Genomic DNA, 217,166 nt, shown 5'->3' on the forward strand with positions numbered 1-217,166 from the left:
TGCTGCTCAGATGAGAAATCTCCTTTTTTATTCCTATTTTGGAAGCCTCTCCTTTGGTATTAATTGAACCAATGGCAGGAAGCTGGTAGTTGCTCAGTCATTCAGCTTTGAATACCTTCTGAAGGGTAGGGAAGAGGAGAGATACATAAAACCTGCTGCTACACTGAGAAAAAAGCTAATACTGCTGAGCAGCGCAATGAGATCAGAAAACCTTCCAGAGAGCAAGAGCTCATCTCTGTTACAGTCATGTTACTGCACTGCAGTGCTTGGGGATTTTTGTGAGGATCCCCGTGGCTTCAGAAGCTGTACAGCAGCCGAGCAGGGGGACAGCTGAGCTGACACCGAATCGGAGGCGCAGAGCCGGGTGCTGCCCACCGTGGAGCCATGTGCACAGCACAGCTCCTGAGAGCAGTGCCAGCCTCTTCTTAGCAAGTGGTTTCAATGCAAATGGTCTGATTGAATTACTGCCTCCTTTAGCACCCATTCCGAGAATATAGTTTTAAAAACAATCTTATTTTTCCCTCTCCTTTTCCCTTCCACAGTTTTTTCATAGTGTTACTTGGAAGAGGATGTTCTTCTTGATCTCCTTGAATCAAACCCATGTTCTATTGACTTTTTTCAGGGAAAACTGCTGTGTAGATAGAAAAGAGAAATGCAGCTTGCTTGCACAAAAACTGGTTTGGCTGTTCTGGATGACCGGGGGGCGGTGGGGGTGTGTGCGAATGGTGCGGATGAAAGGGGGCTTTTCTTGAATGGCGCCGAGGAAAGGGAGCCTTTCTCTAAAATCCTGGCAGGCCGGGCTGGTTATTAAGTGTTCGGGATTGGAGCCCCACCTCGTGGTAACGCTGGAACACTCCCGAATACTCTTCCAGCTATTCAGACAACGAAGATGAAAAGTCAATTCCCCTATTCCCCTTCACCAAATTATCCTCCTCTTAATTTTAACTTAATTGTGTAAATCTTAGAGACATAAATTATTCCTTGTGATGCCCTTACATTGTCCCCTTTATTAAATGAACGACATAATTATTTTCTTATAAAGTGTGAAGGAAATTATAAAGTGTGAATTTTGTGTTATTTCAGATGGGTTTGTTTTTAGAAACATCAGTGCAACTTTTATAATCATATGGGAAGAAATAACACCAAAAAAAGATAGTTGAATATGTTTCAGTTGTTACCAATACATTTACTTTACAAGCTCCAAACTGTAAATGCGACCTTTTGTCTTCAACATATCTAGCATATATAAAACCAATATAAATAAATGCTATTGGTATGCAAAATCTAAAGACTTTTTAAAAATGCTTGTATGAAAGCTGGGTTTGTAGATGAAGCCTGAATGAGGTCTAGAATAATGAACTGAGGGCAGGGGATGTCATGCATATTGGAATATTCTGGGAAAATCTGGCATAGGTTGGAGGACATAATGTGATACTCTAAGAACCCTCTTGAGAATATATTTAAATTGCTCTTCCAGATTGAGCTCTTCAAGAAAGCTGGCTGGACTGTGATTCAACCCCCAGTGCCACTCATCCCAGATGGTACAGTCACCCTTCCTTTTCCACGGATTCCAAGAGTGCTCTTAAGGGTATTAAAACCGAGTAACATTGGTATAGTACAAGGTTTGTTCTCCTGTTTTAGATCACCCCCTGTGGATGTCTTCTAAGTGGCTCTCCATGAATGTCCTAATGCTGGATGAGAAACGTGTGATGGTGGATGCCAATGAGACATCGATTCAGAAGATGTTTGAAAAGCTGGGTATGTCCTAACACACTTCTACATACACTTACAAGAAAATTATTGTGCTACCAGCCGGGGTAAATGGAGGTTTTACTTAAAGTAGTCAAAGCAGACAGCACTGGAAAAAGCACTCAAACAGCTGGATTAGCAAGTAAGAATAATTCAGTGATTTTTCTCCTGAATACTTCAGTCATAGAAATATGGTTTTCTTTTGCCCCCTACAGCTTGTAGCACATAAAGGTATGAGTAGCAACTAAAGTTATTGCTAGGATGCCTTTGAATGAGCTTTTTAAATGCAAACTATCCAGTTAGAGGTCAACATCTGTCTTGCAGAGGTTGAGTGCACCTATTGCTGAATGATATAGAGCTGGGAATCCATGATTGACAAAATTCTTCCAGATTTTTCTAGTTGCAAACTCATTGTACTTTAAAATGTCAAATTGAGACCACTTAACCCAGGTATTTCTGCTCATTTACAGAGAATCTCAGTCCTGTGAGATGTAACTTTATGATAGTGTAGAATTCCTTCAGATATGCAGTGACAGAACTGTATTTGAACATAAAATATGGAAGTCTTATTATGCACAGCTGCTCAGTCTTAGGTTGTTTTATTGCATGAGCAAAGAGTTGAGGATTTAAATATACTTGAAAGTACTTAAAGAATGAGGCTACTAATGCTAATCATGGCTTACCTTTCACCCTTGAACTTCACAGTCTATGTAAGTTCTGAATAAACTCTGGTAGTCAGAAAACTTGTAGGACTGAGATGGGAACAAAAGTACTGCTGACCTAGGAGATAGATTCTACTGACCTGCTCCTCAGCTCCTGAAAGTGCTGAGAAGCAAAAAAGGAAAACTCTGTAACAGAGAAGTTGTCTGATCCTTCTATTGGGCCTTTGTATGAGCTGAGCCACAGCTGAAACATCCATCAGAGCCGAAAAGAAGGGGTAGGAAGCTTAACCTAGGTAGTAAAGAGAAAAAGGGAGTCAGAGCTATCTACCTTGAATACTTCTTTTCTTGAGAGGCATTTGAAAGAGAAATTCAGTGTCTGAATCATAAGTGCTCACACATATTTATGAAAATGTGTCCTGATCATATATTGTAGCAGAACTTCAGCTAATTCTTCACATACTGCAAAACCTGAATTTATCTTTTTAGTACTGGCACATCATAACACATCAGACACTGGCTGTGCTCCAGGCACTGTGTATTCCTGAGGGTATCACCAGAATAAACAAGCCAGCTATGTTCCTAGTTTGTTCTCTGCCTAGAACTTGGGAAAACAAATTCTTAACAAACTAGTAGGGAATACCTCCCACATTTACATCTAGCCATGTGATCTGATAAAGTATCATCTAATGTTCTGATCAGAGATGAAGCTGAGAATCTAATTTTAAAGTGTGCCTTGTATAATTCTTCCAGGCATTTCTACAATTAAAGTGAACATTCGCCATGCCAATTCTCTGGGAGGTGGCTTCCACTGCTGGACGTGTGACATCCGCCGCCGCGGCACCCTGCAGTCCTACTTTGACTAGGAATAGCCCAATAGGTAGCAATGGTTCAGCTTCTAAAATAGGCATAGCAAATGAGCAAATCACTGTCACTCTTGTTAAAATGCCTGCATGAGCTCTAGTGCTTGGTAAGTGGTGTCCTCATAATGGTCTGGGTAATGCTTTATTCTTAACTACCCTTCACTTTTAGTAAGATAATTGAAATTACTTCCATCAGCAATACAGGTTTTCTGGCTGCCTTTTTGAAAGACATCCTTCATCTATGAAGCCTTTTCACATTGGCTTTGAATGCAAAAGCTTGACAGGATAGCTAAAAGGTCTTGTTAGAATAGCTTGGCCACTAATACTCGATATCTACCTCTGTCTAGTTACCTTATCAAATAGGCAGCTTGAAATGTGAAACTTGAGTAAACTTTTCTTATTCCTTTAACTACTTTGTCGTGCTAATATATTCATGTCTATTAAGTTGAAATAGATGCAAGTGTATAGATCCCTTAGGGAACCAAGTAATTTTATCATGTTTTTCATGTCTAGTCATACAGATATTTACAGAGAATTTTCAATATGATCTAACTTTTAAGACATGTTCACTTACTTGCCATGTTCTTCTACATTTTCTTCTGATGCATGTCATGCATCTGAATACTTTTTTATATTGCTTTTTGTATTGCTGAAATTTGGTTTTATTTAACTTTTAAGTGTTTAAAATGATAGCTAATATTCTGCTTGTACAGGTTTCACTCTGAGTTGTTTACATAACTTAAAAAGAGGCACAAAAGAAAAACCCAACAATAACTCCCCTCCCAACCTTAAGCTTCTGACATCTTACAACCCGGACTTCCTTCAGCTGTAGCAGATACAGAAATATGTATCAAACACGCCTGATGCCATGGAGGAATTTGAGTTTTGATTCCTGAATATGTACTTTTTATGCTAATAAAGTTTTTTGCATTCTCAATTTGTTGCCTTTCTTTTCATGTGTAAGTATGAAATGTCAGGATGGATACAAAATACACATGGAATTTTTTCCCCCTGTAAAACAGGTAACCTCTTAAACTCCTGTATAATGCAGAAAACCTTTGTAGTGTATTATTCATATAACATGTTTGTACTTCTGTTTTTCACAGAAGTATGACTAGTGGGGGAAAGTACCACTGATATTTCTTGCTACACTGTAGAGGAATCTACTCTTACAACACAGTGTACCCTGACAGAAAAGATGTCAGGCAAAGCATGCTCATATACAAACTGTACGGCCATATTTTTGAGTTGGGTAGGGCTAAACAGGTCAAATATCAACAATCTAGAATGCTTTGAAATATGGAAAGAGGTAATTAGACAGCTCCCAGCACTTAACAAGGTAGAGATGTCTAAAATCAATGCTTTATAGACAATGGAAATTTGTCTGAGTCTTCCTCTAACCAAGCTTTGTTTTCCACTATTGGCACTGGAGCTGGGCAGCTGCATTAGAGCAGCATACACAGCAGGTCATCTCTCCCATTGCTCTGCATGCTGCAGTGCCAAAACGTCTGTGTGTCTGTGCTTGGCATAAGATACCATCAGCTATGGCTGAAACCACTAGAAACTGGCCAAATGTGGATTAATAAGACGTGTGATTTAGGAGACTATATTTTTGTATCACGTTGTATGTGACACTAGCTTTATAAACATTTCAGCCTTTTCCCAGTTTTCTTGTTTATCCCTTATTATTAATTTAAAAAAAAAATCTTAAACTGTGCACACAGTAGCAAGTCTTTCAGCTTGAAAGGCCACCATTATGTTTCTGAAATTGTTTGGGTTTTTTTCTGCCAGTAATACAAGTTCTTTTACCTAATCCATGGATCTCCTGACTGGTTTGGGAACAGACTTGTCTCTTAAGTCATCTTTCCTTCATCATGAAAGGCAGAGAAGTTGTTGGATTTGAGCAGAAGCTTCCTGTTCAGTATCAGCAGTAGTGTCAGAATACAGATTGTAGACACACGGTAGCAGGAATCCACTGACCTGAGGGTGTGTTACTACCATCGTTTTGGGACAGAGCAGGAGCTAGTGCTGTGAATATTTTTGGGATTTTCTCATACTTGACTCTTTCACTGACCATGAAGCAGTCAATTAGCCTGTCCATTTCCATGTTAAGTTGTAAGGGAACTACACTTGGGTACTCCATGAGATACAGTGAGGGTTAAACAGTAAATACCTGCTCCAGCCTACAAAAGCAAGGACTATTTAGGAACAACGTGGAATTCTCTCTAATCCTTCTGCAGCACCAGACCAGGGAGGACCAAGTTTGTATTTCTTCTGGAACAGTAATATTTTCCCAGCAGTGCAGGGAGCAGTTTATTCACAGGTATGTTCACAACTGTCCCTTGAGTGGATGTGCATGTCTGAATTGCCAAATGTGAAACTGCCCTGTCTTACAATCCCCACTGTTAGTTGGAGATGTGATTGTGCAGCTGCAGGAGAGAATTTATGAAATGGAATACAATGACAAAAAAAGTTCAAAGGTAAATTTTAAAGCTCTAAAGGGCTTTCTTTATAGTGGAATAACTTGAAAAATGCTGATAAGAGGCAACATTTTCTTCAGTAACCTGTTCAAGAGGGAGTAATACAGAGACAGCAAAACCTTTAGAGGAATGATGAAGGGAACATGATATGGAAGAATGTTATGGTGGATGCCACCACATAATAGTAATACATATAATCTTCCAAGTTATTTTTATTCTTGCAAAGAGGGAGGTCAGCCTGTGTCACAGTTGGTTTTGATTAGGCAAGAGCTTGGAAATGAGAGTCTGCAGTGAGAAACAGACTTGGTTTCTGCTCTGATATTGAATTACAAGCAATTTTATGAAGCCAAATTGCATGTGGGCTACAGGCTCCTATTGGCCACAGGAAGCAGTCATGGTGGTGTTTGACCACCTCTGCTCCAAACTGCAGTTTATATGTAAATACAGCAAATTGAATGGGGGCTGGACTTGAATTCTCAATAATTATTTTTCACTAGCTCTGCAGGCCTTAAATACTTGCTTCAGAGAAGGTCAGCTTCAGCTTTCAAACCAGACAGTCTAAAGCTGCAGTTAGAGCTGTAAGGACAAATGATAAATCACTTGGCCAATTCAAATTGAGGTTTTTCAGGGTGGGCTCAACCAGCTGCAGGGAATTAGCTGACCACTCCCTGGGCAGGGGCCCTGGGGAGCTGAGATTTTCCTCCCATTTTCCTGCTGAAACTAGGCTCTAGGAAACTTGCTGGTTATGACAAGGCATGTGTACTCATAGAGATGCCTGTAATAAAGGCTCTTCATGTCTGCTTTTTAGATAAGATACAACTCTTAAAGTACCAGCACCAAGCAAGACAGGATGTGGGAAAAGGTAAAGTCTCTGAGGCAGGAATAACCTCCTGTTTGTATGTGGAGCTCATGGTTGGGAATGCTGAGGGCCAGTGTGAGATAAACTGCAGAAAGGGAGGAGAGTGTTTGCCCTTTTTAGTGGGCAAAAGAGAAAGAATGGGTTTTTTTCCAGTCAGTTGCTTTGAGCTGTCCTAGCAGAAATTGGTTATTTCTTGCTTCAGTGTTTTCTGAGTGTTTCTGCTGTCCAGTTTAAAATGTTCTCTTTTGGCTCCATTACTTGCCACCCATATGATTAAATGAAACTGAACCTAAACTGAAACCCAAACTGAAAAGCCTGGTGGACAGTTCTGTAACTGCTGTTAATGCCTAACAAGGGTAGGCTGAGGTCTACTTGCCTCCATTTAAAATTAGTCTTGGTTTTCAGGTCAAATATTAGAACTGTTGCAGATTTTTTTTTTTCCCTGGTGTTATGCAGTGCAGGTGGAAATTTGAGTCTTGGATCCGTGCATATTTCTTGTAGTTAAAGATGTTTCTAGAGTTGATTTCCCCATTCCAGCATTCCAGACTATCTGAGCCACTTTATTCTTGCTAAGGAGCAACCCAGTGTGTTTAGCTGTGCTGAAACTGTCAGGATACCCCTCATCCTCCAGCATTTATCACTTCCCAAGAGGGTCTGCTTCTGCTAGAGCATTCTCTGAGCTTAATTAAGCAGGCAGCAAATAGCTTTATGATAATGATGTCCCAAGTTAGTGGTTCATTCATCAGTTTATAGGAAATTGTCACAAGTTATGGCTTAATGTAAGTCAAACACACGACTAAGAAACACAACCTTCCAAAGAGTTTTTCTACTGCTATGCTATTTTCATAAGATTGGGAGTGTGATGAATTGTGCAACCCCACAAAAAATGAACTACCAAAATCCAGGGCATGTTCTGTAACAGTTTACACCCTCTCTCTGCTTTGTCTACGTCTTAAATGACAAGAACCAGGGAGAAAATCTCTGAGACCCAGAGAGGGTAACATGAGGGTGAGTCCAGCTTGCAGAGATTCAGATACTCCCTCAGGTATGTTTATCTATCCGTTATCTACAGGGATGATCATTAAAGGACCTGATAGACTCAACTATGCTTCTGTAGGTAGAAAAAAAGTGTAGAAATACTGCTTTGTGTTTTTGTGGTTTTGGTGTTGTTTCCCAATGTGTAATATACTTGTCCTACTGTATCAGAGGATTTTTTGGTTTTAACATTCCAGTACTTACCTTTAGGGAGTTTTGGATATTCACCTCATCTTTTTGGGGCATTGGACACTGCAGTGACAAACCCAGTGTGATTGAAATGGTGGCCTTGTCCCACGTGAGGCACTTGGAGAAAAGCATATTCTGGAAATTGCATGTAATGGGATGAAGGCTGAGTTGTTAACAGGTTTGACTGGGGATGTCTCTGTGTAGCACTTAAGGCAACCCAATTCCTCCTGGGCTTTCCCTACAGCTGCAGGGGATGAGGTGGAGAAAGGGTGGTGGTCACTGTGGCTTGGTTGCCTTGCAGCTGCTCTGTGACTTTAGGAGAGCATTAACTGTTTTGGTAAAATCATGCTTAACCTTCTTCTTCTCAAGTACAGTATCTCACCCACCCTGTTTCACATGCTCAATCTTGCCTTCATCTTTTTATGTTCACCACTGTGGCAGAGGAGTATTTAGCTCCTCTATATGGACTTAGACTTATGTACCTATTTTGTTGTGACTGTGTGCTGGTTTTGGCTGGGACACAGTTAATTTCTTCACAGTAGCTGGTCTTGGGATTTGTTTTGGATTTGTGCTGGAAACAGCGTTGCTAACACAGGGCTGTTGTAGTTATTGCTGAGCAGAGCTTCCACAGGGCCAAGGCCTTTTCTGCTTCTCACAAGGAGCTGGGAGGGGACAGAGCTGTGACAGCTGATCCCAACTGGCCCAAGGAATATTCCAGACTATCTGGGATATCTATCTCAGCATAGAAAGCCTGGAGGGAGAAGGAGGAAGAGGGTGATGTTCGGAGTGATGGTGCTTGTCTTCTCAAGTCACTGTTAGGTTTGATGGAGCCTTGCTCTCCTGAACAGCCTGCCCATGGAAAGTGGTGGATAAATCCCTTGTTTTCCTTTCCTTGTGTGCACAGCTTTTGCTTTACCAACTGAACTGTTTATTTCAACACATGAGCTTTGTCACTTTTACCTTTCCAGTTCCCCATCCCACCAGGGAAAGTGAGCAAGAGGCTCTGTGGGGCTTCATTGCTGCCTGGGTAAACCACAGCTGTCTGACAGTTGTTAATTTTGGGCTATGTCTCTACATTACTTGGAGTCTGTGCAAGCAGGCTCATTTCTTTTCCACTGAACAACCAAAAAATAACCTCTGCCTTTGCACTGGTCTTTATTTCCATAATTTGGGAGTTACTGGGCTGTAGGTGCTGTTAGCACAGCTAATTGCAAGCTCTCTCTTAAAGTATTTATTAGTAATGGTGGATTGGTCTCCACAGCCGTCTATATCTCATTTTGTCCATAAGATGATGTTGATATTCTGACCTTATTGTGAGCTGTGTCTAGGACGAGAGAAGTTTAATCCTGACACCAAATGACAAATTTTATCCAGGAAGTGCTGGCAAAGCCCAGTGACAGCAGCACTAGAGGGTGCTGCTGTGACACCAGTAGCTTTCCTCCAGCCTATCCTAAGGGATGTTTTAGAACCATTTTTTGTTTACTCATCTTGTTTCTGATGATGTTTTGATCGAAGTCCTTGAAAACACATCAAGATTTTTCCCAGCTGTAGATATAATTTGTGTGATGATACATAAAGTATTATTTCTCAGCATCAAAAAGGTACATATCCATACACATGAAAACAATGGCTCTGAATGTAGGGACTCAGATGTTTCCTTAAGGGCTGGCTGGATTGTTCAGGCTTATATAGGATGTCAGAAATCAAATCAGGGCCAAATGAGGATAATTGTTGCCTTTTTAGACCTCCCTCGCATGGGCTGAGCTTCACATGGTTTGACATAGCCGTTGACTTTAAAATGATGGCCCAAAAGCCACATATTTATAGGGTCATTCCCTGTTCTTTTAGATACCTTCTTGGTGTTCAGTTATGCCTTCTTTGCAGGAGATTAAGACCAAATACTGGTATTTTGTTGAGACCCAATGCAGGTGAGATTTCTGTGGATGATGTGGTCTATCTTTGCAGTTCATGTTCTGTCAGATTAATTCTAGAGCAGTTCCTTCAGTTAATGAAAAAAATACCACTTGCTCTTAGAAATATAAAGTGTATTTGGAAGAACTAGAATTTAAGATGAACTAGAATCTATTCTCATTACCCTTAAGAAATTCCAGCTCATTAGGACAAAATGCAATATAAATTTCTACAGAAGCAGGAATTGCTTGCAAATTGCACATTATTTCTTTTGCAGGTTGAAATATCATCTTGGTAGAACATCATTTATGCTGCACTTTTGAACAGCAAATTTAAATCCAAAGGCTAGTTCTCCTGTTTCCTCTTTTGTTTATATTACTTCTGAGTCAGCAAGGCACTGAAATAATTGCTGGGCGTTTATAGGGGTGATGTTTATAGGGGTGTTGGGTAGAGTTTGGCCCTATCTAGTTGTAATACTGAACTGTGTTCAAGGGAGCTACAGTTCAGTGACCTGGGTTCTGTTACTCAGCTCATGCAGAACTGGTGAGGTTTTGTCCTTCAGCTGTCTAGTGAGCAATACAACTGCCACTGAGCATCTGTGTGGAATAGGAAGTGATAACACATTTGGGGGTTTTAAAATATCATTGAAAGTACCATTACTTGACACTTCATCAGTATTTATCTAATACTTCATACATACAAGTATTTGGTTTACCACAGGCTTTTCTCTCATGGGAGAAAATAGTCATTGCATCCTTCAGTGTGGTAGTGGCAATAGAGGGTGTGTGGGCTTGCTGTTCTCAAGAGTCAGAAATTTTGGAGACTGAGAAATTGCATACAGCCCTCTTCATTTCAGGGTGAGAATGTGTGAAACCAAATCTCTTTGGTCTTGTGGTGGACTGGAGTTTTCTTGGAATTGCTGACATCAAGAGCTGGCAACTCATGCTGCAAGGTGTTATGGTGCCCCAGGGAGTCCTTGAAAAGAAGGGTGAAATGGGAATGATGGACTTGGTTTGAAACAAGGCATGAAGAAACCTCATTCCTCTGCAAAGCAAAGGCCTCCTACAGGAGTCTCCTGCAGCACCTTGTACAAGGTACCTGACATGGCTTTCTTTGAAGGGACAGGTTTCTTCCCCAACCCTATTTACAAAGCCCCATTTCTTGGGAGAACACAAGGGCTGTCAGAAAGATGGTAAATATTGTCATCAAAGGAGGAAAATGAATTCTTGCAAAGACTGAATTACTTGGCCAAAGGTGGAAGAGGAAACCAGACTAGACACAGAGATAAATTCTCTGTCTTTTATGTGTGTGGCTTGTACTTTAACCACACTGCCATTCTCTTTTCTATATATCCAGTAATGTGGTAATCGGGGTGCTGGCCAAGGGGAGGCAGGGAGAGGATTGCAGCAATTGTCCTTATCAATTGTTAGGCAATGATTTCACAATTGTAGCTCATTTTCTTCACTGTGAAGCTAAGAGATGGGCTGTACTGCACCACTGCTGTCTGCAAACACCAGCAGAATCATATCCTGCTCTGGCTTCTGCTAAAAAAATAAGCACAATATAATGAAAATGAGATTTCTTTCCTAAACAAGAAAAGATTTAAAATGGTCAAACACTCAAGGTATGCCTAGCAAATACCAAAACCTAAATCCTTTGCAATGGTCTTCAAGATGCTGTCATTTCCCTGATAACTTGGGCCCCAGAGCTCAGCTCACAGCCTTTTGTAACTGGAACAAACAGGATACCAAGAGTCCATGTTTTCTCACAGCAGCCCTGATCCCTGCCTTGTGGCTTATCTTGGGAAGGAAAAAAAAATTAAACCTTTGTTTAATGTTGGCTAATAGCATTAAAGTTATAGCAGGATGTCTATGAACCTGTTCTGACACATCTGCTGGAGGCAGCAGCTTGGAAGTGCCAGGCCAGGGCAGCTTCCATGAGGGGGAGCTTTACCAGGGCTTGTGTCAAGGGACTGCCAGATCTGAGGTCCCACATTTATGCTTGCACCCACCATGTGAGCAGCTGAACATGCAGTTTGGTGAGGTCTGAACAGTGCTGGGGTGTCACTAATGCCAGGCTCAAGGCAGCTTGGAATAAACCTGCCCCAGAGTGATGTCAAATACCCCCTGTCTGTGACACTGGTGCCTTCCCTCTGGTCTGCCTTCCCTTGACGGCCTGAGCTCAGCTGGGAGCCTTCCACTCTGGGGATATTTGCAGGACCTCTCAGGTCTGCTGGAGCACCTACTTTTGTGAGCCTGATGCCTCCTCTCTACTGAGTTTTCTTGAATCTGGCCCCGTTTCAAGGAACTCGGGCAGAGCCCGCAAGCAATACAGTGCAACTTCCTTAGGAAGCAGAATAAGAAACAGTTTTTAGCTTTCCTGGCTGGTCCAGAAGTAGTAAAAGTAATTTCAGACATGTTCAAGGTACTTTCTGTTTGCCTCTGCATTAGAAACGCAAAGAGCTGTTTTGTCTCTGTGGCTTTTCCATTTAAGAGCAGCTCCTGTTCTCCTGCAGAGGTGAGTGTTGCTCCTGCCTGCTTTCTGAGGGACAAACTCCAGCATGCTGTGGGCGATCCTGAAATAAAAAAGGAAACTGATACCCAGCTGCAATTACAGCTCTCACTTCCTGATCTCCGCTCCTGGGCTGTACTTCAAAGCCATCTTTAGACCCATTCTGCACTTTCCCTTTTCTTTTTCATCCTTTATTTCCTTTCCTGGTGGACTTTGACATCAGGACTGCAGATGCACAGACGGGCTTGGTATTGGGGCTACATCCTCCAGCTGCAGGTCACCTCCAGATGGGGGAAAGAGCCATCACCCGTTTTACAGGGAAAACCACCAAGCTGCAGAGACAAATGCCTCTGGCCTGTCATTGCCCAAGAAGCTCGTGACTCATCCATGGGGAGAGTTCTGATTTCCTAAATTAGTTTGGAGTAAACCAAGCTGTGGGCTATCCTTCCTGTGATCTGACACAACTCAAAACAGATGTCTGGTTTACACTAAAGGTTGAAGCTGAAAACCTTGTGAGTTTGCTTCTCCACAGCAACCATAGGAAAGTTTATCTTATGTTATGCTGCGTATGTGGAAAGTGTTTCCTTTGATTGCTGTTTTAAATTAGGAAATGGCCAATTCAAAGCCAAAAAAACCTGTGAAAATTACTGTCACAGAATGTCATCAAAGCAGAAGACATAATATTGACACTGATGTGGATAATGAGTTACAGCACTTTTGCCTGGTATTTAATGCAAGCAAACTTCAGAAGGCTGGGTTTGCCTACTCTGGAACATAGCTAATATGTCACCAAATGGGTGACCTGTAAAGAGAAACCAGAGAAAAAACAAAATGCAAAGCAATTTGATATTTCAGGCAGGCCCCTTGCCTGCTCTCTTAAAATTCAAATGGTAATTAGTGATCAGAGCTTTCTTCGCCCAAGAGAATTGAAGGAATGGGGGGGAAAAGAGTCCTTGAAGCTGCTGTAATAAACAGCCCTTGTGAATAACTGGGGCAAGGATTGCTGCAGTCCCCTCCCTGTTCCTGCCCCACAGCCTGCCTGAGGCTGAGCTGACTCCCAGCTGGGCAGGGAGGGCTGGCCAGAGGTGCCCTGGGAGCCAGGACTGATAGGCTCTGGGGTTCTGTGCTGGGAAAGCTCTTTGGCTCTCAGAAAATGACCTGGGCATACAAAATCACAGAAAGGAACATCTGTACTTGGTGAATATTTGTAGCAGAATCTTCTAGCTGGGAAGGGAGTACCTCACCTGGTAATCTGCTGGTTTGGATAGTGAGTTCATGTGAATGATTTCAAAAGGGACAAAGCTTGCTCAGCTGTGTTGCTGCAGTGCAATGAGGCAGTGCCCAGGAGCCCAGGGACTGCAGGCTTGTGCTGAGCCCTGGGAGAAGCTGGGCTGGGGTTACACTGGGGCATGTGGGGCTAAGTCAGCTTTGCTTTTCCTTGAGTTTCTGTGGGCAAATCATGGTGGTTAAGATACTAATGCTGAGTATTGCTGGTCTCACAGCACAGGAGGAGAAACTGAGGCACAAGGCTTTGGATTTACCTCTTGAAATCACAAAATCAGTGGTAGATACAAGCTGAGTTGCTGGTTTCCAAATCTGCACTCACATTTTGCCTTGCTCTCTCCCTAAAGACACACCCATGCCCTCAAAATTCTTGCCTTTTTTGTCACATTTGTCTTCACTTCCTTGAAATAAATCTATAATCAAGCAATGTGTACACTGGGCTCAGTCAGATACTACTCAGTGTTTGAGGGCCTGTAACTATTATGTCCCAACAAGACAGACACTTCCAGTTACTGACAGTTTTGATAAAATGTAATCTCAAACTACTTAAAAACTGATGAGAAATATCTCATGAAATCCTATGTGACTAATAATGAGGATTATTGAGCATATGATCTCAACCAAATCACTTATGCACTTTGTGCATCAGTGGCAGAAAGAGGTCTAAAAATCAGATTCCTGTATGGCTAATTTTTAATGATGCTGCCAGTATGAGCATTGGATTAAAATATTTTATATTTGAACAGAATTAACTTTAATCTTCCTGCAGAGTTGCCATTCTTCCCTTCAAAAAAAAAAAAAAAAAAAAAAGTTGTTTCCTGCCGTATAGAAAGAAAAGTTGTATATCAGAGAGGGAGGAAAGTGGCCTTAATTTCCCAGAGTAGCCAGCGACCCTGGATTACTCTCTTTTTCTTTAAAGAGAGGCCTTTCCTGAGACAGGCCAAGTGGCTGCCCTGAAAATGAAGCCATGTTTGTCTTTGAATAGATGTCAGAGATCACAGTTGGTTTCGAAATTCTAGGGCACCAGCTATCTGCAGTGGCACTGCCTGATACACAGTGCAAACAGAACAAAGAGGGTCGATCATTTGTTATCTGCTTTTATTTATATTTATTGTAGCCCTTCTCTCTAACGTGTACGTCTCTTGGGAGAGAAATGTCACTGCCTAAATTGAGTGTGCTCCTTCTAGTATGTGGTTGCTCCTGAGAAAAATACTCCATTTGCTTGAGAAAGCTCCTGTATGCAGTCTTATGGTATGACCTGATTTTTACTGACTCTGGCAGGGAATGGAGGCTGTTTTGTAAATTCATCCCTATCTTATGTAGACTTCAGAGCGTGAGTGGAACTTTTTTAAGCTGAGCATGTGGTAGATGAAAGTCTTGTGGGCACCTGGATGGGAACTTGTGTTCTTTGCTGAAAAAGATCCTGTGGACATTACCCACTCAGCCTGCTGGGGTACAGGGTCTATGCATCCTTAGGGAAAAAGGCTTAGGGGTTTGACCCTGCTGGCATTCACAAACAGAGCCTTGTGAGTTTGCATGTGGCCCATGAATGTCTGCTGAAAGCTTTGCATCCATCAGAATTTATCTACCTCAGCTCAGAACAGTCAGCCCCCTGCCATCTTCTCTGGGCTTCTTTCTTCTAATAAAAATATTTATCTACCCAAGCAAGAAGTTGAATGTAAGTTGGCTTTATTACTGTAGTGACGTTGAATGGTTGGTTGCTGGGTGACCTTGCTTCTGATTTTATGGTCTAGGCCAGCTCTGGCAGCAGAGAGGTGTGGCCACGTACTTCACTCTGCTGTCAGGCTGCTCCTGAGATGATCGGAGGCTCAGTGTCAGCTCCCCTTCAGCGCCTGGGAAGCTGTAAACGTTTGCCATTTGTTATGTGAAAACCTGGATCCATGACGAAGGGCTGAAGGAGATAAATGCCTGACAAGAGGAACTATTAAGAAAGGCCAAGCTCTGTGAAATCCAGCACAGAACCAGGATCTGCAACCTTGGATTAGACCAGTGACCATAAAACCGACATGTGACTAATTGCAGGGCTTTCACAAACTGGGATACTGGAGCCTGCATGGTTTGCTTTGCTTTTGCCTGGAGGGTAATTTAATGTTTTTCATTGGAGAACAAAGTTTTGCAACTAATCAGACATGGAAGAAAATGAAGGAGCAGATATTTTGGAAACCAGCTCTGTCTCTAATGGTCCTTGGTGCAAGGTGAGACCTTTTATTCCTCCTCCTCCCTCAGTCACAGAAAATATTATCTTTCTGCTGTTTACAAGTGATTTCAGTAAACCATTGCCCTTGGACCAGACTGAATGCAACCTCTGCATCAGCTTTGTAAACAACTTCAGAAATTCCTTAGAGCAAGGCTGTGCTAAACATTAGGAACAGAAATGAAATGGTGATGTGTGTGGTTAAGTGACTGTCATCCACCTCACTGGAAGTTTCAAATATCTGAGTAACTGTAGGTCTCTGTGCTGTGGAAACGACCAAAATAGTTTTTTTAAGGAGCTTGGAGAATCCAGAAACTTCATATAATTTTAGCAAAGCCACTGCTTTAAGATTTGCAGGTCAAATATGTTGAGTAAAACCATAGCAAGCATAGGGTAAGATAAGCATTAACTTGGGCAAACAAATTGACAATTTAGCTGCATGGAACTCAGTGTCCAGCAGCAATTCCTCCTACTCCCCCAGAGCTCACTTGAGAGCATTCAACCTCCCGAATGGGTCAGCTGTGCTTCTTGTCAAATCCCAACAGTGACGTTCAGAGATTGTTTTCTGTTTGCTTGTGTTTGTAATTTGATCTCATGTAATAACATTGTCCTCAGCTCACACATAACCACGGGGGTAACTCTGACATCCTGCCTGAAAAAAACCACCTTGTTGATTCCTGTGCTTGATGTTTGAAAGATTTCCAGTTTGGACAGGTTAGCGTGTTTACATTAATCTCATCCTGTTACTTGAAATTACACCGTTAGCATTTTGGAACTTGGACATTCTACTTCCATTTTGGTTTCCCCAGAAATACTGGGGTTTGTTGTCTTCACAAGTTTTGGAGGGGACTGGTGGAAGATTTTCTGTTGCCTGTGCTGAGGCCAGGATTTCAGTTCAGACATTTGTGCTATGGAGAAAAAGTCTCTGGGAGGTCATGTCAGAAATGTGCCAGTTTAGATTCAAGCTCAGTATTGCCTTTTCTTCATAGGAGTTACTGGAAACTAAGACAGAGAACAAAGGAAACTGGAAATCTGAAAATATCTGAGTGCTTGCTACTTGTTGAAAAATGTTCTTAGTGAATACAGACATGTGTATCTAATGAAAAGAAGTTTGAAGAGCTGGTCAAGCAGAAGAAACACAAACACCTTGTCCTGTTGGAGCATCTCAGCATTGATTGCTTGGTGCATCTCCCGTGGTACTGCCCAGACAGTCATTCTCATCAGTGCTTAGGGTCTTTTACTTCAGCCTGTCTAACAAAAACTAAAAAAACTGCTGCTGCATTTGCTGTTTGCCGTGCTTATTTTTTGTTTACAAAGTTGGATATCCAGTTAAAAAGGCAGAAGCAACACTCAAAAAATAAAAAAGGAAAAAAAAAAAGGAAGAGAAAAGGGACAAAACAATGAGAGTAGTTTGTAAACATGAAGGCTGAAAATTATTCACCTCAAATATTTGGCAACAGTAACAAAATATGTTCACAGAACTCTAGAGTGGTTTGCAATCAAAAAGTCCGTGCTTTTGCCATATATATTATTAATCTCAGATCCTGATTTCTGTGGAGGTGGAGGGTTGGAAACTGATTTCTGGGAGTAGTGTGCTCAGTTTTTACTACATCTGCAAGTGTGCCTATTGGTGCTTTTTAGACACAGATTGTAATTCATGGGAGCCTGGGCAGGATGCATGGTTGTGGCAGAAGAGAATATCTTGAATAACAACATACACTCTATCATGGTCTAAAAGTTCACAGAGTAGGTGGGGATTTACATACTATTGTTTTGTGGCTCATAGAATATGATTTTCTTTCTGTGAACCTGATATTTTCTAGTTTTTCCTTTAAAAAATGGGAAAAACTTCCCCCTGCCCTGGGAAAAAAATCTAGAGGATTTTTTCAACCATATTTTAGTTTTATTGGTTGCAGTCTTCAAATTTTTACTTCACTGTGATAGCACATTTTTTTTTTTCTCAATAAATATTGAGAAATAATATTGAGAATAGCTCATAATTCAGCTGTTCAGCAACTGCCTTTGCATCTTTCAAGTGCAAATTTGTGCTTGCAAATAACTTTGTCTGCCTCTCATTGTGGGTACAAGTGTTACTCATTAGAGCTTTTTGTCAGCATCCCAAAATGTGGTAATTGAAGATCCAGCTACAAATATTTCTGTTTGTGTTTCCTATCTTAGTGTTTAGTTTGAGAGGGTTGAATCTTAAGCAAAAGTGTGTTGATGTTCTTTTGTTTATGTTTATTATAAAATCATAAAATACTGTCATTTTCTGTGGTTAGCCCGGGCTGTGCCTGTGCTGTGGCTGAGGACGGAGACCTGCACGTGGGCTGGCTTGCACCAGGGCCAGCAGGGCCTTGCTGTCATACCATTCTAAATGCACTTACAGGTTTTTAAATGAAAAAGAATGGGTTAGTTATTAACTTGAAGAAATATCTGATTTTAGAGAACAGAAGATTACAAAACAAACTGGATTTTCACCAGCTCCTGAAGGGCAAACAGTACACTATTCTCCACATTTCCCTGCAGTGTGTGTTTGTGTTGAAGCTTTTTTGCTCTCATAGTACTTGATGTAAATGTTAATTAGCACTCCAGGGGAAATGTGTTAACAAATGTACCTTTGACACAGGTCCACAGCTATGCTTTGCTCTGTAGCTGCAGGCTGGAAAGATTAGCTGGCAAAGTAGCTGGTGCAGCTTTTGAGGAAACTTCAAACAGAAGTTCAGGGCAGCTTGCTGAGCACTCGGACTTTGCTGCTCTGCTGCAGCTCAGGCTGCTCTTGCTGAACTACAGAAGTGGTGCTGGCTAAAATGTGAGCACTTCTAAGAAAGAAGAGCAAACTCCTAGAAAAGTGGTATTTCTAACCATTAATGGGTTTCAAATAAGACTGTCCGGGCCATGGCTTTCATGTGATGAAGACAAAATTACCTAGCACAAACTTCATGGCAGAATTTATTCCTTCTCCTTGCCCAGTGCTGAGCTTGATTAGCAATAAACAAGGGTGGTAAAGTAATTCCTGTAAGTTGTTAGAGTAGAAAGGTAACAGTAGTGCATTCATAGACACATTTACCTCATCACTGTACTTCTTTGCCTGTCCATAAACAGCAGGGCAGAGATTCAGAAGTGGAAATCATTCACAGGCTGGGATTTTTCAGCAGTATTCAAACCTGCCTCAACTTAGGTTAGCATGTAGATATAGTGGTGGTTTCTGGCCAGATTAATTCTGGCCAGAACCTGACATGACTTCTGTGAAAACATATGCAGAGCCACTTCTCAAGACTTGTGTTGTTCAGCTATTAATTCCTGTGCAGCATCAAATCCTGATTTCTCCTGCTGAGGAGCAGCTCATATTTAAGACACACTGGGAAGGGTCCAAGGCTATTAACCACTCTCTGGAAGTGAGGTCGGTGATTTCAGCCCAGCCCTCCTGAAATTGGTCTGGGGTTTGCAATAGTGATGAAAACCCTGCTGCAGGAGCATGCCTGTGCCTCCAAGAGCAAAGGGAGAAACTGCTGTTAGGAGTTCTCTCCTTCCCTGGAGCAGGATGTTGCATGAAGGATGCTGGTGTTATCACATGGCTCTTGATCAGCTGGGCTAACTCTGGCACCCTTCTGGTGCTGCCCTCAGTGGGTATTTACAAGAAGGCCTCATACTTTTTTCCTTCCTGTCAATGGTTTCTTTTTGGCTTTTATGGCCCTATGGAGAGTTTCACACCAGTGAGCTGTTGCTGGTGAGGGGCCATCAGCCTTTGTTTCAGAGCTGACTCTGAGGTTTTCAGGGACTTCAGCAAGAAATAGGAGGGTGAGCAGAATGTGAACTAGTGCATATCTGAGTGGTGAGCAGCCCACAGGACACAGTTCAGAGCCCCTGGGCAAGCCTGACCTCTAAGTAGGTCAGCCATGGAGAGGCATTGCTGCTTTCTGCTCACCACGTGCCCAGACTACAAGTGTGAACCAGGCTGTGCAGAGTGTACTTGGGCTCTTTGTCCCAGCCATGCCTTCAGCTGGGCTTGGTCTGTGGGCTGGGACAGCCCTGAGATGGTTTCCTGGCAGAGGGAGTTCATGGGAGCACTCTTATTTTGAAGTGCAGGTGAAAGAAACACCAACCTTTTTCACAGTGGGAGATCTCCTCACTTTGAATTGCTGCTAAATAAATGTGGCCTTGACTCGGTTAAATATGTCCAAAACTACTGGATGGAAGCCCTCTGGCAGGGTGCTGCCTGAAGATGCTGCTGCCTGGGAAGAGTTTCCCTGTGTGAAACTGCTCCCTCCTTGCCCCGGCAGGGAGTCCCACCGGGCAGAGCAGGAGCACCCCAAGCCCAGCGAGTGCGAGGCACCGAGCAGGGATGGGGAGCCTGGGGAGGCACCCACCACCCCAGAGCACCTGAGCCTGCCCCAGAGAGTGCAGTGCTGCTGCACTGACTCCAGCAGCCCCTCTGTGAGCATGGCTGGATTTTGGCATCATCCAACTGCCTGTGAAGTGGTGACAGAGGTCAGACCTGAGCTGGTTGGTGCCGTGGATGTGTTAAATCACTTCATTAAGAGTGATGGGCTGGATTAGCATCTGGCCCTGCTCCTGCAGCAAAATTCCATGTGGGAGATGCTGGGCCGTGGGTTTAGCTGCCCGAAGAGGAAACAGCACATGGCACCTCCAGAGTTAGCTAGTGATAGGTCATAGCCAAGCAGACTGTCTGCTTCTGTGTCCTCTGGCAGCGACAAAAGATAGAATTAACTTTTATTGTTAAAAAACCCTTGTTTCAATAGCCCCCCTTCCCACCTGATTGCAATTAGTTTTCTCAGCTGCTATACTTTTGCTATTTGTTTCTATATTCATAAATCTTGTCTTCCAAATATTAGCAACAATAGATATACCAGTCAGCGATTGTCTAAGATTATGTGAAAAATGAGACTTTAGGGACAGCAGTTCCACCCAGAGAGTTGCTGTCTATCTGGCTGCTTTGGTTTTGGCTCTTTCTGTAAGTAATCTGACTCCACAGTATCCAGCCAGGGGTTAAAATTCAGTTCACAACAAGTGCAAAGCTCTCTCAGGTTTTGATAACTTGTTTGCTGTCTAACTCAGCAATAATCTGGTTCTCGCATTCGAGTAAACTGATCACCCAGCAGGAACTGGACTTCTGCCTTGTTGAAGGATGAATGTTGCTTTAGTTGCTCAAAAGGAAAACATACAAGAAATGCAGAATCCTTGTTGACCCAACAACTGAAACAAACATCATAACATTTCCTAAATCAACACATGGCAATTCTCAAAACAAAGTCTGAACAGCAGCCAGAAGCTTACAAGGCAGGAGATGATGCTGTGACCAAACGGAGACCTTGAATCTTCCCTGCCTAAGCTATGGGGGTGAGCTGGGAGCTCTGTCTGGTGATGTTCACTCGTGTCTCAGAAGAGCTGCTTGTGCATGAACTTGCTTTGCAGTCAGGAAATTTAATTATTGCTTCCACAGTAGCCCTCAAAGAGTACCCTGTGCATGAAATATGCATTCATACCTGATATGTCCCATAATTTCTTCTGTTTCCGCATATGGAGTTAAGGTTAATGTTCCATACACTGTGGACAAATAGTAGTTGGCATGGGTACCATAGTCTTGAATTTCCTCTCTCCTGGGTGATTAAATTCCCCACAGTAATTTTACTTTATTGGTTTGTTTCTGTAACTCCTTATTTCCTTGGTTTGCTCTCCTTGAGGACATTTCACAGGCTCCTTGGATCTCCTCAGACTTTTGCATTTTGTACACCAGTTTCAGGAGGAATTGAGTGTTTTTCACGAGGTGTGTGCAGCAGCAGGAAGCAGCACGGAGTGAAGCCCCCCAGGGGCTCTGCAGAGCATACCCAGCTTGTTGAAGTGTGTGCTGCTGGAAATCCCCAGCCTCACTGAGCAGCCCACTCCAACACCTGTACAGCTTCAGCATTGCATTCCTGCTGCCATGCTGGCTCTGTGCTGTGCAGTGCACCTCCTCATGTCCTGTCTGCAGGAGATGTGGAGAACAGCTTTCTCTGTTCTCCCCAGGAGCCTGGTGCTGGTAACAGCCAGAGTGAGCGGTCAGCCTGCCTGCTGGAATTCACACGGAGAGTGTCAGCAGGAATCTGATGGGCTTTGAGAGCTTCTGTCTCTGGTCCTACAATAACAAAAGGGCTGCATTTGGCTGATGGGATTTGGGGGCCTTTGCAACACTGCTAGCTGCTCTGCCAGTGCTTTACAAACTGTTCAGATGTTTAGGTTTATTCCATAATCCTAGCCCTCCAGAAAATGGCATAAAATAATATTGACATGGAAACAACAACCTGTGAAAATGTAGACTTAGCTGGTAAGTAAAATGAGTAAGTAGCTGTTAAATGCTAAATTTTATGCAACAGGCTTAAAAAGACAGTGGGAGCTTTTGCTGTTTAATATGAAATGTTCTGTAAATAAAGGTAGGTGGCTACATATTGACAGAACTGGTCACCCCTAATTTAAGGCATGTCATAGGGAGTAGAAAAAGTGTTCCCACAGACCTGACTAATGTGGATAGAAATAGAGAGCAATTTGGAAAACTAAAGCTGGACTGGCATCACTGTAAGTGCAGACCCTGCAGGCTGGATGTCAGTGCCACCAACTGAACAGCACTTTCCTTCAACAGCCTCCGTGGTACTGAGCTTGATTAACTGGCACTGGTTCCTCTGAAGTCCTGATAATTAAAGCTGGAGTGTCATCTGCATTGTAATTAATATGCTCCTCTGCACCTAATTCATTCTGACAGTATAGATTAATGATGGTAAATGACCAACAAGGATTTATCATGAGACGATTCTTAGTTCTACAGGCTGCCTCAGACAATTACAGGAAGCGATTGTTAACTTCAGGCTATTGTCCTGGTGTAATCGTGCATGTGCATTCTCAGCGTTGTTTTGCAGTAAAACCCATGCAAGGGCTTCATAAAGATTCAGTTATGGCCCCTAAGAGGCTGAGCCACCCTTGTAAAAGTGGGAAAGGGGAAGCATAAGCTGGTGATACCGCGCTGATTTTTCAATATCCCAGCGTGTGTAGTCTCTGCAGATACCGGCAGGAGCTGAGACTGAGCACTGTTTCTGCAAATCAGATGCTTTTGTAAATACAATTGTGTTGGGAGGTTGGGCAACAGGGTCAGCTGAGCAGTGGGGTGCAGCAGTGGGGCTGGGTAGCCTTGTTTGTTATCAGTGCTCTTCCTCTGTGGCAGTGCTGGTGTCTCCTCCCTTGGTGCCATGGGGAGGAAGGACCTTTTTGTACAGGACCACAGTAACTCAGCAGTCCTGTCTGCCAAGAACTGCTGTGCATCTGAGCAATAGCCTCAGGAGTGGTCATTATTATGAACTACCAAAACACACTATATAGAAGAGATGCCCCCTCAAAAGAAGGTACTGAGCTCCCTGAAGGCTTAGAGCCTCAGGAGATTTCACTAGTCAGGCTTGCAAAATCTTGACTTTCAAGCCAAACTGGTCAAGCTGAGGGACAACACCATGTCATGCTAAGCAAAAGGTCATGAAAAATTATATAAATGAAGTGAAATTTTCCAAAGCATATAAGGTGCTCAAGCTCTGCTTGCTTCTTGCAAAAAGTGGTTTCATCATTACATTTTCTTATAATAGCTTCCTTGTGTACACAAGGAACTTAACCTGGCTTATTTAAACTGCATCACGCATTGCTGCAAGAATACCTGATTAACAAGATGATCGATGTGTGCTGTTCCACTTGTCAGTCAATAGGAATTAATATGCAGGAGACTAGTTCAGAAATGAGAGATTATAATGGACATTTGCTTTTCTTTGTGCTGAAGGGTTGCTGCATGAGCAAACAAGTGCTGATATGATGAGCTGAGCTCCACTGCCTCCCCTCCCTAAGGCTGGTATTTTCCTCACTCTTTGACTGTTCCCCCATTTGTACCAATCCCAACTCCCTCCTAGCAGTGGTGAAACTCCTTTGTGCTCGTAGTAGAGGCCTGGGATTTTTTTTCCCTCTGCCCTTGGGATGTTCCTGGGAGTGCCCCTCCTGTCAGTCCCATCCAGCCTCTGCAGCACTTCTTGCAGTGCTGGCCGCGAGCATGTGGTGGCTGAAGCTGTCATTGACCCCAAATGGACCTGAGTCACTCTCTGGTGTGGTTGATCTACCAGTGTCATGTACTCCCGTGCCAGACTAAGCACAAGGCTTAACTGCAAGTGGTTTTAGTGTTTATTGGAAAATATTGCTCCGTTTTGCCCGTGCTGCCCTGGGGACAGCAGCGTGATCCTGGTGGCTGCTGGTTGTGCAACAGTGCTCCCTGTGCTGCTTCTCTGCACTTGAATGACATCGTATCTTCCACCAGCAACCACATGGGGCAGGTAACAAGACCCGAGCAAATAAGAAAGGAAGGAAAAGAATGAAAAAACAGAAACACCTTTTTTTTTTTTTTTCTTCCTGTCTTCTTCTTCCCCCTTGTAACAAAATCTATTGGTAAGTTGGTGTAGCTGACCTGTCCCTCCTTCCCCAGCCTCAGAGAGATGGTGATGAGGTAGCTTTGGAGGGGAGGAGTGTGTGGATGAAAGAGGAGGTCTCTGGGGCACCATGGCCATGGAAACATGCAAAGTTGGTGTTAGTGTTTGTTATTGTTGGCTGCAGAGATGCCTGTTCTGCACCTTCAGCCCTGAAGGAACTGGGGTACATCTGAAAGGGTTTATCTGTGAATAAGAAAAGAGGGGTTGAGAGCAGAGCTGGATCAATGGTGAGTTTTTTTTGTTTGCTCTCTGACCCTTCTCCCTCAGCTATGAAATATAAACATAGGTCTAATGAAACTAAAAGCAGAGATTTCTTTGGAGAAAATTGAAGAGGCTTAGGAGGAAAATTCTTAAATTTTGCAAAATGCTTTTATTCAGTCCCAAACAAAATGCCTGCAGTTGCTTTATAAGCAGTTTCTCTTTGTCCCCTTTCATTTTGGAAAAGAAAAATCAAACCCAACCCATTTCATTTAGGAAATACCAAAGCAAAACATTGCACAGAACCATAGAATAGTTGAGGTTGGAAGGGAACACTGGAGATGATCTACTTCAACCCCTCTGCTCAAAGCATATTTGAATATGCTATACATTTCTGTTTTGAATTTTTATCTGTGTCCACAGTAATTTCCCAAATTTGGCTTGACTTTCTAAACAGATCTGTGTTCCCATACTGTATTTTGCGATCAATTTTGTATTTACTGATTTTTATTTTTTTTAGGCTTCTATTTGGGAAATCTGTGTCCTCTGTGCTAGGCTGGCAATGTATGCTGTCTTCAGACTCCCTGTAGAAATCCAGGTGTCATGGATTCCACAGAGCTTCTCCTTTCTTCTTCCACATAGCTTTATATAACCACAAGTGTTTGACTTTATATTTGCTTATTACAGCACACTTGTGACTTAAAAAGATGTGGACATTCATGGGAGAAAAGCACTAGCATTTATTATAAAAGGTAGTAATATCCTGTCTGGTTGGTTTCCTACCTGTGTCCATACATAGAATCAGAGAGTCATTTAGGTTGGAAAAGACCTTTAAGATCATCAAGTCCAGCCATAAAACCAACAAGTTCACCACTAAACTGTGTTCCTCTCATCTCCAAATGTTGACCCATGTCTGCCAATGATTTACTAAAGGCACAAGGTAGTGTCTGTCATTTATCCAGTAACTTTTTTTGCCAAGTTAAAATAAAAAGTAGCCCAAAACAGAAAGAAATGCAAAATGTTCATAGCACATAAAGAGCAGCTGAGGATGCAGAAACATGAATGACTAGGATGCCTCAGACTTGGATGTTCCTAAAAACTTACACAAAGCCTAAAAAAAGGTTGCTTTGTGAAGTCCATTTGTTGGTGCCTATGACAGTGTCCCCCATGGCGCCCTGTGGGGTTTGACACCTGAATTCCTGCCTGTTGGGCTGAGTGCACTGTCTGAGCTGCCATTTTGGCAGAGATGTTTAATGGTAATTGGTGTGATTTGGACACTGGCTGGAGCAACACAATGGGATTTGTCCCATTTGTAGTCACAAAGTGCTGTGGGTCAGGACTGTGGAACTGTCACCTCTGAATGAGAACTGCCCTAATGTCAGCCTCATGGAAAGGAAACCCCTCACTTCCAGTTCAGCATGAAATTTGTCCAATCTTTGTGAAATGGAAAGACAGTAGTGAATCTCAGAAAATGTAACTCAGCCTTTCTATAATTTTTTTTCTTTTATCAAGGATTTAAATTTCCTTTCCTGCCTTTTCTTATTGTAAATTAAAAAAAAAAAAAAAAAAGGCTTAAACTTCAGGGTTCCTTAGCAAATCGATTCCCTCATGCTTTCAGCTGGAGAAGATTTCCAACAGCGACATGAGCTCACAATATGTTACTCTAAATAAGAATTTCCAGAGTTGGCTGAAGGTTTTGGCTTAGTTCTAGAATAAACTGCTTCAGAAACTTTTCTGGAGTGGATTCTGGATAACCTGGCACCATTTAAAGGATTAAAAACTCATGCATAATTTGCCCTTTCAAAATACTCAAGGCTTTTACATTTCTCACCCCAGAAAATATCTTTCTTTTCATCAAACATCAGCTGTTTCCAATTGCTTCGTTCTATTTTGGTCACTTATTCTCTCTTTTCCTTCCCATGCATGACTAAATATCTCCCTTAAATCAACTTGAAGCCATTCGTTTTTCCATTCATCCATTCGGCCGTGCTGGTTTCTTTCACCGTAGGAATGCCCCATGAATGTCACACATTGAAGGAGCAATATCATCTGTGCAGTCCTGGGTGCAGGAGTCCTTGGCACCAGTTCTGCAGCTCAGTACATGAAAACCAGGACAGCTGCTGGTTTCTGCATGTTTTAACTGGTTCATTCTCTGCAGCCCTGAGCAGAAATGCTCAGGCCATGGCAGCCCCACACAATGGTGTGATGCCCAGGCTTGTGGTCTCATGGTGAGCATTCCTGCTCCAGAGCAGTGGGACTCATTCTGCCTCAGCTCAGCACTAAGCTCAAGCAGAGTTGTCCTTCTGAGGGCCAGGCAGGCTGAGCCTGAGCCAGGACAGGCTGCTCTGGCCGTGCTCCTTGGGAGGGCTTCCTGAGCCACGGCTGCAACGCCCGGCTGCTGGCTTGGCTGTGCCGGCCGGTCAGAGGCACAGGCTCTGTGCTGTGCACAATTCCTGGCCTGGGAACAGCTTACCTTACACAGAGGGACTGGATCCCTGCAGTGAGGTGCAGGTGTCAGCCCTCCTGACAAGAGGGTGCATGCAAGACCTGCATCAAATTCCAGTGACCAAAAAAGCATCTGCAGCTCAGTCCTGCCAGCACTGAGGCACCTAAATGCAATCTTGTATTTGCCTGGATGCGTACAGCTGACGAGCAGGCACACTGCTCTTCAGTAACCTTGTTTTGTTGTCCTCAGGTTAGAATGAAACTTCTCCAATCTTTGATCTCTTGTATAATAGACAAACACCCACCAGATTTCTGACCCATGCGTATGCAACACATGAGTTTTCCTTTCAGTTGACAAACACAGAAGCTGAAATTATCAAGAAAAAATAAATACCAAGGCCAAGCATAGGGATAGGGTTTGTTTTGGTTTGGGTTTCTTTCTTTTGGTGAAGTAAATAATATGCTGGAGACAGATTTGACAAAGTGAGAGATCCAGATTTTTGTGGCAGTTGCATCCCAGCTCTAGCTGTCATAGCCACAGCTGATCCAAGCTGTGCTGTGTTCTGTGAGGAGAGGAGTCAGGTTCAGACCTGCCAGAAGGGCCTGAGCACTAAACCCTCTGTCCAGAGTGGGATATGTAAAGCTACATTTCCTCAAGACTGCTGCCAAATGACTAATCTTGGACACTTCCAGGCATTCCAGCATGTCTGGTTAGTGGTTACTCCAGCCATCCTATCGTGTTTTTGGGAACCAAATGTCTTGCACACTGAAGCAAGGTGCATATTATACAAGGGGTTTCTATAATGGATGTAAGTAGAGTTAGTGGCCAGTGCACAGTGGCTTTACAACAAAGATAACCTTGTGAACAGGCAGCATTTTGTGTATGCTCAAAGTCAGACATGCAGGGGAATCAGATCCCTTTCTTTATAGTTTACTTAGGATTTTTAAACACAGGTTGAATGAATTAGTCCATTAACTTCTGTTTTCCTTTCCATGCAAGTGACGATTGCCTGTTATGGCCAGAGGTGAGCTAACAAGACACAGTGCTCTGCAATCAGCCACTGGTCAGACCAGATCACACTATTTACAGTAAAAAAGAGCTCATGCTTTCTGCAGAGATCCCAAGCTCAAACACTATTCTGTTACCTAACCTTGCTTGTTTGCATTTACTGAGGGACTCCCTAAAACTGGACTGTGATGACTCTTTCATTGTATGTTGAGAGCTGTCTCAAGGTATGCCCCAGGGAGTATTCAAGTTTCATCTCGTGGGAGTTTCCTTTTTGTTTAAGGTGCAACATTATTTGTTTTCAAAACATCATTATATACCCAGACCCTGCCTACGTCCTGTACATATTTGAATGCTTTTCTTCAAGCAGGACATCTCCCGGAGGCTACTTCTGGTTCATGTCAATGATCTTTGGGTTTCACTGTACATTTTACTTCAATGATAAATTATTGTGGTTTCCAAAGGTTAATCATTAGTGCTCTGCAGAAGAGATGTCCTGTCTAGATAGTGTGGTTTCCTTTTAATTGTCTTTTTGGATCCAGCTTTGTTCTTATACTGTGGGATAATGTGCCAAAGATGGCACTGTGCAGGCTGTGTCGACGAGTTCAACTGTGCTACAAAATACTCCTTTTGATCCTGCTTTTTTTTTCTGAACTCCACCAGCTCCTTTTTTTTTCCTTATATAGAAGCCCTTTGCCTTGTATCTCCTGTTTGGATCAGGGCTTGATGGGTTGGATCAGGTCACAGTACTTTCTTGTCTGACTGAGACAGGATGGATATCCAAGAGGATGAGCTGACCTCCATCATAGCCAGTTATGTGAGGAGGGAGCCATGCACCAGTGAAATTGGCTTCCCAACCCCAGCTAATGCATTGCATTGTCTTGTCTTCATAGGTAACACTAAATTTTCTTATAAATCTATTCAATTTTATGGCTACATGAATCTATTGTATGAATCTTTGTTGAGAATTACAGTCAGTAACCAGTTGTACCAGTGCAAGGAGCTATTGTCATGTCCTAACCTGTTCCTTAAAATACCAGCTGTCTTCACTGAGGAGACTTAAAAGCTCTTTGTCAGGGTCCATCCACCGTGGCTAGCTAAGCCCAGTTCTAAACTCATACAATTCAACACTCCTGAAGCACACTTCAAAAGAGGACTAAATAGCTGCTTTAAGTGGCAAGAAGTAGGGTCTGTGGGTGCCACCCAGCAGTTTCCTGCCTGGCTGGCTGGGCTGTGGAAGGGTTGGGGATTTTCCCCCTGATTGCCATCTCCCAGGCTGTGCAGTGCCCCATGCCAGGGCTCTGGACAGCCGTGCTTGGCCTCCCTGACTCCCCTCTGCACCAGGAAAGGGAGGGAGTGCTCCAGCTGCATCCGGCCCGCCCGCCTGCCCACGGGAGGCCCTTGAAGTACAGAACAAAATAAATTCCTTCAATCCTAGCAATTTTCCCCAGTGCAGATCAGCAGGCAGCAGGCCTATGTTCTGTGGCTTGCAGTGGGCATCTGTGAGTGTCCCAGGATGCCTGTGTTTGATGACTGCATCCCAGAGCCATGTCTCTGGTGTTTTTCTGTGTCCACAAACAGCATTTGAAAGACATCACATGGAGAACCAAAATCATCTTCAGTGGCTTCAGTGGAGTTGCTCCTGATCCAAGAGCTCCTTGCCTGGGTACCAGCACTCAAGCATTCCAGGTGATTTGGCTGCAGAGAGCACACCAGCACACCTCTGGGCCTGCTCTCCATCCCACCAAGAATGCTGCTCTCCAAGGCCTCTTTGAACAGGAACTGAACTGATATACAGAAAATGCCAACGGTTCCATACTCAAACAAGAATTAGGAAATCTTTTAAACAAGCAGAGTTAAGAAAATAGATGGAGATGAGAGTTGTTTCCTTGTACAGCTGTGTAAAGGTTCTTTCTGGGTTTCTGAGCTTCCTCAAAAGTGTCAGGTTATTCCCCAAATACCAGTCAGATATGAATAAACTCACTGCATGTGTCTCCACAGCCACCAACTCCTTTTTCTGCAGTGGTTCCCCATTAGTAAAAAAGCTGGGAGACATTCCTTTCTAGGAGTAACGTGCTACACTAAATGTTGTCCCACTTGACTGTTACTAGCATTTTCCTGATAAACTGACCCTCAAAGAAATGCGCTCTTATCAGAAAGCTGTTTTGTTTAAGACCTTTTAGATGATCATTAGTCAGCTGAAGCTTTTTCACTGGTGCAGATCAAGATGTGCTGTCTCTAGGAGAGGCAAAGTGTTGCTGCACAATCATATGTTATGTTGCACTTGAAAAATACAGAATTTTACTTGGCTATACTAACTGTCTTAAATATAGGATTTCCCAGAAACCACTGAAGCTTCAAAAGGTGGAGACTTTGATGAAAGAGGTCAGATTACAGCCTTGCTTCTGGGCAATGACAAATACTTCCCAGGTCATTAAGAGCAAATCACTCAATATTTTCCCATCTCTAAGGAATTAGAGTCATAAATCAACTAGTATTTATGATGTGTTGCAGTATGTCTGTGATAGGGCCGTGTAACTTTAGATAAAAGAAAGTTTACTTTTATTTGTTATTAAGAGATAAAAGGAAGCAGTACAGCATCTGTTCTAGAAGAAATCCATAGTTTCTATAATCTTTTCTGAAGTTCTTTTCTCACTGAAGTGGTTAACAAAGTTTGGATGTAATGTATTCTAACCTAATGTGCCTAATTTAGCTGAACACTTTAAATTCTTTCAGTTATATGGCTCCGGTCTGTCTGTTTTTGTTTTACCTTTTTTTCCACTGCTAAGCTCCATAATTGTTCCTTTTAGCCACAGTCACCTAAGGTCAGGTTGTACCTTGCTTAGGAGCTGAACTGCAAACAAGGCTAACTCAATCACGTGTCTCCAGCCCATTCCTGTTATTAATCCTCCCCACTTCTGGGCCTAGCACTTGGCAGAGCAACTAAAGCAAACGTTTTATCAGAAGTTCACATTCTCCTCAAGTGGAGGAAGAGCTGGGTAATTCCTGCCTTTATTTTTTTTTTTTTTTGAAGAATATTGTGATGTGGGAGCTACCTCAGGTTTATTTCAATAATGCAGGGGGCACAAATGTATCGAAAAAACATTGTTTGTGCAATGTGAATTTAGTCTGATAAAATCCATTCCTCTTCCCAAAATGTCTTTTCAGAGGGCTTTCATCAGTAAATATGCTGTAATTGTAACAAATATGATGCTGGCTTTAAACTGATGAGAAAATGGCCAAAGTACATGCAGTTTATACTCTGACAGGAAGCTGGTGTGGGGATTTAGGTTTTGTCTGAAATCTACAGCACTGCAAAGAATTTTTATTTTTGCTTCAGTCTCTGTGTAGAAAAGCCCTGCTTAATTTACTTTCTCTTACTCATATAATTTTTGCAGTCTTCATCTCTGCATCCATTCTTTGTCTGTTAAGTTCACTGCATGGGAGAAGACATTGCAGATTCAGAAAATCCAATTGGAAAGGAGAGCAAGGTTGATATATTTTGCCCCCAGTGCCTGTGGGAAGCCCAGTGCTCCCAGTGCCTTTTAAATACAAAGGTCTAACTCAAAATGCTCTGCTGGGATAAAGGTGGGATCAATCTGCCCTAATTAGGGCAGCTCAAATAACAGCATCAGATAAATGCCTCAGATGGGAAAATATAACTGTAATTCTTAGTGTGTTGATAATATCAAAAGGGTCCTATAGTAAAATAATAAAAATGTGTCATGTGACAAAAGAGTGAGAAAATTTAAAAGAAAAAGATAGAAGTAGAAATGAGGGCTGCCAGGAGAAAACATTGAATATTTGTATATTCCTCATGTAATATAGAGGGCTGCAGTGAGGTGATGCCATTATGCTGCTGTCAGGACGAGCTCCTCACATTGCAGCTGCCCACCCTGCCCAGGATGCTGTGACAACCCAGGCACTTTCACAGGGTCCTTGGTATCCCAGAGCCATCTTTGGGTGATAATTTCATTTCTCTCTTCCACATGTTAAGAAGCAGCCAACACAGCCAGCAAACAAGTATGTAAGATGAATGTGTTTTACAAAGCACTTGCAGTCTAATTTAAACCTGTGTGTCAGTGATTTCCCTGTGAGTGTGTAATTTTGCAGGTAATTCACACAGTGATGAAAATCCCTTAACTGTCATTGTAGGCTAATGCCCTTTTCCATTCTTAAATGTTCAACAACCTGAGCTGACAGTCAGAATAGTTGGCATTTTTCTGGTTTCTTTTCTAAAAACAGCGTCTACATGAAAGAAGCTGAAGAAGACAAACCTACAGTTTGTCTCTGAGCAGAGTGCTTCCAAAATAGCCCTTGTATACTAACTGTTTTCTGTTATTTAGCTTATAATATTAATAAAAACTTGAACAGAAATGCTATGAGGAATGGAATATTGCTATTTACTTCATTTTGATCATCATTACACAATTAGTGAAATACCTCACAGCTGGACCCAGAGTTTCAGCTGTGAGACTGAGCTTCTGCCTAGATACTAAATTAATTGCAGGTGTACAGGGCCTGTTACATCTCTCCTCTTTCAGTCTCTGTGGGGGGTTTGGTAGGGAACTGAAGGGTGCTTTATTTAGTCAGTGGCAGGTGTAAGTCCAGGATAGCTGTTGCTATTTTTGAGGAAAACCTGTAAGAGTAGGCAAGAGTTTCCTGATATCCCTCTTCCAGAACTTCCTAAAAATTCCCCCTGGGTGGCAGTGAGCAGCAAGGTTTGCTCACCTGTGTGTGAGTCAGGGCACTGAGTGAAAACTGATCAAAAAAAGTGGCAACTCTGGGTGCAGGATGTGGGGAATAATCCTCGTGCTGCTCAGAACTGATCCTCTGGAGAACCAGGCACAGCTGAGTCACAGTGTTCCACACACTTGCCATCACTGCCTGCCCCTCTGCAGCACCAGTCTGTGCAGTCTGCACTAGGTAAGCTGAGTTTAAACTGTTCTCTCTTGAAATATTTGTTCTTGAACACATGTATTTCTCCCCAGAGAAAGACTGATTTTTCTGAGATTTGCTGTTCCTCCTGAAAAAGAAATGTGGCTGTGTTTAGAAAAAAAGTTTTATCGCGAGATTATCTTACAACAACCATCTTATGTACATACTTTTTTTTTTCTTCTCAATTTACTTCCCCTCCTAAAAGGCCACATAGCTTTTTCCCTGTGAATCTGTGAAATGCAGAGTTACTTAGTTTCCTTCTAAAAGGATAATCAATTTAGATCAGATTTTTGAAGTCCTAAAGACTCGGCTTTCTTTTAAAAAGTGTTTTTTTCTTTTGGTGCCCAAGACTGTCAAAAGGAAAATGTGACTTTTAAGTGTTTATACCAGCTGAGCAAGAGGGAAGCAGTCTGCATGGGGTCTGAAGAGATGTCATGTGCATGGTATGATCCTGACCTTCTCAAACCACTCTGACACTTGCCTAATGAACTTGTAAGAGTGCAAGGAGGTGAATATATCTTCAATTGCTTTGTCCAAATGGGTATACTTGTTGTGGTAGTGAATTTTAAGAGTGATTGTTTCGGCTTGGTTACGTTAATTCACTGTGTGGAATGATTTGCTCCGAAACTCCCCAAAAGCAGAAGTGTAAAGCAGATTTGGCTTGTGGGGAAAGGTGTGTTTGGCACTTGGGCCACGTCAGAGATGAGGACTGTTCCTGGTTACCTGCAGCCACCAGAGTGAGAGGCCTTTATGTGCAGAGATAGAAAGTGGGGAGCTGTGCCTGGAGCTGTATCAGGGAGACAGAGATGGCACTGCAGCTTCTTTCAAGTGAGCATGGATTAAAAAGCCTCTTGATGGAGCACTAGGAACCCACCCACTTGGGCACAGTAAGTGCAGACCCAGGAGATCTTCCTAAGGCAGACCTAAACCATGAGATCAGCCCCCTCAGTGATCTGCTGATCATTCCTCGCCCCATCTGTTTGGAAGTCTCTCACTAATTTAAAGGACATGTTTTAGAAGTATTTTTCAACTCTGTTCCCAAAATATTTTGGAGATTTTTTTCCCCCTTTTTTTTAGTGCTTGCTATTGTGCTTGTGTTACAGAGCCTGTCAACCCCTGCAGCACCCAGCTGTGCTGGCCATAACCATAATTCACACAAACTGCCAAGTGCTGTTCTGCTTAATATGACAGATCCTTCCGTGATAGCTGTGCTACAGCCAGCCCTGGTGAATGTGTTGGGAAGGATGGTGCCCATGTCATAAGATTTATGTTTGTTAGGGCTGTGGTGAGTGAGCCTGCAAGCGCTGCCTTCCCCTTTTCAAAAACTCAGAAGATTTATCTCCCCAACACATCCTGAGTATGTTTCTCTCTTTTTTTAAATAGCTATCCCCAGAAAACCTCCATGGCTTGGTTTTTTCCACCTGCCCTCTCCCTTGAGTGTGGTTTCTCCTTATCTCTCCCCTGAGTTGTCATCTCCTCTTGCGATTCTTGTGGTGTTGCTCTTCCTGCTGCTCAGCTGGATGTGCAGACAGCTATAAAATGGAGTTTACAAGAACCATGATCTATGGGTGCTGTGCTATGGCACCACAGAGATTCTTGTACATTCCTCCTTACAACTGTCTGCATGCAGAACTGCACGTTGGCAAGAGACAAGGACTGCAACTTACCTGGTGGGAGCTTACAGAAATAAGAATACAGTTGGAAAAATAGTTGGAAAGAATAGTATTGGATAAATGTTCTGCCATTGCTGGAAAAGCAGAGCCTGATTGCAATGAAAGAATGGATGTGAAACATTCCTGGAAAAAGGAATATATTCAATTGCACAATCATCTCTGGGTTACCTGTTGATGGTAGGGTATGATCCTCTTTGTTAATTAAGGGTTCAGCTTCTTGCATATGCTTGCATATATGCTCCACAGAAAGACTTAACACTGCGGAAGGACTGTAGACAGTCAGGTATAACTGAGTGTATTTAAAGGTATTGTTTTGACCCAAAGAAAGGAAATGTACTTGAGAACACAGCTAGGAGTTGTTAAGTATTCAGATGAGTTCCCTGTGTTATACTCAGACAACTTTGTAGGTTAAATTCTTCAGTTGTTTCAGTGATCTAAGAGCATAAATCTCACAGCTAGGACACGGGATTTTTTGCTATTGTTAATATATAATAAATCACTGCTCAGTATGACCATGGATGATGTATCTGTTCCTTAAATAATAAATTCAGCAACCATGAAAGCCATCTGTTTTGCAGGTGTACAGTCTAGTCTTAAAGATTAATTTTGAGAGTTTTTCAGCTTCTGCTGCTGCCATGCAGCAGGGATGAGTTTCTAGCTCCGTCTTTTGTTGTTCTCTTTGCCATTCTTACTCTGTCTGCCTTTGGGAAGGGTTAAGGATGGTGGCACAGGAAGGAAGGCAGGCAGGTTGCTGGCCACTAGCACTGCTGGTTAGCCAGGAGCAAACAAGAAGGTAGCTACTGGGCAGGAGACAGTGGGATCCTGGGAGAGACTCAGGGGCAAGGAGTCTGTGGATTTGAGAGCCTGTCTTGAGTGAGTATTCCCTCATTAGCCTGAACTGATCTTTTAGCTGCTGGGTCAGACAATAAAGACGAAGAGCTTGTCCTTCCAACTCTGATGACCAAAGAAAACTGACTTACTGATGGAGGACACAAGTTGCTTGTTTCTTTTACTGATTTTTTTTTTTTGTTTTGTTTTCTCTTATTGGATCCAGACAGGCCACAGCGTAATATAGGGGGGTGTGGCATTGAGAACCAATTCAGGAGTCTGAAGGGTCCTGAGGCTGTGGTCGCTTTTGGGCTGAGCCTGGCTGAGGCTGACTAGCTAAGAAAAGGATCCAGTACTCCTAAGAAGCTCAGGGACAACAGGCACTTGTAGGGTGTAAGAATTGGGTATACCACTCCACCTAAAGGGACCAGTTGTCATCCTTGGTTTAGTAAATCACAAACTCAAAAGGCTGCATGCTAAATAAATGCAAGTTGGCTTAAAAATACTTAGGAAGAGAGAAGGGAAAATTCTCCAAGAGGGGAACAGCTAATTCTCTATGGTCACAGCTGGCTGCAGGGCCCTGTGTATCCAGACAGATAATACTGCTTGTGAAGCACAGGGTAATTATAGGGGAGTGGCTGGGGACGACAGTGCTTTGTTCCTCCCTTCCCCACAAATTTTTGGTCAACTGAAGGCGAGGCCAGGCAGTAGGAGCTGTTGGAGGCTGCTTTGGCAGCAGGTCAGGAGCAGCTGGGTGATACAGTGCAGCCTCCTGCATCCTGTAGGTGCTGCAGTCCCTGGGCTGCAGGTTCAAGCACTGGAAAGACATGGGTTAGGAGTGACCATTAGACACTGGGGGAGGGAGAGCAGCAGCATCTGAAGGCCTGTGCCCAGTGATAAAAGTTGAGTGGCAGAGATCTGCTCACCTTCACTCTGCATCTGCTCTGGAAGCAGGTGCTGCTCCTGGGCAATCTGGGGAGAGCCCACCAAAAACAAAGTAGAGAAAGTATAATGCTGAGGGAAACTTGGGAAGCGCTGGACAGATGGACAGCAAAGAAGGTAGTCAAAGGGGAAAGAAGATACAGTGGAAAAGGGGGTACATTTTTCTCCTAGAAACAGTGTGTCTATCCTGCTGAGCAGTGCAGAGTGTGATGTGTAAACTACAGCTGCAAAAGCTGTTCTGACACCAGTTATGATGATGAAGCTTGTATATACATGAAGTATCTGAGCTTTGGACTTGAATGTCTTTAGTGCCAGAGTTGAAAAAGTTGCTGACTTAGGCTGCCTTGAAGGCTCTGATTTCCAAGTGGTACAGACAACTGTCTGTGTTCTGCAATTGTAATTACACAACAGCAGCAGCTGGACAGCCTGCCAGGACATCAGGACAGCCTGCTCTCAGCTGCTTTGGGGCTTTTCAGGACATCAGGAAAGTGATGCAGAAAACAAACTGTACTTCTGTACATTCCAGGAGCTGGGGATGAACTGTCTCAGGAAAAATTTTACTCTTGTGTCACCTGAAAACACCCTGTTCCAGGATACCTGATGCTCATACATGAACAAGCAGATGTACCCTTGTGGGGTGTAATGCTGATACTTACTTGGGGCTAAGGTAGCATATGGTCCTTGTTTCTTCTTCTGAAATATCTTGGGATGGGGAGAAAAACTCTGTCACAGCTTGCACGTGTCAGTAGTTAGCGTTGTAGAGTCCATTCAGCTGTTTGCATGCTGGCACATTTCCCACAGTTCTCCTCCTTCTCCCCACTGCCTCCTTCACTGGCCTAGAGACCAACAGGATTGCCTAACTTCTCAGAAGGCCAAAAGACACAGTTGGACCATACAGCTGACTTGGGGGGAGAAGCAATTAAAACCACATAGAGTAATCTCTTACCAAGATTGCTGCCTGTGCTAACAGCACTGCAGTCATGCTCGCTCTGCCTTTGCTGGACAGACACTTTTCCAAAGTGATATTTGTTGTTCATGCAGGTGTTAGTCCATCATTCCTTCTGCATAATTCTGCCTGTCCATGTCTCAGGTACTGAAGTATTATCAAAACTGGATTTTGGCAACAAATTTTTGCTCTGGGCCTTTGCATGCATTTTTGTGTGACTGGACAGGAGTGAACTGTCCCAGTGCTCATGCATGAACTCTTACATTGTGCAGTGGGAATTGGTCAAGGTCTGTGTGAAATGGATGGACGCTGCTGATACATCAAGGGATTTGCTTATGGAAATGTGGGGGGAGATAGCAGATATGGGGAGTAGTGGGGGATATCTGGGGGGGGCAGTATGTTCAGTCTTCTGCCAAAAACATGCAGGATCCAATGTAATTTCTCTGTGAGAAGGATGAGGATGTGGCTGAATAGGGTCTTTTCAATCATTTTAAATTTTGACACTTATGTTTTGTTTTCTAAATATTTCAATCTTCCCCAGCACCCACTTGTCTGCAGATGAAGCTGATAACAATTATTCCAAGCTCTTTCCTAGCATTCTTTCTTATTCTGCAGTCCTGAATGAAATTCAACATTATTATCCGTAAATAACCTTTCTCTTTCCCCCAGATTTCTCCTAGAGCTAGTTCACTTCTGACCTCTCCCTTACTGACTCTGTACTGACCTTGCACTTCCCCCACAGTCCTAATCTGCCAGTGTCTACACTCCTAGGCTTCCTCTGCTATTTTGCATGATTTTTGTTTTTTTTTTTTTTTTTATAACAGGGCCCACCATTTCCTGAGCTGCACTTCAGCAGTAAGTGTGAACAAGACACTTTATCCACAGACTTCATACAGTGCACTACCATTGGCAACAATTCTGATGCTTTCACCCCTTCTCTTTAATTTTAGGCTTTGGTTAAATCTATACTTTCAACTGTATTTTTCTATTGGCAATAAAACCTAGCACCAGTGTTTCTAAATTGTAGAGAAACAAGACAATTCCAGTGCCAGTGTCTTGTTCAAAGAGAAGTTTTTTTGTCTTTAGTTGAATTTTCATCAGTGTGACAATAACCCCAGTGATTTTTCAATGGCTTTTATTAAACTACTAAGGGATCATTCAGTCTCATCCTCCTATTCAAGGCAGTGTGAGTTCTCATCTGAAAATCTTGCAAATTGATTTTTTTTTTTCTTATGAAGTCAGGCTGTAGAAATAATCAGTAATAATCTGCCAATGGACAGTTGTGGAAAAACTTTAAAAGATCAAAGTGATCATGCACATCATATCTGCATGCACATTTTCTTGTTTTGTCATGCTGTTATCAAACAAAGCATTTTCCCCTCCCCCCAGTATTTGCCTGTCATTTACATAAATTTTTGTATTAGTTGAGTGGGAATTTGTTTGCATTCCAGGGGGAAAGCAGAGATTTTTCCAATATTGATTTTTTTAAATGACACCATGAATTGTACATTTTATCTCTATGTACCTGCAAACCAGACCCATTCGTTTCACAAAGTAAAAAGCTTAACTCTAGGTGTCAGCAGTGCAAACTGAATGTGCAGCTCTGAAAAGGAAGTTTTGCTCTGACTCCTCCAGTGCCACCAGAAACAAAGTGCAATAGCAGTTTTGCTGACAGATCCATTAGGGCTGAGGAAGGGAGCCTGCACTTATGTTTAACAGCACAAGTAGGAATTGTAGCATTCTCTTCTTCCACAGTCTTTTTCTAGCTGCACATAAGTGTGTTCTCATTAATGGCATCTAGTAAATAATGGTTAATGTAAAGGAAAGAATGAGGATGAGATCCATCTCCAAACAGTGCCCACTGTTTCAAATGGGTATGGTTAGCCTTTCATTTCATTTATTGTTAAATGTTTATATTGAGTGGGTGTCCAAAGTGATGAGAGGGCACAGGAAGCTGACTTATTTTTCTGGTTCTAACAGGCTCTATAGACCAGCTAAATTAATGGGATGGATGAAGTTTATGTGACTATTGCTTATACTTGAAGCTGCACAGTAGCAGAAACATTGGGGAAGGAAAGACTTGATTTTCCAGCCTTTAATGCTAGCAATTATGAGAAGTAAATAAAAGCATTTCTGCATTGCAAGTACTGTGGTTATCCTGAAAAACCACATTTCTCAAAAGCACTGACTTATGGCTTTGCATCTCTCAACTTTACAAGGTACTCTCATCTGGATCAAGTGATGCTGTTACGTATACGAGTGAACAGCTGCTTCTTGCTATTCTTGTTGTTCCATAGTCATCACTTATCTGCATGTTTTGCTTTTAATTATGACCTGATGGCATTTGTCATGTAGTTAAGGTATTAAGGTTAAAAGTGTGGCTGTCCTGAATGCACACAAGTGCGCTCCTGCTGAATTGAATTCTTCTGAAACACAATGAGTCTGCCAGGAGACCACAGAAGTGTTCATGCTACAAAACAGAGGAGTAGTTCAAACAGTTTCCTTGTGTAACACATAATTTTTCCCCTCTTCAGATGCTGGAGCTTATTGATAAAATCATGTCTCTGATATTTGGTTTTCACCATGTTCCTAAATCTGAAATTTGGTTGGGCCTTCCCTAAACTGCTGTTGCCTCTGAGCTGTTCTTCAGCTAGCAAAACCAGGCAGGACCTTGGAGAAGCACCTCTGTGAGTCATTGAGAATAAAGGTAGCAGAAGCTACGAATGGCATAGTGAAAAACACGAAAGGCACGTGAAGATGCCATGGAGTTGTGTGTGGTCTCTGGTAGAGTACACTGTTGTATATCTGTCATTGAACCTGGGCTGCACTTGAGCTGGTACTTCACTTCTGGAACAAAATCGTCTATGGCAGTAACTTGTTTTGCCCTGGGCACGGTGTCTGAAGGGCTTTAAATACAGCATGTTCTCTCTTAAAGTACATGCAGACATCTAGTCTCCCAGTACATCTATAGGATAAGGAAGCATAGTTACTTTCATATGATATAGAAACTGAAAAGGTTTATTTTACATACATATTCCAGGAAAAGTCTGCCTGCAGTTGATTTCCCAAGCCCCGGGGCCTGGCTCCACCCATAGCACCATCTTCCCTTTTCACAGGCTTTGCTTTCAAAAATATTTTCAAAGAAATTGGCACGGCAGAGTCGAAAAGGAAAACGATGGGAAGGAACAACCGAGTCCGTTGTCCGGTTTCTGAAGCAGGGCACCAGGTGTCTCACGGGGCAGCCGCTTGCTGGCTCCCCGAGGCGGCGTCCCGGGGCTACCCCGAGCCCTGAGCGGGTGCGGGCCCCGCTGCGGTGCGGGTGCGGGGCCGCGGGCTCGGGCGGGGCCGGCGCGGCATTGGCCGCGGCCGCTGATCTGCATTGACGCCAGCGCGGGCCGGAGGTCAGCGCCGCCGGGCGCTGCATTGGCTCGGCCGGGAGCCGGGGCCGGGAGCCGGGGCAGCGCGGGGGGAGCCGCGGGGCGGGGCGGGGCGGCGCGGGGCGGGCGGGGCGGCGGAGGGGCCGCGGCCGCGCTGAGGAACATCAATAATAACAAGGTGAGCGCGGCGCGAGGGACGGCGGCTGCGGGGAGCCAGGCATTTCCCTGCTGAGGGATGCAGACACCACGGCCCCGGGAACCAGAGCTCTCGCCGCTGCAGCCCTTGCCGCCGGGATGGGACGCTAGGATCGTTCTCCTTCTACTTCTCGCTCTTTTTAATTTTTCTTGCCCTTTTTTTTTAAATTTTTCCCTTCTCGCCGTTTCGCATCACTTCTCTGCCCAAAAAATCAACCGCATCATGGAGGCCCTTTGATGCGTCCGCCCGCCGCGCCGGCTGCCCCCGCGGCTGAGGGAAGCCCTCCGGGCCGTGCCCGATTCCCCGAGGGGGCTCCCCGCGGCCCGGCCCTCCCCTGCCCCGCGGCGCTGAGCCGGGATGCCGCTGCGGCGGCCGGAGAGCCCCGCTGCCGCCTGACGGGGGGCTCTTCCTTCCTTCCTTCCGACGGGAACCTGAATGTCACCCCCGCGGCGGCCGCCCGCCCGCCCGCGACCGAGGCGGCGCGGGACGTGCCCAGCGCGGCGTGAGGAGCGCAGCCGGCTCCCCGGGGCGGCCGGGCGGGTTTCGCTTTTCGCTGTTATTTTTTAATAAATCGTTGGGTTTTTTTGGCCCCAAAGCACACCCCAAAGCGCACCCCCGGCACGGCGCAGCGCCGAGTGGCACCGCGAGGAGTGAGCGCGGCTCGGCGGGAGCGCGGACGCGGAGGTGGGGAGCGGCTCCCGGCCCGGTCCCGGGTTAATCGGTAACGCGGAGCAAGCCCGGGTGGAAAATGCGCCGTGCTCCGGGCTCAGGGGAGGAGATGGTGCCGTGCCCCCGGCCGCTCTGAGCGCCGAGCCGACGCCGAGGTGTGTGTGGTTTGGGTGTTTTTTTTTTTTTTTTTTTTTTTTAATATATATATATATATTATTTTTTTTTGCCTTTTTTGGCTTTTTTGCCTTTTTTTTCCTCCCCCTTTTTTTCCCCCTGCTTTTACAAGAAGGAAAGAAAACGTTATCAAGATTCTCAGATGGCTTAGACAAATAATAATAATCTGTGAAAATACGAAGTCGACCGGTTCTTGATTTCCCCCCTTCCCTCCCCTCCAGCTCCCCAGCCCACTGCTGAGATTGAGCTAAAAGGACCTGTTTCCTGGAGGACGAGAACAGACACGTTTCTGGTGGTGTAGAAGGGACCGATGGCCATGCTTCAGAGTGTAGCGGAGACGCAGGAGAGAGATTCAACCTGTTAACAAAAAAATTAAGCAGGGGCAAAATATCAACGGGAAGGAAAGATATATATACATATATACACACGTGTATATATATACAATTTAGAAGTATTCCCCAGGTGGCCACAAAGCATGGGCTGTGTTCCAAGCACCAACCTCTCTGACAGCAGAGTGATCTGTCACAGTAGCAATGAGTCTGAGGAGTACAATTTCCCTCACCAGACCAACACAACCATGTCTCAGCAGCAGCAAGGCAACCCCGTCCCAGGATTATTCATTAAATGCTACAACACATCCACTTATGAGGCGAGGACTAATTCCTCTAAGAAAGACAAGAGGGAGAACAGCCAGAGCATGGAGGCAGAGGCCCAGACCGGCAGATCCAATGTTAAGGTAAAAAGGGTGCTAAACACGAGCACTGTTTCTCTCAGCACAGGAGTTGGCTGTAGCGGTTCAGCCCAAGGAGTCTCCCGGCCGTTGTGCGGGATCTTTTCCTGGCTTGGGCTTTACTTTCGTTTACAAACTAATCAGTGTCTTGGCGACTTTGTAGAGGTACCCAAGCCTCTTTCTTCACTCCACAAAATGTGTTTTCCTAATTCTGGGAAGGAGAGCGATGTTCATTGTCCTCATGGATCGTTCAGCCGGGTCTGCTGGAGCGCGGGGGTCCGTGCGGCCGCGGTGGGGCCGCGCTGTGCAGGGGGGGATGCGCGGGGCCCCGTGTCGGTGCTGGGCCGTCCCGCGTGGCTCTTCGTGCTTGTCCCCTTTGGAAGCAGGGGCAGATCGCGGTCTGCGAGCTGGGCTGATCACTTTACATACCTCTTCCATTTGGAAAGTTGAAGGGAGAGCGGCAGCGCGTTTTGCTCTGGGTACTGATTTACATTAACAACTTGTTGACCTTGTCTGTTGCTGCAAATAGTGTATTTTTTTGCCTTTCTTTTTCCCATGTGTTTACACCCATACTTTTGAGTAGAGGTATGACACAAGCCTGTATGGAGTTGACAGACACATACTGAAAAAAATTGTGATTTGTGATTATTTTCTTGGAAGTGAGACAGTTAGTGGTTTGGAGTGCTTGTTTGTCTGTTTGCTTTTTATCTGTTTATTTATGGGTTGTACTTTAGCTCCTAATGTTATAGGTTTGGGTTATAACTTTGCTTTTTTTTGGAAACTGTTTTTATTTTGTAAAAATGAGTAGTTGCAAATGTAAGAAAAATCACATTGTAGCAGCCCTGGGGATATTATATAACATGGCTGATCTGTTCTACTTGCTGTGGTAAGAACTGAGATACATATGCTGCAAATATAAAATACAGGTTTGAGATGCAAGTGAGGTGTAGCTGAATGTCAAGTGTTTTGCAGACTAACAGAAATTCTAATGCTTTGTTGCTTTTTTAGGGTTTTTTCTTGCTTATTAAGACAACTTCTAGAGTATTGACCTGGAATAATTTACTTCAGTTATGTGGGTGATTTTCGTTGATTGTTTTCCTTCAGATTTAATAATCTTTGGTCATAGTTTAATAAATTTCATAGTTTAAAAAAGTCTTGAAAATCAGCAGACACTTTGAGAGTAGTGAGCTAGTGAGGAATTAACAATACTTAACACAGAACATGAAGCTGAATGGTGGTGTACTAAACTAAATTTTTGTGTTAACAACACTGCACAGGAAATGAACTTTACGGCCCTGTTCACCAGGATAGATGAGCTCACGGCATGTTTAACACAGCAGCCACGCTGAGGAAGCTTAAGTTGTCATCTAAGTCCTGACAATTGTTTTGCTAGCTGAATTTGTAATAGTGATTATAATTGCATGTTACCAAACCTGAATCAAAAGTAGTCTTTTAAAATTTTTGTTCTGTGAATTTGTCTTTTGTGTGATTGTTTAACGGGAAAAATCCCTCAAACCTCTTTTTAGAAACACGTGTGGGAAGCAGTCTTAATTTAGTTAAAATCTGTTGTTCACCTTCAAGAACTTTGTACAAATTCTTGTTACTAGGTTTGGATAATTCAGCCAGACACTATAGGTTGCTGTTGGTTTGTATGCATGCTGTCATCTCATTGACAGTCACTCAGATTTTTATCACTCAGTCACATTTTCTGCCCTTGTCATCACTCTTTAGCACAGTTCTGTGAAAGTTGGGTTCTGAGAAATGAAAATGGAGTTCTGTTTGTGATCAGTTGAATACAAAATCTGTTGCACACATCATGTCTACATTATTTTCATTTGCAAAATCCTGTAATAGCCTTTAGAGCTGTCAGGCAGCGTGGTATTTCTTTCTCTGCTTTTATCATTAGCATGTGTATTACGATCAGATTTGCAGTGTGAGATAAGTGTGCAGTCTCAGAGATTGTGCTGGAGTGAGGGATCACTGCAGAGCAGTTTTCACAGTGCAGTGAAGTTGTTTGGAAAGAAAGAAAGTGTGAGAAAATTGAAAAGAATGTGCAGGAGCCTGAAATTCCTGAATGCAAAAGGAGCATTGGGCAGGATGTTGTGCTGTTTTGTAATTAAAAGGATTTTTGACTAGAGGAAGAACTGAAAGAGTTAGGGTGCTACTAAGAACCATTGCTACTTCTCAGAGTGTGTAGTACACTCTTTGTGGCCCCAGGGATTCCTTCACACAAACACAAAATGCTACAAACCTGGTGTGCTTTGGGCACTGGTGGTGTCACCCAGAATTTGTGTGAATCGCCAGTAATCTGCCTGAATGACATTTTCACTTGGTTTCAAGGTGCTTTAAGTTGTTGTATATTCTCAAATTAAAGCCAACAGAATGCTGTGTTAGAGCTATGAACAAAACTTGGCCTGTGTGTAAATTTCACTTTGGCTGGCATTAATGTTAAGTTTATTAAAACAAGTATAATACATAGTGCAATAATATTTACTATTAATATTACTATTACTGAATCAGTTTGCTAGCTATAGTGCACATTTTTCAAGTCAGAAAAAAAAGATTTTAAAGTCCCATGTTAGTTGTAAAATGGCATTATATCTATTGCTAGTTAGCCCCTGACTTACTCTGGTTTTGTGTTCATGTCTTGTTATATCTTTCTCCTGGTCAAATAGCAGAGGATCATTTTCTGGATGGATGGTGTGAGCATACTGTATTTTGTGAGTTGTATCAATTTATAAACTGTAGCTAAAAAAGTGACGTGTTCTTTTCTAGTATGAGGAACTCTAAATTAATCCACCCAAATTTGCAGAATAATCCTGAAAGTGTGTGTGTGTGCGCGCAGAGGTAAATGCCCTAATACCTATTTCTGTTGTGTATGAATATGGTGACAGTACGTGAGAAATGGAAGACCTCTTTTAGGTCATGGCACCTGTATCTCCCTCCTTAATTAGTATTTTCATATGTGGCTTTTATTTATAATTATGAGCATCTTGGATTAAGTGACATATTTAAACAGTGAACGAGCCATGGACATTCTTCCCTTAATTTTCAATGTATTGCCTCTGCAGATTAAACCCTGTACTAGTGAAAGATGAGCAGGACTTGGATGCAAGGACTGGGGTTTGATTATCCAGTGCTACATAAAAATCTCAAGGAAGTTCACTCAAAATTGTGACAGTCTGTCCTTTTCATATATATTAGTTACGATTTCCAGATATTTTTGTAGTTGAATTTGTGATAAAGGTACTTGGATTTATAGAAACCTGCTTAAACACCGTTAGAATAATAACTGTTTAATCCATAACATAAGTGGAGTAAATGCTGAAAGGCATAAGGACTTAATGGGCATTTACTTAGAATTGGCTGGGATATTCATAATCATATGCTATCCCAACATCCTGTGTGTGCGTGGCTCTTCTCCAGCGCATTAATACACACTGTAGCACCTTGATTTTGCTCTGTCATTCTTTTACGTATGTAAGATTTCCTTCCTCTTTCCTTGAGGAACTCTCCCTGTTGGTACATTTAATACAGAAATATGTGCATTTGGGTGCAAGGGGATCAGAGAGTAAATCCATACTTCATTTGTTTGAAATTAAAATTATTCCCAAGGACCGAATGTGAATTAGTCTTTTGATTTATCAGCTGATGTGGGGCAGCCAGTTTAAATCATGTCCCTTCAGCCAGTAAGTTTTCTGCATTCAAACCCTGAAATTGCCTGTGAATTTTGCAGTCACTGCAAACCCACGTTGCATAATTCTGTATAGGCTGTATGCTATATGGCACCTGCAGTGCTGAAGTGGATCTCATTTCAGCAGTTAACAGCACGTTATTTAGTCCATTAAGCTGTCTGCTCTTTTCCTCCCTGTCTGGTAATTCCTTTCCCTTGGAACACATGAGCACTCCTTCCCTTTCATACTCCCACACTTTCTGTCCATGCTTCCACTGAGGCCATCCACCCTGTCTTGAATCCTCCCTGTTCCCACTGAAACTGTCCTCAATCATTTCCCCGACAAACTTCCCATCACCATTTACCTCCCACTTCCACTGACGTCAGCTCTCCTGTACAGAGATCCTTGCTTGCACTGAGAGGATCCTTCCCACGCTGAGATACATGAACTTTTCTCAGTCTTTAGGGCTCCAGACTTTGATACTTTTAATGCTGTTGTTGTAAGGCATGAACCCATTCTCCAGGGGATGGGAGTCTAATTTTTAAATTGTATGAAGTGAAGTGGTATAGTAACATGAGAACTGGGCTCATATTTAGGTCTAAATTTTATCTTTTTAAATTTCCTGTTGTTTGTTATGTAAATTTAAAAAAAACCAAACTATAAATCACTCACAGTATATAGATGGCTACACTACAAAGACAGCATAAGCTGTGGTACCTCTTCTCAGCATGCAAACCAACTCATGCAAAATGTGTCGCTGCATCTGAGGGCAATTCTTGGTGTGACTGAGATGAGCAAGATTAGACCCTGAATTTTTGGAGTATTTACTGTTGGTAAAAACTTCACTGAAACTCAGCTGAAAATTCTTGTGCCTTTTCTGTTGTTCTTTAGTGCTGCTGTCTGAGTTTGCTCTGTGTCTTTTCCCTGGCCATTTCATGTAGTTAAGTACTAAACTTTTCCTTTTTTGCCACCTGAATCTATCGATAGAGGAAGTATTAAAACCAAGCCTTTATTTCTGCTGTTCTAGACATTTTTCTTATTGTGTTTTACCTTTTGTATTATTAATTGCATGGCTCAGATTGAAGTGTAAGTACATTTACAGTGAGCAATTTTCTACTTGTAGAGTGTACTTATAAGCCAGGCAGAATAACAGGAGGTGATGTATTAATGAGTTTTTACCATTCCCAATATTACGTGTGGTGTGAAATTCCAATGCAAGTTAACAAATTGCCTTGCTATTGAAGATACCAGCAATTCAGATTTTACATCCAAAATGCTAAGTTTAAGTATAAGATATGAAATGGTTACACCTGCTTGCAAATGCTTCTCATTCAATGAAGTGTAGGTTGGAGGATGCTTACAATCTATGTGACAGTTAAGAATGTCTTATTAAGAAAGTTGTTCATGATTCTTTTGAATCGAAGAAAAAATACTGTTTGGAAACTGTTTTGCTTTCCATTTTGCATGCTTTAATATTTGTTCCTCGTGTTCAAGTAAATGTCCATGTCAAGAAAGGAAGAGGTATTTGAATGAGAATTATTTTTAACATCCATTGAAATTGTTATATCCAGCAGTCGCCACTACCAACAGTGATAAATAGCTGTTTTGTTTTAGTATTATATGAACATTTGTTCACCTCTCTTGGCTGTCACATTGAGAAAGGACTCCAGAATTGGCTTACTTAAGCAATGGTAACAATACACTGAAAATATTACACTTTTTGAGCAGTTGGAATCTCAGCTGACTTTCAAATGAGTCCTCAAAGAAGAAATAAGTATTTTGAGATATGGATAGCTAAAGCTTTTGTAGCTCTCAGCAAAAAGTGAAAGAAGCTTAAAGCAAATATGATAATGAGCAGAATGGCCTCAAGGTGAAATGGTTTGAATACAAGATTTACATTGTCATTTTATCAGGGGGGCACAGAAGCACCTGCACACGTAGGAGAACAATTTAGCATTGTGTTCTATTTTGGTGGTGTATATGGATATAATATGCCCGCATGTAAACTGCTTTACCAGCCATGGATGGAATTAAAACATTGTTAGCTATGTTTCCAAGGTTGCACACAGAGCGTGATTTCATGTCCCAAGCTCAGTTTTCCATGTGAATTTCAGTGTTTTTATATATAAGACCCATTCATCCAGTGAAGTTTCAGAAGGAATTGGCTTGGTCCTGTGGCATTCTACACATTGCTATCTGCTCTTTGGGCAAAATAATTAGGTATCATCATTTAACTGTAATTTAGATTGGCACAGGATGACAAGATACAAATTGAATATCTTTAATGTGCATGACATACTAAATAGTTTTATTGCCCAGAGTCAGATTTTTAAGTTTCAAAGGCACTGAGGAAGTGATGTTTAAGTCCTCTGCTTTGCAAAAAGATTTCGGCATTCAGCCCTTTTTAGGTTCTTTCTTGATACCCTCTTTAGGGCCAAAATGTAATAAATGATAGTGTTACACTCACTGTGAAGTTAAATAGTGGAGTCTCTAATTTGTGCATTCTTCCAGACCGTTCTCTTTTGCTCTGGGTTGTACTGTTGGCCTCACATCAAACTCCCAGGCCCTTTTCTTCTCTTTCTTGTAAAATCTGTAACTCTGTCACTCTGCATAAAGTAAAAGGCTTACCATTGTGTAAGCCAGCTCCCACATGTATGGCTTTGTTCCAGGAGAAAGGAAGAGAGCTAGAACCTGCTTTTTGACATGGAAATGTGTTGACATAAATTAGGTTACGTCTGTTTTGAATGTGGTAGACAAGATAATTTGAGATGGGTTTTGATAGTGTTTTCAATGTTCAAAGGTAGTCTGCAGATATATGTAGAGAGTTAATGTTCCTTGCATGTCAGAAGAGCTTGGAATGAAAAAGGAATATTCAAGATTTAAAAGCAGTTTTGGGAAGAAAATGTTGCTCATGAAAAAGACTGATTCCAGCATGAGGGACTTAAATAAGGATTCCCACCCTTGCCTGGAGTGGCAGGAAATGTGGCTTTTGGTTCTGCCACTTTATTACCTGATAGACAATTTTTGAGCACCAGATCCTGAGAAATTGGGATAACATATTTTTGTTGGTGTAAAGAAAATCTCTTTGTTGGCCAGATGGGTCTTTCATTTCTGAGTGAGCTAAATTGATACTATTTCAAGAATTTTTAAAAATCAGGATATATATTAATCTGTTTGTTAAATAATATTTTAACATATTGAGGCATGTCTGTTTCTTTGTTGGAAATGAGAACTTTTTTTTTTTTGCAAAAACAGAATTATTTTGCATGTTAATTTGAAAGTTGCATAGGAAACCAAACATTTTATATGCCTTTGTCAAGGAAGATGTATTTTGCTTTGTAAATCAAACATTTTATATAGGGAAATGATCAGTTTATTGGTCTTGTTGTGGGGAAAATGGTGACGTTAAAATCTTTTCTTTGTGTTTTAGACTTCCCAGTTTCCTAAGTAAATCCATACAAAGAAAACATAGAATCACTGGACAAATATGAAAGAATGGCATCCTCTACTTCCCATTGTTTTCATTTTGAGTTAGCAGTGACCTTTAGCTCCCTGCTGGGATGTGGTGGAAACTTCACGAGGCCCCATCTTATTTGCCACTAAAAGACAACTTATTTTTAAAGTTACACATTTACTACCCTCTTCTGCCTTTGAGTCTGAGATTATGTTATCTCTAATAAAATTTAAGCAGAAAAAAAAACCTTAGTAAGTGATTGGCAAAGTAAACCTTCTTTATAAGAATTTTATTTAAAAAAAATACCTTTAGCTAATTTGTTAATTGAAGAACAACAAAAGAATCTTGATCTGCATTGAAAGCAATTTTCCTGTATTTAGGAGTAGCTACACTTTTGCATCATCAGAAAGATGTTCCTCATTCACACTGAGTTATCAGGGTTGTGGCTCTTCTGACACTGAGGTGTAGAGCTCTGTTTTACAGCAGTGGTTTTAATTCCAGGTTTAAATGCACAAACATATCTGTGGGATGTGTAGGTAGGTCAAAATCAATGTTGAACTGAGATGATTAATTTTTTTTTTTTTGTTTGGTTTGGTTTTGGGTTTTTTTTTTCATTCCTTCATAACTTTTCATAAGTTTGGTGAGAAATTCCACAAATGGTTGAGGACAGCCACACCTATTACTCTGGTAACTTGAAGCAGAAATGATGTGTCCTGCACACATTTTAACTGCCTGGTAAAAACTGCACTTTTCCATGAGCTTTAACTCAAAGATAAATATTTCAGCACAGGATGAGTATCAGAGTGTAGGTCCATAAATACTGGAATCCAGAGCTTGTACTAAAGTGTTGATGGCACTGGGATTGCTAGCAAGATATCTGCTTTTTATTTTTCAAACCAAAGCAAAGTATTACTTTCAAATACCGAAGAGATTTATTAGTGGGCCAAATTGTTACTAAAACGACACTCGTTCAACCCTGTTAAGATCTTTGAGAGTGATGACTCATGAGGTTAAAACCTTAAATTTCTAAGCATTCAAAAGGATTTTTTCCCCACGTATTTGTACCTGTGTTGTTGTTCACTCACATCTGAGGATCATTCTGTAAGCAGTGATGCAGCAGGATCCAGACTTGCCCTGGTTAGTGTGTCCTGCCTGGCCAACTTGCTGTCTGTTTCCACTTGGATGCCTGCTGTGAATTCTGTGTCCTGCAGGATCAGGGCCACCATGTACCCAGAACACAAGAGCTGCACTCAGACCAAGCTGTGTCCAACTGTGCAGGGCTTTGTCTCCAGCCCTCAGCAGAGTGTGCTTTGGAGAAAGATGCTTGGGATCTATTTAAAGGTACAAAACTGTGAAGAGTTCTTCATGTTCCTCTTCTGGCTTTAGTCTGAGCATACTGATTTACATTTCATTTTTTGCCATTTTGGCATGTAATTTGATACCAATATTTTAGTTTTATGTCTCCAAAACTTGGTTGGTGAGTGCAATGAAAAATTGTACTCTTGAGTAGAATTTGTGAATGGAGAATTAATTTCCAAACCAGTGTTAGTACATACTTAACGCTGCAACACCACCAATGTGAATGGTTGATATATTTGTTTCTGCAGATACTGTTACAGGGACCACAAACAAACAATGAAAGAGTTTAGGGGAAAGCGGGGGACGTGAATGGAAACTAAATATGGGTTTGCATTCTGAAGAGGACTTCACGACCAGGGTAGCTAGGTTTTTTTCCATGCATAGGTCAGTGTGTCCTCCAGATGAAAAAACCTGAGGGTAAAATTGATATTTTAGAGGAATTAAACATTTCAAAGCCAGACAGAGGGGGTTTTGCAAACCCAAACAGCTTTTGTTTCATTAACAAAAGGAAGAATAAGTCCTGTGAACTCAGACACTGCTTCATGCTTCCATTGATGCTACTGGAACTTTATTTAATACTTGGGGTTTTCTTTTTTGTCTTTGGCAGGAATGATCTGCTTTCTGCAGAATTTCAGATGAAAGGGCTGTTCTGCTCCTACTGTCAATCAGTGATGGTATTGCATGTCTTCAGTTCTGGAGATGGTGGTCTTGTTCCTTGCTGTGCAGTGCTGTGGAGCTGAGATCTGTCAGGAGAACAGTCAGCTCCAATTCTGTGGCACTGCTGTCCCTCACAGCCCCTAAGCCTACCAATGACACTTCTTCCCTCAGCAGATAATGTCACATTCTGCCTCTTCCAAAGTAGGGAATAATTTACTATGGGGCAGCTACTTACTTTTTAAGAGTTTTCTGAAAATTTATTGCATGTTACAGCTCTTTAAAATGAATGTATTAGAGCAGTAGCAGTGGGAACCAAGTTTTATCCAAAAAGCAGTTGCCTTTGGCAGTGGTACCTAGTAGGAAAAACCAGATTGTTGGAGATAAGAGAGATTTAGCTTTTATGGTCCTTGTTCATCCTACCTAAAACTCATTGAACTAATGAAGTTGCTCAGTGAGGAAGCTGACCCATCCCTCTCCCCCTTGGCTTTGGTGAGAAGGGCAGAGGTAATGTCTGTCTGTCCCTGAAGGACAGGCAGTAGTGGCAGCCTGCTGCTTTGGTAGCAAATAATAAAAAAAGAAAATTTGTTGGGCATTCTATACTTTTGGTTCCGAGAGCTAAATATTGATGTATCAGCTTATGATAGTTTTCTGAGAAACATAATTCTGCTGTCACTGTTTGTAAGTTGGATTTTTTTTTTTCCCAAGACAGTTGAAAGGGTTTTTTTTCCTTGTTTGTTTGTAGGAGTGCAGAGCCTCAGAGTTCGTGTGGGAGTGGGGCAGAGGGAGCAAGCCCTGCCAGTGGTTGGTGAGAGGTGTGGGAAGTCCAGAGGCTTGTCACATCCTCAGCCTCTGGTCACAGTGTGGCCATGGGAACATTGCCAACCACCAAATTTTCAGAGAAGCGTGACTGAAGTTCACATTTTCTAAAAAGCTAAGCTCTCTTATTAATTACTTAAAGTGAGATTTGTAGCTGGACTGTCAAAAAAAACAAGCTGAAATTGCAATCTCTTATTTTGCCAATTAAACTAAAAGCAACTTATTTTTGGAGGTTACATAGCTCTGAAGTTTTTCTGCTAACTTTATCTTGGCTGTTGTGATTGCTGAGAGCTCTTACAAGGCTCTCTTGTGCTCCTTGGGCAATATAAACTCTCTCCTGCTGTGCCCTGCTAAGTTTGTGGGACACTGTCCTTGGGGTAGTTTTTGCTTTGTGGGGTAACCTTGTTTGGTTGTTTTACAAAGTCTAAGACTGTGGAAATGAAACAGACCTGGTGCAGGGTCAGGGAATGGCAATCTTTTCCTCCATTTCTTCTGAGAGCCTTGAGCTGTGCTAGGAAGCGCAGGCTGTGGGTGTTAAGAGGTAGCTGTGATTTTCACCCTTTTCCTGGGTGCACAGGATTTATTGTGGGTTAGGATGCAGTGATACAATGCACTGCTCTGTCAGTCCCTCTGAAATTAAACCGAGGCCAGTGGAGAGTGTGAGTGGTGGGGTCCAGCACTTGCAAGGCTCAGAGGTCTCTGTGAGATATGGTTTAGTTGCAGAAGTCCCAGTTGTCTCCACAGGGATATTTACCTAGTTATGGAAAAGTGATTTGTCCTAAGAAGTTGAGAAACCTCATAAATTCTCCCATCATCAGTTTGAACAAGGACACAGTCTTCCTCAGTCTGTTGTTTTCTCAAGTGTGTGTTTAGCAGTGAGGCCGTGTAGTCTCTTGCCCTTTCTCCATGGATGACCTGCAAAGAAGAACTATCAACCCCCTTCAGGAAACCTGATGCTTTTGGTCAATGGTCCCTTACATTTTTTCCCCAGCTGACTGATATTCCAGCTGACTGATCAGAGAAGTACCCAGCTGCATCCACTTGTTAGGATTTGCTGTGCCAGGGCTGTTCCATTCCAGGATAGAGGCACCAAGGAAAGGAGTTGTGTTGGACTCACCTGAAAGCTGAGCAGTGCTTCCCTGGCTGTGGCCAATCACTTTGGCTACTTTGGCATCTGGTTTCCACTTACTCCTGTAACAGTATGCTCAGTAAATACTCATGTGAAATATTACCTGGGAATCTCTAAATGCTTGACTACTATTGCTTCCTGCCACTTTGTAAGAGGTGCAAAGATTTGTACCATCAGGGTGTCCCAAGACAGCAGGTAGAATTTCTAAGAGATTATTTTAAAGGAGGGTCCTTTAGCCCATCCTGAAATAGTTTAATGATTTTTTTTTTTAAGGCAAACCAATAAGACAATCATGTAGAGAAAAAAGCATGACAAAGGATTGCCAGGGTAAAGGGATTATGGCTTACAGCATAATTATGCTTTTGCTGGGTGTTGCAAGAGGTCTTCGTATCCTTAAGAGTCTGAGTTAGGTTTGGGAAACTTTGACCTCTGTACTGAGGAATGATCTGAGGCCAGCAGTATTAATTTGTTTAAACACAAGTTCTTAAACACAGAATAATTGATTGCTATAACTACAGATACTTTTGTCCTAGAACAGACATGAGCAGACTGTCCAAGGGCTATATCGATATGTACACGATGTTTGCCAATTAGCTTGTGGTTAATTTAAGTAGAATACAACCCCCTGACTTAGTAAACCCTCAACTGTGGCAGCTCAGCCACAGCTACTTGTCCTCACCCCAGCACCACTCTCAGCCTGGCAGCATTGTAAAACAGCATTGCCTTTAACATGCAGAGTTTCTCTGCAGTGATGTGTAGCACTGTACTGCAGAGAAAAGTCTTTTCAGTGACTCTTATAGGAGGCCTGATCTGGTTTTAGAAGAAGCAGGACTTCAGTAATAAATCTGATCTCCTGAAACATGAGTTGGAAACTGTAGCTCCTGTCAGCAGGTTCACTCTATGATGTATTGTGGAGCCTTGGCTGCAAAGAAGCTGTAGCCTGCAGTTAATGAGCTGTTCAAAGTAGCTGTGAAATTGTCAACTTAATTAAGCCAAGTTTAGTTACCAGCCTTCTTTCAAAGATTTTGTGTGAAGAAGCAGGCTCTGGAACTGCCCAGCTATGCACTGTAGGAAAGTGCTCTATGCTTTTCTGAACTGAGAAATTAAGAGCTCATGTGGTAAGAGAGAGTGTTATTTTGCAAAGTGTTTAAAGAGAGCCCCCGGCTGTCCCAGCATTTTGGGGAGCTTCATAGTTATTTCCATTTTTAGATGGTTAAAAAGCATAAGCACTCTAAAACAGTGTATTGCAGCTCCTGTGTGATTTTGATTGAAGATCTGTATTTTTTAAACTTTTTCTTAAATGATCATACATGTGCAATTCTTTTAATTCTTATCTGTTTCTTTATAAAATAATGGATATTTATTTTTGTGCTTTGTCTGGAGTACCTTTCTCTCCTGACAATATAGAAAATTTAATCTGAGCACTACTAAAACTCCACCTGAAGTGGAGACTGCAGTTCAGTTAGCTGGGTTTCTTCAGTTTGTCCTTGGAGAAAGAGTAAATACTCTTGCAGACATTTGCAAACTTCTTCTTCCCATGACCTTGAAAGGACCCATCAGATGTTACAGAAACAAGTGTTTAGAGTCTTAGCTGCTGAGGCATCTCCTCTCACCTCACTGTCAGTTATTGCAATGGTCTGTTCTTCAGGAGATTTCTTACTGACATAAGTAGGGTAAAGTTCTCTTCTAACTACAGCAGTACGGATACTACTGTGCTTGTTGCAGCATTGTTTGTGCCATTTGAGAGTAAAAATACAATGGCACAGCTTTTTCCACAACAGAAAGCTTTCCTGTATTTCTTGACATGTGGAACTATACTTAGGACACCTTTAGGTGAAGTCTTGATACAGTCAAGGACAGGACTATATGAGGAATGTTACCTAGTTAGAAATATCAGTGAGAGATATGGGTTTTCATTATATTTTATTTTGGAAAAGATCTCTGTTATGGATATAGTGATAGTGGGTAGGGGGAAGAAGCATGCTTTTGTTAGGATAACTTGTTTCAGCTGAAGAGCTGCTATAAAGTATACCAGCAAAACCAGTTTTGCTAATGTTAGCTCCATTTGCAATAAGAAGGTTTCCCAGGACATTTGTGTTATTCTTGTGCCAGGAATTTAGGACTGTGCAAGTGAAATGGAAGTGAAGTGAGCACATGGAGCCTTTTGCTCCTTGTTGAGCCTTTGGACTGTAATAGTTTCTGGCAGCTGATGCCTTTGGGCCACTTGCCTGCTTTTATGAGGCCTTTACAGCCAGCACTGCTAGCAGTGAGAGCTCCAAGGAACCCTGCAAGCATGCTGAATGCTGCCACCAAACTGATGCTTTTTTGGAATTTTACCTCTTTTGGACAGACAGATTTAACAGGAAATGGTTTGGCTGAGGTGTGAAATCATGATGTGAATATTTGCAAAGCTTTGGGAAGAAAAGGTAATTTTTGTCAGCAAGATTTTGTAGGCAAGACCAGGCAGTAGAACAAACAGAGGAGGGAACAGTCCTTGAATTAGGACAAATAAATGATTGTTAATGGCCTTTGTCCTCTGTTGCTGTTTGTTTGCCTTTTGCTATAGGACACTGCTCTTCAGAACAGGCTGTAAGTGGCTCTGCATTCTGTGACTTCAGGTTATTAAGGAAAAGCTGAAGTATCAGTTAATTATTGCATTGCTTAGGACCAACTTAATGTTAATAACTATGTGATAGAATGATTCTAGATTTATGTTTGAGTATGGGACAAGTACGTATAATAATACATACCATAAGTATGGAAGAGACTGAATCATCAGGTGTGATTTGGTGACAATTTGATTGTCATGCCAAATGGTGGCAATTTGTGATAGAAATGTTGTCACACAACAGCTGCCTCTGTACCAAAGCCCCCATTTTACTGTTTCTGCTTAACCTTCTGGCTTTGTCATCCATGGTGGTCGGTAGTTTTTCTTTAACTTGTTCAATCACACATAGCGCAAGTTTCTTCCTTCAGCCCCTTTTCTTCTTTTTGCCACTTTTTACCTTCAACTGCCATTTTCATGTTTCCAATGCTCATAAATGCATCTTTCTATAATTTTGGGGGATTACAAACAGTGTGTGTCCTCTCACTGACAAAGCTGATGTCAACTCCTCTGAGCACTTTTTTTCATGAAGTACTTTTGTGGGTGAAGGTCTTTGAGGAAGGTCCAGCTTCTTCCCAGCCTCTGGCATATGACAGTATCCTGGAAATGGCAGAATCCTGCTTACAAAGAGGCACAGCTAGTAAACAGATATCTCCCTGAAAATCTTTATTTAGTACACACAGTGTACTCTTAATCATTTGCAGCAAGGTCAATAGTCCTTAAAGGGCCATTATTATAAATCAATCTGATACTGGAGGAGTATTTTCATAGATGTGTACACAAACACAAATAAACCAGTAATTTTCTTCCCTAACTTCAGCTAAAATGCAGTAAACTTACTTCTGATCTGCTGTACTAGAAAAATGATTTTTTTTTTCATCTTTCACAAAGCTTTCAAAACTGCAGTGCTGTTCTATGCTTAAAATGTTTTCTGTAATGACATTTTAAATTGTAGGTGTGTTCTTGTGTTGCTTAACAGAAGGAAGTAATATTGTGGGGAAAAAGAATTTTGTTTTTCATAGCACAAAACATAAATAATCAGTTGATGGGTAAATGGCTTGATTGTAGATTGTGGACATGAATTTTAGTTGTTTAACAATGAATAGAAACTGTCATAAATGACACTAATCTTGGACTCCTAGTTTTATTTGGCTGGTGCTGACACAATTTCTTAATAAAAATTAGACATTTTTCATCTATTTTTGTAACCATGTCAGTTCAGATACTTGCTGTATAAAGGGAATATCTGCATGAATAGTTGTGATCAAACTGAACTTTGATCTGAGATGGAAATTGATTTTTCTTCTTACTAGGAATACTTACCAAAGTATTGAAGCTCAAGCTGGTTTTGTGACAGCTTTTTTTTTTGGCAAGGACTGAGTGAAAGAAATTGTTACTTTTCCTCCAGATATACTCCCAATAACTGCCATAATTCCCATTTTCTTCATGGGATCAAGTTCACTGTGTTTCTAATGCAATGAAATGTTCTTTTATATGTTTAATATCCATTCTTTCTTGCACTTGCAGAGTTGGTGACCATTACTGAAAGGTGGCCCACAAGTGCTGTTTTGTTTATGAAGCTTCACCCAGGAGCCTCCTTCTCTGATCTGGGGCTACAAACTGGTCCTCTTTGTTTTCTTTTGAGTAGTGTGAAAAGACTGAGACCTGACTCTCATCTAGCTTGCATTGAAGGTGGGGTGATATTTCATTTAAGTGACGCTCTGCAAGTAAACCAGAGCCATGTGCAGGACTTGGAGTTGAAGCCTCTTGCCCCTGTCTCTGTACCCACATTCTGGAGCCCAGGTTTGTGTGTTGTGGGGAAGCTCTGGGGAACCTCAGGAGCTGTTTCTTTTATACTTCATCATCTTCCAGTTCAGTCCATGGAAAACAAACCTAAACTCTAATTACTGTGTCTGTTTTATTTTTTGCTCTTTAAATTTTCTTTGCCTTTTTTTATAGCATCCTTCCAAAATGTGTTGCCCTCTATAAATGTTAGGCTATTTAATTTTTGAAGCTCATGACAATGTTGTTCCACAGATCATACATTTGCATTTTCAGGGTAAACACCCTCCAACCAGAAACTAAGCAAGCTCAGTCTTTTGTGGTCCACTCTGTCCTCATATGCCCTGGGATCAGGAGTCCCTTGCCTGTTTTCGTGTCACTCACTCGATGCTGTTTCACACTTGGTTTACATCTTTGGGTCAGCACTTCCTTGCTGTTTGGAAATACTCCTCTCTTTAGAGAAAGCAGTTGCTTGATTCTAACTGCTCTTAGTCAAACAACAGATTTTTAGGACTACTGAGTAGGTCTTTTTAAATTTTACAATCCTTCCCCAGAGAAGGTTAGCATCATAGAATTAAAATTACCTCGAAGCAACTTAGCAGCAGCAAATCTAGCACAGATAAACAAAGAGAGTTGTTGGGGAAAGGCCTTCAGTATTTCCAGCCATCGCTTTAAACCCACCAGATTACTCTTTGAGAAATCCTTGAGACTGATCACACTGTGCCTTGGCAAAGGCTTTTGGGATCTAAAATGATATTTTACATAGTGACTTGTGGGTCTCCTCACTCAGGCAGGGAGATAAAGGAAGATAAGATGGTCAAATAGAAAAATGTTAACTTTGAATGATGTATAATGGTCAGTCAAGGCTGTAGTGTAGCTTGTCTGCTTTGTGACAGATAAGCAACTGTGGTACAAGGACTATACATGGTTTTTAGATTAAAAATTCTTATTTAGCTATTTAGCTTTGTCTAAATTGTAGGAGCTTTTTTTTTTTTTTAACTTGAGTTGTGGTTATTTTTCTGTGGGTTTTTTTTTTTTTCCTTCTGGATACAAATAATACCAAATCTTGCTTAAGCAACATGCTATTCAAAAGCTTAATCAATGTGATACTTGAAAAAAAAAAGTGGAAATATAGATAAAATATCTAAAAACTGTTTCTCAGTCCAATAGTTTGAGCATTTCAGATGCCATTGCTGATGTTCAGGAGTGCTTGGAATGACTGACAGTGTATTAAGCTCAGTTGGGTAACATCTGTTCCAAGTGTGTTGCTGGGGAGGGCAGAGAGGAGAGGGTCATAATGCATCGTGGAAAATTGATCTAGGAAAAAGCCCAAGTAATGATACATCTTATTTGTGTTAGCAGGCGACAGCACACATAGTTTGCACAGGTCTTTGTAATTGTTTTTGCTAATTAGTTTAGGAAAGTGGAAAGAATTAGTGCTAACAAGAAATCCCATCTTGGAATGCAAACTCACTGGGACAGGGCTCATATTTTCCTGTCTGTTTATATGGCTGTTGTACACTTCAATGCTTACACAGTACAAATGTAAAAATAAAATAAAAACGGGGATGATATGCCAGGAAGTGAACTCTCTGTCAGTTCACTCCCTGTAATGACATGTACTTTATAAAAAAACCATAAACTTCTTTATGCATAAGGAGAGCACAAGAGTTGAATTGCAATTAGAAGTACTTTAGTTCAGAAATAGATGACTTGTCTGCTGGCATAATTAATGATAGCACTGGTGTCCAGTGTCCCAGATATTTACAGTAAAAAAATGAAATTAACAATAAAGCCATCAAACTGAAGCTATCAATTGATGAGAAAAAAAATCTAGGCAAAAAAATCACTGGCTAATATTCGTTCAGAAACAAAACCAGGTGACCAGTTAACCACAGCCTTCCCAGGGCTCCTGTCTGGTGCTGGTTGGAGCAGTCCTGTGTGCTTCCTTCCTGCCTCTGCCCTCCTCCCTGGGGCTCTGCTGGCCAGTGGATGTGGGCTGGGAGCCCTGGCACAGCTGAAGCCCAGGGTAGCCTCAGTACTTGATATGCTAGGTCTGGTAGTTAGAAAAGAAACAATAGTTAAAAATGAAAAAAAAACTTAGGTTTATTTGATAAGATCTTGGATCCTAAGGCAAGTGCTGGAATAACCTGAAGTACATCTTAATAGGAAGATATCCAAAAGCATGGTCTCAAGCAGTATGGTCTAAATTGGGACTTCATCTTCTCATAACAATTTTTTATTCCCTGCTGGAATGGGCAATGTCCACATATAATCTGAGGAAGGAGTCCCTAAAGGATGGATAAGGGGGCTGGCAGCTCCTCTTGAAACAGAATGCTGACCTTAGAGTGGCTCAATGCCCTGGGAAAAAAAAGGTTATTTATTTAGGGTTTAAGTTATTAAATTGGGATTAAGTCAGATACATAAAAGATTGTTGTTGAACTCACGTTCTTGGCTCAATCTGAGGCTGTGTAGAGATTAAAAAACTGTTTCCTGGGCATAGAAGGAGGTTTTAATATGGGCCAAGTGGCAACATTCTTTTGTTTTCAGAGAGGCAGGAGAGACTTATCCAGGTATAGAGGACTGTATTAATGGGATTTGCTTTTTCCAATTCTTCCTCATTTGAACCAGTAAAAAAAAAAAATTAAATCTCTTGTTTTATCTAAAGGGCAGGGGTGGAGCAATAATACCCAGAAAAACATGAATTAGTTTTGACTGAGCTGGGCAGCAGCAGTAGGAGAGCTGTGTGAGCATCAGCACTGATGTGTGCAGGGTACTGTGGGGATGCAGCTCCACTGCTTCCAGTCCTCGAGCAGACTCAGAGCTACCTTTGACACCACCCTGCATCCTGCTGGGTAGGTCCAGCAGGACCTACACAAAAAGCTGAGGAGCTCAAGATGAGAAAGGAACACAGGGCTGCCCTTTTTGTTCAGCTCAGCCTGACCGAGGACTGTCTTTGGCAGAGTGTGGGACAGCAGGTCCCAGCCCTGCAGTAAGGGCTCCAGTTCCTGGCAGGAGCAGACTAAATCCCAAGGGTTGGCGAGTTCAGTGTGCAGGAGTCTTACAGGGCGTCAGCAAATCTTGAAGGGGATTTTCTAGGCTTGCACTTTTTGGTCTTGTGAAGATGGAAAAATCTCTCAGGGGGCAGTGCCCACAGTTTAGCAGGGCAGAGCCCTGACTGCCCAGGAAGCTGCACCTTTTCTTCTCCATCTCTTACCTCTTTGAGTAATCCAGCATGGTCTTGGCACACCTGAGGAATACTCAGAGCTCTGCAGCACTCTGCAGCTTGCTCCTGCAGGTGTGAGTGGTGGATGAGGGCTGGCAGAAAGGGCAGAGGGTTGTAAGGACAGCAGAAGTGTTTCCAGAAGTAACTGTGAAAATCGCAGCAGGAGATCCTGCACTCTGTCCATCTCTTTCTGATAGAACTTTGCTTAAGTTTACAAGTCAAAAGGTGATTTTTCTAGCAGCCAGTCTTTCTAACTCACACATTTGGGTTTGACAATCAAGCTGTTTACTGTCTGAATTTTACTTCATTGCCAGTAATAAAAATTCCTGCTTGTTCAGCCATGGTTATATTGGTTTTGCAGAGCTAACAGTAGTAAAAGCTTGTTTTTGTCCACAAGTTAGTAGATTAGGTCTCAGAGAAACATCACCCAGACAGCAGATGTATAGGAAAATCTGGTTTGCTTTTTTTTTTTTTTTCATATTGATGATTTAGCTTGAACCAAACACTACTGAAACAGCTGAGTGTTTCTTTTACCACCCTCAGCCCCTGTGCATTGCCTTGCATTGCCTAAGGAAAGAAGAGATTCTGGCTGTGGAAGGACTAATGAAGCTTATGCCACTTGCCATGTATTACTGACTATTCCAACAAAAATACTCTTGTTATAGGACATACTTCCTCTACTTTCTTGTTTTCAGTGCCAATATTTGAATCTCTGAAGTGAAACCATATGTTATCAACCAGTACTTTTTTTCTTCATAGAATTTTCAAAGCTCTATTAAAATGCTGATGGCTTCTGTTTCTTTTGTATGTCCTCTCACTTCCATTATTTCCTTACTTCAATGACAGCAGAAAATTTCTGTTATGATTAATCCTTTGTAGAGGTGACAACAAAAAGAGATGGAACTTTGGTTTAAAGAAATATGACAAATATATCTGCTTAATTATTATTTGTTTACTCTGCAGTCTGTCTCCAGAATTATCTGTCTTCCCAGCCTCCTGCTGTTTGCAGTTTTCTTGCTGTTTCGGAAGCTACCAACATACAAATGCCCTTTTGAAGTCAGAATGTATTTCCAAAGCCATTGGTCTGGTTTATTCTTTCCTTTCACTTCTAACTTCTAGGAATGAACAAGGCAAGTATTTTGTAGTACAGTAAAATTCATGATTTGAGAGTGTTCTTTGAAGGTATGGATGAAACATCAATTACGGAGAGGGCTGTTGCTGCAATTAAGTGATGCAGTCCTTCTTTGCTTGCTACCTTGATCTTTTATTGGAGAGTAGTAGTGTGTGGTAGGTTTTTCCAGCTGCTGACAGAGATCTTTTCTGGCTGTTTAGCCATGGCCCTTGTTCCTGGCAGTGCTGAAAGCATGGGAATCAGTCACACCAACCCATGCACTGTGCAAGCTACCCTACATTGCCACTACCTTAAAAATAAATTCCTGTTAGCATTGACAAAAAACTTTAATGGAAAAAGAACAAATAGAAAATCTTACAATACTATAAATCAGTGCCTCTGAATCCTGAATACACAATGTGGAACTGGGGGAGGAGAATTACTTTCAGAAGCTCTGTGTACAGCTCAGGAGCAAGGCCGCAGCATCACGTGCCCATGTTTTCATGGATCTTAGATACTCACAGGCAGCAAACCATGGACTTGTTAAATTGTTCCAGTATTTCAGTGCTCTCTTTTCTGAAGGTGCTAAAGTCCATTTGTTATTCCATAATGTGAAGAACCCTGGTTCACGTACAAATACTGGGCATTCATCTGTTAAATGATGGTCATACCTTGGTGCATAGGCACCTGCTGGCTGGAAGTGCACATACCATGTGCTTGAAAAGCACGTTATCTGGTGCTTGGGCTTTGCTCAGTGATGAATGAATTTCTTCCTAAGTGACAAGAGAAGGAATATGGCCTTCCAGGGGCTCCATAAAGGCTGTGTGATCTGTACCACTGGAAAGATTTCTTAAGTCTGATTTCCCTGTAAGATGAAACACAGCAGGGTGCCCTACATATGAAGGGCTCCTGTTTTAAAGAATAACTAATACCTGTATCCTGTAAATTAGGCTGACAGCATCGAAATATGCAGTATCCTTATTTAGGAAGGAAAGACCTTCCAAAATGTCATGCGTTTTTTGGTGGACACGCTGCCTGATCACAGACCTGGGGTAGTCCCACAATGTCCCATTTTTTCTAATGGAAAATCAGCAAGCAGGATATTTTGGTTTGCCTTTCTTAACTGACTTGTTTTCATTTTAAGCAAATACAAAGGGGCTTTTCTAACCACTGGATGTGCTTTGCCTTCTATATTGGAATTTATAGAAGGCAGTTAAGAGTCTTAAGATATGTGGAAAAAATGAGATGATGTGGTGAGAGCAGGATGATATCTTACTGTGCAGACGTTGTGCTTTGGTCTTCTAAGGAGCTTGTGAATGCTTCTCTAATGGGGCATGTCTCAGTGACTGTCAGATATTTCTCATGTGGCATGTCCAAGCTATTGAGTCCCTGTCCTTGTTAAAGGATAGACATCCATGTCTTGTTTTGAAGCCAGTGTATGTGTTAATTGGAGATTCTGATAGTAGTCACTTGGGGTTAAACTGTTCCCAAAGGATTATTTTCAACATTGCTGTTCTTCTGCTCTCTCTCCTCCCCATTACATTTGTTCTACTGAGAACCTGTTTCACCTCATTATGGGGTTGATGCACTACCTTCATGGATGCTGCCTGTTCTGCTTTACTCAAAAGACTGGGAGACCCTGTGCTGTGATTGACAGAGATTCCAGATGCAGCACCAAACTGAAACACACACTGATCGCTGTGCAGAGCCTTGTGACAAGTGGACTTTGGGGCCACTTCAGCAGTGCCAGCTGCTGGATCTGACTGTCCCTTCTGATTTGGAGCAGGATGAATTATTCTGAGATTATTTTTCCTCTGCAGTTTGTACTGGGGAGGTTGCTGGTCTTAGCTGTTGATTCTAAGCCCTGTGCAGATCAATAGGGAACATAGGAACAAAAACAAAACCAAATTAGACACTGCCAGTTTGAGGTTTCCCCCTTTGCAGGGCCCTTGTGGTTCCTGGGCTCAAGCTGTGAAAGGAGGCAGCTGTGCTGCCACAGCAATCTCCTATCCCATGGCAAAGCCTGAGTTCCTGAGGCCGTGGCTGAGAGTCTGGCAGGGAGAATGGTGTTTGCTCTGATCTTTCTACCATTGTTCAGTTTCCCAGCAAAGCCTAAAGGCCCCAGTTTCCAAGCTCTGGGGGAGATTTAGGGGTTTATTTATTCCTCTTCATGGGACCAAACCTGTTCACAGGCCAGGTGTAAAGTTTTTGCATGGCTAGTTGGATATTTTTTTTTCTTCAAAAGCCTACACAAAACAGTTTTAATACCAAACAGTCTTCCTTTTATAGTCTCTGTTACACACAGAGACCCTTTCAGTTTACATTTGCCCCATTCCTCAAGTGAAGATTACGTTAACAACTCTTATTACTTTCTTCTGCCTTCTTTGCCTAATCTGTTTATTTATTCCCATTTATTTCTGGCATAGTTTAACTAAAGCTGAGAGTTCAGTCAAACTTTCTGGCTCAGACTGCTTCAGTGCTTCTGTGCAAACTATTCCTTCATGACACTCAATTTACTGATACTCTTCCTTTGGAAAATGAACAGTATTTGAAAAAAAATTTGTAGCTGCAAGAGTGGATACATTTAACCATGTCCTAAATCATTATAAAATACTGGAGAAGCTCTGCAGACTCCCACAACTTACTTGAGAAAATCTCAAACTTTTCAATGTGCATGGTGATCCATATCTCTCTCTCTTCCTATTCAAGATTAGCTAATTTTTTTCACTTACTGAATTAAAACGTGTACACAGTCCTGATTTAGGAGATAACATTTTCTGGATAAAACAGCAGCAAAGTGCTGCTTTTGATGATCCACCTCAGTGTGACAAATGCTCTTCTTTTTGATGAGGCATTAACTTTTCAGCTGGCACATTGATGCTTTCACTGCTATTCAAATAGAGAGAAGTTCAGGAAATGAATAACAGCTCGATTTTCAAAAATTAGCTGTACAGTCTCAGCTAACTTCAGGCATCTACACATTGCTAATGAGATGGCACAGATCTGCTTTTCTGTCAGAATTAGGGTCATCTGCAGCTGAGTGGAAGAAGGCTGCTGGTGTCTTAGCTGCTTTGGAGAACAAACTCTCCTTGATCAAATAGAGCTACAGACTAGTATTAAAAGAAGATGAGTTTGTCAAATGAAAACTTCCTTGGTGTTCCGTGGCAGGGAAATAAACATGGCTCTTGAGCCACTGTGAGAAAAAAAAAAAAGTAGAGAAGAAATAGTTAATAGTTCTAAAAATCAACATTCTGGATATGAGCAGCTATTTTCTGGGCCATGCAGATTGGATAAACTTGTGTGGGTTGAGTACTCTTGTTTGTGTATGTGGCTGATTAGCATGAGCCCTGTACCCAAGATTGTTGGTCTGTGTCAATCACATGTGGAGCTAACAAAAAATGGCATTCTGCAGCCAAGTCCAGTTCTGATGAGTCAGTGGGTTGGGTGTACAGCCAAGCTCTGTGCCCCTCAGTGACATGGAAACCACAGCCGCTGGTGGAAAACAGGGCTCTCTTCCTTTCAATGAAGCAAGTGGAGCAAAAGAGTTTGCAAATATGGCATATTTTCTAGATTATATGATTCCTTTTCAAGAACATGCCATGAAAAATTATCATTTTAAGGAAATTTCCCTAAGAAAAGGCAGCATTTTCTAACTGTATCCAGTTTGGTGAAGTTCTTGTGTGCACAAAGAAGAGATGCAAAATATCAGTGTCTTGTTTAGTAAGAAACTGATTAAGAAAGTTAACTCGTAGGAAAAAAGATTACATAAGGCTGTGAAATACATCCCTTTTCTTTTCTTTTAAAGTAATTTGAGCCTTTACATTAAGTAAACCTAATTTTGTCTTGAAATTACTGTACCCAGAAGAAGAATTGGTAAGCTGATACCTTTTTTAACCAAGCAGAGTAGAAATTTACTCTATGCCAGGCCTGAGATTTAAAACAAAATAGTTTTATAAGCATTTAAATCTCTAAGACTTAAAAAACCCCATTTTTTTCTACAATCATTCAGCATTAGTAAGATTAAAATGAAACTATATTTGATAAAATACTAGGTTTATGTCCAAAATAAGAATGATCATTTCCTTACATGAATAGACATTCATTTTCTAATGCATTTTATTAAAAATGGGATTTTAAACAACAGCATGTCAGTTTTCATGCACATAAGCTGCAGCACAGATAATCCGCAGTTTAAAAACACTGATTGTTTAGGGGAAAAAAGAAAGTTTCTAGATGATGATCCCTGCATTCAGGTAACCTTCAGAAAGCAGAGAGGAGGAGTGGGTTAGGGAGGAGGAGGAGGAAGGAAAGGAGCTGTGGGGTGAGGCAGAACCCAGGGAGTGGGAGCTGGGTGTGAGCTCCCCTGTGTCAGCCACCACCAACAGTGTGTAGGCACAAAGTTTGTGGGGATTGATTGGAGTGAGGCTGTGTTGTGGCACAGTTTGTGGGGATTGGAGTGAGGCTGTGTTGTGGCACAGTTTGTGGGGATTGGCAGTGGGGCTGTGTTGTGGCACAGTTTGTGGGGATTGGCAGTGGGGCTGTGTTGTGGCACAGTTTGTGGGGATTGGCAGTGGGGCTGTGTTGTGGCACAGTTTGTGGGGATTGGCAGTGGGGCTGTGTTGTGGCACAGTTTGTGGGGATTGGAGTGGGGCTGTGTTGTGGCACAGTTTGTGGGGATTGGAGTGGGGCTGTGGCTGAGCCTCATCCCCAGTGGGCACAGCTGTGAGAAGCAGGTGAGCAGCACTGACAGCAATGAGCCATGGAGTGCCCAGGGGCACTGACCAACCACAAAGGGAACAGAGGGCACACAGGTGCAATGCAAGAACCATGGGGGTATGAAAGGTTGGGCTAAAGAACAAGAAGGGCTGATGCTTGCAGCCTTCTGATGTGATACGGTGTTACTGTGTACGGGCAGATACTTGAAGCCGTCTGAAGTGGTATGGTTTACCCATTACTCTGCATGGATTGAAGCTTATGTTTCTGAAATTGCATGGTGACACTCTGTGTATCGTGGCCATCTCAACTGCGACATCGCTGCGGCAGCAGTGCCCTGGTGCTGTGGCTGCCACGGGTGACCCTGAGTGCGGGGGTCACACCCGCAGGTACCTCCCTCCCTCCCGGGGCATCCCCACCCCGCACGTACCTCCCTCGCTCCGTCCCGGAGCACACACCTGCACAGGTGTCGGAGCGAGCTGCTCCGGGCAGTGTCTGCCGCGGGTGGAAGTGCTCTGGGGCACAAAGGAGGTGGTGGGCACTGGGCAGTGCCAGGCTGGAGTTAGAACAAGGCTGCTCCCTACGTGTATAGGTAAAACAGGAGCTACTCCTGGGAAAGAGGTGCTGTCTGTGCAGCGAAGCATGAGAAGCCGATAGGTGATTGTACTCTCTGCAGACAAATGTACAGTTAAAGATAAAAACAGGTGAAATCCTCGAGAGAGTACAAATTTTTGTACTTTTTGCAGTTTAGCAGAATCCTGGGCAAGTAATTTTTTTCACTTCTCAGTGTTTCTGGTATATCCTTAAGCCCAGTGTTACTTTTTCTTTAGGAGATGGAATGTTTCTTTAGGGAGTATGAACTCAAAAAAAGAAGCTAATGCTACCTGGCTGAGAAGACCATTTCTGACTTAATTTTCTTTTTCTATAATCACCCACACCTTTTGTTGCACACTTTCTGTTGATAATCGTAAATATTTCTACACAAACTCAGGCGGTGTTTTAGCAAAAATGGAATGTCTTGCTTTCTTAAAACAGCAGATTCTGGCAAAAGCCTTTTTCTGCTTGTCTTCTGAACTGTCAGCAACAAAAATTTAAGTACTTTCAGTGGAGGTTTAAATGACTGTCTTTCTATAAACATTGCAGCTACCCAGTTGTGTGTGTAATGTAAGACTTGCTGGTTCTTTATAACAAAATCACAGACTATTTATTTTCTTCTTTTAAACAGACTGTTTTTGAGACTGGCAATATAATTTCTTAATATACAAAACTCTGAGATTTATAGTAGTTTGTGATGTTCTTTTAGAAATCTTGTATAGACAACTGAGCTGTAATTTTTAATAGACGTGCTACTTATGGCATCTATTTTTAAATGATTAAATTTTTCTTTCTGATGTTTTGAACTATTCTGTTTGTTGTAGAGACCATAGAGCTATTTCACAATTCAACATTAAAATAAAACGGTTTGGATATCTGGATGAGTTTTCTGAGTTAAAAAATAAAATTTAAAAATCTATATTTTAAAATTAAGGGATATAGCATAATCATTCATATGAATATTTAAAAAAATAATTTGTAAAATTTTACTTCTTCAAATAGAGACAAGTAAGAAAGCAAATTTGGAAAATGGCTGAAATTTCAATTACAATTCTTGGAAGAGTTTGCCATTAGCTAATGGTGACTGCATTGCTGTCTGGAGCTCCAGTTTCTACGTCTTAAATAAGACCAGTAATAAAGTAGTTATATAATGTCATGTTAGTAATAGGGGAGAAAGGCAGATACTCAGAAAATACTGCCTTTAGCAAGTGAGTTAATGAACGAGCTTTATTTCTGAAACTGTAATTTCTGAGATATTTTTGCAGTACCAGAAGCTTCTGCTCCGTTAGAGAATTCTGATATAGATAATGATTTTTGCCCTTTTATGTTTCTTTATTCCTTTTCTACAATTTTTAATTGAAACAGTGGAAGGGTACAATCCTTGATTTTTTCCCTGCAGTCTTTCTGTATCACACATACTGCTTGGCTGAGGGTTTTCTCTGGACTAAGGGAGTTTTTCTCCTGCAGTGTGCGTGTGGGAAACGCGCTGGGACAATGCAGTGACCCTGGGTGGGCAGCCAGGGTCTGCCCTGCCCTGCTCCTGTGCAGCTCATCCAAATCAACCTGGTTTCCTGCCCTGCTGTGAAAGCCTGATAGAGCTGATAAAGCTGAATCCACCAAATCCTACTGAAATTGCATTAAATTAACAGAGGCCAAAGCAAATGCAATTGGGTAGGAATTTATTTTGTGGTGGGGTGTGTAGAGTCACTGCTGTAAATGTTTCCTGACACAGTACACTAGTAAGGTCTGGGGTTCTTTATTTTGTTTTATTGTTATTTCATCAGACTTCAAGCACTGACTTTAATTTGTCTGGGGTCTGCCTCAGGGGTGGTGTGTGTTTCTGTTTGGTTGTGTGCAAAATCTTCAGCCAAAATAGTGCCATTGTTTCTAATAGTGGTGTCGTAAAAATATGAATCTGGGCCATGCAAAACTCCTGGAAATGTTCTCTGTTAAAATCTATGATAGCTTGGGACCAGAAACTTGATAATTATCTGAAGTTTGGTGGATCTATGCTGTCCTTAAGGAGTCAAACTAATTTGTGGCATTATGAAAAAAAAAAAAAACCAAAAACACTTTAAGGAGGAACAACTTGATGGCTAGCTTTCTATATTAATTTTGGGGTTTTGTTTGAATGATCTGACTGTAAATATTTTTCTGTCATATAAATGATGTTGATGTTATGTGGGAACAAGCAGTGTTTATAATAGGAGGAAAAAATTAAAATCAGATTATTTAATCAAAGCAGCAATTGCTGCATATTGTACATTTTAGAAAACAAGAAACTGCTGACAGAGAAAGGAGGAAATGCATGAGAATTGGAAAAAATTACATTTGTGTCAAGTTCCACTAAAGCTTGAAATGGCATGCACAGTATAAATATAAAACTGTGATGTTAATAGGAACCACAACACTTCATCGTTATTACTTTTTATGACAGTAAGTAAACAAATCACCACTGCATACATAGTGATTCTATGACTACAAGAAGCATATTTCTAAAGTAAACTGAAATGTTGGTATACAAAAAGTTATTTTTAAAATTCAGTAAGTTCTGTTTTCCCATTGTTTAGAAATACCCAAGGGAAAAGGCTGTATATAATGGATTAACAGTTTATAGATGTTTCCTGTCCACAACTGAAAAATAAGATTAATAATGTATTAGCATGCAGAGTCCAAGTACATGGTGTAAAGTTACACACTTCACAGGCTTTCTTTTGTAGTGATTGTCAGAATTTTTCAAGTATTTCTATCCTCTCTCACTTGTATTTCTTTATGGAATTGTGGATGTTTTTAGCCAAAATGTATTACTTACTGGTATAATTTGTGACTGGACTTAATAAGCTGACAATTTATTAAGACAAATAATGAAAATATTATAGCCATAAAGCCAGATGTCAAACAGATAAAATTGTCATAATACATTTGTTAAAGCTGTGGGCCATTCTTCAGCCTGGTAACTATAATTTTTATACAGTCACTGTTTTGACAACTTTCTGCCTTTCAGCCTTTTATTCCCTCCCTTTCCTCCAGCCCAGAGTCTCACCAACCAAAAAACCCCAAAAGAGAGCCTTTGCTTTGGCTGTCCTGCTCTTTGTCAGGAACGCAGGGAATTAGAATACTATTCAGTTCTTTAAACAAATTCGGAAGTTTTTCCAAGGTCAAGCTCGGAGAGAGAAGAGCTTTAATAACACTGTTGGACTTCACTTGGCTTAAACAATTTGTGCCTGTTCCCACTGACCTCATTAGAAGCCGCCCTGGGCTGTGGGTGTGAAGGGGCTGCTCTCACCTCTTTTCTAGCCCACATTTTGTTTGCTTTTCACTTGGGTGCTGCAGTGCTGTCCACAGGCACCCATGTGGGAGCCAGTGCTGAGCTGCAGAGGGAAATCCCAGCTCACCCTGACATGCTGAACCTGGAGTTTGTGGCACTGGGTAGTGCTCTAGGGCTGAGGCTGTGTTAACTTTTTATAATGCAATAATTGTGGAGCAAATATGATTAGTTCCCTCTTCATTCCTTGTTTTGAATGCCTCTCTTCAAAGTATTTGAGCATTTTGTGGAAGACCTTTTGGTTGGCTGGAAAAGGCAGGACAACATCTCTTTCTGTAAATGGAATAATAATTGCACTGTGCACTGGCCAGCAGAGACCAACATCTGGATCCTGGTTATCAGTTATCTTTTAATCATGAATATGTAAAATATCTTTCTTCTCAGCTGCTCTTTGCCAGAGCCCAAGGCAGTCAGGAGAACAGAGTTACTGGCCTTGTGTTCCTTGCCTGGAAAGTCAGGAGAGATCCAGTGGAACAAGGAGGGATAGAAGATTAGGACAGTATTTAACTGCGCAGATATTCCCTTAAGAAACTAAAAATTCACCTCTTGCCTAATGGTAGCAGTTTTGCTCTTTGAGATTTTGGAATAAGTAAAGAGTAAGGAAATCTTTGAGCATATTTTACATGCTGAGAAGAAGCACACCTTGTGTTAGTAGAAGGGGCAGCAGAGATGGTGAAAGTAAGCCAAATCGTCCTGCTAGGTACAGAGTGGGGAACATAAAAGTTCTGCTCCATCCCCCAAGGGTGAGGATGGCTTTGCCTCTGCTCTGTGACACTCCGAAATTCTGCCTCTCCTGAAATGAAAAAGGTGCTGGTTAGGACTTTTGGGTATCTTTAAAATGGAGTATGAGTGTGTTTTTGAAAGGTGTAGAGTTAGCTGGAGCACCACAGATTGTACTGATTTGAGCAGAAAATGAATCTTTGTCTAAAGAGTAAGAGAAAACTGGTAGTTCTGTAACCTAGCTAGCCCTGAGCCACAGAGGATTTGAAGCCTTGTAAAAATCAATCTCTAATTAGTACAGGAATTTTGGTTGGAATATGATCTGAATGCATACCCATATTGGAATTTCTTGTTCAGTATTTTGGGGCTTCCTTTTTCAGTAGCAGAGGTTTTCTTTTACCCTCTGTGTATCACTGTAACTAAACAGTTCTTAAGCTCTTGTCAGTAACGTACTGGTTCTTTAAAAATATGTTAATTTAATGCAGCCTAATTTAATAGAAAAGGATGGGATATTTTCACACAAAGATTTCAACTGCTAGCACTTAAAAATAGCTTTAAAGGCCTGTCTTTTTAAAATGTGACCTTTATCTTCCCAATCTTAAGGGAAAAGGAGGTTGGAAAAGCAGAGCTGAGTTCTGCAGCTATGATAAATACACATTTATCAAGTGCAGTCTGCCTACATGCTGGGTTGTGGAAGTCCATGGCATCATATTTCTGGTGAATAGAGCCCTTAGTTAGGGCTCTATCCCACAGAAAATATTTGAGGTTTTTCAGTCTATACAACCCTAAAAGATGCAGTTTTCAGCTTTGCAGGAGGCCTACCAGTGCAAAGGGAAAGTGGCCTGCTGTGAAAATGGGAAGCCAATTCAAGCACTGTCAGCTCATGTCTGGAGTGACAAACTCGAGCTCTCTCAGCAGAACTGTCACCAAGACACTGTCACCTCTTCCCCTTGGAAGATGCTTGGATCTCCCAGGGCTCCTGTGCCAGGTTGACCAGGTAAAGTTCCTCATGTGGGCAGGGACAGTGAAGGAAGGACTCTGTGGTTATAAAAATGGAAAGAAACCCAAATAGACAAGAGTATTCTGAAAGATGAGAAGGAATCTGTGGGAAAGGAAAATGAAAACTGGAAAGTGAGGCTGGAGAAAATGAACAGAAATGCTATGGAAAGTAGATAGAGAGGAGGGAGGAGACTGGAGTGTATGGAATGAGCAGTACACCCCACATGAGAAATAACAAACCAAGGACTTGGAAGTTGCTGAAGGAAAAAATCTGAAAGTTTCTGTTTCAGCTTTGACTGGGGGGAGACCTCAAGCTCTATCTCCTTTGAATACTGCAGAGCACACGCACTTTTTCTGATTATGTGCCATGGGTAACCTTTTTTCCTCTTTGTGGACTGGCAGCTATGGAGATACATTTAAAAACAGATCAAAACTTTAGGAAATGTGGCTGCTTTTTAATTTCTTTTTAGGTCTAAATCTGCTTCCATAGCACATTGGTAGAATAAACTCTCCAACGTAGACATAAAAATGTCATTGAGGGATGAAAATAATTTTTCAAGCTGAAAAATGAGTTATCTGGTAATAAAAGTATTTTCAAAAAAGTTCAAATAAATGTAATTAGTAGTGTGCTGTGGTATGATGAGGGGAAGATTGAAGTGGATTTAGTACACTCACGAGTGTGTTACCAGAAATGCAGCAGCACTGCAAAAATTATTTAATCTGAACAGAGCCTTAAAAAGAATTATAACCATCTGATGTATCATTATGAGTGTCACCAAGAATTAGAGGCCTGAGTAATGCCGGTCTTCTGCCCTTTATCATGTTGCTTGCTGCTAATTTAGCTATGTTTCAAAAAAGAGGACAGAGAGAGAATAGGATTTTGCAGGAGCTGGTCTATGGAAGTGCTCTTTGAGATGCTCTACCTCTTCTGTGCTTACAGGTGTACAGACATTTAGGTTTGGGTGACTTGGCAGGACTTTAATTTTCTCTTTCCCCAAACTGCAATCCAGAAGTCACTTATTTTAATTTGTTACATGGGCAGCACTGTTAGAGTGAGTTAAAAGGTGAGTTTATGGTTGAGGAAGATTGTACAGTAGTGTGTATGGCTGAGTGACTTTACTAACTGAACTGCTCAGGCTAAAGACGTTTGCCTGTGTGTCTGCACAGCCCTGAGCAGAATGAGCTCTGCATTGGGCTGGGTTCCTTGGGTTCTATCACAGAATAAATAATGCAGCAGTAATGAATAATAGTGACTAAGGCAGTAGTATTGGTTGGCTTCCCTGGGAGATCCTAACTCCTCTTCTGTGGACATATATTCTGGAATTTCTTCAGCATCAGCCAAGAAATTTACCTGAAGGAGGTTTTTCAGTTCTTTACAGCAATAAGGCTTAGATCCTCCTGAGGCTACAGACACACAAGTGTTCCTAAGAGCTGGCTTTGGAAGTTAACAATGGTGTCTAAATTACCACTAAACAGGTTAGAAATCTGAGCCTACATTTTTAAATCAGTGCAAAACATTTTCTGTACTTTTTGTGTTTGCGTTCTCTAAGACCTTTGGGGTCATCTGCTGTCCCAGATGGAGGGAGGCACTTCACTTGCGAGAGGAGCAGTATCTTTTATTGATACAGGGAATCAACAAAGTTCAATGGTAAATGTGACAGTGGTTTAACAAGATTTGATGGCAAGGTACACTTGATGACTTAGTGCATAGAGAACAGCATAAATCAGGCGTGTCAGGGAGAGCCTCCCATTGAGTCATGAGGTGCAGCCTCCTCCTATGCAGAGGTGTCCAGGTGCAGCTGGATGCAGTCCCAGGCACAGGCTTGGTCAATGGTTCATGTCTCAAGGATTATGTGTGCACAGCCCATCTAAGATACAATGTTAGTGAAGCTTAGCAGGCTCATAGCCACTCTGAGGATCTGTTGCAGGAAGCAATCTCAGCCTGGAGGAGGAACCTTGGGTGAGTCCCTGCTCAAGGGGAGAGCCTGGCATGCAGCTGCCACCATGCAGGAGAGCCCGATGGGCCCTGGGCTGGCCACTCTTTATAGAGTAAGATAACTGACTTAAAGTCATATTTACATCCTAGCAAAACATATGGGTTGCTGCTTCAGAGAGCCTATTGCTACTGAGTTGCCATTCATTTCCCAAAAGTACAAGCTAGGGTGGGTGCAGCTGTAAGGACACTCTGGTGGTTATTGTGAAGTGGGGGGAGAGAGAATGCCCCACCACATCTGCTACACATTATTGCTTTTAGCTTCATCAATTATAAAAGTACATGTTAAATTAAGCCCCAAAGCTATTTGCCTTTGCATTTTAGCAGAAGACTTTATTCAGTTTAGCCTTGAAAAATCAATTAGAAAAGGCAACACAACAAGCAGGAGTTTGAAATGCAATTTCTGCTGATTAAGACACAGCCACATGGCTAAGCCTATCCCACCTGCAGATAAAGTTGTGTATTACTTAATGTGAATCTCTCTGACTGCTGTTTTCCTAAGTTTTTCTCTCACACACCATTAAACAAACTGAAGGAGCTTGAGAAGCTAACAGCTATTGCATTTGTGACAGGCTACTGAAAGTGTCTTGGCCTGCATGGGAATGGCCATACTATGCCATACCTGCAAGCCACTGCACTCATCTTCCCAGAGCCTGGTCAGTGTGGGCAGAGGGAGGGAGAGGAGCTGCTCTTGGGCTGCTGTAGGCAAAGTGCACCTTCCCCTAGAGCCAGGCTGCTGTTGATGGGGCCACTGGTAAATGAAGTGTTGAACACAAATACTGGTGCAAAATGATACGCAACACATTCTTGTTTACATGGTGAGAATTGTGCATTTAGTCCTCTGGTTTTGTTTCCTCCCCTTTCATCTGTGGTGGTATTGTCAGTTAGCCCACAGTTTCTTTCTAGTGCATCTCCTTTGCTTGTGTTCTTGTACCTTCAAAGTCACAACTGCAGTATCCAGAATTTGTTGGGTTTTTTGTTTGGTTGGTTTTTTATACACTAATATACTGCTCAAAGAACTTGAGTGGGAACATGGGTACTTTGCAGAACATTTCCTTGGTTTTTATATAATCTTTTTCCAGGCCTGATGCTATTTTGGTTCTGTCATTTTGGCCTCTGAGCTGGGCATAACTGCAGGAGCTCATTGGTCTAAATTTCCAAGATTGCCTATTGATCAAAAAAACAAAACAAAACTGTTTGCTATAAGTAATATACTCTAGTACCCTGAAACTGGTGGGTTTTTTTATTGAGAAACCTCTTGTTAGCAGTTCTGACATCCTTTAGCACTTTGTTTGCTACATGCGATATTGAGACATTACTGTTATTTTAGGCACTTGTGCAATCATATGCAAATAGTTTGTTTATTTCTGTTCATTCACCATTTCTAACATGTCAGTTGCTGAGTATATTGCCTTTCCTCTGGGGGAAGGGGGACGTCAGGATACATTTCTATCCAGCACTTGTGGCAGTGAACAAAATGAGGCTTCTCAGAAACAGCCCAAGTCTGCTGTGTCTAAGGGAGTCTTGTTTGCTTTTCTACCTGTACATTCATTTTGTCTTGGAAAGCTCCTTTAGCAGTTCCCTCCTAAATATTGCTTGTTCCACACCGCATTCAGATGAAGGAGCCCATTCAATCAGTGGAGGAAGAACATTGCTAAATACTGCTCCAGAGGAAATGAGGCAGGGGGTGGCTCTTGGACATGTGTGTGTTTGCCACAGAAACTGTATACAAACGTTAGGTAAAAAATTGAAAATGTTTCTTACTAGGGAGGGTGCCCTCTTCAGCTGCTGCTGTAGTTTTTGTTCTTTGAATGGCAAGGTGTAAAGGCAGGGGTGTGCCTTTGTCATTCTGTAAAGCTTCTAGTACTTTTTATAATTTGCCTTATAAAACCATTCTGGTGTTTACTGAAGGGGCAAAACTTAGAAGAAATGTGTTTTGAACATGGGTATTGATGTAAAATATTAATGAGTGGTTTCTTTAAAAAAAAAAGTTTTGTGTGCAAGTCTTCATGTTTTAACTGCAGGTCACCTGCTTACATGTACACTGTGAGAGGGTTTGAGATGGTGGTTGGACCTGTAATTTTGATTGAAGTCAGTGAATATTCAAAAAAGTCAGGACTTATGTCTTTGTGTACAAAAGATGCCCTGCTTATCAAAGATGCATGTACTGTGTGCTGAGTCAGAGCCATACAAAGTAAAATGTTTGATTTGGGGCCCATAAGGAAACAAAGAGCAAATAAAGATAGTGTCTTTTATGGTCCCCTTTAACAAAAGAGGCAACCCAGCCTCAGGGTTACATAATTATTAAGTTTTCACTAGCATGACATAATAGTAAACAAGGCTCCTTGGTGTGCTGAGGCCACTTCAGCAGCTCCTACCCTCATCCTAAACATGAGCAAATTGCAGATGGTTGGGTGATTCCTCAGCTGAATCTGAATTGCAGAGAATTTTCTTTTAACAGGCCCCAGAAAATGGCACAGAGATTGCTAGTAAAGGAATAACTTTCTCCTGTTAATGCTGTCTCTACACTGACCAAGGATGGGAGTTAAACATCTCCAGGATTTTATGCCAACCAGGAAGAATTTCACTTTTGCTGGCTCAAACTACTTGATGTGTTTTTGTGCTTTGAAAACCTGAAAGCTTTGATATGGTACATACTGTGAACTGATGCCAAGCTGTGACTAAACAATCTCATTAAAAACGCAAGGTAACTGAAGCAAATATTTCCTTTGAAGAGACAGTATCAGTTAAGTACTCATTTCCTCTTTAAAGCCTGACATTAAAGGGGCAAAGACAGGTGGGCTAATAAGAACAAGATAAAGCTTGTTGTGTTAGTTTACCAGCTAATTTGGCAAAAAAGCAGAGTCATGTTTCATGTAGTTTTAAGAGCTTGTATCACTTGCATTTGTTGTCTGAGGGATCAACTGTCTAAATATCTAGTGTAATTGTGAAATGCTTTTGTGTGCACTTGTAACTTGATATATTTACATATTTTCCACAAGCTGCCGTATCACTAAGATAAGATCTCGCCTACCTATAATCTACCCATAATCTCTGATGCTAATTCTGAGCCTCTGCATAGGCTTCTTTAACCACAGCAAGCCCAAACCAAATGCAGGAATGTTTGCCACGGCACTGCTGGAACTCACTGTAACCTGGTCAGTGGTAGCTCCATACTGAGCTCTTCCACAGGCTGTACCAACTGAGATCCAAAGCACCCAACTTACACGAGTCCATAGTGCATTTCCAAAATAATTAAATCATGCATTTTTTGTTAAAGCAGTGTACAGGGTGACGTAATCTTTCTTAGCATTATGTTCTGGTTGGTGGATTGCCCCAAGAGGAGGGTGTTCCTTGAACACTGAAATAGAACAGCCTGTGTTCTTGGGTGGTTTTGTCTGTTTTCTGTAAGGATCTGGACTTGTGATACCTGCTGCCAGCCATCCCACTCACATTTGGGGAGGGGGCACCTCCTCTGCAGGGCAGTGAGTGTCCAGCCCTGACATTGCACAGCAATGCAGTAAGTAGGTGCAGGACACCAGTGCAGCTGATGTGACTGTATTTTTGTGGTAAAGTGAGCAAAATTACTTGCCATCCAGGCACAGAATATCATTGGCATGAGCATGTTTGGTGATCAGCTGTAGTCCTGTTACTCACTGTTTTATAGTTTCTTCCTTAAGTCTTTTTAAGAGACAGAAAGCAAGAATCTTCTTTGTTTGCTTAACCAAGGCACTAAACACTACCATGTAGAAGCCAGGAAAGCAAACTCCTATGGCAGAACTATCATTGTTTTATTTTATGCATCAGAGCATCTCACAGCCATTTTGCCCACAGGTGTGACAAGAATATAATTGCAGTAAGTGATAAAGATGTGTACATCAGTATAAAAGCTAAAGCCCAGGCCTGGAGGGATTCCCATTAGTTTCAACAGGCATTGGATAAGGCCCTAAGAAAACACATAAGACGTTTTACAGAAGAGACTAAGCTTTTTGGCACACTGCTTGCCTTCCAAACTCTACCATTTCTCTTTCCATCCTCTAAAAATATATAGCTATTGTGATTCTGAAATACAAATGTGTGCTGTCAGAGTCTGTATCCCAGACTGAGCAGCGCATACCAAGATACGGGGGCAGATTAGCTCTGTTGACACAAAGTATTTTGCATCACTTTGTAAAACACAGAAGAAGTCCATTGCTGATCTATAAACTTCATAAACTGGATGTATAGACTCCTGGCTGCTCTTGTGGGACTTCCAGCACCCAGTTGTGAGTCATAACATTGAAGTCTGGAAGGAAAGAACATCTTGTAAATTGTTTCAGAATTGTCTTTCACCTCCTATTCTAATGGGCTCCCAAGCTTTTCTCTGGGTCAAGATGCATTTAATTATAAAAGATGGGAACATGAAGGATTACAAGACATCCGTGACTTTTTCCATGAGAAAATAATAATAATAAACTTTCAGTAATTTAAGGATAAGTTCAAACTTCCCTCTGGAGACTTGTACATGCATTTGCAAATGCGAGAGTTCTGATGTCTGCTAAGAAAAAAAATAAATATCTCACAACAGGAAAGGATTTGTTTGGAAGAATCTCTCCTCCACAGCTGAGACTTTTAATCACTGTCTGCACTAGAGAAGCTTTATGCTGTGTTCCCAGCCTTGCAAACACCCTCTCGTGCCCACAGTCAGTGGGGAGGGAGCAGTGAGGTGCACACATTTCCTCTGGCTGCTCTCATGCCAGGCTGGAAGGGTCTGGATCTGTCCCCAGTAGAGCCCAATGGGAGCTTTCCATTTTCCTCATGAAGGATTCCTGGTAAAGCAGTGGAGAAGAAACATCAGGGCTGTAAAGCCACATACCAGATCTCCTGGCTTTGAATCACAAGAGGTGCATTAGTGCCTCCCAGGGTGTGTGGAAGAGGGAGCCTGGCGAGGTGCAAGAGGAACCTTTGGTAGTTATGTCAGAAGGTTGTACAGGTAACTGCTCAGCTGATGACTGTACTCTTCTAGTATCAGCTTTTAAGAACACATTCCTGGACTATGAAATGTTTTAAGATCTCTTCCTTCCCCACCCTCATTTTCTGCCGTTTTCCTGGGCTGGGGCAGAAAGCAGCTTTGTCTGGCTCCTGCACCCTGCCTTGCTGCTTCCTCTCACTGACAGCTCCTGCCCCTCGCTCTCCCCTGCACCTGCACCCTCAGCCCTGGGCAGGTGCCTGTCCTCCTGCAGAGACTTTCCAGGGAGCAGTAGGACCATGGTGAGGATGACTGGGGCAGCCTGCCCCAGTGCCCACCGAGCTCTGACAGCACGGAGCCCTCCCCACGCTCCAGCAGGGGCAGCAGGGCTAGGAGCCAGCGCTGCATCTGGCTGCCACGTGTGCCCGGGGGCTGTGTCAGCTGAAAACCCAGAAGGACACCCAGAAGGAACTGAGAGAGACAGAAATATTTCAATTTGTGCAAAAGGTGTGAGCACTTCCCAGGAAAGCTCTGTCCTGTTCCTGGTGGACAGGCAAGTGGGTGTTTAAGGTGCTGACATTGTCATCTGCTTTATTTTTTTTTTCCCCATCAACTTTCTGAATATTCTCTCTGGGCATAAGTGGCCCTTTAATGGAATTGTTTTTTCCTGTATCTCATCACAAGTCCTGCACATTTATCCTCGTGTTTGGAAAAAATTCTAAATATTCACATGAGCTTAAGCATAATTTATTTTCTTTTGTAGCTTAATAAAACCTTGGGTTTCATTCCATCTAGCTATCTTCAGGGATTTACAAAAGGCCAGTGGGGCTGAAATGCAGGACTGAACTAAGAGATAAAGGCAAACAAACAACTGTACGAATACCTGGAACTTGCTCAGAATTCAGTGATGCAGCTCCAGTGCTGCTTTTTTAAAAAAGATGGTAAATTATTAATGCTTCTAGGAGGAAATAAATACAGTAGTGTTTCTGCAATGTCTGGCTTGCTCTAAAATGTAATGTATTTCTGCAGCCTTCTTCCCTAGTCCTGTTGAGCCCGAGTTTTTCCACCAGAGCCGTGCCGAGTTACATGTGTGCCCCCAGGACACAGCTCTGACACAGGGGTTGGCAGTTTCCTTGTTTTGCTGGAATGTCACTGGTGTGGGGCACTGGTTGTTTCAGGAGAAACAATTCTGTAGGCAGCCATCCCTCCTTGGCAGTGGAGGGTGTGTGTCTCTTACCTGGGGGGAATCTCTTACCTGGTGAAGATTTACAACAAAACAAAAGCATTTCCTCCTATCCCAGCCTGGACATGGGCAAGTGTGGATGGAATGTGTGTTCTGTTCACTGGGGCCTCAAAAGACACTGATTTTATGCTGGCAATGACAGACTTTGGACTCATAGAAGCTTTTTTTTTTTTTTTTTTTTTTTCCCTTTGAGACCACCAGCTTCTCTTCATGTGGATCGCAGATGTTTATTTGGTGTAGTGAAAAAATGATGCAGAAGGAAGAGTTTCTTAAAAGTTATTGTCATTCTACAATATCTTGGTTCCCATATCTCATGCCAAAAAAAAAAAAAAAGCCTAAAACTTTAGGTTGATTTCCAACATTTACATAACAGACATCTAAAAATATTTTCCAAAGGGTTCTATGTCAGTAACCCAATAAAATTCACAGTTCTGTAGAAATACTATGGCAACGATTATTTCAGACTGCTACTGTTTTCTTTTTTATTTTTTCAAATGTGTGAGGGTTGTGACTGTACCATAACTTCTGCACTTCTTTTGGAAGGTAATTGGCAGGAAAAGGGAATTTGCTATTTTGTCCTTTCTGGCCTGAGTGAATGATGATGAAATGAAAATGAATGTATTTAAGTTCCTGAAGAATCAGACACATTTCCTAAGCAATATAAGTAATTTAAAAGGAGTATAATATTAGGGGACATTTTCAATTTTAAAGACTGACATTTATAAGGAAGTGAGGCACCAAGACTAGAAATATTTTAATATTCTACTTGCATTTATTTCAGTATAGTTTTGCCCTGAAAACTTTGTTGCTATATCAGATATTTTGCTAAATACAAACAAACATTAGTGAGTGGTTGTGAGTTATGAAAGGTGCTACTAATTTAAATCCATACCATGCAGTACAAGCTGCATGAGCCCAGAGGGGGTGCATTTGTGTGCCCCCCTCTTTGTGCTGTAGGAGATTTTCCACTCTATCAGCCCTTAGAATCATTTTAGGTACTTGGGAAAAATGTATTTTGTTTAAAATATTCCTTATATCAGGCGAAGATGATTAAACCCAAATTTATTTAGTTTTAAAATGATCAATCACCTTTTTAGTAAATGACTGATACTGCATTCCTCAAACTGGAGACATGCTTGGATTTCTCTTAAAGCAGATAAATCAGTGAGTGCAGTAAAAATATTGGAGTAGTTAATTATGTTTTGCATTTTAAAAGTCTTTACTGAGACATTTACTATAAACATGGCAAATGACATGTATTCACTTTAAAAGTCCTTCCATTGTGTTTATCAAATAGCTGTTACAGTACTTTCAATGCTTTATTGAGTTGGAAAAAATCTGAAGCTGCTTTGTGTATTTTCCCTCAAGGTTAAAGGTTTGAATCATGGGATAATGTGTGATATCTCTAGGGCTCCTTGAAACAGTTCAAGAACACACACAAAGGACTGTGGTTTGTGCTATATTTGCACAGAATTTAACATCATGTTCCTTTGGCTTAAAAACAAAGATGAAGATACTGGGAAAATATCCCCTCCTTTAACACCATGATACACATTTTCACAGAAAAACCTATAACTCTTTTGTGGGGTGCACAAAAGTCGTGCACTATTTTTCTCTGTTGTGATTTTTCTTTTAGAACTACCCTATCAATGAGAAAAGCAGTGCACTTTGAAAAGCAAATGTTCCCTTTTTCAATTAGAATTTAATTTTTAAACAAGTTTATGGTTTGCTTTTGGTATGGCAAATTACAATTTGAATTCAAAATCTCTCACACATTTAAAAAGTAATTGTTAAATATTTTGTTGACTTAGGAGAAAAGCTGTCAAAAATTAAAACCATTAGTGTGTATTTGTAAAATGTATTTGTCTTGCTTTTTCAGCTGACATTTCCCAAGAAATGCTAGTGAGCTCTTGGCTGAGAGTTGTATTCTCTCTGATTCATGAGGATTTCTTGTTAGCTGCTGGGCAGAGGCTATAGGAGCCAGCCTGTGTTTCCACTAGGAAGAGAGTCCAACTTGTGCTCTCTGCTTTACAATGGCATTTGACCGTCTGCACAAGGCTGGCTGCAGCTGCAGGGTGACCATGATTTACTCTGCAGCCACTTCCAGTCATTCCAGGTCAGACAGGACACAGCACACAGGTGTTTCTGCTCATCCTTTTTATGGGCAGCTGTAATCCCTCACAAAACCCCCCACAGTTAGATTTGTAAGAAAAGACCTTTTTTTGAGTTCTAGGACCATGTAATTAGCTGAGGGAAATCGTCACTGTTCTTGTGTCCCCTCCTCGTTTCCTCTGTTTATGCTGACTTCAACGTTTGCTGTCAGTGCATTTATGCTTTCTGAGTTATTGTCTCTGAATGTCCTCTGTATGTATAAATGTACCAGTCCTAGAGTTCTTGGGTGCTCCTGTATCCAGATACCTCCTGGTTTTTAAAGTATTTCTCCTCTGCGCCACCCACAGAGCTATTGCTCAGGCGTGCAGGGAATAAACAACTTCACTGGGGTCACACAAAATCTCTGTGGTAGACCAGGATCTTGAACCCTGCCTTCCTCAGCTGCCTGTCAACTCTTTTTCTTACTTTTTTTGTGCTCACTTTTCTCACCATGAAAATCAAACATGCTCCACTTCATGCTTGCTCAGTCATGTGTCACATACAGACCTGAGGTCTGTTCTGTATCCCTGGTGTCCATGGGACACTTTTTTATGACTGTCAACACTTTGGAAGCTGAAGGGGCAGCAGGGCCAGGGCAGTCAGGCTCTGGCCAGGGCCTGGCTGCCCTCACCTCCTCCAGGTGCTTTGAGCCCATGGTGTGATGTTAGCAGTGCCCACGTTCCCGTCTGGCTGGGAGGCAGGATGTGTTTCAGCTCGGGTAGCAGGTTGTCTCTGTATTTGCCATCTCTGTGAAGTTTGTCCAGAAGCCAGGGGCTGACAGTCTGTCAAGTGAGCAGTGAAGGGGTGGAGGTTCCTCTTTCATTTTTCAGCATTCAACCTCTGGACATGTGTGAGGCTGTTTCTATCTATTCTCTCCTGTGCACAAACAGTGTGCTATTTTACAACTAGAAAAAAAAGCAGTTTTGGACATCTGTGTTCCCAATGTATACAATTCAATATCTATTTATCTTTTACTTGAGTAAAAGTCAAAGTGCTGATTTTGATCACTGTTATATTTTCAGAAAGTTGTCTCTGAGTGTATTCTCAGAGTCTTTATTGTGCATGTGCAACACCTTGGTAGTCCTTACTGATCCCACGTTTTGTAGCCTTACTCAAACACTGCCTGAGTTGCTTTCTGGATATAATCACAGGGTTTGTAAAAGCTTAATACTGCTGCAGTCTCTTCACTCTTTTAGAGGTGTGTTTGAAGATGGCACATTACATCCTATTCATGCATTGCAGCAAGTTCTTCGGACAGCTCTGTCATGCTTATTACCTTACACATTTTATGTTGCTGTGCATCATCTTTGTTGGTTCTGTTTGGCAGGAAGTTGGTCCTATGGTTTTAGTCTCAGCTTTGTCTGTGTTCCTGTTGGACCTGTCTTTTCAGCAGTTTACATGAGTTTTAAAAGGGGACAACAATACTTTAGATGCTTTGCCAAAATCAATACTACTTCTGGAATGAAATAAAATGCAAAACAAAAAGGCCATATACATCTTTGAAGGCAAAAAAAAAGAAGTTCACCTTCCTTAGTGAGCTGTCATCACTGCACTGACTGTGCTAGAACAAGTGCAGGTTTAGACCAGTGAAGCACACAGCTTACCTTTTATTAACTTCTTCAGCTTCAGTTTTCAACTGTGCCTTCAGAAAAAAGGAAGACTTACAAATGAAATCATAGTCATAGGTTGCTGAAGAAAGACAATAGAGTGAACTTCCAGAATAAGTATCATTCTTTGTGACTGATTAATCTTGCTCAAGTAATTTTCCATTGTTTTGGCTTTATGTGGTCACTGCATAAAAAAGAGCATAAAATGAGTTAACAATGCCAAGTGAAAAAAATACTTTAGTGTTAGAAATCAAAAATAGGGGACTACTTTTACACTGAAGCTATTAAAGTATATTCTTTCTTTCCGCTGTGATGTGAGCACCTTTTCAAGGGTAGCAGCACTTTACGAAGGGGAGCTGTCGTGTAAGTCCATCTAGAGCTGTGCCATTTCCACCTGAGCAAAAAAATAAAAGTACAGTGATGGTGACTAATATATGAGATGTGCATCTCTGATTTGCTTACAGTTAAGTAAAATCTCCCCCACACACAATTTCTTCCTGTAACTGTGTGACTACATTAATGATTGCCTTTATGGAGTAGCTTCTATTTTTAATTTTGTGCTGCTTCTGTGTTCTAATGTAAAACTTGAACTCCCAGTTGGATTTAATACACTTATCTTCAAGAAACTCCTACAGCATTGTGTTTATTTGTTCCAACCTTTTCTTCCCTGTGAAGAAATGCAGAAATTATGCTCAGGATGGGATTCTTTTGTTAAAAAGGTTAGAAATGAATGTAGGTAGAGACAAAATCAAGCCATGAAAAAATACTTCAGGGGACAATCTGAGTATTGTTGGTTAATGAGTAAAGAGCAAAGAAAAAAAAAGGTCTCACATAAACTGGCTGAAGAGAAGTGAAAAGCTACTCTGGAGGGAAGGGTAGAAAGCTGAGAAAATAATAGTGGGGGCAATGGTATGGGAGGAGCTGGAGGGGAGCAAAGATGTAGATGGTGTGAAAAACATCTACAGTACTGACAGTATTGTAAGTGAGGAAGAGGCTTCTTTAGTTTGCAGCAGTAACAGGAAACTACTGGAGAAATTCAGAGATTTTAGCTGCTCAATTTAGGGTGGAGTGAAAAGTCTAGAGATTGGGAAGCTGGACAAATAAAAGCTGAACAGTCAAGATGGTGAACCAGTAACAAAGAGTTTTAGCAGTAAGGAAAAGTGCACAACTTGAAACTGCTGGAGAGGAGAAATACTGGATATATGTAGAGAGTGAATTTATTGTCTAGTTTTGAAAATTGTTTGTAAAACTGATATGGTAAACAACTGTAAGTTTTGCTTTTAGCTTCAAGGCAAAGATTTTTAAGCAGAGTCCTCCTGCCTTAAATAGTCAAAACAAGTTTTTTTATATTTTAATCAACACTGTCATTTTTAGATGAAATCCAGCAAAGGTTCAGAAAGTAGAGTAATACTTGTATCAAAGGAGATCTGTCTCTGTTGTTTGCTTCATGGTATGGGTTGTTGCACAGGTCAGAAGTACGTGGCATGTATAGCCCTAGATTGATTTGCAAATGGTCAGCCTGGAAACTTGGCAGTGTTGTAGATTGTTTCATTAAAACCAAGTACAGAAACCAGCTCGTTTTCTTTCTCCCATTGGCCAGAGGAGCTGGGACGTTTCCTGAAGGTGAAACAGTTGAGCTTGGAGGGAGGAAAGAGGCAAACTGCTGGTGAATGTCACAACCTGGAAGCAATAGAGAAAACCAGGGGGTGGGGGGGAAGTGCGTGTTGCAATAACAGCCAGTTGCAACATCTCAGAAAACGCTTACACAGATGACTTTAGAAAGGAGGGAGATGTCATGGTTCAAATGGCAGTACATGCACTACTATTCCCAGAAAAAGCAGAGGGAGCTATATGAAAAAAAAAAATCAGATAAATATAATTTGAAAGGTATCTTGGGTTCAGTAACCTTACATAGCCCAGACAAAGAGTTTCTTCTGAATTCTGCATTGCTGAGAAGGACAGGCTCCTTGGAGTCCATAAGGAGGCACTGTCAACAGGGCCTACTGCAACGTTTCCACGGCTGGCTGAAATGCAAAGACTCAACTTCCCAAGGCTATTTTTGGGATTCCAGAATACCATGGGTGTGTGACATGCTCTCCTGAAGCACTGAGCACCTCAGAGCCCTCACTGGCTTCAGTTGCTTAAACAACAGCTATGAAGCACAGAGTATCCAAACCTTTAAAGTACAATAAACAGGGAAAATGTTTGACTTGTGTTTTTTCCTCCAACTATGAGACTGTTTCCCAGAACTCACAAATATTTTTAGTTAAGTTCAATACAATTTAAGAAAACCTATTACTTCTCATCTTAATACTGCTTTTTGGACTCTGGCTGGGCGTAATGTTGTATAGGAGATGAAAAGAAAGATACTTTATTTTCTTTTTTTTTAGTTTATGCCTCCATTTTATTTCTATGCATATTTCTGTAAATTGATTTTTTCCCCTTATTATTGTTGTTCCTTTGGTGGAAAGTTAGTGAGAATCCAAAGCTTTTGGGAGAGTGGATGGATAAATTAGGGTGATATCTAAATTCATAGATACTGAGAATTAGGCATGGTGCTTAAACCCAAAGGTCTCTGTCTCCATCTGTTGGAATGAGAAGGGCATAACCCCAATGGCTGCTTGTTTGGGCCCATCACATGGAAACTGTAATTTTATTTTATTGTCTTCTTGCACTCTGTTCAGTCTAACCAACCTTAGCAACAGTGGCTTGATGGTCTGCTTTGCCATGGAGGCTGAAGTTTGTCTTCACTGGAAAATAACAATTGTGGCAAGACCTCTTAAGGTGCTCAAACATAGACTCTGCCTCCTTAAAGATAGGCTAAAGTACTTAGAAATACTGGGGTATAAATTACTTAGGATCCAGTACCAATCAGAGTGATCACTGTCTGACTCCAGTAAGGAACAGACCTGGGCCTTGGGAATAGCAGGAGTTTCTATCCTACTTCACCCAAACAATACACTGTACGTTACTACCAGGGGCTTGAGTGTGGAGAGGGCTGTGCAGCCTCCCCAGGAGCTCTCCTCAGAAGCTGATTGTTCAGAATCTTCCCCCTCAGAGAGATTTCCCTCCTGAGCCTAGAGCACATTCTCTGGAGAGTTGTCTACCTCTGCCTATCCTGGTGTGTCAGGAAGCATGTCATGGACACTACAGGACTTAGCAGGGATTGGGCAACCTTGCCATTTGGACAAAAATGTGGTTTTAAATGTTAAAATAATATGTGATTGGTATTCTTCTGCTCCTATGACAAAGGGAAAATACTGCCTATAAGTGTTGGGGTGAGCTCTTTTCTTCCATTGGTACTGATACAGTTAAACCCACGTGAAAGGCAGAAAAAGTGAGAGAAGCTCATTCAGTTTTTAGATATCGTTATATTACATCATGGTATTCAAAATGGTCCAGCAGTAAGAAAAATTTTAGTAAATGCCTGAAAGCAAATGTTGAAACTACATAGTCTTTAAGGTCCCTCAAACCATTCTCTGATTATTCGTTGAGGGATTAAAGAACAAGCTTTGACAGGTTCCTGAAATGCACGTGAGCAGCAGCTAGGATTTTCAGCAATACTCATCTGATGAATTCTCTTGGATGCTGTAAGAAGTTATGAGTCACCTCTCTGTCTTTGTGTGCTTAAACACCCATAAAGATTATCCCTGTATTTGTTCACTAAGAAAATCTCAGCCTTGTAAAGATTTGATTGGGAAGCTACCTTGATATCAATGGTGTAGTTCATCTCAGATCTAGGAATTTCAGTTTAGTAAGCTAAGCACATCTTTCATTACCTTTTTCTCAGTGTTTCTCCTCTGTGAGAGGAGGCAGCAGATGTTCTGTGGCTCCTTGCTGGCCAAGTGGTCATTCCTGAAGCTTAAGGAGAAAGGAGTGTTGCTGTGATGCCAGTGCCTTATCTTGGACTTGCTGACTGGTGGGGAAGAGTTTGTCCTTTGAAATGGTAAAAGTTTTCAGTACTGTCTGAAACAATTACACAGCACTTGCCATTTCTTTGTTGTATAAGGTGTGTCACCCTATCTCAGACTGAGTTTTAGAGTTCATCCAGCAGAATTTAGCTGGAAACTCACTTATTTTGGCTTTTAATGAACTTAAGAGTACATTTGACTTTGGAAAGGGTAGTTTCCTTCAATGGGTGTTTGGAATGTCCTGGTTTAATAGGGTTTTAATGTCGTGCTCATTAGGTTAATTAACCCGCTCAAAGCATGTCCCTTCTATGGGAGGCTTTTTTTTTTTTTTCTGTTGGTAAATACAGTCTAAGCTATCAGACTTACTATCAGGTTTTTCAAGACTAGCACACCTAACTTAAATACAATGTTTTCAAAAAAATCATCACACAGACTTCAATAAAGCCATCCCATCATTATCTGACACACTGAACAGTCAGATGCAAGGTTGCCAATAGCAGCTCTGAGATGGCAGGTTTAAAACAGATGACACTTTTTCATGCATTGCAGGCAGCTGGACTGGTTGATGCTGCCCCAGCTCTTCTTCAGAACAGAGAGTTTTTGTTCTGGGCTGGTGATATTTTTATTCCTCATATAGATTACAAAACAAAACAAAGCAATTGTTGCTTAGCTACCCCTCTGGAGTGATGGTCTCTCACCATTTTGCAACTCTCTAAGCTCAATGTTGCATTTTCTGCTTGTTAAAATCTATTTTTACTGGTTGGTGTTTTATACAGACACTTCTAGAACATTTTCATCTACTGGAGTGGGATGGCTGGGTACTGCTGTCTTAAAACTACAGAAAGGAACCTAGCAGGAGAGTCTGGGAAAGGTCCCACCACCAGGATTCGCACAGCAGCACAAAAATGAGTTTGCTGTAGGTTCAGAGATACTAATTCTGATGAAATCGCCCACTTGAGGTGAAAGGGTCTATATTTCTTTGCCATTACCACATGGCTCTGTGTTAAGAATAGATTCATTTTGGATGAGGATAAATGCCAGAAAGCAAAATATCTGACTCCCATCTTCTTCAAGACTTCCTGAGTGAGAATCTGTAAATCGGCATTTTGGAATCATGATACTAATTACTGCAGCAAAATGCAGCAAGCTCAATTGTTCATGCAGTCAGAAACAAATCTGAAAAAATCTCTAAGTTATTTATTTTGAAGGAAGCAAGACATGCCTAATGCTCATAGCTGTACCTTTACCCTTTTGACGCAGCACTGAGGCATAAGGGAAGTGGCATGAGGCATAAGGGCTTAATGAAGAGAAAAATGTGGGTAAATACTGTGGATTCTTTTTGCACCAAAAGGAGGGAAGTATTTGGCCAAGCAGCTTTAGATTTTGGTTATTTTTCCTAGAGAAAGAGTTCTCCAGGGCTTCTGCCTGCAGAATCGGTCTGAGACTATGTGTGTGCTTTGGTCACTGAGCTGTCTCTCTTTGCCTTCTGCCTTTCCCCCTCCATGGCATCCCAAGCAGCAGCCAGCCATGCTTGTAGAAAGAACCTGGTCTTAAATACAGCCCATTTCCCCTGCTAGTCAACAAATCTTGGCAAACTGCTGCCAACCCTGACAATGCTTAATTTACAGCCTTTAGCCACAATGCCACTTTCTGGCATTGTGAGGGAAATCAGAGTCTGTTCCCATAAAGCTTGTTACTTGACAGCATTTATGTTGCATGACTAATATGGCAATGGCAGCAATTTGCAATTAGCTGTGTGTCTCTCCTTGCCTCCCTGCCACGTGCCCCGGAGCGTACGTGTCTGTCTAAGCCTGACCTGCTTCTCTTTACAGTTTTCTTTCTCTGTAATGTATTTTTTTGAGCTCACAGAGGGAAATGTGTGACTTGGGTAACTAAACAGTTGAATGAAAGCTGTAGACTTTATATTGTCAGTTTATATCTGGCTGTGCTGCACAGTCACTGTCCTCTCCAGGCTTGTTGATGTGTGACAGCCAGCGTGCCCAGCAGCTCTCAGGTTAGCTCTGCTGGTTACCCACCCCCACCCTGCTGGGCTTCTGCTGGGAGCCATGGTAGAGAGGGCCACAGCCAAATACCTGAACACACGAGGTGAAGAAACAACACTTTCATCCATGGAGCTGGTCCCTCCTGGGGAGGGCTGGGGCGTTTTGGCAGGCTGTGCTGGGGACCTGGTGCGGCCAAACACTGTTTTGCACTTGGCAGAAAAAGCCAAGCTCTAGTCTGGACACGTGTGGGTACCCTGCTCCCTGCCAGTGTATGCAAGGTACCTGTCTGGTGGCTGCAGGGTGTCGTCACCAGCTCCCAGGAGGTGTGAAATTACTGGAACCTCTCTGAACCCGATGTAATCTGTACATAATTGGGTTGATTCCCTTTGACTCCGCTTTCTCACATCAAAAAAGACCTGGTGAGGCTGGATGATCCAGCAGCTCTGTCTGGAAGGGACAGCTGAGTGGGTTCCAGGAGCAAGGGACCCCAAGCCATGCTGGAGGGAGAGGGACAGTGAGCTGCTGCCTCCAAGTCCTGCTTGCCCCTGGCAGGAGCAGCACCAGCTTGTCTCCCTTCCCCCAGCTGCAGCCAAGATTTCAGTGAATCAAAGCTATAGAGTAGAGTTGAGTCAGAGCCAAGGAAAGGCTCTGGCTCAAATCCACCAGCTAAAAATGAGCAAAGCTTTTGAGCCTGACTGGAATCTCTCAAAAACAAACAAACAAACAAAAATCCTTCCCCAAATCCTCGTTGTCTTTTTATTTGATTTTAGGAAAATCGTTCATTGCATTTTCATCTATTTCCTAGATTTTTATCTTCTTTTTCTTCATGCCTGATTATATAAACCACTCCCTGTACAGATGTATATTTTAGATTTTTTCAGTCAGTGGTGGAAAGTGTTCCTTTTTGTGGTGTTTTCATTGAGACAATCAGGGGCAAAGTTCTTGTGGCAGTGCCAGGTCTAATACCACAGGAAGAGCTGTGTCCGCTGGAAACACCACAAAGTACAGAATCCGCAGTATTTTCTAAAAACACAAAATGGTTTTGAAAGCATGTCAAATACTGCAAAGTCAGCTCAGATTATTATTTTGTCTCAAGTTGTTTATTGGTCTTTGTTTTGTTTTTTTTAAAGGGGTGCTGGGGACCATGACTTACCTTAAATCTAATTTTGCCAGTGCCGTTCCAGTTTTAAGTGCTGCTGTAAAGTAATGGAAATGCCATGATTGCATCATTTGCAGTCCTTTAGAGATACACAGTTCAGTCAACAGCCAAGGAGCTGCTCTGCCTGGAGGTTTTATTGACACTGTGTCTGGTTTTGCAGTCTTTATACTGCAGCGGCATTCAGAAATGCAGCTGTAGCCCTGATTTCTGCAGACTTATCTCTCTGAATGAATCCGACTGAGATAAAGTGTGCTACTTGTGCTCAAGTGCTCCCATGAGCAAGGGTCCCAATCTGTAAAAAAACATACCATGAGTAAATAACGTTATAGAGAGGAAGGTGAGGAGTAAATCTCTGCCACTGAAGGCAGTCTATCCAGTCATTGTCATAGAATGGCTGTGTTTTTAATTTTCTGCCTCTGCTTTGACAAGTAGCTTAGGGAACACTAATTTGATCTTTTTATTCATCAGGGCTGTTCAAGACCAGAAACACTAACTTCTAAACTAAACTATTGAATAAATGATTTCTTCCTAAAAGTCTGTAATCACAAGAAGATATTTTAAAATGAAGACTCTAGAATAGGCAAGCAAGTGCTGAATGCTGAGGGTTGGAAATAAGTCCTTATGTTTATGGAACAGCTTTCTTTTGCAGGAAGAACAGCCAGCTCCACATATTAGTGAGTAAGACAGTGACAATGAGTTGATAGTGGTTGTTGAGCAGAGGATAACAAATGGCCCCTGGGGTGAGTGTGCTCCGGGTCCCAGCTGACGCTGTGAGCAGCACAGCACTGCACAAGTGGCTTGTGAATGGTGCAAAGCCAGGGCTCTGCATCTTCTCCCGGGACAATTCTTGTTATTGCTGTGTGAGCCCTGTACACTTCAACACTCAGCCTGGGGAGGGAACTTCAGCTACTTAGTGTTAGATATCGACTTAAAAGTTTCTACTGCTTTCACCTGTGCTACGTTTTACTGTTGCTTAATTATTTTGCATGTTAGCTTTGTCTTTTTTACCTGTGCTTCAGGTTTTGTGTGCAGGAACAGACTATTGGAGCTGGTCTGTGTGCTAAAAGTCTCCTTTTGTAGCATGGAACAGTTCTTTTTCCAAGGTCTAATACTGTGTTTTAAGGATCTGTTGTTCTCATTGATTAAAAAATGAAAAAGGAGGACAATTTTACACAGTTTATTGTACACCACTTCAAAGATCTTATCTGCCTGAGGGAGAGAGAACTTGGTAGCATTGTGGAAAAAGCCACAGTCAGTGTATAAACCATGGAAATCAGAAGACTCTCAGAGAAATCGTAGTGAAGCTCCCTGGCTGGGGTATTTGTGCAGAGATGTAATCCATTTTCTCTTTGTCTTTACTGTGTCAGCGTGGTCCACTCAGGAATTCACAGTGCCAGTGGCTCTCTGGAGCTTTTGATGGATCCCTAACTCTCCCCAAGAATTATCCCATGTGAATGTGAAGTCACATCTGTGCCGTGGGGCACTGTCCTCTGGTGGGAATTGAAACAGAAATCAGCATACTTCTGAGGGCTCTTGCCATGATGTTGGCTGTTCCTGGGGTCCAAGGTGGCTGAGGTCCTGAACTTCAGATGAGCTCAGCCATGCTGTTCATTGAATGGCAGCTGCAGCAAAGTGGGGCAGGGCTGCTCTTATCAACCATATCTGCCACTTTTATGCTTATTGGGCCTTGAGGGAAGAGTCTTTCTGTCTCTTTGGTATCGTGTTAAAATTCTGTTTAGCTGCCATGTATTTCCTTGATCCTTTCTTTCCCATAATCACCAATTAGCAAGATGTGTGTGTACACGCAGATTCTTCCTTTCTAATTAGCTGATTCCTAATGCCCCATGGATTCACTGCCATAAATGAGTTTTATGTAACCTCTCACCCTCGTGTGCCTCCTCTGTCCACGTGACACAGCACAGCCAGCTCCAGACAAAAGCACCCAGACAGTTGTGTTTCTAAAAATGCCCTTATTACAGGTTTAAAGTTGACACACGTCAGCCATGAGCAAAGGCCTCATCTTTTCCCAGCCTGCAGTAAATGTGATTCTCCTCATTCAGGACAGCTCAGTCCACCCCTCTGGGAGTCTGGGAAAACAGGCCTTGCAGGGAGCCCCAGAGGTCAGCAAAACAGGCACTGTCAGACAAATTAAATATGATCAGAAGTTGCTGAATCTCTATGGTTTAGTAACAAATCATGCATAGTAGTCAGCAGGAATACAAGTATGTGGTATAAATGAGGCATTTTGTGTCCAATTATCCTCAGGTCCTTTAGCTATTTAGTTATTTATTGCTTTATAGAATTTTCTAAATAAATCCACACAAATGAGGCAGAGGTACTAAATCAAAATTAAGCCAGCACACAGCCATGTACAGGAGTAACAGACACCCCAGCAGGCCAGCTCTCATCTTAGTCTGCATGTTGTTTATATGCTACATGCCATTTTCTGCCAAAGTAAAGATTCCTATCATCATGGTGGCTTTCTTTGATGTCCAGCAGGGCAGATGCCTTGTACACATGGAGGAAACTGAAAAAGTCTTTGTTCTGCCCTATCCAAAGGTCATGTTTCCCAGAGGGAGACTCTTCAGAGCCAAATTTTTCAGGATTTTAGTGCTGTCTGGGAATAAGTAAAAAATAGTTTTCCGCAAATCAAACCTGCATCTTGATAATGAGTTGTGGAGTATTCATGAAGGAAGATTTCAGTTTTGATCTTCAAGAGGGCCCAAATATGGTAGTCTTCTATAGATTATAGGCATCACACTCCCCTGCAGCTACTGACATAGAGAGTGTAAGTGTTGAACTGGTCTGTGCATACAACTAACCCAGCAGTGGGGCTGCTGCCAGAGATGGAGGCTTTGTGTGCTGTCAGGGACAGGGATTAGGAGCTGCAGTGCAGCCGTGCTGCAGGGGTGACAGTCCCTGACATGTCTGCCAGCATCACCAGCTGCGGGTCAGGGAGAGCAGGCTCTGCTGAAAAGGGAGGGAAATCCCAACTTAATCTGCTTGTGGTAGATCCTCTTTTCTGGGCTCTGCCCAGAGTAGCAACAATTCCCTGTGAAGGAAAACAGGTGACTGAGGGTGATCCCTGGCTGTAGTGATGAAGCTGAGAAGCAAAGGCATTCAGAATGTTAAAATAGTGAAATGTAACAGATCTATAGAACAGCTGCTTCCTTGCTGGGTGCACTGCCTGGTGGGGACTTGGGTGGCACAGGCTGTGCTGGCCATAGGACAGGCTTGCAGCTCTCTGCCACTGACTACTGAGACTGTTACTGGTCTGGCTGGGACCTCCATCCATCTCTGGTTAATGGAAACAAGAGGACAAGTGGATGCTTAAAAGGGGAATAGGACTGAAAGGGGGAGATAAGGCAGTGAGAGTGAGGCAGGGAAAAAAAATAAGAGGAAAAACCACTGAAACTTGAGGTAGGGAGGAGAGAAAAGGCGGACAATGAGGAAAAAGAGAAACAAAAGTATGGCAAAGAGTGAACAGGAGTGCTTGCTTCCTCAGCTGCCCTGACCCTGCTGAGCCAGCTCTCCTGAAGCATCTCCACCTCCCCATGAACTGTCCTGCCCCAGGGCACAGTGCCCAACTGTTCCCTGTTCTACAGCAGAGCCTGACCCTCATCTACCTTGTGGAGGGCAAGGTGTGCAGGAGTGGGGAAAAGAGCTCCAGGTCTGCCTGCACCTGCTGCATTCTAAAGGATTGATCCTTCATGGCATCAGTGCCTTCTATTCCATACTCAGGTCTCCTTAGGAAGACAAAAAGTCATCTCCTTCAAGGGAAGTTTAGGTTTGTGTCTGTTGTTTCCTAGTGTGATCAGTTCAAGCTCAGCTGATACGGGCAGAGGGAGGGGAAGGGGACATCCGTGCCAGCAGATGCACTGTTTCACACTGAGCACCACTGGTTGTGCTAAGACAAGGTGAGAAAGGGTTCAAAGACCATTCTCAGTATGGTAAATATGGTTTGCATCACTGAAGGATTTTGCAAGTCATTCCAAGGTCCATGGGCATTTGAGCTCCTGCCTCAAAGTAGTGTCAGACTCCTCCTGTTGTTCCCCTGGCCTGGCAACATGGACTTTGCTTTGGTTGGGACTGGGTTAGAAAGGAACCATCCAAAACTCCCCCCTACCCCCAGCTGTTTGTGATTCATTACTTATTGCTCTTCCTGTTCTTGGCAGATCTAAACTATGGATCTTACTGCCTAGTTTCAGAGCTGGCCCCTGTGTCTTGTGACTGTCTCCTTCCTGTTCTGCTTCTCTCTCTCTCTCTCTTTTTTTTTTTTTCTTTTTTTTTTTTCTCTCCTGGAAATTTACAGCCATATGCACCAGGATAACTGCAGTTGCTGGTGGGAAAGGTGTACATTGCTGTGTGCATGCACTCACACGGACTGCTGTGTGCCAATTAAATATACCAATGTGTTAAGAAAAATGTCTTTCAAATTAAAATTCAGTAGCAAACTCCCCCTTAATTACTACTCATTAAAAAGAATGTAACAGTCAGTTAAAAGCTTTGCCAAACAATAACAATAATCTTGTAAAACCCCATCATGGTGTTCAAGCAATACTTTGCCAAAGATCATTAATTGGGTATGTGTGAATTTTTATGTTCTTCTCTAATTTAGTTTTCAGCCTTTAACTGGAAAACCTGTTTTATCTGCTGAAGGGACATGCCATGTGGATGACATGCTGCTTGAGGCTGGGAAGAAATAGGAAGAAATATTTCTCTGATGCAGTAGGACAGGAGAGACAGAGGCTAACCAGGCAGACTGATTTTCAGGGAAGTCACTCAACTGCAGCACTACCTGTGCTCGTGCCGGAAAGCAGCTTTGCTGCTCTGCCAGATGGGAAGTTATGACCCGGTGAAAGGAGCTGGTAGGCAATCATTTTTCAAAGAACAAAAGAGTGAGTAACTGGGAAATGTTGAGGTGGATTGAAGAGCTAAGGGAAGGTGTTCCCATCTGTGCAGCTGGAGACACTCATCTGCCCAGAAGGGTGCAGAAGTTGCTGAGGTTCTAGCGGAGTGGGTCCAGTGCTGCTCAGCCGTGGGTCTGAAAGGGGTCCCCAGAGACACTGTGGCAGTTGACATGTCCCATGGTGATGAATGCTGCTTCTGGGCTCCCTTCAGCTTCAGTCTTGAAACATCTGCAGCCAGAAAATGAGGATGAGGAATAGAAAGTCTCCTCTCTTGATTGGCCATGGCCTTAGTGATGCGAATGCCATGGGGATCCCCCTTTAACCCTGACTGACAAGTGAAGGAGAGTGTTTCTACTGCTTATAGTACTGACATCTTTGTTCTACAGTAAAATGAGCCATTGGTAGTTTTGTGCCATGAGCAAATGTAAGCCTTTGATGTGGTTGTGTTTGATAAAGTTAATATGAAAATATCACTGTACTTACAAAAAAGGCTTAGTATTGATGAATGTTTTTGCCAAATAGTCTGAACTGCTTTGTGGTCCAGATACTGAACCATGTGGGAAAAAACCTCTCAAGATTTCTAAAAGTGCACAGAGAGGTTTTGTAACTATACCTTTTGAACACCTTAAATATCCACATCCTTGAATAGACTTTTATGAACAAAAAGCTGCTGAGGTTTTCACACTAGAAGTCCTTGAAAGTCAGTTTCTTTCCTGCTTCACTGCCAAGGTCCAGCCCAACTTCTTCAACAGCTGATAAAATTGCAAATGCCTGAAATGGGATGGAGAGCAGCAGTGCCTCATGCAGCTGATGCATTTACAGTGGGACAATGTAACAAAGAGGTAACAAGCAGATTACTATATATGATCTCAGGTGAGAGTAAATTACTGCAATTTTCAAAACTAAGTGTTGATGGAAGAGCTTTTAAACCTGCAGTTAGGCAGTTTGAATTAAATGTTAAGAGGAAATAAGAGAAGACTTTAATGTGGCATTAACTCCAAGGGTGGATGATATGGTTTTAAAGAAGGACTTAAAGATTAATGGGTTTTGGTTTTTTTAAAGCTAGAAATACTCTACATGGATGTTGAGTTATCCAGTTCTTCCTGAGCATACTGACTGCACCAAGGGTTGTCTGTGCTTTAGTTTTGAAATGTCATTTGGGTGCCTTTCAATGAATTTGGAGCTGACTTTGAACTGGGCTTTACAGAACTCGTAAACAAAAACAAATAAGGCTTCTCATTCTGAGGACTGAGAATCTAAATTATTTGCTTTTTTAAAGGTAATTAAGAAAACTTTTGTCTGTGGTCATTGTAGTATTAAGGAAAATTAGTTGAGTTGAACAGATGTAAAATAAGGCAACCTCTGTTGTGTAAAGGGAACTTGAGGTCTCTGAATTTTGCTTTACTTTGCCAGAGCAGATCTAACAGTCTCAGTGTGTGTGGAGCTGCCAAATTGAGACTCACACTGCCTGGGCAGGTAAGAAAATAAACAGTGAATTTGTAGCCCTTTTAAGTGTCAGCTGTAGGAGTGCCACCTGAGGCACTCCTATAGAAGACTTCCATTCTCAAAATGGAAGGCACCCGGAACTGGAAGTAATTTCTCAAGTTTTGTCTGAATGTTTGACTCAGTCCCATTCCCCCTTCAGTACCTGTGGGAATTCTGTATGGAGCAGGAATGAATAGAACACTTACAGCATGCTATAAATGTACTTCTTGAAGGGAGTTCAGCTTTTCTTTATACTGTGAGTCCTGTCTCTGGACCACTTTTCCTCCCAGCTGTCTGAAAAACCTTCTTTCTTCCCTTTTTCTTTAGAATTCAGGCAACTCTCTTGTAGTTTCCAGGGGTAGCTACCTGTTGAGGTGATGATGGTAAAGAAGGATTTTAGCCCAGGCCAGAAGACTACACAAACATCATCATGATACATGATGACACAAACTGTGCTGGAAGATGCACTCAATCACGTGGCTGTGCAGCTGCCTGCACCTCCTCTCTGGGATGAGTGAGCTCTGTGTGCTGCTGAGCAGTTGCTTTTCTTCAAAACCCTAAGATCACATGCTGACTAGTGAGATTACTGTTCAGTCAGGGCATGGTTGTAATTATGCTTAATGTATTAAAGGCGTAAAGAGCCAGAGTCAGTAATTTTTAGGACCTGTGTAATGACAACCATAAAACCAGGAGATTTGATTCCCCAGTCGCTTTTTGTGCTCTTGTGCTTTGGAGTTGGGGATGGAAGACTTAAAAGTTAAATTTCAAATAGAACACATTTGGGGTTTTGATATAGTGACTTACTCTGTTTCTGCTTAATGCATTTTCTTGGATTTAAAATCTTTTTTCATGGCACTTGTTCAGTATTTCTCTGGCCACTGCAGAAGTGGATTAAGCACACAACAAGCAGAGAGAGGTAAAAGGGCTTTGAACAGAGGCTTTTGGCCTTTTTTGTGTTCTGGGGACATACAGTTACTGGAGTAGAAGGATGACCTGGGTCATGAAGGTCAGTTCTCTGCTATTATGGGTAGCCACAGCATTAAATGTCTTTCATAAATGCATCCTGTACTGTCACAAAGCTAATTCCTTTTCAGCCTTTCCCCATTTCTATTAAAAGGTTGTTCTTTCTGAGGGTTTCTAATCCTTCTTATTTCAAGCCTAAACTTATTTACAGTGAGTTGATACCTGCTTGGGCTTATTTTCTGCTCTGAAAGCTTGCCAGTGTTGCTGACAGCAGGGTGCCAGAGCCAGTGAACTATGGTTGTCTCCAGTGTGTGGAAAGCACTGCTTTCCACTCTGGCAGTGCTTTTCCCCCTGTGTTACACCCCATCCACCTGTCCTCATTGTTCCCTCTGTGTCACGTACTTGATCTGGAAGGTGTTGCCCATCGCTGTGTTTTGGTGATCCAGCCAAACAGCATCCCAGGGCTGTTGGACACACTGGTGATAGAAATAAACACAAACAGAGGAGCTGACGGGACCTCAAAGCTGAAAAGGCACTTTACTGCTGCAACAGCAGTAGTAAAGGTTGTTAGAAGGAGCAAATCCAGCAAAGGGGACTTGATTTAGATCTCCTCATCTAAGACTGTGATCCTTAGGCCACTTGGTCCTGCTGTACCTCAGCTGATCCTCCTGGGCTGCCACATAGTACACATAGCACACGACTGACAAAAACAGCCTCCTGGACCAGCTGGGACACACCAGGACATCTCAAATGGGGCAAAACCCCTGTGTTCAGATGAAAATTGCTATGGATATTAAAAGTTCTCTTTCTGGGCACTTTTGTTAGTGTATCAGCATTGTGATACACTAACAGCACTTAATTACAAGTACAAAGACTAACAGTGAATATATTTTGAGACTTGTAGTAAAGGGAAAACCAGGGAGAGCAGGTTAAAAACTAAACCAAGCTGAACAGAACTTGCCTTTATACAAAAGCCTCTCTCCATGCTTTCCCTAAAGTATTTAGCAGATCACCATTAATAATTTTTCTCTGTACATGTTGTCTGTTGTGAAGTTTTGATTGTGGAGGTTTTGCATCTCATGCAGTGAGGCTGTTCATATAAAAAAAGGACACTAGTATAAGCAAGAATTGAGGGCTCTGTCTTGTAGACTGCAGGGTCATTAGGCTAGAGGCCAAATTTCTGATGTTTGCATGTAATATCAATGCTTAATTAATATGTTACAACAATGATGAATACTCATAATCATCTCATTAAAGTCTTTCTCCTTGTATTACTATTCCCTATTAGTTTTTAATTAAAAAGTTTTCTTTAGATACTGTTTTCTTTAGACACAGTTTGTCAGTTACCAGTGTGTGATAAAAAACTGTCAGAGCATTAATGTGTTGCAGGTTTTGTGCCTCACCTTCTCCCCTCGAGGTGAACCATTGTTTAACTGAGCAGCTTTCACGTCTACAGACTCCACTGATTTATTTCATGCAAGCCCTTTGTAGCTGTGCTGTTACTATGGCAATAAGAAAACATAAACAGAATAAATGAGTAATGGTGATAAGGAATTGTTAGCTGGCAACAGAGATGATACATTTTGACCCTTTGTGAGATTTCTTTGTTGTCTGAGGACGAACAACAAAGGAAAGGGATGGATTTCATCTGTCACAGGGACAGTATCGAGGTAGAGAATATGCTGAATTGAGAAGGTGTGCATTAACTCCGGGACAGCCTTAGACCTTTGGTACCTATGACAAAACTCTGGGGCCGAAAAAGATGTTCAGAAATGTTGGAATGAAGGCACAGAATTATTTGCTCTTATTCTGTCCTGGAATGTGAGCTATTCTGGCTTTTGGGGATGAGTAGAATGCACCTCATTCAAAAGACAGAAGCAGCAGTATGTTTTATTATGGTGAAATAATAATTTGACAGAAGTCAATAAATTTGATGGTATTTAATAAAATTTAACAGAGGTTTGCTACAGGTCAGTAAGTTTGATGGCAAGGTTCACCTTGTTAATTACTGTGTAGAAGAAACATAAAAAGGAAAATTGGATTAGAATCTGGTTAGTATGATTCACACAGAGACCACAGACCTTCCTGTTGAGTCACGAGGTTCAGAGTGGACCCCCTTGCTTTCTAAACTCCTTATGAACCCTAGGTGCAACTGGGACAATCTTAGTCTGAGACTTGGACAAAGATATAAGTCTAATTAAATTATCTCTATTAAGTTTATGCTAATTAATATTGAATAGCTACATAGATTAATAATGTTTCCTTAGAATTAATTCAGTATGCTGCCAGTCACTTACTGAGGGGATCTCTCTGCCTTGGGCAGGGAGGCTGTCTTAGGTAAGGAATCTGAAGCCTGGAGAGGCATCCCTGCTCAAGGGGAGACTCATGGGTGCTGCAGTTCAGCTGCAGCTGAGGGAGAGCTCAAATCTGGCTGATCTGAGGGTAATATTTATAGAGTGAAGTAGTTGGCTGTTAGTCAATACTATAGAAAAGATACATTATTTTGGTTTAGCTCTGGTATCTTGTTCTGTGCTTGGGTTAACTTGCATTTTTGGGCTTTGAGAAAACCTTTCAAAATATATTTCTGAGGCATTTTCATTCCCCTGTGTGTGAGCCAGGATTCCCAGCCCCCAGGCTCACAAAGGGTCTGGGGCTTGCTGCACCTCCGTTAGCATGAACCAAAGTACAGCCTGTGGTCAGTGCTGTCACATTGCCCCGCAACTCCGCTTTTGTAGGAATTACTTGGCATCTGGAAAGTGTTGGTTGGATGGAACTCTTCACATTTTTTCACCTCCTGGGAGATGGCAGCTCTCAGCAGCTCCTCCCCACTCAGCAGGAGGAAGGGCAGTGCCACTGAATCTGCTGGAGGAGGATTGGATGTGACCAGGGGCCTCTCGGATCTCAGGCATCCCCAGGGACCCTGCTGAGCGAGGGCTTTGCAACACAGGCTTTGCCCCAGGTTTGCACAGTCCTGACCCAATGAACTGCAACCTGCTGGTCTGGGGGCACTCCAGAAAATGTAATTGCTAAGTCATGTGTGGAGTCAGTAAGGAAAAAATAAGAGTTCTCTTACACAAGGACTGGAAGTTCAAAGCACAAATGTTCAAAGCACAGCCCCTGTAAGGCTCTCTGGAGCCTGCTGCAGTGACAGCTGCTGATGCTTTCCTGCATCCCTCAAGTAGATTCTTTGCTGGCTGCTTGTTCATATCTGTTGGAAATGCTGCAGGGTGTGTAGAGTTGTGTGTTAAGGATTTCTGCTGTAGTTGCACTCAGAATGAATCTTCCAAGTTAGTTTCAAGTTCAGATCAGGTTTGCCAAATTTTTTGTTTTGCCCAGACTTTCAAGGAGTAAGGTGTTGCACAGCAGAAGCTAAAGTACTAAAAACTCACCATCCATGTTAAAATCGATTTGAAATCTAGGGATTAGTAATTGCAAAAGCAGTGAAATAATGACTTTGTAGCTTTCCAGTGTAAATAGATGACAAGATGGATGCTGAGCCTGTGTGTTGCCATTGTTGCCTTTCTTATTTTTAAGGAATGTTAATTTTAATATCATCTGTTAGGAAGTCTTGAGCTTTATAGCACACTTAGAAAGCTGTTGGCCATGGAACATAGTTGCAGCTGTGAAAAGTGCAACTTCCAAAATAATAATCAAAAGGGTCAGGTGCTTACCTGGGGGCATCTTTGCTACTACCACTACTCATATTCATTAATGTAATATTCTGATGCCCCTTAATTAGACCTCTTTGAATGATGGTAACAGCAATAAACTGTTGGTGCACTAAAAGCAGTTTTGCCTCAGAAGACTGAGATGGAGTTAACAAGAAATGCAAGGTTCAAGACCAGAAGTACTGGAGGTGTTTTTCTTAGCATGAAAGTTGAAAAATCTAGGTATATGTTAGCCTGTTTTTTATGGTTGGCATATGCAATATAAGGCATAATATTGCAATGCAAAAAATGAATATATTGTTTGTAGACACTCAAAACCTATTTATATGGTATAAAACATAGTTTTCTGTTGGGACAGCTCAGAGACAGGACTGTAAGAGCTGTGGCTGTGTAGGCCAGGATTACATTTACCTTTTTGTTTCTGATGCATCTGTTGAAACAGGCCCACTGTAACTCTCAGGGAAGCTGTGCTGAGGAGCAGTACATGTCTCACATCTCCTGAGCAGGGCCAATACTGAGTGCTCGCCACAAAGATTCCCCTTGGAGAAACAAAGACCTTGTTCATTGCCTTCTTTGATGATTGCCTTCATTGCCAATGATAGCACCTTCCAAAAACTGGGATAGATGAAAGTGGGAAGCTTTGGAAGTATACAATAATGATAGTTTCCTGGTAATTTGCAATAGCTGTTTAATGCATAGAGAGTCAGAGAACAAAGAAATGGAATATAGATTTATCTGAATCAAATAGATTTACAGATATAAATGTATGTATAGATTTATTTCATATTCTCCTGAGAATACTTATTCCATCCTCCTTGGCTTAGTTGCAGGAAAGTCAATGTATTGCTTTTGCGCTATTAAGTTAAAACCACAGCTTCCTAGCAAATAGAAATTGCTCTCTTTTCAACATGGTTCATAGCTAACCTGGTCCTGTACAGTACCTGCACACAGCTTGTAAAAGCTGCAGTTGATCACAGGCATGATTTCATATTGAAGCAGTGTTGTACTCTCTGACCATCCCCTTCGAACAAGCCAAGATAAAAGAAACATTTTTTCCATTTTAAGCAGTTATTAGGCATTATGCAACTATTTCCTTTATATTTTCTAGTTTGCCAGAACCTCATCGAGCTTAAGTGTGGTAAGTGTGGCTAGTCTGTTTTTTTCCAATTAGATTTTCTCTATCTCTTTATAAATCTACAAAGACTTAATTTATGAGTTTGTATGCTCTGGGGGTGTCAATAAGCACTGAGATTTGTATTTTGTTCTGAGATATCTGTGAGAAGTGTAATTATACACTTACATCCTGCTAGGATTTCTAGTGTGTTTACTAGAGTACATAGTTAATCCCAGCTCTTGTAATAAACAGTGGAATTCTCTCTTTGGGGACTGACAAAATCAGTCCAAGTGCAATCCTAAGAGTAAGATGTAATTCTTACAATGTCTAGGTTGTCTGATTGAAAATGAATGTCTGTTATAAACTTGTGTGCAACACCAAGCTGTGTTTCAGCAAGAACTTAAGCACAAGTTTAACTTAAAATTCTCTTGGTTGTAATAAGATACATTTGTGCGCTGGACATGCAGAACCTTGGTTTTCAACAAAATAAATTCCATGGAAGTCAGTGCCTGTGTACTCCCTAGACATTTCCTATAGACTGGGATTCAGCTGGTTAGGATTGTCAGATACAGCCTCTGTGTGCTTGCATCCCTCTGCAATCCCTCCCACAAGTTCTGCTCAAACAATTTTGGACTATTGCTCAGCAGTTGTAGCTTATGCAGCTACCATAACAGGGTTTACAACCTTTATGTGTGGCTTTTAAAATGTTTTTAAATGCTTTGACTTAAAGGAAAATGACAAGTCCTTTACCTTTATGAACTAACCAACCTTCAAATCTGAGGAGGGAATAATTAATTTTTCAGAACAGTATGCTTCAAATTACATAAAAGAATGATCTCCAGTACATAAAAGAACACAGTGTCTGCCATGGACCTATAGTCACCCAAAGTAAAGGAATAAAAAGAGCATATTTGTGAAATATCGGTTCTTCTGTAATATTCTAAGGAATCATTGCTATTTTTACTAGGTCACACTCTTAGTTTTTTTTTTCATCAGCCCATCTTGAAAGCTTCCAGTTACTGTGGTCTGAGGCTATTTCTTGAGAGTTAATGATTTGGCTCAAATCAAATGCCCTAGACCTTGTCTCCTTCTTAAATTTACATTTTTAATTCATTTGATATAGTTTTTGATATGTAGAACGATTGCTTTTTACTGGAAAGTAATTTTCATTGTTTTCAAGGAGAAGAAATGCTTCATTCAAAATTATATATGGTGACATTAAGGGCTTTTATAAATCAAAGATGTTAAAGGGCATCTTAACTCTCTTTTTTACACATTAATTTCAATTTTCACATACACTAATTTCCCTTGTTACGTAAGTGTGGGTATTCTGCTGAAGCTCAAGGGACAGATCCTCCCAAATCCCACTCCACTACCAGCAGGTAGCCAGTTTTTTGAGCTCTCCTGTCTCCTAAGCTCCTTTGGATTTGAAACACAGGCTCCTGCATTCTTCCAGGAGTTAGAGGTGATGGGAATTTCCAGGTTTTTTGTTCTGGCATCTTTACTGTGTGACTGTGACATGTAGAGGTTCATTATCCTCTTTTGCTCCCATTCATGTACACAGAGCTGAACTTCATAACACCAGGAAGTAGCCATAGTCCCATCAACCAGAGGACTCATGGCAAAAAAAAAACAAAAAACCTCAAGCTTTTTACCTCAAAAGGTACCAGTGTACCTTAAAACTATCAATTTGTCTGCACCTGCATGTTTTCTTTTTTCTGCTCTTCAGCTGGGTAGGTAAGTGGGGATCCTTGGAGTTTTTGTGCATCAAGGAATTGGGTCCTGCAAATAACTGTGTTCAGGACACTGCTTCTGGCAGTGTTCAGGCAGAGAGAAGTCACTGCTGAAAATCAGTTTTAGAACAAGAATTACCTTATCAAGGATCAAATAAGACATTTCCTGAATCCATAAATCAAATAATGATGGTTTTGTGTGTAATCTGTTACCTATATCAGCATGATTACTTTATTTGTGGCCCTTTTTAAAGAAGCTTAGGTTCACTGTTCATTTGTAATTTTCCTTCCTAAGTTCAGTTGTTGTGCTTCTCTTGCAGTTTGGAGTCTTTTTCTCCGGAGCAGACAGGTTTCTTTATCCCCACCTTTAAATGGCATAATGTCATGATCTTGCAAGTCATTCAGTGTGCTCATGTAGCCTGAAACACAGGTTTTTTTGTTCCAACTCCTTCTGCATGTTGAAGAATATTTAAGTATACATTCCTAGTGTATGACCTCTTTGGCTGTATGGTGATTATTAATATTACAGAAGCAGCTAAGAGGAAATTACATCAGTAGATAAGATGAACTGTGCAATAGCAGAAGCTTTATTCACACTGAATACACTATTCATTTGCACAGAAAGATCATTTCTCAATTCAAAGAGGAATATTCTAATTTAAGTCTAACTTCAGCCATATGTCAAAATCTCTACAGAAACAAAGCTTACCACTGTGCAGTGATCCTGTACGAAACACATTGCCCTTTGTGGATGGGCACATGGTAGGTGCATCAAACTCTTGGAGCTCTTGTTTTTCCTGACAAGAACTCCTCTTATATCAGAACATATTTCAGTTTAGTCAATTTGCTAATTTAATGTAAAGTGACCTGAAATAGAGGAAGGAAATACCATAGTTAGTGGTCGTCAGGTTCACTCCCCTCTAAACTCAGGCTGGGTTTTTATTACTAATTTTATCTTATTAAAAGGTGCTTTTACATTACACTGAAGAAGTAAAATTTCAAAATGCACCTCCATGAAATAAAACCATATGTAGAAATTCAATTGAACATGGGGGATAATGACAGATCCCACGCACAGAGAGTTAAAAGGAGTTCTCTGCTTAGGTGCACAGGACAAGCAGGAAACAGTGGCCTGGCTGCTGAATCAATCTTAGCAGTATGGCATTGTAGAGATAACTGGAAAACATTTTGTGTTTTGTGGCATACCTACTAGTCTGGGGCCTCAGACCATTGAAAGGGGGAGGGAATTTCTGTAGAAATTGCTGTCCTTTATGACAGATCCTATAGAGGAGAGTTAGTAACTAACCCTGTCTGCAGAATGCTCAGCACAGCCACCCACCCTTCCTATGCTGTGCTTGCTTCTGTGCTTGCACACAATGGAATTCCATGGTTTCATTTTGTTTTCAACCACATGCTGCCTGCCTTTGGTCACCTCTGTTGGTATAAAGCAGAACCTAACAATGGAAGGCCCTAAATAAGTGGCTATGTGGTTGCCAGGCTTGGACAGTCATGTATCTCCACTGGGGTCGTGTCACAGCACCATCATCACTGTTTCTGCAGGTCAGAGCAAGGCCTTTTTTCCCTAGCCACAAGTCTTAGTGCAGTGAAACATTTGAAATTGAGTTAGAGCAAAATAATGATTTCATCTTGAAGCCATGTGGGGTTTGCAGAAAACCTGTTTTCTGACAGGACTGACTTCTTGACATTGTTGGCACACCCAGGTGAATATCATTCGCTGATAAACACTTTGGAGTTCCTCCAGCTTGATTTGCTTATTCTTGAAAGTTTTTGCTAGTGATGTATATACTTCTAATTTCACCTTGTAAGCAAAGATAGAAGAAGATTGGGAATGATTAGCTTCAAAGGGCCGTTTGTTTTCTAAGCTCTGAATTCTTACATTCAAACCAAGGCATCAGGAAAGAATGACAGAACTGGTGCAAACTCACACTCTGCTGAAAGAACAAATTAATTGAAGCCAGGAAGATTCTGATGTAGGTAGAGTGATGAGTGAAAAGCAGTTTTGTTTTGATATAGACCTGCTGGGTTTTATTGGCATTTGTTGCTCTTTAGGTGCATGTATTTATTTATTTTTGCCTGGTTGTTTGTTAGCCTGTAGCTACTTGCCAGGATTTAGGATGAACAAAGTTTGCTCACATCACTGGCTATATTGCTGATAGATTTGGCCCAGTGTGTTTGCCTTGCCATTTGACTGCAGCGTTGACATTGTTATTGGTGTGTCTTCCTCCCCATGATTATGTAGTGCATTTTCTGTCTCCAAAGAGTGGAGAAATTGGCAAGGAGAGCCGAGAGGTATCTGTCTCTTTCCTGTTGTTCTCTCTCTCTGTTACTGAGAGTAGGGCAGTCTTGTGGACAGCTCTAAATTTAGCTGCTATATTTTGTCTCAGGAGTCAGTTCTGCTTAGATTTTGGCTAAAGGGGATACCTGGATGAGATGAGAGTCCTGGGTACCTACTGAATTGTATTCCCCTGGGAATTTCCCTGTGTATTTTCTGTAAGATCCCCAAGTGTTTCCAGGTTATAAAGCCCCAGCTAAGTCCTGGTCTGACCTGTTTGTCAACAGTTTAAGAACTAGTTCAGAATAGGACTTAATTTCTCTACATACATTTGAAAAGGATAGTACAAGTGGCAAAATTACATGCCTTGGTGGTCTCTCTACATGTAGATGTGTAGGCAAGAGAGCTTTTCCAGGGATTACCATCTTTCTCGACACAGTTGATTGGAATTCATTAGTGAAGCTCCATGTTTGTAGCCACTAGTCAAATATTACTTCTTGCAGTTAGGAGACTGGACAGAGATGGGCAGAATGGCATTTTGTTGGAGCAAAAATGTCCTTCCTTACATTTCCTTCCTGCCTGATGTAATCTGGCTTTTAACAACCTTTGTTGTGTGCCTACCTGAGGGGTTAATTTTTCGGATCACATTTGACATTTGCCCATAGCTGGAAAACATGAGATCAGAGTCCACAAAGCAAACACCGAAATCCAAAAAGATGTCATACCTACTATGTGGTTCCACTAGCAAAGTGCTTCTTCCATATCAAAGTATTTAAACAAGTTTATAGGTTATATGACTATATATCCATTGTATATACAAGACTGATGGTAGTATGATCATCATGAAGTAGCAACTGCATTACTGGTACTGCCTTCCATACTTTCACTGAAGTTTATCCTTTCTACTCCAGTCAACTTTTTGTGTGTTCTAAAATAATGAGAATATTTGCAAAATATGTATAATATCAATAATATGAATACTTAAAAACTATGTTTTCAGGATCAGAAAGGTAAGGACTTGGAGTCAGATATTAAGCAGACAAAACTGGTGTAGTTCCTAGATTTCTAAGGAGCAGCTTCAACTTGCATCAGCCAACGATCTCTCCCTATTTCATTGAAATGGTAATTTTCATGCAAAACACACCAGACATCACAGGATTCCAGTAGTTCCGGCCCATTTGTCTGCTGCTGCTAGGAAGTTGTTTACTCTTTTGTATCACTCTCTGCTGACGTCTGCTCACTGAACAATGTCATCAAATTTCCTGTTTTTTGGCTTGTGGAAAGCAGCTCCCCCACCTTATGCTCAGGCTTTGCTGCGTGGAGATCTGTGGAGCCGGATGCACCCAGCAGACAGGATGTAGGGTTAAATGCAGCAGAACTAAATAAATAAAGTAGGTGTTCAGTTGTGAACTAGAGCTGCTTGCTTGCCAGGGGGATAAAGCTGACAGTTCAAACATTGAGCAGTGATAAAATACTTGTTTCAGGTTGTGGGGGTTTTTAATGGCTTTTGGATCTTTTTCCATGAGTTTGTTAGCAGCTTCCTGAAGCAGCCTGAAATAGTTTATAATATGGTGCTGTGTGGTGTGTGTGTGAAAACACCTCTGTCAGGTATTCACAGCATGCTGGTGCTGCCAGAGGGGCTGCCAGCAATGTGTTCATCAGTAACTCCTCTGCTGCCAGAGCAGCCATCTGGTGCTGAGCCCAGGGGTGCTGACACTGTGCCAGGGGGCTGATCCCCTTACATTTTTGGATTTCTTGTCTTCTGGCCACTGCCACTAGAAGTCATTAACTTCCACTTGGGCAAGCACCAGCGATAAGCACAGCAGACCTTTGTTCAACACATCTTCCAGACAAAGTTTGGGGTGCTTTCATTGGTAACACCAACATTGTCATATTGGCCTCCTGTCATCCACAGCAAGAGGGAGCACCTATTGTCAGAAAACCCACCCAACCTTTGTGAAATAGGGCATGCTGTGTCCTTTACCTGAGTCTTGTGCTCCCCTCTCTTCTGTAGGTCTGTCATGCTTCAAGTGGTTCTGTCTTGGAATTCTATTTTTCCTCTCTCCAAAGAGCATTTGATCACTTCATGAAAACAATTCTTGTAAGGATTCTTCTAAGGTTCTTTATTAAAACAAAACAACACCCCCCTCAAAGAAACAAAACAAAACCAAAAAAACCCCCCACCCCCACAAATACCAGAAAAATAAAAATCCCACAATCTCACAACATAGAACATTTGGAGTCAACCTGCAGAGTACTGAAAAAATGCAGGAGTATCTGATGACAGACAGAACTACAGGGTATGCTGGAGTGATTTATAGGAACTATCCCACCACTGGGGGCATTCAGTTTATCTTTATTTTTTAAAGGTTTTTATTAAGGTAGAGCCAGAACATTTTGCTTGCTGCCTTTCTCTGCTAAATTCAGTTTTGTTGCTCTGTCTCACTCATGCTTGCAATAACTGGAAATAGTCTGAGTGTGTGAAGTACTGAGTGTGGAGCATGTGGGCTGTCACCTCATTGAAATACTGAGTTCTTGTCATCATTTCTGACATCTTCATGCTTGGATCTCTGCAGAGACAAAAATGCTATTTGCCTCAGAGTATATAAGAGGGTTCCCTTGCAACACCAAGTTCATGTAGCATCCTGCATCCATAATGGGGCCCATAGTCAGTATGTAGAGAAATGGACTGGATGCAGTACCCAGCCTTGGTTACCTGTGTGAATCTGCCTTACATCTCCAGCTGTGGGCTTGCATTTTGAATGGGCTTGTCTCAACAAAATCATTCCAATGCCTAAACATGAACATTTTCCAAGACAGGCTGCCAGGGTGGATAAGATGTGGTTGAGTTGCACAGTCAGTTAAACCCTTGCGGTGCAAGCCTTGCACAGTACACAAATGAAAATAAAGAAGTTGATCTAGTCCCTGGTACAGACCTGCCCATAGTGCAGGACCCACATCAGTCACCTTCCAATTTGGAACAAGCACTGTCTGCTATGGGGGCTCAGGAAAGAAGCAGGTAAGGGGATGGCTGCAGACAATGAGTTCAGTGCCTAGGCAAAGGTAACACTTCATCCAAACATTTGGCAAGGGTTTCTGTCTCTTTGTTTCTCCTCTGCCCTCTTCCTCTCTATGTATTCCCTGTTTCCTCCTCTCCAAGTTTTCTGAGGTTCATCCTGTATCCTTGTGCCTTCCCATCAGATAACAGTGGTGGGGTTTGATTCTTTTGACCTCTGCCCCCCTCCCTCCATTACTATTCTACTGGCAGAACCGTCCCCTTAAATTTCTCCTGTGCTCTTTTCCATTCCCCATCACTGCTTCTGCCAAGTTTGAACCTCTAATGGTGTTACATCCAACAAAAATAACCTTCAGGGTTACATTTCCTCTGTGGCAAAGGTGGACAGATCTCCCCATTGCCTGTGTGGACTGCAAGGCTGGATAGACTGCTGCATTTCTGGGGAGGGGGCACCAGGGGCTGTGCCCCCCATGCCTCTGCAGAGCTGTCTGCACATGGCCTCTGCCAGCATGGGGGGCCCAGCAAGCCTAAGACAGTCTGTTCCTTATCCTGCAGTGGAAAAGGAGAGCTCAACAAATTGTGTCACCAGGGCATCCTAGTACTGAGCTTCCTCCTGGGGCCCTTGACAGGGAAGCCAAAGGGCTCAAAAGCTGAGCCTCTGCCTCCTGTTCCTGGTTAAATTTATTCATAACTTGCCCTTATGGAGATTTATAAGTACAGGTGCAAGCTAAAACTCCTGAAAAGATGTCATTCATTTTATTTCTAACAAATTAATTCCAGATGTTTACCTCTAACTCTCAGAGTGCTGATATGATCAGCTTGGGGCTCCAGTTTTTCAGTCTTGTGTTAGATGACAGAGTGAAATGAATGCTCACCATTGCCAGTGGTTTGCAGTCAAAGGGACACAAGTTTTTCTAACAGGATGAAACTGAGAAAGTTTCAGATGAGACTGGTAGGGTTGAATTGAGAAAACAACTGGCTGGCACAGCAATGAAGGAACAGTAGTAACTAGATTTAAAAGAAAACGAAAATAATCTTGTATGACAGAAAAAGTGGAAAATAATGGAACATTTCAGAAAGTATGCTATCATGTACTGCAAAAATTAGGTCTATACTTATCATAAGGTGTTTCTTGCGGCAGACTCTGAAAAGCTTCTTATGTGGGAAACATTGATTTGCATAGTGCTGCTTGCAAAGGCTGTAGCTTAATTCTCAGTCAAACTTGGGGGAAGAAGTGTTTTTCTTTGACTGGCGGAGCCAAGAGATTATTCTTACTCTAGAAGAAAGTAGCAAGGCAGTCCAATGGTAGACCTGGTAATTCTATATGCCCTATGTGCCATGCAGATTAGAAAAAAATAGAATGAGCTAAAAATACAGAGCAGCAGAATTGCATAGCATAGCACAATCATCAGTTAAGCTATTAACTTGTCATAAACACTGTAAAATTCTGTCTTAAAACTTGGTCTTTCTTGGAAGTAGAAATGTAATATGTGCAATGGGAGTTGTGGCACCCATGGCTTTATATTTACAGTATTAGAAAAATATTTCACCCAACATGGGCGTGTTTCTCTTGTAAAAAAATTAAATTAGTCTTAAATGTTGTAAGCACCATTCATTTATGGTACAAGCAGGCCATGCTTCACTTCCTTCCTGAAGAGCATGTGGGTAGCAAGTGTTATTTAAGAGTAAAGAAGGGCATGAGCCTGGAATACCACACACGGTTGGTTGGCAATGGATTTGTTGGATTTGTCTGACAAAGGAACTCCCAGGTGATCAATTACTCAGCATTCAGGACCAGCTGGGCAGAGAGGGAAGGACACAGAGAGTCACGATGGACCTTGGTTTGTACAAGTGCCCTCTTTAGCTTTCTGTGGAGCTCAGAAAAGGAGATGTGCAAGGACACAGAATCCCAGCAGCAAATGCCCCAGATAACCTCTTCCACTCGCAGGAAATTGTCACAAAACCACTGCAAATCTTGCTTGCTTCAGCTGGAAAGTATTTCTGGGTACAACCTCATACTGTGGCCTACAAATTTTGTTACTCTATTTTGGTGGGGAACATACTGTGAGTAACTTCTGTCTAATGGAGTAGTGGTTTGGTGCCACCTCTAATGTGTTCCTGCTGTTTCACATAAGGGGTGTTTTTTTGGTTGGAATATATTTGAAGGTTCTTGGTGAAATTAGATTACGAAATATAACTGGATTAAATTATGTGTCTCACGGTATATTCTGAAGTCATCCAGAGTTCTGAAGTCATTCAGAGTATTGGTTCAAATTAAGCAGTGAAGAAAATAATTAGAACTGTGGTGTTCCATGGTAGGTGCTCAGACTGTACGTGGTAGTGGCTCAGATAGTTAGTCAAAATATATTCCTGCTGCAACCTATTAGTAAAATTATAAAGTTCAACACTGAGCAGCACACCATTTGTTTTGTCTTTAGAGGATGAGGACAAAAGAAATGCAGAAAAAGCTGCTAACCCCACAAATATGAATGTGGTAAGAACATTTGTCTTGGCTTAAAGGAACATGCAAACAAGTCAAATGAAATTTCCCAGGATTGAGAAAAGCTTCCATAATCAAGGACACTGTTCTCTCCTGCGTCTATAGTAAATAATTACAGCCTTATGCTCAAAGTTCATAGAGGAAGAAAAGGAAACCAGGTGATATATCTGAGTAATAAACTTTTCAAGAGTCAGATATATGTCATTCTTCAGTGAATGTATAGGTTTACTTTTATTTTTTAATTCTCAAAGTGACCTATAGTTTTACTGGAGTTTTATTGGAACTGTTAATAAAGTGAGTCTGGTTTTTCATTTCTGTTGCTTACATATGAGACATTAGACTTTATACTAAAAAAATACTTATCTTTGATATCTAATTTATTTGTAATGGGTTATATTTACTGATTCACACAGGCTGTCTTTCCCATTAAACTGGTTTATAGAAATGCAGTATAATTTTTATGCAAAGCAATACTTTTGTTTTATTCTAGTTCTATGAATTTCCAGCTACGTTTTGTGTCCTAGAAGTCTGGCTGAGCTCAGAGTCAGCCCATGAAACTGCACTAAATTGCATATTTCATTAATAGAATTTTTCTGTTTGCTTTGGACGTTCTTCCTAGTATTTCGTAGCTTGGGGGAAAAGGCAAAAGAAAATAAATGAGTACAGTTGGTTTTTTACTCAGCTTTGCTGGAGAGACAGAGGAGTTTCTCTTCTGCCTGTTGCAGGCAGGTCTGAGAAACTCTAAGTCCCCACAATTTGGTCATGCAGATACAGTGTCCATCCTCCCCAAGGGAGGACACTGAGGCTTGCAAATTAACATTTCCTGCTAAAATTTCTGGTAAAAGCTCCCAGCCAGAGCTATCAGCAGTCTAGATCACTGTCTGGGAAGAAGCACTTGGTGCAGGGGAGGAAGAAGGAAATGGTGACTGTGAACTTACTAATGGTGTCGCCAGACAGGACTTTAATGTCTGTTTTCTCTTGTTTGTCCTTTGGCATAAAGCTTTCACACTCTCAATAGAAGGCCCAGGGTCGCTGCATCCTCTCCTTAGAAAAACCAGCAGAGTGAGAAAAATATTCTGGATAGTTGCAAAACAGATTAGACAGGCTTGTTTAATGCCAGAATTCGGATCTCGAGGGAGACTGATTTTGGATAGAGGCCAGCCTTCCTTGCAGCTATTTATGGAGGTTTTGCATAGGTGGACACTATTTACTTATTTAATGTGTAAGTGGAGCCTCTCTTTTTCATAGTGCTTCTTCTTTTAGTTCATCATTGTTATCCAAGTGGAATAAGGACATCACTGCCTAACTGAAAGGTGCCATGTGGAGCTCTGCTCCACGGGACAGAAGAGCCACCTGTGCACAGCTCCTGCACTGGTTCCTATTGTAAAACATTTGTGCCACTCTCAGTTGAAATATCAGACCTTTTTGGATGAGACAGATAAATTTAGGTGTCAATGAAATTGTGCAGAAGCTGATAGGCACCTGCTGATCCTAATACTTGAGAAGTTGTTTTTGCTGCTCTAGTTTTTTGCAGTCCTTGCAGGGAGGAGCAGAGAATCTGCTTGTTTCAGAGGCAGCACATGGTGCTGCTGTTTGGACATGCTCTGTGGAAGGGCCCACTCAGGGGTCTGAGGACTGGGAACCTGAGTCTGATAAAGCTTCTGAGAAAAAAATTCTGACACCCACTCTCATTATAGGCAAGACAAGCACCGTTCTCTAATGTCTCTTGAAATGACACATGAAAAATCTACATCTGCTTGACCAAGTGCACCTTTCAGCCACTGCTGGCTGGGAGCTTATAAGCCTTCATGGTTTATACAGCACTTATGCTAGGCAGTTTGCAGGTGAACACGTGTTTACATTAAAGATTTACTCAGTGTTTCTGCATCTTCTCTTCTTACCCCCCCCACCAAGTTACAAATCTTTGCAAATCTTTCAAACTTTGAGACTGCAGCAGCTTTCCGTAACAAAGCTTCACTGGTGCCATGCAACTTGTGAAAGTATTTGATGCAAGTATCTCCAGATGTTATCTCTCTTTCCTGGAAATGTCAAGGTTAAATAATTCATATGAAGCTATTCAACATCTACTGATTATTATCTGGATAATTATGGCCTGTGTACTCAATTTGAGAAATGCTAACATGGTACCTGGAGAGAGTATATTTGGACAGTAGGGCAGGATTTCATCTTAAGTGAATATTTGATACCCAGCTGGATTTGTTTCCCAGTTAAGGACTACAATGTCAGAGTACTTTATGGGCTTCCTTGATGATGGGTTATTTATAAAAGAGCTGCCTTCTGGGAGACTCCTGTTCTGAGGCCTTGCCTGCCACAGCTTTAATCCTGTGAAACTTTACTAGGAGTTGGTAACATATTGATTGCTTATGTGTTTCTATGGAGAAAATCATGCTGCTGGTGCAAAATAGTAATTTATTTTGTACCAGCAGCATCTCCTTTGGCATATCCAGCAGTTCTTTTGTAAAGGAAATGATACTAGTAGGCAGAAGATGCAGAGATTGCTTTGTATCAAAGATAATAGTATAATTACACAGATTCTTTCATTTAAATGAAATAAAATGGAGTGTGCCTACCACAAATCCAGATAGAGTGAAATTATATTTACAGGACTACTAGAATGAAAAAGTGCTTTGTTGCAATAAATTCTACTTAATTGCAGTTCTGATCATAATGAAAATCCCACTTCATTAAAGACATGCAGAGTTAGGGGGATTGGCATAACTGTAAAATGGTTCTACTCTACTTAAGGAAAAAAAACGTGATCCCATCCCAGGCGTGTGATATTTAACGAGCCCTGTGGGCTGGCAGAAGCACTGTGTGTTTCTGAACCAGAGTCAGGCAGAAAACCAGTGTCAGGTTTCAAACTACCCTGTAGGTCCTCAGGAATGAAGAGGCATCTGTATTAGGGGAAGCCAGTCACTCATCCCCTCTGCCAGTGGAGTTCCTAGTGGTCAAAAGAAAGGGATGCCCAAAACTCTTAAATTTTTTGTCTGTTTTCCTCCTTATCATAAAACCTGAAGTTAGTCTGTTGCATTGGTTATAGCTGTGAACAAGCAAAATTAATGCTAAACCTTAGAGTGAAAAAAAGAATACGCTACTGTGAATTTCCTCAAGTTTTTAAAAAAAGATATCTTGAATATGCCTGCAGTCCCAAGTCTTCATTTGTTGGGAGACGAAGTTCCCTATTTAGAAAAGGTTTGACTGCCAAGAACTCCTCTTGGTTTTCTCAAGTGTCAGTTGACAGTTCTACTCAGTCTGAGAAACATGTACTCAATAGACAAAAATGCAGTCATGTTTATTATCAGTATTGAGCATTTCTCCTTTGCTCTACTGGCTGCTGTCCCACTGATTTTGCATTCATTCTACCTGCAAAATCCCATCTCAGATCTTTGTTGTTGCTCAGAGCAGTTCCCAGGCAGGGTACTGGACAGAGCACGGGTGAGTTTGTGCATCCTGAAGTTGGGCAGAGCACACCCCTTGAACCCTAAAGAATTCTAGTGATGTCCAGCAGGTTCACAGACACCTGAGCGAGCTGTATGAAGATGTTGTGTGTGGCAGATGGCTGGGAGAATAGGGAAGGAGGAGGAGAAGGAGGCAGCTTCATACTGTCACCATCCAGTCTTGGAGGACTAAACTGGCACATCCAGGATGCCCACTTCTGCAGAGGCTGGAGAGCTGTGAGATAAAGACAACAGATGGCAGCAGGTAGAAAAAAGTACTATGGTCAGTAAAGCCTGAACTGTGTCAGCACACAAAATGTGTTACTAATGACAATAAAAAACAAGTTTATTCCTTAACAGATGGAGGTTTAGGACAAAACAGAGATCTTCTAGGAAGCCTAGCAGATCCACTGACTGAATTATGCTATTTTTGGGCTGTACTCTCTTGCTTTGCTTGGTCTGTTTGTGACGATTGCAGTGTTGGTAGATCAAGCCATGAAAAGTTGTCTGGCATAAAGTAGCTGGAAAACTTCCTGGTAGACTGGAACTTCCTTTTAGTCAGATGAGTCTGTTCAAATCCAGATGGTTCGAAGAAAACTGTCACTGAAATTCATATTCATAAGGAAAAAATGAAAACTGATAATGGAGTTCTGTTGTATTCTGATGCATCTGTAATCATCTCTAAAATAAAACTAGTACGTGGTATCCACCAGAAAAAAGAGAACTAGCTGATAGATAGGAAACAGATTAGCACTTACTGCTGTACTTCAGGATCTTGCAGAATCACAAGACAGCAAGCAGTTTTAATAATATTAAACAATAGAACTACTGTGCCATATTTAAGTCTCCCAGAGTGCTGTGCAGTTCAACTGTTAAAATGCAGGCAGGAAGAATTTCCCTCAGGGCCAGAAGAATGTTGTATTTGTACTAAAGTGTCTGCTCAAGCTGGGGGGATGGAAAGTCAGCCACAGCCTGCCTGTAAAATGAATACACCTGAGGCGACAGCAGACGAGTGAGAAGTTCCTTTCCCGTTTGACAAAGATGTTGGTAAAGCCAAAGGCTGCATTTATTTGTTTGGAGTTATGTGAATCCTGATATATTTAATGCTCTGATTTTGAACGCGTCTTGGCTGATGACCTGCAAGACTTACAGACCAATTTCTTCTCTCTTGACTTGGCCAGCCTTTGCATCTGGGTAAAAGTTACTGCTGCCAGCAGATGAGAGAGGTTAGCACACTGCAACTTTTATAGCAATGCTGGTGTACGAGGAGCGAGTTGGTCCCCAGAGCTCAGTTACAGCTCTCCCAGCCAGTGGAATAACCAGACTTGTGTCAGCTGAGGGGAAGAGGAGAGAGGAAACAAGTTCTGGGAGTTGCTAGGCACATTGTTTTTATGTGGCTGCCGTTAAAGCATTTTGTGAGATATAGTATGGCTGCTCCTGATTGCAGAGGGGAGAACAGAGGAGTCTCAGAGTTGCTGGAGTACAAGGGAAGAGCTGCTGAAACTCAGCAAGTTGCAATATCCACCCAGATGTGCTGTTCAGCTGCCCATGAGGTGCCATCTCACGGAGGCAGTCACAGCCCTTACTTGCACGTAAGCCCAGAGTACCAGGGATGCCTGACTTTGCAGGACATGTGCTCTGGAGTGCAGGGTATTGTATCTGACCCTTGAATTTTCTCAGAAACTAATAAAACATAGAATTAGGTGCTAGTGCCTTAAAGATGACCTCTTTCTTTTTTTTCATCTGAAGCAATTCAGTTTCTGCATGTTGCACATTCTGTTCCTGTTTGAACAGCTGAAAATGTTCATGCTACTTTTTTTTTTTTTTTTTGCATTGATAAAGGCATCCATTTCTGCAACCTATGTATAGAAAACCATTATTATAGGGTTTAAAAAATTCTTCTAAAGTACAGGCCATATCATTTAAGCTGCTGGTTTTCTCTTAGTGCAGGATATAACTACAGATGCTCCACAGCATGCCCTCACCACACAGAAATACTTGACTGTAGTTTAGTGAGCAGCCCAGGGATTCAATATGGGGAGACGTCACAGGCTCCGGACAAAGTTCTGTGAATATTTGGCCTGAATGGAGAAGTTCTTGCCAGCACTTCCTGTCAGAAAGTGGGACCTTAATGAAGACCCCAGTGAGCCATATCAAATCTTAAGATTATGAAGACTTAGGGCACTTTAAATTCTGTGCTGGTTGGTCAGAATAGGGTTTGGCAAAATGACAGCCATGAGGCACAGACCAACCTTAAGGTTATTCACACTTGTTGTTATGGATTCACTTATTTTCCTCTTCTAAAGAGACAAAGATGAAATTTCAAGCCCAGTGTACTTGTGTATAAAATGCAGGTCTGAAAAGGGTCTTTGAATCAGGTAGATGTTGCAGCAAATATAACTTGCTGGATTTGATATGAGGACTGGTTTCCATTCAACTTTGTTCTCAATGGACAGAAAAGTCAGTGTGGATTAATGAGTAAATGGCTCTCTTTTTCTAACTTGGCTGATGTATTGCATCCCTTTTTGCTGTGTGATTCATTGACAGTGAGGACTCTTATGTAAGTATGTAGTGTGAGATTTGCAGAGTTGTTTTGCAGGAGTTGTATCTGCTTAGCTTAGAAACTTACAGTACTGCTGTGATCACCAAGATGTGATATAACTTGTTTGAATTATCACCAACACAATTTTGAATTTCAGAAATAAGTGGATGTTTCCCAGGTATCAGCCTCGTGGTCCCAGTATTACCAGTGCCTGCTGCTGTAAGTTGGCCAGCAAGCAGGGGCACTGGACACCCTGCCCAGGGATGCCAGGGCTCAGGACAAGGGGGACTGGAGTTGTCTCTCTCCCTCAGTGCCTCAGTTCCTTTGAATGTCAAAATGAAACCAGCAACCTCCCTTTTCAAGGTTGGAGATCTGTTCCATAGGCATGAGTGATAATGACATTTATTTTATCATTTCAATACCATATTGGGTCCTAAAAACGTCCCCCAGTTTGTCAGCCTGTTCTGTGTAAAAGTTCAGACCTTTACCAGTGGCAGGGACGTCTGGCTGGCTTTTTCTCCTGTCATTGTACAACGTGACCACAGTGGGCCACTTGTCTGGGCCAGAGGCCATGGAGGCCTTACCAAGTGCAGATGATAATCCAAGTCACTTTGGGACAGCATCGTTAATTATTCCCAGCCAAACAGAATGATTCACTTTGCATGTGCAACACTTGCAATTTGATATCCAAAGTTTCCTGTAAAGCATAAGGGGAGAAGTTATAAACAGTAGAAAGTGGGAGTTGTTGATTATGTCTGAAGTGTGCAAGAAGGCAGCAAGTGTGATTTCCCAACAGCATTGCTGCAGTTCTGTTCTAACTTGGCTTCATTCATTGCACTGAGAGAAAGCAGTGGGCAACCAGGCCCAAAACACAAACAAACAAACATACATGATAGTGGTTGGCATGTGTGGCAAGCTGAACAGAAGCCAAAAATCAGCTGTGCCAGGCAGAACCCTGGTGGAGCTTGGATAGTCCTTGGGTTCAGCGCTGTGTGCCGGCACTCCTGTAAAGCAGCCCAGTCCCACCAGGGTGTAAATTTCCTGGGAGGCTCCCTCAGGACCTGGGTTAACACAAAAATTGCCCACTGGCTGAGTAATGGAAGCGTTACTGGATTTTGGGAGGAGGAAAGGTGTTGCCAGTTCATTGGAAATAAGAAAGTGGGTCCCGTGGCTGGTTGCATGCCCAGAGAGAAGGGCCAGCGTCCTGATGTGAGGGCTCTGGCAACTCATTAGACTCAATAAAGCTTTTCTTCTCACAAAAACTGCAAGCTGTCAAAATTGTGTGTTGCTAATAATGTGAATTGGAGGCCAGAGTTAGGCTTTCAAGAACTCATTTATGTAAACCAGGTTCAAAAACAGGTACTAAAACTTAAGATACAGATTAAGAAAACAGAGAGTGTGTTACCCATCACTTTCTGCTATATTGTTACATGGCAGCACAGATAATTTTTCTAGGAATCAATTTAAACCAGGAAATAGATAAAAGAAAAATTATACCAGAAGCAAACATTGAGTGATCTGCAGGCCTTGTGATACAGATATAAATCTGTATTCGTTTGTTGAGAGAGATGCATCAGTGAGAACATGATTTAGATTAAGCTAAATGTGAGATTTTATCAAAGCACTGAGTCAGGATGCTACATTATGAGTTCAGAGTCTCTGACATTTGTCTACATCTTTCACAAAGGAGAAATAGGAAAAAAATATCAAGGACTGGCATAACTGGTTTCATCCAGGTTGAAGAGCAGTTTTGGTAAATTTTAATCACCTTCCAGAATTCATGTCTTTGTATTTCAGCAAAGAATAAACTGACTCTGTACAGTATAGGGTCTTTGAAGGCCAAGTTTACCTTTGTCCTTGAGTCTGTTGAGCAAAGGCAGAAACCTTGGACACTTCGTTCTCTCTTATTCTCTATTCAAACTGTTGTGGCCTCCAAACAAGAAAAGAAAGAGCTGCACAGGGCCAGACTCCCACTTCATTTACACTGAAGTAAATCCAGTATATTTTCGTTGTATTTGAATTGCTCCGGATTTCACTGGATTTGCTAACCAGGTCAGAATTCAGTCTGTGGACTATAAAATTAAATTTATGCTCTGAACAGCTGTGCCTGTTAGGAAGATCTGCTTGGACAGCATTTTATGTTACTTGCACTGATGCTGAGTTGGTAACAAAAGAGTGCTGTCAAAGTGAGCAAGGAAGACATGAACAGTGATGTTCAGTGCCTAGCAGAAAGCACATGGAAAATAGGAAGCTGAGTCTTAAGTCCTCTACATAGGTTCATTTCATTGGAGAAAGAAATAGATAAATGAACATGGATTGAATTGGTGTTCATATACTTCAGAAAGTGATGAATGTTATGATAAGCAAAGAAAAATGTGAATTGTGAAAACTTGATTCTGAACATGGAGACTTTCCTGCCCGGAAGTATGAGCTGCAACAAGTCACAATGCCTCTCTCTGTTGAGAAAGAGGAACCATGCTGGTATGACCTGGCTGGACAAGATCCTGTGCCTTGTCATGCCAGTTTGTAGGAGGTTGTTTATTTTCCAGCTTTCAGCATCCAGGAAGATTTGGCTAAGGTTTCTGAGAAAGTATATTATTATGCAGAATTCAAATTTTTGCAGCAAGTAGAACCTGAATCAATAAAAGTTTAGGGGGTGGTATAAATCTGTCAGTTCATTTGAGGCTTTGTTTTCTGGGGTGATAAATCTATGCCTAAAACGGTAGGTTAAGAGAAAGTATATTTTTCCTTTGTAAAATGAATCTCTGTTTTTCTTAGAATTACAAAATTTAGGTTTATGTTGACAGTTCTGTGGCTTCCAGCATATCTTGATAATGAAAACTGTTAATTCTTACTGTGATGAGTCAACTCATGCAGATTCATATCACGTACCTAGTATATGTAGAAAATATAAGTATGTATTTTAAAATCAGATAAAATATTTTGATGAGATCTTAAAATATTGATGTGAGGAAAATTATTAATTTTGCTGGCTGTATTCCATTAGGACCAGCAGTGAAGTTATGCGTCTAATCACTGTAGTTACTTGTCATATATTACAATGAGTCGGATTCTGACTGTCCGCCCACTGAATGCAGATGTTGCCCTCCAGCAGCAGCTTCTATCTGCAATCCATTCAGCAAAAGTTCATGGCACCTCTTTGTTCAAGTGAGCTGCAGGAAAAAGCAGCTGTGCTCACCTGGCAGAGGCGAGAGGAGCAGCAGGAGCAGAAGTGCTGCCAGCTGCCCCTTGGGGAGAGGTACTGTCAGGAGGCCAGGGCTGTGCATGGAATGGTCAGAGTAGTCACTCCTGTCACCAGCACAGCTCCTGCTGTGGCAGAAAGGAAGGGATGGAGCACTGTGGATGTCAGGGGAGCATTCCTGCTGCCCCGGGCACCAGCAGCTCCCCAGCAGCCCCTCCCATGGGTGGGCAGTGCTGCAGCAGCCGAGTGTTGCCCTGTGCTGCACAAGGCTCTGCTTTAAAACATCCCACAAAAACTTCAACAAAGAGGTCTCTTAAGAAAATCAGCCTCCAGAAGGAATTTGCACCTCCATAGCAGGAGTACTGCATGAAAGTTAATAGCCAAAGGATTTTTCTGGAGCTAATTCTGCCCAAAATTTTAGGTGTTCTCCCCTCTTAAATGGGTAATGGTAAGAGATATTTTGGAGAATACCAGGATGCACCACTTCTAGCAAATTGGAGACCCATGGGCTGCATAGATCTGCCCCTGTCACCAGCCAGGCAATTTATCACCAAAGGGAGCATGTGAATCAAGCTGGCTTTATGTCCACTCTTTATTCCTTTCTGCATTTATTCATTGAACAAGTGCATCTGAAGTTTTTCTAGCAGTAGAAAGAAAGAAAAAACAATCCAGCAGCGATGAACAGACTATTCCTCTAGATTCTGTTCTGGTAAAACATGAAGAATGACTCATAGATAGAAGTACTTTACCAGGTTACATCGGGTCAACGCTGACTTTGTTGTACTTTAATCAGATCCGTCACAGTTGTGTAGGTCTGTATTTTTAAAGCTTATTTCACTTGTTTTTATTTACCCAACATTCACTTTTCTCAGGGCATTGGAAACATGGACTATTTCTATCAGCAATTTCAATGTTTGCAATGCAGCTGCTACAACACAGAGATCATTTCTGGCGAGTGTTGAGCTGCTCACAGCAGTCAGTGGATGACCTTCCCTGTTGACAGCTGTCAATCACTTACAGCTTTATGCTATTGCCTTGGGATGAATCCCACTTTGTGCCAGAGGCAGGGCTGGTTCCACATGACAAAAAATAGAGTGTTCAAATAAGAAAGGCAAATCTGGGGGGAAATAAGTGCTACCAGCAGTAGTTCAGGGGTCTGAGAACGTAAAATGGCTGCAGTTGCTGTGTGTGCGATTGAGGAGCCGCAGTCACACAGGCTGCACTTACGGACTTTGCGTCAGCAGCTCTTTGGCAACAGACCCAGCTCTATCACAGTCAATTCCAGGAACCCACAACCAGTTCTACCTCTGTCTTCTCAGACACTCTTCCCAATCTGTGCCTGCCTGGAAGGCTGTCACATGTCTAAGTCGTGTTTGGCAATCTGAAAATGTACTTGAGATTTTCAACTAGGAAAGAAATTACAAGGAAGAAGTAGAAGAAGGTGTGAGTGAATAAAGATGTGCTTGTGCAGTTACTATACGCGTGAGCTTTGGCTGCATTTGGTTTTGTTATAACTTTGCAGCATTATAGGTATTTTAAAAGCTCATTTAGTTCAGCAATAGTTGAGAGTTTCTGCTAATCCTTGCTGAAGCCTTGATTTTTGACACAATACTTAATCGGCATGTTACTTCTCAGTGCTACCTGCAGCACAGAAACTTTAAATGATTAATCAAGTTGTTTGAGCAGATTTCAACAGGATTAAGAATTAACTGGAGTTCACCAAAATTTTCCAGCTGAGATGTAGACCAAGACTTTGATTCTACTCAGGACAGCAAGTTAATGTGTAACAAGACAGGTTATCTCATCTGGTCACTTCTTGTGACTTAGGCGTAAATGATGCATAGACAGGTATTTTCATTGCAGCAATAGCCACAGATTTCTGCCAGAAAAGTGTTTTTCAGGCTCAGTCCTTTAAATACTTCAATGACTATTCATTCACAAACTTCTTAAAAGAAAGGAGCATCTGAAAAGCAGAAACTGGCAATACTGTATTTATCTAATTTAAAATTCCCCTTGGGCTGGGACTGATAGTCCAAGGGTACACTGGCATGGAAGGTGGGGTTCTGCATGCCCCCAGATGCCAGTGAGGTTCAGCTCTGCATCTGAACCTTCCAGCTCAGGCCATTGCCTGGTGACACGGAACACTCACTGTTTTATGCTGTCAGGTAGAGTGTTCAAAAAGTCCAAGGTTTGATTTGAAGTACAGAGAAGTAACTGTAAAAAGGTATCTTTTAGGTATCTTTACCTCAAGTGACATGCTCTCTCCATGTCCTTCAGACATTTCTGCTGATATTACTGATTCAGGATGAATAGTTACTACTGTTGGTGCTGCAAGAACATTAACAGTGGTGCAAAGAGGATTCTCCCCTGTTATGTTATCAGCAGAAGTCTTTGCTGTTTTGTAGTGCAGATTTTGAATAATTGGATGATGTACCACAAGGGAGAGTAAAGCAGCTTGAGTTTTCCAACTGAAGAGAGATTTTTGGTTTAAGATCAGAAAAAAGAAATGACTGGAATGTATTTAAACTAAGCCCATCTGACCACAATGACTGAATAAATCTGAAACCCCTCCTTGTCATTTTAACATCAACTCTTAAAGGCCCACTTAAGCAAGACAGGCAAACACTGGATCCTGGCATGCTTTTGTAGGCACTGTGTTGCCATTTTTCCTTGACTCATGTTTGTTGCTTATTTAATGTTGCAGCGATGACTTCCAAGTTGATAAATAAATAAAATCACAAATGACATACTCTTAGGGCTGAGCAATGGAGCATTAAGGTCATAGAAAGAGTGGGGCATGCAGTTCTAAAAGATTTTGCTGTGGGATGTGCTGATGATTCTTTGAAACTACTTACTGGAAAAATTATAGGTTACAAAGCAATAAATCTAATCTTCAAGTGGGTTTTAATTTTGAAAAAGAACAATGTAAAAATGCCACCTTTGTGCTCAACAGCCCTTTTCTTTTAACGATTCAGTTCAGAGATGTCTTACATTTACCGCATTGCCGAAGATTATTTTCTTCTGGTTTCTTAATTCCAGTTACTTTTGAAGAGTCTGTGTGACTCCAGGGACCAATGGTTGGACTTTGTTTCCCATCTTGAATGGGAAACACTGTTATTCCTACTTTTTAGCTTTTATTTCTGGGACAAGAGGTAAAAAATATTTAAGTACATTGAAAGTGCTGATGCATGCCTGATGGGAATTCTCAAAGAACCAAACCTGTGTAATCCTATTAGAGTGTCCCTCTGTATTTATGTGTTTAACTCCTTTAGAAATAGTCTCATACCAGTTGAAGAGTTAGTCATGTTGAAGTTTGATTAATGATATAAAAGAGAAGCAGCTGTGACAAACAGCACTTGTGGTCATTGCCCTCCTTCCCACGGAAGGACAAGCGAGGGGGAAGGATCCTGGCTCAGTTACACAGAATCACTAGGTTGGAAGTGACCTTCGAGATCAAGTCCAAAGAATATAAAGACAATCCAGGAGGACAGTTGTCCTGAGGACAAGCTGTCTTCCCACTAAAGAACTGAGGCAAAGAAGGCGTTAAGCACTTCCGCCTTCTCCTCACCTGCAGGTACCGAGTTCCCTCATGGATCCAGTAGAGAACAAAGGTTGGTCTTACCCTTCCCTTTACCATTAATATATTTGTAAAAACATTTTTTATTATCCTTTACAAAAGTTGCCATATTAGGTTTGAACTGAGCCTAATTTTTTTCCTACATGCCCTGACAACCCCTTTAAATACATCTTGAAAGACCTGACCCTCCTTCCAAAGATGATACATCCTCTTTTTATTCCTAAGTTCTTTCAAAACATTGCCCATCCAGGCTCCACTAGTCTATTTCCCTTTCCAACCAGGCTAGGAAATAGACTCCACCAATCTATTTCCCTTTCACTTTCCCTGATACTTCTTAGTCTTTCTACTTCCTCCCTAAGCTTGGCCACCAGCAAAAGGAGATGGTTCACGTGCTCACACCGCAGGCAGGCTTCTTCTGGAAGCCCCGGTGCCACTGAAAAGCTCAAACACTCCGCACAGGAAGGGGTCTGGACAGACACTTCCTTTCTGGAGGGTTCCTTTTGGCTACATACACTTGTACTAACTGCGGCTTTTGAGCATGCAAAAACCATTGCTAACCAAAAAAACGCAAAACCAACCAACCAAATCACAACAAACAACAAACTAAAAACCCCACTGGCAGGAGGAAACCCTTAGCCCTGCCTGCAGAACTGCCATGCTGTGCTGCCATTTGCCCACTCCAGGTCGCCGCGCTCCCCTTTTAATCACCCGCCCTGCACTTGAGTGGCCAACGAGTTCCTGCATCCTGAGCTGTGGGACCTGAGCAGGAGAACGTGGGAATCACTGACGTGGCAAAAGCATGGTGTATGACAGCATTTTTGCAGGGTTTTTCAAACAAAGCTGCCTGCTGAATCCCAACACAATCCTGGGTTCTGGAGCCTTCCCTGGAGGGGTTGGGTGGGCAGCAGGGAATGCAGCAAAATGCTCTTGGAGAAATGAAATCAGTGTGTTTCTGTAGCACCCTTGGGCACCTGTTACATGTGAAATTTGGGCACCTGTTGCATTAGAAATTCTAAGTGAAGAATGATGTATTTTTGCATTTCTCCTGGAGCTTTAATGCTTTTTTGGACTTTAAAAGAAGCAGTTTTTAAACACTTCCATGTTTTGCAGAACAGCTGGAGTGATACAGAGGATACAGAAAAATAACAATCTGTCTCCCAGATTTTCATTACTAATCTGTTACATTTAAAATAACACTAAAAAATGACTTGAAGACTAGTTTGTTGTTTCTAACTGTTAATGCAGCTTAGCATATAAATTTACAAAACCAGAATAAGACCCTTGTGAAGATGCAGTGATAGTGCATAATGATGGCAGTATATCTCCCAGACAATGGTAGATAACAAAGATAACTTTTCTTCTTCCTTAGGTATTATTCATTAAAAAGTTCCCTTCTTATTTCTTCTAGGCACCAGTAACAGATGTGCAGTTTGGCCCTATGAGACTTCATCAAGATCAACTTCAGGTAACACAGCAGTTCAAATGGAAGTCTTGATTTCTAAAATATCACAGATGTTAGCTTAAAATTTATGACTGGAATTTTTTGGATTATAGAGATCTTCACAGAGAATTTTCCTCAAGAGATAATGTGCACATAACAGATTTTCATCATGACATTTTTCTCTATGCGATATCCTAAAAACCCTGCTTGTTTTCTCCAACCATCTCTCAGCTCATAAAAATAGAGCTATCTATTTTTTTTTGCTATCAGTTTCCTTGTAATCAATTTAGTTTGTACCTCACTTTGTATTTTACTGGTAGTAAAATTCTTAATCAAAATCTCATCAAACTGATAACAAGCCAACCAAACTTGCAGTATCATTACAAAATATATGAAGTGAGCTTTGCAAAATATACTTTTTTATTATTCTTTACTGACTGACAATAATTAATCCTCTTTTATCCCTTTATTAATAAATGGTTTGTGCCATTTGTCCCCTTACGTTGCCTGGGATGGACATGAGGTTTAGAGATACATGACTCCTTTGGACTTCCTTTGGAAATTCTCCCATAACCCAAGGCATACTGAGCCATTAATCATCCAAGATGTTCCTCTGTCAGTAATTGCAAAACTCCTCAGTAGAGGCAATGTGGACCTAATAATTTGAAAATGGCTGTCTTAAGAACTGCAGTTTAACATCTTCTTCTTGAGCCATTGTCAGAACAGTAATATCAAAAATCAGATCTTAGGACATCCTCATCCAGCTGTTCCCCAAAATCAGAATAGTCCTTGAGTATTTCTGCCACCTGTATTGTTCTTAATGATTGTATCACTTTTGTCCAGTCGCAGACCACTCTGAAATGCAACTGATTTATCCTGGTAAAATAGCTGGCAGGTATGAAGGAAGGAGAAGGTAGGCAACATCATATTCTTGCCAGAGTCAATCATACAACTCAGATCTCCTGACTTTCTGTGCTATTGTTGAAACCCATTCTTCCCCTCTCAAGGAGTGTTATAGATTAACTTCACTAAATACAGCCCAAACTATGACATGTTTTTTGCAAACAGTTTTGCAGGTTGCTATAAAAGGAACCTGAACTGAATATGTGCAAAATCCTTCATTCTTACAAAAATATGCAGTACATGGAAATGTTAAGATTTACTGGTAGACATTTCACCAGCCTGGTCCAAAGTGTAACAGCACTGGAGTTCCTAAAATCACACAGAAGATAAACAGCAGTGGGATGTGATGTGAGTTACACATGCTTCACTTTGCCTGACCAAAACATTTCTGAGTGTGGTTTGATTCAACTACTGAAAGATTGGTGTCTTGGGACAATAGACTGAATGCTGGCTTAGTTACCCAGCTCTCCCAAAAGGCTGCATGTGCTGAGCCATCCCCACAATCAGCACAGATCTATAGTCTGCCATGCTGTATTTCTTCAGGCAAGAGAAGTTTTCTTCTGCAAACATTGTCCTGATGCAAAGCACAGTCACATCAGTGAGTCTTCCTTAGCAGATTTTGTTCATCTTCTTTGCTGTATTAAATCCTAGAACAGGAAATACATTTTAAAGGAATTGGGCCTTATCGTACTTTTAGTCTATAGGCTTTGTGTTGATTTTAAAAAGACTTAGAGATTAGTTACTGGCAATTGCAAGGCAAGTTAGGACAGAGCAAATAGTGGCTCACAGGTCTGACCTCCAGTTCTGGATTTCAGCTATGGTAATCTCCTTCTGTCATAGAAATCCCATGGCAGGCTTTGTGTAGGAGTCACATGGGGACGTACTCCATATACAGTGGTGCTGCTTATGATTTTAGTCTGGCATGAGTTCCTTTTGACCAACCTGTCCGGAATTTCCAGAAATCCCACAGAGTGGGAAGCATCCAGTCCTTTGGGGAATTAGGATTAGATAGAAAGAAAAGCAGACTTTTTGTCATGCCGTTGAAGCAGCATTAAATACTGATTCATACGAGATGAATTATGGGTTTTTGTTGTTGTTGTTGTGGTTTTTATATTTTTTCCCCTTTTCTGGAATATGATCCTGGCAAGAAAAATAAACCCCAAGAAAAAGGCTGCATGTGAGACGGTTTCGGAGAAGTGGATTTACTGTTGGTTCATGTACGCTCTCTGAAACACAGGCATCTTGTCTCAGCTGATTGCCTAAGCTCTCTCTGTAGATAACGACAAGAGAGACAGTTCCAAAACTTGTTCTTCCCATGTGGATATGCCATGGCTCTGGCAGACTGTTTCACCCACTTGAAACACCTTGGTGTACAGACAAATATAAAAAAAACAGTGATCTGTAGAAAGCAGTTCTCTTAAAAACAACTGATTAAGCCTCAAAAGGGGCTTTGAAAAACATGTTAAAAGCAGGGCAAAGTCGCAGAATCTACTGTAAGATTTGTTTGTGATGACCCACTGCCTGTCTCCACCTCAGGTACTTTTAGTGTTTGCTGAGGAGGACGAGCAGAGTAACGGGTTCCGCTGGGCGTGTGACAAGGCTGGATTTCGGTGTAATCTTGCCAGGACACCTCAGTCTGCACTAGAATGTTTTCTAGATAAGCACCATGACATTATCATCATTGACCATAGACATTCCAGATACTTTGATGCAGAAGCATTATGCAGGTAAGCACCGTTTCAGTGTAATTAATGCTTAACAACATAGTGAACACAGCATCAAAGTTTTTTTGCTTTTATATGATGTTTTTATAAACTCCATAGAGCATTGATTTTTTTGGTTTTAGACAGGTGTGCACTGGCAGCATCAAATACTGTCACTTCAGTGCTTTACATCTGATAGCAGCAGCATTTTTGGTTGTGTCCTAGGGTCTCTGAAGCTCCACCTGGCTTGGAGCTACAGTGTGCAACTTTGTTGCCATAGTGAACTGTTGGGTATTTTTTTTTTGTTTTCTTTTGTTTTTTGGTGTTTTTTTTCAAATACCTGGTTCCTTATTTTCACACTAAATTAACTGCAAAGATAGCATGTGTCACCAAGCACCTTTATTAATTCATTCCCTTCATTGATGTTCTAATTTTTTTGGAATGTCACTTCCTGTTGAATAACTCCCAGTGCTAACAGGCAATGTTTGGTGTGCACGTTTCCGTATCTACAACATTTGAAAATATGTTATGAAGAGCAAAATTGCAAACAGACTCCAAAAATAATTTTAGAAACTGCTGTGAAGAACGAAAAAAGGAGGAAAAGATTTTTCTTTGTGAGGCTCTCCACAGAGCCTGGACAGGCAGCGGTGCCTTGCTCCGGAGCCTTCGCAGTGAAGTCGCCCTTGGGGACGTGTCTAGACTGAACAGGGCTGTGGGGAGGGGTGCCAGGGTCAGTGTGTGCCCTGAGGGACTCTGCTGGGGCAAAGGCTCTTCTTGCTGAACTGAGGCAAGCAGATAAGATCTTTGTCAGGCCAAGACTAGGTAGCAGTGCTGTTCCCCGTGTTCCATTTTTACCAATCTGTCCCAGAATTCAGTAAAATGCACCTTAAATGAGTGAGGCCAAGTTCTTTAAACAAGTCTATTATATGCTGTTTCAGAGAGGATATTTTTTGCTATTCCCTCACTGAGAGTACTTGAGTTGTAGATTAATCTATATTTGTGGAGTCTCAGATATAATTTATTCTTCTTTCTTAGCAGCAGGCTTGGGATTTGACTTTTGTTTTGTTGTTAAATGGTTTGAAAGAGATATTTTAAGAAAAGTGCTGTCTGAAGGTTCTGTAAAGTCATGTTTTCTGAAATGTGAACTTAAAAAGCATTTAAATGGTTTGCTTTTTATTTAAAGGTCTATCAGAACAACGAAAGCCTCAGAAAATACAGTCATTATTTGTGTGGTACAAAGGTAAATACTCATATCTTTCCTTTCACCTGTGATCAAAACTGTGAATCTTACCATTGTAAAAGTTAACCTGAAAAACCATTAACATCAAAAAAACTGAATTAGAAATTCCTACTGTGCTAATAATAATGTGCTGTACCAGAGTTTTTACTATACTTGACCATAGGATTGGGATAGAAATTGTTTTTTTAATTTCTGGGGTTTTTACTCAAGAATCTCACTTTGAGTTTTGTATTGGGTTCCTCCTCGCACTCCCCTGCCATCACTGCAGGCTTTAAGAGTATGTTTCAAACAACTTCTGCAACATCTTGTACAAAACTGTCTTGCAGATCTGTGTTTTGAACCTTTCTTAATCTGCCTTTCAATATGATTAATCTCAGCGAAAACCACTCTCTGCTGAGTGTGAAAAGCGATATAGAACAATTTGATCAGTACAAAGTATCATCTGACCACAGCAGTTTTAAAAGCAAAAGAGATTATGACATCTCAGTAAAGTACTACATATGCTATTTCCTTCCCCCTCCTTTGAAAAAATTACTTATAAAATAATGTAAAAGGAAAAAAATAAAGAAATTCTCTGTATTTAATGAAATGAAATAATAGGAAGATAATTTCCTCCAAGTATAATTTGGGAATGGCCATTTCTCAGAGCACATTAGTTCTGAAAACCAGTTCTGAGGTGTTGAAATTTACCATTAAAAATACACTACCATCTCTACCAAAAAAGGACCCTAAATAAACATTTCAAGGTCCATAACTTCCTGCATAAATAAAAGGTATTGTGCCATCTGCTAAACATGACCAGCTTCAATCTGCTTATTGACAGACACTTCACATAATGGCCTTTCTTTCTGATTCCATACATTCATGTATGTTGAAGGGTCTTTTAACAGTTAGTATAGCCAGATTATTCAGATACTACATTTGGAAATGTGTCCCAAATGTGACTTACTAGAAGGCAGTGGGTAGGCAGCACTAGAAAATCTGTCTTCATTCAGGCATCTTGAGTTGCCCATATAAGATTTGGTACATGCAGATAACAAGTAATTTCCTAAAACTTTGGCTGTGCAGACTTTGAGGTGCATTTCTGACTAATGCCAGCATAAACAACAAGGATCCAGTACAGAAGAAGTCCAATGATCTAGCTCATTAATTGGTTTCCTTGAAGCATTAGAGGGTTTTTTTTTTATGTAAGCAGCTCATTACATGCGTGAAGGAAAATAAAATATCCATGCCAAAGATGAAACCTTAGAAAAAATACAAAAAGTATGTTTTGTTCCTATATCCTGTAAGGATCTAGAAGTATTAGCCTCAGTGTGACATCTGGGATACAAGTAGATGAATGCATTGTGAAATTTGGTCTGAGTTAATTACAACATCTCTGATTTATCCTCTTTGTTTGAAAGGCACACTGATCGTGAGGAGTCATCAATATTGCCCCTGATCTCTGCTGGCTTCACAAGGGTATGTGCTATACTCGGCTGCCTTGCTCTGACATTTCAAAATTGTCATGCAAGAAGCTCTCCAGAAGTTTGGCTGTCAGTCACCATTTGTGTCAGTGATCCAACCTTGTAGATCTTTTTCGTGCTGCTCATTCTTCTGTGTCCCAATTCTGAACGTTGACATGACACTCTTGGGGATGTAAGAAGTGGGACTGAGACTTCTCCACTTCATACATTTATTTCAGATTAAATACATGATCCTTTCCTTGAAAAGTTGACATTGACAAATTGATTAGTGGCAGAGTCAGAGAGCAGCTTGCAGTGAACAACAGAATGTGCTGTGGGAAATGTCTTCTATCAAATGCCAATTCCCATTGTAAACAGGCTTCACACACTGTCAAGTGCTATTAGCTATTGTTTGGAGGCACCTGAGAAGTATTGCATTGAATCTGTTCCTTGGCAACTGTTCCAGCTGAGCAGAAAAGGTGCTAATTAGTGCATCAGTTAAGTGGGTACCTTATTGCCTTCAGCTGACAGTAGAACAAGGCTGGGCCTGATTTACAGCACAATTCCAAATATTTGGTTGCATGCTCACCAGATTTTTGCTATTCCATCACGTTCCATTTGCACCCATCTGCTTATTTCTAGAATGGTCCTGATCCAGGAAATGCTACAGCCTGAAGATAATGGCATTTATATGAACAGAGTCATTCCAGAGGGCACATAAGTAATTCAACACAGGTTCTGAATTATTTATGGATCAGAGCCTTGGAGATGGGGCTAATGGCAGAGCATAGAAAATTTTGTTTAGGAACTTTGATTGTGGTGGTTTACCTGTGATAATCAATCGTCCTGCCCAAAATATCCATGTCTGTGGGAGTTTAGTGTGAACAAAGATTTAACATTCAGGCTCATACCTGGTAAATATGAAATGGTTTTTAAAAAGTGAAAGATACTGAGATCATTGCTATAAAAACCCCAAGGTCAATAAAGGTATATTTCACAGGAAACCTTATTTTCATCTATATAGACAATTTGGGATATTAGCAATTGGAAACTCATAATAATTTCAAATTTAAACTACTTGAGACCCAACATTTTTTCACTGCTATTTTAAATAAGTAGCATGAAAGCTAAAAGTAGATTTTTTGAAATACATTGATCCTGCTGACAATCACAGAGAATAAACAGGTTGGTTGAACCTCATTGCCATGAGGATCTGTCATCTTTTCAAAATGCAGTAACTTGAAAAGTTTTGCTGGTACCAAAAAATAATTTTCTCTCATTGCTCATATCCCAGCATGTTCATTTTTGGCATATCTACTCCTTTTCTGGTTCTTTAGCAAGCAAAAGAAGTCAGAGCTTCAAATACTTGCAGACAGGAAAGTGTATTAATGAAATATTTCTAACCTTTTATTTGCAGAGATATGTAGAAAATTCTAGTAGAATGGCCTGTTACAATGAGTTGATTCAGCTGGAATTTGGACAGGTGCAGGCACAATTCAAACTAAGGTAATTTTACCAAAACCATTATCAACAGAGAATTTTCAATTTTGCCAGATCCTTAATAGAGTATTTACTTAATCTGCAGTAGTTAATTATAGAATATCAGTTACCTGAAGAAAATACATTATTTGTTTGACTACAACATTATTCAGTATGGAGTTGTAATACTTTATTATCGTATATAAGAAGAATTAAATGGATAAAAATTTTTGGATGCCTTTCTCTTTTTTCTCCAGGGCATGTAATTCATTATTTACAGCATTAGAGAAAAGTCAAGAAGCCATTGAGATCACAAGTGAAGACCATGTAATACAGGTTTGTTCCAGCCATAAGTACAGAAAATTCCTCTGTGTTTTATTTCTTCTATGGTTACATTTACTTTTCTTACAGCACAAGAATCTAATCTAACTTAATGGATCTAAAAGATTGAAGTGAGTTTAGCTGTCAAGTAGAATTTTCTCCATTTGAAGTGTCTGGCATAAATCAAATAAATTCTAAGGGGATTGTTGTTTCTGAATGAATAAGAATTTACTCTCTTGTTTCTATTTTTTTGTATTGATTCCTTATCTCTATTATTCATTCATTCTCTATATCAAGAATGAATGCAGCCACTGGCTTATATGAATTCTTTTCCAAAAATATTTTGTGTTAATTTGATGGTCTTTAAAATCTAATGGATGTTCTAGTCAAATAATTGTACTTTTTTTTTCTAAAATCTGATACTGTTTGATGTATCAGAATTTTTGGGCCAACTGTTTATGAATGCAATCCTCTCTTAAAAATTTCTTTAAAACAGGGAAAGGAAATTGTGCTTAGTTTTGCAGTTCTGAAAACCATCATCTTTTTAAAGGAGTTAGTTGCATCCCTAGCTATGAAGCAGTGATGAGTGATTTTATTATCAGTAAAGTGCTTGAGTCTCAGCCTCTGGGAATTATAACATGCATAAAAATTGTACTTTCTTGATCCAAATCTTGACAATGGCAACTTCATTGAAGGATGTGCCTTCTTCATTCCTTTTACAAAAATAACAGAACACATCCTGAAGTTGTTTTAAATACACTTTATTCAAACCAAACTTTGTCCCTCTGCTGACAGCCCCAGAGTATGAGAAGTGACACTTGCAGGAGTCCTGGAGCTCCAGCAGGCACAGCTTTTTGCACAGGGAAGGGGAGGGAGGGTTCCTTTGGGAAGGAGCTTTTAGTGGAGAACCATTAGAAGTAGAGTGGCACCTTTTCCTTTCTCTCATGTGAAAACATTGTAAGTTTTGAAGGCATTCAGATGCTGCTTTGCCAGGACTGTGCTTGTAACTCAGCAGTGAGAGGCCATGAAGGGGTGGGCTGTTGGTGCCAGTCTTCAGCTTTATTGGGCAAGGGCCAAAAACTGCAGTGAAATGCAACATTCACTTCAGGGAGAAGCCTGCTTTATTAAATCCCACTGCTTCCACTCTGCTTGGCTGGGCTTTGCCTGGACAGGGTCATAGTGATGGCTAGCCTTTACAGAATAAGATTATGAATTTGCCAATAGATATGGATAATAGTCCTGTGGTATTCCAACATCCAGTTTGTGATTTTAGGAACACTGAGGTAAGTTTGGGTACTGACAGAGCCAGTTTTTCAGGAATTTATGTTGTCTGTCTAAACTCTGTGGATATGTGATACTCAGCTGTTTGTATAATTTCCCTCTCTTTGCTGACATGCACACACTCTGCACAACTATTCTAGCATGGAAATTCCTGGTTTGCTTCACAAAGAAAAAAATGTGAGCATCTCTCTCAGGAGTAGTACATGCAGGCATTTATTTCAGGCTGGGAAAGAGATCTCCTGGTTAAGCAAGCAAAACAAGGGATTCTCTTATGCTTTAAGTATGCTGTTGAATGGGTATTTGTTTGTTTTTTTATCTCACAGTACGTCAATCCTGCTTTTGAAACAATGATGGGCTATCAAATAGGTGAACTAATAGAAAAGGAATTAACAGAAGTGCCTATAAATGAAAAAAAAGCTGATTTCCTAGATACTATTAATTCCTGCATAAAGATAGGAAAGGTGAGTAATGGCATTGTATCACTTTTATTTGCTACCTGTAAAAGTTATTGTAGTTCAGCTGTGAAACACATTGTGACTTGCAGCTTCACAGACACAGAGCATTTGCAACTTAAAAGGACAGGAAGTAAACAATTTTTCATTTTTTAGGGCTTCTTTCTCTTTTCTTGCTTGGTAGAATTACTTGTTTTACAAAAATAAGCGACTTACTGCGTTTCTTTATAATTTATGCTGTTCATAGCAAATGGTGTGGGAGTGCTGAAGAAAAATGAGATGGATGCACATGTTATCTGGTGCTATGTAAATGAGAAAAGTACCATATTGAAGAATTTCACCATGAAATGTGGAAGCTGATTTGCAAGTTCAGAATGTAAAAATACCAAGGAGACATTTGCAATATCACTTGAAAGTGATAGGCAGTGTCAGCTGCCAGCTGCCAATCTGTTTAATTCCCTAATGGCCTGGGAGCTGTCTAATGGATTTCCATTAGAAAGGTTCATTGCTCAGAGATGGGCTGGTGTCTGGTGTTGTTGAACATGACATAGTGCCTTGCAGGGAGAAGATCATGGAGATTGCACAGAGAGATTTGGGAAGGGCTGTGTTTGATGATGCTCCATGGCCCAGGCTCACGGGGACTGTCGTGCGAAGCAGCACAGCATTGGCACAGAGCAGGGAGATGCCAGAGGGCATCAGGGCACTCTGCATCTGGGCAGGGATGCAAAAGCACAACTGCAGAGTTGTGGTGAGTCATGCTCTGGGGTCAGGGTGCTGACACGGCACTCGGTGGCTCCCATGTGCATTTCGGGGAGATTGTGTCGCTCATTTCACGTGTGTTGGCCTGTTGGAACAGATCCCAGCAACAGACAGTAGTTTGGATTATGGTGCTTCACACTTCTGTTGCCTGACTGAAGTTATTTCAGTAAATGTGTGCAATACAAAACTGATGTTAGCAGGGAGTATTTATTAAGTTATAATTCAAATGCATTAGATGTGTCAGGCTTTAAATCCACACCATCAATTCTCAAGATATAAAGTGATAAAATTTTTTAATATTTTAGTGAGCTGATAAAAATTTCATTAATAATGGAAATATATTTTACTCTATGAATGATATAAATCTAAACCTAATTCATCTCCTTCCTTATACTAATTTTACTCCTGACTGTGTGGCTTTAACAGTGAGGGCTAATGAAATACTGCCTACTTAAACGTGTCTGTCTGGAACAGCTTAAGCTGGTTTAGGTGGATATATTCTGTTTGCAGGTGTTCTGTGTTTCCCTCTGGGACATTTTATAATACGTAAGCTATGTATGTAAAATATGTAAATTTATATGTTAATATAAAAATGAATTGCCAATTAAATTATTACAGGAATCATTTGCAAGTAGAGGTTAACTGCGAGAAACAACCTTTGAAATACTTGAAATTTTGAAATAATTTGTGTCAAGATATGACAGCATTTTCAGAGGTGCCTGAGTTACCTGGATCATTCTGATGTGGTCTGTGTGTAGTTTTCAGACTTGTGGTTTCTTTATATTCTAAATTTAGAAGACTGCTTCTCACTACAATAGGCCGTATTTTGGCTACTGTAGGTTACAGCATATCAAAAAAAGGAAACTATCTGCTGCTGTGATAATCTCCTGTCAACAGGTTTGACTTTTGTTTTGAACAAATAGGGTACTATACTAACATAGTAGTAGAAATACTAGAAAGCAAATTTTTCTGATCTTTGGAAAAATCTAAGCTGCATGAAATTTATCTTGTCTCTAAATGGAATTTAGGAAGATGGACTCTTGCAGCACTTCACCTCTTGTGCTGACAAGCATAGTGCTGTTAGCAAGTTCAGTATAATCAAACAGAAGTTCATAGGTGTTGTAATCAAAAATTGGAAATTGCAAGGTACATCGGGATTCTTGGTCAGGATGTTGTTTCTCTTAGCAAAAACCATATCTCTGGAAGTCAACTTTTCCTTACTACAGCTGTCTGTAATTTGCCAGAAGCAAATTTTATTATTGAAATGTACATCCATCCATACTTGAGGAGTTAAAAAAGTTGTGCTTTTCTTCATTCTTCTGTTTCATGATTCAAATTGTATCCATTAAGATGAAATGTGCAATTCTGAGTAGAAATCTTGCTGCCTCTGATCTCTGCAGTTTGCTCTTAGTTTTGCTTTTTCTGCAGTGAGTGAGATGAACACCTACTGATAAAGCAGACAAGCCATGCAATTCCTCTCACCCTTTGGGAAGTGTTTGCAAGTTCTTTGCAGAGGGGGTGGGAGAGCAATCACACTCTCTGATAAAGGTCTATGGCAGCACCTTCCTAGCTCAGCCTTCAGTTCTGTGAGATTGTGTTTGTGATGTCGTGTGTTTATTTTGGTTTGCTCTGTTTTCTGTTTGCTGAACTTTGCTGTCCAGTGCAGGAAGCCCCAGTGTAAAAGGAAGGCTGAGCTGGGGGTTCCTTACTGTGCCTGTGAGAGTTCTCAGTGGATAGATGTGTGCCTTGGCCTTCTTCATGGAGTTTGGAACCTCAGCAGTGGTGCGCTCTGTAAGGAGTGGCACTGTGGGGTTTGCTGTGTGTGCTGTTTGCTCAGGTTTGATCCCAGCTCCCCCCGCAGCAGGAGCTGGTCACGGTGCTCGTGTGGCTCCAGTGCAGACATAACCATGGGCTTGACTGACAGTACTTCTTGGGAATAGCTCTTCTCTGCTGGATTGCTGACAGAGGCTCTGGGAGAGAGCATATGGTGTTCTTAAAATACATTTAAGTGACATCCCTGGGAGAACTTCACCTACCAGCAGGAGTTTGGCTTGGACCTCCTGCTTCTCAGAATTGCGCTGACCTTTTCCCTCGCATATTTCCTGCCACAGTTTCACAGGTTTTAGAAATTCACAAGTTAAAAAATCGATCTGTTGACTAAGAAGAACACATTAGTGAATAACCTGCCTTGAAAAGGATAGGCTTTCAATGAGGGAATTATCCCATCTGTAGTTTATGACTTCACCCCTTTGTGCACATCCTGGGTTTATTACCTGGGTTAGAGATCAATTACTCATCTCTACCTCATCCTGGTTGTCAGGAAACTATTGATGTGCATACTTTTAATTATGAGAGCATTGAATTTTGTGGTGCTTGCTTTATCTTCATTTGTATTCCTCAAGCAGCTCACAGAAGACATTATGCTCACTACACAGTTTGTTATTCACAGTTCTCTTCTCTGACAGATCCTCAGAAAAGCCTTTCATATTTTTTTCTGTACAGCCTGTCACCATGCAGTTCTCTGTGGGCTGGAGTCTTTATTTGCTGGCTCCATCCACATAAATGTAAAACTATTCTCTCTGTACCTGTGTTCTGGCTGGCTTGACTGTGAAATCTGTCAGTCTCACATAAATAAATACATATTGTGTGCCTCCTGAGGGTATTTTCACATACATAAGATCTGATCTACAGTTTGTTGAGCTCAACTGAAATACAGCAATTGGCCTGAGCAGTTTGTGTTAAGTGCACGTGCAAGATGGATTTAATTATTCATTAATTATTTGGTATTTAGTAAATGCCCAGCTCAAAATATGCATCTGTTAAAAAAGACCACCAACAGCTATTCTAGGGGTGGAAACACATGGGCAATCCTAAAACCAGAGTGCTTTTAGAGGGGAGGCAGAATCCAGGAGCTATTCTACTGGGCTCTCTTCTGCTTTAAAAGAAATAAAATAAATCTCTGCTGCATTTGATAGTAAACTGACAGTATGGAAAGTAAATGTGCTGGGATACCACAGCACTTTTAGTCACAGATACATTTCATGTTACCCAGATACATTTCATATGATAAGACATCCCAGCCATGCAGGAGAGGTGGTGTATCCAGCAGGGAAGGTGAGGGTGGTGTAACAGATTTGCAGTCACCTTCCTGTCCTGGGTCCCTGGGGAACCCACACCTGCTGCCCCAAGAGAGGGAACTCTGCTCCAGGCAGAGGCTGGTCTGAGCTCCTGCTCTCACGGGGCTCTTTGCCAGCTCTCCCCAAAATGACCTGCAACACCACTGAGATAGGATGGGGAAGAGAATGCAGCTAATTCCCACAGCTCCTGAGTTCTAGCTGTTGCCATCAGAGTGTTCCCAGGCTGCTCCTCTGGAAGTTGTCCATGCATTGGCAGCAATACAATGACCTACAGGTTACTTGCAGGGGAGAAATTTGAGGGTTTCAGCACAGTTTAACCAGTCCTACCTGGTTTTGTATTGTGAGACAGCTTTCAGTGAAAGAAGGTATGAAGCTACAGCTTCTCTTCATGTTTTATCTGAACTTCCTTCCACTTGAATTATTTTTTCAGGAATGGCAAGGAATGTACTATGCGAAAAAGAAAAATGGAGATAGCATACAACAAAATGTGAAGATACTACCTGTCATTGGACAGGGAGGGTAAGTGTGAAAGCTAAAGTCATGATTTGTGTCTGAATGAAGGCTCAGTTTAAAGTTCAGTTGCCTTCAGCAGATATTGGATTATCCTGCTGCTGAGTATAATGGAAGCTTATGCAAGGAAGGGTGCCTCAGACATCTGTGCTTAATTCCCTGGGGCAAAATCAACTTTCTATGTTGTGTGCAGGGAAAGTGAAACTGTAATTCTCCTCCAAAAGGAGCCAAAGATGCAGATGTGCTCACTTGTGACTCTGACTCTTCTAATTCTCCCTGAAGTGCAAGTGCACCCTCTGGTCTTTCTGTGTTTTGTGTTGGTGCCACCAGGACCTACATCCTGTTTCACTGAGCACCTGCACTGTATCCTTCCATGCTCACTTCTCTGTGCTCCTTTCAAGGCTCTTGCCAAGGGTTGTTATGGGATGAGGTCACTGTGTGCTTCGATCATGGGCAAGATTCAAGCATGTCTAGATTTTTATGCCACTTCCACTTGGTCCCCAAATCGAGCCTTTGGAGCACCCAAGTATCAGCACTGAATTAGAGCTGAGGTTTGGATGGGAATTAACACGCTGTTTTTTGCCTGCAGAAAGATTAGACACTATGTGTCAATTAGTAGACTGTGCAATGACAACAATAAGGTAAGTGAAAATAGTGCTATGCTCACTTCAGTTTGAGCCTAAGTGTAACAAAATAATGGCAGAGTTCTGACTAACTGGATTTCTCATACTGAATTGTAGGTGGAGAAGACATGTGAATGTATTCAGGCTGAATCTCAGACAGGTACGACATGTCTCTTCTTTCTCAAGAACTGCAGAACATACTTTGGGAGAGAATAAAGGCCACTGTTAGTGATTTGACTGAAAGCACAGTTTCACAGAACAGTCCTATTTACCTAGCAATAAGCTGGGAATCCAACTCAAAAGGCAGGAAAGTAAATACAATCTCCCTCTCTACCTGCCTCACTTACTTTAGAGGTGACATAAAGCAGCCCACCTTTGAAAACGCTGTCACAGGGCCCCAAGTTGGTGTCATGGTATTGCTGGATTCAGTGCCACAGTTCAGTTGTAGGTGGTGGATCCCTGTGACAGAAATGTCATCGTGTTGCTGTGGCTGCTCTGCAGCACGTGGCACCCGTGTCTGCATTGCTTTGAGCTGCATTGTGGGGAGCTTGCACATGAGTAGAAATGAGGATGACCAACACTGTCATTCACCCTCATCCCACATATCAGCACTTCAGTTCGGGCATCCTTGGCATCCCTAGCATGCTGTTGTTAACTGTAGTCTTAGGCTGAATCTTGGAGTCCCTAAGGAACTTGGGACACACTGCCCCGCTTGCTGGCATGTGCTCTGCTGTGGCCCACCAGTGCCTGGTGGCAGTGGTTACTTGAGTGAGCTCAGGTGTGCTGCACAAGTTGTGTTCACAACTGCAATTGTGTCACAGTGGCAAGAGAGGAGCTTTTCTCTCCACGCTGTTTCCTTCTGCACAAACATTTAGGCATGTTCTGCCTGAGAACTTGACTGGGTTCAGGACAGTGGAATACAGCAAGAGCTTTAAAAGGTACTTTGATCAGCTCTCATCTGCTGAAGCATTGAGGTCAATGTCACTCAGCTGCTGCCAGGCTTTCTGAGCTTCAGTTCCTTTAACATGCATCTTAGGCAAAACTTTGTGTCATTATGCAATATCATTTTCTTCACAGATACTCAGACATGCAGACACAAAGACATGAGGAAAGGATCCCTGGATGTCAGATCCACAACATCACGTGGGAGCGATGGTATGTGAAACAACTCATCGTGTTGGGTCTGGCGGAGTTAGAGTTGTCGTGCAAACCCAACACACAAATTATTATATTTCTTACCTCTTCCCTTGATAGAGATATGAAGATATTTTTTTCTTAATTTTGTTTTCTTTCACTGTGTTGTATTTTGCTCTGTTAGATCACCCCAAACTTGATAGATGAGTCCCATACTCAAAACTGTTGCTGACACTTACATGCTTTTGTTAAATCATCCCTCATCACAGTCTAGGCAGCATACACTAGTGAAGCATGTCTGTGGCAGTGAGAATACAGTCATGTTCCAGTATAGCAAAAATAGCATTGACTCTTCTTCCTAAGAACTGCTCAGCACAATAAGTAACAGAGATGTCTGCATTTTATAGGTAGCACAATATCCAGAAAAATCTCATCTTGGCAGAACCAAAATTGCTAACCAATATAAAACATTTGTTTTTAAATTTCCAATGTAATAGGCCAAAACCTCTGCTGGTTTTATTTGGCATAGGTACCCACTTCAAAAGAGCTTCAGTGATTTACCTCAGCTTGGAAGCTGACTCATTATGACTTGTCATATTGCATCAGGCAGCAAGAGTAGATACATCCTGTAATAGTCAAAATTCAGTGGTTACCTACCTGTGCCTGCCAGTTTATACACACATATCTGTCTAGTCTTTTAACTGAGTTTGTAATTGAATATTTAAAATAATAAAGCAAAGCTATGATTTTGCCAGGCTGTTACAGCCACTTATCTCTAATCAGGGACATCAGTGGTTCAGCCAGCATCTCTTTGCAGTTGTGCATTCTGCAGTAGATTGCCTCTGAAAGGCACAGCAGGGTAAGCAGTGCAGAAAAGGCCTCAGGAGTTCCTGGCTGATCCTCCAGCCCAGCCTTGTCTCTGCAATCGGGGCACAAATTCTGCTCTGTTTTGCACACAGGCAGCTCCCAGCGGCGCCGCTCCTCCATGGCCAGGGTCCATTCCATGACGATTGAGGCTCCCATCACCAAGGTAATGTCACAGCAGTGCTGTGCTGCAGCACTGGGGCATGAGGCTCCAGGACAGCACCAGCCTCTGGTGCAGCTCCTTCCCCTGTTCCACGCCCCCACTGCTGTAGCTTCAAAAAGGCAGATACTCTGAGCAAAGATCTCCCAAACCTGCTTGGTAGAGTGTCATCCATGGAGTCAGCCATCACATTACCCTTTTTAAGAAGGAGAGACTGGAGTTCCTCCTTCTTACTTATGCATTGTCAACTGCATTCTGAAACCATTCAAAGATTTGTCAAAAAAACAGCTCTTTAACAAATTGTGAGAGGCAAGTGGGAGAAAGTTACATTAAATCCATTCGGAGACATTCTGAGGCTGTGCCTTGGAGGGGAAAGTCATTAATAAGATTTCTGTCCTTAAAGCCACTATCTTATTCCCAGAGTCAGTAGCAAACGTCAGCATTTCAGTAACATCCCTTTCATTTTGCTTTTCCCCCATGCAGATTAAAATTTTATGTCTTGTTATTTTCCTAAGTTTCCCATAGTAATTAACGAGTGTCTCTGTTTTTTACAAATCACTTCTAAGTTCACAATATGTCTGATGCTACATTAGGTAATAAACATCATCAATGCTGCACAAGAGAGCAGTCCCATGCCAGTTGCAGAAGCTTTAGACCGGGCTTTGGAGATTTTAAGAACCACTGAATTGTACTCTCCACAACTGGGGACAAAAGATGAGGATCCACATACAAGTGACCTTGTTGGAGGGTTAATGACAGTAAGTACTTACTGCCACAAGCAGCTCTTGATTAATGTTTGCTGCCTGATTTTCCCAGTTACTTGATCTTTATCATCTGCCGTGTGCTCTGCCTCTATCTACAATGCTAAATTTTCAAGAAAAACTGCACATGTCTTTTTGTGGACTTTCTCCCCCTACTTGAATAATGTAGCTCTGAAAAAGAAGAAAATTGACCAGCCCCTTTAAAACATTAGTTTAGCGAAAAATGGAAAGTAAAAACAAATTTGTTTTCAATGTGATTTGTTTGAGTAAGGTATAGGTGGGAGAGGAAGAAAGAAAGAGAACCAGATTTTTTATTTATTAATGAGGTTTAGAATGATGTGGGTTTGGGGGGCTTTTCAGTCTATCAAAATAATGTTTTCAAAAGAATGCAAAATACATTCTTGCTGTTTCTTGGATTACATTTGTACCTATAGCATAGTACCCAAAATTGAACAAAGGGCACACAGTGAAGCACGAACTGAATCCAAACCTTCAGAGCCTGGAGTCTGACCCTCCTGATGTTAACGAGATGAGTTTAGATGAATGTTACCTGAGGATACCCTAAGGATATGTGCTCTCATTAGTCTGAAGGTTGCATATGAAAGGCTACGTCAGGAAAAAAATTACAGTGTGTTGGATGCAAAAAGGTTCACAAAATGTGAGCTTTTCAGAGATGTCTCTGGGCTATTATAATTTCATGTTTGAACTATAATGACACCTGTGCAGTATCTATCAGAATCTTCAAATAGTTTGTGTATTTTTACCTTTTAAAATACCACAGCGAATATCTAATCAGGGGAAACATGTGGGAGACTCCAAGAATTCCAGGAGAAGACTTGAATGGTTCATGCTGGGTTGTATTTACTGACTGAGTAGACAAAATTTATTGTTACCTTAACTACAAAAATATAGAAAGAATATTGATACATGTGATACATTAGTCTTGAAGTGAATCTTTTCTCCTGCTGAATACATAAGAGTCCATGAACTCGACTGGTTTCTCCTTTTTGTGGATTGTTGATTCTTACCTGCATCTGTATTCTGATTGTATTTGGTCCACAAACATGAAGATAACAATATTGCAAAATATAAAATCTTTACTAAAAATAAACCCAAGACTTTTTAATGGAGCAATAAGAAAAGCTTAGAAAATTAATTTCAGAGCATATGGCATGGTATGAGCTTTAAAGCTATTGGAGAGAAACATTTTTCCATCAAAGGGTCTGCTGAAAACAGAATTATATAGTTCCATTTGCGTTCAGAAGTTACATCTGAGAAGGAAACAAGTAATATGTTATTGGATTTGAACTCTCAAGCAGGAAGGGCATTTGGAGTTCAAAGATAGATTTACCAGATACAATTACACCTGCTATTTCAACTCTTAAAAACTAATCTTTGATGCTAAATGATAGGCAACATCTGGTGACCTAAATATTTGTGTCATAGCAGTTCTATTGAATAGCCACTGTTGTACTGGCTTTCCTTTTAAATGACAAAACTCCAGACTCATTTACTTACAAATGTGAAAATAAGAATTAGATATAACAGCTCTTTTAAGAGCAGATATTCCATGTTCAGATACAGGATCCACATTTACTTCAGCTATAATTGGTGTGAATAACATTTTTAATAAGATGAATTCGGAAGTATTTTTTTTAAACACTGTTTTTTTACATCATGGGCTAAACATGAGCTAACAGCTGTAACCTCAAAAGAGCAAGTAGGATTTGGGCCACAGCATTTAGAATTATAAAATGAAAAGTAAATATTAAATACATAATTCTGTTAGTTTTAATCCATCATCTCAGTGTTCACATCTAGGCATCATGCCAGAATTAAGCCTAGGAGGCACTGAACTGAAGAATAAACATGTGCACATTCTGTGCGCTAGAAAAGAAGCCTCAGAGTAATTTATTCCTGAGATTCTCATGAGATTCTTATGCTGCTGAGGTGACTGGATCTGCCAATACCAGGGCAGGAGAGCAGGGGAATGTCTCCATCCACTCCCTCCCACCGCCCACCTTTGCTTGTTGCTGGAAGTGTGTGGACACACAGTGTCTGCTTTAAGGCACAGACTCACAGCTGGTGTGCATGTTGGCCAGACAAAGACAGATGTGAGGCTGCAATTCTAGACCTTCATCTGCACCTGAGAAACCTGAGTTTCTACCTACCTGAGTCCATATTGTATCCCCTAGCCTGCAGTTCCTCATCTGTTACGAGCTATGTGTAAACCAGGCTAATCTGAGCAGTACAAACAAATAAGGAGAGGCAGCTCTGATGACTGTCAGAGGCTACAGTCAGGCTTCTCTGAAGTTGTGCTACTACTTGGTGTCATCATGTCCTAGACCTATTGTGCAATACCCTCCATTTAACTTGCAACTTTCATTTAACAGGATGGTTTACGAAGATTATCTGGGAACGAATACATATTGTCAGCAAAACGTAAGTTTTAATTTGGCAGCTACTGAGATACTAAAACATGTTCAGAAATTTAAGAAGCGGGGGAAATAGGATTAGATGTTCTTTTTTATGAGCATTTTTTTTTTTTTGTTTGTGGGTTTGTTGTTTTTTTTTGGCAGGGGGGATTTATCTATAAGCATTTTTCTGCAGCATTACTGAGCCAGGTGTTACTACAGAAGAGAAAGCATGGTCATTCAGTAAAACTGTATCTCACTATTAAATATACTACTTAATATACTGTTAATAAATACATATAGTAATAACTGTGTTCCTCAAAAGAAACTCATCAGGTTGCTGGCAGTCTGAGCTCTCCAATCTCCCTCAATGACATACCCCCACGGATAACACAGGCAATGGAAAATGAGGAACAGTGGGATTTTGATATCTTTGAACTTGAGGCTGCCACCCATAAAAGGTCAGTAAATGCAAGAGCTCATAAACTGAAGTTGCTGAAAAGTGACTTAAATGTCATCCTCGAATCAGATCCTTAAGTTCTCTACCTGTGCTTTTACAGCTGAATTAATTTTATTTTCAATGTCAGATGTTTGAAATTTTCTCATTGTCATTTCTAGTTGTGTATGCATCTAAAATAGCTTCTGTTTCATCATGCACTATTTCCTGTAAATTCCCAGTGGATATAAGTGAAGATTATATATCTTTGGTATGGTATAATGACAATACAGCATAGTTTTTAAAGTCTTCCTTTATTCAGTAATATAAAAGTTATACAAATCAAATTTTTTTCTTGTGGGAATCAAATTCCTATTATGGCAAACTACATATAGAGTCAACATGCTGATCTTGATTTGATCAGTTGATACAGATCAAGTTTTATTTTCTTTCCATTTGATTGGGAATGTTTTCTTCCTGAACAGTTCCAAAACAGGTTTTCAGCTGAATTCCCATTACCTTTCTCTGGGATTAGAGGAAAGTCTTTATTCTTGGCACGTTACATTTTATGTGTAAGTTTAACTGAAGAACATTTACTGGTAAAAACCAGGGCATACCAGTTTCCATCATAGAAGTTTTCAAAAGCAGATCAGCAGTTTTAATAGACTGTATTTCATTAGTAGCAAAGGCTCCCTCTAAGACTGTAAATTGTTCTTTCTGTTTAAATCCTTGGTTTTATTTTCTCATGCTTATGAAAAGTTCGCCTTTTGGGTCTAGTTTCATGTATCATGATTTTTCTTAGGTAAAAGTTTTTGTGAGACACTAATTTGGAGGCCAGATCCTGCAATGAATTGACTATCTTAAACCCTTTGTCAAAATCCCAGATCTGTAAAAGCTTTGAAAGTTATTCAAAACCAAAGTGTAAGAAAGATGTCGGGCACTTAGTTAACAAATATGCACTTCATTATTAGACTGTGGTTTTATAAGCCAAAAAGGTGCAAAACCCCACAGGGTTTTGTTCTTCTTTAAAATTATTTTATTTTAAATTAATATATTTACATCCACTTGCTTTAGGTTTTCTTTCTTTGCTGCATTTTGATTTCTAATGAAGTAATGGAGATAAGTAATTAAAAAGAAAAATATAAAAATACAGTCAGTCTGTGTGATTTACAACATTTAATGGGTACATTGCAGTAACTAAGTTAATTATCCCAGCCAACATGCATGAGATCACCAGGTAGGTTTCTCTGTTCTTACTGATCTGGGGGGACCACAGAGGGACAAAGGAGGTACTTTGTTGCCTGTACTCTTATTAAAGGTAGTATAATTATGATTGCTTCCTACTGTGTTTAAATAACAGTAGTTCATTTGTTAAGATAAGTAAAGTGATTTTCAATGACTCACAAGTATGAATATGTTACTAGTATTGCCTGAAGTCCAAGCAGACATATGGTAATAAAGCCAGGATAATTAATTAGATTTTAGTGCATTACAGTTCCCTGACACAGAAACCTGGAGACACCTTTGTCTGACACTGAGGGGAATTAAGGGGGATTTGACTTTATGTATATTATAATTCCAGTATATGACACAGTAATTCTGTAACAAATCCTTATACATCATTAGCTAAAAATGCTGTGTGGATTCATACTGTTTATGCTATATAATATTCTTTCAGCTGCATTCATTTTAAAACTTGCTGTTTATTTTTCTCCACAGGCCTTTGGTTTATCTGGGTCTCAAAATATTTGCTCGCTTTGGAATCTGTGAATTCCTGAACTGTTCAGAATCCACTCTGAGGTCATGGTTACAAGTTATTGAGGCTAACTACCATTCCTCCAACTCCTACCATAATTCTACTCATTCAGCAGATGTACTACACGCTACTGCTTACTTCTTGTCTAAAGAAAGAGTAAAGGTGAGTCCACATTTATGAGAAACAGTTTAGGTGGGAAATGCAGATGCAATCAAAGAAGGATTTCTCAGAAACAGATTCAAAAGCCAAATGTCTGCCTAGTGCCAACCAGTTTGGTAACTCTGAGGTCAAAGAACTGGGCTGCTTTTTATGAATTCTAGGATCTCTCTTACAGTATATGTAGAAGGATGGATACTAACATTACAGAATTGAACAGTTCTTGATGGAAGAATAAGAAAACCTTCCTTTCAAGTAAAATTTCTTCATATAGTTAAACCTTCTCAGATAGGTGAGCTAATGACATAATTACTTTTGTGATGGTACATGCCAAATACAGATTTAATGTGATAAATTACTATCTCTTATGCCTGTGATGGTCATTTTGCAAAAGACTCCCAGGACAATATAGGCCATAAAGTAGGCTATATCACCCCTGGAGAAGATGCCCTGAGGCTTATAGAGACTGCATTGGAAGAGAAAAAAATTGGAAAAAAATTATTTGTCAGTACTGTAACACCCACTGGGGTATTAAAGCCACTGACAACCAGAATAAATCAGAGCGACTTTTGTTCTCACATGCCCAGACTGGAGAAGAGGAATAAAGCAGTGCTTGATGTGTGTGCAACAGAGTGGTGGGACATATTTCTGAGTCTCAGTCTTGGGTAGAAGTTTTGAACTGGCCTGCCTAAGGGTAGGACCAATGATGGGCACCTAGCTGAGAAATTTGTGACTGTAAACAAGCTTCTGACATCTCATTAAACTGTAGTAATTCCGTTAACTTGGAGCTGCAGCTCATTAATGTGCTCTCCAGAGGCTGATTTACAAATACCAAATGCCAAGTGGGGATAGAACGTCACTGGATTTTTTTCAGCCCCTGATTTGCCAGAGGTTTAGCTGGTCTTCCCAAGAATATCTATGAAAAACAGACAAGATCTGGATCCATTTCAGTGCCACAAAAGCATGACTGCCTCCTCTTTTTCCAGAAGGTTATTGCCATTCCTCCATAAGGCATAGGAAGAGAAAAAACTGTTGCAGCAACAGAAGGAACAGAATCAAAGTTCAGAATTCTCTCTTAATCTTTTCAAAGTTATAGCCCAGCTTTGTGTTGAACAGAGTTCAACTTAATCTAAACACAGAAAGCCCAATTCTGCCACTGAAATTCATGCTGAGAATATTTTTTTTTGGTAGCTTGAACTCAGTTCAACTTGCCTAGGAAAATTTTCTGGCTCTGAAATTGAAGCCATATTCTCAGAATAGTTTTCACTTCTGTGCCATGGGAGTTAAGAGAACAGAATTAGAATCCTTGACTTGACGTTGGGTGTAAAAGTACTGTAAATCCCTGTGAAATGAGTCAGGTAGACTGCTGTGGTCCTCCAGGTCAGGCATTCTCATGTTTCTGGCCATTTCCCATCTGCACAGGTCTTTCTCAGCCAGACTGAACACTGCTCAGTGTGTCCCTCTGAGGAAATCCCTCTCTCTGAACTGCATACCACAAAAACAGAATCCCACGAGCAGCAGCTGAAAGAAAGAAGGGAGAAGCTAACACACAGCAGAGAGTATTTCAGACAATGCTAACTATGAACTAGAGCAGAAAGAATTACTTGCCTTCTCTTGACAGTCCTTATGATATCCCTGCTCCTGCAAAGTCAAATCACTGCATAATTTCAGGAGGTGTGAAGAAGGGAAGGGTTTGTCTTTTTACCTACCAAGTACTATTCTGAATGGTGGTAGAGGGCCCATAGAGAATTTGGACCTCAAATTAAAGCAAATTGGAATGAAAATTATCTGTCCTGCTCCCAGATTCAAATGGGAATATTTCTGCTCTTGTGTCTCTTTCATTTTATTAAAATTTTTAATATAATTACTTTGTATCTGTGGTCCTTCACAAATGCCAGTATAAACACAGCACAAAGGCTGGTTTCAAGATGTATACAAAATATTTCTGACATGCTTAGTTCTTGTTCCCCTTCATGCTATTAATAAAGTATTAACACTTAAGTTTAAAATCTTAAGAGTCAAATAAGTTTGTATTTCATGACATGGTAGATAAAAATAGGCATAAAGTAATGTCCATTGCAATTAGGCATAAAGCTTGGAGTGCAGCATGCTACCAGAATCAGAATGTGACACAGAAAGTACAGAACATGTGTCATGTAATTTATCCATGGATACAAAACATCAGATATTCTCCAAAGAATATGCATTAGCTGTAACCCAGGACAGTGTTATTAAAGAACTGGATGTATGGAATAGCATTCCTTTCAAACTGTAAACCTAGCTAGCACATAAGTGGAACATGATTAGGACACATTAAATTGCCAAAGGAAATTAAGGGGTCGTAATAGAATAATTTTTAGCAGTATTGGTCTTTTTTCCAAGCCAAATACCTTAACTCCAAGTGAAGGTGGTTTCAATGTTGCTAGAAAACAGAAACTAATTTATTAATTTACATTTGTTTAATTTGATGTGCTGTGACAAAGGTGTGGTTAAGGCAAAATTTAAGAGGTACAAAATGGCCAAAAAAGTCACGCAATGTTCAATGAAGCTTATAATGAATTTTCCATTGCTCTGTGTAGAACATCTGACCCCTACTGATCTCCAGAGTTTTGGCTTTTATTCCTCAGTGACTTGGCTTAATCTTATGGACAGAACAGGGTTTCTAATGAGTGTGCCAGGAAAACTAAGCACCCTTCTATTTTCAGCAAACTCTGGATCCAATTGATGAGGTTGCCGCGCTCATTGCTGCCACAGTCCATGATGTGGATCACCCAGGAAGAACCAATTCGTTCCTGTGCAATGCTGGCAGCGAGCTCGCAATTCTCTACAACGACACGGCCGTGCTGGAGAGCCACCACGCTGCCCTGGCTTTCCAGCTCACCACCCGGGATGGCAAATGCAATATATTTAAAAACATGGAGAGGTAAGCTAAACCCCCTGGGTCCTTCTCTGCCCACCAACATCTCTCACTTCCTTCTGTGTAACATAAGGCAAACTAGCATCCTAGAGGAGGGCAGTGCCTGGTGGATAACTGTCCATGGCCCTTGTGAAATTTGCTTCTAAAACAGTAGAATGCTTCTGTCTCTCCTGCAAAGACTTCTGAGTAATTCCCCACTGTCAGTTTCTTCTGTCCATAAAAAGGCAGGCCCTATCTAAGGAATTTAGTGTAAATCTTAATTGAGCAAGTCTAGAAGAGTTGTTTTGTGTCATTGAATGTAGAGAACAAGCTATGGCTGGATGGGTAGAGAACAAGGAGAGATAGAGCCACAGAGCCATGTGAAGGATAATGAAGGACCTGTTGCTCTGGCAGCCTCAGAGAAGCATTTAGGGCATGGATGTGACCACTGCCTTGGTTCTCTCAAGATACAATAGAAAAATATTGCTGAAAACTTGACTGGAGAGTGAGCCACAGCTGAGTGTCTGTGCTAAAAGCCTTGGGAACATGCAGGTGTGGCATATCCTAGCAGCCTCCTAAGCAGCTGGTGCCTCTGCTTCTGCCCAGCTCTGGTACTGTTTCTCCTAGAGATCCAGTCATGCCTGGAGTACATATGTCTCTACACACCAAAGGTACTCCTACATCTAACAGAGATGCAGCTGCCCAAGCCTTTATTACTGTTCTTTCTTCCCCTAGCACCTCTCTCAAACAGGAATGGTCTGTTGCAATTTTGTTAGACTGTTTTAGCAACCAGCCCTTTGTGACCCAGCCAGCATTCTTAATTGTTTCCTTCTTTAAACAGGAATGAGTATCGAACCCTTCGCCAAGTCATTATTGACATGGTCTTAGCAACAGAAATGACAAAGCACTTTGAGCATGTCAACAAATTTGTCAACAGCATTAACAAACCCTTGGCAGCACTAGAAGAAAATGGGGTAAGCAACACTTCAAGTCCTCCTTAAAATGCCTAGGCAGGGACTGGGAACTCTTGGCAATGGGAAATTCCCACATGGTGTTCTGAGAAAGTTTATCAGAAATGTGGAGAAAGAGAGGCTGGAGATATATCTTTCACCTCTGGGTTTGAATCCCCTTCTGCTTAACCCTCACTTTGAGGGTGAGTAGGACTCACTTGGATCCTATTAATATCACAGTGCTGTGATGTCGTACTTGGAACAGGACCCTGGGCTTTATGTTTTCATAACCATGCCATTTTGATTAACCCAGTCGCTCCCATGGAAGAAGTGGTGAGACTGGGCATTGTTGTTGGCCATTTCTGCAAAGGAGGCAAGGTTTGCTTCAAAGCAGAGGCTGAATTACATTGCTCTCAAGAGGACATGCTGGGGGTGCAGCATAAGGGCAGGTCTGTGGGCTGGCATGTGGTGCATTCTCTGGGAATAAGGGCCCTCAGCCTCCAGTGCTGCCTGGCAGCATTCATGGGGTTTCTGTCTGCTTTCTTTTTTAATCTTTAAAATAGATTATGGTGACATTATGTATCATATAATCAATAGCCATCTGGAACCCCATGGACACAAAGAAATTGCCTGTTAAGAACTCTTTCTGAAAAACCACACTAGTTTCAATAACAACTTCAACCAGCAGTTTTGTTGCCAGTAAGAGCAGTGTATAATTTTGTTGGAATGATTTTTGCAAAGAGAAGCCTTGCAGAAATGGTTATGATAAAGCTTGCATCAGTGGCAACGTCATGTAGGAGCCGTAATGGTTTTCTGTATTTTCTTACCATGTTTTTTAGAAAGCCACATTTATGACTGTTGTGTGTAATGGGGGAAGGCAGTCTTTTTATTATCTGAGAGTGGGAGACAAACAGGTCTTACTCCTTCACCCATGAGAAGCAGACTGGAGCTTAACTGGAGAATTGTACCTTTGTCCACAGGAGCATAGGCTAGAATTAGCTTTGTTCATGGCACCTGGCGATGCTAATGGGAACTCTGTGAATGTGAAGCCAAAGTTCCAATAGGACACGGGGTGTACTGAATAAATTAGAAGAAAGGATGTTAAGTTCCCTGCTGGACAGCCTCTCTGCATGAGCATAGCAGCATCAGTGCAGGAGGAGAACAAGGGAGCTGCTGCTGCTGGGTGCAGTGCACTGCACTGGCCCCACTCTGTAGGGCTCCTGGTCTTGCTGAAGAGCCCTGCACTGGCCGGGCTTGGTGTGCAGAGCCACTCCTCCCAGCCCCAAGGGTTGGGATGCAGCAGTTGTTTGAGCAGCAGCATCCATCCAAAGAGCCAAACTCCTTTCCTATTACAGAGAGCTGAACAGCTGGTGCTGCTGAAGAACAGGGCTCAGACCTGTACAATCAGAGAGTAAAAACACAAACAGGGGCATAGAAAAATGAAAAAAAAGTTTAGTTCAACCCTTAAGCCCCAGAGACTGCAGGGAAATTATCTGCCCCACAAGGCATTTGTGATTCACAGCAAATTGTGCCCAAGGATGGGAAGTAAGACAAAGAATATATAATTTCTATTGAAAACAAGAAGCAAAATGTTTCCCTTCTTTCAGCTGGGAGTTTCAGTTTGGCAAGTTCCTATTAAAAAGCCTGTAATGTGTGAGTGGATAAAGCAAATTATTTATTGTGCTGAGGAGAACAACACTGTCAGCCCCTCTTTCAAGTCTGCTGTCCCTCTGGCTGCAGCAGCAGTGTATGTTTTCTGGCCTGCTTTCCAGTCATGGTGGTGACTCAGTGGAGTGTGTGCAGGCTGAGCTGCCAACTGCCTGTTCCAAATGGGACAGTTCCACCTCTTTTTTTTTTTTAATTATTTTTATACAAATTTGTTCAAAGAGCCATGCTGAGAAGCTGCTCTGTTTGTTTCCTTTCTGCTTTTGTTTCATAAACTGAAAAAAATCCTTTCCAGCTCCAGCATCCTTTATCCTCCCATTTCCCCTCATGATGTCACCTAAGCTATGACAGGAAGCCAACATCTGACATGCAGAGACACCTCTGCACTCTGAGCAGGATGCTGGGACTGAGCACAGTTAACACATTTTATTCCCAAGACATCTGCATCTAGCAAGTAGAACTGTGCCTTTGGTTTGAACAGATCTCAGAGGTGAACATCCTTTCTTGTTCCCTGGTGGTTTACCTGCTAGGATATTCTCTACTATTCGTAACTGAACAATCTCTAATTTTCCATACCTAATTTCCATACTTGTGTTTCTGGAGCTTCCATCACTTTATGTTGGCTTTCTCATATATAATTTGTCCATGCATTTGGAGGTATACAAATCTCACCTTTTTTATTCTGTTTTCCCTTCCACATACCTAGAAATGAGAGAAAAGAATTGGTTTAGACATCTCATTTTGGTGAGACCTGTGGAGCTGGTATTTCTGAGCCATTTCTAGAATATCAATTTTTTTTTATTACTGTCAGTTTCTTCCTTTAGGAAGAACTGTCTTCCCCACAAGAATTTTCTTCTGAAAAATGTCATGGTTATTCTGACCTAATAAAAGGTCAGAATGTTTCTACTGCTTTGTTGGAATGTTTCTTTCTGCTTTCTCCCTCTTTACAAAAAACTGCAGGAACTGGTAGCACATTATTATTATCATTATTGTTAGTTACTTCTTCCCTGCTCTGACTGTAGAGCAAGACCTTGTTAGGTGCCAAAAAAGTTGTGTATGTTCCTTGCTTCAAAGAGTTTCTATTCTGAGTAGACAGCAGTGTAAACTCCTGTACCTATCCATCCTTAAAGAGTCCAGCAACAAGGGAAGGGAATAAGGAACATGCCTGGGAAGCAATGTAGGATCTGACTCTGAATAGTAGCAGTGCTGTCAGAATGATTGATACACTGATGGGGTTTGTGTGCCAAGAGTGGCTCTGCATCTCGGGTCAGTCCCTCTTTTCAAACCAACTATTCCACTCTTAATGTGCAAGTCCATTAATCCTTGGGTTTCAGCAGAGAGTTACATTTTTCTGCCTACACAGTCCTCATCATTACGTGTGTAGTGATGAATGTATCCTCTCCACAATTTTGAGAAGGCAGATAAGGAATAGACGGATTAGATGACTTGCCCAAAGATGCCAAAGAAATCTGTCAAAAAGCCAGTGACTGAATCCAGAAACTGGAGTTCAGTGCTAGCTCAGAGCTGTAGCTGACTTTCATAATCCACCTATAAATTCAGTTAGACATCAAATCTGGTAGCCAGTAGCAGGACTGATCCCTGTAGGATGTGCTGAAAGCATTCTCAAAGCACAAAAGCTTTTGAGTTAGTGCATGGAGACCTTGCTAATGGATTGTTGTTAATTCTTAAATGTTACAGAATAATGGTGATGGAGAGTCAATCAAAACTGTTCTCAGGTCTCCTGAAAACCGTATCCTTATCAAGCGCATGTTGATAAAGTGTGCTGACATTTCCAATCCATGCAGACCCAGAGAACAGTGTATAGAATGGGCCGGCCGCATCTCTGAGGAGTACTTTGCACAGGTAAGGCACCTAAAGCAGGCTGCTGAAACTGCAGGTCAGCATCTCTTTAAAAGGGAGGGGAAGGGTGCCAGTGTCACAGAGTATCTCAGGCTGCATTATGTAATGTGAGAAACAACAACCTTTTTATTTTAAATGATAGGTATTACTCATACTGGTTCACAACTAGATGCCTTCAGAGAGATGAAAGTTGACAACTTCTATTGTGCAATTTCTGAAAAAATTAAGCTTTCAAGTTGTTCAGTTTGGAACTCAGCTTTTTGAGCCTTGTCTTTAAATGCACTCCCATCACATAACATAGAGCAAGGATGCCTTCTGTACCAAATGCTGGCTTTGCCTTGGGAATAGGATCATCAGGTTCTAGTGTTTGGATGGGAGCAGCACTCCAAGAAATGCTGTAATCCCTTAGCACACTGTGCTGAGGAAAGGTTTTAGGAAGATGTAGAAAAGGAGAGGGCAGCCATTACAGATGATAGACCAAACACTGCAGTTGGAACTTGGTGCCCCAAGCAAGGGACAAGGGAGTAAAGAAGGTACTTTGCCATGTCTGAGTGGGAGAGATCACTGCTTCCATCAGAGACTGAAAATGCCTGAGCAGCTCTTAAGTCCAAAGAAGTCATAATTTGGTAATGTGTGCAGTTACTTAGGGTCAGCTTGTGTGCAGATACAGAAGGGAATAGATACTGCAGATACAGTTTCCCTTTGTGGGAAACACTGGAAGGCACTATTTGTCTGCTGTTTTGCCGAAACTAGGTGCTTAAGATTAAGTTGCTGCTGCTTCAGATTTCTAGTCAGTGCCAAACAATCTGCTGCTAAAAGAAGCCCATTAACAGAATGTGTCTTAGATGAATAATCACTAATGTTTTTTGCAGACTGACGAAGAAAGGAGGCAAGGTTTACCTGTTGTGATGCCAGTTTTTGACAGAAATACTTGCAGCATCCCCAAATCCCAATTATCATTCATTGATTACTTCATTATTGATATGTTTGATGCCTGGGATGGTAAGCAAAACTCTGCTGTTTCCTGATGTGAGCAATTTGTGAAAATTTGAAGCTACTGTGATACCAAATTTCTTTTTTATGGCTCCTAAATAAAGGGAGAGAAAAGGGAAGATTCCTGCAGTTCAAGTAAGATTAATAACTTCATTATTGCTTTTAAGTATGGCTACAAGCAATTCTAATGGCTTGTCTATAATATACTAGATTCTGGCAGTCTTTAACTTTTTAAACTTGCTTCTCTGTAAACAGAGAACAGAACACACTCTCTTTGATAGCTCTTTGAGCACAGTCATTTTGTCCATGTTAATATTGGTTATTCTTCATGGCAAATTTCTACTGTCTGGAAACTGCTTGGGGGAGCAACTGTTTCCTTCCAAGTGCTGCCTCCATGGTAAAAGTGGTCAGAAATGTGACTCTCCTGAATGCCAGATCATGACATGTGACTGAGGTTTGATGGGGTAGGATAAGTACAACCATAACTAGCTATGCCCCCCCTGGAAAACTGTGATCCTTTGCTGGGACTTGCAGTATCAGTATTAAGTAGATTTACAGAGAAGTTCTCAGTGGCCTGAGCACTACATGAGTGCTGAGAGCTATATAGTCAAAACTATTTCAAGCATCAGTATGACAGATTTAAACTTTTCTACTCAACACAGTTGCCCAAACATTTCAAGTGATACTTAAGCAGACAGAATCTGTGACTGTTTCAGTTCTGCAAATTCAATGCTTTCTGCCCTTCGTTCCCTAGCATTTGCCGACCTGCCAAATCTGATGGAGCATCTGAATAATAACATTAAATACTGGAAAGGACTGGATGGAAGGAACCTGCGAGTCCTTCGACCACCACCAGAATAGCAGTTAGACCATGGTGTGTCATTCACTAGCCAGATGCATATTTATTCAAGCTCACTTTTATCTGTGTGAATTCAGATTTGTTTTGGTCTCTTCAGTATTACAGTAAAGCTAGCCCATGCACTTGGGGAACTTTCACGTTCAAGAGAACACGAGGTCAGCAGTTGACTTCCACAAAGTACCATGTGTGGACTCGGATGAAATAAGCCCACCAAGTGGAATTACACTGGATTGCTGCAGTACTTGTACTGAAGAGGGTTTATTATGAACATACTTCTGTGATATCTTCATACCAGCACATGAAGCTGGAAGACCTTGAAGAGAATCCTCATGAAAAGGACATTCACTAGAAGTTTATCTATTAATAGAGACTCACCGCTTTTATGAGAAAGCTACATGCTTTTTATAAGCACTTCAGACAGTTATGTAGAACAATCAGACATTTAAAATGCAACTGTCTATGAAAGAATTTTTTGATCTATGAAAAATAGATGTACTGTATTTTTTCACATCACAGAAGGTGCAATCATTCACTTCTGAGCACTACTGAAAGTGAGTTCTCCTTAAGAAATTTAGTAGCAAATGTAAAAAATAACACAAGAATTTTGAGGTTGATCGTTAGCATCTATGATTAAAATGTTATGTTTTATTTATTTTGTTAGATGTTCAATATTTTCTATGAATTTATAAATACTTAAAAGCCAAAGCCAACTTTAGATGCATTATAAATTTACATGATTCATACTCATTAATATACCTTTAATTGATGTACAGACCTTTTATTTTCATAATGCAAATACAAAATACTATACAATGATACATTTTTATTGCACTGTAAGGATAGATGTGTATGTTTAAATATTGTCTGATTTATGTTAATTAAAATAAGTTTTATTAAAAAGGTCTCACTTGAGAATAGTAGAATAAACAAGAACTGTATACTGTCTGAGCACCAGAACTGCAGTAGTTCTCCCACAAACCAGTGAAGACCACCTGATCTTCTCTTGGCTACAAAAATAATAATGTGTTGGAACTCTGTTATCTCCCATGACATTTTATGACTGAATTCCCTGTTAAAGTCTGCCTTATTTTATATAGTATTTCTACAAAGCATTCCACAGCATATATGAAGAGGTGATACTAAGGTGATTCAACATTTTATAGCCAATGTATTTTCCTCTGCCATAAAGGAAAAAGAACATAAAACCACCAACACAAACCTTCAACTCAAGAAGTTTGTAAAGGCTGTGTACCTTCACAATTTGAATGAAACCTTCATAGCAACTACCAGAAAATAATAAAATGTATATTTTAAGAAGTGTCAAGTCCTACCCATTTCATTTGAAATGTATACGCACTTTGTAGTTTGCAGACTAACAAACACATGAAATTCTTTTTAAAATAACTAAGATACTTTTTGTCGGGGGAAGGGAAAAGTTGAGGAGGTTGAACAGCATAAGGGTGATGAAAGGTGTAGCTGGCAAGCCCCTGTGTTTGTGGCCTGCCCTTGGCAAGCCCATCAGACCCTTGTGCACCCTTGGACAAGTCTCTTCACAGCTCCGCGCAGTGTCGCGCTGTGTTCCACTGGAGGACTCGAGCAGTATCCTGTCAGCCTCCCCAGTCAACAGAAAGGCATCCAGAGGCACTGAAAGGGCTGCTGACTGTCATTACTGCAGAGGCAATTGAGTTCAGAGACATTTTGAACCATTCCTGAAGAAGCAGAAGCCAGGGAGAGGTGGATGATGGAGCAGTTCAGGGACTGCAGTAGCAGCCTTAAGGTAAGAAAGGAAGAAGTGACCTCTCCAGGTGTTACCTGCTTCTGTGTTTCCCCTTCCTCTCCAAGCCAGTGAGACTGATGGGCTACCACCATTTGTTCCTGTTAGTGTCATGCCTTTCTGCCCTTACCCTGCTTGTGTGGTCTCTTTACCTACTTAGAATTCAGTTATATGCTGTTGGGGCAGGGAATTCCCTTTTCATAATTCCATTTTAGTTCATTGTTGTGTGCATATTGCCTAAGCCAGGGGGCTCAGATCCTGTGAGGGGTGCCCAGACTGTGCCACTGTCTCACTGACATTAGGACAGAAGCTTCTCTGGTCAGTCTAACAGAGGGTCTACAATCAAAGCTGAAGGAGCAGATATATATTTTCACTGAAAGCTCAATAAAACAAGTATCCTGTTTTCACAGGAAACTTGCAAGGAGAGAGAGAGTTGGCTGACAGTTTTCCTGGCAATATCACATTGTATTTCCCTACACTGCATCTATTGTAACCAGCTGTAATTTGCTACCTGGTATTAATCTCTTCTGTTCCTTTCAGGCTCCTGTGTCTCCATTAGGGGAAAATTGAATCACACATCAGTGTCTCTTCTGCTTATCTGCTGCAGTGAGGATGGGAGAGGACGTGTGGGCATGAGCATGTGGGCTCAGAGACTTATCTGCAGGTAAAAATCATGGAATCATTTAGACTGGAAAAGACCTTTAAGATTATGGAGTCCACCTGTTCCTCCAGCACTGCCAAATCCACCACTAAACCACATCCCCAAGTCCCACATCTACACATCTTTTGCACATGTTTTAAATCCCTTCGGAGATGGTGACTTCACCACTGCCCTGGGCAGCCTGTTCCAGTTGACAACCCTTCAAATAAAAAAAAAAATTCCTAATATCCAATCTAAACTTCCCCTCGTGCAACTTGAGGCCATTTCCTCTTGTCCTATCACTTGTTTCTTGGGAGGAGAGACTGACTCCCACCTGCCTACAGTGTCCTTTCAGGCAGTGATAAGGTCTCCTCTGAGCCTCCTTTTCTCCAGGCTGAACACCCCCGGCTCCCTCAGCCACTCCTTACAGCACTTGTGCTCCAGACCCTTCCCCAGCTCTGTTTCCCTTCTCTGGACACGCTCCAGCCCCTCAGTGACCCTCCCGAACTGAGAAGCCCAGAACTGGACACAGCACTGGAGGTGTGGCCGCACCAGCGCTGAGCGCAGGGGGATGGCCACTGCCCCGGCCCTGCTGGCCACACGGCTCCTGACACAGGCCCGGTGCCACCGGCATTCCTGGCACTCGCTGGTCACGTTCAGCTGCTGCTGACCAGCACCCCGGGCCCTTTTCTGCTGGGCACTGTCCAGCCCCAGCCTGTAAAGCTGTGTGGGGTTGTTGTGACCCAAGGGCAGCACCCGGCCCTTGGCCTTGTTGAACCTTACACCACTGGCATCACTCCATGGATCCAGCCTGTCCCTCTGCAGAGCCTTCCTACCCTGCCGCAGAGCAACATTCCCATCCAACTTGGTGTCATTTGCAAACTGACTGAGGGTGCACTTGATCCCCTCATCCAGATCCTCAATAAAGATATTAAACTGCCCAGAAAAAATATTTCTTCATAAGCATAGTTAATATTCTGGGTTATATTAAAATATGGTTAAATGCAGTTAATTTCATCTGTATAAAAATGCCTGATGCATCATCATTGAAAAGATGTGATCAATATGATTAATTCCCTGAAATTTACACTGCATCTTTATTTCCATTACTTGGACTGTAGAACTGTGCTAATCAACCCTCTCTGTAAGCCAGATTTATGTCCATACTGGTGTACAATAATTTCACTTAACATAAAACACTGATTTTCAGCCACTGCAGCTATGCTCACTCTCCTGTCCATCTAAATTTGCTGAGGACAGATTATAATTAAAATCTGGAATCCCGATGCCTGATCTTTACTTTTTTCCCACTGAGCTTCTCTCTCCAAGCCACACCTCTGAAGCCTTCTGTGCACCGTGAGGCTGTGCCTGTTCTGTGGGGGTGATTCTGTGGTGCCCATGCAGCGTGAAGGGCCTTGCTGTGGAGCAGTAATAGTCCTGATATTCACTGCTCCAGGATGCAGATGTCTTTGGATCCCGTTGCAAATGCTTCAGCCATTCCAGATCCCCTTCCTTTATTCTCCAAGATTACACAGCAACATCACATGCCCTGTGCTCTGAACCCTTCCCAGCTTTTTTGAACTGTCACTCAGTGATGGAACTTCCTGGGGACAGAAGTGGCTTTACTGATGGTCCTTCACCATGGAAGGGAGAACACTGGAATAAACTGAGTGTGATTGAAGTGTTCCCAATTTCAGTTAGGCTGGCAGTCTTATAAAGTGTCTGCACTTTTCATTTGTTCTTGCTTTAATGCTAATACAAGAGTAAATTCCAGTGCAGACACGATGAAGGAGAGGTTCTTTATGCACCTCCAGGGCTTTAGTAAAAAGCTTTGTGTTTTAAAACTTAATAAGGTTCAACAATTCAGCATTAAATGACAGAATGAATAGCTCTATTTTCCATGCTGCATATTTTCTATCAGGTAATCCTGCTTCTAAACCTGGGTATCACTGTAGATGCTTCCAAGTGAATCTGAATTATTATGATCTTGTAAAAAAAATGTTGGCTTCTCAGCAAATTGTCCTAGATGAACATCCTTTTCCCTTGTACAAAATTTGGAGTAATAATTGCTTATTCTGACAAAAGGATAAACCAGATAGGTGGTATGCACAGCTACCTTATCACAGGTCTGAAGATGGTTTTCATACTGCAGTTTACCCAATGGCTATATAAATAATTTAATACATAAATTAAAAATCACCTGAAATTGAATGAATGCCTTGGGTTTTGTTGCAGTGCCTTTTCATCTGGGTGTTTCTGCTTGTCTCAGTAGAGGAGTCATTGATAAAACATTTAAGAAAATGTGTCTTGAACATGAAGGAATTGAGCAATGGCAAATGCATTCCTGCATAAAAGAGAAGAAAGGATTATAGATATCTAATAATCACTTGCTGGGTGCTGAGAAACAGCACAGGCAAACAGTCAGTCGTGCCCTTCAGTGAGACCAGAAGGGTTTGAGTCAGGACTCTGCAAGGAGTGCTTTGAAATGAAGTCTCAGAGCTATTCACAAGCTTCAAAACAAATAATCTCTCTGCTCATGTGTGACATCATGCCTCCAAGGTACAGGGGTCCCAGGGGTGCTGTTAACTCATAGCAGGATGGAGTGCAGTTTGTCCTGACATGATGTTTACATGCAGAAAACAAGCTTCCAAATTGCTGCATGTCCCTGTGCAGCCTGTGCTGCTGGTTCAGAACAAAGGGGATGTCCAGGTGTTTCAGTTATTTTTTGCTGAAACTTTGGCTCTGTGAGCAAAGGGCTGTGGCTTAACTCCACTGAATACTTTCTCTCAATGCCTGCTTTGAATGTTATTTGGGCAAAGTGTCTCATGTTTCCCTTTTTTCCACTTGTTTAACATCTTTAAGACTCTCCTCCAACACTTCCCATGCAAACCTCAGTGGACTCAGCTCTGCAAACCCTGTGAAGCAATGGCAGTTGCCTCTTTAGCAGGCAAGGCAACTGAGTTAGGAAAGGCCAGGGAACCCAGAGCCACTAAGCAAAGTAGCTTTGAGGCTTCTAAAGATCTTTGAAGTCCTGGATCTTCAAGCTCTGCCTGTGGTTTATCAGTAAGTGTTAGGCCAGGAAACAGTCTTCTGGTCTTCTCATGTTCCACTTTCCCCCCTCTCTTCCAGCTTCTCTGCTTCCATTTTTCTTCTTAGCTCATTTGCTAGGAGTCTTTGCTTTAACTTCCACTGGCTGAACATCTCCCTCAAACACACAGCCATAACACTGGGACTAAACCCTGCCTTTCAAACTGACTCTTGCTGCTTACTTACTACAGTTTTTACCACAAGAAAATCTTTTTCTTTCTGACTCAAAATGAGCCTGGAGAAATATCTTATAATGGCTGAAAGCCTTACATTGGTATCCACAGGCAGAAGGAGAATACAAACACAGTTAACTGAAATAGCTTGTGAGCACTGCAGTGCTGCTGGGGCAGTGGGAATATGTGTGCAAGGTCTTTGGTACTGTACTCCCACATGCAAAGTGAAGTCAGGAGTGTTCCCAGGCACCTCTGCCTTATGTTAGCAAGCACAAGCAGCTGGGGACACTTGTTGAAATTTGAATCTGCCTTTTCTTGGTTTGCTTGCTCCCCCCGTCGAGTGGCAAGAGTCATTGCTAGAGCTAAAACTCATCTTAGTTCAGCCCATGGTACTTAGCAGAAGTCACTTCATCCTTTTATTACACAGGTAGTGAAACAGTGCACCAATGCATACAATTTTCAAAAGGAAGTGAGAAAAGTGACTCCTCTTTGAAACAAAAGGGGGAATTTAGCCAGTGTGTAATTATTCAAGTGAGAAGTTGGTCTTGTCTGTATTTAATATTTCAGAGTGGTATTTGATGTAAATCCTTCCCCAGAGTTCATTACATTAGCTCTTAGCTCAACCTGAGCATGCTGAGTGCCAAGTTCAGCATGCAGCATGTTTTATCACCAAGGAGAATGACGTCAACCTGGTGATCCTGCAGCTCCCCAGCTCGGGGGAGGAGGTATGGCTTTGTCTTCAGCCTAAAGATGAAATGAAATATGTTTTGATAAGATTTTCTTGGTATTTGCAGTGTAAAATGTGTGAGGAATATTGCTTTTTACCTCCAGAAAGAACTGTCCCTTTTTGCCTAAAAAAAAAAAAAAAACCCTCAAAAGTTACTTTGCTTGTAATATTATTCTACACAGAAAATGCATTTTTTCCTTTACTGATCCCTAAGCTTTACAAGCAGACCCACAGAGTCCTTTCAGAGGTGGGTGAAATGAGCTGCAGGGAAGCACAGGGCTTGTGGGCATCCACGCCACAGCAAACCTTGGCCTAGTCCTGGGGCAATCTGGCTGCTGCTGAGGGCTCTGGTGAGGATCCTGCCAAAAAAATGGGAAGAGAAATGTAGAAAGCAGGTGTTTTCATAAAGGTTTGTCTCTGGTGTTTTTCAGAGATACTGGTCAGAGCTCCTGAGATGCCAGAGCTTCGTCCTCCCACCCCACTGTGCGCCAGGCTTGGTGAGACTCCCGGGAGAGCCGAATGCCATCGGCGGGCACGGAGTCGCAGCACTGTCCCCACGCTGGCTGGTGCCGGCTGTTTCACTCTCTGCTTACTGTAAGTAAGGCAGACTGCAAGGACACAGCACGAATGTGAGCACTCAGGAGCAGGCGAGACACCCGGCCACCCCTCTGGGACTGGGCTGGGAACAGCGTGCGTAACATCAGACACGGCTTTTGGGGTTAATGAGGGAGAAAGCCTGCCATTGCTGATATACAGACAGTTTTCAGGACATTGTGAGAGCAGAGTGAAGTACTCCTCACCTAACAACCAAACCCTAAAAGCGAGCGGCCTCTCCCAGCCCCTCAAAATGCATGCTGGCAGACTCAGTGCCAGTGTGCTGTCCCCTGTTATGACAGATCTCTGACAAGGCAAGGTCAGAAGGCACAAAGTTTTAGCTGCTCTATCATGCCAGGAACAAAAAAAAAGCCAAAACACCAACCTATCCTCCAACCAAAACCACACAGAAACCCCAACAACAACAACAACAAAACAACCCAAAGCCTTGTTTTAAAATAAGCTGTTCTAAATAAACAAGTGTTCTTTGAACCACAGCAGAGTATGTAGGTAACAATGTTTGTTAAGTAAATATCAGTGACATGTTTAAGTCTGGCTCAGTAGGTATTAGCAAAGTGATATTTGTGTTGCTTTTGTTGTAACAAGAATCAATTGTGTTTGTAGAAGGTGGTCTGAAAAGAGGGACTTTGGATTTGGGGTTTTATTTCTTCCATCTGCCTACCAGAAGCCCCACTTTGGGACTTAAAAATCCTTCCCAATGCATTGAATTTGGTGAAGTTATATTTACTTCCATTGGCTTAGCTCTGTTCATAATCTGCCTCATGAGTATTACTTCTAACCCATGGATCTACTTCTTAGATAATTTTGTCTTTCTGAAGGAAATCTGTCCTAAGTCTGGTTGCAAATATATGGTCACATTATTATAGCGTGTACCTGAAATGCCACAGTGCTGTGGCTGAGCAAAGTTCAGACCTACTTCCACCTTTTCTGAGCTTAGATTTTCTTCTTGTGCTGCAAGCAGAGAGAGCCAGAGAGCCCCACACAGGCCTGCTCTCACTGCTGTGCTACTGTGCTCACCCAGTCATGAGATATTTGCCATGTGCAAAACTCCACACAGGGACTGAGACAGCATGGCCCAAAAGCCAATGGCTGCTTTTCCATTTGCAGCAAAACAAAACAAAACCAAACCAAAACTACAAAAAACACCACCAACAAAAAAACCCACCAAACAAAACCAAACCACCATCCGTTTCTAATTTAAGCAGCCATTTATATAGGTGTTTCTATTTTTGTCTATTCTTTGACCTTTTGGTTGATATGAACTCTGTGATCAGATAGAGTTTAGATATGAACTCTAAGTTTAGTGCACAGAGAAATGTAAAGCAAGAGAACCGGTTGTAATAATGATGATGCTGAATTTGAAATTCTCCACCAGAAACAAAGGATTTTTTTCTATTGGACAGGCTGTGAGGAAGTCGAACTGATTCTTAAGTGTCCTTTCCTGTATGTCAATATAAGCCATCACTTTGGGCATGCTTGGAAATTTTTGGCTTAATAAATCCTCAGTGTAAACTACATGCTTCCATGTTTGGGAGGCAAAATGTTTACTTCATCAAGCATTTTGTTACACAGATGATGAAATGTATCTGACTCTGCACAGGCACAATATATAGTTCTATTACAGCAGCCTGGCTGCAGCTCTCACCTCAGCACGGGGGTACAAGGCAGGAGGTGTTGGGGTGGCCCCAGGCATCACCTGATGATTTGCTTTCCAATATCAGAGAGGGAATGTAAAGGAATTTTGTTTAGAGATTGAAGGAATACTTAAGCATATTCAACTGGCTGCAAAATACCTCCAAGGCAAGGGAGTTAACATGCTACTTTTGGCCCAGCCCAGCCTGGATGAGGGCGCCGTGCAGGTGATTTGGGAGCTGTGGAACACCCACCTCAGGGGTGAGAAATAGCAGCTTTGTCCGGCCCCAGTCCTGCTGGTGGAGACCCAGGAGCCGCTGAGAGCTGGTGGCTGCCCCTCAGCCTTGCCAGGGCTGTGCTAGCAGCGGGTGTTACTGTCGTGCTTCAGTCTGCAGGATCGAGTACATATCATGGGAAGGAATGGAGGTGGACAAGCACAGCAGGTGCTGCACGGGATAGTGGCTGCTGGAGGCAACACTTCAGCTGTGTGTGGATGGAGCCATCACTGGGGAAGCCGCTCCATGGCCCAGCCGAGGGCAGGTAGGGCTCAAGTGGGTGCCGAGCGTGGTGAGCTCGGCTTGGTCCGTAACATCTCGGGAAAAGGCTGCATTAAATGAGGCCAGGGCTGCGGGATAGAGCCCCCACCCCAGGGGGGAACCTCGAGCGGTCCCTCCCCGTCCGAGGCGCCGTCCCGGCACAGGAAGGAAGGAGGGAAGGCAGGCACGCAGGCAGCGCCCGCCCTCTCCCCGCCCTCTGTCGGGGCACCGACCGAGCCGCTCCCGCCGCGGGAAATGGCGGCGCCACGAGGGGAGGTGGGGGAGCTCATGGCGGCGGGGCCCCGGCCCCGCTCCTCCCGCGGCGGGCTGAGGTGCCCCGAGGCGGCCGGCCGGCAGCAGGAGAGCGGCGGAGCTCGGGCACGGCCTCCCGCGCTCGCTCGCACACGGAAAGGCCCCGTGGCCGTGCGGCCGGAGCGGCTCCCGTGCCGTGAGCGCCGTGTCCCCTGAGGGAGCTGCCGCCGTGATGCGCGTCCCGCGGGGAGCCCCGGGCCGTGGCCGGCGCGGGGCCCGTGAAGGGGCGCTCCCGCCCGCAGCCCTGCGCCCAGGTAAGCGCTGCCCGCCGGGCCCGCTGCCGCCCCGGAGGGGCTGCTCGTGGTGGTGGTTTTGTGAGGTAGCCCGGGACCCACTACTGCAGCTTTTCTGGGGGTGTTTAAGCCACGAATTTGGGTCTGGATTTTATATAGCTCCAGGTGTGGGATGAACACCCTTTTGGCAGAGGGCTCAGCCCCTTACAGCCATTTTGTAAAGTAGTTTAGGTCTCAGTATCGCTTCCATCAGAGCAAGTAAAGCTTGAAAAATAATCGTGTTTGGAAAAGGGTTTAGTGAGGTGTGCTAGGACATCTGAGTCCCAGTATATATTGGCAGCTGAGCACACCACCATAAACACGATGGAGAGAAAATTGAATAAAAAGGCAGTGTTGTGTTTTGGACTGGCCCAGGACTGCAGTAGAGTCTGAAGAGGAAGCAAAGCCTCACCTTTGTACGGTCCCTGGTTGCTTTGCTGTGTGCTGCTAAAGAGTGATATTGGTTACTGTTGGGAAACAGAGGTGGGCAGTAAAAAGATTAAACTGAGTTTGAAGTCAGGAATAGGAAATTGCCTTCCTGGCTGAGTTGTTAGGCTCTGCTGTCTACTTTAGGAGGGCTCAGACTGTTCTGAGACTTTTCAGGAGTTTCTTGTGGTGATTCATCTGGAGGACTAAGAAAGTGGAGCCAGTGGCACTATATTGACTCCACTGATACTATCCTCCTAAATTAAATGGTGAGAGAACAAGGCCTGCCTGCGAGATAAAAGTCAGGACCTACTTGATCTACCTACAATGTTTTAATGGCAGTGAGAGAGAGCAAGTTAAAAGTCATGTGTTTCAGTAGTAAAAGGTTGGGTGTGTTTGTTTTAAATATATATTAAATGTATTTTGGGGCTATTGTGTTGTCTCTTGTAGTTGTGCTTTTGACCTGTCTCCCCTGTCTAATTGCTCACAGGCCCTTTGTTCCCGGCTCCAGCGCTGGGTGAGGAGGGACACTGGACATGCCTTGGATTACGGTAACTAGTTTGAAAACTCTTTTCGGCCTCAGAAACCTGCGTGAGAGCAGTGTGGTCTTCTGAAAGGGCTTCACGTGATGCCCTCCAGTGGCAGCAACGTGAATTTGAAATCCCAGAGAATTGGAAAAAAGGCAAAAAGGGGTTTGGGCAGCCCTGGCAAAGTCCCCAGTTAGCTGCTGGGGGAGGTGTGGTTGGGGGTGTCCTGTCCTTTGGCAGTTCCTGATGCTGCAAGTCCTGCAGGGATGCCTGGATCACTGGTGCCCATGAGGACTGCCTGTGGGCTTCAGCTGGCCAAAACCAGAGCTTTAGGCATGAGCTTCTGTTCTTTGCAGAGGATGGATTTTGCTGTGTACCAGTGAATGCCCATAAGGAAAAGCAACAGGAAGAAAAAGACCCAACAGGTACCAGGAAAAATACAGCTTGCAGCACATTATGTTAGAGACAAGGACAACTCATTTTTAACTGACTGTTGCCCTACCATGTGATGTAGTTCAGCCAGAGTGCCTGTATACAGGCCAGAGGTAAGAACTCATTTTACCTCATCTGGGATACCTTTCAATGCAGAGAAATAGATCTCAGATCAACACAGTTGTCCAAGTTGAGTGCTATACCCTGAGTTCCAATAAACTGAATACACCTGATGAATAAACTGAACACAGAGACATGCAGGGTTGGTGTAAACTTACAGCTTAGTAGACCTCTGAGTGGAAGTGGTGGCCTCCCTGTAAAGGATTTATATAGAGATTGTTCAGAGCAACAGCTGGTTCTAAGAAACACATGTTGTCAAGTTTTCTTTGCTGTATAAATATTTAAGTGATGGGGTTTGGATTCCTAAGGGAGGAAAAGCTTGGGCTAGTGCCAACAGGTCAAGCTTTTATTAAACAGAAACATACAAATTCATTTCCCTTACTGTTTTTAACCTAGAAGCCAATTATTGCATATTTGTTCTTTCTTTCAGGTAGTTCTGTCACTGCCTTAGCAGTCCTGTGCCATGGCTGGCAATGACCATGGGGCCATTCTCCTGAGCAGACTGCTCTGTACTCAGCCACTGGCAGCATAACAACGGAGCTGTTTGGTACCTGTGGAGTCCTACTGCAAGGGTGTCTGAGCACCTTGCATTTGGCTCAGAAGATCTGCCCTTGCAACAGTCCAGCAAGAGGGTTGTGAAGTCCTGGTGACTTGGCAGTTCAGTTCACAATTGGAAAGTATTTTGCCAGGTTACAGCTGTGGTTTAAACACTTGAGGTGAAAGCTGGTGAAGGGGAGTGGAATCATGGGTTCACCAGCAGCCTTTGTGCATTAGAGGCTCTGGGAGGTTCAGATGTCCTCATACCTCTGCTCTGATATCTGTGTGTTACGCTCTTTCAGGTATCTACTTGAAAATAAGAATGGGGCTCTCAGTTTTTGGCGGATAGGGGTAAAACATGTTCCAGTGGTTAGAAGTTGAACCCAGAGTCGAGTACATTTTTAAACAAAGAATGATGCTTTCTCACCACTTCCATCCCCTGCAGAGGAGCTGTACCCTACAGCTGCTGTTCCCTGGGATGGCCGTGCCAGCATCAGCAGGTCACACATGGCCACAAGCTGCTTTGCTCACTTGCAGACAAAGCAACTGAGTCTCTGGCCTGCTTACAGGAGGACTGACAAAGTGACCATAACAACCTTTTCTGTCCTGAAAATATCTTAATTTCTGGTAGGTTAAGCAATGATGCTGTGCTGGTATAGCTCAGTGTTGCTAAACCCATCTTCTTAGGCTTTTGAAACAGATATCCAAGAGCAGCTGGTACTAATCACTGCTGTAGTGACATACTCAGCTCCCATTTTTGTGGTTTCTAAAGGCCTGTTTTTGCAAGACTTTTTTAAAGCTCTTTGAGAAAGAACAGACAAGCTTTTGACACACAGTTCTGTGTAAAATCTCTAGTTTTGCCAACAGCATTTATTTGTAGAGACCCTGCATATTATAGAGGCCACTGCTTGTTCCTGGCAATTCCCTAGAATGGAAACTTAAAACCAATGATTTTTGTAATGAATGTGCAATAAATCTGTGGAAAAGCTTCTCTGTTAATGACTCTTGATTGAGTTCAGGTACTTTTGACATACATGGATGAGGCTGTTCAGAGCTGGCCAAGCCTGCTTGACAGGCAGGGCTTGTCTTGATTGGTGTCTGGAAATGAAACCCAAACAAGGATGTCTGAACTGTGTGCTGGGCCAGAATCCTTCCAGCCTCACTGGACACCCACAGCTTCTAGGGCACAGCATGGAGTGGAATTCCTTAGTGCTGAGGGGAAGAACAGATCTGTGAGTGTGGAGGGAGGGTACACCCCAGTGGAGGTGAGCATAGCTAAAAAGAAGCAGCTAAAAGTTTTTTTCTATAATGACATCAAGCACTGCAAAAAGCCTGCCTTTTTTTCCCTGGGTGAATGAATGAGAAGCATTCTGTAAAAATGGCTTATATTTGAGACTGGAGTACAGGCTTGGGTATTCCAGAAAGCCTCACTGGGTACATAGGTACAAACATTTCACACACAGGGTAGGTGTATTTGACTATCTTGTGTCACAGACTTCATGTAGCAAGAAGAACACTTGATTAGGAGATCAGCTTCATGGCTGGAGTGTTTTCAGCTCCAGCAGCTGTAGAGTGATTATGCCTTTTGCTATTTCTGTTTTTCTTTGAGTTTTTAGCTCTTGAGTAGACTCAGGAGTAGAATTAATGATGGCTTTGGAACTGGGGGGTTCCCTAGGCTTCAGGTGGGTGTTGGGGAAACCTGTGATCCAGGTGCCACTGCTGTGTGGTGACAGTGTCACTTCTGAGAAGGAAGGTGTCCGTTTCTAGCGAGAATTCTGGGATGCTGATGGATCTTGTGACCACAGTGGCTTTTTGCTAAGGTCCTTCCCAAGAGGATGTAAACTCCTAAGGGCTCAGGCTTGGCAGCTGGACTGGGTCATGGTCACTTTGCTCTTACTAGGGGGAAACAGCTGGTTTAAAGGGAGTATGATGATGCAGTTAATGCTGAAAGAGGGCATTGCTCAGGGCAGATTACACATGGGTGTGGTAGCTGCAGAACACAGGTTATGGCAGGGCAGTCCATGGGGGTGTTGTAATTCCAGTATGTATCCTCAAGATACCAGGTGTTTCCAGTGCAAAGCAGGGGTGGACATAATGCTGGAAGCGTGAGTTGAATGTGTGAAGGTGCTGGGCAATATCTGCATTGAAAAATGCCAGTCTGCAGTTCTCATAGTCCAGCAGAATGCCAATCCTTCTGGGGGGAATAGTAATTCTGATGTCAGGTGTCATCCCACTGTGCAGGAATTCGTACTTGTGCCTGCAGGCAAGAAAAATAAAAGAGCTGAAGGCACCCTGGCTGCTCTCAAAGGGAAACACTTTGTGCACACAGGTGCCCAGGTTGCTCATGAGAGTCAAAGGCAGTGATGTTAATGTACCATGTCCAGGGGAGAGCCTGCAGTGCAGCTGAGGCAAGAGGGGAGCTAGCATTTCTGCAGGCAGGTGTGACGTACTTCCATAGGTAGGACAGAGATCAAAACCAGTTGGGTACAGTATAGCTGGGTTTAGCCAGACACCTAGTTTCTGGATTATATAGATGTAACCTCTTGAGGTTTTGGTAATGTTTACAGCTAAATTCTGCAACTCTGATTTTATTCAGATTTGTTTCTTCAATTTCTTGTTGCAGTGGGACAATGTCTCATTTCAATGAGACAATGTACCACAGAGAGACCCTTCAGCTTGATTCACTAGCACCCTCTCAGAGTCAACAGAAATGGGTGCTTTGAAGATGCAAATCTGCCAAAACTCAAGTTCTGAAGCAAGGAAGTTGGGCAAAATAACCCATGCCAAATGCTTTTGAAACACTCTAAAAAAGCAGGAAGATTTGCTTAAGCAGTATCCTTTCAACACCAGTTTACAGGGGCAGAGGTGGAATGTCAGAGGCCCCGGTGCCTGGTCTGAGCTGATACAAAATGTCTGGCTTCTCTGCTGCTCTGCCTGCAGGTGTAAGAGTTGTTCCTGTCGGAGACCTGCAGCCTCCACAGCCCTTACCTTGAGGGTGTGATGATGTGCCTCATGCACCAGGATGAGTTGTTTGCTCCCAGGTGACCATGTCTTGGAGTGTTCTCAAAAGCCACACCAATTCTGTACTCTGTATCTTCCTCAACTTCCACCTCCCAGTAATGCTTTCCTGGAAATGGGATCAGACTGCCCAGGATCGCAATACATCTGTGGGAGACAGGAATATGTGTTTTGGCAGGGCCTCTCTATAATGCTCTTTACAGTGTTTAGATATGTTCAGGTAAGTATATGCCTGGACATTACATAGCAATAAACAAAAGCCACCTCTGCAGTCACCTTAGCAGTGCAGTGTGGATTTTTGATTCCAGTGAAATCCCCTTGCTGAGGAGCTGACACCCAGCCTGCAGGTTTCTTTGTGACACCTGCCCTGTTTTTACTTGTGGGTAGCTTTGTATAAATAAGTGCCCTAGACACTTCCAGGAAGATGGAGAACAGCATCCCATAGTGCCTGGGTTTTCTGGGAAAGTTAATGCTTGTTAGAAAAGAGAGTGCTTTAGTGAACCCCACCATAGCAGGGGGAAAAAGTACAGATTTTGCAATTTCTTTCTGAACAGCCCAGGGTTTTGAACGTCACTCACCATTAGGAACTGAGCACTGTAACAGCATGAAGTTCCTGGGGCAGCTGGGGAGGAGGGAACCTGTCTACACTGGTTCCCTCTGTGTTTGGAGAGATTAGGAAGAATTGAACACAGTAGGAAAACTTGTAATATGCTGGGTACCTGGGCCATGAAATGTATGATAGGAACCATGCAGAAAATAACTCTTTTGAAAGTTGTGTAGTAGAGACAAAGATAATGTGCTACAGAGAGACCCTTTAGCATGATTTACTGGCACAGTCTTGAAATCAAAGGAACTGGCTGCTTTGAAGATGCAAGTCTGCAAAAACACGGTTCTAAAGCAAGAAAATTGGGCAAAATAACCCACTCCAAATGCTTCTAAAACACTCTTAGGAGAGCTTCTGAGCATTCCTACACCTCAGCTTTTTCTTAGGAAAAGTACATGGTGTATCAGCTGTCATTGTCAAGGGGGACAGCAGGTTTCAAACACACACAACTTTTATGTTTCTATGGTAGTGTCTAAAGTTGTAAGTTACAAAGGAAAAGGATGTTGCTGGCAGACACTGAGGTCTTCTGGGCAATGCTGACAGAGAGCTGCACTCATCATTTGGAGGGCCTGTTGTGTGAGGATGGGCACACACAGCACAGTAGCTATACTCTGCAGCTGCACTTGCTTAGAGCAAGTGTACAGTTCATTGTGAGTGCATGTAAATATCTTGGGAAAAACTTAAAGGCTGCTAAAATCAGAACTCAGAGAGGCTGTGTTGCTACAGCTTGAGAAGGAAAAGGAATGATGCAAAATGGATGGATAAACATCTGTGAACAAAACATGACCATAGTAATGAGAGATGCAAAGCCACCAAGGCAAACCTGAGCTGCGCTGAAGAAGCAGTTAGGAAATACGTCAGCCACCCAAACTTAGGAGACCACACAAACTTCACAAAGAAGAGAAGAGTTTGCCATGTAATTTCCTTGGGAGCTTTTTTTTCCTTTTTTTTTTCCTTTTTTTTTTTTCTTTTTTTTCAGTATCTTGGTTTGAAGGAGATTTGTGAAAGTTCATAGTGGTACCATAATCTCGACCTTTCAATGAGATAAGTGTCAGCTCTGGCTATTTATGTGAAACATGAAAGCATTCCATAGAAGTGGGATGAAATCCCATTTAAGATTACCATGATGGCTTTAATGAAAAGGATCACCAGTCTCCCAACTCTTTTCTACCAAGCCCTCTAGTAGCACTGCATTTCCATGGAGGGAATAAATTGTAGACTTGTATTATCCTGCAATGCCTGTCCTAGTTATATGCTGTTTCTGTGGTTTTGACTGGAAATATGATTTTGCCAAGCTTAGTCTCTCACTTCAATAGCAAAGGGCCTAATTCTTTTTTTGAAAGTAATACCTGTTGGTCCAAATAGTATCAGTTATATCTTTCAGCAAGAGGAAAGTTTTCAGATCCCTCTCATTTTCTTAGCATTTGTAATGGCACCTAAATACCTGTTCAAATTTAGCTCAGTGTGCCAGACGTGTAAGTAGGCTTGTACATAATTGTGGCTGCTGTATCTGTAAACCTATTTAAGAACTTGCATTAATTTCCAATTTCCAAAGAGCAGCTGGAGAGAGAGATTTCAACTCAAAAAATTAATCAGAGCTGCTGAAAGCCCCATTAGACATTTCCTGGCATCTGTTAAAAGAACCAAAGAAACTGAAATGCCCCTGTATACCTTGTAAAGCTGTTATCATAGACAGGCAGATCACACTCTGGGTTTTCCAGTTCATCACATGAAATGGTAAATCCATCATCTAGAATTGCCAGTAAAGGATGAGCTGTGTCCTCATTAAGGTAGAAGCAGGTGCCTGCAAGAGAAAATGCCTAAGGATAACTCCAATATCACCTTAAAACATTAGAATTGCAGCAAGGGTGTGATGAAATGTTAATTTGTATCCACAAAAAGATTCACCAATGCTCTAGAAAGAATCTGTGGCTGGCATTGAGAGGACAAGATCATATTTTAAATTTTTTTCTAATAAATGGCTGTTTTACAGCTTAACATTTTTTAGTTTCAGCCTTGTGAAAAGCAGGGGACTTAGCCTGGTTTTGAACCCTACCAGGTCTCAAAGCTGTAGGCATTGTGCAAGAAGTAGCTATTGAGAGATGAGGGGTCCTCCCTGCAATGGACTGTCTGGTTTCAAATAATCTATTTTTAATCACTGAAAAGAGAAAAGGGGCTTAAAGGACTCTCCATGGCCTCACTCATCCATATAAATGCTGGGCACAATTTGAAGAGAAAGGATCCCTCATGCTTCAGCACCTCCCTTGTCAGAGAGGTAAGACCAGCCCAGGACAGAAGTGCTTCTGCCTTTCTTCCTGCAGAGACTTCACAGAGCAGGTCTGAAACACTGGGGCCTGAGGAGCAGCCACGATTGGCACAGTTGCTGTTTGTAGTTGGTGCTTGTTTATCCACCCCAGAAAGGATCAAAGGCCATTCACAGTGTTGGAGGTGGGTCCTTGCAGCCGACAGATCAATTTGCATCAGCTGCTTGCCTAATGTAGACTCCAAGAAGATTAATCGCCCCATGGTAATCCCAAATGAAATCATTATAATCAAACTGCAAGTTACTTCATTGCAAATACAATGCAAACAATGACAGGGCAATTACAGGCATGTGCTGCTGAAAACAAACACATGCTGTGCAAACAGAATGGACAATTTCAAATATTGAGTTTGATTTAAGCACTTGGAATACACACAAACGATGGTAACACAATGACAATTTTCCTTTCCAGGGATTTATGGATGAGCATTTCTTTTCTGTGGTGTCACTGCTGTGTGGCAGACAGGTTTTTTACTAAAACATAACTTTTTGTGGTCATCTTGCTGAATAAATACAATTTTCAAATATCTCACAAAAGGTAAGGGCAGAAGAGACACAGGTAAGGCGTGAGTGGCATGGGAGATTTGAGATGAGCAGTGAAGTTGCAGTGTCATTGCAGCAGTGATGAAGGTGAGCACTGATGTCTGCTAAATGGCTCTAGAAAGTGCTGTCTCAGCCATCATTTCCAGCAGCAGCTTCATTACATGGTAATCTCTGAAGTAAAATCACACTACAGCTTTCCTCATTGGTGTGTCAGTACTTTGCAGGCTGGCAATACGTGGGCGTTGAGTTGACATTGTCTTTTAAAATGTTTAGAAATTAGTAACTTTCAAGTGCCAAATGTAGCAGACAGCAATAATATAAATTACAGAGCTAAAGCAGTGTACTTATTGTTACAAGAAGTTTTTTGGTTTTTTTTCATTCCTAAAAGGTTACCAGGTGTGTAATTAGATGTAAGAGATTAGGACCTGGTCCAGAGGCCATTGAAACCAGCAGGAATCTTTCTGTTAAGACAATAGATGCTACAATAGGCTGCTGGAGTTGTTCCAAGCTGTACAGTACCTGTGGTGTGTATCAGAATGGGTTCACTTCTTTCACTGGAGCCACCCAGGTTCTGGGCTCTGACACAGATTTGATACTTTTGTGTTGGCTGAAGGTGAATTAGGACTTCACAATTAGGGATCCCAACAATAGATCTACAAAAACAAATCCATGGAAAATGACAAGGTACAAAGCAAAGGTAGGCCTTGGAAATTATTTTTCTGAGCAACAAAGAAGATGTTACACTTCAACTTGTCTTACAACCAATCAACAACATTTTACCTTGTACAGTAGCAGGGTGAGAGAGAGTCTGTCACAGACTGCAGATTTTTACATTTGCTTCTGCCCTTTTCCCATACCCATAATTCTCATATTGTAATTTCTGATTAACATTTTACAACTGATTTTACTAAGAGGATTGTTTGTAAATGTAAATTCACCAGAAGGTCATGAGTCCTTTCTTAGTCCTATCTGATGCCACACGATTTAAATGGTTTCATCTCTACAGGCCATGGGATCAATAGAAGAGTAACTCACTCAGTAATAATATCATCATTTTCTTCATCTGTCAGCTTGGACAATTCAACTGTGTAGGAATCAACAGGATTAATGTCTCTGGATTCCCAGCACACCAGTGCTGCATTTTCACAGCTTCGGATCTTCTTGTTCTTTATGGTAGGTGGTGAAGGAGCTAAAAAGCAGGGCAAAGAACAATTCTAAGCTGTTACCTGAAGATGTTTGCAAACAACATGCTTTGAAGACAAAAAAATAGAAAAATGTTGTTTACTAATACTGTGTAGGTAAAGAAACCTGCTTCCCCAATGGACAATAAACAGCAGGTAGAGTGATTAACAGTACTATTTAAAGACTTCATTTAGACTATAAAGGTCCCAAGAGAATTAAACAGAGAAGTAACATAAAGATTGATTACACAACTGTTTTCTAGCATTAGTTTTATCTTTGTCATAAAGGTGCATCTCTGCTCTGAGATGTCAAAGACATCTGGAACAAGCACTCGACAAGTCTTACACTGACTTGCTCAGTCTGATGTCAGGATTTCACACACAATGTCCTAGACTGAACTGCAGTTAAAAAGAACAGCATAACAGGTGAATCCACAAAATGCCTATAAGCCAATAAAAGGAAAGCTGGGATTCATCTGGCAGAACCAGGAAATTTGAACTTCATTCACAGTTGTCTACATGCTTGCATTTAAATCAGTTATTTTGTCTCTCTGCTTCTGTTTCTTCCACTCTAAAACAGGGACAGTTGTCATGATAGGCTCTCCAAATAAAAGTAGGGAATTCCCATGCAGTCAGTAGGCTTCCATCAGAAGAAAGAAAGTGCCCAGAAAGCATTACTTGCATAAAATTCAGAGGTTATTTTGAATTTCACTATGAAAGTTACAAAGTTGTATGAATGAAATATTTTTACCTGTTACATAAACTGCTCTTTCACTTGGTGGACTGATACCAGAGGCATTTAAAGCACTGACCCAAAATTCATACTGTGTATTTGGCAACAGATCAGTAATGGTGCAGTATGTTTCTTTGACTTTTAGTGTATGCTCTGAAATGACAACAACAAAGCATTTACAGTGCCTTCACACACTTGCCCGTTCTTCCCCAAAGCTGCATCACACAGTGGAGTTGAAGTGCATTGTTTTGGGTGCTGAGTTCAGGAGAGCTCTTTGTGCTCCACACCCTTTGATCAGCTGTCAGGCATTTTCACAATGCCTTCCTCTAAAGCTGCATAAATCAAATGGGACAAGAGCTGAAGCTATTTTACTGCTCATTTCTCATTCTTCATCTTATAAAATTTGGATAGTTCCTGCTTTTCTTTCTCAACTGGTCACGGGCACTCTACTGGCTTCCACTTTTGAAGGTTCTGCAAGAACAGTATTAGCAAAGGCAGTTTTGTCACAAGGCTGGGACATTTTGGTTCTGTTGTTCTTTGTGTGCCTGTGCATCTTAAGAACTTACAGCCTATTATTAGCACTAAGATAAGCTGTAAAATCATCTAGGGGTTTCAGCTGGAGTGCTGATAATATGATGATTTGCTCTGTAAAAATAATGTGTTTTGCCATGGATGCAGCACATGTTCTAATGCAGTGCCCACCCTCCAGAAATCCTTGTGACTCCATCCACTGTCCCCTTCCCATTCCTGCTATCCCTGCTGCTGCCATGTCCTATCTTAGCTCCTGTGATGGGTCCTGCTGCAGCTGGCAGCATGGCAGACCTGGCAAGGGAAGAGGGACAAAGCAGATGGTGGTGGCAGATAGGACAGTTTTGGTGGCAGACAGAGTGCACAAGGCATGCAGAGGCACTTTGGCATCATCTGGTTTTGCCAGTGGAGGGCTGAGGTGTCCCTTTGCCCCAGGCCTCCTTACCTGCTTGCCCATCACTGTGCCTCTCATTGCTCACTGGTTGGTAGCACAGCTGGTAGCACTCCACAGTGTCATCCGAGAAGAGGCCCCAGCAAACTCTCAGTGAAGTGCCAGTTGCTGCATTGGGAGCCTGGGGATTGATCACAGGGGCACAAGGAGCTGCAGAGGGAAAAACAGGTCAGTTTTTGAATGTATAATCACGGCTTGTTGTACCTCTCCTGTCACAAAGGTGTTTGCACAACGCCTTGGTACTGAATAGGGTCATATTCCTCCATTCCTCCCACATGGAGAAAAGTCAGGATCTGACTCTGTAAACAACTGCAGATAGTAATCAGGTGTGTGAGAACTAGTCTTGCTTCAAAAGAAAGTCAACCAATGAAATAAATAAACCTCAACCAAGTTATCACCAATTATGTGTGCCTGACCCCTCAACAGCAGGGGGTAATCTTCATGAGTCTTCTAGGAAATCATCCAGCAAAAGCAAGAAAGTCCCAATTTAGCAGTAATTCTGGTAATTTTATATTGAAAACACATGGGAAAAAATAAAAAAATATCTTCCAGTGTCCCTGTATATGTAGGCAAATTAAAAAAAAAAAAACCTAGAAGGAAAACTAGGGAGAATTTAATTCTTCCTTTGCAGATCTCCTTTAAAAGAAGTAATGTTTAATACATCTCCTTACTTAAATGTAAATAGGTGTGAAATAATGATCAGTTAGGAAGAGTACCTGGAATAGCATTAATGGAGTTCATTAGTTGTTCAACTTCAGAGACATCTATGACCCGCTCTTCAAAATCTGGCAGTGTTGAAAGCTCTAAATCAACTTCTTTCTTTAAGAATTCTTCCAGCCTGTAATTTTAAGGGGGAAAAAATAATGTCTAATTGGAAATATCATAGTGTTGGAGGTATCTATCTATGATGCCTATTTTTAAGAGAAAAAGAACAGCAGATTCCAAATTACCATCTATTTCCTTAAAGCACCATTTTCATAGCTGTACAAGCTCAGCCTGCTCTGCCTGCAGCTTGGAGATACGTGGCCATCAGTGCCCCAAGATGCCAAAGAGAGCTGGCTGCTGCTGGGACTGAGGGCCACCCTGGTGTGCCCTGCTCCTGCAGCGAGCTGGCTGCGCACACCGAGCAGGAGAGTGGGGTGTGCCCAGCACCTCGCTGTGGAAGCACCCTATCAGCTCCATAACCTCCATTATTTTGAATTTACACTATTAGTAATTCATGACCTCGTGGCTCTAGGAGTTGTAAATTTGAAAGAAAGGGGTACCTTTTCTCTGTGCTTTCATGAACAATAACAGTCAATTAAGAGAGTGTTTTTTGCATATGATTTAGTATGTCCTAAGACTTCTTCAAATTGCTTCAAGATTTTTCCGTATCTGTTCTGAGCTCCCACAGCTTGACTTTCTACCTCGACTATATTAATGCATAAATAAGCCCATTACAGTATATTTAGGGAGCTCAATTTTAGTCTCATTTGGATCCAGAGTGTTTCTTTCAAGAGCTTTAGCAATTCTGTTTCTCAATGAAATTAGTTCCTTATGACTAAGCTGAAAACACTGATTTATTCAGGCTCTAACTCTCCTTTCAGATTTCTTGAAATTGGATCCAAACAAGTGTTGAGTGTTAAGTTTCTTAGAGCAACATTTTCTGATGCACTTTAAAACAAAAATTCTAAATATTTCAATAGCTCTAGTGGCTTAGACAACATTTGTGTGCCTGAACAAAGTCCAGAACACGCAAGCATCTCCAATAACCCATCCAATTAGCAGGAAGAAATGTGACACAAAATCCCAGACTGTGATACTACCTGTCAACCATGGTTACTGCTGCCTGTTGGAAAAAAAGGGGAGAGTGTTAGAGGTAGAAAAGTCCAGAGTCAGACTACATCATGCTGGTGGCCTGTCTTACACAAATTGCCCCAAATGCAATACTTGGAATGAAGTAATTGGCTCTCACCCAACTCTGAGAACAAAGCCAGCCCTTTCTACTGAAATGGATAGATCTTGGTTGAATTTACAGTAAGATAATGAGCAACATCAGGTAGTCATCAGTGTCTGCCTATCTAGACTGATTCCTCCCTTGGTTGTCCAAAGTGCCAACAGATCCCTCACAAATAAAACCAAAATCAGCTGGGCAAAAGAACTCATGAAATGATCTGTGCTGGAGGGAGTGTGAGCAGTGCATGTAACTGGAAGACAGGTGTACAGTCCCAGGAGAAACCTAAGCCCCTGAGAGCTCAAGACCAACATTTACTTCTTGATGAAAAATGGTTCTTAGAGGTGATGTAAAACTGTTTACAAATTAAGGAAATATTTAAAAATAAGTTTATTCCAGAGATGCAGAGGAATGGGAAAAGTCAGCTCATGTGAAGAACTTAGGCTGGAGTCATAGCAAACTGACCCACAGAAGTAGACTAGGTGGTGTTATGAGATTTGTTTGTTGTCCAGTTCAGAAATTACTGTCACTAATACAGAAATGCTCCCACCCACCTTAGTCACAGGACAGCTCAGGTGAGAGCAATCACTCATCATCAGTGAAAATTCTGAATTTTTTTCCAATTATTTTTCTACCTGCCAAAGAAAAATATCTTCTTGACACCACCTCAAGAGTGGGATTTCATCCATCACTTTGCAGGAGCTCTTGACGTATTTCAGCTGAACTTTCCTCCAAAATGAGCAAGAAAAGGAAACATCTTCCTAAGTGATTACATCAGCCTGCCTGCTGTGAGCCCAGAATAGAGCAAGAGAGCGGAGCCTGCACAAGGCAAGGAACACTAAGTGCTTCCAGAGTTTCCCCAGATAAGCATTTCAGCAAGATATCTTCTCTCTGAACCCCAGTGTGACTCACAAATTAATGAGCATCCAAACTACAGACTTCTGCTTCTGCATTTTGCCCCCATTGTGTTACTCTACTAAGTCAATGCCACCATGCCAAGCATCAGGAGCAGTGACAGCACCATGGACTGAGCATCCCAAATTCTCCTTAGCAAAAAGGCTGCTTGGGACTTCTCAGACAGGGACTACTTGCAAGCAGCAAAAAAGCACTTTGACAGTTAAAGCTCTTTACCTTCATAAATTCAACTTTGTCGTTTTCCAGGAAAAGCTCCTGGGTTTCATCTGTCAGCTCCTTGCAGGTGTCAAGATGTTTCCCACAGCTGACCAGCTGCTCATACAGAGCTTCCAGCTTCTGCCTCTTCTCTTCTCCCAGTGCTTCCAGCTGCTCCTCATACTTCTGAGCAAGCACTTGCACTGCATCGTTGTAATGCACCTCAAAGTTCTGCTCCTGCCTCCCAAAATTTTCCTGCAAGGTATTTGAGGGTTTGTACCTTGGCATCAAGCCTGATCCAAAGGTCATGCAGAAGAAAATCTTACTCTGGTCTGCCTAAACTTCTCCTTACCATAGAGGTAATATGTCATGATTTAATTCACAAAACTAGGACATGGTACCAGTACACAGAAGCTGTAATTTGACTTATGTGCATTTTTAGGGGTTTACTCTGATCATTCACCCTCCCACCGAAGCACAAAAGTGTTGGATTTTGTTCCAGACATAAGAGCAACAGAAATTACAGCAGGAACAATGATGTAAAGCAACGTAAACCCAGGGAGCACTTCTAGGATATACCCTAGCCATAATCTCACAAGCATTTCCACCAACACAGTTAAGCACATCCTTCCATGAAAGAAACCATGGCAACTCAGTGGGATCCATGGATTTGTGCTGAGGGAGCTGGGTAGCTAATGCTGGTATTCTCACTCACAGCTGCAGAAAGCATTAGGAAGGAAGATTTAAGGAGCAGGCAAGTCAAGAAGCAGTCCCAACAGCTGCTCACTGTTCAGGCACCAATGTCCTCCTGTGCCACATGCAGCAGAGAAAAGACTGCAGTGCCTTGAGTTATTGCTTCAGTTTGAACTTGCTGCCAGCTGACCTCCTTCCCCTGGGGCCAAGTTGACAGCAGCAGAGTGGGAACACAACTCTTGAAGTCATCAGCTTCGTCAACAGCTGGTCCAAGGATTTGCCTGGATCTGACACTTCTGTGAATGAAGCTGAGGGAACACAAGGGCTGCACTCTGGACAGACTAGTTAGATCACAGCTCTTTAGCCATTTAAAGCTAAGATTACCTGAGTAGGGGTCACTTTATTTTTGAATGCAAACTTCTGTGCAAATTATAAATGTGGTTTTACTAGCCCACTTAAAAAAAATCTTTAGGATGAGTTTTCCTGACTACTTTAGTCTAGACAAACCCCAAGATAACTCTGTGCTCTGTTACTGTAAGTACTCACCTCATTAACAACTGAAGACTATGAATGTCAGTATGACTGTCAAAACTGTTTAACCCCACTACCATAAAGTTAGCCCAAGAGAAAATGCCTTACCTCTACAGTGATGAAGATTTCCTCCAAATGGCTGGCAACATTTTCCATCTGAGCAATCTGTTCTTCCAACTTGCACATGTTTTTATGGATCTCCTCCTACAAAACACCCAGTGTGATTCTTACTATGTCTGAAGACTGTTTTAGAGGCACCACAGTACACTGTGTTACTCTCACCTTTTCACTTTCCACAGCACTGGGGAGCTGAGCAACTTCGTGATCCTTGTGTTCACCAAATAGTTTGTCGAAAGCTCGGATTGGTATCTTGCAGGTGGAACAAAAAACATCTGCTGCTTCTTCCTCCTCCTCCTCCTCCTCACTGACAGCCTGACTGTTCCACTCATCTGACATGCCGCCGCTGCTTAGCCCCCCTCTGGACCATATGGTGCTCTCAGCCTCATCATCTGCTCTGGCTTTGCTCTGATTTTCACCTTGAGAAGCCTCATCAGGAAGTCTTTGTTGCTTTGGGCTTTGACTTGGATCTTTCACTGAAGAGCTGCTTTTTGATATGTTATATATGGAATCTTGTAATCCTGCTTTTCCTGAGCGAGCTGGTGGCCATCTGCTCTCCATCTTCTCCAGATGTCCTCCAAGAAGCTCAAGCTCTTTTTCTTTATCCTCATCAAGTCCATACATCTTAGCCAACTCCGCAACCTCCTTTTCCAAGTCATAGCCAACTTCTTGTGGGCGCTGAACTTTTTCACTACTCAATGCAGATTCCCTTCTCGTATCCCCCAGAGATCTGTCTCCTCGACCAGAGAGCTCTTCAGGAAAGATATCAAACCTCTCCTTTGATCCATAAAGATCCATGTGATAAAAGATCAGACCTTCAGTCTCAGTGTCACTAGACTCTGGGGCTGGTGGGGAAGCTGAATGATGTTGTGACTGGCCACTAGTCTCATAGTCTCTCGTGCTGCCTGATCTGGATGACATTGGTATCCTCAGGGAGGCTTTTGAGATGATGAGTCTCAAGCTTGTAAAAGATAAGAAAGATCTTTAGCTACATACTTAGATAGCAATATTGAGATTTTTCTTGCTTAAAAGCATATGGATAGAATAGATTTGGCTGAGGACTGCTCAGGTCCTGGAAAGACCAAAGTCAGTAGCTTCGCTCCCTAAGTGAAGCTTCTGAAGGGAAGCCACAGGAAGCTTGTTTTCTTCTCACCCCAGTGAAAGGACAGCAGAGAGCTGTCTCTGGTGTGCAGCCTCTTTTCTGAGTACCTCATCTGTGACCCCGATCCCTGATTTACAAACTGTGGAGCAGTCCTATCCTCACATAAACACTGTGACTGTGCTTCAGGCACAGTTAGTGCTGTTCTGTGCAATTGGAAATGGCCTGGTTGGAAGCCTGTTCACTCTTCAGCTGCTGTCAGTCATGTTTTCTGAACTGTCAGTCAGGCATAATGTAGAATGTCCTCTGTTGTGACCACTGATGCCACAGAACACACTACTAAATGCCCCGGAAAGTCCTGTTCTGTATTTTTCAAGTTGCCATTCTTAATACTGAAACTTGAGTTGAGGTCTTGGGTTCTTTCTAAAAAATATCACAGAGGAAACGTACTGCCCTTTTGGGCTTCTCATGTGCTGTGGAAAATATGCATTTTAACATATAAAGCATCCAGTAACTAGAGAACAAGGCAGGCCATTGACCTGTGGACTGACCCAAACCTTGCATATTTTGTCTATTCTGTGCAAGGAGGGAGGTGTGAAAAGAGCATGTGCAGGTGGCATGCAAAGCTGTATGATAAAGCAGATGCATGTGGGATAACATTAAAAGTGCAAAGGCAATTTTAATGCTGATTCCCAAGCCCACTCTTTCAAATCAGCCTGTATTAACAGCAGTGAAATAATGCCAGTACAGTCAGAGCTCTCTCTGAGCTGAAACATCCCCACAGCCCTTCGCTGCTCACCAACATGAATGGAAACATAGCTGCAAAACTACTCAGATCAATTTCATCAGCAGTTTAGTACCATAAGCAAAAGACTTCATGGAAAGATTTCAGCTGAATATCAATTAATCTGTAGTTACATCTAGTCCTAGGTAAGTGAAGCATATGAAAGCTTTAAAATCACTTTCTACAGAAGAAAAAAACTCAAAAGAGTGTTATCATCAGTGTTATCAGAGCTTCTGGATAAGCTTTCACATAAGATTGCTTTCAAACTACCATTTATGGTCTTTTTAGTTCTGAGTAGTTGCTATTGCTTCAAATTTATTTCATCAATATTTTACTAATTTTCCTGAGAAATGCTTAGCTAACAGAGTCAACACTATCAGTGACTTTGTAGAAAGCAACTTCCCAAACCAGTGAAAAATACTGAGTCATTTTGCACTCTCTGGTTTTATATCCCTGGCTGAGTCCAGCTCTACAGATCTGTACGAAAACCCACACAGAAGTTCATCGTTTGTCTTCTGGCACTGCAGACATGGGTGTGGATTCTGCAGTTAGCAATATCCTACTATAGACAAAACCACTGAAGTTAGGCAGAAATACTATTTACTCTAAAGGCAATGAAATAAATCATGCAAATTCTAACATTTTAATCAGAGAAAAGGTCTTAACACATACCAGAAAATGTTGTCTGGCTCCCGCAAAGACTTTTTTCCCCATAATTAAAACAATAAGGCTTGCTTTAGAAGTTACTACTAATTAGAAAAGTGAATTAACATTTATTTTTCCTACCAAAATGAAATGAAATAAATTAAAATTAGCATAATTAAGCTTGTCTGCAATTCTGCTGCCTAAATAAAATTTTCAGATGATTGCTCAGTGTCTGCTTGCTTTGCAGGCACAGATAAAATTACATGAAGCACGTTTAGATCCGTGACCGTCAGTTATCGTAAATACATAACAAAGAAGGTTACTACCTAAAAACTTGCCTTCTATCTTAAGACGTCATAAATTCTTCTGATAGCTCAGATGGCATCAAAGTTAACTTCTATTCCCCCTAGTAAAAATTAATTCACACGAAAGCAATTCCTTGCCACTTTCCTATAACTGCAGTTGGAAGACTTATTGCGGTAACCTTACCCTGCCTCTTTGCTCAGATAGGGGCATGCCAGCAATGAGCAATGGCACAAATATAGATGTGCCCCGGCTGTCCTTCAGCAGTGTGCTGCTTCAGTGTCACCAGGATGAATGTCATACACTGGGAACAGGCTCTGAAGTACTTCGAACAGTTACAGAGAGCCCTCACTAAAGCCAGAGTAGCCTCTCACTTTGGAGGTGGTATTAATAAACACTGCAGAGTGCATTCATTGCCTCTGAGTGTGATTTCCAAGGCTGGGGCGTTAGGCAGAGTGTCCTGTGTGGGGTACACAAAACGTGCAAACAACTCACATGGCTGGACATGTGTTTACAGAGTTGCACAACTTAATGGAAGTACCTGTTCTGTTCTTTGCAAACACTTACTGGTAAAGTCCTCTCTTTCAAATTAGCAGGAGCTTTTCTATGGGGCTGAGTTGGAATCATGATCATATATTAGGGGAAAAAAAAAAAAGAAAATTTAGAATTTAGAAAACAAAAAATCATACTGTTGCACATGCTTATTATACTTATCCATACATCATCCCCCTGTGGGTGTATGCCAGACCTCTGGAAAGCTAATTATGGTGAAGAAAGTGGATATTGGCCCCACTAGGGAGGTTTTCACAGGAACATATCCCTGCAGTCTGTGCTCAGTAGGGGTCTACCTGATAAAAAACAGGCTGTGTGTTACCACTGATTATTGTGACTGCTGTAGCACTTGAGCTTTGTGGATCTGCTCAAACCCACAGCTGCCCAGCACACACAGGCTGCTGCTTGTGAACATGCTACTGAGCCAGCCCTGCTGGCAGTAGATTTTTAAGCATGTTTGAGAATATTGTATTATATATGGCTTGAGCTCAGGGGATGCCACAAGGGACAATGTCTATTAGATCTTGACACAGCTCTGCTTTTTCCTCCTTTTCCAATTATCTTGGTGTCATTTGCTCACTTTTCTAGCAGTGCAATCGTTTGCTGTTTGGTGAGGAATCACAAGTTAATTGCCCATGTAGGCACGATCTCATTACTGCTAACAGTGCTTCTATCATCTGTGAGATTAGAGCAGAAGTGTTTTCACACAAGTGACGCAGCCCTTGCTGAAACGCTAACATTTATGCAGTCCGACAGATTTGATTAATTTTTCAAATGACAGCTTATTTTTGCTTTGTGTTAAGCTACGCTATTTTATAGGCCTTAATTTCTCAAAAAATTAGCAGTACTTTGCTGCCAAAGACTGGAATATAACATTTGGTGGATAGCGAATTGCATTCTGCCCTGGACACAGGGCCCGAATAAGAGAGCAGTGACTGCTCTTGTTCAATCACCCTGCTGCTCTTTGCTCCCCTCGGTGCCCGTGAGGCAGCATTTGGGTGCCATTTATACAAAGCATGGTGACCTCGGGGCTGAGCTGGTGTCAGGACAAGCACCCTTGGCTGTTTGTGGGCGCAGGCCCCAGGGCTCAGGTTCTGTCTCAAGGCAGCGTGGGGAAGGAGTGTGGGGTTTGCCTGGCGTTGGAGAAAGCTCCTGGACTTTTGCGAGGACCACAGGAACGATGGCCAGGAGGAAAACTGCCCCTCAGGCAGCAGCTCAAACACGGGGCTGGGTGTGCCCTGCTCCCTGCCCACCACTCCTCACAGGAACAGCGGCTGATTTCACAAAGCTTTCTCCTTCCAGTACCTGAAGGAAGCACACAGGGAAGATGCAGCAAGATTATTTGCAGGAGCATGTACTGACAGGACAAGGGGGAGCAGGTTCAAACTGAGAGTAGTTTTAGGTTACACACTGGGAAGAAATTCTTTACTATGAGGGTGGTGGGGCCCTGGCACTAGTTGCCCAGGGAAGGTGTTGCCATATCACTGCAGGTGCTCAAGGCCAGGCTGGATGAAGCTCTGAGCAACCTGGCCTGGTGGAAGGAGTCCGTGCCCATAGCAGAGGGGTGGCAACGCGATCTTCGGGGTCACCTCCCAACCCAACGCCACCCATGCCATGCCATGCCATGATCCGGTGAAAAACGGCCTTTCCCGGGGCCGCCGCTCCGGCTCTTTCACTACGGCACTGTTTGCTCTCCACACCTGCCGTGAGGGCCGCCCTGGCCCCGCCTCCGTCTCGGCCCCGCCTCCTCTGACCCCGCCCCCGACGCCGCGGTCCCGCCCCCTTCCGCTCCCGCCAATGGGCGCGGGTGCTGCCGGTGACGCGCCGCGGCCCCGCCCCTCCCGGCGCTCGGTTTCTGTTTCGCTCCGGGGCCCGCGGGGCCGCCGCCGCCGCGATGGAGCCGCAGCCCGACAGCCTGGAGGGGTGGGTGGCCGTGCGCGACACCGCCTTCGCTGAGCCTCAGCCGCCGCCGCGGCTCCGCTTCCTCGTGGGGTGGAACGGCGCGGAGGGCGCGTTCGCGGTGACCTGCCACGGGCGGGCGGAGGCGGCGGAGCAGGCCCCGCAGAGCTGGGCCGGGCTCTTCTCGGCGCCGGCCCTGCGCGGCGTCCACCGGCAGCTGTCGGCCGTGTGCCCGCGCCTGGAGCCCGCCTTCCCCGAGCTGCCGCCCGCGCTGCCCGGCGCGGCCTCCGGCGGGCTCTGGGCCGTGCTGTTCCCCGGCGGCGCCGCGCCGGATGAGGCCGAGCTGCAGGAGCTGTGCCGGGCGCTGGAGCTGTACCTGGGCTGGGCCCTGGAGCTCTGCGGCGGCCGCGTGGTGCTGGACGCGCTCTTCGCCGCCGACCGCTGCTGCGACGACGAGTACTTCGAGAGCCTCCACGAGCTCCGCGGGAAGGCCCTGCGCGGCCACCTGGCCCGGGCCAAGGAGGCCCTGCGGCGGGTACGGGCCCCGGGGCCGGGCGCGGGGCGGACGGGAGCCGGGGCGCGGGGCTGGCCCCGAGGGGTGCGGCGGCTGCCGGCCACCCCTGCGGGCAGGGGAAGGGACCCTCGGTGTAGGACTGTCTTCAGTGTTCGGCGCTGCAGCTCAGCTCATGGGTGCACCTGTCTGAGCTCCGGCTTGGCGCCCCGTGCTCGCCTGCATGATAAGCCTGGCAGCCCCTGCTGCTGCGGGGCTTCATCGATCAGGGCAGACTCGCCAGACTCACGTGAGCAAGGGTGACCAAGTCACTCGTACCACCTTGCTCATGATGTTGTCCAATGTCCAGATTTGTGCTTACACAAACACTTTTTTATTGTCTGAAAGCCACAAAGTCACTTTCTGAAGTACTAAGTGTCATCGGTCTTGGAAGTGCACTTTTATTAAGTGGAGAATAAGCCACGTCCACGTGGGCAGTCAATTTAAGGCATTGGGGCTCTTACTTAAGCTGCAGACACTCCTACAAAAACACATTGCTAAAAACATCCAGCAGTGTTGGGCAATGGGTGGAACAGTAACCGAAGAGGAGAATACAATCATGTGCTAATTTTCTAACCTCCCTGTGGAGGTCTCATGCTACATGTTTGCAGTAATGCTTTTAACTGGGGGATTCTCAGACTTTGTTTAAGACCAAACTTAATCCTGGTCCTATACAAATAAGTGGTTTGTATTCAGAGAAATTGTGTGTAGGTTTTTGTTGTTTTTTTAGGTGTCAAATTCTGTCCTAATGATTGAAGTAATGATGATGTTAGCACTTTCTTCCTTTGGTGTCTTAGGTTTCTTCTTGCTATAGATGTGTTCCTGGATCTTTTCTCCTTCTTGTAAGCAAGAATTCAAAGGGTAGTGTGTAGTAATAGAGTTGCAGTTAGGACATCAGAATGCTGATGAGTTACAGATACTTCAGGCTCACCAGTGTGTTGCTGCTGTTTCTTGCAGTACCTGTTTATTTTCTGTCAAAGTAACCTGAAAGGTATTTTATGAAAGTGGTCATGCTTTGGAGGAAAGTTATGACAGTTGACTTCAGCCTTCTCTTTCCTATTGCAGTATTTAACAGATGAATCAACACTACTTTTTCAGAAAGACAGTTTTTAAAAACACAGCTTTAGTTTACATGAACATGTACCTTGTTGTATACAAAAGTCAGTGTCTGTCACTGACTAACAGTTCACAGCCCAGTTAGAAATACATTCCAGCCACCACGTTCTTTTGGAAGCAGCACAAGCCTGTTCAGCTCTGTGGCACTTTGGGGCTTGGTGGTGAAGTACAGCTTGGTGCCTCTGATAGTTACTCTGTGATTTCCAGCTATGTTTTAGATGTGACTAAACACGCTGTAGAGTGGGGTTGTATCTCCAGACCTAACAGGGACATAAATTCCTTATACTGTAGCCTAGACCACATTATGGAAGATTCAAGAAGTAGACATTAAACCAAACTGAAGTACCAGAGCATCCTTTTTTCATTAATGTCCTTCACTAATATTTCCCCTCTACTCACTAAGCATCCTCCAGGAGCAGCATGACCCTCCCTTCTTACTTTTAGAATAGGAATCAAAAAGTCAGCTCTTTCATTTGTATTTGGCTTCCATAGTGGGGCAAAAGCAGACTGAAATTGCTGCAGGTGGGCCTTAGAACTGTGTCTGATCTACCACAAGCTCCTGGGGAGGCCCAAGGGGCTGTCACACTTCTGGGATTATCAGAAATGTTGCAGTTCAGATTCTCCTGTTCCCGTCTTGCCTGTGCCAGGCCTGCAGACAGGGTGGGTGGGAATGCCCTTGAGCTGACTTCCACAGATTTTCTCTGGGGAAGTTCCTCCGTACATGGGAACTCTGCTGTCTTACCCAGACTCAGCTGGCAAGAACAAAGGTGATGGTTTGATTTCAGTGCTTTTCAGTTGCAACACAACCCAAGCTTTTTTTAATGCTTTTCTGACTACTGGTAGCACACACACCCCTCCCATCCCCTTCCCTCTTTATGGAGGTGCAGAGCACACGCTGTCCTTCCAGGAAGGTCTGAGTCTCAGTGGAACTTAGCTGTGTTCTCTCAGCCGGCTCACTCTATCCTGGCATGTAGAGCATGCCATGGTCTCTGCCAGCTGGTGTCAAAGAAAAATCATTGAAGCTTTGCTTGGTACCAGTAAACAAATGCAGTTGAGGGGAAATCCCCAACTTTTTATTTTGTCATAGAAGGAAATAAATAGAGCCTAGTGTATCGAAAGGCAGTAATTCCATGGAAGAATTATGACTTACAAAGTGCAATACCACTAGAACTGAGGTTAGAGTAAGCTATTATAAATTATACAAATGTTCAAGGAATTTAACTGCAGGGTGTATCAGAAGTAAATGCCAATCTATTTTTTTCTGTGCCTGAAGTCAGAAATTCTGGATCCAGAAACTCATTAGCAGGCATTTAGTAATTGTGGAAGCAATGCAACTGCTAGTTTAAGAATACCTTGCTTGTCCTTCCAGTACAGACTTCCCAAGATTCCCATTTATGTTTATAAAAAGCAGCAGCCAAGTCATCTGCACACAGTTATTAGAATGTTTCTGGAGCCCTAGGCAGGATGCTCCTTGCAGGCTCCTGATGGAATGTGCAGCAATTAGTGCCTTTAATAGTGTGGTGTTGGAAGTATTTTCATCTGAGGTGGCTGCAGGATGCCTGGCACAGGCCTCCTGTGCAGTGGGAAGTCTTGGCTGTAGAAGGACAGGTCCTTCCTGCCCGAGCCTGGCAGCATTGAGCACACAGAAATGCAAAGCAGCCGTGTCTGATTTACCTTTTATCCCACTAGGTTCTGCAGCAGCATAAAAGTGCTGACACAATGGTGGCTTTGATGAAGGTTTATGAAGAAGAAGATGAAGCTTATCAGGATTTGGTCACCATGGCAACACAATTCTACCAGTATTTACTGCAGCCCTTCAGAGATATGCGAGAGCTGGCGACTCTGTACAAACTGGAAATCCTGGTAAGTCTGCCTTTACAGAGTGAAGGGCCAAGCTACATAGTGGGGCATCAGCTGCTCTCAGAGCAGTTCAGGCTCAAATCATGGAACGTTCCCTACTTCTGGCTGTACCTGCTTTTTTTCCCTTCGCCAAACCACCAAACATGACTGACAAATTCAGATTTAGGGCAGAGCCACTCTCAGAGGATCTGAGTCCATGATAATGGCTTCACTAGAACTGCAGCTAACTTCCCACCAGTGTCCCACTTAAAAGGAGAATATCCCCAGGCTCCACCTCCCCGGGGTTTACTCTCTGGGAGGCTGAATTTACTGCAATGTAAGTAGCCTTTGTTGTGCCACCTTCCCATGGGATTAGTTTTTTACATTGAGAATGTCATCCCCAGGAATGCTGATGCACCCGATTAACTCAGTTGTGGAGGAGACCTTCCCACTCAAAGGAGCTTTCTTTTACTGCTACAACCTGCTAGAGCTGCAGATGAAAACATATCATTTATCACTGCATTCACTTTGTTTTATGTGCATCTTAAACTGGAAGCACATTCTGAAAGTTATGATACCCCTGGGATTGATTGACAGCCATTTACTATGTTGATTTTCCTTATATAGTGTGTTAAAATTGAAGTGAGCTGTTAATGTTCTCAAAAAGAGCAGAACAGTTTTCAAGTTTAGATTAAGGTGCTTGTATACTGAAGGTCTAAACCTGTGACAATAAAATGTTCCATGTACAGTTCTGAAAAATAAAGTGGAAATTGGAAAGAATGAAACAAAGTTTATATTAAAAAAAAAAAAACCTGTAAGGGATATTTGGGTTCATTTGAAATATAATTATTCTAAAAATGTATTTTAATGCTGGGCTTGTACCCATGTCTCCTTTGTGGACTTGAAAACATTCTCTGATGTTTCGTTTCTGTATCCCTATTCCTGTGTGAAAGAACTGCCAAACTGGAGAACCTGCTGGTGCAATGTGCTGTCAACACATGGGGAAAAATAGAAGAGAACATTGCACATAGAAGAGTTACTTTTAGTAACAATAAGAAACACTTGTGTTGGATGTAATTTTAAAGATGATAGCTTTAAAAATGTTTTAAGAAGTAAATTAATCCAAATGTGAGGTCAGGATTGGAGAACAAAGGTTCTGAATTAGCCTAGAGAATGAGAAATAGGAATGAGCAGTAATTCACTTTGTGACAGGTGAGGGGAAGGTCGTGTTTGCCACCATTCTTGAAATGTCTCCAAGTGTAACATAGTGTGGCTGCACCTCTGTGGAAACCAGGTGGTAACTGAGAATTTTGTGTCCTTGTAGAAATCTTTGCAGTATGATAATTTGGGGCCTAGAAGAGTAGCAGCTTTGCAGAAGGATGCTGATGAATGGACTAAGCGAGCTGAGACTGCTGTGTGCTCCATTCAGGATATCACAGTGAACTACTTCAAGGAAACTGTAAAGGCTCTGGCAGGTAATCAGAATGACTTACACAAAAGGTTAACTTAAGTGACTGAGAGCTCTTCTTATCTCTGTGCAGAACCTGAGGTTCAGGTGAATGTGCAGCTTAAGAAAGAAATACTTTATTCACTTAAGATTTATATATTTTATCCAGTTTGGTTTAAAACTTGGGTTTTGCTTGCCTGAGACTTACAGCTGCAAACCTCTGCACAGAAACCGTGGGTGCTTTTAATGCCTGATGTGCAAGCCTCAAGGATTTCAGCATGTGAACAGAGTATATTGCTGTGCAACTGTTAGGGTGTGTTTCCATGGTGCAATGAAGTATTTCATTTACATGCATAAGGTCACAAATTCAACCTTGTAATCTTGTAATTTCTAAAGCTTCAAAAATAGTTTAATAAGATTAGCATTTTTAATACTTCAGAAACACACAAGGGCTATTAGTACACTGCATTTCTCATGCTTTACTACCATGTTTTAATCTACAGCAATGCACAAACAGATGGAGCAAGATGAGGAGAGATTTGGTAAAACCACCTGGGCATCAGCTTTGCCACGACTAGAAAACCTGAAATACATGTTGGCAAAAGAAACCCTTCAGCATCTGAGGGCAAGAGAGTTGTGCCTGAAGCAGAAGAGAACTGGCATTCAGAAACTTGTAAGACCTTACAAAGCCTCCTTTTCTGTCACTGTTCTTTGAAGGGCTGATCAAAACCTACCAAAATGGTAATGAGAGTAGGCTTTTCAAGTCTTTGTCAATGAAACAATTTAGATTTTCAGCACAGTTTTACATTGTGGAAAATGTGTGTCTGCAGTTTTTTAATTGCTCCTGCATGTTTGAGGACACTCAGTGAAGCTTAACATATATGCTTCAAGTATCATTTGAGCATTTGTGATAATAATCTTTGAAATTGTTTTGTTTTAGGGAGATACAGACTAGATATTATTTTCAGAGGACACTGAAAAATTAAGATACTTATTTAATACTAATTTTTGATGCCATCTAACTGCTGCTAGAAGTACCTGATATTTATTTTCCAAGAGTAGTGTACTGTACCATATATAATTGTTTTCAGGAGCAGTATCATTTGTACAGGTTATAATAAAGTCTTTCCTGGTAAAATGAAGGTAAATTTATACTTAGGTTAATAAGGTTCTCTGGTCCTCTCAGTTTCTGCTCCAAGCCATTTCTAATGCTCTGCTGTTTTCCATACCAAAGCAGCTGCTAGTTAGACCAGGCTCCTTACAGGCATTTGTGCATCCAGACGTGTTTCATGTGTGCATATTTTGTTACTAATGCTTATTATTTTCTGTTACAGATGGAGAATCTTGGTGAACAAGAAGAGAATTTAAGTGTAGTGGAGGAGCTGGAAATACAGTATTATGAAACACAGCTGGAATTATATAATGTACAGCTTGAAGTGTTGAAACATGAAGAGATGCTGCTTATTGTACAGCTGGACACTATAAAGAGACAGATTAAAGGTGAGAATAAAATATTATTTAAGCACATATTCAGAACACAGAAGGGACATAGCCTGCTCTGTTTTTCAGTTAAAAAAAAAGGATATCATTGCTCGGGTCTTGCTAGTAGAAAGCATTGCTGGAAAACATTAATGCTGTGGTACCATCTGATATTTTGTCTTTAATTAGACACTTTAATTAATTAGACACTAATTTGGTAACACAAATTAAAAAAAAAAGCCACACCGGTTGCTCATCTTGCTAGCAGCTGTGATATGTGCATGCCCTGGTTTAGCATGGAGTAATTTATATTGACAGTGCTTAACTGCTCTAATATCTACAAGATCTACTCACAGAAATTGGGTATTGTGAACCTGCTGAAATAGGTCCTGTAATTAATCATCATCTATTCTAATCTAACATGTAGAGATTATTAAAAATGCATCCTATAGTGACAAAAAGAGGTGGTTATAGCTAGAATCTTACCTGAATACCACTGTCTTCCAGTTTAAGTGTCTCTTTGTGACACAGTTATACCAAGTTGGGCACGAGTTGAGTTCTTATTTGTGCTTATGAATTCTCCGTTACCACGTACACTGTGAGGTAAACATTGCTGCCACTTGTTACATAACTGAAGCGTGGTAAATAGTAAAATAGGACACCCAGTGTTGATCAGAAGAGCCTTCTGTTTTCCAGGAAAACTCCAGTTCACGAAGGTAGGAGTTGAAACACAGGGAAACATTTGAAAGAGGAAGCTAAATAACAAATGCTAACAGCATAAATTTGATCCTGCAAAGCACCCCTGTGAGTAACGTGACATGTTTGCATATGACTGTGAAGGACCCAGCTCAGCTCTGGAGCTTTACACTTACTCATAACTAACTCACTGCCTTCAGTGGCTTTTAAAATGTCATTAGCTCTTTAAATGTTTAAATAACTGTGGCAATTTTTGGTTTCTTAAAAAATGCCAAATGCCTTTTTAGAGAAACAGGATGAAGTTGTTTACTATGATACATGTGAAAATCCTGAGGAGCTCAAGGTCATTGAACAGACCATGGGACAACATTACGCTAACTTGTCAGCAATGACGATGCTGAGGCAGAAGACTAAGCAGTTGGAGACAAAGCGTGGGACTGTCTGTGCGAGGAGAGCCTACCTCAGGAACAAAAAAGTAAATGCAGTCCTGGAGATGTGCATTATCTTCAGCTGATGTCTTGACTCGTGAGGGATGGACAGGAAACAATTAGGGAAGTTTGGGTGGAGCATACAAGATGAATCATGACTCAGTGCCAAGGCCTGCAAGCAGAAAGAGGGGCAATGTGATTTTAACAGCTTTATGCTCCGTGGTGTGGTGTAAGTGTGTCTCTGGCTTGGAAAGAGAACACAAACTTACCTGGGTGACCCAGGTGTTCTCCCATCAGTTAGACCTTACCAGAGCCCTGGGACCAGCTGGAGCTTTGCCCTAGCAGCCTTTTCCAAAGCAGCTGCAGTACAGGAGGAAACTGACCTTCTGTGGAGGAAGCTGCAGTGATAGGACAACCTGCACACTGATACCGTGCCTTTGAACAGGAGGAAGGGAAAACTTCAACAGCTGCAGTTCTCTCTCCAGCCTCTCAGTTGTGTGCAAAGGGCAGTTTTTCCTTTGTTTCCCATTCAGAGCAGAACACTAGGAAGACAAAAGTTGACTCTCATGAACCTTCTCAGTAAGAGTAGTTTACCTTACACCTGCAGTTCTGCTGGGGCAGAGAGCAGAGTTTAGGTTCAAGTCTGTCTGACCTTTTATCACTCAGTAGCCTGGACAAACTGGGAATTATATTGGAAATGCTTTGTGAGCCATCATTGTCTCTTGCTTACAACTGCTTTCTTGGCAGACACTTCCTTTGCTTCTGTTTTAATTTACTTAATTGCTGTCTATTGGTTGTATAACACTGAAGCCAAATGCCACATGACTTGCAAATGCTTGTCCAGCCATGTGGATAATCCCCCTCTGTACAGAGACAAAAAGCGACTCCCAGAGAAAATACTGAAACCTGCAGCTTCTCTGTGGCACTTGTCACTAACAGAAAGTACCCTTGCTAGGCATTCGTTGTGCTTCCCATACCTTTGCTTCCCTGCCTTTTGTACTTATGAGTTCTGGCAAATAAGGGAGAGAGGAAAATGTAGCTTTGTATTTTTTTGTAGTGCTTTGCTAGCTTCCTTTTTGCCTTCTTCCTCATGTCTTTGCATGAGCTTGTTTCTTCTTTTCTTTTTGTTTCCCTTTCTTCTCTTTTTTTTTTTCTTTCTTTTTAACTAAAGTGTAAGACAGAGGGGTTGGGTCACATCTGGATTAATTTTTGCTGCAGCATGAATAAAAATATGGCTGATTAGGAGAACATTGGCTTTAGGCGTGAAGGAGTCCCACAGACTTCACCATCAGGGTCTCACATCTGACATTACTTGAGCTTAGCCATCTTTCTTGGCCTGCCAAGCACCCAGCTGTGGTTGCTGTTTAGTGGCTGGTGCACAGGAGTTAATGGCAGAGCTGGTGCAGAGGAAGTGTGAACTGAGAGTTGCATGAATTCTGCTCTTCCAGGATCAGTGTGAAGCGAGCCACCGGCAGAGACTGCAACAGGCAGAAGAGAGCAGAAAGCGCTTCCAGCAGCATCACAGCATTCAGATAGTGAGTACCAAACAGCAGCCTTGGGGAGTCTGGCAGCTGCTGGTTTTCACACACTAAGGCTCACTTACTTGTGTTTTAATGCAGAAGAGAGACAAACAAAAAGAGGAGGAGAAAAAGAAAAAAGCTTGGATAAGCCAGGAACGTCAGAAAACGCTGGAGAGGCTGAAAGTATTCAGGGAGGCAAGTACTGTGAACTGCAGTAGTCCTTAAGTGGTGTCAAAACATGTCAGAAAGTAGCCATAGCTCACATGTGAGCGTGGTCCCAGTCAGAGACAACCGTTTGGATAGCCTAAAATAGGATTATGTATATTGAGTAAAGGGGATACAGTTTCCAGGTGTGGACTCTGTTGCAAAAAATACAGGTGAGGAAATGGCTTTGAAATAAATGCTTTATTATTCATTTAAATTTATTCGGGGTTGAATATTCTGCTTGAATGGGTGGGTGGGACAGTTTTGTGCTCTGTGGCTTTTTATCTCATTGGGATTGATGTTTTGGCCAGTCCAATGGAGATGTGACCTCCTGCCTTATGATTTTTTTTTCAGAAGTGTCCAGCTCATGTTGTTCTGAAAACATCTCGTCCCCAGCCTCGCAGTCCCAAGTTGCCACGAGGCATCCCTCAGCAGGCTGTGGTGCTGTCCCCTCCACCTGCATCGAGCACAGGGGCAGCCCCAGCAGTTCTGTCCCCTGCACCCTCATCGAGAGTAAGGACAGCTCTCGAGCAGCCACAGAGCATTCTGCTTGTAGAAGATAAGGAACCAAAAGCTTCATGTCAGAATACCCCCCCAGCAGACATCCCTGTCCAGATTTTTGTTACTGATGGTGACACAGAGGAACAAAAGCACAGTGAGGAATTGATGGTGTCTCCATGCTCAGCACCCCCTCCTCCACCCCCTCCTCCACCACTTCCTCCCTTGCCCCCTCCACCCCCACCTCCCACCCTACCTCTCCAGTTAAAACCATCAGCAACAGAGGATAAACCACTTCCCCTCAGCTCTGATAGCCCCTCAGAAAGCCCTGCACTGCACAATCAGGATGACTCATCCAGGAGGTCCATAAATAATTGCATAGGTAAGTAGGCTCACATCAACCGGTGCTTTTTAATGCATTTCCTGTATTTTTGTGGTCTCCCTCCCTCCTCTGCTTCTGGACAGGAATAGTGTGTAGTTGATCAGGAGAATGAGGCTCTTGGAAAGCTTAATCTAAGAAACTACATACAATAACACTAACCATAGCTCAGGATGTTAAATGAGTAACAATGATTTATGTTTCCTGTTTGAGACACTTCACAGGGTCCTGGTGCTCCAATCAGAAGACCAATGTGGGTAAATTTGTAGCTGTACTAAGGCTGCATTTTAGTGTTTATGATGTATGTACTACAGAGCTAGTAATTGGGCTGCTTATGTTTCTAAGGTGTGCACAGCTTTTGTCCATTTATGATTTGCTTGGTTTCTAAATAAAGGTTTCCTTAGGCAATTCATGCAGAATTCAACCAGGATTTGAAAGGCAGGTGAATAGCTTTGGCATACGTTCCTAGGGAAGAAATTCTGCTCTGTTACACCTTTGCTTTGCAGGTGTAATTGAAGGCTGAACTTGGCAATTGAAGGAGTAGTTCGAATGAGAATAGGGCTCAGCAGCCTCCCAAGGCTGCCCTGGTTGCATCCTGCTAACAGGTTTATTTTTGTCTCCGAGACGAGCGGATATTTTGACTATGTCAGAGAGATTGATCTAAGCTGGAAGGCAGCAATTTTTTTTGTTGTTTTTCACAGTGGAGTTTATGCTAGAATGAAGAATGTCTTTAAACGTGGTACATTCCTTTTCCTTTTCAACTCTTCACAATACATCCAAGCAGCCTTTGTATCCTATCAGTTCAGAGGCAAACCACAGGCAGAAATATCAGGGGAAGTTCAGCGTTTTTAGTTCTTCCAAGCTGTGGGGAAGTACAAGCAGCTGAAGGGCTGAGGCACAGTTGAGTTACCATGGCAAACTGATGCACACTGTGCATCTTCAGTGCAGACTTCAGTGTGGGATATCCATGGGATAACTACCGCAGATACTCTTAAGCCTTGATTAGCAGCAGGAGTTGTACTCCAGAGTAGTCTAATTACTATTGGAAAGGCCTTTCTGGTAGCTAATATTTACTACCATTCACAGCCTAACATTAATGTCTTTTTATTATTTTTGGATAAGAAAAGGTATTTTTTGTTTATTGGAGAGATCTGATTAGTTGTTTACACCTATTTCTTGAAGAAAGCCATCATGTCAGTAGCTGTAACAGTAATTGCTAAATCACCACAGGAACTTACTGAAACAGATTCATAAACGTGTTGGTTTTAGTTATGAGCTACTCATGTCTTTGTATGTGAAAAGCCAGGAGAGGCTTATTTTATAATTTGTTTGTCTGACTAATCTTTTACCAGGCAACCCATTTAGGTAGTAGACTTAAAGATTCTCTTACTTGTAGGCTTTGCTTGATCCTTTTTAGTCTCTGGAGGTACCACAGGATTTAGCAGACTGTTACATTTCAAGTGGTTGATGGTAATCATATAACCTTGTGTGCACTGCGCATGGCAAAAATATTTCTAGCTGTGAGGCACAGATGGTCTGGACCTATTGCTGTCCAGGGAAACAGCCTCCCTGTCTGACAGTCTGGAGCCAGCAGCAGAGAGTCCAGCAGGAGTAAAACACAAATTAGTGTGTATCAGGAGGTCTAGTGGAAACTCTCAGTATGGTGTCCTTTGTGGTCTGAAGTTCAGAAACATACACCTGAGATCTAAATCATGTTGCAAAATAGGAATTGTTTTCTAAGTCCGTGCAGAAAAGAGCTGCCTGCATAGGGCCTGATCTGGCTCCCAGTGACTTCAGTGGTGCACTTTAAAGCCCTTCTACTCAAATCCTTTTATTTTTCTCTTGGCTGAGCAAAAATGCAATTGACAGTCTCAACAGGCTTCTGGGCAAGCTACAAGGGATGGTGAATTGTTTATAACACAGAATGCAAGAGATTTTTTTTTGTTCAGTGCAATTTTTTTGAAAGCCCATAAAGTTGTAATGAAAAAGAGCGTTGTCCTTTGTGTATAATTTCTTCCTTAGAGCACAGCTGTATATAATGATGAGAAGGCATCAGATTCTCAATTCAAGATATAAAAGCTGTAACTGCTTTTTAAAAGCAGTTCCAGAGCCTGCTGTTGCAAAGCTTGAAAGAGTCTGTGCCAGAAAAGATCATTCTTGTGCCAGAACAGACCATCCTAGTGCTAGCACAGATTAAAGAAAGAGCCCTGAACACTGGGTAGGGCTTCATACCTCTTAAGTGTGGTTGTCTCATGCTTTCTTCTGGTAGCAGTGGATTTATGTGTTGCAGGTTCCATGGATGAAGTTCTGGCTTCTCTGAAGCGCAGTGAAGTTCACCTTCGCAAAGTGGAGCAGCCAAATCCGTACGCCTCTGTGAAGGACAACATCCTCTCTGCCATAAGGCAAGGGGTTAAACTAAGGAAAGTGAATCGAGATGCTGAGAGAGATGTCAGCAGAGGATCCCCTAATGAGCTAGAGAGAAGCATTAAGGCAGCCATGCAGAGAATTAAGAAAGTGTCTGCTGATTCTGAAGAAGAGGAGGACAATGATCAGAATAATGGAGAATGGGACAGCTAAGCACCCTAACAGACCTACTGACTGGAACAGTGTGTGCCTCGTTTTGCACATTGTAGAAGACTGTCCCTGTCAAAATGAAAGAACTGTGTGATTGTGTGTGGTGTTCTCATAGTCCAAAATGTCTTGTAAAGTAAAAGATTGCTGCTGATTTTCTGTAGGAGCTACAGATTCATATTTTTGCATGATAAATCATACTCCAAATTATGCTTGCACTAATATTGTTCCTGGCTCAACCATGTAGTGTTTTCACCACATCTGAAGACAGCTAAAATGCTGGATTTAAACATACATTATTTAGATTGTTACTACACAGTAGGTAATGCTATCACAACAAAGTTTAAGGAGTGAAAAAATAACTGAAAATCTCTTAAAGTAGAAGCAAATCTGTGGTGACAGAGGCAGACCAGAAAATTTAACATAATTTGGAATCTTTCACTCCTCCCTCCACTGTCCAGAAAATTCTTAAACATTTTGCTTGTCTAATGCAGCTCACTGTTAAATAACTGTGTGGGTACTCCATTTATCATCAAGTTAGAAAGTGTGCACTTACGGATAGCTTGATAACACTGATTGGGAAAATCAGTTTCAAGTTTGAAATAAACACTACTGCAGTAATTACTGAAAAATTTTACTTTTTTAGCTGAAAGATTAAGTATAGAGAACTTTCAAATGTTAAATGTTTTTTATACATCTACATTTACAACGACCTGTTGACATGAAAGAAAGAGCCAAAATATTGTATACAATATTTTTCAGGATTTAGTCCTGTAATGTAGGGCTGCATTTCCCCACTGAGAACTTCAATACATGTTTATAGCTACTCTCATGAATTTAAATTACCTGATGGCCTTATAAATGGCAGGTATTTACATTGTGCCTGGAAGCTGACTATTTCAAAATTCAGCTACATATAGAGACTCTTGCTCTTTTGGGTATATAGTGGCACAAATGATTAAAGTGGTTTTTTGTTTGTTTTTTTTTTTTTTTCTTTTTTGAAGTTTATACTGACCCTTAATAAAAATATATCTTGACAGAAGAAGTAGATTCAGCGTGCTGTCATTTTAGGATACTGCTGTGAACTGAGCATTACTTATACCATGGTACCCTGGGTTTTGATAGCAAGTGGCAGCCATACAGCAACTGCACTCTCACTAATGGTATATGCAAATGCCTTTATTTTCCCAAATATTTATGAATTGTAATTTGGTAACAAAATTGAAAATACAGTGCTTTAATTCCCTGTTCCACTGTAGAGCAGCAGATCTGTTAATCAGCACAGTAAATATGTATGCAGCAGTTTTCATGTGAGAAGCAGAAGCAGCTGGGGGTGCATTTTTTTACTGTTTAAGCACCTACTGCTGTTTGGATGTGAGAAAAAAGCCCCTGTTTTTTGTCTACTGCTATGAAACCAGAAACAAAAGGAGCATCAGCACAGGTCAGGTGTTACTCAGCTCTCCCAAGGAGATACCCTGGAGGGGAGCTGGGCACGATGGCAGTGTGCCCACAGCACCCTTCTGCCCCCTGAGCTGGGCTGGGCAGAGCAGGGCAGAATCCACCCCAAATACTGAGCACTTCCCATAGACAAAATCATCCTGTGAAAGCAAAGATTTCTTCCCCAAGGGATACCCTGGGCAGAAGGAGTGCTCAGCCCAGGGGGTGGTGCTGGGAGCTCTCCTGGCCATGCCCTTTAGTGGTGCAGTTATTTAAAGCTGGATAGAGGGTGCAGAGGCTGGGCTGCTTCCCCCTGGCTGGTACCTCCTGCCAAATGGCAGCACAGAGCCCTTTACTGATTTACTGTTGCATTCCTGGGAAGTTGCACACAGCATAAAGTATGTAGAGAATTGAGTTGCAATTTCTCCAGCAAATCTTACAGTTTCTGTGTATTGAACAGCAGGACTTTTTACTCAGGAGAGGCCATCTGAGGATCAGCACTACTGGACAGTGATTTCTCCTGCTTAAGGGTTTATTTTGTATCCATGTCTGAAGCTCTTCTGGGACTGATCTCATGTGTCCAACAGAGCTCTACATCCCAGGCTGAAAAATATCCTTGAAAATCCACTCAGAAACTGCTAAACCCACATGTTTTTTGAAGCCTGTTTTATTGCTGGACAGCCAGCAGGTCTGCTCTGTGGAAAATGGGCTGCTGCAATTTTCTGGTTGATGTAGAAGACTTCACCTCTATCAAGTAATCCTCATTCCCTGGTTCACTACCAAGATATAATGGATCCTACTCAGCAGAGTAGCTGCTGCATCACCAATTCTCCTGGATGTCAGAAGCACGGCCAAGGTAAACACCAGAAGCACTGGCATTAGCCTAAAGAGAAGAAGGTGAGAGAGCAGTTCTCAAATACATAAGAAGCAGCTGCAAAGAGGAGGGAAGTAATTTGTTCTGCGTGTTCACAGGGAGATAAGGGGCTTAAATTACAGCTGAAATGATTCAGGGTAATGGTAGGAAAACCTTTCTAACAAACAGAGGGAGCAGAGAGGTGCAGGGACAGGTTGCCTGGGAGGGTGGTTTCTGTCACTGGAAATCTTTCTAAGCAGGTCAGATAAGCACCCCGGGGTGCTGCTGGTATTGCTGACTGCTGTGGCAGGGAGAGGTTTGCAGCCCATGCCCAGCTGAGCCAGGTGAGATCAGTGTCCTGCTGCCTTGAGGCTCAGTTTGCTCTGCAGGGGAAGCCACAGCCTGTTTTCTGAAAGATGCCCAAATGCAAGGCACTCAAAAAAACCTTTCTAAGCTGCCTTCAGATTTTTCTTCTGTCTCTCTGTGACCATGACCACAGTGGGCTGTGGAGGGGAGGGTGGGTAAGAAATAACCCCAGTGTCACAGGTTGGTGGGGCACTCAAGAAAACCACCTGGAAGTGCCAAAAAGAGAGAGGCCTTAATCTGGATTTGAACTCTTCTGGATTTGAACTCAGGCTTCAGCAGATGCCTTCTGACCTGTGTTTGGTGCAGCTGCTGGTGCCATGCACTGTCAGCAAAGTGCAAGGGCTGATGGACAGAATAGGCGAAACTGGACTGATGGCTTGGATCTGTAATAACCAGCTCTACCAGACCAGTCCAATATTAACCTGCAAAAATGCTGGGACACCTTTTTGACATTAAATACCCTTCTCAAACTACCTCACTCTGGGCTAGTAAGTGAATCCCTTGGTGGGAATAGTCTGCCCTAATGGTCCATCTGCAGAAATAGATTATTTTAAACTGAAAAAATACAATTGTCTGGCTTTAAAGAGTTAATAATGCACAAAGTTGCTGGAAATCCCAGTCATGAGGTAAAGAGATCAATTTCTATAAATCAGTATCACTATGGTTTGTGATCTTTCTAACTATGATGAGGGCAGTCCAGACAGCAGCTGCCAGTATTTTTACAGAGGTTTAAAGCTAATGTATTCAAAAACTACTTAGTCTGACTAAAATAACTTCTCTTTGAAACACCAGTGCTTTGATCACAGCAAGAGAAGTGTTGTGGCAGCAGCGCTGGGCACCATGGCCATAGCAGGTGATGTCAGTGCAGCCTTGGCTTTGCCACCATTTCTGTCCACATGCTGCTTTTTGGGATTTATGAAGCTTCTCCACAGCAAACCCCCCAGCTCAGTGCACAGGGCTGGCCCATAAGCTGAATGCTGACCTTTTTTTCCTGCAAAATGGTATTAAATCAAGCAAATCATATCTGAGTGTGAACACTTTGAAGTGATCCAGACTTATAGAGGCTTGAGCAAGTGTGTCACATCATGAATCTGTGGGACTGTGGGGACTGTGGAACAGATCTGAATAGGAGGGCTTGAAGTGGTGAAGGTTTTCAGGGCAGCACCTATGATCCATCCTTCAGTTGCTTCCTTCTTTTATCCCTTAAAATAAAAAGATGCACATGTACACCAGGAGAAAGAAGGACAAAGAGGATGAGTATGAAGACATTAGTTAGAGCTAACAAAAAGTTGGGAAATGCTTCTCTTTTCAGTCTTCCTCTGCAAAGCAGTTGGAAGATAAGAGTGTGCACCCTTTGGAGAAAATGGGACTTAAGGCTATGCATGCCCTCACTCAAAAAGCGTGGATTTAATTCCAAAAGCTGTATTTGCATCCAAGAGCACATCTGCATGCCACACTCAATAATAACGTGATATTGGTAGGAAAGAGGGACACATCATTTCAACTAAACCCATGGTGGTGATAAAAGGTGAATGGTATTGAAAGCATTTTTTAATAAATGCCACAGCAAACCTTGGCAGCAAAAACTGCTCAGAACAATATGTGAATGTATCCCTGGAGGAAACACTCAAAGCTGCTCCAGAACATGGCATTTTTTTCCTGGCAAAAAGGTATGTGATTTTCATTCTCAGCATGTCACGCTAAGCTGAGAGCAAGAAGCAACACAATTAAATCTGCTCAGGTAACAGTGACATTAACAGCTCAGCTACTTGTGAAAATGCTTTGTAAAACAAGACATCTTTAGCAAGCCATTGCTCTTGCAGCAAGAATGAGCCACAAACCGCTTAGAAAACATATTTAGCAAAACTATGTTTGTTCATTTTCCATTAGATCCCCCTCCTGCCCCAAATCCCCATTAAAGTGCCAAGGATGGGGGGGACAGCATCCTTCCAGGGTGGCTGCCTGCAGGTGATCACATTCAGTGGCTGTGGCTTGGGGCCAGCCCCGAGCAAGGACCTTCTGGCAGAAAGGGGCCACGAGCAGCCCTGACCCACAGCAGCATCCAGCACTGCCCTGCCAGCACCCAAAGTGAGCAGTCTGGGGAAAGGCTGGCCAGGCTGCAGCCTGGGAGAGAACCTCCATGTCCTCCTGGAACACTGGGGCTCCCCGCACTTGGGCATCAGTTAATCACTCTCAGTGTCACAAAGACATTTGCAGCTCCCTTCTATCCCAAGGCAATAGTCTAAACATCATCCTACGGGTGTCTTGCAGAGCCTTGCAAAGGAGTTTCTCAGCCTCTGCTCCACCCCTGGTTCCCATCCTCTTCTCACCCAGAAGGAGTGGAAAAGCTGTCAGCTCCAACTCCAGCAGCGTGGTATCCATGTGTCTGGGCTCCATGGCCGTGGGCACGGCAGACACCGGGGGTGAGGAAATGAGTCTGTCCCACTCCTGGAGACATGCTAGAATCACTTATTCATCAGCAAGTGAGTCACTGCCCTTCCCACAGTCTCTTCCTGCAAGCAGAGGTGACAGCGAAATAGATCCAGTGCCTACGCTTCCCGGCCTACGGGGAGAGCTCTGTGCCATCCCCTCCTCCCGGTGCCATCCCCTCCTCCCGGTGCCATCCCCTCCTCCCGAGCCCACTTGGCTGGAATGGAAGTCCTGAGAAGTGTGCAGGAGTGTGCAGGTACACGGGGTGAGGAGCCAGCAGTGCATCCTGTCTGCTCTGCCAAAAGGAGCTCTTTGCCTGTGTGAGCAAGTATCTGCTGCAGAGAAAAGGGCTGCTCTTTCCCTTCTGGTTTTTAAACATCATTCCTCTATCTCATCCCTGTCCTAAAGCCTTTCCCCACCCACTGAAATGACTGTGCTAGTGACCATGGGACCTCCACAGCATTAGGGAGTGATTACTGAATCACTGCAATTTCTCAGGTTTCAGAGCCAGGGATTATCTTTATAAATGTACCCAACACTGCTATAGATGAACAGGATTGGAAAGATCTCTCTTCTTCAGGGAAGCCCAGCATCCTGTTTTGCAACATTCATCTTCAGGCTAATGAACAGTACAAACCTGCATCCAGAGAAAAATTAAAGCCATGGCTAATGGTAGCAACGAAATGAGTGGCAAAAGACTAAATGTAAATAGCTTTGAAAGCTGATATGTTTCAGTGTGACATGATAATGCAAAAAGGTTGCCAGTGCTGCTATTATTTATAATTCCCCAAATGTCTGAATTCCCTCCAGCCAGCATACTTTAAGCACAATCCAGGGCATATGCCACAAATCATATTCAATGATGAAAAGTCAGGAGAAAAGCAGAGCTCAATCTCTCTTGATTATAGCAGCCACAGATTTCTTTTTCATAGACTGCCAGTACTAATGAATGGAGAGGACACAAAAGGAAAACAAAAATACTCAATTCAATGTGCTTCATGCGCCAACAGATGTATCTGCTCACAAACTTGATTAATTAAATGTGAACTGTTGTCAAGAAATGTTGTTCAGAGGTTTTAAGCCCTCACTCTGAGCAGCATCCAGCCATGGATATGGAAGTATGGTCCTGGAAAGCTGCATGGGATTTAGCTCTGGGGTCCTGGGTACAACCACTGTTACACAGGAGGCAGGCATTTATGAAGAGATCCATTTTGTGGTGGAGAATAGTAGGTCTCCAAAGCTCTGCCAGAGCATGATTGACTCACTAAGATGTGTCTTGCTGCTGTGCCAGTACAACTGGAATACAGCCTCAAAAGCAGAAGCTGGGCCTCATGTCAACTCACAAAAATCTCTGATTTTCAACATGCAGTTTTCTGTCTAGAGATCATTTCACGGCAGACAGTGCTGCTGAGAAGATCTAACATTTCTGAAGTTATTTAAATATGTTCAATATTCAGGAAAATTTTTGAGACCCAAAGGGAATTTCATAACACAAAGATCTAGCTTTGAAAAATTCAGAGGCAGAGGTCAGAGTTAAGCACCACTTGGCTGCAGTGATCTGTGACATGTTCCTAGCAATGCATTATTGCAAGAGGATCGGAATGTTTGCCTTGCAAAGGTTAGCTATGCTTTTAAAATTCACCAGGTCTCAGATCTCCACAGCCTGAACAGCTCCATGGCAGTGCTGCCCTGACGTTGTTAATGACAAAGTGCAAAACTGTGTGGCAGGGTCTGGCACAGCCCTCTCAGAGCTGCCTCACGAGCCTTTGGATGGCCATTTTTAGCCTTGCTGGCTGAAATCAAACCTGGCAGTGCACCTGGCAGGGCATTTTTTTTTTCTGTTTTTGAAGGATGGTTGGACTTTGCTCCAGTGGGTTCGGTGGCTGAAGCAGGGCTGCACCACCACTGCAGGTCAGGCTGAGCTCCTGTCATCACCTGTCTTTGCTTTTTCAGCTGCTACTGACACATTTTTGTATCTAACATTAACATTTCAGTTTTCTCAGGAGAACAACCCATTATGTATTAGTCTCACTGTTGCTGCTCTTCTGCTCTGGTTGGCAATGCTGATTATGTAAAGGATATTTAGTGTTGTAAATAATTAAAATTTTATACAAGATTTTGGCTACTTTTCAGGAGTAAAAAAGAAATAAAAGAAAATGTATGCAGTGAATTTGAAAAAATGCTCAAGTCTTCTAGGAAGTGGGGAGACAGTTAATAATATATAATTAACATATCTTCCTTTCTTCCCTTGTTGGTGCAGACATGCCTTTAGATGAAAAGCATGGGAAATTAAAAGTGTGTGGGACTGAATAATGTTGAATTTTATGTAAGTTCAACCTAGTCACCAACTACACATGTTATGGAGAGAGCAAGCCTGCTCCTGCTCAGGGATCTCATCCTGTACTACCTTTGTACTCCCCCATGATGCCATGCTGGGCGTTTTCCTCCAAAAGGAAGGAAATTATGGCCTATCTTTCCCTATGCTGTTGAAGGAATTCAAAGTGTCTAAAAGGAGTACATATTAAAGGGTAGTTCATTCATTTAGAGTCAAACATTTGATTTAAAGTTCACCTAATGTTTCCATCAGACATCCCGAGGTGGCACAGCTCAGCTCAGCAGCCCACAGTCAGGTAAAACACTTTTTAATGTCTGACTGTAGAATGACACAGCCCATTGAGGAGGCCCCTGAGTTTTCTGACAGGAATCCAGTCAAATATTAAAATTAAAGGTTTGCAGACAGCAGCAGCAGATATTCCTGCTGGCAGCATCACTCACCACAGGTCCTGGACCAGGCTGTTTCTTTTGGAACCCTGGTCACTATGAACAGCTGGCAAGGAGCAGCCCTTCACACAAACCAGAGACTTTCTGATACTAAAAATGTACCCTGGGCTTAATGAGGCAAATAGGATACAGAAGCGCCAGGTGTGGCTGTACCAAACAGGGCACCTCTGTGCCCTGCAGAGGCACTGCCCTGTGCAGGCCCAGTGCCCACGTGGATGAGTGGGAATGTCCACTGTGGGACCACCAGCTTGCTAGGAACAGAGTGAGGCTTGCTTCTGATAATTGTAGGTGATGGGATGTACTCACAGATACTTCTGTTGTACTAACACTCATAATTATGCAAATCCAAATAGATAAATGAAGGTGTTTTTTGCTAAGAATTAGAGACTGTTGCTTGTATTGTACTGTGATGCACATAAGCTGGTTTTGTAGCTGCTGGTTTGTAGTCCTTGGTTATTCAGAGACTGCAAGAATTTGCTGTACTGCTTGTCAGAACTATTGATGGCTCTTGGTAGAAAAGCTCTGACTAAAGGTCGGGGGCAGATGAGTTTCTCGCTCACCCCAAAGCTGACATTTGCAGCCTTGCAGCCCAGAGTAACAAGGCACGATGAGCCAATAGCCACCTTATAGTCCTCAAACCCTCTCATTTCCTTTGGGGAAGCCTGGCCTGGTGCAGAGACAGAACCCCTGCTCCTGTGTGATGGACACAGCAGTGCTGAGAGCAGCATTCTGTACTGTGTGTGCTGGGCTGCAGTGCTGCTCCCTCCCGGGGATGTGCTGCTGTGTGCACCGTGCCCCTGCGCTCAGCAGGGACCGGGGGAGCAGCCTCATCCCCGCTCCCACTGCCTGCCCTGTGCTGAGGCTGTCAAAGCATCCCTGCTTTGACACACAGCGTCCATCCTGACTCCTAGGTGATTCCAGCACCGGCTTCAGCCGCCACCAGAGGCAGTTGCATCAGTTACAGCAATCACAAGAGGGTTTTCGGTCCTGAGCATACCCCAAACAGGGCAACAAAAACGCTGCTTCCTGACAATAGGCCTCTCTCAGCACTCAGTAAATCCAAATATTTATAAATTCTACTTTTCCAGTCATACAACTACCACTAATCCTGCATCCCCTCTGACTGGGCTAATGGAACAAAGTGAAGCAAGACAAACACTTTAAAGCTCCACCACTTGCAAAAGAGTTCTTGAAATTTCCAAGTCTGGATACCATACATATAGACCAAAATCACATTCTTCTGGTCAAAGGACAGCATTCCATTGAGTTCAGACTCGCAGCCTCAAAGATATTAATTTTCTGAAGTCAATGAAGACAGTGAGACAAGAGATTTTACTTAAACTATATATTTTTACATAAAACAACTTTATGTTACAATAAAATCAGATAAAAATCACAAAGTTATATAATAAGTTCATAAAGAAAAAAAAATCAAGTTTTCATTTTATAGATATAAAACCCAGCATTTACTGCTACTAGGAGTCTAAATATTAACATTGACTGTCTATGGTCAATTTGAAAAAAGAAAAAAAAGAGGATAGTACTTTTTTACAGCAGACAAAATGAGGTAAGAGATGTTTTTACAATGATCCAACTGTAGTAAACACTTCAGTTTTCATTGAAACATATACTAAATATAATAAAACCAAATAAAAATATACAGTTAGAGCACTGTGGTGTTTTCCCACAGTTGTATATCAACAAATTGTCATTCACTAAACTTTACTTGAAACAGTAAAAACAGGGTGTATGTTTATCTTTAGTACTAAAACCTCATAATAACCTAAATATTTTGGTATAGCAGACCACACTAGTACACTCTCAGAACTTTCAACTACAAGGGATATATTCATGTTAAAAATGATGTGCTTTGTTTGTCATTCATGATGAGCTTTATAGAATATTATGTTCATGACCACTATTAGGCAATTAAATGAAAACATCTAAATGCTGCAAAATACTCTTTTACTGAGCATAGCTTCCTCATCACATACCCAGGTTAATCAAAATCCTGCAAACTTAGAAGCTTAGTTCACAAATCTTACATATCGGTCTCTTTATCTAGTATATGGCTAAAATAATTATTGCTGACCAGTGTTAAAAAAACAAACAAACCCAACCCAAACAAAAATACAATAGCTACAGATTTTTCTCAAGTGCCTTTCTTGTATGTACCATTATTATTAGGTAACTAAATTAACTAACTTTCAAAATGTGCATATAAAATTTTTGGAGGTATAGGCACCTTCATCTGAAGACTGTATGTTCAGGCTACCTGCTTAAAAAAAAAATAGAAAAAAGAAAAAAAGAAGAGCTAACATAAAACACAGTAGAAAATCAAAGGCTGGACATCCAACATCCCCCAAGGATGCAAGCAAAGCCCTCCTGGCAGGAGAGCCCTCCTTTGGGAAGCACCTTCATCACATTTATCATTCACCTCCTGACTCTATTTCACTTATCAATTACCACTGAGAATGGTATTTAAGAAGAGCCAACTTCATGTCAGGTTTACATTCCAATAGAGAGCCTAAAGCCCTGCTGAGCTCCTGGGGGCACGGGACAGCACCCCTGGCCAGGCTGCGTGGGCCAGCTGGGGCTCTCTGGCTGCAGGTGTGTCTGGATTCACCTTGTGGCTCTGCTTGCTTTGCCTGACACACAGGTGCTTGTTGAACACCATCCATGGAAAGCAAAATGACCTTAGGGTAGCTTTCTGTCTTACCACTGCTAAATCCTGACCACCACCAGACCCCGCCAGCCCAGCCTGGGAATCTTGCTGCCCCTCAGCCTCCCAAAAGCTGGACCTGCCCTTCTGCAAGGTCCCTGGTACTGCTGAGGCCCCATGGAACAGCTGAGGAACAGCTTTTCCTGGTTTTGACTGGAAGTGTCTGACCATAGCCAGAGCTGTGGCTGCAGTGCTCTCCCAGCTCTGTGTGGACGCTGCCCTTGCACCCTCACACCACCCCGTGTGATATGCTGAGGAATTCTGATATTTACAGGCCTGACAAGCCTGGAAGTGCCTGGACAAAGGTGGGGGGGGGCTGGGGGATCGGTGTGGCCATCCAGAGCTTTGGCACATCCACAGATCATGGGCAGAGCATCTTTCACTGAAATCTCTGCTGAAACAATAGCCAAAAGAATTTGCTGCTGCTGCTGCCTCCCTTTACACCTCTTCCCTTCAGATTTAGCACTGGGCATACATTGAGCTGAGTGAGGCATTTCACCCTGACAGGGGTTTTATCTTTGTTAATCCATAGGCTCAGGAAGACAGCACTATATTCCTTACAAACCACTGATGCTTTGAAGAATTTTGCCAAGATAACTCTTTGGAAGAGCCTAAGGAAGAGCTGAGAAACTCCCATCACAGCAAGGTGGTGACAGCAGGGAATTTTCCTTCTGTCACTTATGACGCAGCCAAAGGCGGCAAAAAATTAATAAGGAAAAGAAACTAACGTTTGGGGAAAAAATAAACAGCACAGAGAAGAGAGCAGAAGTCTATGGACAATTTGTGCCCTGCTGCCAGTGTTCCCTGTGCCCACCAACCCACTGAGCAATCACTGGACAGGGCACTGAGCCCCTGCCTGAGCACCACAAGTGCTTTGGCTGGCACCTTTGTAAGACAATGGCAGGACAGCAGAAACCCTTGCTGCTCACCTTAATTCAATGAGCAGCTTTAAAAAATTGTTCTCCCTAAATCGCTCACATAAAAACCAAATCAGGTGTTTGTCCAGAAAAAAAGAAATTGTCTAAATAACATTTGTTTTCTGGCCACAGATGAACCCAGTTTAAAACTGTTTTTAGAAAGTACATCTTTTAAATGCTCAGATAGAGAAAACGACAGGTTGTGTTGAATTTCTTAAAGAAAAGACAGTTTTCTTTCAATGAGCTCACTTAGTAAAGGAGACACCAATTAGGTATAGACAGAACACTGCAAAGTACTCCATTTACTGAAAATGCACTTCTAGGCCAAACAGAACTACTTGTGAAGTTGAGTCAGAATTGGCAAAGAAAGATTCAGCCAAATAATAAAAACCCAAAAAGGTTAACCTCTTTTATTCTGAGCTGTGCAACAAAGTTCCATTTTTTCATTTTGAAATAATTTATTCCTAATATGAGACAAAGGTATTTTTCCAAAATGTGACATAACATATCTAATGGAATATTCTTTCCCCTTGAAAATAACTCTATCCATTTTTTATGTCACTTTTGCTTTTATGCAATACAAGGTGCACCTGTTTATTTCTCATTCTGTCAAAACCCCTCAAACCCTAGCATTATTCAGCAGCTCTAACATCACCTAAAGGAGCGTGTCACCCAGAGGTCAGCAAGACACACTCTGTCCTGGTGTCACAGGAGGCCAGCACAGATTTTTCTTGCTAAAGCTCCCTGGTTGCTGATGCCACGAGGGCCAGGCAGGATGGGCAGCGTGGCAGGACCCGTGGGGGTGCAGCTGACAGAAACCCCCTGGGGAAGTGCCAAGCACATGTCCTTTGTTAAGGAAAGAGCATGTAAGTGAGGTAGGAGAGATCCTGCCATAAAAACCACTCAGAGGGAGAAACCTGTATCCAGAAAGGGAACTCATGGTCACCCAAGGTGAGGTACAGCCCCTGTAAATGTGCTGAGGCTGGGTGGAAGTGGAGTGCTGATCAAGGCATTGCTGACAGGCACAGGGAGACCAGGATTAGCCCAGCACTTGTGTAACAAGTAAAACCAAGCTCTGTAGATCCTCTCTTGGACAGGGATGAGTATTTCTTGACCCTGGCAGTGTTAGGGCCTTCCCTAAGCAGGTGAACTCAGGGTGCCCACAGGGACAGGTGAAATTCCAGCTGTGCACAAAAGGAGGGTCAGTGCATCCACAGGATGGCGTGTGCATTTTGGTGGGGGAAGGCTGGCTGCCCTGGTGCTCCCATCAGGATAGAGGAGGCATTTCAGTGCTGGGATGAGTCTCAGAGGAGCAGCGTGAGGCTCTCAGTTTGGCACAGGGTTAGTGCTGGGCCACCAGAGAGCACCAAGGAATATGCAGTGTGTGCCACCATCAGTCCCTCGGGGTGGGGACAGGGACAGGCCAGAGAGAGCAGCTGCAGCTGATGCCCAAACACTCCTGAGAGCATGCACTGCCATTCTTTTTTTTCCTCTTGAAGAGGAAAAATCCAAGGAAAGAGACGGAAAGCTTAAGATGGTGTTTTGGGAAGTTTAAGTGATTACAGGTAGAAGCTCTCAACTTACTGCTGTTAGGAAGGAAAGAGAAAGAAGGTAATTATAACAAGCCCTTGGAGGCTTGAAGGACAGCACAGCATAAAGCTGTGTACAAGCATCCCTAACAACTGCACATCAGAGCAATAGCAGATATGTGATACGTACATCTGGGGCAAGACAGAAGAGACAGGGCAGGGATTTCTTTAAGGACACTCCATTGCTCCTCTGGTGGGCACTAAGCACCCAGAAATAACTGCCTGTGACACAGCTATGCACTGGCTTAATGTGCCACCATCAAGCTCCATCTGTTTAATCGATGCAATCCCATGGAAACACTTCTCTTGCAATTTAAGAGTGGCTTAATACATTCCTAATGAACTGGATCCAAGATAGGCCTGGCTAAAGTGGAAAACAAAGATCTGGATTAAACCAAATAATGTAATTTTTTCACAGAGTCTTTTGCATCCTTTTACCCAGCATCATGTTAAAAACAATTTATGTTAAAACAAAGAGAGAAGCCCCTAAGATTACTCAGCAGTAACAGGAAGATAGGGCAGGGTCCTTAGTGCAAAAGCAGTGAACCACTGTGAGGAGTAGGAGTAGTATTGCTTGCAGCTCTTAATTGTGTTATCTGTGGCTCCCAGCTGATGTAGAGACCAAAAAGCAGCATGGGAGGAGAGGAGAAGCAGGATGAGCTGCCTGCTAAATTATGGTGTATATCTGACTTTCTATCAAATAAAAAGGCTAAAAATTGAGTCTACTTGTGCACAACCACACACTTTCTGACGTCATTTTCAATTTTGAGAAGTCTGATCTAACCCCACGTTATGCAACTGTTGAATCTTCCATGCTGGCAAAGTCTAATTTTCACACGCCTACATGCTATGTACCTGATTTTTATTTTTATTTTTAAATGTCAACAGCCTAAACCAATTTTTTTAAAAAAGAGACTTAAAATGGTCATAATGGTTATGAAAGGTCCTAGCTTTACATCCATTGTTTCAAAGGAGTAAAAGCAAAAATACTCAAAGTCCATTCTAAAAAACAGGCAATTAAGATAATGTCAAAGTAACAGATGAAATGAAAATTCAAGGGACAATGCAGATCCTATCTCCACCATGGGGATTACATATTCATCTGCAAAAAAGTATTCAATGCATGTTTCACCTACAGCCCACCTTTCTTTTAAAGGTCACTTTAATAATCAAGATGTGCCAAAAAAAGGTAAAAGCCCTGAAATTCCAAGAAAAGCATGGCCATTTTATATCAGTCCCTGCTGGAAAGCACTAAAACAGTGCTTAGCCAAACTGTTGTCTGAATCAAGCAAATTACAATGTCATGCACACAAAAGTACTTTCCTGAATTAAGATCCCATGTAAACACTCTGAAACACCTTATGGAGAAAGAAGAGAAAGAAGCTGAAGGAAGTCCTAGGGGAAAGAGCAAAGCTTGGGCTGGATTCTCCTCTCCCACCCTTTTTACATCCCTGTGTGTGATGAACTGAACTTCCTTCTCACTGAAGGCCAGGATATGATCTTGCATTTCTCAACACACTTTTAGAGCTGCTGAATAATCAGTTCAAGAATAAAAGAGCATTTCTGCCTCTCGGGTTGAGGGTTTTTTTTTTTGCTGCAACCTAACTTGGTGACTAATTCCTACCCTACTGCCAGAGAATGCAGAAATCCTAAGAAAGGGCTTTGATTTTCCATGGCCATTGCCCTGCCAGTCTCTTGGGCAGAAATTTGCTTCTGAGCAACACCTTCCAGTAACCTTATGATGCTTTTCAGATCCACGTCTCCTTCCTCACTGCTGCAGAAGTCAACCAACAACAATCAAGTTGCATGCAGAAGGGCATGAGTCCTGTACAAACCAGAAACATATCACTTATAAAAATAACTATCTGGTCCCCAGACTCAGGTGGGCATTTTTCAGAGATGCACAAAGTGATGGAACTACATGGGTTCAAAACTGAAGGCCAGAGAGAGGTGATGCTGCTAAGCAAGAGAAGCTGCTCTCACTGACTGGTAAGACACAAGGCTTCAAGAGCTGAAACTCATTTCTGCATTGTTGACTTTGTGCTGTATGGGTCCAGGCAAGAACATGAAACCTCAATCAGAGGTTATCTGAAATCCACTGCATTTTTTTTTTTTGGCTGAATCGGGCCTGATTGACGTGGTCCCTAAAGATATTGGTATCTGTGAGAAGTGATTCTCCTGACTGCAGCTCATCACAGGCACATTTTACAAATTGCAGGGGCTCCAGCTAACCTCTCTGCTCCACCGGAATAAAGTCAATTCTGCTAAGAG

The 217,166-nt window shown here is 42.2% G+C and overlaps 4 protein-coding genes and 1 non-coding gene across 12 annotated transcripts in view; 4 read left to right on the forward strand and 1 right to left on the reverse strand.

Moving 5' to 3' along the window:
• GATM (glycine amidinotransferase) overlaps positions 1-4,208 on the forward strand; it is a 12,833-nt gene extending 8,625 nt beyond the window's left edge. For 2 of the 3 annotated variants that reach the window (XM_053955197.1, XM_053955199.1), the window contains exons 7-9: positions 1,478-1,541; positions 1,642-1,758; positions 3,162-4,208. In XM_053955197.1, the coding sequence (XP_053811172.1) occupies positions 1,478-1,541; positions 1,642-1,758; positions 3,162-3,274 (294 nt within the window). In that variant the 3' untranslated portion in view covers positions 3,275-4,208. Of the gene's footprint in view, positions 1-542; positions 1,227-1,477; positions 1,542-1,641; positions 1,759-3,161 lie in introns of those variants that run through there. The other variant, XM_053955198.1, reaches the window with a different exon arrangement.
• An 11,532-nt stretch (positions 4,209-15,740) lies between these two features.
• On the forward strand, positions 15,741-171,017 carry PDE8A (phosphodiesterase 8A). 5 transcript variants are annotated; one of them, XM_053954439.1, is made up of 28 exons: positions 15,741-15,756; positions 127,427-127,483; positions 129,899-130,089; positions 131,249-131,305; positions 132,709-132,766; positions 134,168-134,256; positions 134,487-134,565; positions 136,155-136,292; positions 140,610-140,698; positions 141,279-141,330; positions 141,430-141,472; positions 142,390-142,467; positions 143,406-143,476; positions 144,064-144,228; positions 146,625-146,673; positions 146,971-147,106; positions 148,801-148,999; positions 151,699-151,916; positions 152,731-152,863; positions 156,203-156,367; positions 157,237-157,366; positions 158,112-159,993; positions 160,531-160,654; positions 165,049-165,211; positions 167,065-167,404; positions 168,901-168,961; positions 169,294-169,362; positions 169,920-171,017. In XM_053954439.1, exons 2-22 carry the CDS (start codon positions 127,457-127,459, stop codon positions 158,216-158,218), a joined length of 2,274 nt encoding a protein of 757 aa, XP_053810414.1. In that variant the 5' UTR covers positions 15,741-15,756; positions 127,427-127,456; the 3' UTR covers positions 158,219-159,993; positions 160,531-160,654; positions 165,049-165,211; positions 167,065-167,404; positions 168,901-168,961; positions 169,294-169,362; positions 169,920-171,017. The 5 variants fall into 5 exon arrangements, with proteins under 5 accessions (XP_053810414.1, XP_053810411.1, XP_053810410.1 ...); XM_053954436.1 differs by lacking the exon at positions 15,741-15,756 and adding an exon at positions 41,698-42,384 and having other exon boundaries at positions 169,202-169,362; XM_053954435.1 differs by lacking the exon at positions 15,741-15,756 and adding an exon at positions 41,698-42,384.
• LOC128794964 (small Cajal body-specific RNA 15) lies at positions 168,609-168,740 on the forward strand. Its single transcript, XR_008433337.1, has one exon. It is a non-coding gene; the product is annotated as a small Cajal body-specific RNA 15 (non-coding RNA).
• Positions 171,018-171,102: 85 nt separating the features above from the next.
• On the reverse strand, positions 171,103-187,165 carry FSD2 (fibronectin type III and SPRY domain containing 2). 2 transcript variants are annotated; one of them, XM_053954440.1, is made up of 13 exons: positions 186,809-187,165; positions 183,957-184,752; positions 183,783-183,878; positions 182,472-182,705; positions 181,213-181,235; positions 180,124-180,245; positions 179,402-179,557; positions 178,447-178,581; positions 177,550-177,703; positions 177,034-177,167; positions 175,320-175,452; positions 173,015-173,191; positions 171,103-172,283 (listed from the first exon to the last, which is right to left on the reverse strand). In XM_053954440.1, exons 2-13 carry the CDS (start codon positions 184,710-184,712, stop codon positions 172,031-172,033), a joined length of 2,373 nt encoding a protein of 790 aa, XP_053810415.1. In that variant the 5' UTR covers positions 184,713-184,752; positions 186,809-187,165; the 3' UTR covers positions 171,103-172,030. The 2 variants fall into 2 exon arrangements, with proteins under 2 accessions (XP_053810415.1, XP_053810416.1); XM_053954441.1 differs by lacking the exon at positions 186,809-187,165 and having other exon boundaries at positions 183,957-184,760.
• Positions 187,166-188,965: 1,800 nt separating this feature from the next.
• On the forward strand, positions 188,966-202,845 carry WHAMM (WASP homolog associated with actin, golgi membranes and microtubules). The gene is given in 12 exon segments (XM_053954940.1): positions 188,966-188,999; positions 189,002-189,051; positions 189,054-189,608; positions 192,429-192,602; positions 193,903-194,053; positions 194,529-194,698; positions 195,360-195,525; positions 196,488-196,675; positions 198,077-198,163; positions 198,248-198,343; positions 198,707-199,232; positions 201,520-202,845. Coding segments are annotated over 12 exon segments (2,478 nt in total). The 5' UTR covers positions 188,966-188,971; the 3' UTR covers positions 201,807-202,845.
• Positions 202,846-217,166: the final 14,321 nt, after the last annotated feature.

Source organism: Vidua chalybeata, chromosome 13, assembly GCF_026979565.1.
Source record: "Vidua chalybeata isolate OUT-0048 chromosome 13, bVidCha1 merged haplotype, whole genome shotgun sequence".
Lineage (NCBI taxonomy): Eukaryota > Metazoa > Chordata > Aves > Passeriformes > Viduidae > Vidua > Vidua chalybeata.

What these genes read in the sequence shown, in the direction of transcription:
- FSD2 (XM_053954440.1), bottom strand. Translation starts at nt 184,712, where the DNA reads ATGTCATCCAGATCAGGCAGCACGAGAGACTATGAGACTAGTGGCCAG. An exon ending in GCACAGTGATGGGCAAGCAG is followed by an intron (nt 178,582 to 179,401) that starts GTAAGGAGGCCT and finishes TTGTCATTTCAG; the next exon opens with AGCATACACTAAAAGTCAAA. An exon ending in AATGATGATATTATTACTGA is followed by an intron (nt 177,168 to 177,549) that starts GTGAGTTACTCT and finishes TTGTTTTTGTAG; the next exon opens with ATCTATTGTTGGGATCCCTA.
- PDE8A (XM_053954436.1), top strand. Translation starts at nt 42,124, where the DNA reads ATGGGCTGTGTTCCAAGCACCAACCTCTCTGACAGCAGAGTGATCTGT. An exon ending in TTCATCAAGATCAACTTCAG is followed by an intron (nt 127,484 to 129,898) that starts GTAACACAGCAG and finishes TCTCCACCTCAG; the next exon opens with GTACTTTTAGTGTTTGCTGA. An exon ending in TTGTTGGAGGGTTAATGACA is followed by an intron (nt 144,229 to 146,624) that starts GTAAGTACTTAC and finishes TTCATTTAACAG; the next exon opens with GATGGTTTACGAAGATTATC.